Consider the following 286536-nt stretch of genomic DNA (forward strand, 5'->3'; position numbering starts at 1 on the left):
CAAATGGCATATGGACTCGACTGTCAGTCACGTATCCGGCTGCGTAAATGATGGTGGAGAAGATATGTAGGCTAATGTCAATCTCCAACCTATGAATCAGGGCATAAAGTAGGAATGAATGGAATGGGCGCATCACAGCGATGTCCCGAGTGATCAGTGGTAAAATGCAAAGAACTACAACCCTATAAAGAGCGTAGTCCTGGACTCTAAGTTCTACTGACCTAAACTGTGTCACAGTGGGATCTCTCTCTCCCCCAAAAAAATACGAATACATCGTATCGAGAGTAATATGTGAGTAGGGATCGTCGAATGGTAGATCCCTCAGAGGATAGCACAAAAAGGGGCAAGTAGAAGGACGCAACTCTAAAAACTCTCGGATAGTCGTAGGGGGAAAATACGATATCAGTGCCTGCTGCCCTAGTGGTATAGGTGAAGTCATCTACTTTTACTAAGTTATTGCAAAATTCGGCACATAGACTTATGTTTATTGGACTGGTACATTCTACAAGGTTCCTTAAATTGTAGTGGCCTATAACCTCTAAGGCAGAGGGACATGACCTTAGGAAGAACGCTCTGTCTATGCAGGTAGTCCTAATGGCCTTATAGATGGTGGACTCAAATTTAATCCTAAGTTCGTCTGTGGGAAACCTAGGGTCTGTACTAGCATTGGAGGGTCCAGCACCATTATTTGTTCGTTTCTTACTGTATAGAAAAAATTTAGAAGACAACAACAAAAAAAATTATTTTAGAGAGGGGAAGAATATTTTACCGAGGAGCCATCGAAAAAAATATAGATTTGACGACCTCGGTTGAATCGCAACAGCGTCTTCACCGCACGAAAATTTTAATTTAGAGTACTTTCGCACTGAGGTTCAAAGTAGACCTTGGCAAAAGTGAGAGTGAGTGGGGCAGAGGTTGGGGGCGCCTGCTGCCCCTTATTTATAGGGCACTCCGGGCGCCCGGACTACCAGGGGCGCCCGCCCCTGGTTTTTGACCTCCCTTTTTTTTTTTTAATTGAGATTAAAGTTTTGAAAATAGTTTTTAAGTTTTACAATTAAAATTTTGAAAAAAATTTTTAAGTTTTAAAATTAAAATTTTGAAATTAATTTTTAAGTTTAAAATTAAAATTTTGAAATTAATTTTTAAGTTTAAAATTTTGAAAATAATTTTTAAGTTTAAAATTAAAGTTTTGAAATTAATTTTTTAAGTTTAAAATTAAAGTTTTGAAATTAATTTTTTAAGTTTAAAATTAAATTTTGAAAAGTTTAAAATTAAAATTTTTGAAATTAGTTTTTAAGTTTAAAATTTTGAAAATAATTTTTAAGTTTAAAATTAAAGTTTTGAAATTAATTTTTAAGTTTAAAATTAAATTTTGAAAAGTTTAAAATTAAAATTTTTGAAATTAGTTTTTAAGTTTAAAATTTTGAAAATAATTTTTAAGTTTAAAATTAAAGTTTTGAAATTAATTTTTAAGTTTAAAATTAAAATTTTGAAATTAATTTTTAAGTTTAAAATTAAAATTTTGAAATTAATTTTTAAGTTTAAAATTAAAATTTTAAAATTAATTTTTAAGTTTAAAATTAAAGTTTTGAAATTAATTTTTAAGTTTTAAAATTAAAGTTTTGAAATTAATTTTTAAGTTTAAAATTGAAATTTTTAAGTTAAAATTTTGAAAATGATTTTTAAGTTTAAAATTTTGAAAATAATTTTTAAGTTTAAAATTTTTGAAACTAATTTTTAAAGCCTTATTCATCTCACCCGAACTATATTATCAATCAGGGAAACCTATGGTTTTGTGAGATGAAATTGGTTTGATTATAGAGTTTTGGTTTAACTAGTGTTAGATTCAGACTTAGCTTTGGTTTCCACAAATAGGCATTCTTCGGATAAACTTCTAAGCTTGGTGAGTCTCATGGACATCATTAGAAGTAACCAACCTTTCGAAGTTTTCCGAATAGTCCTATCCACGGAACTTAGTACTAAATCTTGGTCTAACTGGTTAGGATTCGTTTAAGGGTAGCGGTCGGTTCCACTTGGCCAAATGCACGGATCGAAGCCATATCTTTCTAGACATGCGATGCCCAAGCTTCCTAACGTACTATCATCCAAAACTTCACCGTACCATGAGTCAAGTTAAACTTGGTCTCTTTTACTAATCCTAATTACCCTGTCGGGTTAGTTTGTTTTGGGTTACCCTTCGAGTATGTTAGTTTTGGAGGTGCCACTATTCTGCCCCCTGAATTATTGGCCCTTAATTTAGATTTTGGGTTTGTGTCGATTCTTTTATAGTTATAATCAACTTGGTGATAATCTAAATTTTGTTGAGTTTTGAATTTTGATTTTAAGTTAAATTTATATTTTAGTTTTTGATCTGATTTATTCAAGTTTATATAATGTATTTTATCTTTAGGTATATAGAATTGATTAAGTCCTACTTGCGTGGTTAAGCACGCTTTCGGGACCCAAGCTTGTTTAGTTGCTTTGTGTTGGGTTAATAATGATTTAAAGGTTTTGTTTGAGTTTGACTTATATCCAAGTCCGGTTTTATTATAGCATGCCTTTTGGTTATTTAGAATTAAATCTAAATTTTTAGATCTTGTTGTGAATTTTTCCAACAATTCTTTTAACTTATTAATTTCATTTTTTAATGATAAATTCTCCTCCTCAAGTGTTCGATCTTGAGTTGGATTCGAATTTTTTAATTGTTCCTTGAGGTTTTGATTTTCCTCAAGAAGCGATTTATTTTCATTTTCCAACTTAACTACTTTTTTATTTAAACACGAGATAATTCTAAAGAATTTACGATTTAAGTTTAGGTATACCTCTTCGGAACCTTAGGTACACTCCGGACCAGCTTGTTCCGGGTCTACCGATTCCTCTGATTCGTCTTCCGTTTCAGCTTCGCGAGCCATCAGCGCGAGGTGACTTTGGTGCTTTTGCCTTTCTCCTTCCGATTCGTCTGAGGAGGAATCGTCCCATGTTGCTTTGAGGGCTTTCTTCTTTGTTGACTTTGGTTTGTCAAGTTTCAATCTTGGGCATTCATTCTTGTAGTGCCCCTTTTTGTTACATCCGAAACATGTGACATTTCTTGAGTCGGCTGGCGAACTGATCTTCTGAAGATCCTGTTTGCTGAAGTTTCTCTTTTTCCTGGTGAACATTTTCCTTACCAGGTTCACCAGGTGTTCTTCGTCTTCAGAGTCTTGATCGGAATCTTCTTCGGATTCGGGTTTGTTCTTCTTTTCTTTAGAGGAACCTGCAAATAAAGCTACACCTTTCTCGACCCCGGCGTTAGTTTGCTCATGAAGTTCTAATTCACAGAAGAGTTCATCCAATTTTAATTTAGATAAATTTTTTGAAATTTTGTAGGCATCTACAATTGATGCCCACAAATTATTTCGCGGAAAAGCATTTAACGCGTACCTTATTAAGTCTCGGTTCTCCATTTGGTGGCCTATCGCGTGGAGACCGTTGAGGATATCTTTGACCCTCGCGTGGAGCTGACTTGCCGTTTCTCCTTCCTGCATTTTTATATTAAAAATTTTGTTTAACAGCAAATCTCTTTTTGTTACCTTCGCGTCGCTTGTTCCTTCGTGCAGCTCAATCAGTTTATCCCAAAGCTCCTTAGCGTTTTCATGCGGTCCGACCCGGTTCAGTTCTTCTCGTGTTAGTCCGCAGTGTAGAGTATTGATGGCTTTGTTTTCAATTGATGCCTTTTTCTTTAAATCATTTGTCCATTCTTCAGGGTCTACTATTTTCCCGGAGTTGTCTACTGGAATTTTGTAAGCCTTTGTAACGCTCATCCATTGGTCGTAGTCTGTCTTCATGTAGACCTCCATTCTCCTCTTCCAGTACGAAAAATCATCCCCGTTGAATAGGGGAGGACGTACTGTGCTGAAGCCTTCTTGTTGAGACATCTTATCCTGCACACACTAAATTAACTGGAAAAAGAAAATCCCAAGACTTCGTCTTGGATTAGCAGTGCGGGGAAAAATAGAAACTCTAAGTTGGTGTTGTACCAATTTAGATTTTAAGTGCAACGGGAAAAAATCTTCCAAAAAAAAGATAATAATATTAGTTTGGAATTAAAAAAAAATTTCCACCCCCTGTCTGATTGGTGGTTGCACCAAATCAGAGCGGTACCTGCTCTGATACCACTTGTAAGATCGTTGGATTCGATAGAGGGGGGGTGAATATCGATTCGATAAAGATGAGTATAAACGCAGCGGAAAACTAAAATAGACACAGGTGTTTTTTTACTTCGTTCGGAGCCTGTGACGACTCCTACTCGAAGGCCCGTACTCCGTGAGTACTTTCGTTGGACAATTACTATCAATTCGAATGAAGATTCAAATAAGTACAAGAATTGACAGAAATAAAATACCGACAAGAGAAGAAGAGTTAGACTTTAAGAAAGCGCTTTGTCGGAATAGCCTCGTGGCGTCGCAGGAGCGTAGAGCAGCAGTAAGTTTTCAGTGCAGACTTGATGTATTTGAAGCTCCTACCGGGCTTCTTTTATATGCTGTCCCGGGCGCCTGGATCCCTTCCGGCGCCTGAACGTGACGTAGCTGCACGAACCATGATGCTCCACGTGGCGACGACTCGGCTGGATGAATTTGCCTTCCGGGCGCCTGGACCTTCCGGACGCCCTGACCTCCGAGCGCCGGGTTAGTCCGAGGCAAATATGTATCCTGTAAAACATATTGTTAGCACAGTTAAAGTTCAATAGATGGATAAGAAAGAGTATGACTTAGATTCCGTCTTTCCGAGACCGGAATCTAGTCACGATCTCGACTTAGACATCCGAAATGGATCTAAGCCGGATCGACGCCTAATGTCCCCTTCCCGGGAACGCGTCCTCACAGTCACTCCCTTCCAGTGACTTACCTCACTTACCTGCCAGACGTCCGGTCAGCCCGTCGACCCGTCTGGACTTCTCGCCAAGCGTCCGGTCAGCCCGTCGACCTACTGGACTTCTCGCCAAGCGTCCGGTCAGCCCGTCGACCCGCTTGGACTTCTCGCCAGCTATCCGGTCAGCCCGTCGACCTAGCTGGACTTCTCCTGCACACTTGATAAAAGTGTCAGACAACAACAAACCTAACTTAACCTGATTTGTCATTCATCAAAACCTGAGTTAGACCGTTAGTGCTAACCGCACCAACACATATCAGGCCCAACGTGGGGGCTGATATTATAAAAAGTATTATTTCAAAATAATAATAAATAATCTTACACATAAATTGAGGCGATTAAATAAAATAAAATAATGAGATATCAGGCCCAAGTTTCAATCTGCAAAAGCGCACACTCTCCTGCTTCGGTCTTCATCTTCTTCTCGAAGCCATTCTACGCAGCTCCGGTCCAGGCGTGACTCTTCCTTCACCGGCGTTCAAGAATCATTTCCGTACGTAGGTCGGTTGCTCATTTAGTTAAGCTTTCTATAACCGGTTAACCTAGGGTTTGTGTGGGTGTGTTAGAATAAGAGCGTAGTCGTTATTACGGGAACTAAGAGTTGTTTTTCTGGGTGTGGTTATACAGTACCTAGGTTCGCAATGGCAACAAAAGAAGTCTCGACAAGTGTGTGTGCTGATCGACCAAATTATCAAAGTTACGTCAACAGAGGAAGAACTAAAAGAATGAACTGGAAAAGTACCATTTGCCACTTCAGAAAGTTTATCTCTTCTGTTAACTCGACTGCAGAACAAGAACAGATGATTCGAGGCACACCTTTTTCGTGGATCCTCGACCTCCCTGATAGTTCTTTTGTAAGAGCTCAGGTACAAAATATGTTTGATAACTGGGATCATGAGGAAAAAAACTTTATCTTCCATGGAAAGAAGCTCAATTTTACAAAGGTAGATGTGGGACTGATTCTTGGCCTACCCGACAATGGAGATATAGTTCGTCTCGATTTAAATGAGGCTTCAAGCGCACTGTACATGGAGTTTTTCCGAGAATCGGATTGTTCTGCCAAACATTTAGAGAAACTGATTAGGAAGTCTAGATCAAACGACAAGCTGTACTGTCAGCTTTTTATCCTGTAATTTTTTTACAACTGTTCTGTTTTGTGGGAGTAGCAGTGTTCTCAGAATACCTGTGCTCTCCCTAATTGACTGTGTAGATGATTTTGACAACTTAGCTAGGTTTAATGCAGTATACAGTTTCATGGCTCAACAATTAGACTCCATTGGATTGGAGCTTACATTAAGACCAAAACCACAGGTTGCTGATGCAACGCCCAAGGCCCCCTTGCAAAAGGGATTTCCAAATATTTTAGCTGTAAGTCCGATTACATATATAGCAAGATATGTGTAAAGATTATGAATTATTTTTATAATCATATTGTAGGTATGGGTGTGTGAGCACATCAGCATTATTGATCCAGACCATCCAGAAAAATTGCCAAGAATACTATGATGGAGTTGGCCTAACTATCATGTTGACACAGTAAAAAAAATGATAGACCGTGTAACTGCAGATAAAATTTTAGTAGATTTAATTCCGACAGAATCATAGTTGAATTTACTACCAAACCGGCCTCAGCCATCTGAGTATCTTGAGTTGGTTGGCCAAGGATCTTTACATCAAGCCGAAGAAGGCCAACTCCAGTGTGACGATACCGTAGATTGTAGTTTGTGCAAGGAAAAGGATAACAAAATTGAGAGTTTAAAGCAAGAATTACATAAAGCTTCTCAAAGTTTGGAGGAAGCTAATAAAAACCTGGCAACGGTGATAGAAGAAAAGGATAGTCTAGTAGCAGCAAAGGATATTGTGATTGCTGATATGGAAGCTATGCTTAAAGAAAAGGATCAACAAATAAGTAAACTGCGTAAAGAACGGGATACGAGTGGCAACAAGGCTGACACTATAAATTCTGACGTGGATAACAGAATTTTAACTGTAAAAGACAAAATCATAGCCGATGCCGAAAATAAGATTAAAGAGCTCCAACAAGTCATACAAAGCATATCAGGGGAGCCAAGAGCATCAGAAGGCATAGACCCAGCATCAGAAGGCATATACCCTAATCTGCCTATAATTCCAACTAATTTTCGGGTAGGCCCCAAAAGAAAGAGAACCCAGAGAAGGTTGATATCCCAATGCACCAAAAAAAAAAGGCAAACAGTTTGTTCTTAGTGTCGAACCAGATGCTCCTGCACCATCAAAGACAGAAAATACAAGTTCATCACAGATAGAAACACAATGTCATGAAATTAACAAGGTCAAAACCAAAATATTGAAGGTACAGTCGAGAGTAGGTAAGTTGTTATTTTATAATCCTTAATGACATAGTATTATTTTAATTATCTCAGCAAGCAAAAACATTTTTTAAAAAGAGCAAAGATGATGTGATAGCCGATGCATTGTTGAAGCTCAGTCAGTTAAGGTAACGTAGTTGCCAACCTAAATTCTTAACCCACATGTCAACAAAGGATTATTATTGGAGTTTAATGATATTTTTTTTATTTTTAATTTATTAAATACCATTGACTGTATACTTGTGTGTAGGGTGACGGTGCAACCAATATGGGCAAATTATAATTTCTCTTTAGATATGCAATCTTTTATGACAATATTTGATTGGACACAATATACCAATGGGGATTGCATAAATGTTTATTGGAATATTCTTGCTAATGAAGCCAAACACTCTAACTCACCATACCACCCATCCATATTTTGTGGGGTTGGATTCCCAATATGTCCCTTATCTCATTGTAAATTGTTTACAATATATATTGAATGCAGTCACCATAATAGCTCTATTATTTGCATAGGACTTGTTCGGAATGATGCACGTGGATGCATTGAAACAAACTGCAAAAACTGATGACGACAAGGACATTAGATATATTTTTTGTCCTCTACATAACCAAGATGATCATTGGCATCTAATGGTCATGGACCTGGAGGAACATCAAATAATTCATTATAACTCTCTTGGCACCACAGAAAATTACACTTCTGTTTTTAATCAAACTGTAAGTAACAAATTTCTTATATCCAATAATCATTGTTTATGTATTAATTACTATGGTTTGATATTTGTAGGTGTTGTTTTTTAAGGAGCTGAACTGGTCATACTATCACATATGGCATAAAGGTTTAGCACCATTCTCCGAGAGAGAGTATAAAACGATGCAAGTTATTGGCCCCACACAAAGCAAATCGTAAGTATTAGTGTATGTTCCATAATAATTCTATTTGCCTTTTTTATGATGGATTGTGCATTTATTTTGTAGGTTGGATTGTGTTTTTTTTATAATGCGCTATGCAGAGAGTTTGATGTTCCGGAGATCTACAGACTTTGTACAAGCTGATATGAGAGCTTATAGATTTAGACTTGGACACAAAATCATGTCTGACAAAAACTTTAAACTATAGAAATAGTGAACAATTGTAATAATTTATTCTAGTAATGATTTACTGTTTGTGTAACTTAAATTTATGGTGAATAAAATTATTGTAAATTAAATTTATGGTTACTAAATACCTTCTTTAAATCCCTTTTCTAATAAGGTATTGCTCTGTGGCAGTTGGCACGGAACAGTGCACCGCTTTTCTTTTCCACCCTATGGGAAGTGAATTTAAAAAATGTTCTTATTTTATTTTTTTTTTCATAAGGAGCATGGTAGCACATTTGGAGTTTATAGAAAGGGGGAGATAGTAATTATTTGCCACCAGATTTGGAGTCCTTGCAACTCCAGATTACGACTAGAACTGAAATGGGTCCAATCGGAGGTGTCTAGGTCCATCAGTGGATTTTGACCAAAACCCACTGATGCCCCTCCCCTACTTGGATATACATGAAATCAAGTCCCCAGTGAAGTTCTTGGTGGAGAGATGGTATATATGGTGTCAAACATAATTTATACACCATGGCTTAGGAAGTATGGCTCCGTGCCAGTTGGCACGGAACAGTGCCAAGGCCACTTTGGGCCTGATATGCTTGGATATCAGGCCCACGTTGGGCCTGATATGCACTCATATCAGGCCCACGTTGGGCCTGATATGCACTCATATCAGGCCCACGTTGGGCCTGATATCCAAGCATATCAGGCCCAACGGAGGCTGATTGTATTTTAAATTTTCCCAGCAACTATAGATATTTAAATAATTATTTGCCACCAGATTCTGAGTCCTTGCAACTCCAGAATACCACTAGAGCTGAAATGGGTCCAATCCGATGTGTCTAGGTCCATCAGTGGGTTTTGACCAAAACCCACTGATGGCCCTCCCCTACTTGGATTTTCATGAAATCAAGTCCCCTGTGAAGGTCTTGGTGGGGAGATGGTATTTATGGTGTCAAACATAATTTATACACCATGGATTAGGAAGTATGGCTCCGTGCCAGTTGCCATTTATTTTTTCATAAGGAGCATGGTAGCACATATTGAGTTTATAGAAAGGGGAGATAGTATAAATTTATAAGAAAGGATACCATACCAAGGCCACTTTGGGCCTAATATGCTTGGATATCGGGCCCACGTTGGGCCTGATATGCACTCATATCAGGCCCAACGGAGCCTGATTGTATTTTAAAATTTTCCCAGCACCTATAGATATTTAAATAATTATTTGCCACCAGATTCTGAGTCCTTGCAACTCCAGAATACCACTAGAGCTGAAATGGGTCCAATCAGAGGTGTCTAGGTCCATCAGTGGGTTTTGACCAAAACCCACTGATGGCCCTCCCCTACTTGGATTTTCATGAAATTAAGTCCCCTGTGAAGGTCTTGGTGGGGAGATGGTATTTATGGTGTCAAACATAATTTATACACCATGGATTAGGAAGTATGGCTCCGTGCCAGTTGGCACGGAACAGTGCACACCTTTTCTTTTCTACCCTATGGAAGGTGACTATTAAAATTGATGTTATTTTATTATTTTGATCAGGCCCCTGTAAGAATGCTTGGAGTTTATATTAGGGGGAGATAGAATACTGTTTTATTAAATGATATTCATATCAGGCCCACGTTGGGTCTGATATCCAAGCATATCAGGCCCAACGGAGGCTGATTGTATTTTAAATTTTTCCCAGCACCTATAAATATTTAAATAATTATTTGCCACCAGATTCTGAGTCTTTGCAACTCCATAAAACCACTAGAACTTAAAATGGTCCAATCAGAGGTGTCTAGGTCCATCAGTGGGTTTTGACCAAAACCCACTGATGGCCCTCCCCTACTTGGATTTTCATGAAATTAAGTCCTCAGTGAAGGTCTTGCTGGGGAGATGGTATTTATGATGTCAAACATAATTTATACACCATGGATTAGGAAGTATGGCTCCGTGCCAGTTGCCATTTATTTTTTCATAAGGAGCATGGTAGCACATTTTGAGTTTATAGAAAAGGGGAGATAGTATAAATTTATAAGAAAGGATACCATACCAAGGCCACTTTGGGCCTGATATGCTTGGATATCAGACCCACGTTGGGCCTGATATCCACTCATATCAGGCCCAACGGAGGTTGATTGTATTTTAAATTTTTTCCAGCACCTATAGATATTTAAATAATTATTTGCCATAAGATTCTGAGTCCTTGCAACTCCATAAAACCACTAGAACTGAAATGTGTCCAATCAGAGGTGTCTAGGTCCATCAGTGGGTTTTGACCAAAACCCACTGATGACCCTCCCCTACTTGGATTTTCATGAAATCAAGTCCTCAGTGAAGGTCTTGCTGGGGAGATGGTATTTATGGTGTCAAACATAATTTATACACCATGGATTAGGAAGTATGGCTCCGTGCCAGTTGCCATTTATTTTTTCATAAGGAGCATGGTAGCACATTTTGAGTTTATAGAAAGGCGAGATAGTATAAATTTATAAGAAAGGATACCATACCAAGGCCACTTTGGGCCTGATATGCTTGGATATCAGGCCCATGTTAGGCCTCATATGCACTCATATCAGGCCCACGTTCGACATGATATCTAAGCATATCAGGCCCAACGGAGGCTGATTGTATTTTATATTTTTCCTAGCACCTATAGATATTTAAATAATTATTTGCCACCAGATTCTGAGTCCTTGCAACTCCATAATACCACTAGAACTGAAATTGGTCAAATCAGAGGTGTCTAGGTCCATCAGTGGGTTTTGACCAAAACCCACTGATGGCCCTCCCCTACTTGGATTTTCATGAAATCAAGTCCCCAGTGAAGGTCTTGCTGGGAAGATGGTATTTATGGTGTCAAACATAATTTATACACTATGGATTAGGAAGTGTGGCTCTGTGCCAGTAGGCACGGAACAGTGCACAACTTTTCTTTTCTACCCTATGGAAGGTGACTATTAAAATTGATGTTATTTTATTATTTTGATCAGACCCCTGTAAGAATGCTTGGAGTTTATATTAGGGGGAGATAGAATAATGCTTTATTAAATGATAGTCATATCAGGCCCACGTTGGGCCTGATATCCAAGCATATCAGGCCTAACGAAGCCTGATTTTATATTATTTTTTCCCAGCACCTATAGATATATAAATAATGATTTGCCAGCAGATTTGGAGTCCTTGCAACTCCAGAATACCACTATAGCTGAAATGGGTCCAATCAAAGGTGTCAAGGTCCATCAGTGGGTTTTGACCTAAACCCACTGATGGCCTTCCCCTATTTGGATCTACATGAAATCAAGTCCCCTGTGAAGGTCTACCTGGGAAGATGGTATATCTGGTGTCAAAACATATTTATACCCCATTTCAATGACCTAGAATTGCTGTCCTATCTTATTTTGCAAGGATTACTACACTCCCTTTGTGCATGTTTTAACACATCTATATTTCACTACATATTATGTGACTTTGAAATTATGAACCCCTTCCCGTTGAATTGAAATGTATCGAATTTTTATTTGACACAATGGAGATATGGTGTGAAGTATTATTTCTGCCTTGCAGGTGATGGTTTACACTTCTCATATCTACCATAAAACTGTAACACAAACTAAATACTCCATAAACGTATATAACAGAAACATCACTTTTAACAACTGTTTGTCTTACAAACCTATTTATGTACTTCATACAAAACATATGCCTCAACTCCTCCAATTTACAATTTAATCAAGATCCAGGGGCTGGCGGCATTCTACAGGTCCTCCGATTATGGCCCAGTTGTTTGCACCTGCAGCATTTGATTTTTTACCTTCCCATTATGTTTTGACTCGATCCTTGCCTTCTTTCGCCTACCAGGCTGCACAAGGCTACGGGGACATAGCACTATAATGTTGTTGACACCCCTAGGACAAAATTCTTTGCTTCGACAGGGGTAAATACGATCCATGTATGTCGTTTTCCAATTATGTGAATGAAAGTAATGCTCACAATATGGGAGTGTATCCATGTTCCGGTGAATTATGACGGCATTTGCATGTGAGCAAGGCAATCCTGAAATTTGAAACTCCCCACAGTTACAATATTTCCTCTCCAAATCAACAATGTATGAAGCACCCCATGTCTCTACTTCCATTTCGGATTGAGAGTAGGGGTGGACTTTATATCGTCTAGCTTTCTCCCTCCTTGATTGCATTTCTTTGGTATCATGAGGTGTCAACGCTACATACCATTTCGACGCTTCCTCCTTACGGTTACAGAACCATTGAGCTACCTTTCTTCTGGTATTATCAATTAACCTGTTTATCGGAAGTTCACGCATCTCCTTGAACAAAGCATTTAAACTCTCTACACAATTGGTGGTTAGCATTGTGCACCTTCTCCCACTAAAGTGTGCATTAGCCCATCTTTTAGGGTCAATGTTCTGAAGCCACTTATGAGCATCTGGATGTTTTTCAAGCATGGACTGCATTATGAGATCATATTGTAGTATTGTGTTTGCTCGAGCAGCTGCCCAAAACAACCCTAAACCTGACCTACTGCCAGTATCTGTTACCATATTGCAAGACATGTGGTGGCAACAAAAAGCATGATGGACAGTAGGGTAGACTTTCTTAACTGCTGCTATAATGCCACGATGTCTATATGATACTATACTCATTGACTCTGGATCAACATTAAAGAATCTCTTTGTATGATCCAGAAACCACTCCCATGCAGACCCACATTCAACTTCAGCGATTCCAAAGACTACTGGGAGGACATTGTCATTAGCATCTATTGATGTAGTCATCAACAACACACCCGGATATTTGCCTCTTAGGTGTGTGGCATCAATTCCAATTAATTTACGCAGATAAGACCTGAATACTCTCCTACAAGCTCCAAAACCCCAAAAATATCGTTGGAACTGATTATCCCCATTCCTGTGTAGTGCAACATAGGTTTCAGGATCCCTTACTCTTAACTCACGCAGATATAGTGGAAGATCTCTATATGCTTGATCATAATCTCCAACAACTTTCTTCATCGCTTTCTCTCGAGCTATGTAAGCTTTTCTGTAGGATATGGTCACTCCGAACCTGGCTTTTATATCTGCTATAATCATACTTGGCTTGTATTGTTCATTAGCAAGAAATTGCTCTTCAACAAAAGAAGCTACAAAGGATGAAGAGCATGCTTGATGATCAGCACTTTCCCTAATGATACCACATTGGTGTTCCTTTATATATTTTGTAACAATGAACTCGACATCCCCCCTGGCAACTACTCTCCACTTACACGGTTGATTGAAGCATACAGCTTTTACTTTATTTTTCCTAGTGTCAACTGGGTTATATCTCATATGTTTAACCATGACATGCTTCACAAGTTGATTCTTGAACTCTTGTCGAGACTGAAATATCTGTCCTACAAAAAATTCATGCTGATCTGTTGCCTCTTTAATTGGCCTTTGGAGCAATCGAGAATTTAGAATATATGGATCATCAGCTATTGGGAACTCCTCCTCTAAGTCACTATACTGCTCTTGAGATATTTCATATTGTTCAATCTGCATATCATCAGCAAAGAATTCTTGTACATCTGTATTGCATTGCATTTCCTCTCCATTTCGGTTATAATACCCTTCCTCCTCACTCCAACTAGGCTCATAGTAATCAACAAGTGTTGCACACGGGTTCAGAACCTCATCTTCTTGAATACTAGCTTCTTCATTTAGATCAAATGTGAAATTACTGTTTGTATTTCTATTTGTGTTATGCACACAACTATACTGTGAAGATGATGGAATATTTGTTCTGGATACTTCTCCTACATTATCTGCATGTCCAATGCTAGAAGTTGCATCAAGAGTATTCCATATCTCAGATAGAATTTCGTCAGTTATATGATCATTCCTGATAAATAAATTACAAACTATTTTAGTAAATTTGCAACTACATAATCTTTTTCTGTAGTTAAATTGTAATTTTGCTCAAACTAGGAAGGGTCTGATGTAAAAGCAAAGTTTTAACCACATAACACATTATCAATATCAGGCCCAAGGTGGGCCTGATATCATATATATTAGGCCCACGTTGGGCCTGATATCATATATATCAGGCCACTTTTGAAGCAGATACTTCTTGTAAACTAGGACCACCACTGACTAAACCCTAAACCATAAATAAACAATTTTTAGCCAAACTTAACTATCTACGTCAAAAACTAACATGAATTAAATCGATTAAGTCTTCTATTACATCATAATTCAGGTGTTATTGAATATTATTCCCCACACAACCAAAATTAACCATAAAATCACTTTTTGCTGCCACCCTTCACACACAAATGGTGTACTTTTTATTTACCTTCACTACCCTATTTTACAGTAAAAAAATCCATACATACATGTCTAAATCTTTAAATGTGTGCTTCTACTAATTTCCCTCTTGCAAGAAGTTTGTCCTTCTCGGCTGACCTTCTTAACTTAATTTGTCCTTGGTCTCCTCTAGCAACTCTTACGCAATTATGTCATAAACCTAACTGGTCTATTGCAATCGCCAACCACCACGAACAGTAATGGCCAGCGCAGGGTTCATATTTTTTTTTTCTTTCAAGTTTATAACACCACACAGAGGGATGAAGGGAGAGAGACGGTGAGAAGACGTGTATCCGAACCACAAATTATTTTTCTATTCTACTTTCGGCTTGGATGTTTGGAAAAATGTGTTTGAAAAAGGCGGTTGCCAGGTTAGCCAGAGGGGTAATCTGGGAATTGATTTTGGTAAACTCCGCCTTTTGGTAAATACAAAACCATGATGCGCTTTTTGATAAATACATTAACCGTAGTACACCTTTTAGTAAATTACCGGAATGGACGAACTACATACGCCTAATGGAACTAAAAACCTTCGTTTGAGTTCTAGAGGCATCTCTTAACCTGCTTCCACGCATAACCTATGCCTATGCCTCAATTTTATTGGGGTCCATAAAATTTGGGGCCATTATTTTTCATATTTCATATTTATTTTTATTCATTTGTTTTTAAAAAATATATATATATATATATTGACCATAATATTTAACATTTTAAATTTATTTTAAAGAAAATATTTAATTTTTAGTATTAATTTTTAATATCATTTATTGTATTTTTTTTATAATTATTATTTTTAATTATATAATGTAAGATCTAATCACTCTTTCATTCTCTTAAAAATCATAGTTGTAGATGATCTCATAATTTTTTCCGCTTATTAATGCTCTGCATCTTTCTCCTTTCTCTAATATTAACTGTATTCTTTTTACTTGTGATGATACTTTCAAAGTATGTTCTTTTTTATTCTTATTTTTTTCTTCTTCGATAGAAACATGAATAAGAGTTTTTCATCTTTATCTTTATATCCGTCGGAAGATTGAATATTCATACCCTACCTATCATCTTATTACTATTTTACATTATTTTTTAAAAAATAAATTATTTCAATGAATATATGAATATTTATTAAATTCTTAATTTTTGTACTCGTCTGCTTTTTCCATCCATGCTCTTTCGATTGTGTGAGAATTTCCTATGGAAAATAAGTTGATATACTTGTTGGTGACCATGTAAAACGGCAAACTAAGTTTTTTTTTGAGACAGGAAGCGAGCTAAATTTTTTTCCTTCCCAATAAAAAATGAGACTTATATATTGGATAGGATATGGATAAGATTTTACCATATCTACCTTTATTTCTAAACCTAAAAATATTCATATCTGAATACCTAATTATTTAATTTGATCTAAAAATTTCCTCCATAATCTTCCCTATTCGGATTATATGTTAAATTCTCAATTAAATTCGAAAGAAATTATCATCCTAAATGCTAGTCCTTTTTAAATATTATTTTTTTAATTTTCGTAGTCTTTAATAGCATTCTTGATTTTGATTGTGTTGTTTATGAATGCTATTTTATCTTTTGGCTTCTCACTGACTAGTAGAATATTTTACTCTTTATTCAATTTAGCATCTCAAACCGCTAAAAATAAATAAATTTTGTATAAAAATATTTTTGAAAAAAATTAATGTTTTAATTTTTTAAAAAAGTTTTTAAATCCGTCCGAATGGAAAAGGTTGAGTAATAAAAAAAAATTACCTAGGCCTCTAGCAACTTGAGACGCCCGGTGTGGACGACAGCATGCATTTTTTTGTTGTTAAGCTTAAGTACAAGATGACCGTAGTAAGTAGAGAGGGACGTTTTTTGTTGTTAAGCTTAAGTACAAGATGACCCTAGTAAGGAGACAGGGACGTAAGGTAGAAAGCACCCATCAGCCGTTACACTATCTGACAAATTCACGATAGAGAATCCCTCACGCTGGATAAATCTTCAGATATGATGAGAGTGTCTGGTTAGATCAGGTCACATATAGTCAGTCCTTGCGAGTTTAAATAACAAGTAAACGTGGAATACTTCCAATCATGCTCTTCCATGGTCAATCGATCAAATTTCAATGTCCAGTTAGCACTTCAACCTCTAAAAATTATCTGATCAAAACCATCTAAATCCAAATCTTACTTGAAAGCAACACCCTACCAATTTGATCCGAAAGAGGTCGAAGAGTGACAGTCCAGCCATGAAGCACAAATCAGGCACATAGCTTCACAATCGTGGGCAGCCCAAAACCTGTTTAACCTATTTAATAGTTTGAGAGCACAGAGAACCTATCAAATAATAGACAGACCAGAATGGCATGAGATAATCAGATACAATAAACAAACAAGCGAAAAATATTAAAGTGATTGAGCAGTAATCTCTGACAAAAGTTCAGGCACAGCACGTCTACATGTTACATGAGTGAGCAGCTTCTGAAACTCCAGGTTTTAGCGGACACTGAGTGGGAACTAATTAAGAATAGAGAAACCCCTGGGTCACCTATACACATGGAAGTCTCTCTGTTTCTCCAAGCTCGTCTGCATTCACCCCGAGGCCTTGGGCTGAAGATATTTGAGATATTGTCGATATGGCCCAAAGCAAGGAAATTACAAAAAAAAAAAAACAACACAAACCAAGGTAACACCACCACCAAACTAATCGGAAAGATCTGGAGAGTCATCGGTACCGGAAGCTCATGTCAAATTCCGGACCATACATACTGGGAATGTGACCAGCAGCTGCAGGGTGGGCATGCTTTTCCTTGGCTCTCATCTCCATCTCCAACAGTCTTTGAAATGCATCTGGATGACTGATGCTGCTGCCACCAACAAACGCTCCTGATTTTGGATATAAAAATTTAGAATCATTATGGAATCTGAAACCAACAATAATACAAGAATGTAAATCTTAGCTATAGAGGATTACAGCATTGCCACACTAAGATCTAAGCAACAAACAGAAAGGCTTTGAGCAGTAACAAGCTCTACATGTGCATTTTGGGTGTCTTTACTACAAGACAAATTTTAAATATAATAAACGCATTGTCATGCACAAAAATTTGAAAGAAATTATGTAAATTATGAACGTTAATTTGCCTGAATTTTCTAAATTTCATCAAAATACCGATTCAAGTTATGAAGTGGGACCGTGGAGTTGATAAGCGGAACATGAACGATATAACTTATAAATTTCAAGTAGCAAATAAATTGAGGAATCTGTCTATCCAGTGAACACAAGAATGAGAGTGGAATTTACCTGGCATTCCCATTCCAAAGCTACCATAGTTAGACCGCTGAGGCTGTAATGCAATGTTATGCATATTATTTGTTTCTGGTACAAACCCTTGCATGTGATTTATCTGATGAGGTAATTGCATAACTCTTGGAAAGCCTGGATGGGGCAATTGCTGCGGGAAGTTTCCTGGAGTTGACAACTGCTGTAACATCAAGTGATAGGAAGTAGGATCCATGTGAGGTGCATTAGCATGGTAAGCATTATGAGGAACACGATTTTCAAGAAAATTTTGAGGGTCATGAAAATTTTGTTCAGGCCTAATATGGTTCATTTGTTGATTCCCATTAGTGAGATGATCCAACAATGCGTGTAGAGGCATTGCATTGTTGACAGTATGAAATGATGCCCTTCCCTGTGAAGGATGATGAAAAGCACCAGTATTTACCAAGTCATGGGGGCTCTGAAAAGAACCAGGGTTTTGAATGTCTTCTGCACTTCTTGGAATGGCATTAAGCAAATTATTATTAAGACGCTCGGCGTTCATTTTGGAAAACAGCTCCTCTTTACCTGTATTAGCAAAGGGTATAGGATCTGAGATTGCCGATTCCAGAGCATCACTATCAATGATCAAACTCTGCTCATCTGGCAAGTGAAAATCAAGTATTTTCTCTCCGGAACCAACAGTGCCCAGAGGTACTGTGTCACTGTGATAACCAGGCTTGTTTGGTTGATATTCACTGGACCTAGAAGAAAAGAAACTAGCATCAGGGTTTGGAAAAGGCAATCCAGCCGATGATGGAAAGGCATTAGTGTTGGTTCCACCATCTGGCACTCTCTGTGAAGAAACAGGAGCTTGAGCCGATTGAAGCTCATTCATAAATGCAGCCCCAAATAATGCTTCGAGAGTCAAGGTCTTATCTGCACTGGACATTGTCTCAGTGGAGTTCTTCTCAGGAATTGGACAATTCAAAGAACTTTTTTTATCAGTTAAAGATGATTGATGAAAGAACTCAACATCCAGACCAGTTCCAGTTGTCATCTCCTCATTTTTTGTTCCTTTTTGTAACAAAGAAAGAAGATGTTGTGATGCATGCTTGTTGATATCAGATTTCTTGAGTTCCTTATTTTCGTCTGTTCTTGTCTCAGGTCCCTGTACCATCATATGCTGGTGACTTGGCCCCCCTTTGATGTCAGCCAAGATTGACTGCTCAAGGTCCTCACATGTAAGAACAGCAGGACTTGAATCTAACTTATCAACTTGATGATATTGTTCAGAGATCCCAATTGCCAAAGTAGTTGTAGGAGACGCATCAAATTTCTGTGTAGCATTACTAATATCAGTACTGTCCAGTTCCTCATGTTCAAATACTTTATCATGAGAAACTATAGATTCAGATGAGACAACTTTATCATTATTCACAATCAACGAAAGGAGATTCTTTGATGAGAAATCATCTGAAGGTTTATTTTCTGTGCGCACATAAAAAATCTATTAGCTTATCCCTCAAGTAAAGCAAAAAAAGTTCAAGTAATAATTTCCAGGTTTACCTTCTTCAAGAAACCAACTAGCAAACTTAGAAGATACAGAAACTGAAGAAGTCCATGGTTCTTTGTCCTTTTTAAGCCCGAGAGTCTGAGAAAAAGAACAGAAATTGTGTAACTGGTGTATCAGGGTCTTACAAGTTTTAAACAAGAATCTTATTTCCATAATGGACAACCAACCAAACTTAACAAAATAGAAAGTCCTATGTTCAAAATCTCTCAGTGGGAGTGACTAAACGGCATGTCCTCAATTAAATCAATCCAAATGCTGGACTTAGTCTAGTTCAGTCACCCCTGCTAAGCTCCTATGAGAGTGCTAAGAATGTAAAACTATAGTTTCAGTGTCTTCCATATGGTTTAATCTGCCGTGAGAACTAATCACAAATAAACCTAAAAGATGGATAGATTTACTGAGATAACAAGACAAATCAATAAAAAAAGAAGAGAAGATTTTTTGGAATAAAAATGGGACTAGTTTATAGAAAACACTTACCGAAGAGGAAGTAGAGGAAGTGGATGAGGTACCAGCAATATGTAAAGAACCACCGAGCAACTTTTCCAGAATGGAGACAGAACTGTCGTGTACAAATGAATTTGTACCATCAAACATCTCTTTTTTCTTGTCATGATCATTCATTATGGCCTCTACCCGAATTTCATTGACATTTTGAAGATCAGATGCTGTAGATGAGAGGCTTTCAATTTCATGTTTTCTAACGCTGTCATTGAAGCAGACATCTAATTGTTGTCTCTTTTCCTTATCAGTATGGGTGCTATCAAGATGTTTGTTGTCAACAATACCAGCAATACTAGCCTGAGATGACAGAAAGTGTGGCCAAAAAAAACAAGGTGATCACCAAATGCGCATGCCAAGTAAATGAACATAGATTTAGCTTTTGTTCCATCACATTGATGGGAGTTTTATTGTTTTGTTCAATATGATTTAGCTCAAGCAGGATTTGCATTGGGAAATATATCACTTAAAAAAAACATCAGCAGGACAATATTATACGATCTGCACAGTCATTATTGCTTGGCGCTTGGAAGGTCCAACATGGAAAATATGTGACATCACTTCCAGTGGTGGACACATTAGGGCATGTGCTATATCTTAATTTTAAAAATCATAAAGGCATCCCTTTAAATGTAGGGGGATGCTATCAAAATTTCAAAAAGGTTGGGCTTGTGTCAGAATAATAGTTTTTCTGATCCCTCCTTGCTTATGAATCCCTCCATGCACAGCCACAGCAAAACTTGCAGCTCTCCTATGGATTCCATGACCCTTTCCTCTCCTCTCTAGCATTGGTGGAGAACTTCCTTTCTGCTTTCATAGCCCATTTTGTTTGAAAGTTAGTTCTTAGAATGGCTCAATCTCGAGTGATCCAAATTGCTGCCAAATTGTTTCAATCCACCTAAGATATCCCCTTGGAATCACCCTACTGGCCCCCGGGGAAATGGTGCAGCGGTTAGGGCGCTCAGTTATCTCCCAAGCACCCACGGTGCAATTCCCCGCTACAACGTATTTGCAGAAATTTTTCCTCCAAATAGGACTTGCAACTAAGGGATGTTGGGCTTCTGGGACGTCTGCCGCATGTGCTTCCCGATTTACCCTAGTAGCCGGTGTGAAACTTCCATGGGCCTGGTTAATCATTTTTTTTTGGAATCACTCTACTGACTGAGAAGTCAAGTGGATGGATTGGATTATGTTGCCAGATTCTAGTTTCTAATTTTATTTTGATCCATTATGCCATTTCTGAGATCTGAAACTTTTTTAAAATACCAAAATTACTACTGCCCTAGAGCCAATTTGCTTTGTGTCTGTGAGAAGTTAGTTTTTATCTTCCCAATGTTTTCCATGTTGAGAAATTAAAGACTAACATTGGTTGATTTGGGGTTGCTATGGTGGACCAGTGTTGAAAATTTTGCGCTGTGCCGGGCGGAATGGGTGAAACTTACCGTTCCACCCACGCACCGAAACCGGCACCAATATAGCTACAATTTCGTGCGATGTCATTGCGTGCACACGACAGAAGAATCACGCACGCTCGTCGTCGCGAGACAATCAGGCATGCTCGTCGCGTGACAAAAGGCCTGTCGCGATTCCAGAACGACCGACGCTGCTGGATGAGTTGCGGGACTCCTCAGCTGCGTCGGAGGAGTCGCAGGACTCCTCTACCAGTGGCGGAGGCATCACACGACTCCTCCAATGGCCCCGGAGGAGTCCTGCGACTCCTTCGGTGGCGCCGAAGGCGTCCCTCGTGACTCTCCGACGCCACAGTAGGAGCATGAAGCGATTTCTCGAATTTAGGTTTTAAAAATTAAATATTTTGATTTAATTAATTCAAACATTTTCTAAGGTAAGTGTGATATTTCAAAGAGGCTTTTAAGCCTAATTAAATTATCCCAATAAAATATAAATATATTTATTTTTTAAAAAAAAATAAATTTTATTAATTAATATTCTGAAAATTAATTTTACTAATTTAAATTTTATTTAAAAATTCTAAAAAAATAAAAAATCTAATAAATGAGATTAATATTATGATATTTTTTAACTATTTTATATTTTTTTCCGTTTTACTATTTAATTAATATTTTAATTTTTTTTAATCATTTTAAATATATAGTATTTAAAATAATAATTAATTTAAATAAAAAATAGTTAATTTATACAATTATTATACCTAACGTAGTATTTTTTTAATTAATTTATATACTTATTATAGAAAAAATATAGAATCAATTTAAAATTTAGATCCATGAAAATTAAGATGTTTAGCTTTTTACTTTTAAAATTCTTATTTCCTAAACATATAAAACATATATTTTTATCTTAGAATGCCTCTACTAATCTGCTTAGGAAATATTATATGTCCTTTATTTAAGAAATTTTGATAACGGTCTCTTAAGTTTATGATTCGTAATAAAACACTTATAATCTTGTACCCCTATGATCATTCTAAATTGAGATAGTTAAATTATTATTATTAGAAAATTATTTCAAGTTTAAATTTAAAAATACCGAAATCTTGTCGGCACGGCACGATACGTTACTGAAACTGTATCATTCCGGTCTAAGACCAAAACCTCAGTACGGGTCGAGATTTTAAACCTTGTGGTGGACTACCATAGCTCCATGAGCTTTTTAGCAGCAAATTGGTATCTATGCAGATGACATGCACTCAGGTAATTGAGTGACGCATATGCATTATGCAAGGGCATGGATGGAGGCTGACAAGATTTAAGAATGGATTATGATACCTGCTATCAACCGATAGCTGGAATAGTAAGGCTGCCATATTAACTAATGTAACATATGTCATGGCCAATCATGAAGTAAAAATCAAACAAAGATACTTCCCCTCTTTCACTTTCCTTTTTCACGTGATTAATCAGTATCCAAACAAGTCCTAAAGGTCGAAGAACAAAAAGTTGACAATAAATGGAATTTGTTTCAAAAATAGAAATTAAGTATTTGAAACAACATTGGTAATTCAACACATGCTAATCTGATGTAAGGCATAGTTTGCATATCTGTATTGGTGTCAGGATCGGCTGGTAAGTAATCTCAATAACTGTATCAGATGGTCAGATCAATAAAATAGGAATCAGAAAATGGATAATTTTAAATTTGAGTAAAAGGTAAAAAAACATAAGAGAAAAATTAAATGCAACAGAAAATAAATTCTAATGATAATTTAAAATTTAAGCAAACGGAAAAAGAATGTAAGAGAAATTCAATACAACAGAATATGAACTTTTAATAATTTAAAAACAACAAAGAATTTGTTAAAATGAAATTTTCTAATGTAAAATTAGATTTCTTTTTATGATTTTAGTACTCAATTGGTAAAACTTCTATCTATTGATAAGCATGATCAATTTATCCATTACATCATTTGGAACTATATTGTGGATATTAATACTAATTATTTTTTATCAAAAATCCAAACTATTATCTTAGACATATCTATTCCTCATTGTCCAGTGATGTATTTATCATTTTTACTTCATAAGTTAGTATCATGCTTAAAACATATTTTAAGTACACTTACATTCAGTGTTTATTATAGGATATATTTTTATTTTTATTATTGTTTTAACTTTATTGTTTCATTTTTCATTTTTATATCAAATTTTAATGGCTTTTAATAGGCTGACATTTGTTAGGAGTGTTTTGGTGTTCTTATCTAAGCAATTTCATAATTATGAATACAATCCGATTGTGCTTAAAAAATGGAACTTAGTTTACCTTAAATTGTTTCTGCAAATCACCAAAATTATTTTCTGTATTTACTGTTTTATTTATAGATGTCTGGATATTCATTTTAACATAATGTTCCTCTTTTTGGTATGTTTTAATATTGTCTTTCATACTCAATTTGTAATTGGTTATATCATAAATATTCTTCAATTTAAATTTTGTTATTTTACTGTTCTATAATATAGTTAAAAACAGCTAGTTTTGCTCATGCATTATTAGCCTCAACATAGAAGGTAAAGGTTAATGTTTCAAACAAAATATATGACTATAGCTGTCACTGACTTCTCTTTCACCATGTTCATCTTTATAACAGCCATGGTACCAAGATTGTGATCAGGATCTTAGGATCTAAATTGGGCTAGATTTTACAAACCTATGGTCCAATCCTAGGTTTACTTATTGTTCCTCCATAGAATCTAGCTCCCAATATCCTTTAACTAGATAAAATATATTTACATCAACTTACCCTCTGTTTGGATAGGGTGAGGAGAGGTTCATTAATGGAAAGGGAAGGGAAGGGAAGGGAAGTGAGGGGAAGGGAGGGTAACTTCCTTACACCCCAAATCGGGGTGTAAGGAAATAGGCCATTTGAGGGGTAAGGGAGGGTAAAAGGTCCCCTTCCCTCCCCTCACCCCCTTCCCTCACCTCCATCCCAAACAAGGTTAAAAGTTACCAACCCTTTACTTACCCTTCTCTCACCTCCTCCCAAATAGACTGTTAGACATTTTAAAAATTCACATTTATTGTTGCAAATATTTTTTCCAGTCATAAGATTTTGTTTACTCATAAGTAGAAGAATCTTTTTTGGTTATTGTCATTTCATCCATCTGATAAAAATTGCTACTTGCTATATAAAGATGAAATACTATGGATTGTACTCCATTTTTCAAAATTGAAATGTATGAATAATTTTAATGATATTGATATAAATACTATGTATTGAAATACTCTCTCTCTCTCTCTCTCTCTCTCTCTCTCTCTCTCTATATATATATATATATATATATCAAATGTAGTTTAATTAAATTAGTAACCTTGATTACAGCTGCCTCCAGCTTATTTCATAGTGCATACATTACAACATTACATCAAAATGGAGTCACTCTATGGAGGTAAAGTGTTGAAGATGACGACAACGAAGAAGCTCTTCCTCACCATTAAAACACCTCTATCACCATTGAAATGCATCTATAATGTCTTCATGTGTAGTTGTGTACTGTTTCTAGTCCATCTCTCATGCATCTTTTACTTTTTATTGTGTAGAAGCAGAAGTCTATTAATTGATTATTTTGTTTCATTTCATCCAATATCCTTCACATTTTCAATCGTTTGACCTATTTTTCTTCAATTTCAATCATGACAGATTTTTTAAAATCAATTATGATTTTACCCAAGAAATCAGGCAAAAACCAGTCCATCCCAAAACAACTCGCCTAATCCAGATCAGGATTGGTCAATTTAAAAACCATAAGGTAAACCTCAAAGCAAATAAACATCAAAGGATAAGAGCTGCTAAGAATTTAATTGATCGTGCATTCTGATAGCTATAACTGAAGAGAAATTTTTGTAACAATATCCATTTCTCAGAGAAAAATATTTCATGATTAATGATATTAAAATAATATTGTATGCCAATACCTCAGATGCAATGTAATTAGATTGAACAGGAAGGATTTTGTCCGCTGCACTAGCAAACCCAGGTGGTACAAGTGGCCGAGATAGAGGTGCATGCATAGTAGAAGATCTAGGAGATTCAACTTCAGATAGTGAAGAGTCATCTGCTTTGTCAGTTTTGCTGATTATTCTTTTCTTATCAGCTGAATTCTCAAGCAATGTAATACTATCAGCATTAGGATTATGTTTATGATTATTTTGCTTTTCTTGCAGTGCTTTCCGTTGTTCTCTTCTCATTAGCTCAAAGGAATCTGCATTCACATACCAAAGAAAATAGAACCACAGGAAACAAGGGAAAAAAAGAGAGACTACAATAGACACACAATCATAAATAAAGCTAGTAACCAAATAGCGTACCTCTTCTCCTTTGTTCTTCAGCTCTGTCCTCACTTGAATAATTAGTTGACCCAAATGTTTCATCATTACATGAATCTCTATCATCCTTTCGCTGAAAAGGCAAAGCCTGAACCAAAAAGCAGAATTTTTATAACACTACTCTCAGAATGAATATTACTATAATGACGAAAACCAACAAAGCCTTTGTTGCAACAGAGACATGTGTTTTAATACTTTCCAATTGTCTAACCTTATAAGGTCGTGGAGGCTGATAGGGTCCAGAAGTCTTATTGAGTGTAAATTGACTAGCTGCCCTAGATTTTGCTGTTGATGGTCCTTCACAACCTGAAGGTCTTGGAAAAGCACCACTTCCCAAAAGTCCATCATGCTCAGCATGCTGAGAGTAACGTCTTGATTGTGTTCCAAATCGTTGTCCAATATCTGACATTTCATATATGATGCAAGTGGCAAAATCAATCCAGAATAGTGTCAATGATACAAAAGATTTATATGGCGGACAAGCAGACTGTTAGAACTATAGATGGATCACAATCTTTAAGAGAAATAATCTGTATTTAATGATGATGAGCATCAAAATGCATAATTGGGCAATCAGATTCTGATGCTATGAATTTAAAAATATATCCATTAGATATATTGATGATTGTTGCAAAATCCAAGATGGCGCGACTATTTTAATGCATGAAGCTTCTAGTTTTGGAATAGCCTCTCTAACAATGGTGAAAGGAAATAGATTTGTGTCATGAACTCAGCAGCACATAACCCTGTATTATTTGGTGTAGAAGACATGAGCATCTAGGATTCAATCTTTTGTTTGGAAATGTTATGACAGAAATTAGAAATGAACAAAATATATATAACTAGTAATACCATTGGTGTTGCATATGAATTAAGATTCCAATCTTCATCGAACAAAAAAACGAACAGCCCGATGCATGAAACTCCCACCAATGCGGGTCCCGAGGAAGGGTCGGACCACATTGTGTCGCAATCTTACCCTACATTGCAAGAGACGGTTTCCGCGACTAGAACAAGTGACCTCTAGGTCACACGGCAAAGAAAAGCAAAAGGTTGTATTCAATTATGGCAGGACAAGTTCATGGATTATCCTTCATTAAGCCATAACACTAGTTTGCAAAAGTAAATACGCCTGTGGTGAAAGTGACAAATAACAGCTGCCAGAATAAAAAATAGACAAGGCAAAGCTTAACTAATAAATCAAGCATCAAAATGACTAGCATTTTCTGTTTTTGTTCACTCTGAACAACAAACCTTGTGTATTTGTTTCACGATTAGATTGGAGGTCTCCATCTCTATTATTTAATCGTACATCCCACCTTCCAGAGCTTGCACGAGAATAACTGACTGCAACTTCTGACCTGTTTGGTGGTGGAGATGTATAATCGCTGCGCTTCGTGCTCTGAAAACTTGAGCCTCCAAAACCTCTTTGCCTTTCATTTAAAGTATAAGATGCTTCATCCAATTCACTGCTTGATAAAAAAAAACAGCAAGTCAGACAAAATTATCTATATAAGGCCCCAGAAAAAAGGATAAATAAGATTATATTTCACCATAAATTACCTCAAGACTGAAGCATCAAATCCATTAGGCAATTCGTTGCAAAGTTTGCTAAAAGATAAAAGTTCATCTCTTGTATAGCATACTTTAGTTTTCCTAGACACAGGCAAAGAAGGTAAAGTATAAGGTACAGACAACAACATCGATGCATAACAAGAAGCTCTAAAAGCTGCTCACCTAGTATCAGAGCTTCTTTCAAGTAACGGATCCTCATTCTCCAAACTCATTCCAGGAGGTTCGCTGAACAAGTATCCTTATCTACTAAAATGAATCAGTTCCTTGGTTTATATATGCAAAACTTCCGGCTAATTTAGCCTCCTACGACCCACGACGAACCCAGATCGAATACAAGTTGCAAGAAGCTGGTAATGCCAAACGGGTTGTCATATCGTTAAGCGAAGAAATAAAAGAAAAAAATGCGGCGTGCGAGAAGTTTGATTCTGTACTGTCCCCTGTCAATAATCACAAAAGGGGACCAGCCTCAGAAAGCATAGAGGACGTTAGTCACCAAAAATATCAGCAGAAATCTGAAGATATCCGTTCAAAATCTAGGCTGACGACTCCCACGCCAAACGAAATGCCATTAGGGTTAACATGAATCAGAAGATAATTAAAATTCCTTGTTGAAAGACAAACTTACGGACGGAGAAGCATACACGAGAACCGGAGGGATAGGATAGAGATCAGTGCCGGCGATCGGCGCCGTAGAAGGGATTCGAGCCTAGAAGACCGATTTCTTCTCCCGGCGGAGGAGGAAGAGAGAGAAGGGGAGAGAGAGAGAGAGAGAAAGGGAGAGGAAGGAGGTATATAACAGAGAAGTGAATGAAATGGGGAAGGCAATGTCACCCAGAACTATACCTTGCGGGCCAGCCATGCGTAACTGACTGTTGAGGATGGGAGGATCTTCTGTGTCAATCAGGACAGGCAACTGCACTAGGGGCCTGCCAATAAGTCAGCTGATGGAAAAACCAATGGATGACGAGTAAAATTACTCTTCCTGTTCTAGACACATACGTATCCTTTCGTGAAACCCGAACCTAATCTCTTAATAATATCTTAAACACTAAAAATAAATATAATATTGCGCCTATGGAATAATTAAATGGTGAAATGCCTAACAAAATTATATTATCTATTAAATTTGAATTATTAGTCATGTAAATATGTAAATATATAATATCCATTCTCATATTATACTTGATCATGTCCGAAGTCAGATGAAGACCGAATGAGTTATTATTGGTGTTGATAGAGAGGTGACTAGGACATTATTCTCATATGCGCCTACAAGAACGGACCCCCACGTGGTGTTGACAGACGACGATGACGAAACCGGCGGTACTTGAGCTCTGCGAATACTCCGATAAGTACACGGAACATTAGAAGCCAGAAACCAGGGAAAAGTTCCCGGAGCAGGCCCTCCGACGCTCAAGTTAGGTACTTTTTTCCCAGAAAAAACAGTGTACGAAGGAGAAAGAAAAGTAGAAGACAAGTGTGAATGTGCGAGAGAGCGTACCTACGTAAGGGAGAGAACCTCCCTTTTTATATGACAGTGCATACCTTTGGAGCCTAACTGATGTCAGAGAATGTCGAATGTCAGGACCTGTCTGGTGATGGAAGACGCGTGACACCCTTTTGTGGGTTGGAAAAAGGTTCTATTCGTAAATAACTGTAAACCGTTAGAATATTCCTTGACATATAATAGTTATTTTTTTAAAGACGATTATGATTCCATGACCTTATTGTCATGTAGCACCCATTGTCCTAACCGAGTATGAATAGAAGAACCTCGAGATGGTCGGTAGTTGGCCTACTGGGAGGACTAGGCCTGGCTATAGCCGAGCTGTGGAAATCTGACCAGTCAGAGCAGGTCAGGCATCACCCCGACTGCCCACCATGTCTCAGACTTGGGTGTCTCAAATCGGGGGGTCCTAGTCTGTGAGAACCTAACCGGGCATTATACGTCTGACGATACTGGACGGTCCTGCCCCTTCTTTCCCTAGCTACTAATTGCTACGTTCTCTTGACTGTTGATTGTGACGTCTCATTGACTTCTGACTGTGACGTCTCATTGACTTCTGACTGCCTAGCTTTATCAAACTCTACCATTATACACCGTATCAATACTCATGATAGCTATTTATCATTTTACCTAAATACACAACATTTTTCATATACCCTTATTCCATATAATATTTTTCTATTTAAAAATATATTTAAAAGGGCATCTCATATCTCTAAAATACCCGTATTCACCCTCACAGTATCGATCCCTTAGTGACGATCATGAGTTGATGAAAGGAGATTCATTAGGAGTATATATATATCTTGGGCGTCTGGGTTAAATCTAGATGCCCATGGTTGAATTCTTACCTGAATTCAAGCAAAAAGTTTGTTTTTATTTTATTTTTTAAAATAAGACATATTATATGTATTTAGGGTTTAAAATTATAAGATTTAGGAGTTGAGTTATAAAAGGTTTGAGTCAATAAGATTTTCTCTCTAGGAGATTAAGACTTTCTTCTTGGGTTATAATGTTTAAAATTAAAAAATTAAGATACTCACAAGGTATATTATATGTATTTAAGGTCTAAGATTTTAAGATTTAAGGGTTAGGTAATAATGAATTTAAGTTAATAAGATTTTTCTTTAGAGTTTATGTTTCTATTTTAATTTATAGCTAGTGTTCAAAATTAAAAATTTTAAATACTCATAAAATATATATATATATTTTTTTTTAAGAATATGCTGATTTAAAAAAATATAGGCGTGTGGATCAATCCAGACGCCTGACGCCTAGACGCCTAAATCAATCCAGATGCCTAGATAGATTTAATCCATACACATCAACGATATTAGTATATATATATCTTCAAAGGCATTGCATATATATATATATATATATATATATATATATATATAAACAAAACAAAACAAACACTTCTAAATTTTTCGAGTTGCATTACTTGATTGATCCGATAAGTTTGGTGAATGGACAAAACAAAAACACATACCAAGTTGTTAGCCCTCTCCATGCCAAACAGCACGGGGCATTCGAGGCAACTACTGTGCAGCATCTGGTGTCCTGGAATCTCACCAACAAATTACGCTTTTGAAGGCCTATTGGTATGCAAGCAGTGGCAGCTTTGATAATCAGTGGGGCTTACTTTGAGCACTTTACTTGTATGGCAGTCATACCAAATCATACATTGCCACACCTTTGGAAGGCTTCTATGAACCTTTTGATGCTTGTGGTTGTGGAGACCAATGAATGCTCATTAAGGATGTTAACTACCCAATGAAATGGGAAACAAAATAAAAAATAGCCTAGAAACACCACTATGGATATACGAGAAGAGCACACAGAAACTCTAGTTTTGCAGCTGCCATCTCAAAACAATGTTATTTTCATCTTGACTACTCTTTGTCAATGCAAGCTCTTTGTTTTTCTGTTGTTTCAAGGTTTAATTCAGGAAGCCCATATAGAAATATTTAGCAGTTGGACCAATACAGTTTTAAGCAATTAATTGGAGTCACAACAAAGTATGTTTACATCCCTTTCTTGTTAAATTCCTGGAAATGTAAGTCGGTGAGAATGCCCATTTTGACATCTCTTTATTCATCATAATTATTTCTGTTAATCATATGAAACAGATTTGCGTCTACCAAATTAATTAAACAACCAGAACAATTTTATTAGGTGAACAAGTTCAACAAACACATTCTAATTAGAGTACTCAACTTATTGCAAAAGTTTGATTTACTGAACACATATATGTGCCATAGCTGGTCACTATGCCCAACCTTTATGCATGCACTGATGCATGCTTCAGCCTGCATCAGGATGCTAATTTGAGATACCCTTTTGAACTGCCAAAGCTTTTATTATTTTGAATGTTGGTCGATAATGTGAGTGTTGGGTTCGGCAACATGTTGGGACAACAAACCTATTTATGGTCCAAGTGCCAAAGAAATCACATTTTGAGTTTTTATTTATGGTTTTGACATGATTTTCATTGCAATGGTTAGAGCTGTGAAGTTATCCCCAATGAAGTGTTCAAAGCTTAGGAGGTGCATAATAATAATAATAATAATATTATTATTATTATGACTTGTTTGACTTGCTATGATGATACATAAATTACTTGTTATACACCATGTCATGTATTTACCATGTCATGCATTTTATCTTTATTATGCTAGTAGTTTAGAATGATTAGTTATAAAAAGTTTAACAAACCTTAATAACATAGCATTAAAATGAATTGGTATGACAGTACACATAGGAAATTTTGTCGAAGACATGCTTATGTTGAACCATGTGTATTCTACCTAGTGCACTAAACTTAGTGGATCTGGCTGAAACTACCCCAGTCAAACATGAGATAGTTAGACCAAAACTTAACTAGTATTGGTTGGAACCCCAAGGTAGTTTTGATGTGATCAAATAAGTTAAGTTAGGTCCTGTTGGGTTTAACCTTGTGTCTAAGTGTACAGGAACTTAGGAGCACAAGAAGTCAAGTAAAAGAAGCAGCTAGCAAGAAGGACGGCATGGGAGAGAACCGACGGGCTCGGTGCGTCTGAGGGACAAGGTGCTGCGGCAGAGTACGCGGGCGGACAAGAAGAAGGTCCGCGGTGTTTCTGAGGGACGAGAAGCCGGAGCGGAAGGTTGCTCGAGAAGGTCGAAAGTTGGGTTCGGGTAAGCCCTATTTTGGATAGCCAAAATCACCCAAGCGAGCAGAGCCGAAGCGGAAGGCTAGGACCGAGGTGAGCGGAACCGAAGCGGAAGACCCAGACGGAAAAAGTCAACTGTGTTAACTATCCTGGTCCTGGCGTCCGGAATCCGAACTTTACCCAAATCGACGTGGTGTTTAACCGTTGCGTCAGGGATAAAATTATATCTCATTCCAGGCGTCTGGAATCCTTCCAAGCACCCCGACTAGGGCTATAAATACAACCCTGGTCCAAGAAGTTCAGAACAACACTTGTGACTCATTCTAATTTTGTTTTGTTCTGTAATTGAGTATTTCAACTGCTGTACGAGGCTTCTCCGCCTGAAGGAGATTGTTTATTGAGCTTCAATTTTCTTGGATTAACAACCTCCCTGGTTGTAACCAAGAACCCTTTCGTGCCTCTTTTCTTTTAGTCATTTACTTTATTTATACAAATGTTAGATTAATTAAGCCGTAAATTCGAGAAAGATTCTTTTATTTGTCAGGGCTATTCACCTCTCTTTAGCCGACCGCCAATGGTCCTACAAGTGTTATCAGAGCAGATTTGTTTCAGGAGGACTAACCGCCGAATGAAGCACACGAGATGGCTAAATCGAGCATCCATCCACAGAAGTTCGAGGGGGAATTCGTGAACTGGAAAAAGAAGATGGAGATATTTTTTAAAATATATTTTGAATTATGAATCATTATGAAATATGGTTTCATAGCCCCGAAAGACAAAGAAGAATATTAGTGGACGAAGAAGGAGCAAACTAACTTCGTGGCAAATGACAAAGTAGAATTTCATCTGCTTAGTGTTTTACCACCTCAAGAAGTTAACTGTATCGAAGCATACGAGTCAGTCAAGAAGCTCTGGGAGAAATTCCTAGAACTACACGAAGGGACCTCAGAGGCAAAACTAGCAAAACGAGACCTGCTTCGGAGTTAGATCAGCAACCTTCGGTCAGAAGAAGGCGAAACCGTCGCACACCTCCATTCAAGAATCAAGCAGCTAATCACCGGACTCACGAATCTCAGAAAAAAGGTATCTAACCGAGATTCACTAAGGTACATGCTTAACGCATTTCCTAAGACTCCAGAATGGTCAACCTTAGTAGATGTGTATTTCATCTCTAAGGATTTAGAGGTAAGCACCTTAGAAAAATGTTTTTCAACTTTTGAAATTCATGAGTCAAGATGTGTAGGTCTAAAGAAAGAATCAAGGTAAAATGTTGCTTTAAAAGCAAAAGTGGATGAACCAGATTCTGAGACATCACTTGATGATGACGGAACGACTTTAGTGGTAAGGAGATTTAAAAAATTGTTTAAATCCAATAAGTTTAATCAAGTGCAGGGTAAGAGACGAAAAAGAAAGGTAAAATGCTACCACTGCAATGAAGAAGGACACGTAAAAGACAACTGCCCAAAACTGAAAAGCAAGGACAAGCATAATGATACAAGCACATATAGGAGACCAACACAGAAAAGGCACAATAACCTAAAAGCAACGTGGGATAAAATCTCCTCGAAATCAGAAATCGAGGCCTACGCCGGAATCACACTAATGACAAATCATCAAGACAAAGAGGACGAAGCAAGCTCTTCCATAATGAGCATCGAGAGCATTGATGAAGGGGGATTAACATCAAAAGAGAGCAGCTCTACAGGGGGAGTCTCAGATGATGAAATCGATAAGGTAAGTCAGGTACGATCCTTACTGCCTGATAAACTATTTAAATTTATAAAGTTTCTGACTAAAACATCTCATAAATTAGAAGTAGAGAATAAGGAGTTAAAATCAACATTAGCTATTTCTTGTCGATTAGAAGATTTTTAAAAAATGAAATTAGAAAATAAAAAATTGAAATAGAAGAGCTAAAAAATAGTACATGCATATATATTAAAAGATATAATGATTTAAATTGGCACCTTAGATTTCATAGGGGTAAAATCAGAAAACTGTTAAGAAAATATGTACCTAAGAAATTTCTGATTAACCCAGTTGGAAGGAACATATATTAGATTCCAAAATCGTATTTGAATTAGATCTTTAAATTTAGGGCTTTCGGAGAGTAGATTAAATGTTTGATTTCCGTAAGAGGCTTTGTCTAGAAAGTAGTTGTTGCTCCAATAACCAAGAAGATCTAGTGTCTCGCCATAGCCTAGAAGTCAATTAATAAAATAAAATGTTTAATTGACTAACTAATAAAGTATTTACTTGTAATTAATAATGCTTTAAATAGTTATCAAAATTACTTAAACATTCTTTTCTTGTATTTGTTTAACTTGGAAAAAAATTTCTGCAAAACTTAAAGTTTTTTATCTATCTCAAAGTTTTTTAAAACTTTATCAACTCAAAATTTTTTCCCTTAGACTTTTAAGGTACCCCATTTTTTATGTGATCAAAGAGGGGGAAGGAAAAAAATTAAGTCTAGGGGGAGGTAGCTTAAAATTAATAGCAAATTTAATACTTTTACCTAGGGGGAGGTAGCTTAAAATTAATAGCAAATTTATTACTTTTACCTAGGGGGAGGCAACCTAAAATTAATAGCAAATTTATTACTTTTATCTTATGTTAGTTTACCCTAACTTAACTTGAGTTGCTCACATCAAAAAGGGGGAGATTGTTAGAACCACAAGGTAGTTTTGATGTGATCAAACAAGTTAGGTTAGGTCATGTTGGGTTTAACCTTGTGTCTAAGTATGCAGGAACTTAGGAGCACAGGAAGTCGAGCAAAAGACGCAGCTAGCGAGAAGGAAGGCATAGGAGAGAGCCGCTGGGTTTGGTGCGTCTAAAGGATAAGGTGCTGCGGAAGAGTACGCGAGAGAACGAGAAGGAGGTGCACGACGTTTCTGAGGGATGAGAAGCCAGAGCGGAAGGTTGCTCGAGAAGGTCGAAAGTTGGGTTCGGGTGAGCCCTATTTTGGATGACCGAAATCACCCAAGCGAGAGGAGCCAGAGTGAAAGACCCGAACCGAACCGAAGCGGAAGACCCGGACGAAAAAAGTCAACTATGTTAACTTTCCTGGTCCAGGTGCCCGGACCAGGTCGGGTCACCCAGAATAGGTCGGGGCGCCCGGAACCAGTCCAAGGCGTCCGGAATCCAAACTTTCCCAAATCGACGTGGCGTTTAATCGTTGCGTCAGGGATAGAATTCTATCCTATTCTAGGTGCCTCGACCAGGGCTATAAATACAACCCTGGTCCAAGAGGTTTAGAACAACACTTGTGACTCATTCTAGTTTTGTTTTGTTTTATAATTAAGTACTTTAACTGCTGTAAGAGGCTTCTCCGCCTGAAGGAGATTGTTTACTGAGCTCCAACTTCCTTGGATTAACAACCTCCCCGGTTGTAACCAAGTAACTCTTTCGTGCCTCTTTTCTTTCAGTCATTTACTTTATTTATGCAAGTGTTAGATTAATTAAGCCGTAAATTCGAGAAAGGTTCTTCTTATTTGTCAGGGCTATTCACCTCCCTCTAACCGACCGCCAACGGTCCTACAATATTAAGTTCTTTGGGCAGAATTATTTTGGGAAGTATTCAGAAAGTGGTTCACCTTTGATACACAAGAAGGGCATATGCTTCATCACTGACTAAAGTCTAAATCTTAACTCAAAATCCAATTAAAAGTTAATTCATAATTAATCAATCAATATATATTACAATTTAATTAAAATAAATATTTTTTTAAAAAATTAATAAATATTTTTTTAACAAATTAAACCTAATTTAAATAAAAATCAATTATAACTTAATTAAAACTCAATTTAACTTAATAACTAAAATTAAAACTTAATTAATTAATTAAAACTTAAACTTAAATTAAATTAACTCAAGTGTAATTTGAAGGCAAACTAAATCAACTTTAAATTAAAACTAAATTAATTACTAATCAATCCAATTAAATTTGAAATCAATAATTAATAAATTTAACTTAATTAAATTAATCATTAAATTTAAAATTTAACTTAATACACGTAAATAATCCTTAATAAATTTCAACTTAAAATCTTAACTTTAATCAACACATAAAGTATTTTAACCTTACACAAAATTAATAAAACTAATTCTTCAATCTTTACCTAATTAATTCCTGACAAACTAATTAAATTAATCATTAATAATAGTTCATAATCAATTAACCCATAACTAATTAATTATGAAACTTTAATCAATAATTAAAATAATAATCAACCTTAATTGAAATAAGTAATAATTAATCTAACAAATATAAAATAAATTTTTAATCCTTAATTAATTAAAAATATATTAAAAAAAATAATCATGATAATTCTAAACAAATTTAACTCAAAATAATAATAATTAATAAATTTAATCCAGTGAAACTAACTAAGTTTAACTCAAATAATCATTAATCTAAAAATCAACCTATATAAATTTACTATTTCAATAAAATTAATTCACAATTAATTCTTAATCTAATTAATAATCATTAAATTAGAAATGAACTAATTAACCTTAAATTAATCCTTAATTAATTAATTAACTTTAACAATTAACCTTAAAATTTCTAAACTAAATATAAATTAATAAATTAACAAACAATATTAATTCTAAAAATATATATTGATATGGGTTAGGTTTAGTAGGTCCCGGAGAAAAGGGGAAAGAAAAGAGATAGCAGAATTAAGCAACGTAAATATCGGCCAAGATATCGGACTTAAGAAAATATAGGCTAATATTGTCCGGGACAACATGCTTAAGGAAATATTGGCAAATATCGGACAAGGTAACACGCTTAAAAAAATATAGGCCAACACCAGCCGGGATAATACCTTAAAGAAAAGATAGGCTAATACCGGTCGGAGTACATCCTAAGAAGGGTAGGCTAATATCGTCCGGGACAACATGCTTAAGGAAATATAGGCAAATATCGGACGAGGCAACACACTTAAGAAAATATAGGTTAACACCGGTCACGACAATATCTTAAAGAAATGATAGGCTAATATCGACCGGGATATACCTTAAGAAAGAAAGGCCAATATCGGCCAGGATTGTCTAAGCTAGCACATGCAAATATAGACTAATATCAGGCGGATGTATATGATCGTCCGAGAATGAGAAACTACAAGACCGTACAGAATTTATAATATATTATCGGACGAAGAAGTCATGTGTTAAATAAAAATAATAATCCGCCTATACGAAACCTAGGGTCAATCCCGACCGATACAAAACATAGTATAATATCGGGTTGTCCACAACATAGTGAAGACAGGATGACCAAACGGGGATGATAAAATATAACTTATAGGACAGGACGGGAATAAACATTGTAAGGATATTTATGAATAGCTTATGAAAATATTTGCTTTATGTAATCGTATAACAGGTTGACTAATCCAGCGGGAAGAATATTTCTAGACTCTTCTGCAGGTACTAGACGACAAAAAAGGTACATCTGGGGTACAAAAAAGATTCCTTAAAAGCCATTTTCTGCAAGTACGTGGCTTACATCATCTCATAACAAACTCTAACAAACCGGGGTCCATTTCATGACTACGGAGGTTATATGAAATGGTATAAAAGGGGGAATCCTCTCCGTTGGCCAAGCATGCTCACGTTGATGCTCACACTCACAACCCTAGTTTTCAACTACTGTTTTTCTTCTTCCTTCTTCCACACTAAGAGAGATCACTGACTTGAGCGTTGGAGGGCCTAGCCAGGGATTCCCACCCCGGTCTTAGGTCACTAACAATAGTGTCGGTTGGTCTCTTGTGCACAGGAAGCTTTGGAAGCTCCAGATCTTGGTTTTCTTCATTGAATCCTTCCCTTCGTCTTTGGATCTTCGCGCGAGGAGGGCATTCTTTGACTTCATTCTCCCAGATCCGCTTTGGGGTTCTTGGATCAGTATTCTACAGGTATTATTCTTCATTAGCAGTAGATTTTCTCCCAGCTTTCCGTTTTGTCAGGCTTCTCAGACAGGATCAAATTTGGCGCCGTCTGTTGGAACTTCACCTGAATCTGAGACTGCAAGATGGAAGACACTGGAAAATCGAACCTACTCACTATTTATCGTGAAGTTCTGGATTTCCTCATCAACACTCATGTACAAAAAGCTTTACAACAACAACAGCAACAACAACAACAACAAGCCCATATTGGAGCTACTCTGTCATTAGCTCATAATCCGGCTATCTCGACTACTGAGCACCGAAGGGGAAAGGAGACGGAAGAAGAAGATCATGCATATTTCCCTCCGACCACTACTTCTCCGACTAGGCGTCCTCGAGGTTTCCTTCACACTCCTTTGGAACAGGGAGGATGAAGGCCTGTATTTCAGGAATCCTCTGGCGAGGCGCCAGACAAAGAGAAGCGCAAAGTTAAGATGATGGTAGCTAGTGACAGCTCGTCGGGAAGAGTCATTTCTCCATTTTCCCAAAGTGTACTGGATGATCCGCTTCCTAAGCGGTATCAAAATCTGCAGATCGGCGAGTACACTGGGACTACACATCCAGAGGATCATTTGTTGAAATTTGAGAATGTAGCATTATTACAACAATTTTATGACAGAGTAAAGTGTCGGATGTTCCTTACAACACTCGGAGGAGCTGCGCAACGTTGGTTCAAGAGATTGCCGGAAAAATCTATCCGAAAGTTTAAGGATTTCAAGAAGATTTTCCTACACCATTTTTCCAGCAACAAGAAGTATCACAAAACTCCCTGGAGCTTATTTTCAATTAAACAAGCATCTAAGGAGTCCAAAAGAGTCTATATTAAAAGATTCAACTAAGTAGCTATTGATGTGCCTAATGCTACCACAGAAATATTAGTAAGTGCTTTCTCTCAAGGCTTAAATGATAATGATTTCTTTAAAGATCTGGTGAGGAATCCCCCTGCCAATTTCGACTCCTTAATTGAACGTGCCACTGAGTTTATTAATGTTGAAGAAGCTCAGGCTGCGCGCAGAAAAGAAGGTACTACTTCTTCTCCTGTCTCTGTTAAGGAGAAGGCCCCCGCTCCTGTTCCTCCACCAAGGGGACCTCGAGTAGTTCATCCACCCCATCATCATCCAGAGTATCGTCCACAAGTAGTACAACATGTGGAGATACAGCAAGAAGCACCAAGGAGATGGTGCACCTATCACAAGACTAGCAGTCATCACATAGAAGACTGCTTTGTTTTGAAAAATAAAAGAGCTTATAGGGATCGATGTCAGAGACAAAATTACTATCAGCAACAATATCCCAGGCAGCAAAGTCCACTCAAATTAGAATATCGCCTGGTCGAACCTCAGCAGGGTATATCATCAACCCCGACCGGTACATCTCAAGTGCCTGAGAAAGCTCAGCCTGAAGCCATGACAACTCAACAAGAAGAAAATAAGCGCAATGCCGCCCGAGGCATCATTAATATGATAGTAGGCGGGCCCACTGATGGAGATTCCAACAGGGCCAGAAAAGCACATGCACGAAGAGTTGAGATCCATGCTGTAGGATGTAGCATAGAGAGAGCAGCAGGGCTGGAGATTAGTTTTGGGCCTAGAGATCTTGAAGGGGTGGAAATACCCCATGATGATGCATTATAATCAAGGTTGTGATAGCTAATTACACTATTTCTCGTACCTTTATAGATACTGGTAGTTTTGTAAATATTATCTTCAAAAAAGCCTTTGATCAACTACAGATCGACCCGAGCAAACTTCAACAGATGGTGGCTCCTTTATATGGATTCACTGGCAACGAGGTACAACCTCTGGGTCAAATAAAGTTGGTCATATCTCTAGGGGAGGAGCCCCTCATGAGAACAAGAAGATATTACTTTATGGTGGTGGATGCCCCCTCCTCCTATAATGTGATACTGGGTCGACCGACCCTGAATGAGTTTAGGACGGTCGTTTCTACTTTTTACCAAAAAATTAAATTTCCTGTCGATAACCAGGTTGGGGAAGTACGGGGTGATCAGAAGATGGCTCGAAAATTCTATGTGGAGATAGTCAGGACTGAGGTCAATGCCGCCCGAAAAATGCAAAGAATGGAGGTTAATGTTATTCAAGAGAGGCCACCTGTCCTAGTTTATGAGAAGAAAGAAGAAGTCCAGATACAGACTGGTCGACCTGAAGCTACTACCTATGTCGCGGCCGATCTTGAGCCCACGCTGAAAACAGAGCTGGTTCAATGCTTGAAGAAGAATAATGATGTCTTCGCGTGGACACCTAAAGAAGTCACGGGCGTTCCTCCTTCTATAATAGAGCATTCTTTGCATGTCTTCCCAGATGCTCGTCCTGTCATGTAGAGAAAGAGAAATTTTAGTATTGAGCAAAATCAAATCATTAAGGAAGAAGTGGATAAACTCATGGAAGCCGACTACATCAGGGAGGTACAGTTCCCTAGCTGGTTAGCTAATGTTGTCCTGGTCTCTAAACTAGGAAATAATTGGCGGGTATGTATTGATTTTCGTGACCTCAACAAGGCTTGCCCGAAAGATTATTATCCTTTGCCCCGGATTGATCAATTAGTAGACTCTACGGCGGGATGTGAATATATTTCTATGCTGGATGCCTATTAAGGCTATCATCAAGTCCCTCTTGCTAAGGAAGATCAAGAGAAGGTCAGTTTTATAACATCTGAAGGTACTTATTATTATAATGTTATGCAGTTTGGACTAAAAAAATGCAGGAGCAACTTATCAAAGGCTTATGAATAAGGTCTTCCAGAAATAGATTAGCAGAAATATGGAAGTATACGTTGATGATATTTTAATTAAGTCTCTTCAGGCTACTGATCTATGCAGGGATGTAGAGGAGACTTGCAAAACATTGAGGCAATATGGGCTCAAGCTGAACCCGAGCAAGTGTTTGTTCGGAGCAAGAGGTGGAAAGTTCTGTTGGTGCGGGAAGCATCCGACGATCGAACCCAAGTTTTGATAATGGTAAAGGGTTCAAAGTTAAGTCTTATTGTTATCTAACATGTTGAATGAGTGTTTCAGGAAAGTCCTAACTGCGGTTAGGCAGGTGAAAACCTTAGGGGGTGGTAACCCTAGGTGGAGAAAAGTTCTAGCTGCGGTTAGGCAAAGGGAAAACCCTAGGGGGTGGTAACCCTAGGTCATAGGGCGAGGTAACCCTATGCGGAAAGTCTTGGCAGGTCGATGGCTTCAGGCAAAAGTCCTAGGAGGTGGTAACCCTAGGTGGAAAGTCTTGGTGTCGCGAATCAGGTGAAAGACTGGACTAGTCGGGAAGCGGATGTCCAGCAGAAAGTCCGGAAGAGTCGAGTGCTGAGCAAAAGTCCAGTCGATCTGGAGGATCGCATTGGCAACAGGTAAATCTCCTGAGTGGAGTAGGTGAGGACGCGTTCCCGGTAGAGGGAACAGTAGGCGTCGGGTCGACCTAGGGTTTCCGGTTGGAAATCCGAAGTCAGACTCGAACAATCTTGAGACTGTCACAATATTCTTGATCATATTTATACTGTCATTATGTGCTAACTTTGTGCTGCAGGATATATTTGGGATTAATGTATCTTGCAGGGACCAAAGTGCAAAGATTAACCTCGGATGAACAGTGTCCGAGGCGCCTCCATGGAGCTTGGAGGCGCCTCGGGTGCAAAACCTGAGCTGGCTGCGAAGCAAGCTTGAAGGCGCCCTGAAGGAAGCCAAGGCGCCTTGGACAGCTTGATGAAGGTGCCTTGGAGAGGTTGGAGGCGCCTTGAACCTGATAAGGTTCGACCAGTTCAGTACTTATCTCCGCGGCTGACTCAGCTCATTCAAGGCGCCTTGGTGAACAGTAGAAGGCGCCTTGAACACCCTTTATAAGGGATCTCAACCAGCAGCTCAAGATATCAAGTTCCAGGCTTTCCTTCTTCGACATGCTGCTATCAAGATCATTCTGAAGTGCTGCTGCGACATTCCGACGACCCGGAGCTCCGTAACTTGTGATTTCAATACTGTTGTCGGTATAATCGTAGTTCTTTCTATTGTACTTATTTGCAATACTTGTGCTCTATTCGAAATTATAGTTGTTGCCCATGGAAAGCGATCAAGGATCGCGGGCCTTCGAATAGGAGTCGCCTTAGGTTCCGAACGAAGTAATTCCTTGTGTCTCTGTATTTTCTTTATTTTATTTCCGCTTATTCCGCTGCACGTTTTAAACTCCGATAGTTTTCCGATAATCGAAAAATGAAATAGCCGCGAGCTCTATTCACCCCCCTCTAGCGCGTCTCGATCCAACAATTGGTATCAGAGCGGGGTTGTTTTGAATTGGTGCAACAACCATTCAAAATATTTTTCGTGGTATTTTTGTTTTTCGAAGTCAATTAGAAATTAGCTTAGTGGCTAAAATTCTAATTCTTTTTGAAATCGATGTTGCTCAAAGTTGGTCAAAACCACTTGAGCTCGTTTTTTTTCTCTACTCTTCCCGCATTACTAATCCAAGACTCAGTCTTGGAACAGATCTTCCTGTTTTTATTTTTTCAAGATTTATATGGCCCAACAAGAAGGATATAGCACTGTTCATCCCCCACTATTTTCCGGAGAAGACTTCGGATATTGGAAGGGGCGAATGGAAATATATCTGAAGATCCAGTTCGACGCCTGGATGATAGTCAAGACTGGACTGCGACTACCAACGGATGCAGACTGCAAGCCTACATCCTGCGAGAAATGGGAGCCAGCCCTTATCAAAAAGGTGGAAGCCGACGCCAAAGCCACCTGCACCCTCCAGTGCGGTCTTACCAAGGAGGAGCTCAACAGAGTCGGTCCGTTCTCTTCCGCAAAGGAGCTGTGGGAGAAACTGATCGAACTCCACGAGGGCACTTCCGACACTAAGGTAAGTAAAAGGGATATTTTACTTAATAAATTGTATAACTTGAAAATGCAGGAAGGCAAGACGGCAAGTTCACTACATGCATGAATTCAAGATATCCTTAACTCCCTCCACGGAATTGGGTAGAAGGTCGAGAATAGGGACATAATAAGGTATGCTCTTAATTCGTTTCCAAGGAGTACATTGTGGGCATCAATGGTAGATGCCTACAAAGTCTCTAAGGATTTGTCTTCTTTAAAGTTAGATGAATTATTTAGTGAATTTGAACTTCATGAACAAACTAATGCACAGCCAACCGAGAAGGGTATTGCTTTGGTTGCAGGAACTAGTCGAATACGGGAACCAAGAGTACGACGAAAAATTGAACCGGAATCAGAAGACGAACCCGACTCAGAAGATGAAGAAGACGAACTGACCAGTGAACTTGTGAACCTCGTCAAGAAGCTCTACAAGAAGAAGAAGGACTTCAACAAGAAAGACCTGAAGAAGGCAGTACAATCTATTGGTGCAGCGGAGGCCGGCAAGAGGGTGGTGAATTGCTGAAAACTAAAACAAGAACTACCCTCCTCGGATTTCAACTCAGAATTTAAATCAGCAATAAAATAACAACTAAATTAAAGAGACAGAAAAAGAAACAGAAACAGAATTTAACCTGGTTATAACCAAGGAGGTTGTTAATCCAGGGCGATGAAAAGCTCTACTATCAGAATCTCCTTTACTGTAGGCGGAGAAGTCTTTTTACACTTAGAACGCTCACTTAGTTGCTAGGAATTGCTTACAGATTGATTGCTTGAGTTGTTGTAGAATTCCTACCTCCAAGGGCCTTTATATAGCTCTTGGAAATTCTATCCCGAGGGTCCAAGGCGCCTCCAACAAGGTTCAAGGCGCCTCCAGCTCGGTCAGAGGATAAAACTTTATCCGCAACGCAAACGGTCAAATCTGACCTGTTGAAGGCGCCTTCAACAGGCTTGAAGGCGCCTTCAAGGGCGCCTTCAAGCTTGTTTAAGGCGCCTTCAAGCTACAGTAACTTCTGCTACAGTAACTTCCTGCTACAGTAATTTCCAGCCTCTTTTGACTCCTTTTCTTCTTCTCTTTAGCTTCTGAAGCTCCGTTCTTTTGGGTGATTGCGGCCAACCGGAATAGGGCTCACCCGAACCCAATTCCCGGCCTTCTCCTCGAGCAGCCTTCCGTCCGGCTTAACGTCCCTCGAACGTCGCGCACGCTCTTCACGCCCACCGGAGTACTCTTCCGCAGCTCTCTCGTCCTTCGGACGCACCGAGTCCGTCGGCTCCCTTCCCGTGCCGTCCTTCTCGCTATCTACGTCTTCCGCTCGACTTCTTGTGCTCCTAAGCTCCTGCACACTTATACACAGGGATCAAACACAGCAGGACCTAACCAACTTGGTTGATCACATCAAAACTACCACGGGGTTCAACAAACAATTTTTTTTGAAAAACTAAGTCCTTTTAAAGTTAAATACTTAACAAAGCTATTATCTTCATAAGTTTAGCTAAGTCTTTGATAAAAGTATTTTAAAAGTAAAAATTTTAGCTAAACTGAGTCTTGATCAAAATTTTTTCTAAACTCCCTCTTTAAAAACTAAGAATTTAAAGTGTTGTGATATCATAACAATTTGCTTAGTTACTTGTTATGGAAATATTAAGATTAAGCATGTTTGTACTTTAGGGCTCTGATACCTGATCAACACTAATTAGATAATTTGAAATCTATTGAACTTGACTCATGCTTGGACTTAAGAACCAACTAAATAACCTAAACCAAATTTTTAGCTACTTCACTCCCTCCTTGTCCTAAAATTTAAAATTGTTTAAAATTATGCTAAGTTTTTTTTAACCTAAGCTATAGTTTTCAAAATACAATACTTGTAAAGAGCTTAGCTAAGGTTCAATCTTTATTTTCAAAATTTTAAAACTTAGCCCACAAAAATGTTTTCTTAAAAATCACTTAGGCTCCAAATATTTCACTAACAAAATCTAAACAAGTACTTCTCTACATATAGTGTAACTAGCTTTTTCAACTTAGTTAAAGACTATCAAAAGGCTCCACCTTCTAGTGGTTTTCTAATTTTAACTAAGTTTCCAAAGAGCTAACATCATCCATTCACTTAGCTAAAAGTAAGAAATGAAAACTGTTAAGTGTTTTCAAAATCTTGTTATGCATCTTTAAAAATCAACTGCCTTGATCCTGTCCAAACCAGGAGTCAACGAACGCTGGGGACGTGGCACTCCCTCCCTGCTGAATCCTCGAGTGCTCCGGCGAACCTGCAATAAAACCGAGCCGGGAGGGGTGTCCCGGCGACGGCCCTCCGACGCTCAAGTCAAGCGAGGGAATAGATGAAGGAAGTGGCTTAAAGATGAAGACTCGTGTACCTCCGGTTGAAGAAGTGGAGGCCTTATATAGACTTCGGAGGAGGCTGATGTACATATACCGAGGCACACACACGTGTCCTCAACCCATACCTAGTATGGGCTTGTCAGAGGAGCTTGCCTGACTCCTTACTGCTACAGTACGAGCACGTCTTTGATGGGACAGTGAGCATGTCTTTGATGGGACAGTGAGCCCATGTCCTTGATGGGACAGTGAGCCCATGTCCTAGGATCCTGCATATCATCTGCTGTCAGAAGATGTTCCTATCCGTGCCTTTTCTTACTCCCCGTCAATCGTCCGACCGGTCGGTCGTTTCCTCGCGTCCGGCCGATCGGATGTTCTGCTCCGCGCGGGAGCTTCCGGGTCATGTGCTCTGGACTGTTCGCAGCGTTGATGTTTTATTCCTTCGGCCGAGCAGGCCCTCTGCTCGGCCTTTCCTACTGTTCATCATGAGCGTCGGAACCTCGCCTCCGGCGGGGTATATTGCTTCCGCTCGGAAGCCTCAGCTGGTCGTCGCCCTCCTTACCCGCTCGGCCAAGGCCTTTGGCCCTCGCGGCGTTGACTCTGCTAAATGGGGTCCCCCATTCTTACTGTCGGATCATGCCTATTTTTGTTTATTTTTTTGATATATGGCAAAGGGAGAGAGTAGAAAATTCAAAATCATCAAAATCAAAAGTAAAAAGTGTTTTATTAAGGGGGAGAGTAGGTAATTCAAAAATAAAAAATAAAACTTTATTTAAAAAGGAAACCCTGTATTAAGGGGGAGCTTCACAAAAGTTTAAGTGTTAGCTTAAGTTAGGCGTTCATTTGAATTTACATACTTAAGCTTGCTCACTTAAAACTTTTTAATATACTTATGCATTTGTTTTACTTAACTTTGAATTTGGGTAGCCATAATCAAAAAGGGGGAGATTGTTGGTGCGGGAAGCATCCGACGATCGAACCCAAGTTTTGATAATGGCAAAGGGTTCAAAGTTAAGTCTTGTTGTTATCTAACATGTTGAATGAGTGTTTCAGGAAAGTCCTAACTACGGTTAGGCAGGTGAAAACCCTAGGGGGTGGTAACCCTAGGTCCTAGGGGTGGTAACCCTAGGTGGAGAAAAGTCCTAGCTATGGTTAGGCAAAGGGAAAACCCTAGGGGGTGGTAACCCTAGGTCATAGGGGGAGGTAACCCTATGCGGAAAGTCTTGGCAGGTCGATAGCTTCAGGAAAAAGTCCTAGGGGGTGGTAACCCTAGGTGAAAAGTTCTGGTGTCGCGAACCAGGTGAAAGACTGGACTAGCCGGGAAGCGGATGTCCAGCAGAAAGTTTGGAAGAGTCGAGTGCTGAGCAAAAGTCCAGTCGATCTGGAGGATCGCACTGGCAACAGGTAAATCTCCTGAGTGGAGTAGGTGAGGACGCGTTCCCCGTAGAGGGAACAGTAGGCGTCGGGTCGACCTAGGGTTTCTGGTTGGAAATCCGAAGTCAGACCCGGACAATCCTGAGGCTGTCACAATATTCTTGATCATATTTATACTGTCATTATGTACTAACTTTGTGCTGCAGGGTATATTTGGGATTAATGTATCTTGCAGGGACCAAAGTGCAAAGATTAACCTCGGATGAACAGTGTCTGAGGCGCCTCCATGGAGCTTGGAGGCACCTCGGGTGCAAAACCTGAGCTGGCTGCTAAGCAAGCTTGAAGGCGCCCTGAAGGAAGCCAAGGTGCCTTGGACAGCTTGATGAAGGCGCCTTGGAGAGGTTGGAGGCGCCTTGAACCTGATAAGGTTCGACCAGTTCAGCACTTATCTCCGCGGCTGACTCGGCTCATTCAAGGCGCCTTGGTGAACAGTAGAAGGTGCATTGAACACCCTTTATAAGGGATCTCGACCAGCAGCTCAAGATATCAAGTTCCAGGCTTTCCTTCTTCGACGTGCTGCTATCAAGATCATTCCGAAGCGCTGCTGCGACATTCCGACGACACGGAGCTCCGTAACTTGTGATTTCAATACTGTTGTCGATATAATAGTAGTTCTTTCTATTGTACTTATTTGCAATACTTGTACTCTATTCGAAATTATAGTTGTTGCCCACGGAAAGCGACAAGGATCGCGGGCCTGCGAGTAGGAGTCGCCTTAGGCTCCGAACGAAGTAATTCCTTGTGTCTCTGTGTTTCCTTTATTTTATTTCCGCTTATTCCGCTGCACGTTTTAAACTCCGATAGTTTTCCGATAATCGAAAAACGAAATAGTCGCGAGCGCTATTCAACCCCCTCTAGCGCGTCTTGATCCAACAAGTTCCTGGGGTATATGGTGTCCGAGCGAGGAATAGAGGCCAACTCAAGCAGGGTCAAAGCACTTCAAAACATGGAGCCACCACACAACATGAGGGAAGCCCAAAGACTCACCGACCGGATCACCGCCTTGTCTAGATTCATCTCAAGGTCGGCCGATCGTAGCTTTCATTTCTTCAAAATACTCCGAAAGGCTAACAAATTTCAATGGGATGAAGAATGTGACAAAGCTTTCCAGGAATTAAAAGACTACTTGGTCACCCTTCCTGTGTTGGCTAAACCTATAGTCGGAGAAACTCTCTCGGTATATCTGTCAGCCAATGAAAATGTTGTAGGTTTTATGTTAGTTAGACAGGAAGGGAAAGAGCAACAACCTGTATATTTTTCTAGTCATTTATTAAAAGGAGCCGAGTGTAGATATACTACACTCTAAAAGTTGGCTTATGCACTAGTGTTGACCGCCCGGAGGTTACGCCCGTATTTCTTAGCACATGCAATTATCGTATTAACCAACAGTACTCTCGGGCGGGTCTTGCTTAACCCAGAGGCATCTGGTCGGTTGATCAAATGGATGACCGAACTTAGTGAGTATGACATCCAATACCAACCTCGCTCGGCCATCAAGGCACAAGCTCTAGCAGATTTCATCATAGAAGTTCAAGGTCCTGAAGAAGAAAATACCTGGAAAATTTATGTGGATGGATCTTCAACCAGACAAGGTAGTGGGATTGACGTTCTCCTTATATCTCCAAGAGAAGATAAGATTCAACTTTCTATCATGCTGAATTATAGGGTCACTAATAATGAAGCAGAATATGAAGCATTGATAGCAGGATTACAAGCCGCTCGACATGTGGGAGCAGCCTGAGTTTACATTTATTCTGATTCTCAGTTAGCAGCCCAATAATTATCAGGTAACTTTGAAATTAATAATGATAGACTCAAGTTATACGTTGAGGCATTTGATAAATTGAAGGCTCAGTTTCAAGAAGTAAATATACAAAAAATTCCTCGAGCTGAGAATCAAGTAGTGGATGAATTAGCTAAATTGGCCTCTGCTATAACGCCATAGAGTTTGGATCGGCCAGTTGAACAGACATTTTTAGTATCTTGTATTGAGAGACAGGCTGATGTCAAGATACAAGGTGACTGGAGGGCACAAATTATATTATATTTACAACAAGGTATTCTTCCAATTGAGGCAGAACAAGCAAAGATATTCAAGAAGAGGGTTGCTCAATATACTATGATAGGAGAGCAGTTATATAAAAGGGCTTTCTCTAGACCTTTACTTAAATGTATTGGGACGAAAGATATACAATATATCTTGCAAGAGGTTCATCAAGGCTCATGTGGTAGTCATATAGGTGGGAGGTCCTTGGCCCACAGAATCTTATTAGCGGGATATTTCTGGCCTACTTTACAAGAAGATGTCGCTAAATTTGTAAGAGTTTGTATTTCTTGTCAGAAACATCAGAATATTCCACATCATCCTACACAATTATTAAGAACCTTTATAGTTTCCTGCCCCTTTGATCAATGGGGCATGGATATAATTGGTCCATTTCCTATGGCAACTGCATAGAGAAGATTTTTATTAGTAGCAGTATATTATTTCTCTAAATGGATAGAAGCAGAACCACTAGCTCAAATTACTGAAGATGCAGTTATTAAATTTTTGTGGAAAATATTGTTTGCAGATTTGGTATTCCCCATAAATTAGTCTCTGATAATGGAAGGCAGTTTCAAGGAGACAGAATCTTAGATTGGTGTAAAAGTTATGGTATCACTCAAGCATTCACCTCTGTGGTGTATCCACAGAGCAATGGCCAAGCAGAAGTAACTAATAGAGATATTATCAGAGGTCAAAAAACCAAATTGGATCATGTTGGAGGCAGCTGGGTAGATGAATTGTCCGGTGTTCTTTGGGCATATCGTACTACATCCCGAGAAGTTATAGGGATTACTCCTTTCCAACTGGTTTATGGAGGAGAAGCTGTGATTCCTATAGAGCTGGGAGTAGAATCCGACAGAAGACAACTATATGATAATGACAATGCAGGTAGACGACTTATGGAGCTAGATTTGATAGAAGAGATTCGAGACAAAGCTGTAACTCGTCTCACATCATACCGACAACGAATGAGGCAGAATTATAATAAGAGAGTCATCCCAAGATTCTTTCAGGTGGGAGATTTAGTATGGAAACGTGTTAAGCCTGTGGCAATGTTAACAAATTAGCACCACAATGGGGAGGACCCTACAAGGTGGTAGAAAAACTTGCATCGGGTTCATATTTTCTCTAGGACACTGAAGGAAGAATTCTTGAGCGTCCATGGAGTGCAAATCATTTACAGCCCTATTGAACTTAACAAGCTCATATCATTCAAGAATACGTCCGAGAGAACAAATCAAATCTACTTGAAGCAGTTTCCCTGCGAACAAATAACAAGTATGCTCATAATTTATGTACTTCATTCAATTTGATAAATACAATGTAGGCCAAGTATCGCCCGAAAAATAGACACGGTTTTAATAATATGATGATCACCGGATAAACCTTCTTACTCTGCTCAAGTAGCTGTTGATCGGGAGCATTAAGGAAGGACCTGCTAGGCTTCCTTAAGAAAATTTCAAAGGCATTAAACCATCACAAGGCTAGTGTTAGCATCTTAGTTTTACATAAAGCACAGTCGATCGGAAAATCTCTTAAAGTAACCCGGACGAGCCTTCATGGGAGGAACCGGAGACTCTAAACTATCAAGAACATAGTCGATCGGGAAATCTCTTGAAGTAACCCGGACGGGTCTTCATGGGAATAACCGGAGACTTTAAACTATCATAAAGCATAGTCGATCGGGAAATCTCTTGAAGTAACCCGAACAGGCCTTCATGGGAGGAATCAGAGACTCTAAACTATCAAGAACATAGTCGATCGGGAAATCTCTTGAAGTAACCCGGACGGGTCTTCATGGGAATAACCGGAGACTTTAAACTATCATAAAGTATAGTCGATCGGGAAATCTCTTGAAGTAACCCGGACGGGTCTTCATGGGAATAACCGGAGACTTTAAACTATTATAAAACATAGTCAATCGGAAAATCTCTTGAAGTAACCTGGACGGGTCTTCTTAGGAGGAACCGGAGACTTTAAACTATCAATAACATAGTCGATCAGGAAATCTCTTGAAGTAACCCGGACAGGCCTTCATGGGAGGAACCAGAGACTCTAAACTATCAAGAACATAGTCGATCGGGAAATCTCTTGAAGTAACCCGGACGGGTCTTCATGGGAATAACTGGAGACTTTAAACTATCATAAAACATAGTCGATCGGGAAATCTCTTGAAGTAACCCGGACGGGTTTTCATGGGAATAACCGGAGACTTTAAACTATCATAAAACATAGTCAATCGGGAAATCTCTTGAAGTAACCCGGACGGGTCTTCTTAGGAGGAATCGGAGACTTTAAACTATCAATAGCATAGTCGATCGGGAAAACTCTTGAAGTAACCCGGATGGGTCTTCATGGAAATAACCGGAGACTTTAAACTATCATAAAGCATAGTCGATCGAGAAATCTCTTGAAGTAACCCAGACGGGCCTTCATGGGAGGAACCGGAGACTCTAAACTATCAAGAACATAGTCGATCAAGAAATCTCTTGAAGTAACTCGGACGGGCCTTCATGGGAGGAACCGGAGACACTAAACTATCAAGAACATAGTCGATCAGGAAATCTCTTGAAGTAACCCAGACGGGTCTTCTTGGGAGGAACCAGAGACTTTAAACTATCAATAGCATAGTCGATCGGGAAATCTCTTGAAGTAACCCAGACGAGTCTTCATGGGAATAACCGGAGAATTTAAACTATCATAAAGCATAGTCGATCGGGAAATCTCTTGAAGTAACCTAGACGGGCCTTCATGGGCGGAACCAAAGACTCTAAACTATCAAGAACATAGTCGATCGAGAAATCTCTTGAAGTAACCCGGACGGGCATTCATGGGAGGAACCAGAGACTCTAAACTATCAAGAACATAGTCGATCAGTAAATCTCTTGAAGTAACACGGACGGGTCTTCATGGGAATATCAGAGACTTTAAACTATCATAAAGCATAGTCGATCGGGAAATCTCTTGAAGTAACCCGGGCGAGTCTTCATGGGAATAACCGGAGACTTTAAACTATCATAAAGCATAGTCGATCGGGGAATCTCTTGAAGTAACCCGGACGAGTCTTCTTGGGAGGAACCAGAGACTTTAAACTATCAATAACATAGTCGATCGGGAAATCTCTTGAACTTGTTGGGTTTTTCGGGCCGCGAAAACCGCTTTTCGCGTCGCGGAAACCCCGAATCGCCCAAGCCACGGATCTCGTGCAAGGTAAAACTTTCAAAAATACGAGTACGAGTTTAAAACACGATCGACTCTTAGATCTACGAGGGAAAAACATTTACCCTTGATGCGTGCCCTTCGTAATCCCGCAACGTCCAAAGGTAGCCGGATCTCGAGACCGTCAAGCGAACGACCCTCTAGCGGTATCCACACGAACAAGGAGTGGTCTTCTACCACTCAAAGATGGAGAGGAGAACCCACAAGTGTGCTAGCACTTTCTAGGGCTCTTGGATTGGACCTAAAAGGTGAGAAAGGAGAGAAGGGAAAAAGGAACTCATACACTCCTCTAGGTACTCTCCTTTTGTGACCTTCACACCACCTAGTTGCTTGGAATCAACTCTCACTTCTTCTCCACCATGAAGCCACGACCAAAAGCAAGCTTGAGAGAGGGAGAAGCACCCAAGGAAGAAGAAGCATTGAACACCATTCAATTGCCACCAAATGAAACATACTCCTCAGTGTGGCCGGCCACACTAGTGTAACTCCCACATTAATGTGGTCGGCCACATTAATGCATTTGGTGTGTAACCTCCATGAGGTGGCACACCATTAAATGAGGAGATGATGTGGCTAATGATGTGGCTAGATTGGTCATACCAAGTAGGATGAGTCAACCTTCATGATGATGTGGCAAGACATCAAGTCAAACTTGATGTTTCAACTTCCATTTGGTCAAGTCAAACATGACCAATTTTCTTCCTTGTTGAGTTAAATCCAACCTTTGATTCAAGTCAATTTTAATTTAATGAATCTCAATTCATTAATATAAATTGACTCATGAATCAAATTTAAATTAGACTAATTCAAAAATTGAAACTAATTGAGTCTAACTCAATAAGTCTAATTTGAATCCAATCTTTGATTCATCATATGAATCTAATCCTATTGGTTCATCATATGAACCTAATCTCCATGCACATGTTCTTTGTGTGTGACCCAATAGGTTCTTGTAACGTTGGCAATGTTATAAACTCCTTTAAAAACATAAGCAATGAGCGGCATCTAACAATACATCATTGCTACCCAAGTTACAAGAAATGTTGAGATCCAACATCACCTTGTGACTACTAATTGTGACTCCTCACAATATGTGACAAGTGTCCTTCTATCCTAGACATCTAGATTGATCAATGTGAGACATAGACCGTATCATCCTCTGACCAATCTAAATCTTGAACTCCGAGTAGACTCACTCAATCAAATGAGCTCAATATCTCATATTGACTCATTTGGGTATGGCCATACACTTCGTGGTCTCACTCTATCAAGAATATCGATGTCTCTCCCGTCATATAGGAGGGATAGATCCCATCTACATCACTCACATCCCTCTGCATAATTTGTTATATACCCAGTAATCGCCTTTATAGTCCACCCAGTTACGGGTGACGTTTGACGGTAGGGATCCATGGTGACTTCAGGTCTAAGGACTAATAGTCATACTAATAGCCACATGAGAAAGTATATGACACTCATATAACGATCCATGATACTTTCTCATGGCGGGTCATTCAGTATACATTCTCTAATGCATACCCATGTGTCAGCTTGATATCTCTATATCCATGACTTGTGAGATCAAGTCATCGAGCTGACCTACATGCTAGTCTTATTGTATTAACATTGTCCCTGAATGTTAATACTCGACTAGGAATGATTTAGAGTAGTGTTCCCTATATCATCTCACTATCGATTCAACTAATCGATTGATATAGGTATGAACGTTCTACTCAAGGACGTTACTATACTTATTTTATCTGACACTAATACAAATAAGCATAATAACAAAAAACCAATGCCTTTATTAATATACAAAAATATGATATACATGAGTCCATACAATCATCAAATGATTGGCTCTAGGGCTCTAACTAACAGAACTAACCCGGACGGATCTTCATGGGAATAACCGGAGACTTTAAACTATCATAAAGCATAGTCGATCGGGAAATCTCTTGAAGTAACCCGGACGGGCCTTCATGGTAGGAACCTGAGACTATAAACTATCAAGAACATAGTCGATCAGGAAATTTCTTGAAGTAACCAGGATGGGTCTTCTTGGGAGGAACCGGAGACTTTAAACTATCAATAGCATAGTCGATCGGAAAATCTCTTGAAGTAACCCGGACGGGTCTTCATGGGAATAATCGGAGACTTTAAACTATCATAAAGCATAGTCGATCGAGAAACTCTTGAAGTAACCCGGATGGGTCTTCCTTGGAGGAACCGAAGACTTTAAAATATCATTAGCCAGATCATGCAGGATTGAGTATCTGATCAAAATATGATAGAGCACATGACTCTATTCGGGATTACACGCCCGACCGAGAACTCAAAGGTTGATGAAATTCTTCATATTAAATCAGTTGAGATTATACGCTTGACCAAGGGTTAATGGAATTCTTCATGTTAAATTGATCGGGATTACACGCCCGACCGAAAACTCAAAGGTTGATGAAATTCTTCATGTTAGATCGGTCAGGATTATATGCTCGACCCGAGGATTCAAAGTTCAGAGAGAATTCTTTATATATATAATCCTTTAAAATCACATTCCCCATCAGAAGTCACAATCATATGAAGTTCTCTATTTAAAATTGTTCGAGACTGTATGCACGACCGAGAATAGATAAGTCCTATAGAGTTTTTTAGATAAAGTTACTCGAGATTACACATCCCTCGGAAGCACTGAGGTCTTTGAAATTCTTTATATACAGTCAGGTCTGAATAGAGATCAAGGAGTTTATGGAAAGCCTCATTATTCAGAACTACAGGCTCCATGAAGATACCATAAAAAAGATAATTCTTATTCTTAGCTCTCATATTCATTTCAGAGGAAGCAGTAACAAAGATAGCACTTATTCTCGTCCCTCATAAGAGGCGATATCAAGCTAACAAAGGCTAGCAAAGCAAGTAAGTACAAATTTTTACAAATATTGCAAGTACTTAATTACAAGTCTTTTATTTACAAATATTGCAAGTACTTAATTGCAAATCTTTTATTTACAAGTCTTTTTGAGCACATAATCATGCCTACCTAAAATCTCCTGTCAAGTCTTGGGGTAATTCATGATTAAGTCTGTGACGATTTATGAACTGAAGGGGAGGTTCGCGGGTTAGATAACCATCTTCCCTCAATTGTTGAATAACTCCAGTCAAGGAATGGTTTAAAGTCCCTATGACCCGACGGACATATTCATTAGTGAATGCTGGGGACTTTAGATAAGCTAAGCGCCTGCCCTCCCATCGATCCTCCTCATGTTCCTTATAACTTTGGAATTCGGTTTGTAGTGTGGCAGCTTGGGCTTTGAAAGCATCTCTGTCTGATTTAAGCTGCTCTATCTCTTTCTAAAGTGAGGATATCTCGGCATCATGAGCCTTTCTTTGTTCTTGCTCTTGTAGAATAGCAAAATCTCTTGAGGCTAAATCTTGAGCCTGATCAGAAAGAAAGATATTATGAAGCATCTCTACTTTCTCTAGGACAATGCCTTTATGAGAGATATCTGAGAGGGCCTTTTCTTTCAAAGCGATTTCCACCTGAAGGCTGGAATGTAATCGGTCCACTCGTAATTCCAAGGTTTTCCTTTTAAGCTCTTTGTTTGCCAATAGCTATTGCTGATGTTACAGTTCCTTCTTCAGACCCTCTATTTGTTGAGTATGCATGGCTATCTTCTCTCGCAGTTGAGAAAGCTCAGTGTGAGAGGGAGGAAGATTGGCTTTTAATGCCTCCACTTGAGCTTTTAACTTGCTATTTTCCTGCTCTAGAGCAATGAGTAGCTGGTCTAGGTGAAAACTCGAGGCGAGAAACTGAAACAATAATGCGGTTAGCAGGAAATAATAATACAACGACAATATATAAGGAAAAACACTTACGACAACAACTTGGCAACTATGACTGTCAACACGGTGGGACATACTCGTGCCCCTTAATAGTTCTTGGCTATGCTGCCAAGACTCAGCCAAAGAGCCTTGTAGTTGCAGAAAACCATAACTAGGAGGGTCCAAAGCTTGTCCCAGTTGAGAGGGCAAACCTAAAGCCTGCCTAAAAAGAGGTGTGGAGGCAGAAGGAGGAGAGGGTCGTGTAGAAGAAGAAGGAAGAGAAAGGAGGGGAGTAGTAGAACCGGGAATGACAGAGGAAGAGCTAGAGGGGATGGAAGATGGCAGAGCAATGAAAGTTGATTCAGTTGTCGAAGCATGGATAACTGATGGTCCTGGACTCGGAGAATATCTCCTGCAAGGCGTTCTTTTAGCTCGAGATCCAGGAGCCAGAGGAGGCAAGGCTAGGGTAAGAGGTTAAGAGGAGGTCGGAGTAGTAGTAGCCATCTGAGGAGCAGAAGTAGCTAAAACGATAGCAGAAGAGGAATGAATGAGTAGACCCGATCTTATCATTCTAAGAGAAAGATCGGAAATAATGTGGGTAGGGAGCATTGGCGCCTTACTGTTGGTTAATCCTAGGAAAACGTACCGGTTCCACTGTACAAAAATTTTTGTACAAGTGTCGAACCTTTCCTTAAATAATCTATTGTGTTCTTTAGAAGTTAAATTAGGAATCGCAGACAGAACTTAACATCATTGATTCTAAATTTAACTTATCTGTTCTTAATGGTTTAGATTTGAATCGCAAGTGGAACTTAACACTATTGATTCAAATCGACCTATATTATTAATTCCATTAAATATTAATTTCCAAAATTGGCTTCCAGGACTACATAGCGAGGCACATGACCTTCTTGGATATGGGAGCAACCACCACCGCCTAGTCAAAGCCTTTTAAGGAAAGCTAATATTTAATTTTCTTAAATAACTCTAGATTAACCAAAAAGAACAATCGAATCACAAATTTGAAAAAGAAGAAAACACAAACTTGAAAAATAAATTCGATAAACTAGATCTAATTGCCTCTTATATTTAGAATTCATACAAAGAAAAATAACTAGTATGATACGGAAGAAAAATACTAGTTATACCTTCTCTTTGTAAACTAATGACCTCAAGATCTTCTGCCGTATTCCTCGCCTCGCCTTGGACGTCGTGTGGGCGACGATCCTCCAAGATGAACACCACCAAAAAGCTTCCTCCTCTTCTTCTAAAATTCGGCCACTACCACTACCAAGGAGAAGAGAGCAAAAGGGAAAAGAGAAGGGAGAGAGGGGTCGACCACCAAGAGATCACCAAGCAAAAGAATAAGAGTTGTGTCTCATGAAGCCCCCTCACCCCTTCTTTTATATTACTTGCCTAAGGTAAATAAGGAAAAACTTTTTTACAAAAAATAAAATCATTCAAGAGTTTTTCCTTTTCCCTTTTAATTTTTCCTTTTCTTTCCTCTTGATTAAATCAATCACCAATTTTGATTGATGATGATTTTATTTATTTAAACATGGCCGACCACCTTGCTTGGGCACCAAGCAAGGATGGCCGACCCCGATAAGAGGAAAAGAATCTTTATTTTTTAATAAAATTTTACAAGAAAAATTCTTATAAAATTTTACAAGCTCTCTTTCCTAAAATAGGAGTTAAAAAAGGAAAGTTCTAAAAATTAAAACTATGTTTTAAAATTTAAAACCTCTCTTATAAAATTTTCTTTTTTACTACGCTAGGGCTATTCTTCGTTATAGAAACAAATCCTCCTTCACCTGAAGAAGAGGAATCTGCCCATAGTGCTTCCTTATAGAGGTTTAAGCAAAGGGATTATCTTTGCCATGGAAGGATCCTGTCTGCCCTCTCAGACGCACTATTTGATGTATACTGATCAACGTCTTTGGCTAAAGAGCTATGAAAATCTTTGGATAAAAAATACAACTCCGAAGATTTTAGTTTAGAAAAGTACACTGTGGCAAAATTCCTAAACTTCAAAATGGTTGAAGGCAAATCTGTAGTTGAGCAGACACATGAATTCCAAGTTGAAATTCATGGTCTTGCTGAAGGAGATATGTCATTACCCGAAAAATTTCAGGTCTTGTCTATCATCGAAAAATTGCCTCCCAGTTGGGAAGATTTTGGCATGACTCTTAAACATAGGAGATGTCAAATCTCTCTAGAAGATTTAATGATTGCCTTAAATATCGAAGAAGAATATTGGAAGTAACATAAAGATGATGATAAAAGAATGCCTGTGGATTTTATTCCAAAGGCAAACGTAGTAGTCTCATCTGACAAGAATAAATTCAAAAATCAGAAAATGAATAACAAGATGAAACCGAAACCAAAGATTCAAAAGAAAAATAGAACCAAGCCGTGCTGGACATGTGGACAAGTTGGACATTATGCCAAATTCTGCACTAAGCAAAAGGACAAGAAGAAAAACCAAAGCAATACGTCCAACACCAAGGCATAAGCAAATGTTGTGACTGCTAGTGACGACACCAACAATAGATTTGTTACCTTCAAAACCGAACTAAACTTGATCTATCAACCCAATGAATGATTAGTTGATACAGGTGCTAATGTGCACTGTTGTACTGATCGCTTTGGCTTCCTTACTTATCAGGTAATTGAAGGCACTTCCGTGACCATGGGGAACCATTCTGTAGCCAGGGTGTTTGGGATAGGACAAGTTGACCTGAGGTTCACCTTTGGAAAAGTCCTATCACTGCATGAGGTACATCATGTTCCAGCGGTCCGTCGAAATTTGATTAGCGAGTCAAAGTTAGTCCGCGCTAGTTATGACTTGAACTTTAAATGTAATAAAGTTGTAATATTACATTTAGGAACATTTATTGGAAAAGGTTACCTTAATGAAGGTTTATTTTAACTCAATGTAGAAAATGTTACCTTAAATAAATCTACTGATATTGGTTGTTTATATAACATTGAGTCTTATGATATATGACAGATTAGGATATGTCAATTTTAATACCATAAATAGGATGATGAATCTAGACATGATTCCTAAGCATGCTATAAATGATAAGAAAAAATATGAAGTTTGTGTGCAATATAAACAACCCTATAAACCCTTCAAATCAGTTGATAGAAATTCTGATATTTTAGAATTGATTCATACTGACTGTTGTGAGTTTAACAGTATAATAACAAGAGACTATAAAAAGTATTTCATTACCTTCATTAATGATCACTCTCATTATTGTTATGTTTATTTGTTGAAAACTAAGGATGAAGCTTTAGATAAATTTATGATTTTTAAATCTGAAGCTGAGAATCAAACAAAAAAAATCTATTAAGAGGTTAAGGTCTGATAGGGGTGGAGAGTTTACCATGAACCTGTTTAAAAAATTTTGTCAAGATACAGGTATAATTCACGAGGTAACTGCTCCATATAGTCCTCAATCCAACGGTATAGCAAAACGAAAAAATTGAACCCTTGAAGATATGATTAATTCCATGTTAGGAAGTTCTGGGTTACCTACCTTCATGTGGGGGGAGACTCTATACACTGCATGTCATGTGTTAAATAGAGTCCCCATGAGGTCAAGGGATAAAAATTCATATGAGCTTTGGAAAGGCCGGAGGACAAGTTTGAAATACCTTAAAGTATGGGGGTGCCTTGCAAAGGTACTAGTACCTGAACACAGAAAGAAAAAAAACTTGGTCCAAAGACCGTAGATGGTATCTTCTTGGGTTATGCTCAAAATAGTATTGCATATAGGTTTCTGATTATTAAATCAGAAATTTCTGGAATAGATGCAAATACTATTGTAGAACTTCGTGATGCTATATTTTTTGAGGATATATTTCTTATGAAGACGAGAACACCTCAGTCTATATCTGGTATTCCTACTAGAGATAAGCCTGCTTCCGTAGAGGTCCCATTATCCGTAGTAGGTACACCTTCCTCAAGTTACTCTAGACTAGATGAATTTAGTGAGTATACAGAACTGAGAAGGAGCAAGAGGCAACGTGTATCTACGGATTTAGGTCAGGACTTTATCACCTATAATATAGAAGGTGACCCTGTGACATATAGAGATGCTATGGCTTCTCCTGAAGCTAAGCACTGGAAAGAGGCCATTAAAAGTGAAATGAACTCTATTATCTCTAATGTCACTTGAGAGTTGGTAGATTTACCTCCTAGATGTACCACTAACCTCCTGGATGTACCACTATAGGATGTAAATGGGTGTTTAAGAGAAAACTAAAACCTGATGGGTTAGTAGATAAATTCAAAGTCCGCCTAGTTGCTAAGGGATTCAAACAGAAAGAAGAGATTGACTATTTTGACACTTATTCTCTTGTTACAAGAATTACTACAATCCGAGTGTTAATAGCATTGGCATTCATATATCATCTTGAGGTCCATTAAATGGATGTCAAAACAACATTCCTTAATGGAGATCTTGAAGAAGAGATATATATGGATCAGCCTGAGGGACATGTAGTTTCTAGAAATGAGAATAAAGTCTGTAGGTTAGTTAAATCTCTTTATGGTTTGAAGCAAGTCCCAAAGCAGTGGCACGAAAAATTTGATAGAGCTATGTTATCGTTTGACTTTGAAATGAATGACTCTAATAAATGTGTGTATGCTAAAATGAAAGGTGATAATTGTATTATCTTATGTTTATATGTAAATGATATCCTACTTTTTGGTTCTAACCTTTCTATTATTAATGAGACTAAGGTCCTCTTAAGTGGTAAGTTTGATATGAAGGATATGGGTTGTGCTGACATGATTTCAGGGCTGAAGTAGACTCGACCCCGGGCCGAGTCTGGCCCGGACCCGGCCCGGGCCCGTAACCGGGTCAACGGGCCGGTTGCCTGTTGACCCGGTTCGCCGGGCCGAACCGGAACCGACCCGGCTTGAACCGCCGGTTAACCGGCGGTTCATAGCCGTTGGAACCGCCGGTTAACCGGCAGTTCGTAGCCGTTGGGAGGGTTTTTTAGGTATTTTTTTTCAACGGTTAGGATCATTTGACCGTTTTTTGATCAATGATTATGATTTAGTGTCCGTTACCATCAAAACTCTATAATTAGAGAGCTCATTTCATCATTTTTCACACACATCTTCTCTACTCTTAATCTCATTTTCGTATTCTCTAATCTCTACGCGCTTTCGTTTTCAATTACAATGGAAGGAGGCCGCGGAGGTGCATCATCTCGAGCTCGGAAGGGAAAGCAAATAATGAATCCGCGGGAGGAGAACCCCAACATTCAATCTACCGATGATGAGATCGAGCATCTTCCGAATCCGACACCCGAAACACAAGGAAGTACCGATGCAATTACTTCTAAGGTTCGGGAACTTCCTCCTCTAAAGTCTTCTATTTTTACTAAACATTTTGAGAAGGTCACTCTTCCGTCGGGAGAAATGCGTGCAAAATGTAAGCACTACAATGCTTCCTACAAATTCCAAGTCGGCGGCGGCTATGGGTTGTTGAAACGACATGTAGAAACGAAGCATCCGACGGAATATGGACTCGACCGTTCTCAAACACAATTATCAAGATTTTCTTCAACTAGCGGTAGTACCGATTCCGGTTTATTTTTATATTCGGATAATAAATTAAGAGAATCATTAGCTAAATTTGTTTCCGTAGAACATCTTTCTTTTAGTTTTGGATCTAAATGCACATTTGAAGATTTTTGTAAAGAATCTCTTAATCCATGTGTTAAACGTGTTCCTAGGACTACACTTACTCGTACAATTAAAAAATTAGTAAAACAAGGAAAAAAGAATTTAATTGATGAATTTAGTAAATTAGATAATAAAGTTTCTTTATGTTCCGATATTTGGAGTGATCATTGGCAAACACATTCGTATATGGGTGTGACTTGCCATTAGATCGATAACTCTTGGAACCTCCAAAAAAGATTATTAGCTTATAGAGTTTTTGATGAATCACATAATGCTCATAATATCGCACAATTATTATGTTTAATTTTAGAAGAATATGGTTTAACTCATAAAATATTTTCAATATCATTAGATAATGCTAGTTCTAATACCGCTTGTATAGATGATCTAAAATTTGTTTGTCAACCTATTATTGGAGGTTTATTTTTTCATATTCGTTGTGTATGTCATGTTTTAAATTTATGTGTTCAAGATGGTTTAAAAATTTTAGAAAGTTATATTAAACCAATTAGAATTGCAATTTCTTATTTATGGTCTCATCCATCTATAATGAAACAATGGGGTAGGTTTTGTAAAATTAATGGAATGAGACCTAAAAAATTTCCACGTAATATACCAACACGTTGGAATTCAACATACCAATTATTACAAGATTCATTTCAATATAAAGAATTATTATGTTCATTTTTTGCACAAAACACTAATACTAATATATATTTATTTTCACAACAATGGAATATTTGTAGTAGTATTTGTGAAATTTTAAAAGTATTTAATGATGCAACCGAACAACTTTCCGGTGTTTATTATCCCACTGCTGAATTAGTTTTAGAAAATTTTTCTAATATAGTATTAGTTTTAAATGAACATATTAATAATGAATCTTTATCTCCTTGCATCTTAGCTATGAAAACTAAATGGGAAAAATATTTTTATTTAATTCCTGAAATTTATTTAATTGCATTTGCTTTAGATCCTAGATTTAAATTAGAAGTTTTACAAGAAATGTTAACTTTATATTATGATGCTTTAATTCCAATTAAAGATTCTTCTTCCCCTGATCCCAATTAATATTATATATAATGTTAGAATTTATTTATATGATATTTATAATCAATATTATGCAAAATATGGAACACAAATTAATATTTCGAAATTCAACAAACTACTAGTAGTAATTTAAAACTTACAAAAGCACAACTCTTATTAAAAGAACTGACAAAACGTCCACGGGGATCCAAGTTCCACACAGGAACTTGAGAATTATTTTACGACTTCTTTTGATTTTAATGAAGCAGATAGCGAAAACTTCGATATCTTAAAGTGGTGGTCACAGAAGGCTCAAAGCTTTCCCGTTCTCTCCGTGATCGCAAAAGAAATTTTAGCTTGTCCAGTGTCAACTGTTGCTGTGGAGCAGACGTCGCGGCAACATATTAGATGAACGACGATCAACTTTGTCTCCCGACTCCTTGGAAGCCCAAGCATTACTGGACGATTGGACCAGAGCGGAGAAAAGAATCCAAGGAATGCAACTTTCAGATGACGAAGTTGAAGATTTTGATACTGAAGGAACAAATACGACAGGAACAGGAAATGGAAGTGAATGAAAATGTAAAAGGATAAAAAATGTAAAAGAACTACGTGGGCTTTGATTCCCCTAAAGGGATACGTAGGCAACTTAAATAAGTGCAAGCCCTTTGTTTAATAAATTTTAATTTCTAATTTTTAATGTTTAATTTTTAATTTTTAATTTTTTTAACATATTAATCTTGAACCGTGACGAACCGTGAAACGAACCGTGAACCGGCGGTTCTGAACCGTGAACCGTAACCGTCTTGGGCGGTTAAGGTTAAGGGTCGACCTGCCTGGAACCGTCGAACCGGCGGTTCCGAACCGTCGAACCGGCGGTTCCGAACCGTCGAACCGGCGGTTCCGAACCGTCGAATCGGCGGTTCCGAACCGTCGAACCGTCGGTTCCGAACAGTGGTCAGGTCTAGGCTGAAGTTGACTCGTTCAACTGATGGAATAACAATTTCTCAATCACTCTATGTTGAGAGAGTATTAGAGAAATATGTCTATAGCTAAGTTAAATATGTCATCACACTCTATGATCCTTCAAAAACTCTCCACAAGAATAAGAGTGGTGTGACAATGTCTCAATTAAGATACTCACAAATAATAGGTAGTCTAATGTATTTAGCAAATTGTTCTAGACCTGATATTTCTTTTGCTATAACGAATTGAGCAGGTTTACCAGCTGTCCGGACAAAACACATTGGGATGCATTAGACAGAGTACTCAGATACCTAAGAGACACTATATCCTTGGGCTTGTGGTATGGGAGATTCCCTGCAGTCCTGGAGGGATATAGTGATACTAGTTGGATAGCTGACACTGCTGAGTGCAAAGGCGTTACTGGTTATGTCTTTACACTTGGAGGCGGTGCAGTTGCTTGGAGGTCTGTTAAATAGACGATTATAACCCGTTCTACATCTGAGGCAGAATTGTGTGCTTTGGATACCACAGTAACTGAAGCTGATTGGCTTAAGGGTCTTCTTTATGAAATTCCCTTGATGATGAAGTCAATACCTTCTATTTCAGTACACTGTGATAATCAAACAACAATAGCTCAGATTAGAAGCTCCAAGTATAACCAGAAACAGAAGAGACATGTACGAATAAGATTAAAGTCTATTCGTGAGCTAGTGTCTCTTGGAGTGGTGTCATTGAACTTTGTAAGTTCAAAGGATAATATTGTTGATCCACTTACTAAAGGACTTGATTCTGAAAAAATCAAGAGATCCAGTAAGGGAATGAGACTGAGGCTTATCCTGGTTTCATCTATAGCGGCAACCCAACCTATCTGATTGGAGATCCCAAGAAGTAGGCTCAATGTGGTATAAACAAGTTATAAGGGTGAACCGTAAGCATCAAATTGATTGAGATGTAATCTTATAGTTTCTTTCCTGGATAGATGCTTGACTGCTAATAAGGATGAGTTTAGGAACTCTTAATGAGTTCAAGTTCTTAATGACAGGATGCTCGCAGTACATCCTTGAAGAACTCACCTATGTAAGTGTAACTGTGGGGTCGCAGTGTGGGGGTCTAGACAACTCTCCTTAGCATTTATGAAACAAGATTCGGTGGCATGGTCGTAATGCACCAATCTAGAAGGATTCAACCGTCGCCCGTGATGAGTTGTTACCAATTGAATTTCATATATAAAAGGTTTAAGTTCAAGACTGAGTTCTCTTCAAATCTATGTGAATAAGATTGGTGTACTTTGGTGAAAATTTAAATCGGAAGGTATTTTCACTAAAAGCTCATTGTAACTAAGTCTCAGAACATATCTTTGTTTTCGACCAAAATAATTTGAATTAGTAGGGGATTGTTGAGTTCTATGTTTTTTAATTCAAATTATTTTTCTTTTTTTTTTGTTGTTGTTCTGGTAATGCATATGTGTATGCATTTAGTCTCACATTACTAAGCTAAGAAGGTTGGAAGACCTTATATGTGGAGCTCTTCCATCCTTGCTTAGCAAAGTTAAGGGGACCTACACGCATACGCGGGCCGAACCCAAATCAGGTGGTTTCGGGGGTTCGAGCCCGAAATCCATAAACCAGGCGCGACGCACGCAATCATTGCGCGCAGGGGGAGGTGCAAATCCCCAGCTCGTGGGTCTCACGCTTGCAGGCGGCCTGGTTTGTTTTTGCCAGACTTTGGTTTGGTTTGGTTCTGTCCCGCGCGCGTGAGGAAGCGACGCATGGTTTGGTTCTGTCCAGCGTGTGAGGGAACTGACGCACGCTTTGGTTCGCTGGCGAAGCAGTGCTTCAGAGTGAATAAAAGATGCGCCTCTGTTCCTCGTTCGTGTGCTCTCGAGCATTCTACTTTCTCCTCCTTCCCTCTTTGTGTCTGTGTGCGCTGCCTTCTTTTCCTAGAGATTTCCTTGTCCTAAGGCTTGGTGTTCAACGATCTGAGGTTGGGTCCGGAGTGCGATGTTCGTCTTGGAGTGCACCTACGAACGATACAAGTGATTGTCGGATCTTGGGAGAATTTTGCCGGAGAACCTCTGCACCGTGAGCGGCAATATATTCTCTAAAGACAGTCGGCACGCTGACGCTTCAACCGGAGGATAACAATTTCTGGACCTTACTCTTTTATTTATCTGTTTATTGCATGTTTGTTATTTTGGTGCAAATATATTACTGTATTAGTGCTCTCTTACAACAACACCATCGTGCCCAGCTGACAGCCATGTTTTTCAGATTTGGTTAGGTCAGTAAACTCGATTCTCCTTCTCGAATTGTTATACATCTTAATTCATAACAGATTGATTGTAGGAGCCGATACGATTCAATCCTTTTGACCAATTCAGAACTTTCAGTTTTGGTTTTGTTTGATGGCCTTCATAGGCTCAAATTGATACCAAACTAAAACTGATAATTTTAGCTACTTTGCTTATCCCTTGTCGATAGATTTAGTATTTTTTAATTAAAGTCATATGAGCTAGATGAATCCTTATCAAGGCTGTTCATATTATTTAAATCATGTCAGCATATCTCACATTGCTCCGATGGTTTATCATCAATTAACAAAGAGTTCTAAGCCATTGCAACCTTAAGACCCTTAGGCTTCTCTAGGATGAAAAAGCTTGATATTAGATTATGGAGAAAGAATTGGAAGAGTTTGCTATTATGATAGCTTGATAACAATACTAACTTGGGAGATTATATGCAGTTGAACTCGTTCTTGATGTATTAGAATTTCAATCTTTGAGTATAGTATTTTACTCGAACTGTAACGACTAATGTGAATTTCCGATAGAATAATGTGAGTATAGTACGGTTATGTGACATAACCTGTGCCTAAAATTATTGCATCTGGTTGCATACATGCATTAATTTATTTTTTTAAAATCTTTTTCTTCTGGATTAGATCAATTACCACTTCGAATGGAATTTAACTGGTGGCATACAGTAAAAAAATATGTTTTTAAGATCGAACCAGTCACCTCAGGCTAGTCCAATGAAATTAACTGAGTTTATTATTTTTTTTACAAGTGAAATCCAACCCCGAAAGCAACACTGGTTGTAGCAAACAATGGCACGTACTCAAGTCCTTGTGTCATCAAAGCATGAGACAATAGGGCAGCCTCATGTGACTCACTTCCCCAAACCATTACCATCCTAAAAATTTATTCACTCTTCTTCCTCCTTGTAACAAGACATGCCGGCCGGTGAGAAACTTTCGTATAACAAATTGGCATGTGAAACCACTTGATACTAGAGATGCCTCTTTGGCAAGGTTTCTGCAAGCATACTGTGTCTTCTTTTGTGAGCCTTCTTGGCCTCGTCTTTGAATGATCTTGTTTTCGACCGCCATTCTGCGAGTGAGATTCTGAGAGGTTTACCTTTCTTTTCAAACCCTAAAATGACTCTGGAATAACTCCACATGTGAAGGGGTTTCTTTGACAACTCAATAAAGTTTCACTCGCACAGCAGCAACTTGTGAATACCTTAAAGCTTGTGATGACTCACCAACAGCTCCAAAACATCATAAAGCTACCAAATAGCTCCTTATATGCAGTTGTGGCTTCCTATTCCTCTCATCTTCAAGCTTGTGATAACAGTTAGTTGTGTATTTATGTTATTGGATATAAGTTTACATGTATAAAACCCGTTAATCTGTTCTGTTATTAATGATTGACTGATAACAGAACCGGATTTATTACTATATATATAGAACGTGGTTTAGAAAGCATCCCAAATCCTATGGAAGATCCGCATCCATTACTTTTTCATAGGATCATAGGTTCATCATCTATTTTTGTTAAATATTTTAGAATTCATGATTTAGAAAGCATCCATCACCAAACGCTCCACCAATGTCAAGTGCTAGCCCAGCCTCAAACCCTACCTATAACCCTAAATCTTAATCCACAGAGCCACCTTGGGTCATGCTGACTAGTTAGTTACATCTCCAAAAGGAATAGACTATGCATCACTGGACAGACAAAAACTAATAAAATAGACTATAATTATAAACAAAAATAATATTTAAAGTGTTTGGTTGATTATTTATACTTGTGCACCCCCCTCTGTTTTTTTTTTTCTTTTTGGGTACGACCATTGAAAGTGGGGGAGGGGGAATAACATTATGTCTCCTTGTCTCCACCCATTGGTAGAAGTAGAGTCCGAATTAGGATTGCAAGTGGTAATGGTCCCTCCATTGAAAGAGCCAAATGACCTATCATGCACTCACCACATTGAAGTTTTAATTTTGTTTTCTTTCCTCTTACCACTTTAGTTGGTTTACCTCAAAAGTTAGACAAGATCCTAATTGGTCGAAAATGAATTGAAAATATTGGATTTGATTGGGATGTTGGGATGTTCTTGGCACAACGCCGATACATGTTGCCCAACCGGTTCCATTCGGTCCAACCGGACTATGTTTTCCTCCTATTTTAGACTTAGCCAGTTAACCCAGACCACCAAGTCTAAGCCAAGAGGAAACACAATTCACATAGGAAAGCAGGGATAGGTTTAAGCTTTCAATAAATGAAGTCCCTGTGCCTCTAGTCTCGTGCATGGGACCCTCTCCATGGTGAAGTGAGTGATGACAAAGGTGCTCCACATTTGACAAAGTGCCTTGATCTAGTCCTCTCTCTCAGTTCTTTCCAGAGAATTATTGCTTGGCTGTTAATGCAATCAAAGTATGATACTTGTAAAAGGGCACAATTTATGTCAGCACCAAGCTGTTCTAGATAAGATCAACAGAAACAATTAATTGAAGTTTTAAGATCAAGCTAATTAATTTTCTTCCCTTGTTTGATGTAGATCTATAGTAGTATTCTGAAGGCAAAGTTGGGTTCTTTTGCATCTCGTGAGTAGCTAAACAAGCACAAATTTCACAGTGGATCAGGGAGGCAAGCTTTCGTTGTTTGCAGGAGACAAAGATGGAACCTTTGGCAAACAGAGATGAGAAGCAGGTATCATTCACTTTTCACATAAATATATATATTCGTAGGGATCGATTAGATTCAAGATCAGGCGATCTGTTAGTCGATCTGTGACCAAATCTATACATTAGGGCTCTCGATGGCACTCGATCGCCAAATTATTGAACAAATTTAAGAGGGAAATTAGGAGGCGCATTTATGGATTAGGAGCGGGTAGAAAGCTTAGCTAGTTGAGCGAGATCTAGGGCTGACCTCATCGTCATCCTCCGGCGGTTGATGGTGGAGGAGCGGAGCGCGGCAGAGAGGGCAGGTGAGCTGGCCGACGTCGACCCACTTGTCGATGCAGGACTTGTGGAAGGCGTGGAGGCAGTTTCCGAGGTGGCGGACCTCGTGGCTGGGGTGGAGGGCGCCGAGGCAGACGGCGCAGAGGGCGGAGCCGTCGGAGCGGAGGGCGGAGAAGCGGACGACGGGGAGGCGGGACTTGACGGAGGCGGGAGGAGGGAGGTGGGAGTCGGAGAGGTGGAGGAGCGGGTAGGTGGGGAATGGGTAGAGGTCATCGACAGCGGCGGAGTAGGGAGGGGAGGAGGGGAGGCCGAGGAAGAAGAGGCCGGCGGAGAGGGCGAGCTTCAGGAGATCGAGGAGTTGGACAACGAGGGCGACGGGGCGGGGTAGGATGACGGTGTAGCAGACGGAGGGGAAGCCCATCGGAGATGGCGGTGGCGGCGGACGCGCCGGTGGGGCTGTGGAAGAGGAGAAAAAGGAGATGCTTTTTTGGAGCCGGTAATGAAGGGAATAAATGGACTGTGTGTGGGATGGGAGTTGGAGGAGTTAAGAGGATTTTTTTATTATTATTCATGTTTTTTTAAAAATAATAATAATTAAAAATGTTGGACCAATCAAATTAAAATTTTAAATGTATTCATTAAATTAATACTTTTCTAATATAAAGTAATATTTGAATGAAATATTATTCTAGATTTGTTTTTGGCATAAAAATGTTAAGAAGAAAAAAATTAAAGATATCATTTGTGAGATATAATAATACTTAATGACAATGAAAGCAAATAGGTGGTATTTTTTTTTAACATAAAATAATATTTTTGAACTCGTAGTGTTACTTATATTTGATTGTGTAAATAATAATATTATATCGATTCGCTACAATTTATTCGTGCGCGAATTATGGTGTGAAGATGAGTTTTGCTTCTCAAGAACGTTTTTAATTTTCTAACAATTTACTCGGACAAATTTTTGATCTATTATGAACTCTAGCAAGGTTTTCGAGGCCCTACCTTTTTTGTCGAGAAGATCTTCCTTTTGTAAAAAAAAATGGAAAAACAGGGATCACTATTTTAAGACTTTTGTTAAAAATTTAAGATGTGTGTGAAGAGACCTAATCACAGGTTACAATGGCATAGTCATAAACATGATCTTGAGTTGAATTCGACTAGGACTTAGCCCGGACCCATAACCGGGTCAATAAGCTGAACCAAAATTGGCTCGGCTAGATGCCGGGCTAGTTCCAGTTCCAGGCCCCCAAAATTGATAGACTGACATTTTTTATAGGACTGTTGAAACTGTCGATTCATAGTCGTTGAGGGGAGGTGGACTGTTTTTGAAAAAAAAAAATCAATGGTAAGATTATTTGACCATTTTTTTTATTAATAATTGTGATTTAATTTGTATTACTATTCAAACTTTATAAATAAGAAGTTCATTTTATTATCTTCACTCACATCTTCTCTACTCTCATTTTTAATTTCGCATTATCTACACATTTTTGACTCCAACTACAATGGGGCCTTAGAGGTTCATCATCTCGATCTTAGAGGGGAAAGGAAATAGTGAATCCACATGAAGACCCCAACATTCAATCCACCGATAATGAAACTGAGTACCTTCCGATTCTGACACTCGAAACACAAAGTACCAATGTAATTACTTCTAAGATTTAGGAAATTACTTCTCTAAAATCTCCTATTTTCACTAAACAATTTGAGAATGTCAGTCTTTCATCGATAGAATTATGTTTAAAATGTAAGCACTACAATGTTTTCTACAAATTTCAAACCGATGGCGGCTATAGGGTCATTGAAATGACATGTAGAAATAAAATACCCGATAGAATATGGACTGACTGTTTTCAAATATAATTATCTAGATTTTCTTCAACTAACGATAGCATTTATTCTGATTTTTTTTTTTATATATTTTGATAATAAATTAAGAGAATCATTTGCTAAATTTATTTCCTTAAAACATATTTCTTTTAATTTTATTTCTAATTGCACATTTGAATTTTTTTTTTGTAAAAAACTCTCTTAATTCATGTACTAAACATGTTCTTAGAACTACACTTACTAATACAATTAAAAAAATAAGGGAAAAAGAATTTAATTGATGAATTTAGTAAATTAAATAATGAAGTTTCTTTATATTCTGATATTTGGAGTGATTATTGGCAAACACATTCATATATGGGAGTGACTTGTTATTAGATCGATAACTCTTTGAATTTCTAAAAAATATTGTTAGCTTATAGAATTTTTATTTAAAAAATCATATTCAACCAAATCAAATTATAAGTTTTTATTTATGGTTGCATCTATCTATAATGAAATAATGAGATAAGTTTTATAAAACTAATGGAATGAGACCTAAAAAATTTTCACGTAATATATAAACATGTTGAATTCAACATATCAATTATTACAAGGTTCATTTCAATATAAAAATTATTATGTTTATTTTTTACCCAAAATACTAATATTAATATATATTTATTTTCATAATAATGGAATATTTATAGTAATATTTGTGAAATTTTCAAAACATTTAACGATACAACTGAATAACTTTCCGATGTTTAATTTTCCATTACTCATTTAATTTTATAAAATTTTTCTAGTATAGTATTAGTTTTAAATAAATATATTAATAATGAATCTTTATTTTCTTGTATATTAGCTATTAAACTAAATGGAAAAACTTAAATTTATTTAATTGCATTTGCTTTAGATTCTAGGTTTAAATTAAAAGACTTACAAAAAAAAAAATATTAACTTTGTATTATGATGCTTTAATTCTAATTAAATATTCTTCTTCTTCATCCATTTAATATTATATATTGTTGATGCAATTAGCTTCCAGAGTTTTGATATTTGAAAATATACCTAAGTCTAGTTAGTTTGACCAAGGGTTGATTTAAACAGACTTAATGTCTATAAGAGAGAGGTCTAGTCAAGACTAAATGACCAACGAGAAAATGTCTTAACTGGAGGTTAGGTAAGATGAAGTCCTGATGAGTAAAGTCAAGTAATGGAAAGTCCTGATGAGTGAAGTCAGGTAATGGAAGCCCAAGTGAGTGAAACTAGGCCCTAGTGAGTGAAACTCGGTGGTGAATATCATGATGAGTGAAGTCAGGGAGTCGAAGCTCTGCTGAGTGAAGTCAGACCCTAGTGAGTAAAGTTAGGTAATGGAAGGTCTGATGAGTGAAGTCAGACCCTAGTGAGTAAAGTTAGGTCATAGTAAGTGAAGCTAGATGATAAAAGTCCTAGTAAGTGAAGCTAGGTAGTGGAAAACCTTAGGGGGAGATAACCTTAGGTAATGAGAAGTTTTGGAGGAATGAACTCCAAGCATGATGCCTAGTGGGTCGGGTAGACTTATAGGAGTATGGATTGATCCTAAGGGATTGACTCTTAGGTGGTACTTGGAGGAGTGAACTCTAAGCATGAAGCCTAGTAGATCGGGTAGACTTTCAGGAATATGAATTGATCCTAAGGGATTGACCCTTAGATGGTAGACTTGGAGGAGGGTCTTCTAAGCTAAGTCTAGTAGGTCAAGTAGACTTATAGGGTTAAGACTTAGATTGCTTTATTTGTTGTTGTTTGCTTGTCTTATACGAACCTGGAGTTGAAAGCAAGACTAGGGGAGCAAATAGATGCAAACGAAAGGCAACATGACCTGGATTGGTCAGGTCCAAGCGCCTTGAACTAGTTCAGGCGCCTAAGACTAGTCGAGGCGCCTGGGATGGGTCCAAGCGCTTGGACCAAAATCTAATCGACGCGATGAATTTAGATCGGATGAGGCTGAGTCCAAGCTCTCGGGGTTGGTCCAGACGTTTAGAAATACTATATAAAGGGACTTCGATCAGAGCTTCAAATGCATCAATTCAATCATCCTACTCTTTATCTCTATGCTAGGATAAATATGCTGCGAAGTTCTGCGACTGTGGAAGCTCTACAAAGGGCGTGTTGTGGTTAGGACTTCTGGATTGATTCAGCAAAGTAAATATTGCATGTCTTTCTTATTATTTTATTTATTATTATTTCGTTGCATACTTACAACTATGATAGAATGAATGAAAGTGCAAAAAAAAAAAAAAAAAGTCAATATTCACACCCCCCCTCTTTCAATGCACAATGATCCTACATATATAATGTTAGAATTGATTTATATGATATAATAAATATTATGTAAAATATGGAGTACAATATAATATTTCTGCAATACAACAAACTACTAATAGTAATTTAAAATTTACAAAAGCACAACTTTTATTAAAAGATCAGACGAAACGTCTATGAGGATCCTCAAGTTCTACACAGAAACTTGAGAATTATTTTATGATTTCTTTTGATTTTAGTGAAGCAAATAACGAAAATTTCTATATCTTAAAGTAGTGGTCACAGAATGTTCAAAGCTTTCCGTCTTCTCCATGATCACTAACGAAATTTTAGCTTGCCAGTGTCAACTGTTGCTATGGAATAGACGTTCAGTACCGGTGTCAATATATTAGATGAATGACGATCGACTTTGTCTTCTGGCTCATTGAAAGCTCAAACATTACTCGATGATTGACCAAAGCCGAGAAAAGAATCCAAAGAATACAACTTTCTAATGACGAAGTCTAAGAATTTAATACCGAAGGAACCAATACAACGGGAACGAAAAATGAAAATGAATAACATCACTTCCTAATGTAAAAAAATAAAAATATAAATAACTATGTGAGCTTTGATTCTCCTATAACCTAAGGGGATACGTAGACAACTTAAATAACTACAAGTCTTTTTTTTAAAAAAATAAATTTTAAGATTTAAATTTTAAATTTTAAAAATTTTAATATAATAATCTTGAACCGTGACGAATCTTGACAAACCGTGGCGAACCGTGAACTGTAACTATCTTGGGAGATTCTCGTTAAGGGTCGACTTGTCAAGAATTATCGAACCAATGGATTCAAGTTGCCGAACTAGAGGTTCAGAACCGTCAGACCGTCAGTTCTGAATCATGGTCAGGTCTACGTAGACAAGGCTGGGTTGCACTCCCAGTTAACTTTCAGGTAGCCACTAATCTAGACAATATTATTTGAGGGTTGCACTGGGCTTGGAGCCTAGCCAATTTTCATGTAGCAACCACTCCTAACAATATTATTTTAGGTCAATATCGGAATAAGTCCTGCATGAACACTGAAGGATGGAGAAATTGAACTAAGATTTAGCTTAGGATGAGTGATAAAGCAAGTAAACTAAGATTTAACCGAGGGCAAGTGATGATCCTGACGACGCCGATCTAAATCGAACCGGATCTGAAACTTGAATCAAGTCAATGGGTCAATTTGAACCGGCGATTCAATTGTTGGTTTATTCATCTTTATTTAAAATATAATATATTTTTAATTTGATTATATATATTTTTTAAACAATAGCGTTTAATTATAATATTTTAGTAATATTAATGACAGGTTCGTTATAAATTAATTCATTTAATTTAAAATTTTCAATATCAGACTTTCTACACTTGAGCCAAATTTTAATTTTTTAATATGAAACATTTCTATTTTTTACTTATTCAATTTATTAATCCTATATATATATATATATACTAATGGTCTATTTGGGAGGAGGTGAGGGAAGGGGAAGTAAGGAAAAGGGAAATTTTGAACCTCGTTTGGAAAAAATTAAGAAAAGGAAAGGAAATGTAAGGAAGGGTAAGTTTTAACCTTTGTTACTCATGAAAAGAGAGATTTTCTTACACCCCAAATTGGGGTATAAGGAAGGAGAAACAAAATATTTTTTATTCCAATTCTATCCCTGTTCTTAATAGTTTAAGAATTATTTCAATTTCTAATTTTACTATGTCGCAGGAATTCAATTTCCTTGTCTTTTTCACAGCTCGATTGCAACCAGATTATTAGAGGAGGGGATTCGACACATCTTCTAACTGAATTGAAGGGAGAAACTATTTTTGTCGTCAAAATTTAAGAAGATATCTACTATTTTTAAATTTTTCCATCAAAATTTAATATGTTTTTAAAGAATAGGAATTATCGTTATCTTTCAAATTTTTTTATTTAAGATTTCTAAAATCATTATTTTCATTATTTCTTATTTAATTACTTGATTATCGGTAATTCATTGTTTTGTTATGAATAGTATAAAAAAATTAATTTTTTTATTAAAAAAATAGCTAATTTAAATGATAATATAAAAATTAATTTTATTATTAAAAATAGGAGAAACTATTTTTGTCGTCAAAATTTAAGAAGATATCTACTATTTTTAAATTTTTTCATCAAAATTTAATATGTTTTTAAAGAATAGGAATTATCGTTATCTTTCAAATTTTTTTATTTAAGATTTCTAAAATCATTATTTTCATTATTTCTTATTTAATTACTTGATTATTGGTAATTCATTGTTTTGTTATGAATAGTATAAAAAAATTATTTTTTTTATTAAAAAATAGCTAATTTAAATGATAATATAAAAATTAATTTTATTATTAAAAATATCTAATTTATATTTATAAAATAAATATAATATTATGAAAAATTTCTAATTTAAAAAATAAGGATATTTTTCTAACTTTATCTATTTAACCTTCATTCTCATTCCTTTCCTCCCAAACAAAGTAACACATGTTACGTTAATGAATCTTCCATCCCTCTCAAACAAGGAGAAGTTAAATACTTTACTTCCCCTCACTTCCCCTTCCGTTAATGAATCTTCCCTCACTCCATCCAAACAGAGGATAAAGGATTAAATTTATTCAACAAGTGAAGAATCGAACTTATAAAAAGAATGCAATTTTAAAGGACGAATTTAAAGATTTTGATATGGACAAAATTAAACACTTAAATAAGTTTACATTTTTTTTATAAAAAAAATCACATTTATAAACTTTTAAATATGTTTTTAAAAATATATAAATGAATAATAATATTGAATCATCTGATTAATCAAGCTGGGTAACGTCGAGTCTATCGATCCGACCCCACGAAAATTTTCCACTGACCACCAGAATAAATTAGGAAGCGCTCACAGCGGCAGCCAGAAGCTCAACTTCCTTAGTTGCATGCTCTATTTGAAGGAAAATTTGTTATAAATTCATCATAAATAAAATTTAAATTATAGATACTTGAATGATAATTTGAATACTCTATAGCTGCATTATCATCTCAAGGGCAAAAATTTTGTAAACCATGAACTGGATGGTAATCGGCAAATTGTAAGCTATAAATTGTAACCGTCTTGAATTAGAATGAAAGGTTGAGATTTAATCTCACGATTTTGAATCATTGTGAATTCCAAATAGTGGCAGGATCTAATCACACCAGCGGATCTTGTGGTGAGGTAACTCATAATTGTTAATTTATTTTCAAATTTATTTTATCTTAAAAAAAGTAATAGTTTTTAGAGCATGTTCATGTGGACTAAAGGCTCCATGTCTCCTCTTCTTAACAATTCCTAAATCATAATTAGTAAAACCATGACTCGAATATTTGTTCTCAGTTTTTTAATTATATGTATAATTAGGTGAAATGAAAATTTCGCCCTTAAAGGTTATCTTCTTTTAAAAAACTACCCAACGGTTCAAAATTCATCAAATTACTCCAAGAGTTTTCAAACTCTTGTTATATTCTCTTCTTCAAACTCTTGCACTCGTACGTGTAGCCGAGTTGATACTCAAACAGGACTTGTCATTAGATAGACATGATTTGATTTGTGACATATGTAAATACTATTTCAAGTTATCTCATGTCTCATATCTAGGAAGATCACTCGGTTAAAATTGAATAAGTTTCTATGATTTTTTTTTAAAAGTGTGTGGGATTGTCTCAATGAGTCTATAAGGGGAAGACTTTATCTTTTATCATGAGAATTTACATTTGATGACTTATTTTTTTGGATAACCTTTGTAGAGTGAATTAAAGACTTCAATAGTTATAGATGAAACTATAAAAAATAAAGTTAAAAATTTTAAAGGGAGTTTAGATGACTTTAAAATTGAGATGACATATTTAAAAAATAGGCAAATTACCTCTATAATCCTTAAACTTTTTCAATCACTTATTTTTGACACTCTAATTTTTTTCTAAATAAATTAGTCATTCAATTTTTTTAACTTGTCACTTATACCCCTCTGTTAAATTTTTCTAGAAAGATTGATGGAAACTATCGTAGAAGGCCACTATCCCTACCCTTGCTACCTCCTCTTTGGCGCCTGAAGGTGATGACAACCTCCCTGGTAGTGAATCGACTGTATCTGTTCACTGTGATGGTAGCCCAATCGGGTCCAGCGGAGGTGTGGCGATGGAATACAGATGCGACGTGCTAGCAACGACCTCTCCGACGAAGATTTCCCTGGGAAGCAATACCTTGGAAACTACAAAGATGATCATGAGATTTTAGTGTTCGCTGTACCAGTGATGGATACCTTTTACTCTTCTAAAAGACATGCAGAAGGTACACTTCATAGTTTCTGTCAATCTTTCTAAAAAAATTTGACGGAGGGGCCATAAGTAACTCATTAAAAAAAGTTGAATAACTAATTTGTTTCGAAAAAAAAAAATTGAAAAGCCAAAAATAGTTATTGAAAAAGTTAAGGGACATGAATCCTTCGGGGTGAAAAAAAAAAGAAATTTTGCTATCATTTATATACGTAATGGGTCTCTTCTCTTCCTCGTATCTTTGATCCAAGTAAATAGACTTGAGATGGTTGTGGGAGGGAAGAGGAATTGCTTGTCCAAGAAGAGCTGCTCATCAACACTTTGTGAATAAGAAAGGAAAGGATCCTTGAAGCTATGGTAAGAGTTGGGATGAACTTTTTAATAACAAAAATTTAAATCTCACCTAAGTGACATTATAATTAGTGAGTTAGAAAAACTTATGAGGATAAGCTGTCAATCATGATCCATTTGAGCTTTTTGATTTATTCTGACGACAAATGAAAATTTTTCTCAAGCTTGAATTGATTACCACTAACCAATTAATTAATTGGATTGTACGAGTTATATACGTGGATTCTTTAGAAAAGAGACATAAGGTTGCTTATGGGCTTCTATATTTTTAATTGGACGAGTGGGCCGGCAAGTGGCCCAAAAGCAATCAATGCGCATCATAAATCTATTAAACGTAATTGTAGAAGTTTGATCGGAACGGAGATCGTCACCAGGGAGCGCCGGCGGTGTGCAATGGCCGGAGAGGCGCAGGAGATGGTGGAGGTCACCGTAAAAACCATCGGCCCCGCTCGCCCTACGAGGCTCCGAGTACCCTCCAGCATCAAGGTAGATCACCCTGAACACTAGCCCTAACTTTCTCGCGACCGCGGTCGCTCGATCTCTATTCGTCTGCTTTATGTTTTGAGTTCTGTCACGGGGAAATACGTCCTCAATTTGGTGATCTGATTGGTATCCGAATTAGGTATCGGATCTGAGGAGGATCGTCGCGGCGGAGCGTCGTCTGCCGGCCGAGCGATTGAAGCTTGTGCTGAGAGGAAAGACTCTTCAGGACAAGAAGGAGAAGGAGGAGGAGGAGGAAGAAGAGCCTGATGAGGATGTGCTGATTAGGCTACAGGATGGAGGCAAGTTTGACGCTTTCGGTTCATTTAGTTTTGGTTCCTAAAATCGATGATGTTGATCAGGATGCTTCTGGTTTGCAGAAGTTCATACAGTTTGGTTAATAGTTTCAATTTTTTGCTTAATTTATTGGTTCATGACGTTTTGGAAGATGCATCAATAATAAATCAGTAAAAAAGAGTTACTTTTAGCACAATTTGTTAGCAAGGGCACTACACTGCATGCTTCTGTGGAAGCTCACTTAGCAGTACACTCTTTAACCTATGTGTAGATATGGACCTCTTGCATCAATCGGGCTCCCCATCTCAAACAACAATTGTCTTGAGAATTTTGATTAGGGTTAGTGTACCATTGCACGACCAATATGTCACTGACAAAAAGAATGCTATATCAAAGATACAACTTTAGAATTCAAGAAGAACAAAGAGTATTCATAGAATTCATGGATGTTAAGTAACAATACATTGAAATTTTATCAGGCATATATCTTGATAGCGTATGCAAAAGTCATTTATACAGCTACCAAGATCTCATTTCTTATTTTCTTTGCCATACCTAAGTTTCCATTAATGTCTGCTTTGTCACTAGCTCGTCAATCAGTCTTATGGTCACTGTAAATCAAAATACTTGGTCTACTTTCAAATTTAATACACATATAGATATAATCTTTTGATTTTGTACAAATGACAAGAAGCACATGTCTCAATCAAATAGACAAATAACTGTTTTCCTATACAAGAAAATGTATATGCTTTATTGATGATGCATTTTCAAGATACTTGGAACTTGGAAGTGCATCTGAAAAGGAAAATGTGGATTAGATAATATTAGTATGTTTGGTAGTAACTTTTCCCCTCTTTACAGATTCTCTAATATTAGCTGTTGTACCTAAGCCCCCTGCAAAGCATCTTCAGGAAGACGATGATGATGAGGAAGAACTGGTCTGTCTGCACTAGTTTTATCTTTGTGCTTGATAACCATCAATAACCACATAGTACAAGTATTACTTCATCACATCTCTATTTGTCTTCAGAAATTTCAAATCCCACAAAGAACAAACTGGTTGAAGAAGAGAATTTTCTTATTTCTTCAGAAGAAGCTACGATTTCCTGGTATGATCACATGTAAAACTTGTTGTCATTGGTAGATTTATAAATCAGACCATATGACTGCATTCCTTCTGAATTTCATAGACATCGTCTTGATGGCAATTTTCTCTATCAGTCTGAAGGCTTGGATTGGAATCATCCTGTGGTTCTCAATGGCTCCCATTGCTCAACGGTTTGGAATAGGACCCATCTATGTAAGTGTGTATGGGAAATGTGAAATTATTTGAGTTTGATCTCACATTGGATATTGTGCTCGCAATAACATATTAGGCTGATGAAATAATTAAATGTTGGATCCAAAACAGTTCATTTACAACCATGTCATGGTCACTTACAACATGTTAGGATTGGTGATGCAACTAGTGGTGGTGAATATGCACCGATATGTAAATACAATTTTTTGATTTACTCTTGCAAACACAAGACTTATACAATTGTTAGTGTAAAAATAACTTCAATATTTGTTAGTGCAAGGAGGAAATAATATAAATTCAAATAACAAAAAAACCAACAATGCTAACATAAAATATAATGTACTTTGGGTCCAGGTCCTACTTCACAGCCTACTCACTTGTTAGGTGAGTTATTCATCAAAAAATTCTTCTACAGAAATGTCTGCTTGTAAATCCTTTGAAAGCCCATATAAAAATGTCTTGCATTTCTCTTTACAAAAGAATAAGAATTAAACCATAACCTACTCACTTGTTAGGTGAGTTATTCATCAAAAAATTCTTCTACAGAAATGTCTGCTTGTAAATCCTTTGAAACCCCATATAAAAATGTCTTGCATTTCTCTTTACAAAAGAATAAGAATTAAACCATAAGAATAAATAAATAACGTACAAAGAAAATGAACCTTTCAAAAGCTAATACTCTTTCCAAGTAGTTGAGAGCACCTTAGAGCTTGGAAATACAATTAGAAGATTGATAATTAGAGCATGTGAGTTGGTCACTTTGAATATGAGTTCATTGCTTCGAGTTCAATTTGCTCCCTTCTTTATAGCCACAATTCAAATGATTTCAGTTGACTCTGATTTGCTCCAGTCAGCTGAAACATTGATCTTGGTGGCTTATTTAACAATAATTACTTATTCAGTTGACTCAGAATCCTTCCACTCAACTAAAAATCTACATTAATCAACTCAATTTTGTATCAGTCAACTCAACCGGATAAACTCATTACCTAATGACTTCGTCTTTAGCCAATTCAGTATATGTCCAATACTCAAATCTTCAATAGTCAACTTAAACCTTTGATAGTTTGAGACTTGGATTGGATTGACTCAAAACATTTTTGGGCGATTCAACTAATCGCTCACTTGATTGATTTGTCAACTAAATTCTCGTTTTAGTCTACTCAAGCCTTAATAGAATAATTTTATTCCTGAGCAAAACATTTACAATTGACTATAGAGTTGAGTCGACTGAAACAACCCTTTGGTCGATTGAATTTGCTCGGGAATCTTGATTTTACTCAAGATCAAACTTTATTCGTCAACTTTGACATAGATCACATGGTCTTTGGTTGAATAAAAGGTATCCAAAATCCAAGATTACATTTGCTCATAATGTTTCACATCTCACATATCTTTAAATGTTGATGGCAGCGACGTTCCTCACCCCCAAGCCCATCTCTGTCTTGGTGTTTGAGCCATCAATCCACTCTCAATCTCCACTTATATTAAATAGGCTCAGCATTCCTTTCCCTCTCAGGAAACTGAATTTGTAATGACCAATAATACATGGAGGATTTCACTTAGAACTGAATAGTTCATGCTATGTGCAGATACTTATCACTGGGTTCTTGATTATTCTTCTGAATCTCGGAAAAAGACAACATGGTGACCTGAGGTACGTAGTTTCTTCATTTATTCAATGTGTTTTCCTCCAATTAATTAATTTTGAGAGACTAAATATTTCCTTGATAATTTGCTATTCATTTCTCATTTTAGAAGCAAAATTTGAAAATTTTGCTATCTGCATGTGGTTTTCTCCAGCTTCCATAATTCTGTAGAATAATATGCTTTTAATACTTTAGCAAATTTCAAAACGAGTGCACTTACCTTTCAGTTGTTTTCGAATTCATCGTGCTCTCTAAAAAATGCTTAGATCATACACCTAATATATGCTTTCCTCGTTTACACCTAGTAAACCAGGCACCCAGCTAGATTGGATTCCCCAAACTGGTTTGAGTGAAAAATAATTTTAAAAAAAACATTCCTGTTTGTTCTAGTAAAAAGCACATGGAAAAATTTTCGCTCAGGAGCTTTCAAAACCTAGACTGTGAGAAAGGGTTTTCCAATTTTTTTTTTTTTTTGCTGGTTTCATTATTCCCTCTAGTCTGTGCAGTTTGATCTAATTGAGTGCCCAGTTTGGTGCACTATTTGAGCATCTCCAGATTAGGAGTTTCCATCCCGGAAATAACTATGCATTCATAGAGAAATTTGGTTAATACTTCTTCAGCATGAGATGTTCAAGAAAACTCTCCCTGAATTTGTTTCTTTTCTCTTAACCAAATATCTGTTCTTGTTGCAGTGCATATTCCGTATTCAATGAAGATTTCAGGGAACTCCCTGGCACACTCAATGCTGATCGATTAGATAGAGATATTAGGGCAGGCCAATTTTGAGCTCTCTCTTTCTCTCTCTCTCTCTGTAATTTATCTAAACCTTATTTTGTAGAATATTTCACATAAGGTGTTGTACAAATGTGAGTTTGAGCATTCTATTCCATGTTTGAATCATGAATGGATTCCCAACTCAATGTCTTACTCTTATGCAGAGTTACAATATCGAAGTTCAAGTTCGAGTGCGACCTACCTGAACTTGTCGAACTCAATTATCGAATGTTAAGATTCCGAGATTTAGGCTGTTGGGTTAAGAGATGAGTTTGAGCATGAGTTCTGGGGTTTGGCTAACTCTACTCAACTGATTGAACTCAGTCATTTGTTTCACAACTAGTGCTTCTCTTATGACAAGGTATATCTGTCTATTAACTGGTAAATTATGATATCCTTCATTCTAAACAGTCCAGTATTATAGTATTACTGGTCCCACGATGAGAAGATAAGTTTGCAAATGATCCAACTAATGATTGTTTAATTTCTTAATCTTTTTTTACTATTTCATGAAATAGTGGATTTGACCAGCTAATCCAATTGCTTGTGATGGGAAGATTCCCAACATGTGCTCGCCGTGCTTCCACCTGCCTGATGATGCTGACCATAATGTCTTAATAAAAAAAAGATAAAATGTTTTAGTTGGCCCACCTATAGTTTTAAAAATTTCAGTTTAGCCCTTGACCCTTTGACTTGCTCAGACTGTCTTTGAATACATGCCAATAATCCAATCATATCCATGATTCCATCTTGAATTGAATTGGACTAAGGTTAAACATTAATTCACTTAGTCAAGTCAACTCCATCTTACTTCATTGTGTCTTTGTATTTATTTATTTATTTATTTTATTTCCTCTAAATTTTCCATTTAAAAATTGCTTATAAAAAATTCATTTGCCTCTCTAATCAATTAATAATCGGATGGATGCATCTTATTTTTTTTTAAAATAATAAAGTGCAAAAAAGTATAAATAAAAAAAAAATACACAGAAGAAAACAGTGAAACGAAAGCTAAGGAGGAGAGGGGCCCACTTTTGTCCTTTTCATTAATTTCCCTTTTTTAAAATGTCATTAGACATAATATTTATTTTATGTGGGTGATGTGTCGTCTCCTGCCATCACCATCTCCACTTGTTTTTTTTTTTTTTTTTGTAATTTTTTTCCTTTTAATTATTAAATGAGTTATTTATTGATTGCCTTCCATTGGATGGCCGTCATGGATAAGATTTGACCACTTACATGTGGACAATAGATGGCAAGAATCTACGCGCGAGACAAGAGTTAGGACTTAGTCAACTTTGAAGGGAGGTCAAAGTTAACCAGTCGACGAAAAAATGGAGAAATTTGGCCAACTGATTTTACGTGTTTAAGGTGCCTTTTACTTGGTCTAATGGAAACAGTATCTTAAAGTAGCCAAAATAAAATTAAAAAAAATAAAAATAACAAAAGGTAAAGCGGTCGTCTTCAAAAAATCTCAATCAGGTCGTCTCAAGATTAACATAAAAGAAATAAATTATGATAATTAAAATGATAATTGGATGGAGGATGAATTATGCCGAATGTAAGAAAAGGAAAAAGAGGGCTTTAAATTTTCTTATGAGTATTTTAGAGTATTTTTTTTTATTATTTTATGGTCAAAACATAATAAATAAAAAATATAAAAATACTAAATTTATTAATTAAATTTTACTATAATTCGATATGTGTTTATAGGAATTGTGTGGCATGATTGATTGTGATTTGATGGACATTTCTTGAGGTTTTGAATTCAATTTTGATAGATAATATTTTTAGAGAATAAGTTCCACCGGATTAATCATCAGATAAATCCATGATATATCTCTCAGTATTATTAGTGGTTTGAACTCCTTAATGACTTTAGGTGTTTGCTAATCTTTGATCAGCCGTCTTTTTTACGGCTATAAAAGCGCGATAATTTAAATATATGAAATCAAGATGTAGGAAAAAGGAGGGGTCAAAGTAAAAGTGGTTGACCCACCAACCAAAGAAAGCAACATTTTGTATTAAGCACGTGACCTTTTTTGGACATTATTTAAAGAAAAAACAAGTAATTTCTTTATTTAAAAAAAATAAAAATAATCAAAAGCAAGTAAATTCTTTATTTTGTTTTAATATTTAAGTCGTATGTTTTACGAGCTAAGTATAGAGATTTATTTTAACCCAAAATTAAATAAAAGAAATAAATTTTCTTTTTGAAAAATATCTAAAAAGTGGGACTCTGTAAATGTTTTAAATTCTAATATTTTCCATTTAATCACTTTGTTTAATCCAAAAGTGTCTTTTTTTTTAAAAAAAATACATGTTAGAAAAAAAAAGCAATGGGTAGTCAACGGACCGCTCAGTTTACTTGAAAGAAGAGAGGTTATCCTCTGTTTACTTTGTTGATATTATTTTGAAAGTGTGGAGTTGTTAATATTTATTTTTTAAATGAGTATTTTAAAGGTTAAATTATGTTATATTTTATTTTCTATAATCTTAATTATTTTAAGTAATCAATCACGATTATATAGATAATTCGAACCAAATGCACCTTAAAATTGGACACGGTAAGCGATCGATAGATGCGCAATTCAAGACGATCAGGAGACGACATGTAAACGATGAACTAAGGGGTAGGAATGTAATTTTATCCCAGGGCGAGATGAAAACCTTTTCCCGCTTCCCGAACAGTGCAATTAACGGTATCCATAACCGCGTCTGATTCAACGGCTGGGAGGCCCTCGTGGGACACGTGTGCAATCATCTGTTCGTCGATTCGTCCCCTGTCTCGGGGACGTGAGCGAATTCACACGCTACAAATCGTTTTGTACATGTTAAATGACCGGAATGCCCTCCTTGAAGATCTAATATTTCTGAGTATTTTCTTGAGAAAAAAAATCCATTTTTATTTCAAATTAGCACCAGATTTTTTTTTAAAAAAAAACCCATCATTTTTCACACTTTTTCTTAATTAAATGCGTTTTTTTTAATTATTAATTATTAAAGCGAACAAGTGGCTTCGTTTTCCGTCTCTTCTCTCTCTCCTCTCCTTCCTCGCTGTTTCGCCCCTCGTTTGTCCTACCGACCTCTCTCCGCCGCTCGAAATCCTCGCCTTATCGCCGGAATAGCGACCTCCGTCGGCGGAATTATCCCCTACGGAGGCGCTACGTTTGCCTTGCTGGCGGGATTCTTCGTCGCTAGCTCGCTTGTTGCGCCGTTGGGGAGAGAGGGACGTCTCTGGATCTCTTGCTGTTTTCGCCGGTGGAACCGGAATGCGGGTTCAGATTTCGTACTTATAGCTCCGGGCATCTGCGGAGACTGTTGGATTCGGGGCTAGAAACCGGTGATTGTGACGGTAACCGCGGGATTTTTTTTTTGAGTCGCCCTTTTGGTTTTCTCTCTTGTTTTCCTTGGCTTTGGCGTTGGTATTTTACTTCCTTGATGCTTGATCTTTGTGAAAAATCTATTTTTTTTTTTTACATGTGTATCTAGATTTCCTTTTTCTTCCTATCTTATCCAGTCCCGTGAGAATATTGCGAATTTGGTCTCTTGACTAGGAGGATAAACTAATAGCCTTTTAGTTGGCTAACTTTCGTGATTTTTCTTTTTCTTTTTCTTTCCTTTGTCACAATTTACATGGAAGCGGAAACGGCTCTATGTAACTAGCTCTCTTTACACTGTTTATTAGATGAAATGACCTTGAATAGTATCAATTTTGAAAAAAAAAAATGGTAGTACTAATGTTGAAGACTAATTGCCTTGCTTTTTGTCCCCCTTTGATTGGTTGCTTTATTAAATCAAACAAAGAAAACATATTAAAGGTGCGATTGATATGAAGAAAAGTAATTAACGTTCTCCACAGTGAATGCAGCTGCACGAACAAATTACAAGGGAAATGGTGGAGCTCTTTTACACAGCCAGGAAGCTGAGAAATGCTTAGCATGAAAGCTCAAATGCATATAAATCCATTTAAAGTACAACTGACAAATAGGGCAGAAGAAGGGGGAAAAGTAAAACAATTACTCAAAATCATTTGATTTATGTCATTGATAGTTCTAGAGCTATAGGTGAAGATATCTAAGTAGAACAAGATATAACAGTAGTGTATAAATTAGCTGTACATGTGTCTTCGTGCAAGATAATATTTACAACCTCTTCTGGAACTCCATATAAGATAATGAATGACACTAATATAATACCTTGGCCTAACAAGCTATCTAGGCATATTGGTGGGGATGGATATACATGGTCAAGATCCAATCAAGTGGCATTATGGATTGCCCATTGGTTCTCCAGGAGGACCAAGATTTTATCATATAGTTGTAAGCTGTTTGACGTTCAAGATAAATGTTAGTAAGAACCAATTGGTTGTGGTTCATTTTTGGGTCAATGTTGTATGATCTTCTCTGTTGCAGAGATGAGGATGTTAAGGTGGATGTGTGGACATATGAGGATGGACAAAATAAGAAATGAGAGCATTAGAGAGAAAGTCGGAGTTGCATCTATTGAGAAAAAACTCCGAGAGACACGTTTAAGATGGTACGGACATGTACTTAGACGACCAATAAATGCTCCAGTAGGCGATGTGAAACTATGATAAACATACATATCAAACAAGGAAGAGGAAGACCAAAAAAGACTTGATTAGCAACAATAAAACAAGATAAAATTTATTTAAATATAGATGATGATATAATAGGAGATAGAGCTCAATGACGTAAAAGGATTCATACAGCCAACCCCACGTAGTGGGAAAAGGCTTGGTTGTAGTTGTTGTTATATGATCTTCTCTCCTTCTCAAGTATGAAAGTGAGAAAAGGAAAAAAATACAAATGCCATTTGGATCTGCTTGGACATTTGCCACCTCCAAGCACATTATAACAATAAGGCATATGCCTCAAACCCCATATAATAAAGGTTTTAACCATGGAATGGCCTATTTGCTTTAAGGTTAAGATTGCATATCCAATCTCTCCAAATCCTGTATTGACAGGACATCTTACTGTCCGGTTAAACTATTGCTAAAGATCAAATAGTCCAGAGTGCAGAAATCTAGTGATTAATAAATTATCTGATCCCCCTAAACAGGTTCTGGTTGGGCTAACTTTTGTATTGTTTCTGGTAATTCATAGGTTCTCGATAGCATGTTATTCAATAAACAATATTGTCCAGGTACAGATGACAGTTTTAGTAAGTAAAACTTATACAAGGGAAGTTTATCATCACTTTTTGAAAAGCCATAAACATCCTTTAACTAAATGGATAGAAATCTGTGGTATTGTCAAAATTGGTTCTCTTTGCTCCTGACGATTGTGGGATGGGATTTCACAAATTTTAATATTAACATATTAGTAATTCTATTTAATTTACTAACCTTTTTTTTTTTTTTTTGAAATTGAGTACCAATGAACAAACTTTACCTAAGATACTATTAGAATGTAACACAGTCAATAAATAAAAGAATGGGAAAAGAAGCAGAAAAACAAAACATTAAGTGAAGGCAGAGAATATTGTCCAAACAGTGTGGTGCGCCAAATACTGCAATCTATGTAACATGGCCTGGAATTTATTGCTGTGAAGGTGTTTAACATTTCCAGTGAAGTAAAGATGCATAGCAAAGGTGGTGAACATCTGTAACTCTAATCTGTTGCCCTGAAACTTTTTTTTATCATTTCTTCCTCCAAAATCCATGCCTGAGCATAAGCATTAAGAATCCATGACTATTCCTTTGTGCTGTGCTTCCATATAAGAAAGAAGATGCATATCTAACAATCCCCAAGTAACAGGCTCTTAAGTTAAGCTTATTATAACCACCAGCTGAGTAAAATTCTGAACAATATGCTGACCCAATGGTGAAGGAGTCATTGTTCACCCGTCACTCATCCAGCATTTGTGACACCAGAAACTGAAGCTTCTGAAGGTCTTGCCAATTCATTGGATAACATTAGAAAGTCTGAGGAAGCTATATCTACTAATAGTTGCCTCTTCTTGTTTCATCATCAAGTATTTCACGTACATCTTTCATACTAGGTAAATTAATGTCGATACTAATTCATTCACCTTACGCTTTCACTCTGATCTGTTCCTTATTGACAGGTTTATGGAAGTGTATGCTTGGGTAGAGATGTTGAAAATCATTAGAATAACTGGAACATAAAAAGACTTCAAATATTGCAGCTGTGTCTGTTTCTTTGCTAGTAATATGATGACAAGAAGTGGAGGTGTTCCCTTAGAAGCATCCATATCATGGGGCACGAGAATACATAGAAGTACCACTGGAATTCCTCATCTGAGCGGTGCTAGCAGAGAAGCTTTTTCAAAGCATAAATTGGAGAAATTCAACACATCTAATTTACAGAGGATCAATGACATTCCAGAGTGCCCTGTTTTTTATCCAACAATGGAGGAATTTGAGAATCCCATAGATTATATTCAGAAAATTGCTCCTGAAGCTTCAAAATTTGGTAATAACCCTTTTTCCATTTGCTTTGTAGGTTTGTGTTCATCACAAGAAAATGTTTTGTGAAGTTCATCTATCAGGCAGGTCTTTCCCTTTACATTTTCCAATATTGTGCTGAAACTCATAGTGCTGCCACACTATTTCAGGTATATGCAAGATCGTGTCACCCTTACTTGCCTCAGTACCTGCTGGCATTGTTTTGATGAAGGAGAAAGCTGGGTTCAGGTTTACTACTAGGGTGCAGCCTTTTCGGCTTGCTGAGTGGAGTGCCGATGACAAAATCAGCTTTTTCATGAGTGGAAGGTTAGTAACTCTCACAAAGTGGGTTCCAAAAGTTGATAGCTTTTTTCCCTTAGCTTCTGAGATTTGGATTCAGAAACTATACGATTCGGGAATTTGAGAAGATGGCAAACAAGGTATTTTCCCGTCGATATTCAAGTGCCGGATATCTCCCAGATAGATACTTGGAAGGGGAATTCTGGCATGAAATTAGCAGTGGAAAGATAGAATCTGTTGAATATGCATGTGATGTTGATGGTAGTGCATTTTCGTCTTCTCCTAATGACCAACTTGGAAAAAGCAAGTGGAATTTGAAGGTACTTCTTTTTCTATACTGTGTTGTTTATTTTTCTCAAGTTCTGAACTATTCAGATTTTTCTTCAATCAATATAAAAAAGGGATCTGCACACTGGTCACCTTGGTAATGTTTTCGCATCATTTGATAGAATCAGCTAATAATAAAAAGAAGCATGCATCCCAACTATTTGAGCCAGCTATATGAGGATTTTATCCCACAACTGAACCATGGGGATGTTATTGTTAGTGGTATTGAAATCTTTTAAATCAGATATGGTTTCGTTAACTAGAGTTTCTTTATCTCCTCCTACCTATCATGCTCTCAGCGCTAATTGATTCAACTTGTCTTTAAATATGTTCTTACCATTTTAATATGTTTCCTCTCATTTTGTCATGTATTGGAACAACACAATCAATCCTAGATAGTGGTCATTTTGATTTATCTCCTTTGTTAACTTTACAAACTCATACGCATTAAAATGGATTATTATTGTGAATGGTGATTAGCAAAGGGGATTGGGTTCCTAACACAATTTAAAAAAAAAAAAAGGCAGCCCGGTGCACGAAGCTCCCGCTATGCAGGATCCTGGGGAACAGTTCCTAACACAATTAAAGTTGGAAAAAAATAAAAAAAATATTATATGAAAGAAGTGATGATAATTAAAAGGATTTAATCAAAATTGAATAATTCCCTACCCTAAATAAGATAATTACCCAAGCAAAAGCTACCTTATCTAACTTATTCTCCTAAATAGAAGTATCTTTTGAAATGAGCTTTTACAGTCTAAAACTTTTAAAATTTAAATAATTTGCATTACTTCACAAGCTCATCTTAGCATTCTTACTAAATCTAATGGAATGCTCCCAAAATATGACAAGAATATTATATTATTGTGCTCTGAATGCATAATATATATATATATATATAGAGAGAGAGAGAGAGAGAGAGGATAAATAATTTTGTTACTTTTTCTAAACCTCCAAATTTAGAAAAGAAGTATCAGTAGTAATTCTGAGGTGAAGAACAATTTTCATAATGTCGTCTTTTCTTGTGTTATCCACAATTGACAACTTTCTTGGCACTAATCAATATTCATACATCTGTTTTTATTATTTGAAAGCATACAAATAACAATTATATTTTGCATGTCACTTGCTTCCAACATTTGTGCATAACTACAAACTCAGTTTCAGTGATTCTAATATCCTGTGAACCTATAATAGCATCCTTCAGTATCATAGTTTGAATACCATGGGGTAGCTATTTCTGCAAAAGGTCATACGCTAACTTCAGGCGCCCCACACAGCCGGCCCCACTACCATGGTAGCTATTTTTGTATTTTACGTTGACTAAGATGAATCAATTTAGTTTTTGAAATATAACTTTTTTTTCCATTTTTTTTTGTTGTGGGAATACTAGCTTCCTAGATGGCCTACTATGCAGGCAAAAATGATTTTGACCACCCTTCACTATTTTCCATGCTTGTGTTGTCTCTCATTTTGGTGAATCAGATGCCTGTCATCGTCCTAGGGAGCAAATTAGTTTTTATTCTTGAACTTTAAAACCAATGTACTTCTACATGTTTTTTTTTCTGAAAAGAATGATGGAGAATAATTTTGTAATATTATAATTCTACACCTTTATACTGTAGTTCTTCGAATGTGGTTTATCATTGTAGATAATCTGGTTACCAAACATTCATTGTAGATTTTAACTCTCCATTACCATGATTCTTCTGTTCTTGCATACAGAGACTTTCTCGTGATCCCAAGTCCACATTGCGACTTCTGAAAGTTGCAATTCCTGTAAGTAATGATCTATAAACCAGTAAGAATAATCTACTTGCTTAATTTTCTGTTAAGTAATTACGTTCTTGTTTCTCATATTAATTTTCAGGGAGTTACAGACCCCATGCTCTATATCGGGATGTTATTCAGTATGTTTGCTTGGCATGTGGAAGATCATTACCTATACAGGTATACAAAAGCATTTGACTGTCCGAATTGTTCATCTATCACTGTTGCTGCACAACATCTTATGTATAACCTCTCTTGGCAGTATCAACTATCATCATTGTGGAGCATCTAAAACATGGTATGGTGTGCCAGGCCATGCTGCCACCACATTTGAGAAGGTGGTCAGGGAGAATGTGTATGGCGAAGAGCTACTAGCTTCGAAAGGAGATGATGCTGCATTTAATGTTCTTGTAGAAAAGACAACAATGTTTCCGCCTAATATACTATTAGAAAATGATGTTCCTGTGTGCAAAGCTGTACAAAGACCTGGAGAATTTGTCGTGACCTTTCCACGAGCTTATCACGCCGGTTTTAGCCACGGTAAGAGTTTTCGAATTCCAAGTTTTTGCTTGTCCACATCTTTAAATTGAACATTCTTAGAGATTACTGTGTGTTCTTGGTAGCATTACTTTATAATATTTTCTATGTTCAAACTTATGTGCATACATGTATGATTACCTATTGTGTCAATACGTCTGCTGTCCTATTTTCAATACACATCTTGAACCTTTCAAACTGCAGGTTTCAATTGCGCTGAGGCAGTGAACTTTGCTCCTGATGATTGGTTTCAATTTGGCTCCATAGCGAGCAATCATTATGCACTTTTGAAAAGAAGTCCTTTATTTTCATATGAGGAGCTAGTCTGCAAGGAAGCGGTGTTACTTGATAATAGATTTTTTAATGCAAATTCATTAAATCTAAGACAGGTGAAAGACTTCTCCTCTCAACGCATGATAATGATTTCTTTTGTGCAATTGATACGATTGCAGCACCGTGCTAGATGGTTGTTAAAGAAAGGTGGCGCACACATGCACCATTCTTCGAATTTAACTGGAATAGTACTCTGCAGTATATGCAGGCGCGACTGCTATTTATGTTATTTTCAGTGCCATTGCAATTCACAACCTGTCTGCCTTCACCATGGTAAACACAAAAGTTACCTGAGTTTTTTTTGTTGATGGTATTTCATGGTGTATGTATCTCACTGTTGCTTATTGCAAAATGACAGTCAAAGAAAGAGCTGATTACTATTGTTGTGGTAAGTGCATCCTCTTTATGAGGAAGGACCTGCAAGAACTGGAAGCTATAGCACAGAAGTTTGAGCAGGAAGATGGTATAAAAGTGGCAATTCAAAAGCAAAACTTGCTGTGTGAAACCAAAGAAGATGGCTATAGTCCATATTGCGAGATCAACTTTTTTCAAACTCCTGAAACTGATGCAAAAATTGGTTTCTGCTCACAAAGTTCAAATTGCATATCACAGAAAGAACACATTGTGCATGGCTCTCTCGTATTTCAAACATTTTCTGATTCCTCAACTTTATCATCTTCGATTGTGCTGGATGATGGTTCTTCAGTAGAAAATGATGTAAGTACTGAATTTGAACTTCGATATTGAAAATGTTAAGATTCATTAAACTCAATTTTGGTATCCATATGCCCTCGATGCAGGATTGTGGAAAGATTAATAAAGGATCCCAAGCTAACTGTTTCCATAGGTCTTCAAGAAGTGAATATGCCTCAACGCAATTTAGTAAATCATACAATAAACATTCAAGTGACTGCACCATGGGTTTCAGTTCTGTTCTTCCACAAGATAGTGATGATTCTGACTGTGAAATCTTCCGTGTGAAGCGCCGATCTTCTACTAACTTGGTCAAGAGACCTGTAAATCACGTAACTAGCACAAGAATTCCTGAACACCAGGTAATTTCCTCAAACTACCATTTATTTATCACCTTTATTGTGCAATTATTTTTTTATTAGTCTTTTTGTGTATAGTTTACCTTGTCGCATAGAGCTCAATGGAGGGATTAGAATAGTTTCTATATCTTTACCAAACTGTTTGGGGTTGGAAACCTGAATCTTAAATTAATTGTTACATCGTCTCAAATTTTTTTAGGTCTCCCTCTACCCCTAGCAAGTTGCACCTTTGAGTCTATTTAAGACTGCTAATATTAGACATCATTTAACACAACATAACTCTACAATATTCAAAACATGACTAACGAAGAAAAACCCACAAGTGACACAATGGACTTGAATATATGAATGTGTAACATGATTAGACTGAGTAAATTAGTTTATAAAAACTTGATAATTCTCTGTATCAGATGAGTTCTTTAGAAAGTTTAATTAGTCGTAGATACTGTAATTTAGTTATTTTAAAATGCATAATTGATTTTTGTTTTATTTGATATAGTTTTATATTGAAGTGAACGATACAATCCATGTGGTTTAACTTGTCTTACTCATCTTTAAATACGTGCCTTAAATATAATCTGATTGTACTCCTTAAACCTTTTGTCACTTAAAGTCAAAACGTTTTATTTTGGTACATATGACATAGCCTACATATAAATTGTCTCCTAAAACCTTAGTAAGTCAAAAAAGTTTTATGTTGATACGATGAATCAGCCGCATATGTTATGTTTAACAGACATAGTACAATTTGCGACCTCTTATTTCGCAGAATCTATTTGTTGTTGGTTTAAAGGACTCTTTGTTTGTGCTCTTTAAACATCTTGTTGCAACTCATCAACAAAGTCATCCTGAAAAGTTTTAACAGATGTTTTTTCTCCCGTCAGGCGCTTAAGCGATTGAAGAAGCTTCATCAGAGTGGAGAATCTGCACATCTACCATTTCATAAAGAACACTCAAACCACTGCAGGATATAAACGAGGCAAAAGATCTCATCTCTCTCTCTTTTTTTCCTTTTGACCTAACACAGATTGATCCAAATCAGTGATTATCAAAGTCTTCAGTCTCCAAGTTTGGATTTGGATTTTAATCCTAACGCCTTCATGGGATTAACATGCTCAAAATTACTATTCATTAATTGTTCAGGTCTTTAGGTTGACTTTAGATTTAATTTTAATTCTGTGTTCCTAATTTTTGTCCCTCCAAGAGGAGGTGTGATGGTCAGATTGTATGTATATCCATTTATCTAAATCCACAACTAAAGGTGCCCATTGCCCCCTTGATCAGTTTCTCCAACAAGACTTATTTACAGTGATTGCATTCTTTTGTGTATGTATATAGTCAACCTCCGGTTCATCCGCAAAGATCAGTTACGACTACAAGTTGATTCATGGAAACTTTACATACCGAAGATCAGTACATGTATGTTGGGGGCATGAAAAGGGATGGTAGGTTTGATGCTTGCATTTTATGCTCTCATTTGAATTTGTATCTACTTAAGTATCGACTTTTTGGTGCGAGTGCCATGACAAAACGATCGGCCGAGGGTGGTTGCTGCTGCGCCCAAGCGATCATCGAAGTCGCAATGCAGGTGGAGGGCACAACTCATGGAAAATAGGCGATGAACAGATCGCAAATTGGAGCTTGAGGGTAAACAAACATGAACAAAAGAGTAATGGCAAGGCAAAGCAAGGTGTGCATAGGCAAGGAGTTGAGGTTGCCAATTTTGGTATCCTCTCCTTTCCTTTCTATGACGATAAACAAAGCCCTATTGTAAAGCATTTTCAGGTTCTGTTTACTTGGAGGGTGTGGATTGAATAACGATCCAATTTTATGGCTCCCATCATGGACGCGGCTCGTTATCTGCAAACGGGCTTGTATTCGGCCCGTTTGCGGCCCAAGTGCCGCTGGTACATGACGCCGCGAACCATCCGTCGTCGTGTCTTAAGTCGTACATTTTGCCATCGCCTCCGCCGACCGCCTCCAGGTCCTCGCTTCGGGCCTGCCAGGTTCCATAGGTACGCTTCGTATGGTTCCATCCAAAATTTGTCCACTTCGAGACTCTTCCATCGTGAATCGGCTCTTCGATTTCGTCAGCGCCATTCCTCTCCTTGGTATTTCGCAATCGTTGAAGTATTTGCCTTCGTTTGCTGAATTGTAGCTCCGAATTTGCTGAATTCATCACAACGCGGGCGCGGCACTCGAAGATCCAATCAAGCACCCGGAGAGCAGGCCGTGATCCGCTTTTTGGCACCCCTATTACGGACGGCGACGCTGAAAGGTATTTGTTCCTTCTTCCTGCCCTTCTATTGGTCGGATACCAGTGATGTTCTTTGCCAGTTTGGCTTCGAAAAAATTTCTCTTTTAGGAGGATTTCTTCTGCGGATTGAGTTTTGTAGATCTGTGTACTTTTTTATGCACCTTTATGGTTTGTGATTGTCAATTGGATATGGATCCGTGTAGCATGAGATTGCCAATGGGATCATTCAACTATTGCTTCGCGTCAGTTAGCTAGTATTGTCTTCATAGGGTATTTTTTGTGAAGCCTTTTAAATTTTTATTGGGCGTTCGTGTGCCACATGAGATTCATTTTATGAGTCAGAGGCCAACGTAGCTGCATCATGCTGTGCATTCTAGGTTTTAGGAGTACGAAGTGACGGGGTTATTGGTCTAGAGTGTGTTCTGGAAATTTATTTGAGGTTCTTTTGTTTAAGTAGCCTTAATTTTGTTTATTGTAATGAGTTTGCTGATGCGGGGCACTAAATGTACACTCTAGAAGATAAGCTGTATTGTTAGGGTAGGAAATATTTCACATATCAGATCAAGTTATTACTCATGAGCTTATATAGATGTAAATACTTCTGTATCCATAGATCATCCGTGCTCACTTTAGTAAACCTGAGACTTAATAATTGGGAATAATACACTTCCTCTTTCATTGATTAGTTTAGAGGTGTTCTAGAGAGATTATTTCACATATCAGATCAAGTTATTACTCATGAGCTTATATAGATGTAAATACTTCTGTATCCATAGATCATCCGTGCTCACTTTAGTAAACCTGAGACTTAATAATTGGGAATAATACACTTCTTCTTTCATTGATTAGTTTAGAGGTGTTCTAGAGAGATTATTTCACATATCAGATCAAGTTATTACTCATGAGCTTATATAGATGTAAATACTTCTGTATCCATAGATCATTTGTGCTCACTTTAGCAAACCTGAGACATAATAATTGTGAATAATACGCTTCTTCTTTCATTGATTAGTTTAGAGGTGTTCTAGAGAGATTAGAGTGACCAATTAATCTTTGTCGACTTCACCAAAATAATTGGCTTTACTCTAATTATTCTGATCTCCATTTCTCAAAGGTAGTTTATAGGGTCTCCTTTATATATTTTTACAAAATCTTTCACTGCATATTATAGTCACCTTTGTCATATTTTATTTTATTTTTATAAAGGTTATTGTATTATATAATTTAGTGATTTTACCACTGTAACTAATCTATAATATTTTTTTCTCTTTCAAGTTGAAAGTTTGGTTAAATACTTAAATGTCAGTATGTTGTTATTGTTCTTGCATGTTTTCATATTTTGTTTCACTAGCTGAATTATGAAATCAGTTCGTTTTTAAGGCTTATAAATGGGCAACCATTTCTATATAGTTTTCTACTATTTTTTGAGGTGATCATGTTTCCATAAGTGTTAGGATAAGTTTAATAAACTTCTTATGGCATATGTTTTCTAACAATATACTAAGTGTGATTCTAGATAGAATCAATGCTAAGAGCATCCACATCAGTTTCCCTATTACTATATCTAAAATTTAGGATAAATGACTCACTTTATTAAATTTAGACAATCACTTTTCACTACACATTACATCAACTACCCTAAAATTTCCATCATCCTTAATTTTTTATTATTTTCTTCTCTTTTTTTTATTTTTTATTATTATATTTATGGAATGAGTGGAAGGAGAGAGATTGAAAAGATTGAGTGGAAGGAGAGAGATTAAAAAGAAATATTATTTTATTTTTAGGGTAGAGGTTTCATTCCCTAAATTTAGAGAATCACTATTCATCAAATCTAAATTTAGGGAATGGATAGGGTAGCTGATGCAAAGGTTTTTTAGCTATCTTATCCAAAATTTAGGGTAAAATCTTTGGATAGGGTAGCTGATGTGGATGCTCTAAAGTTGAACTTTGGATACAATTTCTTTCTTCCAAAATCAAAGGTTATGGACTAATTAAAATAATAAACACTGACTACAACTTTGGTAATGCCCACTAGAATTGATGTGACGAGTATATAAAAATAGTGGACGATTTATTCACAAATATGGCTTTTAAGTGTGTAGAAAGATTGAAAATATATCTTTCCCATTTTTATGTCTCAAGGAATAAGCAACTTGGGCTAAACTGATTGTTTGTCTCCATCAACTTGTTCACCTTCTAATGTTCCCAATAATTCTTTGCCAATATGAGATTTCTCTCACTTTGCTTACTTGAAAGAGCAAGGTTTGAATAACCATTTGTAAATATGAAATTGAGTAATTGTATAGTGCATAACTACATATGCTGTAGTATCCAGTGCATTTGCTGACTAGAAGTGTTTTTCAAATAAGGCTTTATTAGTTCTTTTCACTTTTAGATTTGCCACTATGGATTATTTTAGTTGAATTTGGATCCCATTTATTATGTTTAACTAGCTCTAATGCTTTGGAATTTGGATGATTAGTGGGATTTGTCAGAATATATTGGCGAATTTTATTCGAATCTTGTATAAATATATATATTTAGATTGTCATTTTTTTTTAAAAAAAAATGTTTTTGACTATTTATCATTTATAAGTCGTGGTTAATGTAATATGAATTAGCAGGCATTGCCACTCAGGTGGCAAAATCTAACAACCACTGGGGATGGAACAACCAACTTTTCCAGGAAGACCCACCTCATCCTTTCCAACTGCTCCAAAAGCTTCAGCACCTCTCAGATCCTCAGGTCCTATTGTTGGCTTGGATGGATCTATTCCTTCTCGAGCTCCTACTCCTTTTGCCTCTTCAGGTCCTGTAGCTGAATTTGGGTCATCTTTTACTCCACAAACTACATCGCCATTTTTCTCCTCTGTTCCTGCTGTTGGCCCGCAGCCGGCTAACTTCGGAGAGCTGCCACCACCTATTAGGCCGAGTGGCCCTTCTAGTCCTCCATCTTATCAAGTTCAGAATGTCGGTTCTTATCAGCAAATGCAACCCGCAAGATATCATCCAATTGCTCAATCTTCGGTGCCCTTGGGCTCTCCACCTTTTATTGGTCAGCCACGCGGGTCGCCATATACTGGATCGTTTCAGCCTCAATCTCAAACTCCTACAGTGTCAATGGGTCTCACACCACAAAGTTCATCGCAAATGATACCAAGAAATACTGTGCCTCAGCTATCAGAGCCATCATTTACTGCAACTAAAATACCATCTCAACCACCTTTGCATGCATATTCAAATGTACCCCCAAGGTCTAGCATACCCTCATTTCAACCAGATCCACAGTTTCATGCTTCTGGGCCAGTTTCCCAACCACCGATGCAGGGTTTCACACCTGCTCATGTTCCTGCCAGACATGCTTCTCCTTATGCTCACCAAAGTATTGTGCCTCCACCGCCTCCTATTGGAGGTCCATTGGGTTATACTTCAAGGGATCAGCTGCAGCATCCTTTGACAGGACCTCCTCTTGGAGGTGTTCAAAGTCTAGTTGAAGAATTTCAGTCATTATCTGTTGGATCTGTTCCTGGGTCCCTCAATCCTGGAGTTGATACAAACTTACTTCCAAGGCCACTAAGCGGGGATGAAATTTCAACTAAAATTCCTGAGATGTACCACTTGAATTGCCATCCAAGATTCTTACGGCTGACTACTCATGCAATACCAAATTCTCAGTCATTGTTTTCTAGGTGGCATTTGCCTCTTGGAGCAGTGGTTCAGCCTCTAGCTGAAACTCCTGATGGGGTAAACTTATATTTTGTGCTTATTAAGTGGATGCCTTCTCATACCTTGCATGCATTTATCAATTATTTTCTTGCAGGATGAGGTACCAGTCATCAATTTTGGGCCAGTGGGCATTGTTCGCTGCCGAAGATGTCGTACATATATAAATCCCTATGTGATGTTCACAGATGCTGGAAGGAAGTGGAGGTGCAACCTTTGTTCTTTCCTCAATGATGGTATATAAACTCTCATATTTACATTCTGATGAAATCCACTTGGGCATTGTTATCCATGTTTTTTTTCCTAATGATTAGCTTATGTATTAGCTTGACAGTACTATGACCTGAAATATCATGGATCACCCGATTAAAATAATCTAATGATAGGGAGTGTAGTTTCAATCTTTTTGTAGGGCTTGGTACAATAGTGCTGCACTTATATTGTCTAGTTATCAGCTTTAATGTCCGCTCTCTAAGTGAACATGATCTAGCTTACTACTTGATCTTAGTACCTGAGGACCCTGGTGTTTATGTTGCAAGAAATATGGAACGCATCAACTGTAAAATGACTTATAGCTTAAAGAAGTTTAGAAGGTGTATATACCCCTTATTTTTTGGATTTTATCTGATCCCCATGTCCATTATGGACATGGTCTGGGAAAGTATAAATAGCATGGAGACTACTTTTATTGCATGAAATTTGATTAGAATAGATTTTCTGTATATTTTTTTTTGTCAGAAACATGTCATCTTTTCTCTACTTATATTGGTTGCTAGAATAAGCTCTTAGTTATCAGTATCTTGCTATGATCAGTGCCTGCGGAATATTATTGTGGGCTGGATGCCAGTGGCAGAAGATCTGATATTGACCAAAGACCTGAGCTATGCAAAGGTAGTGTAGAATTTGTTGCTTCAACAGAGTACATGGTTCGACCACCTATGCCGCCTCTATACTTTTTCCTCATTGATGTGTCCGTATCCGCTGTTCGTTCTGGTTTGCTTGAGGTAATATTTCGGGAAGATATAGTTCGACCACCTATGCCGCCTCTATATTATAGTATTTTCAAATTATTTAGCTAATGTTTGATATGGACCTCAGAATTCAGTTTGTCTTTTAACTAATTTGCAGATTGTTGCAAAGACCATCAAATCCTGCCTTGATGATTTACCTGGCTTTCCTAGGACACAAATTGGCTTTATAACATTTGACAACACATTGCATTTCCACAATCTGAAGGCAAGTAGTGTAGATTGTGAAAAGTTGTGTCGTGTAGCAGTAATATATGCCCCCATTGCTGGTCAATCTGGATAGCTTTGCTTGCTTGGCAAACAAATGTTTACAATTGTCAAACTTATTGTTGATTAATCTTTTTTTTTTCCAGTCTTCTTTAACACAGCCTCAAATGTTGGTGGTATCTGATCTGGATGATATATTTTTACCACTGCCTGATGATCTTCTCGTCAACTTATCTGAATCTAGGCATGTAGTTGAAGCATTCCTTGATAGCTTGCCGGTTATGTTCCAGAGCTCCGTTAATGTAGAATCAGCCCTTGGGCCTGCTCTTAAAGCATCATTCATGGTTATGGTAAATTGTCTTTCATCTGATTGGTTCCTTTTCATTGAATTTAATGTTTCATTTACATGTTTTGTGCTTTTCTGACAGAGTCAACTTGGAGGGAAGTTGCTCATTTTTCAGAGTACATTGCCATCACTTGGTGTTGGCCGTTTGAGACTTCGTGGAGATGATCTTCGTGTTTATGGGACAGACAAAGAACATATTTTAAGACTACCTGAAGATTCATTCTATAAGCAGATGGCTGCCGAGTTTACAAAGAACCAGATTGCAGTGGACATATATGCTTTCAGTGAGAAGTACACAGATATTGCTTCTTTAGGTGACATCCCAAAACTCTTCATCGAGTGGTTCTATAAGATGGCATTCCACATGTCTTTATGCATTTTTCTTTGTTTTTGCAGGATCTCTGGCCAAGTATACTGGTGGCCAGGTATATCATTATCCATCATTTCAGGTTGCTATTCACCATGAGAAACTTAGCTATGAGTTGGGTAGGAATCTTAGAAGGGAGACTGCCTGGGAAGCTGTGATGCGCATAAGATGTGGGAAAGGTTATTAATAGAACTAATTCTCCTTCTGTAGTTTTTTTCCCTCAAAGCTAATGTGGGACAAGCAATTGATTTTCTGAGAACAACTTTTTTGCGTTTCAGGTGTCCGCTTTACAAATTACCATGGACATTTTATGCTACGATCAACTGATTTGTTAGCCCTTCCTGCTGTAGATTGTGACAAAGCCTTCGCAATGCAGTTGTCTCTGGAAGAAAACCTAATGACAACTCAAACTGTATACTTTCAAGTTGCCCTTTTGTATCCTTTTCTATAGTAAAATGCATATTTGCTACAGTGTAAGGGATCAATTGGGTGAGAATTCTGGTCAGGTAAAAAATGACTTTCCACATTCAAACAAAGTGTCTCTTGAAATCCCTAATGCTTCTATGAACTAACCTAAACAATTCCACGCAAGTTAGAGCAATAAAATTTTTAGATGACGGTTCGCATGAAAAGCACTGCTGCAGCAATTTGAATTATGCAGGTGTCGACACTTGTGCCTTTGTAATTTCTGTTGAGAACATTCTGAAATTTTGCGTCTGAGATGAATGTAGCATTGTCATTTCCATCACCTTTTGAACTATGCTTTTAAGTTTGACTTGCTAAAACGATAATTAAAATGCATGCTAGTTGTGGATGTTGAGATAGGAAATGCCGCTGGGAGTTTTCTTTCAGTATCAAGATAATAAGAACCTGCTTTGTTGTATTCATGAGCTCTTTTTTACTTGAAAATTTTGTGGACTATTGAAGCTTCTAGTCACCTGGAACCATGATGAAATTTTGTGGAATGGAAATGATGGGCAAGTCCTTATCTGGCATAGATATACTTCCTCAACAGGTGAGAGACGAATTAGAGTTCACACAGCAGCTGCACCAGTAGTAACCGATCTTAATGAGATGTACAATCAGGCGGATACTGGTGCCATTATCTCTTTGTTGGGTAGGATTGGTAAGTAGAAACATTGGTCTCTGTAGTATGTTTGAAAATTTCTTGTTTGGATTCTTAAGGTGAAAGATCCTGCAGCAATTGAGAACTCACTATCACAGAAGCTGGACGATGCTAGACAATCAATTCATTTGAAACTCATGAAAAGCCTTAAAGAGTACCGAAATCTCTTTGCTGTTCAGCACCGTCTGAGTGGAAGACTGATATATCCAGAATCTTTGAGATTGTTGCCATTGTATGTATTGGCTCTTTGTAAATCTGTAGCTCTTCGTGGAGGGTATGCCGATGCTCCGCTAGATGATCGATGTGCAGCTGGTTACACTATGATGATACTACCTGTAAGCAGGATGCTTAAACTTCTCTATCCTTCCTTGTTTAGGATCGATGAGAATCTTCTGAAGGTATTTGCATTTTTTTTTCTGCTAAGAAGTACATTCCTTTTGTTACATCTTTGACTAACTTTTCAAGTTGTTTTAGATTTTCCTAAAATTTTCTATACTGATAAAAAATTGTTTTGAAAATTGTAATTTTTTTTCTTAAGAATTGAAGGACACTTTTTTTAATGCTCCTCATTTCATGCACCTGATTTTTTTTTTTAAATTATATTTCTTTCTTGAATGACTTTGCAAATGGTATTATGGCAAGGATCGATCATGTTCAACATTGTATTATTTGCCTACTCGCAGGACGGAAAAGAATCTCAGGAACCATTGATACAGTTACCGCTAACAGCCCTAAACTTGGATCCCAAAGGCATTTATATTTTAGATGACGGGTTCAACTTTGTTATTTGGTTAGGCAGGATGCTCCCAGCTGATTTAGTCAGTAATATCCTTGGAGCTGATTTAGCTGGCGTCCCCGATCTATCCAAGGTATAGTCTACACTCCATTTAACCTTTTGCTTATGTTGTTAAAACTGAACACATTTCTATATTTGGGGCCATCATCATGAAATCATAGTTCTATATTTTGAAGTGTGCTACATAAATCTTTACCCCTCCCTTGAATTCTATGCAAGAGCATATTACAAATAACATGTAGTTTTTTTTTAAAATCAATTTAAATTATGTTAACATATTTTCTAATTCTACGTCTGTTAATATATATATTTGATTTTATTTTTTTATAGTAACCCCACAAATGAATCTTAACAGTCTCATTGTGTTATATTGACTTTTGCATGCATTGTTTTCTAATTGCCTAACACTTCAACCATGAACTATCATGGATCCTAACATTGTCTTAAATGTTATAATTGAATTACATAGTTGAAAAGCAATCTCCTTCACGGTTATGGTTGAATATGATCTTCAGTTCAACTCGGAACTTGTTCTTATTCAGCTAGACTTGGTAGAGAAAATTTCAATGGACATTCATACTTCAGATTCATAACCAGTGTCACTTTACTTATAGATTTATTTTCTTATGGCCTTCATTTGACAAATTTAATTTCTTTTGTCCAATTATTATCTTACAAACATGGAAATCAATAAAGAAATCTGGTTCCATCTGGCTTGATATATTGATTGTGGTTTTATATTCGTATGATTCAACTTTTCTTGACCTTGATTAGCCAAATCTATTCACTGGTATGGTCGCAACCATTCTAAGCATACACTTTGGTTACAGTATTCAATTCATGCTTGTGCCTTCAGCCACTCAATACCCAATATTTTCTTTGTCAAGTTTAGCTTGGTTAAGAAATGTTGTCGTTAGGATCGCCGTCATCATTGCTAAGCCATGTTTATCTCAACTCTTCATGGTTGGGTACATAAAACTTTTTCATTCATTGAGTTCTATGTTAGGCTATATCGGCAGTAATATTCTAGCCCTTTTATCCACCTATCGTTTCAATTGTTCTAAATATAGAATCTTGTTTTGTAGGCTGTGGTTTTCGAACATGACAACCCCATCTCAAAGAAACTGTTGATGATATTGAACCGATTGAGAGAAAAGAACTTTTCGTCCTATCCATCCTGTCGCCTCGTAAGGCAGGGCGAACAACCGAGAGAGCTCTCCCTGTTTCTTGCCAATCTCGTCGAGGACCCAACCGCTGGATCCAGCAGCTACGTCGATTGGATCTTTCAAGTTCATAGGCAATCACAGAGCTAATGACCGCGTCATGCAGCAGCAATTTCTTCTCTTTCCTTTTGTCTCGATCTCTGCGCGGTTGATTGAGCTTGACGAATTCTAAATTCTCCCGGTTTAGTGAAGGCATCTTTTAAGATTAAACGGAGACAATTCTTGATCAACTCTCATGTTGAATAATTCGTTTCATCTTGTAACCCTTTCGCTTGCTTAAACTGCTATTTATTCCTCTGTAGATTACAAATCTGTATTTTTGATCAGTGATAACTGTTCCATGTCGTGATTCCTGTAAAAACAAAAAACACTAAAATGAAGTGTGTTTTCATGTGGCCAGTAACGTGAAATAGTGCGAAAGTGCTTTTGCATTACTTTTGAACATCATTAGAGCATCCGCAATACATCCGTGTTATAACACCCGCCATCTCATCAAAAAGTACGGGGTCCATTGCTACATAGTCGTTATAACAACATTTCTCTCACTCACATTCTCTTTAACGTTAATACTCATTATTCATGGGTCCCATCGTACATTTAAAATTATATCATATTAAATAAATAAAATTTAAATGAATAATAATATTATTAAAAAAATCTTTATTATTTATTAGTTACCCATTTTATTTATTTTTTCTAATTTTAAGATTTTATTCAATTATTAAAACAATTTTTTTAAAAAAAACCATGGGTGGACCAGCCCTTTGCACAAGAATTGTACTTTGAACGCGTTCAATTGTTTGAACGCGTTCAAAGTGGGGGGTGTTATAACACCCCTCCACAATAGGTAGTAATACCAAGGAGTGTTATAACACCTCCTATTAACAAGCATTACAGCTGCCCTTATGCCAATTTATGTATAATGTACTTAGGTATTCAGATCTTACAACCTGATTAATTATGGGTAGATGGTCCAGTCCTATATGTCAAGGATCAAACCCTCATAATATTAATTATGGGTAGATGGTCCGGTCCTATATGTCAAGGATCAAACCCTCTAATTATGAGGTAGGCGGTCCGGTCATATATATGCTAAGATTGAACCCTCACTGCCTATAAAAATTATCCAGCCGTCTGTTTCATTTAAATATTATAGTAAAAAATAATTATATTCATTTTAAATGTCCCTCACTGTCAAGTTGGTTATAGGGTGTAAGAATTTTTTTTTCTGAGGGTATGTATCTATCAGAAATTGATCTTTTATCCCATTGGAGTAAATTTATCATCCTCTAATTAACTAGGCATCCCATTAAAATATTTTTCCTTCAAATGGGATGTATAATCACGGGATGTTGGACTTCGAGGTCATTCACCATGAGCACTTTTTAATTTATCTTAGCTGTCGGTAAAATTTTTCCATAAGATTGAACCAGTCATCCTAGATTAGGTATTACCTAATTAATCGTTCGTTCAAATATATATATTTTAACATCGGTGAGTAATAGACCATTATTAATTTATTGGAATATGAAAAATAATAAGAAAGTTTTAATGCAATAATAAAATTATTGTGAGGTGATTTAAAAATCACTCTTTTTGTGTAAATATCAAAAAAGGTTAAAAAACAATTGCAAACCAAATACACAAGAGTTTAAGTAACAACATAACTGAAGTCGCAACTTGACAATGATAGATCATATTTGTATTTGTGCAATGCCATAACTTTGATTTTTTTTTTTTTTTTCTTTCAAGTGGGTATGTATCTGTCATTACAATCATGCTTTCGGTGAAAGCAAAAGCATCATATCTAAAGAGCTTTTGCCTTCAAAACTAAGACTACATCAACATTAAATTCTTATCGAGTAATCTATTTATTTTATATTTATTTATATCGTTAACCCTCCATTTGAGCAAATTTTGAATCAAGGACTTAACCATCATTACTTCCCTCTTTCACTATCACAACCCCAAGCCCAAGAGCCACAATTGAGGCATAGACAAAGTTGGGCAAATTTTGCATCACCCTGCCGACGACCGGCACTCCTTCGGTGGCTCTCTTTGCTATCAATGCGACAGTCGGGACCAAGACGAGTCCGATGAGTAGGTTCTGGCCGACCGACTTAGCTGTCTCTTTCGTAAGTTTCTTCATAAGCTCCGCGAACTCTTCACGATCTATCAACCCATCGAGATTCATGTCGTACTGCTGCTCAATGAGATATAAGATAGGACTCAACAAAACGAACCAGAACATGTTTCACTTGGTCTGATCTCCATAACCTTGAAATGTATGAATTTTCATTTCTTTTTTCATCAATAAAGAAAAATTGTAGGATTGAAAACTTCATAAAAACAAAAACAAAAACAAAATCAAAATCATTCCAATATTAAAAAAAGTTTCTTATTTTTAATGGTTAAAACTATAATAATATGGATCATCTATTAAACCTCACCTCCATCATAGATTTAAGCTTCTCTTTAGTAGGAGGATCATTGTGAGGCCCTGGGAGATACTTGTTGATGTCACTGCAAGAAAAAATTTAAAGGGCAAACAACAAATGTTAAATAATTTATCAATTAATTAAAAAAATTACTTATATTTTGATAAATTAATGAAGAGAAGTCTTAACATAACAGTTAAATTATTATCGTATGACTTGGAGGTCAAGGGTTAGTCTCATAACATTTGTTGCAAAAAAAAAAAAAAAGAATTTATATATCTAGAGTATAGAGATGAATAGAAGTACTTATAGACATAAAGAACCGATATATAGAGGTCCTCAAAAGTGAGGTGAGGATCATCAGAGTCGCTTCGAACCCGATCGAAGGCTTGATCACTGATGTTCCTTAGTTGCCCCTCTCGCCAACCTTTCCCTGTGCCATATGAAATCATTTATGTTCATTAATTTCTCCTTTTTCTTAATGAAAATTAAAGGAGAGAAACAAATTAAATGAGATTTGAATGAATTGAATTGAATTGAATTGAGAGAAAATAGAAAGAGACCATGAAGTTTAGCATGGAGGGAGGAGAAGAAGTGGCCCATGAAGAGAAAAAGGAGAGGAAGAAGAGGAAACGAGAGAGAGATGTAGATCTGAATGAATTGAGATAGAAAGAGATATTGTGAGGGGGGATGAGAGCTATGAGGATTTGACACTTGGCAGCAACAGCTTACACTACGATAGATTCAGTTTGACTGACTTAATTTGGTCTCCAAATTTAAAAGATTTATTTATTTTAATGGATTGTTCATTGCTTACCGTTCATTTATGATTGTGTGTGTTTTTTATAATGTTCTTATTTATATATATATATATATATAGTTATGCTACGGACTCTATCCTGCGAATTGTTACAGACCAACTGTCATGTCATATTATTTTTTTTTAATACAATATTTTCTCTTTCTTAATTTTTTTCTTCTTCTTCGTTCACGTTGTAACGAAGCCATGCTCACCGCGCCTCGTCGCCACTGGCCACCCGCCGCTGCCGCCTGCCCACCGACGAGCTGAGAGGAAGTCTCGGCGGCGAGGGGATCTAGTCGCGCCTGAATCCGGCCGCGATCTCGTCGGAATCTGGCACGATCGTGTTCGATCGTGACGTGTCCAGAATCCGGCCGCGATCGCACCGTGACCGGAATCCGGAAAGATCGCGGCCGGATTCCAACGCGATCGTGATCGAGCCGATTCCGGCCGCGATCACACCGGATTCCCGCCGCGATCGTGCCAGATTCTGGTCGTGACCGTGTCCGAAATCTGGCGCGATCGCAGCCGGATTCCGGACGCATCACGACCGAACGCGATCGCACCAGATTCCGATGAGATCGCGGTCGGATTCAGGCGCGATCGTGGTCGGAATCCTGCACGACTAGATCCCCTCGCCGCCGAGACTTCCTCTCAGCTCGGCGGTGGGCAGGCGGCGGCAGCCGGAATCTATGCCTCGATCCTCGACGGGTTCACCCCATGTGCTATAATGTGGGTGGGTCCAGGCGGCCGCCAGCGGTGGATAGATGGCCGGTGGCCTGGCGGGTGGCGGGCGCGCGAGGAGGCGTGGTGAGCGGATGGCCGGCGGGCAAGGAGGCGCGGTGAGCAGTGGCGAGAACGAAGAAACACAAGAAAAACTTATATTTAAAAAATAAAAAATATTAAAAAAATCAAATTTTGTAGATCGCGGATGAGTCCGCATGGCCAGATGAGTATTTTAACACAACTCTATATATACATATATATCAGTTTTTTGAAAAATATTTATTAATATTAAATTATTGTTAAAATATTTTTTATCTTTAGACGATGATTTAAAAGAGACAGATCTCCTGGACCATTTTTTATGATCCAAGGATGTGTCACTCGTATTTGTGATCATATCGCGGTCGCAATCCGACCGTAAATAGTTACGATCCCATCTTAGGTTCACCGTTCCCACTAGGTTATAGTTTTTATTCGGAGCGGGCAGTCGGAGGCCGCCCGGAAGACACCCTCATTCGGCGTCTAGTAACCTGGTCACTTTATCCACCATCGAAGACCTTCGGGCGGTCTCCGGCCGTCCGCTCCAAATAAATCTATAATTTGATGGGGATGATGAATCCAAGAAGGGATCATAATCATTTATGGTCAGAGTATAATCGTGATCTGGTCATAAATATGAGTGGCATATTCCCTGGATCATTAGAAAAAGTGGTCAAAAACATCTGTTGCTCGATTTAAAAGTGTAAAATAGGAATTTTATTTTAATTAGAGATTTTTTAGGAAGCTAATTAACGTAGGCAAAAATCAAAATGTGCTCCTTTTATTAAAATTGTCAAACATCCCATCCTATTGCAGCCTATTTACTTTCTAAAACTATCTTTATTTTTTATACTATTGCAGAAATTATGGATTCATAGCTATTACATAATGATAACGATTATGATCTTATAATTTTTACATAATTATAACAGTTTTAATTCCGTACTCATTGCAACTATATAATTGTAACAATTATGATTATGTAGTTACTAAACATAATTAATTTTGACAGAAATAAATTATTTATATTGTAATAGATATGATTAGTAGTTACTATAATATGATGTTGACTTGTATTGATCAATATTGATTAGAGATGAGGCATCTATATTATAAGAGTTATGAATATTGTCCCTGGGGCTATAGTATATAGTAAGAGATGAGACAAGCTCCTTAGACAATGAGAGGTCAAATCTTACTCAGGACACATTAGACTTAAGGAGTTTAAAAAATTTGACGATGTGTCAATTGTCAGGATTTATCTACGCTTCTCGATTTATTTTGATGGACAATGAAAAACTTTTATATGATCGAGCCAAAACACTTACAATATTATTAGTGTTGATCAGAATCAAAATACTACTATAATATAATATTGACTAATATCGACCAAAGATAAAATTTTTATATTATAATTCATAGCTACTACAAATATAATTTTTTTTATTGATTAAGTATGTTATAACAATTATAAACTTATAATTGCTTCACCAACGTAAAGATAAGGATAATTTTAAAAAATAAAATGTACTAACGTGGGATACAATTTTTTTTTTTTGTTTTTGATAATAAATGAAAATGAAAGGCTCCTTTTACCATTCAATAGGAGTACCCTTTTGATTTTTTTTCCCTGATAAACATTTGAGTGAAAATTGTAATTCGTATTTATTTATTTCACGTAAAGGAAAATGAGAGATAAGAATGAATTTATTCCCTATATATATATATAACAAATAGCACAGACTAAAGATTAATTACCTTGTCATTCCTCAAACACATTTAATTTGTCAGATTTCCAAAAACAAAACCTTTTGTTTTAAGAAAAAAAAAGACTTCATAAATACTAATTGAGGCTTCATAATTTAGGCTTAAGAGGACATGTTAAAGCTAGTAAGAATGCGAAAGAAGAGAATAAACTCTACACTCTAATTGAGGATTATTAAAATATATATAGATAAATACAAAGAGATTTTCCAGCTAAATACCTTGATATTTTAGGTTGAACTGGATTCTCTCTAGAGTTTCACATGATACTAGAGCTCTCACTCCTCACCTAAAAAACATGAGGGGCATGAAGGCAATATATGAATTTTAGATGTGAGACTGAAGAGTTGACATACGTATAACTAGATGACTTACCTTAGGTCAAGGATAAAAAAATTTATTTGAATACATCACACATTTGCGAGATCGCGAATGCAAAACTCAAGCAGAAAGGTACGACTATATTTACAGTAGAGAAATGTACATGTGTTGTTTCACCTCTCCAAGAAATGGTTGAGGACAGTCTTCCTGGAAGGGGCTTCAATGGTGTCTTCTTTCTCTAGTTTTGATACGGTATTCAAGGCACGTTTGACGACCGAGTTTATTTGTTTCTTCAGTTGCAGGTTATCTATGATCGCATCAGTAAGAATTTCTCGTATCTCATCGTCTGTGTTAACTGTGGAATGGTCATTTGGTAGGATCAGACATCCAGACATTTCATTAGATTGAACAGCATGAACATCTATAGGTGCCACTTTGTAGTTTTGTGCAAGGAGATGAGCCTGGAAAGGGAAAAACATCTGGATGTCAGTATTTGGTTAGCAAGAAAATGACCCAAAAAAGACAAGAAGATTGAATTAGCCAACTTAAGTATCTAACATTTCTACTAATATTAGTCTTGTAATTCATGAAAGAAAAAACAGAAAAGTAACACGATAGTGAAAAGATACCTCAGCGAGAAGGAGATTTATCCTATTATCTGATGTTGCCAAAAGATCAAAGACATCAGAGAGTGACGACGAGGTAGTAGCGAACTTGTCTTCCTCATCAGTCAGAAAACTAACATTGCATTCTTTAAACCGATCACGAAAACCTTGGCATTCATGAAGAAGAGTATCATTCTCTGACTTTGCATTCGACAATCTCTGTTTTTCCTTGAGTAAAATTCCCTGGATCAAATGTAAAAGTTGAACAAATAAGATCAAGAATAAGCAACCATAGAAGAACTTACTGTTGGTGCAATATCCCCTGGGTCAGGTTGATCAGGTTGACAAATCTTGAGTTGGCTCAAGCTATGAGTCTTGATATTTTGAGTTTCGATGTTTGACAATATGTGGAGATTGCAGGTGCAATCGTCCGATTGGGGAGATTATTGGTGCAATTCCCCTCTGGTCATTACTAATTTGATGCGAAGAAGAGTCAAGTAGGTCAAGACTGACCGGATACTTGACTAGGAAAGTCCTAACTGGAGGTTAGGTGAGTGCAAGTCCCGGTGAGTGAAGTTAGGCAGGTGAAAGTCCCGATGAGTGAAGCCAGACATGTGAAAGTCCCGGTGAGTGAAGTCAGACAGTGGGAAAATCCTAGTGAGTGAAACTAGGTGAAAGCCCTGGTGAGTGAAGCCAGGCAGGTGAAAGTCCCGGTGAGTGAAGCCGGACAGTGGAAAAATCCTAGTTAGTGAAGCTAGGTGAAAGTCCTGGTGAGTGAAGCCAGGTAGACGGAAAGTCCTAGTGAGTGAAGCTAGGCAAATGGAAAGACCCGATGAGTTAAGTCAGGCACGTGGAAATCCAGGTGGGTCAAGGTTGACCGGACACCTGATGTTGGGAAGTCCAAGTAGGTCAAAGGTGTGTCCAGATACTTGGCACAAGGAAATCCAGATGAGTCAAGGATGATCGAACATCTGGTAGAAGGAAGTCCAAGTGGGTCATGGAGGACTGGACACTTGGCACGAGACGATAAGTCTAAATGGGTCAAGGTTGACCGGGCACTTGGCACGAGGAGAAAAGTCCAAGTGGGTCAAAGGATTGACTGGACATTTGGTGAAGAAGTCCCAACAGGTCACGGTTGACCGGATGTTGGGTTTGGGAACCTTGGACTTGAGTTAAGCAAGTCAAAGGGAGATCAATCGATCAACCGATCGATTGACCCGTGGGGCAATCGATCAGCCGATCGATTGAAGGTGTGCTGCGAGTGAAGGCTAGCCCAATCGATCAGCCGATTGGGAAGCGTTATCGCGAGCACAGAATGACCCCCAATCAATCAGTCGATCGATTGCGCACTGCCAATCCATCGGCCGATCGATTGGGGGTTGATTCTCTCGCGCGGACACGAGGAAGTTCAAATCGATCGGCCGATCAATTCAGGTCGTTTCCATCCGAGCACAAAGGTGCTCTGAATCGATCAACCGATCGATTCAAGCCTCCCCAATCGATTGATCAATCGATTGGGATATGACCGTTGCGCAAGAAGCGAGCGATGGACGACTGCAATTGCGTGGATGTGACGTGGCCATCGATTGGGAGCAAGCCCAATCAATTGGGAGCTTTAGAAGTGCAGAGTATAAAGTTGTGGCAAGCTTTCTTCTTCGTGGTAGTTCACCCGATCTTCATACGACTTCTCCAACTACTCTTCGTCAATTCTTGGAAGCTCTTAGAGACAAATGTCGTTGCACTTCCAAGGTTCAAAGGCATCTACAAGCAACAAGAGAGCAAGAAGAAGGTTTTTTTCATTTGTATTCTTTGTATTTTTCTTCTTGTGCTGAGTTGTATGCTTGTGTGGGTGTTGTAAGAGGTTTCTCCACCTCCGGTAGTACCGAAAAGGAGTTTCTTTCTTAGTGGAGAGTGCTCGTGTGTGTGGATCCTTGGATTAGTCACTTCCTCTTGAGGTGGACACCAAGTAAATCCTTCGTGTTAGCGTTGTAAGTGTGTTTCGTGTTTCATTCTGTTGTATATCATCATCACGAAGCAAGCTACAAATCGACTCTAACACTTACAGCTTACCTCAAGCTCAGTCTTTTCTTTTAAGGACTGATTCAACATTTCTTTCAGATCTGCTTGAGATTTCCTCAGAACTTTCACTTCTTTGACAAGGACTTTGATATCAGCCTTTGATTTCAATTCCAGTTCCTCCATCAGCTTTCGCATATTATCTAATTTTTCTTGATTACTATCCAGTCCCTGTTGCAAGGATTCTTTTTCTTCATTAGCAATTTCCTTCTCTAACTCAGAACAATTTCTTTCATTCTGAAAAAAGTGAAGACAAAAATAGGAACATAAAACTTAAAAAATCATAAAATATCATAACAAAAGTAAGCATCAGACAAAAATTGCACTTGTTCAAACATGAGCTTCGCCTCCATCTCTGAACACTTTCTGCATAATTCATCCATATCCCATTGCATTTGTGTGACCCTATCTCTTTCATTTAAGATGGCTTGTTGCAAGTTTTCTTTACCTTTCTGTTCAATGGCTTCCACTTCAACCTCCAAATCCTTGACCTAAATCATCCAAAAGAGTTAATATGATCTAAAACTAAAACACAATGAGAAACAAGTCAAGATACATAATGATTCGGAGATAAGCAAACAAGAATCATCTAGGGTACAGTGAAAAAGGATAGTTATCAAGAACTTTGTGGATTTCAAATCCAAAGCTTATATTCCATTACTAGTATAGCATGTGTAGTATACAACAGTAGTATAACAACAATCAAGTTTTATCTCACTAGGTGGAGTTGGCTATATGGATCCTTCTACGTCATTAGAGTGTATTCCCTACTATATCATCATTTATATTTAAATAAATTTTATCTTATTTTATTTTATTGATATTAACCAAATCTTTTTTGCCTTTTCCCATAATAGGTGCAACCCAACTTTCTCTCTAATATTTTTATTTCTCATCATGTTCATCCATCTTAACATCCTCATCTATACAACTCTCATCTCTTGTGCTCGAGTTATAGTAACATAGTATGTTTAACCGTTGTTTTATAAAACTTTCCTTTAAGTCTTAAAGATAGTCTACGATCACAAAAAGCACCTGACGCACTCCTTCATTTCAACCATCTTACTTGTATTCTATGTAAAACATCTCTTAATCCCTCCATCCTTTTGTAAAAATATCCTAAATATTTAAAACTTTTACAAACAACTCGTCATCTCTTATCTTAACAATTGTCTCATTACATATAAATTTCATATATTCTCTCTTTACTCAATTAAGCCTAAAACCTTTCCCAACTTAAATTCCACACTTTTCAAATATTGACTCCTGACACATAATCAGAAGAAAGCAAGCTTTAAGTATAGTCCAGAGATGTACCTTTGTCCTAAGATATTCTTTCCCAGCCATTTCTTGGTTCAGACGAGCTATAAGATCATCCATATCTGTTTTTGCTGTTGCTAACCTTTGTTGCATGCCTACAAGAACTCTATTTAACTTCTGCCTTTGATCAAATGGAAGAACAATTCGTGAATTTTCAAGGATTTGTGTCCCTGAGCCATCTGTGGCATTTACTACTTCAGCATCGCCAGGAGCATCAAGGGAACCATCCCAAATTGAATTTGTGACTCCAGCAGATGATAGTTCACTGCCCCTTGTAGAACTTACGTCACTCCCAAAGCTTTCAGTGGAGAACTTACGATCATGACCAGGAAGAGTATCATGGTCTTGATCTGATATAAACTCCATTCCATCCCTTGAAGAACTGGCACCAACTATCTCTCTCTCTGGAACAAGATACTCTTTTCTGTCATTCAACTCACTACCCCTACTGAAATCTTCTGGCCGATCGAAGAATGATCCACCTATGATGTCATTCCTGATTTCTACGTTTACGTTTACAGAATGATCATGAACCAACAATGATACATCTTCAGCACTAGTTTGAGAAACTCGAATCATTCCTTTTCTTTCTGTAGCAATGTCTGATGAATCATTTGCATTGTTATAGCAACTATCCAATGAAGCATGAGACAAGTTAGATATAGCTGTTGAACTGTCAGCAACAGAAACACTAGAAGTAGGTTTAGCTAGAGACAGTGGGTTTGTGGCATTAGTACCAGTTGAAGAACTCGAATCTGTAGCATTATTTACACATTGAAATGCTGCATACACAAGTAAGCAGATGCAAATAAGCTTGCATGATATCATCAAAATTGAACTAAAACAGGGTACTTCCTTCTTCAATGAAACACAATATAGTAGCATGCGCAGCAAAACAAACATCAAGAAACTTAGAGGTGGTTGTTATGGCCTACCTGACCTTGCAGCAGCTTCTAATTCAAGAAAAACAGCTACTTGTGCACTTCTGGCAAGATCTATGTCAGAGAGTAACTTTCCCATCCATTCCTCCAAAGCATACCTTCTCTGCTGAGGGGGAAAAGGCAATGAAAAATTAAATAAGCAACTATTATGGTAAGTGCGTTAAGGCACAATCATGACATCTATGGCAGTACAACTATTGTTGAATATGTAGTCCACAAACTGAAATAGTTTTCACAAATGCAACAATGAAACTCGTCGTAAGAAAAATCATACATTTATACCTCTTCTAGGAACACATGACTGGAATTAATTCTCAATAAAGCATGCTTTGGTGGGGTCATAGGAATATCTTTTCTGGGAAATGCCTTTTTAATCTGCACAAAGGAAAACATAGAAGCTATAAGAAACAATCAAACCTCATCCTAAAAGAAAGAGAAAAGCTGTCCCATGAAAGGCATCACATGAATATAGAATTTTATTATTATCATAAATACATTAACATGGGTGGACATAAGTAAAACTTCCACATTTGATGTAGGAAACAATTTCTAAATCATATATTAAATAAATATGTGATTGTTCAGCATCATTATTACAAACTTATTCATTAGATAAAGAGTTGATAAAATTGAATTTCAAGTGATGAATGCAAAATTTCATAGCTCTGAGAAAACATATAATCACAAGAGAAAATTTTCAGAAAAGTGAATTTTAAAAAAAAAATGAATAAAGTCACACTGATACAAATCCTGTTGGTAGCACTCTAAAATCTGTTTAATAATGAAAATTTACATTGCCAGAGATGGGAGAAATACAAGTGGGTTCATAATTATAGTGATCAGCTTTCCTGGCTGTAAACATGACTTGAGTAAATGGTTATGGAATGATTCTTGCAAAATTTGAAAGCATATAAATTTTTTCACAAAAAAAATGCCTTCAGAAATTAAATTGCAGACCATAAACTTAATGCCTTCAATATATTGCCAACTTATGAGTTGCATTTACTACTTCCTCCTTATGCTTCTTTACTTTCTGAACAAGGATTTGCAATTGGTTAATACAGTTTTTTCAACAGAGATAAAAAAAAATACAAGCAACGATTCATTTTGCTCCAAGTATCTCCATCTCTCTAAAAAAAGATCTTGCAGTATTAAGCAACCTTCAACCATAATGCCAGCTTATTAGTTGCTTTTGCTACTTTCAGTCTTTCACCATCTGCTTCTTTATTTTTGAATATTTGCTGAATCAATAGATAGGTGCAGTATTCGTGAAGAAGCATACAAGAAAGGATACTTGTTTTTCTCTCATGCATCACCATAAAAACACTTGCGTTATCAAGCAGGATCATACAGGTCTTCCAAAATTAATTTTTTTATCGACTTCTAAAAAATAGAGAAGTAGACACAATAAAGTATCAAAGATAAAGTGTGGAGAGATAATTGCTCTTTATCTCGAATGGTTTAACATCTAAATTATGACTTATCATACCACAAAGTATAACTGCAGAAAGTCACTGAATCTTCGTAGTAACTCATGGCTCGTGCTAACACCTTCTGGGGATTGTATACCCACGTGAATCCTGTAAGACTGTTCCTCAATAATGTTAAAATTAAAAAGGAAGACAGTTATGGAAGAAGTTATGTGCACCATCATTTAGCAAACTGAGATCATATTTTCAGATTAAAGATTTTAACATTATCAGACAAAGTCATTTTACTGAGAACAAGAACAGAAAGGAACAACAGTCACATGAAATCTTATCTGTTTGATCATACATATAAAGCAAATCTTTACATGAAAAGTACAGAATTTAGGTAATTCTAGACTAACATGTCCAATTAATTAATACTGCATGTAACAAAAGATTGAGCAAGTCTTATCTTATTCTAAAGATAAGCAGGGAACAACATATAACTAAGAGTATCCTCCTGAAGCTATTAGTTGCCTGGTTGTAGCGTATATTTGCACACTTTTAAGGCTCCAAATTCATCTCTCTCTGGAACAAACTCAAAATCATTATTGTACAAGAATTTCAAAAACAGCTTCCTTGGTGTCTCTATTGAGTTCCCAAGTCAAGATTTTCAACTAAAGCAGCTTTAAGTTGTCTCTAGACGAACCATTCCCAACGCATACACAGACAGTAGGTTGAAAAAGGCACAGAAAATAACTTTTTTTCATATGACATGGTTTAACTATTTAAGCTAATGTAAAAATACAGTTAAGACCTAAAAATGAAACTTCGGTAGTTTAAAATAATTGTCATTTGCATTAATTGGACAGAGACTACAGTTAAAAGCAAAACCACAATGAAAATCAACAATTACCAGTCTCCTCTATTACTTGGATGGTTACCACCCTTGCATCAACTAGGAATTTGACATAGATTATGCCAGAACAAACTAACAATTTCCCATTGATAGATTATGCCTGAACATATGAGTACTAGCAAAATGCATCAATTTAAGTAAAGTACTATATTGAATTAAGCAATTTGAAATTGTATGTGCTTCCATTTCTTTGTTTTTTGGTAGAGAGGGATAGTAAGATAGATATCTGGGATTACTAGAAGAAAATTTTAAATACTACAGTGAGGAAGCAATTAAGTGTAGGTGTAGCTCTAATATATAATAAAATGAGAAAATAAATGAGATGATACTGGCATGTTTGAAGATGATTAAAAGGATAAGATAATAATCAACTGCTCGTGTAGGCATAAGGGTTAATGGTGCAAAGATCAATGCATAATAATATCCATCTAGTGAATTTGTTCCTTGAGAAATTACAATTAGCATGTTAAAGAATTATGGGAGCATAACTCTAAGAAATTGAATTTGGAATGTTCAAGAAGCAAAGAAAAGTAACTGCAAAGGGTGACTATTACAATAATAGGATTTAAGAAGCTCCCATGGGATGCACCAGGCTCCATCTGAACATTCCAAGAAGGAACTGTTACACAATAGCTCCAACCAGTTTGGGGGTTGTGAGGCCAGACAGTATTCCTTCCATCCTGCAATGATTGATTGATTAGGCTATTTCAACATGAAACATTTTAATTTGAAAATACAACAGGTTAAAGGGACCGAGTAAGCTGCTTTACTAACCAAACTAACTCACATTCAATTGTCGTTCATACAAACCCATTTTCATTGACATCCCTCTATATAGTATGGCCGCAAAACAATTTAACACCTGCCTCACTCCTCAACCAGCATTTTTGGTATTCATGATAGAAAGTATAGCTAACTAGATACTCTCTTAAGTCTTAAACCCTATTTCATTTCCCGGCTTATGCATCTCTACTTCCTTGTTCTCAGCTTGATTCTTATGCAGAAGCCTATGTAAGAATCATAAGTTCAACTACACCAGGAACCTAAAAGTAATAATTTTTCACTTCCTGAAGCTCAAATTCCCTCAATTGAGCAAATAATTTACCGAAGATACCCCAAAATTTTGCGTCGGCGGAAGTGCAAGAATCAGAGGAAAGTGAAGGCAAACTTACCCAACGCTTCGGGGGAGGGCTCCAATCCATGCCAAGGGGCAGCGGCGAGGTCCCGTCATGGCGATGCTTCGGAGGGCTGTTCCTGGGCATCTTCCGCCAAGAATGGAATTCTGATCGAGGAGAGATGGAAGCGAAGCGTGGCGCGGAGATCACGATAAGAGCACAGCTTCTGTAGCTGCAACGCGAGAAGCAAGTCCCCGCTAAAAACAACCCACCAAACAGTCCTACTGATCCGTCCCTTCTATCTCACCAATTTCTTCTTTTTACTCGCGATTCCAAAAAAAAAAACAAAAGAAAAAAATCCCCTTATACCAATCAGCATCAGCCACTTTCTCTCAGTATATTGGTTACAAGATCTCCATCGCACGTCTTTCCGCCTCGTTCCTTCCTCCTCCGCCTCGTTTCTGAGGGAGAAAAGATGCGAAATTTGAAGCAGGGAAATGCCCCACATAAAGTAAAAGCTACTCCCCGGTGCTTTGGAGAACAGGCGGGTATGGGAGGGCTCAGCCGAAAATTGTCGGAAGGTTTCGCCGGCGGCGATCTCCTATAGCGAAATTACGTGGAAGAGTGGAAACTCATTCACACCCGTCTCAGCGATTTTTACTGTGGTAGAATTCCACTTTGCCGCTTCGTTCGGCAAAATATTCAAAATTTCAACCTCGTCAAGAAATTTCGACTTTTTTTACCAATTTCTAAAAATACAATTCGTAATTCCACTTTGCCCCTTTCTTCGTTCGGCAAAATATTCAAAATTTCAACCTAGTCAAGAAATTTTCAATTTTTTTTTATTAAACCTCTTTCTTATTGTTCATCTGAGTGTTTTAGTATTGCACTACGTGGGAAGATATTTAAGCTCCATTGACAATAACCTTACAAGATATTACTGAACTCTCTTGTTTCCCAAGACATCCTAGTCCACTTAAGGTTGAAGGAAAGGTGCCACCTAAGAGCGAAGATCAGGGTGATAACGGCCAACAACACACTCATGGTAATCTCACGAGGGAAATTTAACAGCAAAGTTAGTTTCCAAAGGAAAAAAGGCTAAACGTGTTTCTTGTCCTTTTCTACAAAAGGATGGAAGATGATCCATTAAGCCATTAGCAAAAGCATTTGTTGTAAAAGAAATTTTCAGGAAGTTTATCAGTAGTTAACTTTGTCTTTGGAGTGAGTAATTGGTTCATGGAGCTTGCTTTCAGCAAAACAACCATCATTTACAGCAAGAATTAACTGCTTATTTCCTAGCTTACTATAAACTATTAGAAGCATAATTAAAAACACCATGATAAATTGACATTCTAGATCACAGTTCCATCTTTGATAGTAGCATTTCTCAAAATGATTGTGATTCCAGATCTTATGTAGAAGCCTTCGCTCGATCGATCAGCCTCTTCGACGCCCTGTGACACGACATTTAGCATCGATAAGCTTTAGTCTCAAAGACTTAGATACAAACATGCGTATATATACACATACATCTTTGTTAGAAATGACCACATTCTGGCCTATCCTAGCATTTGTGTCGATGATACAGTTCCTGCAAAACAAATTTTAAGTTTAACAAAAGTAAATCTCGAGTTCGTTGCTTAAGTAATCTGCAAACAGAATTTCAGATAGTACCTGATTTTTGTGTTTTGCCCCACTCCAATAGGAACCATACCCTTTTCCGATAGCGAAGCAATTTGTTCATCGGTCTGTAAGTATTCGCGCCAAACATCAAAGTGTTCTGAGAAGATGCAACAAAGACACTACATGTTAACTAGTATCTATTGAGAATTCAGCTATCAGTTTTGAGTTTGAAGTCAGTTTCACTAACCTTTATTTCGGCTCCAGCACTGATACGTGATCGTACTCCGATGATCGATCGTTCAATGTCACACTTGTACATGAGAAATGATCGAACTGCGCATCTGCATTTTGTTCAACATGACTAAAATGCCTCAAGATTGTATTGTAGTTTACAGTTTGGTGACACTTACCATGCTTTTGTCGATTTTTGTTGGCGGTAGGTACCTAGGAGATGTGTACATAGGTGTTCTTTGATCGTAGAATTGGAACTTCGGAGACTACAAAATCGATAGATGATGATATTGTACATCTCAAATCGATTCGAATTGTTAATTTCTCATGCGTACACATTAATTTCTACCTGTTCTGTGAGTGCCAAAATTGCATTGTAGAATGCTTTTAATGTTCCAATATCCTCCCAATAGTCCTGGAACATGTATGCCTGAATGATACAAGAACATCGTTACGATACGATATGCGAGTTAGTGAACAGAAATCTCAAGTTTACTTGGAAGTAGTATTGAAAACAGACACACAAGAAGCACACCTGAACATTGAAGTAGTTCACGGCAAAAGGCAGGATGTGCTGTCCGAAGTCATTTGCTCTCCCATCTCTCATCCTGAAGTTACCGATAAATCACGTAGAGAATCAAAAAACATTTCTTGAAACACAACCAGAGTTAACTGAAAATGAGCTTGCACAAGAGTTAAAAGAGATACATGAATTGTCTTTGAAGAGCCTTTCGATTGAAGACATAAATCCCCATGGATGCGATATAGGGGTACTTCTTTGTATCTTGATGTGACAATCTGAGAAAGGAGCCATCATCCTTCTGCAATGCAATTGTTCTTATTAGTTCAGTGCTCGAATCATCGACAATATAATCTTATCGGTTATTAGGAAAAAAAATCACTCACCATGGCTTCCAAATCATCACCCCTCGGTTTCTCTTGAACTGCCAAAGGTTCGATAGATGTGGCGATTCAATGAGGTGGAATTGAACTGCGTCAAGATGTATATTTTGTTGATGCAGTTGCTCATTGGGACATCAACGATCTTGTAGCCTCCCGCGATGGGAACAGCAGGCACAGCTCTTGTATTGGTGAGAGGGAAAAGATGAGCACCGGTGCCTCCACCCAGAATGAAAGTCGTGACATTCTTGGGATCCGGCACGTTGGGTGAGAGAAGAACCTGCAAAAATAGGGTTTTGGTTTGGTTGGTCATTCTAGTGAATGGATCATCAGTGGGTGGGAGAAGAAGAACATGCAGAAAAACTTGTGCCTCGGAAATTTTTTGAATTTGGTGGTCGATTTCTGCAGGAGGAGAGGATGCTACAGAAGATTCGAAGCTTGCGATCTTGCAGCGGAGAGTATTGTTGTTTTTGAAGGAAAATTTTTGGCTCGGGAGCTGCTTCCTTGTTGAAGAAGCACAGAGAGCTGATCTTCTTGCATGGCTCAGCCATGCATCGTTGGCCTTCAAGCTCACGACTCCGGCGTCCATCTTGAATGCAATTGCATATAAAAAAAAACCGGAGAAGGAAGAATAACAAGAAGAGAATGATGAAGATGGAGATTAAGTTAGCAAGAGAAATAATACTGGAAGATTAACATTACTACACAGTTGAATTCCCAATAATTTCTATAATTGTGATGATCTATAAAAGCTAAACACACGCATATATATATTTAAAATAATTAAGAAAAATAATGTTAAAAAATTAATTTATGTAAGTAATTAGAAAAACACATCAGTGCCATCAGAGTTGGGTTGAACATTCTGTTGAAAACTGAGAATCAAATAAATCAAAATCGAACAAACCAATGGCGAAAGCGACAAGAGGGGAGGCAGGGTTTCGTAGTGTTGTCGGTCACTCGCTCGGAGAGGAGGCAAGAGTAGGAGTCGGGAGGGGAGGACGATGAGATGAGTGAGATTAGAAATTAGAGATTTTAATTTTTAAACTCCCAATTCAGGTTGATTTAATAGTTTAACTGATTTTAAATTTTTAAAACCGAAACGGATCAACTCAAAATAATCGATATATATTTTTTAAATAAATGAAATTCTAATTTAAGTGAATTGCATTTTTAATTTTGACAAGTTAATTCGATTTAACTAATTTGTTACGCTGTAAATGTTGTGATGTTATTTTATTTTAATAAATAATATTTACATTTTTTTTAAAAAAAAAACATTTCTGTACGGTTTTAATGGCATTGAGAATTTGAAGTGTGTACATAGAGAGAGAGAGAATATTTTTAAAAAAATTAAGAAAAAATTATGCTATAAAAATCAATTTATGTAAGTAAATTAAAAAACATATCGGTATCAAGGTTATCATTCAGTTGAAAATCGAACCGATCAACAAATTAAATTTTTTTGAATCAACTGAATATTCTAACAAAAATCGAATTAACCAAACTTCTAAAAAAAAAAAAAGGGTATTACCTGCTTGCAAGAGGCTCGGTTGTCATTCCCACCGTGCCCCTTCTCAGCTAACATTCCTTTGTGATCCATCCTAAAATCCTAGAAATCAAACTGTCATTCTTTCTCAGCCGAATGATTCCAACTCTTTAGAACCCTAGAAATCAAGCAAGCAAGTTTGTCTTTGAGATTCCTAGTCTAGCAATCCTTCACATAAAGGATGGTGAGGGTGAATTGAAGAGAGATTGCGGTGTTGTCTTTGTAGTGTTGCTAGTCGCTCGCTAGAGAAGGCGAGAGCCAGAGACAAGAGGACGATGAGATGAGTGGGATTGGAAATTAGAGATTTTAACTTTTAGACTTTGAAATCGGTTTGAATTTTAAATGTTGTGATGTTATTTGTAAATATCTTTTATTTTAATAAATAATATTTACATTTTTATAAAAAAAAAAAACATTTCCGCAATGTCTTTTAACTTAACCCTAAAGAGGGAGAGAGAGCAGATTTTAATAATATTGTTAATTTTTAAATGAATCAAAATAAATAAAAGGGAGAGATAATGGCGCAATTTAATAACAATATAAAGGAAAGGCATGACCATAATGATTTGACAAAAATAAAAAATAAACAAATCTTTTTTTTCTTTTGCCCAATTTTTAATGTTTGACAGAATGATAATTCATTCTGGAACTGATAAATAAAATTGAAAACATTATCGGAAATCCAAAAACAAATTTGAAGGAACCCTGTCTTTAAATTTGGAAATCCATATATAATACAACAGTCCAATCTGAAGAAGAACAATTCAAGAGGTAAGTACATGGCTGTGATTCATACAGCCTTCAAATACCGTAAGATGATTGTAGCTATCTAATAAGGTACAGATATGGAGTAAATATAACAATCATGCAGTTCTTGATAGTTGCAAAGTTCAGAAGCAATCTGATACCTGAATGGTTGCTAAATCCAGATTCATGCAATGAACTGTTTTGTCAAAAAGAAAGGGCAATGCATTTCGACACCCAATTCTTGAGTAAACAAGAATATCGTGGAACAAACTGTTTGGTTCATCAAATTTACCTTGAAGTGAGTAGGCAGTCACATGTGTTAGTGACTTAGTGCCTCCTGCAACATGGAAATCATTTGGAATTTCGGCGATATATACTTAAATTACCAGTTGTTATTTGCGAACAGAGAAAATACAGGAAAATGTTCTGCACGTCAAAGCCTTCTACATAACAGAAACAAAGGTTATCTTCTACATGACGGAGACAAAAAGTTAGTAGTCGGTAACATCTATAGAACATAAATGTAAATAAGCCATAATGTAAGAGCTTCCTGATGTCCTAACAGATGAGTGCAAAGAGAAAGAAAAGTACGGTAGCTTCGAATGAACTAACAAATTTCTCCATCTTCTCCAACTTCTCCGTCTTCTAGTTCTTCGTGACTACCATTTCTCCGTGATCCATCTCTATCTTTTCTATGCCTCTTGTGTCGATTTTCAGTATCAGAATCTGTAGCATGGGAATGCTGCAAAACACCAAGTTAGTAATAGTGCGGCAGTAATATTTATCCAAATAAATAATTAAATTAAATGCTATGATACCTTGCGAGATTTCTTTCGATCACTGCTGTGCCTCTTGGACTTCCTGTGCTCGTCTTCCTCATCCTTACCCGAGCTTATTTCATCAGCATGACTGTGATGGTGTTTCCGGTGTTTCCTTTCTTTCTCCTTGTCCCTTTTTCGATCCTTTGAGCCATAGTCATCCACCAAATCAGCATCATCGCTCTCAGCTTCATCTTTTCTAGCCCGATCCTTCCCCTTCTGTTTAGCACGCTCCCTCTCTTTTTCCTTCTCTTTCTCCTTCCGTCGCTCTTCTCTTTCCTTCTCTTTTTTCAGCTGTAATGTCATATCCAGATGTGAATGGTTGAATGGTTAGATACTCAGGGGTCATATGGCAACCCCCAAAAAAAAAACTCACAATGTCCATTGCTTATAATTATTGAATGATCAATAAACTCATAAACATATAGGTTGGAAGCAAATTTCAGTAGACAAAATCGTTAATGGAAAAAAGAATTGCCACCTTTTCTTCTTCTCTCTTGCGGTCTTTTTCTTTCAATTTTTCCTTCAACTGAGCAATGTAGGCCTCAAAAAGCTCTCTTGCAAAATTGTCATCATCTATCGACCTTAGCACAAGAAGCAACAAATATCAATGGTAAGAAGATCAAAGTATGTTAGGCGGCAACAATGAATTCATTCAGCAATAAATACCAATACTCCTGGCTGTCTAAAAATAGTAATTTGCTTTCCTCCCAATTTGAGTGGGCAGTTAATTCCTTCAACGAAACAAGAAAAACAAGATTTAACCAGATCCTACATTGAAACACTATGCAGTGGTGAAATCAAATGCCCGCAGTACATTATGGGCTAGGTGAGTGAATGAGTACCTTGATTGAGTATAACAGATCAGAAAAACTGTCTGCAAGACGTTGGCGCTTTTTAGCCTCTTTCTCCTCTTTTTCCTGAAGCCTTTCCAATAGTTCATCGAATGCTAGCTACAGATAAACGACAGAAGATTAATATATACAATAATAAGTCAGCCAAAGATGGCTTTTGGGAAGAAAAGAGATGCTCCAAGCAAGGTTCAAAATCTTGAGCCGTGTTAGAATCTCGATCTGTTTCGGAACCATACTAATGTTCCAAAATATGGTGCCAATGGTGAATTAGAAATGAAAGGATAAACATGTGAAGAAATCATAAAAGGAGAGACATATTCAAATCCTTAAATTCAAACTTTGTATTAGCATAAGCTACAAAAACAAGGACATGTTTTAATTCATTTTAACATGTTACACATGTCAAGGGGTGTCAAGTATTGGCATAATACAATATTTATCGATATAATTGACACAACGACACAAAAAAGATTACCTATGCTGAGCTGAATAGTATGGAGTTTTGATAATTTATTGAAATAATACATTTTGATCGTGCCACTTTGCACGATAGTAGATTCCAAACCATGGCCCCAAGAATAGTTGATGGAGCAAACAATACATATCAATAGATTAAATATTCGAAAACCAAACATCAATAAATTCCAAATATATGGACTATTCTACTTACCTCATGATAAAATGCTTGTTTGATAATGTTATACTCCACATTCGACATATTAAAGACACATAAAATAATAAGACAGATAAATCACATGATTAGGATATGAAGAAAAAAAAAAGGTTTACCTTCAAGTTTATCTCAGGTATTCCTTTCAAACTACCAATACCTGCCACAGCAGCCTTGAATTGCTCAAATGTCCATGATGAAGCCAAAGTAATCTGTATGGAGTACATAGCATAAGGGACCTGCACGTCTGATAAATTTATGTAGAATCAAAAAAAAAAAATGATTACTTTTCCAATCTTCACTGCATCTTTGATTTGGGACCTGTCCTCAAGGTACTGCAAGATAAAGTAATGAATCAATAACTTTAAGCTACGGCTCCCTTCTTGAGTCTTGACAATTAAGTAAATGTTTGGAGAATGGGATAAAACAGTCAAACAAATTAGTTCAATATGAAGCAATAAGTATACAGTATAGAGGCATAATGCTTCTATTTCTTTCCATTTGGCTAGTTTCATATTCATTATTCCAGCACAAAAGATTAAAATGTGGCACAGAAAAGACAAAAAAAGATTTACAGAGAATATGATAGTTTAGCAAGACACAGGTGTGGTTCAAGAAGGCATGGAGTAAACTATCATTTCAGGCGCCTCAAACCAATCCAGCTAAATCCAAGATGGAAAAAACCTAGAGACAAATCATTGCCAGCACTTCTCCAACTCATAGCACATTGGGACATTGTCAGAATCACAAACAGAAGCAGCATAAGTAGCCGCCACCTCCAATGTTTTTTAGGCAGCGTACAAAATGTGGCAAACATGAGGCTTCCTCTAGATCCAGATGAAAGACGTAAAGAGACGAAAGAGCATGTGGGAAAGCAAGACACGGCGATCAATGTTTTCTTGATCTAAGTATTACCTTAAATCTTAGAGAGAAGATACAGATGTAGTTTAAGGTACAGGAAATAGCATCCTCAGCGACTCCATATTAACTTGACAAAAGTACCAATCAACTGGAATACTACGTGTAATACTGATGTTTTACTAATTATTCAGAATAGACAAAGAGGAACCCCTTGTGAACCAGCATTGAGGCAATATCAACTATATTGGTCAAACAAAGGTCTGATACTCAGGTTAGGTGTTGGTAGATACTCAGATTTTATTATACAGCCTGATACTCAATTCTTCTGCCTATCCTAGACTAGTCCCAATTGCTGCCCACTGAACAACCAAAACTCCAAGAGAAAACAAAGCTTGGTTCTCGATACTTCGCCAGTTTATTCACAAACCAATCTCGCAGAAATAAAGGGACAATACAGCACTACAAGAATTTGCAAGAGAAATATGATTGACCAACTAGACTAATTTGTCAACTATATTCAATCCCCATAGGAAATGAGAAGAAAAAAAGGTAGAGGAAAACGAAACCTGTTTTTCAAGTTCCTCTACAACATCTTCAAACAAATCTTTAGCTGTTGAGCCTGATGAATTTGATGCTACAGCCAAGTAAGGTGCCAAATCTTTGACCTGCAAGGAAGTGGCAATTTAAATACAAAGTGCAAAAGTACATGTATAGGAATTTAAGAATGTGAAACCAATGCAGAAACACAAATTACATGCGAAAAATAGTCACGCCATTGAGTTTTAGCTGTAAGAACACCAGAAGCAACATGGTCTTCCATAAGCTTGCGAAATTCATCACGGTTTTTGCGCTCTGCTCGTCGAATTTGTTCCTATAAGTCAATGTGACCAAGAATAATTACATTGAATGAGTCAGGAAAAGAATAATTTATAAATATAAGACCAACCTTTTGTATTTTCCTCTTTTCCTCCTCTTCTTTCTCCAGATCGCGTACATACTCCTATTTAATATGGCAGCAGTCAGCAAAAATACTTCTATATGAATGAAAAATAACAAATGACCTGAAAAATTTCTAATCGATCAATCTTCTCAAGTCGATAGCATCTTTCATCACCCTCGAGACGATCTTGAACTTTTCTCCATTGACTATTTGCCTGAAGGAAAGCAAGTTAAAACAATACTGTGGCATTCCTTATGGTACAATGATGTTGATACTAAGTAGTTAGAATACCTTAATGAAGTCACAAGAATCAAGAAACTCTCTGTATTCCATAATGTTTCTTTTATGATCATCAGCAGCTTTTGTTCTTTCCTGAAAAATCCATCCAACACAATTAATTTGAAGAACTATTATTTTACTATTAAACTGTTATTTGAACACAATGAGGGAATTAACAGTATTAACATAACATGATCATCAAGAAAGTTAACGGAGAAAAAATCTGAAAAAATTAAGGACAAGGATCTACCTATTTACAGAAAACAGTATTTATTTAGCATAGAAGTTATTCAATTCAAACTTTCAAAGTCATAGCATAAATCCCAACTCATTGCTGCTACACATAATAATGCAGCCAATACAATTTTGGAAAGAGCAAATGCGGCCAACAAAAGTCAAGTGAACCATATCTTAACATGCAAAAAAATGACAATACTGATGGAATAAAATCGATGGTAATTTTTCCATTTTGTAATTGCATAGCTTTGTAGAATTATTGGTTCTACAAAGGTACTAGAAAAACACAATCTCCATTGTCATAAATCCAAGAGTAAACATGCAACTGTATCCATCATCAGTAGTCAATAGTTCTAACTCAAACTTACTAATGTGGAGTGAAAAATGGTCCCGGAAAAGAGGCAATTGCATTTGTAGGTCAAGTTATCCTTTAGGAAATAATGATGCAAATGTAATAGCAGCTGGCACGTTCAGACACTCAAACAAGGTGGTATACTTTGTCATTAATTAGTTGCTACATCAGTGGCTAACCAGGAAGCATTGAAGTTCAGTAAGAAAAACTTGAAAGTGCATTATAACCCATGATGCCAACAACTTAACAGAAGGATTAACCTAATAATGTATGGAAAAGTATAGCACGTGTTGGTCTTCAAATATAAATATAGCACTCTTCTTGAGGATGCAAATGATCGGAAACAAAAGACAATAAATCTAGCCATGCTGCTGGTTTTCTTTTGTGAATGTTGTTGTTAGAGCTTGGAAGTGGATTTCCTTTTCATGACATCATATGGTAGATTGATGGGCTCTTATGAGGCTTCTTGTGCTATGGAGAGCTGTTATCTTGTAGTGTTTAAATCTCAAGATATTAGTGCCCAGTTGGGTTTCTCCATTCCATATGGGCAGAGTTGTGGCATCTTGTCAGTATGTTTACTGATGACAATTACCATAGGAGTTGTGATATCTTGGCACTTGGCAGTGTACGATCCTGTTCATGTGTTTGATGATCTACGTTGTAGTATGTCAAAATCACAGTAGTTGGTGCATTCTGAAATTATGTTTGGTTCATAAAATTTGAGTAGACCAGATTCTTTTTGGAACAGGTTATACTGGATCAGTTTGACTTAAATGGGATTTTGTATTTATAATGGATTTGGATTATATGTGATGGCTTTCCTAGCTTTCCATTAGCTTAGGACTGGAGCAGAAACAGAAAATTCTATTTGAAGCTCATGTTGGGTGTACACTGCATTTTAGTTTATTAGAAATGCAAGGGTTTTGGCTGTTCTTGAAAAATCGAAAGGTATTTGAACTTTTAAAAGAATTTTTAGATTATAATACTTGCTATAGTTGCTCGTTCTTATGTATTGTGATGGAGAACAGGTGAATTCTGAAACACCATGGGACATAGGATAAAAGGTTAGAATTTTTGCAGCAGTGCAGGCTTCCTACATGTTTTTTGAATGGAGAGGTATGCATACAGCGCAGAATAGGCAAAGCAGAGCTTCATTTGGAGAGGCATGGAGTGGGCAATACCTTTTCTGGAAACAGTGTAGCCAGTGAAGAGTGGCTGGGTTCTAACGATATCAATTACTGCACATCTGGTCTCAGTTTATTGTTCCTTTTGCATATTTGAGCAATGTCTAATTATCTCTAGGTTTCATTCATCATTGTAGAGTTTCACTGGAAGGGCAGTAAACAAATCACTATCTGCGAAAGGGAATTATAACTTGAACACGACCTTTTTGGTTTAATAAAATATATTCCTCACTTGCCAATTGGTAAAACAAAAATAATAGCTTCCCAAGCAGGTAGAAACTGAATCAAGATTGAAACTGGAGAATGATTCATTTTAACTAATAGAACCAAGCATCTGAAAAATAAGAAAAAGGATTATGAATAAATAAGAATCTAAAATTTCAAATTTTCAACCTTTTTTTGTAGCTCGGTAATGTAGCTTTCAAAAAGATCTTCACGTTCTCTTGGCCGTTCAACAGCACAAAATCGTTCATCATCCTCAAACTTAATTATTGCTTTACTGAACAGATGGGATCGACTTATAAGTGGATTTTATAAGAGATTTGAAAAAGATGGAAGATATATATAGAACTAGAGATTTAAACTCTAGTGCAGAAACCTTTGAACCTAAATTTTATCTAATAACACCTCTAATAATACCACAACATAAAAAGTCATCAAACCTCCATCTAGTCGATGATGTAAGGTCTTTGCATTCCTGCACACAACAGTATAAATCAAATCATTAAAGGCAAAAAGATCATCAACCTTGTTGGTAGAATAATGACACATACTTCTAACATCTTAACGAAATCCTCCCGTGATTTCTTCTGCTTAATGCGCCTTTCCTCTGTCTCCTGTTTTTTTCTTTGACCAAGGTACTGTCAAACAGTAATTTTAATGAACAAGGTAATTGATAGCAAAGTAGTTTCATAAGATACAGAACATATACACAGGCAACTAGAACATATTAGCTGCTGAAAATCAATTCATCAGTTCACCTCATTAAATGCTTGTTTCCTTTCTCCAAGTGTTCTCAAAGAACCATATCTTTTATCATTTATGATGACCCTCATTGCCTAAGAAAATTCAAACTAATGATATTAAATGGAAAACAAATAAATAAAATGCAAAAGACTCCACTAAAACATATTAATTTTTCCCTTCAAAACATGCAAAAGATGACACACCTGCTCCCAAGTCCAATCAGACTGAACATTGGCAGATTCAAGTAAAGCTTTAAAAGCATTTTTTGCCTCCTGAAGAAAGAATGTGTTACACTTGAACCCCAACAAAAGAAGCATCCAACCGCAAAGATGAGTATCTTACCAACTTATTAGCATAAGCTTGTTCATCAAATGCTTTATCGTCAGATGACCTAACATTGTCTTTACCAACAAGAGGTGTGGGTTCTTTGGGTTCCTAAAAATATTCATGAGATTAACAAAAACATTACAGTTTATGCATTTATAAAAGTGAATAGGCCGATAAGGCAAGAGCACTCAAAAATGGCATTCAACATAAGGATGGCAGGTCATATAGAAAAAATAAAAAGATAAACCACATGTTAACCTGCTGTGTGATGCAGAATGAATAGAAACTACACTGAAGTGTGGCACTTATTGAACTAATGGACCAAACATATTAATTGCTCCATTACAGGAATCAAGCAAGAAAAACAGCAGCCAATCATTGCTAAAATTTTGGCCAACAAAATTCAAAAGATCTAAAAGATGGGGTTCAAAAGAAAGATAAGATCCACAGCCAACTGAATAGTTGGGAGTAGCACAGTGATGAGTGACGAGCTTCAAAGCAATGAAGTAATGAGGTAGAAAAAACGAATAGGAAATCAAAAAATATAAATTTGATTAGTCCATATAAATCGTAGTTTATACCACAAACTTCTTTGAAAAGCATGTTGAAGATTCTCAGATAAATTGCCAGCTTAGCCACAACAAAAGGTTCAACTATATTCAGTTATTCCTACTGAAATTTTGAATACCTCCTGTTTAATTTAACAACGAAATTCTTCTCACTATTCAGCCTTCATATAAACACTACATTCAAACCTGTCTTACACTCCACTGTTTCACCAAACCTACCCAACCCTTCTCCATCCTCATAATCATCCAGCAACTACAAGCTTTACAAAGCAAGTAGACTGAATGAATGTTTATAAAAAATCAATTTTAAGCTTTAGTTGGTAGAAGTCTTTGGAGCACAAAGGGAAGCCACCTGTAATTTCATTTGCTCTATAGTCCATTATCCAAGCCCATATATGAAAAAGCTTAATCAAAGTATATTGTAGCAAGGTTTTGTCATACCTCCTGTTCCTGAAATGTTTCACCATGAACACCCAAGGTATTTGTGAGGGATGAGTTGTTGTCTTGATTGCTCCTAAAACATACAATTCCATAATATAAATATGGGCATCAGTACAATAAAATAAAACTTAAAAAGTGAAGAAAAGAAAACACTTCATCCTGAACACACAATGTTCCATACTTGATCTCAGTGGCTGTAGAATCCACAACAACAGAAGTATGTTCAGCAGTTGCAGACGAATGAACTAGATCAGGAGCTGAATTTGCAGGATCGTGAAGATTTGGTAGATCAGCTTCGTTTTCTTTTCCTACAGAAGAGCTAGAATTGATTCCCATAGATGTTTCTGCACCACTAGATGATTCCATCAAAGAGGGGTTTATGCTTGAAGTAGATACCACCTCTGTTACAGTGGGCAGAGAAGTGCTCATGGAAGAGGTTTCAGTAGAAGGAATAGTCAAAGCAACAGATGGAGCAGGTGTCCCTATTTCTACTGGTGGTAGCTGAGTTGCTGTTTTTTCTGATTGTTCCCGAGCTAGCTAAAATAGGAATAGATTATTTAGAGAAAAAATAGAAAGAGAGTAAGTTAAAAGCAAAAAAATAACTTTAAACAAAAAAACAAGATAAAACCTTGAGTTCATCAGGCATTGTCCATTTTGATTGCTTTGTGACTTTGTTATAGTAGTATCTACATCACATAAGAAGCAAGAAAAATTATACATTTTCCAAACAACACAAGATGCAACTTTAAAAAATAACATTGACACAGATATAATAAGCTACAAAAAGAACACTGATATAATTACACACTTTCGACCATCTGCAGCAGTGAATTCCTTCCAGTCAGTTGATGCATCAGCCCTCTGCCAAAATGAATGTTAGAAATATTAACAAAACTAATTTCAAGTAAATAGGAAAAAAGACAAACCAACACTAGCAAGGTGACAAGTTACTGAAGGATATATGTACTTAATTTAATCCAAAAAAAAGTGTGCATGGAACATAACTATAAATAGAAGTCAACAAATATTCTCTCTTAGTCATAAAACATTGTTTTATCAGGTGATCTGAACCACAGCCCACCCAATTTAATCAGATGACTCAAAAGTGGTGCCAAATTTACAAGAAAGAATTAGAACTATTTATCTCTAGATACATGTAGAACCTTAAAATTATTTACTTTAGTTTATCAGGTAAACCTCCACCAGTTCACCTTACTATTTTGGTAGCATGTAGGTATTATTTTTGACTGATTTTTCTTATTGGACAATAAATAAGGTTGATTATGAAAGATGATATTTTTATAGCTTATCTGCTACAGTAGTGTACTGCAAAAGTTCAGTCCTTAAAATTTCCAGCTTTTTATTTTTTTTTCTTATTTTGTTAAGCAATAACATGGAAACACCAGGGTCTTACTGGCTATCGAAAACATGGACATAGAAGGTCAAACATATTAGGCAGAATGATTAAGTGCACCTTCAATTTGACATGTGTCTAGGCGCACGCTCAAGTGACTTTTTTGTGCCTACGCAAACTCATCTGCCTTAATTACTAAAAGGCACATAGGGTGAGGCTAGCACCTAGTCATGCCTCTTTAAAAGGCCTCTCTGCCTGCAGACATGAACCCAAGATCAGGTGAAGCCATGGAATGGAATATCTTGATATGCATGGATGTGCTGAGGTCATTCACTACACGCTTCCCTTTGCTGCCAACAATGCGGATTTATGGTACTTGATCCATGGTAAAGGTGGCAAGCTAGCGTTGCTGCATTCAAAAAGTTGCAGAAGGGAAATTGCAACAACAATTGGTGTTCCTATTCTACTGTGGAATAATATGGATGGTCTGGCACAAAAAAGTGGAAGAGGCACAACAAGGAGAAAAGGAATAAGCGGAAGAAAGGTAGCAGATCAGCTTAACATAGTTGATCCATAATGCCTGTTGGCACAGATCGACACCAAAAGTATCTTTCTCCAATCAAGCAGTGCAACTGGCATCAGATGAAGACCCTAAACATTACCAATAGTCTTTTTATTTTATTCAAAAGCAAATTGCTCCATGCACAAAGTGGTATGTACCTAGTCTATTACCGACAAAATGGTTTCAGTTTAAATATAAAATAGTGAAGAGAAAAATATTGCTTTGTAGAATATAAGGCACAACCAAGCTGGCATGCATATTATTATTTATTGGACAAATAGGCCAACTAGTTTCATGCATAATAAATACCATGCTACAGCAGCAGAGCACATCAGCAATGTTTCAATTTTTTAATAGAGTTAGATGGAAAGAGATACTACATTCAGAGTAAGGAAAAATGATATGAGTTAACATGTTAACACGAAAAGGAAAATGCACTCACTGTCGTCATTATGGACAATGAGATATTCGTTGCAAATTGTATCAAGAAATAATGAAGCCACTGCCTTTATGAAAATCACCGTAACAGACAGAAACATGGTGTCTTGTTAGCAGAAACATAAGAGCATGTTATCATACACAAAAATATTGCCTTTTGCCTCTACTTTCGTAGCATGGACCCCGAGTTTGCAATAGCTCAATAAGGATCGTATAAAATGAATGTGGAGGTATATCTCCAAAGAAAGACATGACATCCAATCAGTTCCGTACATATTCAATAATAAAGTATCAGCTTTGGCTATTAGCCAACGCCTAGAATATATTACTGCAGCCTTGACATGAACATGCAGACAAGATATATAGGCCATGACAGAAAATTGATTGCCAAGTAGATTATCTATATCAAGGATTTCCATTTAGAAAAGTATACCAAAAGGAAGCCCGTTGGTTATTAATTGCTAAGATAAGATTCCCCAAAAGTGTTGATAGTTGAACCTACAAGGTTTATACAGCTGGACAAGTCACTTGAAATTCCAAAACTTCAAGTTAACAAGACAAAGCCAACCTAATGTACACAATAGAAAATAAAAGACAACTAAACATTATAACAAACTAATTACAACAGTAACCAAAATAATAAAGAAGGTTATAAACCAAAGACTCTGAAATTGAATCCAAAAGGACAATAAAACAAGGATAACTATTAGCTAAGTATAAAAGCTTATGTAAAAGGCAGTTGCTACTTAATTGAAATTTTTGTAATTGTGCCTCAAAGGCTACACCATTTGATAAGCTGAGAAATTTCAGAAAACTCATTTTCTGGCTAACATAATGAAGGAACACATGGCAGACTAAAACAGTCATAACATATATACATGCACATCTAATCAGCAGCAAGGTAGCTCAGATAAGCGAAAAGAATGAGAGAGAAAAAAATATCTAAATTAGGATATCAAGAAATAAAGATTGCAAAACAGTTAAAATAGAGTGTAGAACAATACTTCAGCGTTTAATGATAGCTAAAACGATCTCACCGCCACAAATATGGATGTTGAAAATAAATTCCAAAGTGGCAAATAAAATAACTTTTATAATAGGTTCATGAAACAGGTAGTACAGAAAACAAACAACCCAGGAAACCATACCTCTTGAGAAAAATAAAATAATTCACCTGTGAATAAACTTAAAACTAATTAGATTAAAATGTTATGGCCCATTGGATTTGCAACAATCATATCTAAGAGTAGTGATTTAATTAAGAGAAAGCAGCAAAACAACAGATTACCAAATTCTAAATGCACTAGAAACACAAGAAATCAGGCTGAACCACAATATTCACATCTCAATGGTTGTAAACAAACACATTAGGTCATGGTTGATTTCTGCCTTCTATATAAATCACCCTTCTATATATTACACCAACTCAAGCATTAGACTGAAAAGAAGGCCCTTGACAAAATAAAAATAAATAGCAATGATTGCCTGCCTTGAGAAAAGTGAAACCTCGCCTTCATAATGACCATATAGAGCAGTTGTTTTTTGCTCCAGACGTGCCAAAAGACATCTACAAACCAGTAGAACATGCAAAGAAACAGAGGATACAAATAAAAAAAAAATTATATAACACTGTTGTTACAAATGTCAAGATTCATGAAACGAACTGTAGTGAAAACCAACCACTGGAATGATATATATGAACGTTCTTCACAAATACTACAAAGTGACATTTACTCAATCGACTCACCTCAACAGGAGTCATTAATTCATGCGGCTTCTCCCAGACAGATTGTTTGGTCTTCTTATTGTAATAATACCTAAACAACCAGTTTGTAGAAAATTAGAACCAAAAAAAAATATTAACGGCCAGCAGCTAAGATGAATCAATTTTAGCGACACTGAAGAACTAGTTAAAGGTCCAAGAAGGCTAAAAATCTCCATTCTTCAAAATGCATTTTATATTAGAATCCTTGATAGATTTAGGAACTTACACCTAAAACATGCAATACCTATACAATGGCATAGGTCCAGGTTAATGTCTAAAAAAAGTTCCCTCATCAGAGTACATCAATAAACAAGAAAAAGACTTTCAGCTCCAAACTACGACAGATAAGGAGAATCTCAAAGCCTCATATAAGAATCAAGGAATCTCCATCACCTGAGGCACCTTTTGAGACAAGGGGGAATGGTAAGATTCCTACCCACAAAATTAGCAATGACTTGACAAGTCCCTAGGTCTGAGTCAAGACATGCCCCTATCACCAACTAATATGTGATATGGATAAACATGATAAAAGCAAATAGCACTACATAATTATTGATAGTGAATTACAATATGACCCACAACTCTAGTGATTTGAGTAACATCAACCTATCTAAGAAGCTCAAACCGTATTATAAAAAAAAAAAGCCAATTTATAAAATTAAAGGCAACTCTGCCTCAAGATCAAGGTAGAATAAGCTTCATTGATAGCTTGACTTAATAAAAAATGAAAACAAAAGATGTCGAACAGAGTACGAATAGGCCGTCACAAGCAAATAATGAAGATTCTATTATAGGATGGAAGGTAAAAACTTGAACACATAACCTCCAAATGTTAATGCACTGACTGATTGACCACTTATCCAAAAGCTTAAGCTAAGAAAGTTCTCAAATTTATGGATTTGTTGCTAGTAACATCTGGTGACTAACATCGCCTATTAGACCATTACTAGATACTGACAGATATTCAATGCAGAGATGCCAATGTAATAAATTACAAAACCATTCACTACATACCTTCTACCATCTGGAGATGTGTGTTCATGCCAATCTGAAGAATTATGGTCGTTAGAGCTAGGTTGCAAACTTTGTGCCTACATTTTCAAGGGAAAAAAGACCAAGGTAAAGAACAATATTTGTTGCCTAATTAAGCAAAGAAGAGAGTAATATTTTATCATCTATACAAAAAAGCATAGAAATTTCTCACTTGAGGTGCTACGACAGTAGCTGAAGGTTGATGTACGGTCTGAACAATAGGTGTAACAGGAGTAATGCTGACAGGTCCAGGCCAGGCTTGTGCTACAGAAGGGGCAGGAATTTGCATCTGTGATGCAGGTTGGTACTGTGATGATGAAATGACATTGTTTGGGGCTTGGCCATAAGATGTCACAAACTGCAATAATCCAACATCAGAATTAAAACATAAACAACAAATTGGTGAAACTCAATCAAGATTGAAAATAAACAGCAAATATTTATAGCTTATGTCAACAACATAAAGAAACTACCGTGTAGGATGAAGAGTGATGCATTCCCATACTAGGAAAACTAGGTAAATTGCCAGGCACTTGAGCATTTGGTTGTGATGGTAGAGGTCCAGATGCGATAGGTCGGCTCGCTTGAAAATATGGCAATGGAATCGCTTGTGATGATGGTGGCATTTGACCTGGCTGGCCTGACATTGGAGGCATATACAGTGTTGATTGAGGAAAATGGGGCATTTGAGTTTGGCCATTAGGTATGGCAACATTTGGTCCAGGCATTCCTTGTCCAACAGGCCGGAATTGCTGAGAAGGCACAAATTGATTTGTCTGTGGAGGAACTAGTGGTGTAAACTGCATTATTCACAAAATTGAAAATACTAAGTCAATAAATAAAAAAATAAATTCAAATGAAGCAAAAGAGTAATGCAAGCAAGATGCATTTACCAGCATAGGCATAGGGGGAGCAAAGTTTTGAGGTGGGCCAGCAGACCCCAGAACTGCAGGCCTAGGAGGCTTTGGAAACCAAATATAGTGTATTACTTCCATGAAACAATCACATAAAGAAATAGAAACCAGATGAAATGAATAATTTCACTTACAGAAAACAATACCACAGCTACAAAGCATACAAAAGAGGTAACGTATAAGAGTAATATAAGCGAGCAAATCATTTATGACGAAGCACCTACCAGAGTCCCAGAGGCTTGTGGGTTGCTGGCCATTCTCCAGGTTGATTTGAGTGGAAATGAGGAATGAACAGCTGCAAATCCAAGTCGGCCTAGAATATGAATTTTCATAGTTAAAATGATCAGAAAAACAAAAATAACCTGGAAGACAGATGCAAATTTTAATGCCAAAACATCATTATTGTTTTGGATTTAATGTGACTTTGATTCATTTAGATTTCTGTAATTTGGTTTTAGAGAGTACTAGTTTCTTAGGGAAAGTCATTTCTAGCAAAAGGGAGGGAATGTCTTTCCTTCACTAGAATAAAAATTTAAGCTACTCTGCAGGATCCTTTCCAAAAATTTCAAGCACAACTCCGATCCAGCTAGAGTTGCGAAGATTTCAGAGGCATCCATTTTTTGAGAAGTCAATCTACCCATGCCTACTATCCCTCTAAGCATGTATACGAAAAGCTAGCAAAAAGCCCGTGGGAAACTCTGATAGTAGTATAATTGTATGGTTTGGTAATTTTTTTTATCACCGTGAAGTTTCTCAGGGAAAGCCATTTCTAGCAAAAGAGAGGGAATGGCTTTCCATGTGTAACATAAACACTTAAACTACTTGGTAGAGCACTTTCCAAATATGCAAAGCATTTCACAAAGCTAGCAAAAAAAACAGCAGGAGACTATGATAAAGTATTGTTGTAGGGTTTTGTAGTCATTCATGTAAGTTGTTATATCAGCGTGAACTTTCATCAACTGTCTGGTCTTCTTTTGCTTCTACATTGTATGTCTTCATTACATTATCTTGACCATCTTCAAGTTCAAAATGTTAGGAGATTCCTAGTGAAATCTTTGAGCCTTCATTGCATAAAAATCCTAATAAAACAACGAATATAGCAACAACCCATAGTATACCAAAATTTTAGGAATGGATATATAGACTTCTTCATGCTATTGAGTTTTACACAATGTAAACTTCTTTCTCAAGCTAAGGCCACCGAGGTTTAAAATTTCGACCCGTGCCGAGGTTTTGGTCTCAGACCGGAACGATACGGTTTCGGTATCGTATCATGCCGTGCCGATACAGTTTCGGTATTTTTTATTTATCTATAGTAATTATAAGATAAATATGTTTATTGTCTATATAAAAATAAGTTGTATATTGATTTATTATAAATTCTCAATTATTGAATAATTTAATATTGTTAGAAAAAAATAATTAAAAATAATTTTATTTAAATAGAATTGAAATATCAATGATTCAAATTAAAATGGAAGTATCTAAAATAATAATAATAATAATAATAATAATAAGTATATAAATTAATACAAGATATTACTTTATATTAATAATAATTATATAAATTAACTATTTATTCATTTAATTAATTATTAATTAAATAATATATATTTTAAATAGTAAAAAATATCGAATAAAAAAAATATATCACAATATAAATATAATTTATTAGAATTTTTTTTAAAAAAAAATTAGAATTTTTACAATTTTTTTAAAAATTTAAATGAAATTTAAAATAATAAAAAAATATATTAGAATATAAATAAGAATTACTATATATTTTTTAAAAATTTTAAATGAAATTTAAAATATTATTTTTTTCAGAATATTAATTAATAAAACTTATTTAATTTATTTTAATTTTAAATATATTTTTTATATATTTTATTAGGATAATTTAATTAGGATTTATAAAAGCCTCTTCGAAATATCACACATCCTCCTTGGGAATTATTTAAATTAATTAAATAAAATAAATAATTATTAAAAATAAAAAAAACGTGTACGTACACGAGATCGCGCCCACGATGATCGCGAGCGATCTCGCGAGGGGCGTCCGACGGCGCCGAAAGGGTCACTGGAAGCGTCCGGCGACCCTGTCGAACGCTTTCGGCGCCGCAGAAGGCGTCGCACACGACGCCTTCGACGCTACAAAAGGCGTTGCGCACGACGCCTTCGGTGCCGAAGCATCGCGGGATGCCGCCAGAGGCGTCCCGCGTCTCCTCCGGCGCCTACGGAGGCGTCCCGCATCTCCTCCAACGCCGACGAAGGCGTCCCGCGTCTCCTCCGGTGCCGACGAGACGGGGATGCCTCCCGTGCCGATTTCGGCCACCCGGCGGAACGGTAAAAACCGTCCGTGCCGGGTGGCACGGAACGGCATTTCAAACCTTGAAGGCCACACAAATATATCTTTGGGCTTTCTGAAATCCCATTCCTAAGTCTAGTTTCTTCATAATGCCATCCATTGTCATTTAACATTGCTTGTTAGTAAATGATGCTGGACCCTCTTAGGAGTGAAAATTTACAAACAAATTCTGAGCCTATGCATGATTGAGAAACTATTGACAAAAAGCAATCATCCTCAATTTTTCTCCCATTGGCGTTCCTCTTGTCTAAAACAACAAATATTGCCAAAATACAGAAAACTAGTATGCAACAAAAAAAAAAGCCAAATAACCTTGAGCTTCCTACGCTTAGTGTCTTTTCATTATACCAAAATGAAAGGACCACGTCAAACCAAATCTCTATTAGTTGTTATGATGGGATTCTCCTTCAAATGCCTTTGGCCAAATGGTTTATCTCCTGCAAACTTATGAAAAAAGAAAATGGAAACAACAAGAAGCAAATGTAAAACTTTTACAACACCATAGATACATTAGTGCGGCAATAAAAAAATTGTTATCAATATTCTTTATTTCCTTGCATAGCTAAGTAGAGCCAACAAATACCAACCCAACATTCTTTGCCAAATAAATAAGTCATCATACTCCATCCTAACACAGTGGCAAAGGGAGGAATTTAAAAACGTTACTTGATCAATCATGTCGACTAAGTGAAACATTTTACCTTTTAAGAATACAAATCTCCTTCCTAAAAAAACCCACCTTTTACGCTTTACTACTGAGAATTCAACTGATCAAATACAAAAACGAGACATTTCACACGAAACAATAACCGATTAGGAAAAGGTAGAAACCGCACACTAAATGGGTAGAATAAACTACAACGACTGTGCTCTCGTATAACAGAATATGATTTTCGTCACCGCTAGATAAACCTCAGCGAATGGATGTAGGGTTCCAGAGACGAAGAAAAAACACACGAAAAGGAGACAAAAATGGAGGAAAATTTACCTGTTTCTGGCGAGTCGAATGGGCGGAGCCGTCGGCAACCGAGAACCTTTATTCCGTCTCCGATTCGCCCACGCCGTCGGAGGAGGAGAAGGGGGTTTGCGGAGTTAGGTTTGGGCGAGAGACGGAAAGGAAATATCAAAGTTTACGATATTCCAATTAATTCAGCTCGAGTGGCCCAACAGTGCCATCTTGGGCCGGCCCATATTCTTGATCTGGATTATATTAATTATGTATTAATTGTATCAAAATAATGTATTATGTTTGTGGTTATTTCAATATAAAACTATTTAAAATAGCATAAAGATAAATAATTTATATATTATTCTGAATATTCAAAATGTGTATATTTTATCATTTTTGTCTCAAAATGTGTATAGTAACGAGGATTGGTCCATCCTCTAAAATGTGATCCTGAGTATCTTCTAATATTTTGGTTTGATTTTTAAAAAGATAATTTTCAAAATGGCCATAACATGTATTTGTCTTTTTTAAAATGTTTCCTGAGCTTTGATTAATATCAAAAATATCCTTTAATATTTTCTATTTTATTTCCTTGTCCATATTCCCTTTCTAAGGTTAAACTATCTATGTCTATCCTTTTCAAATTGCCACCTAAAGTATTTATTTATTAAAAAAAATAACATGTTTGATAAAAATTGAGGGCACTTTGATGTCAATTAGAGTATTTTAAAAGTAATGAATTTTGTTTTTTTAATGCTTATTTGGGTAATTAGGGATAAAAGGGTTACATTCTATAAAATTTTAAAAATGATTAAATATTTATTGCTAAAATATGACTAAGTTTTCGTTTTCATTTTTTCTTTTTTTTTTTTCTATTTTTCTAAAGTACTCGAGCGATAAGTACTTAAGTAGTCTCAAATACAATGAGAACGTTGGAAATGACAAAACTCTGCAGTGAATAATACTCTGCAGTGAAGACAGTGCGGCACATGTAATGAGTATACAAACATCAATACTATGGATAGAAGTGAAGGAGCGGCCTTTGGCAATGATACAATAACAGTCTCTTAGTTTTTATTTGATTTTATTTAAGGATTGAGTTTGAATTTTTTTTAATAAGCAATTAACTTAAGAAAATTGGATTGATCTTTTTCTAATTTATCAGAAAGATTGAATAAAAGAATTATGACATAATATCATAATTATAACTTTGTCATTTCTTCTCATCATTCTTAACAACTCCATCAAGGAGTTTCCGATTCAAACGGTGGGATTTATTCTGTATTAGGTCCTTTCACCTAGAAGATCGCTGTATTAGGTCCTCTAACCTAGAAGATCGCTCTATTAACTCCAATGATTTACTCTCTTCAAATATGTTTGAGACGGCCTTCAACTATTTTTTTTTTTTTTTGCAACATGATAAGGACACTCTGAAAATGATGGATGGATCCACTCCTCCCTGTTCTCCCCGCCCAATTGAGGGTAAACAAAGTCTTAGAATTAGCTATGATTACACGATATTTGAATCGAGCAAACCGACAATGGATTAAAAACAACACGTTAGATAGTATAATTCTCCTCGCCAAATGTCCTAGACGAAAATGAACTTTCATAGTCCAAAGATTTCATTTGGATGCATGGTCAGATAGTTAACCTACATGTTCCTACTTTCTAGGATTGTAGCTTGGCATAAAGATGGCAATCACAATGAAGCTTGATGTTTCCTTGAGATGTAAACTTGAAGGTTTATCACTCTTATACACATTTTCTAATAATTCTAGCAGAGTTTCAACCATTACTGAAACATTCATCTCCACTTAATAACAAAAAACACTCTGGCACTAACCACGGCAAAATTCAACAGTTCAATAGGAACGAGGGTTAGACAGGGCAAGAATCCAACCTCAAGAAGACACCAGCCAGCCAAGAGGAAGACTCCACTAGAAATCAAAAGGCAACCAATCATGGCAAAATTTGATAGTTCAATGAACACACAAGCTCAGCGAGAGCACAACAAGCACCTCAGTATCAAATATTTCAAAGTAGCATAAATCATAAATAATGCGATTGTAAATCCATCCAGAGTTTTAAGGTAACAATGTCACCGACACAAAATTCAAAATAACAAGTAGAACAAACCCTTCCTGATGTAACTGAAAAAGATCTAAATGACACGGAAGATTTAGTTCATCCTTCTGATGAGTTCATTGATGTAATCTTCACGGTTTCCTGCATCGCCTCCTTCAACATAGTGGTTCCTCTTCTTCTTCAGGCCGCCCAAGGGTGCCTTCAACTTGAAAGGCCACAGAAAGTTGTTGGCCTGCCTGAAGTGCGGTCCGACAGTCATGATCTCGTGGACAAGATCTTCAATGCATAAGATGTTACATTTTCCCAAGCCCTACAAGCAAAGTAATCTCCATCATTATCGACATCTGACCATTGTTTGGATGCTATGGAAGACTATAACACTAGTAATACTTAGATCTCTTAAATCACTTGTAGTTGTTACATTTCAGAACATGAAACAATCTTAGATTATCATATTATCAGATGTCATACCTGCTCAATCACTGAATTGTCTGTAAAAGGAATTCTCTGCTTGTTCAGCTTCCCAAACCCTCTCTTGTAGATCAACTCCCTCACACTCTTCAAATTGGGATACCTAAACCATTAAAATACAACTCAACACGACAATTGCACATTCAGAACTAAAATATATAAGAGAATAATAGCTTCAAAAATCGAGAAGAAAAAGAAGATTCCATACCCATAGGTCACATAAGGCTCAACTCTTCGCAACATGTTGATTGTAGCCTTGTTGACTTTCAAAAACACACCATTGAATATCTACAACAGTTTATAATCACATAAACTTACAATCAACTCTGAGGATCATGTTTTATCATGAACGTACCTGTCTCAGACGAAGAAGCTGCAAGATCTTTCGGGTCTTCGGGTGCATTGCATTTATACTTTTTACATCAATTGAAAGCAGATAATTGATATGTTAACTCTTAAATTCCAGCGTAATGCATCTTATTGCACAAAAAATGCTCAGACTACGAAATGGCGTACCCTCGAATGCGAATGATGAACAGAAGCTTCGGCTCAGGGCTGACGTAAAACCCTCCCTTCAACCTGGCTTCTCTCTTCAAGCGGATCAGGTCCTTCTCCTACCGAACAAAGAAAAATTGAGATAAGAATCTTATCTTAACATCAAAGATAGAGAATAGCACACATCAATTACCTGGGTTTCATATTCCTTGGAGTACTGCTGAGCTCTAGCAGAGATCAACTTCCGATTCTCCCGAGACTTCTTCTTCTTCGCGACAAGCTCCTGCTTCTTGGCGAGCGCCCACTGCTCCTCCCTCTTTCTTTTCTTCAAAACCGACTCCGGGATCACCTTTTTCGCCTCCTCCGTCGACATCCTCCTCGCTCTGGCGAAACCACACGTCGTAACAATCAACACCGAAATTTTAACAGTGAATTGAGATCGCTGGAAAAACAGACACCGGAAAAAGGGAGGCTTACCTTTGCGATCTCTTCGGTTACGAAGGCTATGAGGCTGAGAAGCGGCGTTGAAGGTGGCCATCGAGGCCGTTTATAGGGAACTTTTTGGTTCGGTTCTAGGGTTTGCGGAGGCGCCATGGACCCATCCGACGGCCGAAGGTGGAGGAGAGCTTTTACGGGTTAATATGAACCATTAGATTAGTTCGAACAATGTTACTGTATGGGCTTGTTGGGCCTTAAACTGTATGGGCTTGTTAGGCCTTAAACTGTATGGGCCTCTTGGGCCTTAATCGGAGTAGAGTGGGCCAAACATAAATTGAAGGAACATGATCCGTTGAGTCGATTTAAGTCTCACAACAGCCGTCCGATTCCACTGATCGCTTCATCCGACGTTCCACGCTCGCCTCCTCCTCATTTTCCCCTTCCGCGCGGCCTCATTCGCGGGCCGATCGAGCTTGACCGGGTTGATGGCGGTGGTGGCTGGAGTCTACTGTCTGTGGCGGCCGCGGCTGTTGTGCTCGAGGTGGTTACCTCCCCGCGCCTCCTCCTACTACTCCGCCTCCGATTTGGTGAAGCAAACCGTTTCCTCCCACGACATCGTCATCTTTTCCAAGACCTATTGCCCGTAACACAGATCTCTCTTTCTCTCCCTTCGTCCTCTCATTTCCCTTTGTGTTGGATTCTTCGTAAGGATCTACTTCGTCAACAACTAGTGTTGACGTATTGAACCTTTTTGATATTGATCTGCTTGGATCGCGAGAAATTGTGATCTTGTTGTGTTTGTTACTGCGGGTTTAAATCTGGACTTTCTTCACTTTTTTCTGTTTTCCTGCGAATCTGTGTTGGTGAATTCTCCGGAAAAAAGAAGAGTTTTTTACGGTTCTGTCACTTTCTTTAGAAGTTTTAGCTCAGAACCATGTTCCTGATCGTAGGAGTTCTTCTAGTACTTGTTTGCAATCTGATTCAGAGGTGGGTTTTACCAAATTGCTCGTTTTTCTCCTGGAACTTGGTTGGAAGCTATTTGATAATGTGCCTTGTGATGAACTATTGATTCTTTCTTATATCACACTGTTTTTGTTTAGATTTCTCATCCAGTTTCAAAAGTTTGTAGTTAATCATTAGATAGATTTTTCATACACATGGAAAACCTTTTTCTACAATATGTGGATTGACACTAGTCAAATTTTGTGTTCTAGTTAACTAAGAGTCAATTATGCCATTTATGAATGGTTTTCTTTATTGCACGACGAGCCCGATAGATTTTTTTCATATACATAGACAACATGTTTCTATTATATGTTGATCAGCAGTGATCAACTTGTGTGTTCCAGTTAAGTAAGAGTCAACTGTGCCATTTACAAATGATTTTCTTTACTACATGAAGCACTTGATAGATTTGTTCATATTCATGAACAATATTTTTCTATTGGATGTGGATCGACAGTGATCAATTTATATGTTCTAGTTAACAAAGAGTCAATTGTGCCATTTACAAATAATTTTCTTTACCACATGAAGCGCTTGGTAGATTTATTTTATATATGTAGACTATAATTTTTTACTATATATGGATCAATAGTGGTCAATTTGTGTTTTCTAGTTAACTAAGAATCAATTGTGCCATTTACGAATGGTTTACTGTATGAAGCTCTTGATAGATTTTTTTTTACATACATGGCAATCATTTTCTACTATATGTGGATCGACAATGGTCAGTTTTTGTTTTCTAGTTAACTAAGAGTCAATTGTGCCATTACGAATGGGTTTCCTCACTACATGAGCACTTGATAAATTTTTTCATATGGATAGACAAGTGGCCAATTTATGTGTTCTAGTTAATTAAAGTTAATAGTACCATTTCCAAGATGGTCTTCTATTACATTAACTCGATAAATTTTTTCATATGAATAGGCCACAGTTCGCTACCATATGTAGATTGACAGTGCTCAATTTATGCATAAGTTTAACCAAGAGTCAATTGTGCCGTCTATGAATGGTTTTCTTTACTCCATCAATCACTCTTTGTTGGCAGAATGAACTTATATGGGTCAATTTGATTTAGACTCAATTGACCCATTTACTAATGATTTTCTTTGCTCCAGGAGGCACTCCATTGATTTTTCGTGTACATACACAACTTTGTCTACTATATGTGCAATGGCAATGATGAATTTGTATGTGCGAGTTTAACTAAGAGTTAATTATGTCAAATGCTTTTATTTACTCCATGAAGCATAGACACTTTGTCCACTATATGCGCATCGGCAATGTTAAATATATATGTGTCGGTATACTAATGTGTTCCTAAATGAAACAGTGATTGATTCTTATTGTACATAGAAAACTTCTTTCGTACTACATGCATTAGAAAAATCCTTATAAATGTCACTAATTGGCAGATATTGTGGGACTGCAAAAGATGTTTTTAAAGAACTGAAACAAGAACCGCATGTTTTGGAGCTGGATGATAGAGGTTTGTTAGCTGCAATAGTTCTTCCTTGCAAATGGAACTGTTCACTGAGTGTTAGAGTTCCTATTTTAGATTCCCGAAACAACAAAATCATGAAAAAAAGGAGTGCTTTTATCATCTATTCTCTAGTTGGGCTAGGCAATTTGTTTGAGTGTTTCATGCTCAAGTGGAGTTATTTTGTGTCAATCAAATGATGCATACAAAATGGGGAATAACTCACCAACATTCAACTTCTATGCCAAACTTTCATGACAATCGATTTATATGACAAATTTCTAGAAGTATGTATTGCTTTATGTAACTCCACTATATTCTTGTTGCGTCCCATGACTTTTGTTATTATCTCTATAATTCTTGCTGTTCTAATGCTCAATATTTTTGTGGTGTTACAGCCTTTGTCAATATATTAATAAATATAAAAGAAGTAAATAGTGCGTATGAATAGTCTATAAAGATATTAATATGCTTTAATTGCATCCAATATAGCATTATGCTTCATCTTGCTTAATGCAACCTAGCTAGTGAATACATCTATGAAATCTACACTCAAACTGAAGATGCACAACTCGTAATTGGGGAGGCCTTGACGATATTCATGACTTATTTTTACCAGCATTTAGTTGTTTATCAATTTGTTCTTTTCCTTTATTTTGATGTAGATGACGGACCAGACATTCAAGATGCATTGTCTCAGCTAGTAGGGAGGAATACAGTCCCTCAAGTGTTTATTCATGGAGAACATTTGGGTGGATGTGATGGTACCAGCAACCAACATTTGCATTCTTCTTCTTTCCAGAAAATTATCGAAATTAATCTTATTAATCTCGGTTTACATGCATTACAGATACCATAGAAGCATATGAAAACGGGAGGCTTCTAACTCTTCTTGGTATCAACTCAAAAGGTGTTCCTTGAATGATTCATACTGAACACCTTTACTTAAGTTTGGTGTGGTAGTGGTACTATAAGACTACCTAATATATTGCAAGATGTGGAATCCTTCGTTATCTACTTCACCCTAAACAAAAATTAATTGAAGCATTAAGCCATTTTGTGCTTGTTTCATCTGAAACTTGGATCTTGATGGTAAAATTGGATATGCTGAGACAGTAGTTTGAATGATTATCATCGCAGAAAAGTTGGCAAAGATGTTCAGCCATCTAGGACTGATGAATGATGGATCAGGTGAGAAGTTAAATTGGCATTGCATGTTTCGAATTTGGTTAGGAAAACCTAATTGGAATCCTAGTTATTAATTATCATCATTGCACTCAAAAGCAAGGACTTGAATTATCAGCCATATCAAAAACCTAGGGGGTGTTTGGTTGATGGATTTGGGAATGAGGGAATGAAATGATAGTAGAAGATGATATTTGGATTATGAGTTTGGGAATGACAATTTGGAAATGATTTCTAGATTTATGGGAATCAATCAAATCCATATAATTAGGTGGGTTTCATTTCCATTCTCATTCCCATTCTCATTACACCTTACTATCAAATTCATACCCATAGTCATTCCCATCATTTAATCAAATGTCACCCTAATCATATACAACCATGAAATAAATGGAGAAGTAGATGAAACAGTGAAGAAGCCAGCATTGGTATTATTCGATCTATATATGTATCTTTTCCACCTAATTAAGGCCATTTCCCTGGCTCTCATGAGATGGAATGGATTTGTTAAAAAAAACAAGTAGAGATGATGATCATGGCATTATGCAGGCTTCGAAGACACAACACAACTGAAAAAAAAAAACTGAACAGTAAAGACTTCTTCCTTGTTGCACCTAGGTTGCCTGCTGCTGCCAGTTCATGGTGTATTGTTTAGTTCAGCAAGGTCCATCACACTAAACTGTGTAATGCTGCTGGATGTTATCAATGTCTAGTCCTTTGAGCTTGAACACCGATTCGACATGTCCTTTGAGAGTATTCAGCTCGCGAAGCCTGCAAAAGATTATAGCTTTAGATGCTTCAACATTTCAATTCTTTTGTTGTATCTACAATGAGCCTAAACATTTGCATTCATTTCCATCATATTTATTTCAATTTGAATGCACGAAGTTTACATCATACAGGATTTCAAGAAAGGATTCATTCAATTGTTTGTCATCTGAATATCTCAGAGCAGCTATAGGTGTAACAGCTCGCAGATGATAAACATAAAATTTAGGATGATAGGCTGAATATTTATCAATTCAATTGTAGACTTTACATGTTTTCAGTATATAAATAATTCTCAGAGAATGCAAATACCTTGCAATTTCTGCTCGCCTTTTGGCTTGCTCAGCGATCTCAGAAAGCTCTCTGTAACTGCTTTTCTCAGTGAACAGATTGCTACTTTCAGGAGGCTGAAGTCCATGTAGGGTTCTTTGTGCCATTGCCCATTGAGCTTCCCTTTCTTCCCTTCCATAATCCTTCTTTGTAGTGAAGGCCGTCTGCATTCAGATTAGTAAAAAAAACAAGATTAATGAGATGAATTAGATCATGGGATCTGCTAAGCTGAGGATCGGTAGTTCTACCTTATTCTCGAGTAGGTTGTCCCAAGCCTTTCCACTGAGAATGTATCGGATGGCAAATTTGAACAAGTCGAGGGGAAAGAAGAAAACCATACTGTACAGCCAAATAACACCAGCCCATCCCCACCCTATGCCTTCTATTCGGGCAAAGCCCCAGTTTGCATAAACAGCAATGAGAGTTGCAATCTATCAAAGACCAAAGTTTTTCTTATAAACGTTATGGAAGAGGTCAAGATATCACAAGCTAAAGGTGAAGAAAGGATAAAAGTTTGCACAAGGGGGAAGAACTTACAAGCTGAGCAATTAAGAAGGCACTGACTAGGAGAAGACCAGGGCGTTCGACAAAACACCAGCTGCGTGATCGAGTAACAAAAATAAGTGCCTGGCTAACGATGCTGACTTGAAGGTATAAAGCAGACATCATCTCGGCGTTGCTATCCCTCAAAGATCTGACATTAAATTTTTCCTGAAACATATCATCAGAATTCACAACTGCATCCAATATAATAGTCTTTAGTTGATTGAAACTCAATATCTCAATTTTTGTGTCGATCGAAATGATACATGTAACTAGAAACAAAGTATCAGATAGCAATGTCTTGATCTTACTGAGAAGAAGTCTGTTTCTTTCATGGCCCAGAAGAAAATAACAGTCATCACGGCTAGGTAACCACCGAGCACAATTCCAGTAGCAAAAATCTCTTGCAACTTCCAACTGTCGGGCATCGGAGATGGCTTTACTCTGTCCTTGGAGATCGTCATTATAGTACCTATAATTACAAAAATGCAATAGGAAAAAAATGACTATAACATATCATTGAAAGCCGACTCAAACAAAGGATTATTTACACTAACCATCATTTAGAATGGCAATAATCAAAACCATGAAAGGTGAGAAGTCGAATTTCCATATCAGTGCAATAAGCATAAATCCGAGCTGCAGGATTAGGAAAGGGATGAGAAACAATGAAACACACATGGATAGGTTCAGGCATAGTTTCAGCAAATGGCTTACCACAATACGAATGGTTATGGAGACAGCATATATCTACAGTTTAATATGATCAGAGAGTTAAGCTGATGATATAGCAATCAAAATAAGAACTGAAATAGAATGTTACTGATTGTTAGCTACCGTGTAGTTCTTCATTCTCTGAAAAATAGCTCGACTTGTAAGCACAGCACTGATGATGACACTTAGCCCTGGCTCGGTGAGGACGATGTCTGAAGCACTCCTAGCGGCATCTGTAGCATCCGCGACCGCAATTCCAATATCAGCCTTCTTCAGTGCAGGCGCATCGTTAACTCCATCTCCTGTCATTCCGCAAATATGTTTCTTTTCTTGCAACTTCTTCACAATTTCGTACTTGTGTTCTAAGAAGGGAGAAAAAAAAATCAGTATCTTGCTCCATAGTGATTATATGTATAAGCATAAGGAGATGGGGATCAATTGAAGCCCACCTGGAAAAACTCCTGCGAACCCATCAGCCTTCTCTATCAGTTCATCCACCGGAAGTGCAGCTATTGATGCATCCTTATTCTGGCCTAGCAGTGAAGAGGAAGGATACATATTGGTTCCCATTCCAAGCCTGCGACCAGTTTCCTTCGCTATAGCAAGTTGATCACCTGCGAGGGCATAGCTAGTTTAGAAAAATAAGGAGATAATTCAGTCTACAAAAGCAAGAAAAATTATATAGGGAGAAAAAAGAATACAGGACCAGTAATCATCTTCACATTAACACCAAGATTAAGGGCTCTGCGTATGGTTTCCGCACTGTCATGCCTTGGAGGATCAAATAGAGGCAGCAAGCCAACAAATTGCCATGGGCCACCAGGACTCTCCTTCGATTTCTCTGGTACTTCCTGTTCAAAGCAAACACACATATATATGTCTTGAGAACAAGAGAGATTGAATAAAGTAGCTGTTTCGGTTTCATCATCTGAAAGAGAAACTAGACCTGTCTGGCAACTGCTAGTGAGCGTAGCCCGCGTTCGGCATGAACCCTGTGCCTCACATCTTCCTTGCAGTTGCAGAGGTTCAAAATCTAACACCGAGGGAGGAATTAAGCTAATGTTATGTCAGAGAATATGAAAAAAGAGAAAACAAAATACCTGCTCTGGAGCACCTTTGCTCACCCGATGCCAATGGCCCTCGGCATCAATGTAGGTAAGAGCAGTTCTTTTGTCGACAGGGTTAAAAGGAAGAAAATGCACTTCCCTTATACCTGCCCTGGCCTGTACACCAAAGTTGAAAGAATTAGTGAAATCTAACTGCATCATTCTGAGCATGTGGAAGTAAAATTTTAGCAAATTATGAGGTACGTACCTCCTTTGGGTCAGCAAGCATTCCGACCATGGCAGCATCAATAGCATCTTGGTTCTCAGTCCTCGACGCTCTTGCGGCCAACAAGACGACGTGTTCCTTATCTACACCCTTTGCAAAGACCTCAATCAGGTTCTTGTCGACGCCAAGCTTGTTGAGCGTGAGCGTGCCGGTTTTGTCACTGCAGAGGACATCCATGCCGGCCATCTCCTCTATTGCGGTCATCCTCTTCGTGATGGCTCCTTGCTGGGAGAGCCTGTGGGAACCAATCGCCATGGTGACCGACAAAACGGTGGGCATGGCAATGGGAATGCCTCCTATCAAGAGGACCAGTAGGTTGTCGATGCCGTCTCTGTATCGTCTGTTCTGGATTGGGTACATGACAATTATCTCCACGATCATTCCGACGGCAATGGAGCAGATGCAGAAGTTGCCGATGGCCGTGAGGACCTTCTGAAAATGTCCGACTTGGTTGGTGCTGTCGACGAGGTGGGCAGCCTTTCCGAAGAAGGTGTGGACGCCAGTGGCAATGACGACGGCCTCGATTTCACCTTGTTTGCAAGTTGAGCCGGAGAAGACCTCGTCGCCGGGATTCTTGGTGACGGGGAGGGATTCTCCGGTCAAAGCAGATTGGTCAATCTTCAAGGGGTCCCCCTCAAGAAGGCGAGCATCGGCAGGGACAATATCACCAAGTTTAATACTGATGATGTCGCCAGGAACCAGAATTGCTGCTTCTTGCTCGCTCCACTGGCCATCTCTGAGCACCTGCCGACGGCAAATTGTTCGTCAAAATTAAAGAGCTTGTCAATGGAGAGGGAAATAGACCGATCACAGTTCGGAAGCGCTGTTCAGTTCACGATTTGCGATGTTCAAAATTTTTATTTTTTTTTATATAAAAAAAAAACTGAAAAGCTTAGACTGAGTTATACCTTTGTTTTTGGTGCAAGGCCAGCCATCAGGGCTGCTGCGGCGTTGCCGGCGTTGTTTTCTTCGATGAAGCTGATGGTGGAGTTGATGACGAGCAACGCTACGATGCCGACGAAGTCCTGCCAGTCCGGAGGTTTCCCGCCACCGTTGGCCAAGGCGATGGCCATGATAGCAGCCATTTCCATTACCCAGGAGAGGGGATTCCACATGAAACCCAGAAATTTGAGGATTTTGCTCTCCTGCACATTGAAAACTCAAATTATTTTTGTCGCTAGAGAATTAAACAAAATCAAGTTCACAATATATACATACTTTTCAAAAGAAATTTAAAAAATATATATATCAGTGTAGATTACAATTAAAAAATTTTACCTTTTTCTCTTCCAGTTTGTTGGGACCAAAGATCTGGAGGCGATTGGCTCCTTCCTGAGCTGAAAGACCTTCCCTCGAACATTTCAGCTGCTCAAATACTTCCTCGATTGGAATTCGTTCCTGAGATCACACAAGAACATTATTAACTTCCAAAATTAGCTAAAATTAAACTCAAAAAATTTCTACTTTTAGCACGTCATCATATATAGAAAAGAGTAACGCAAGTTAAGATCAATTAGATCCATAGTGCAGTGGTAGCACAAGAATGTGTTTTCGAGATGAAAAGAAATAAAAGACTGTTAAACTGTTAAATTTTACAAACAAACATACTTATAAATCACAAGTCACCATCTAAAACTGAAATTTATTCTAATCTAAAATAGTACCAGTGTAACAGTGCAAAAAACAGGAAGGTTGCTTTCCATGTATAGAACGACCACAAGCCGTTCGTGGAAAATGTAACGTCAGCAGGATCAGAAGCATTAACTTAATTAGAGATGACAAATAAAATAAAGCTATACATTTTCGACACAATTTCCCCCCCTTTTATTCGGTTGGGATGCTTTGGGGAAAAAATAAACGAAAAGGCTAAAGAATATAAAAAAAAAAATCACACCTTTTTTAATTCATCATGTTGCTTAAGAAAGAAAAATAGCTTCAGAAATCAACTTCACAATAATCATCTCTTTAATTTTTCTTATAATATTCCGTTTCGTATCTGCATACATAAAACTACTCTTCCAATAACAGAGGAAGAATTTCTTATTTTAAAAACACAAATTTCCCCACAGCTCAATCTCATCTTCGCTATGGGTAAACAAACAGAGGACAAAATCTACAAATCTCGATCCATACGACATCAAATAGACATACTTCATATCATGTTTGAACATAAAAAATGAAAGGGAAAAAAAAAACGAAATCCCTAATAAAACTCCAGATCTGTCGCAAAAATTAAAACAGTATGCTGATTGATCCCGGCGGAGCTAACTGGATCTCCGATTTATTAACGATCCGATCACATATCAACACAATACCAAGGAGGCCAACAGATAATCGCGCAAGTCGAAGATACAAGATCCGATCACTCACCAGATCGACTGTTTCGTTCTTGATCGCATCCAAGCTAATCTCCTTGCCGTCTCCGGCCATCTTTCCTCCGAGTCGAAGGATCCCTAGGCCGAGAGAATCACAAGAGAAAGAAACCAAAGCCCTAAAGCGATGAGGGAGCAACCATCACCCACCTGATCCCCACTCCCCTTCACTATCTCTCTCGATCTCGAAGAAGAAGTAGAAGAGCTGCTCCAGTGAAGGTGATCCCAAACGCTGCCCTTTTATAGTCCACTTAGTCTACCCTCGCGGCCTCCATGGCCACTCTATTTCGACACGTAGGAACTCTATCCCGCATATGCATTTCCTATGCGGAGAAGTGTCAACCGTTGAGATCGATTTCGATGGCGATGTGTCGGTTCGTATACAAACAACTATGCTTGAAATTGCAGGGAAGGTCAGGAGGGATAGGCCCTGTTGTAGACTTAGAAAAGTCTGCAAGGAGACGCGCAGAAACGCGACCCGCCTACTACAGTTGGGGGCTTGCTGGTCCCTCAGTGCAAGTGGAGCCACGTGTTGAGTTGAATTGAAAATTAACGTAGAAGTTTGTGACCGGATTATATTTTCGTCCTTTAATTTTATTATTTTTCTCATATTTGGTTCAAAATTTTCGTTTCCCCTTTAATGATAATTATGGTCGAACAAGAGTCGAAACTTCTTTATCTTCGTATATTAATTTTAGTTAAAATTGATATAATTATATTAAAATAATTTTAATTAAGTTAAAATATCTATCATAATCACTTTATATTATCAAAATTTTGATTAAAATTATAAAACAAGGAGTGCTACCATGACTTTGAGGCCACTTTAACATAGATTTATCATCAAAATAAGGATTCCTTTTTAATTTTTACTCATTTATATATCAAAATATACAAGCTATTTCTGAACGTCAATCTGGTAATGAGAACTGAAAAGGAGAAAATCTAGGGACTGAAGTGAGAAACTAGCTAATTCAAGGGGCAAATGGGAATTAACTGTGAGAAAAAATAACGGTGATTTAAATATTTATAAAATAAACAAACAATTAAATTGATGTGGAGATCGGTGAATCAACGACTTCTACGCGCACTTTAAGGTCCGTATCGTGCAATCACGCCCGTTGATTCGTCCGGATATGGCGGGAGATCTCTGATCATTACGCATCGTCTTCCTCCAAAATTAATTAATAAATTAACGGCATTTTACCAAACAACTGCATGTGAATTTCAAATTTTTCATACTTCAGGTAGCATTTCTTTCGGATGATTTTATAAATATATATATTTTTTTAATTAAAATATAAAAATATATAAAAAAATTCTTCTGCACCTATGCAATGTGGTCACTGGGCGTGCGACTAAGTATTAGTGATTAACAATAACACTAATAAAACTATAAAAGTAAAAGCAATTTGATATATAATTGACTAGTTACACTTGTTTATATACTTTTCAAACCACCAATTTTGTGTTAAATTCGTCAAAACCGCTATTTAAATTTCGCCCAAAAAAACATCATAATTATATAAAATTATTTCCATTGTGTCGATTTTCCCTCGATTCCGTAGAAACTTTATGTTGATTACCTTTTTTTCCTTAGATTCCTTGGATCGACTTTGTTTCTCCATTACCATCAAAATCAATCAATTTTGAATCACAAAAATGTTATACTATTCAATATTCAACTTAATGTGTTTAGACAATCGATTTATTATCTTTACCTTTCCATTTTGACAAAATATTGAAATTATCGCTAAAACAATAGACCATTCATTCTTATTTTCATACATTTCTATTAAATTATTCAAAAGATAATGTTAAATATTATTATGGCTTATTATTTTTCTTTATCTAAGCACATAGTAAAATTGTTATTTTAGCGGTCCCTTTAGAATAATCTCATTCTCTGAAATGAAATAAATTAAGAAGAAGTCACAAGGACCCTTTTCATAAGAAAAATCAGATACCAACAAAATATTTTATACTTGTTTAAAATTGACTTTAAAATTTTTTTTGGAGTAACTAGCCTGTAGATACCAATTCGTTAGGATTTATTAATTTTCCTTATGAATCCAGAAATTGGCTACTAATAGACAAGAGGGATGAAGAAAATGATGTTTATAATAGGATTAAAAGAACAAGCTGCTTTGAAAATTATATATAGTAGAGTTAGAATTTTTGAGCCATCAACGTTCTTAGTTAGATTTCCTGTTTAATTTTGTAAGATGGTGACTTTTAGCCATTGATGAAAGTGTTGGCTTCGTGAGTTACGATAAAATTAATGTATAAAATATAGCTCCAGCTACTAAGCTCGGTATGATTTGAATTTGAGTTTCAGTGATTGAATGAGATATTAAATAAGTTAAAATTAATCGGATATTTAATAAAAAAAATAGATCTGTTATCTTAGCGGTCATTTTAGTACCGATCCTATGGATATAGAGAAAGGCAAATATAGGTATACAGGTCATAGACGCAAGGTAGGGTAAACCTCAAGTACATTGTGAATAGTTCAGTAAGGAGATGATACATTGTGAATATTTTGAGTTATTGTCGATTGATACGGACTGTTACGAACGGATCCAAGTATGACATGATAATTAAAGTCAAGGCGACAAGGTAGTCAAAATCAAGATGAGGTGGTGGTCCAAATCAAGGGGAGGTGACAATCAAAAGGTCGCTCTCAACATGGCCCGGCTCCTCGCCCTGCACCAACGGTCCTAATACAAGGACGACTGGCCCTAGAGCCGGCCGAGCTTGAGGGACCTAGTGTGTCACTCTTATGCTAAGATATTTAGCATATAACTAATTGTTCCCGAACCGGTCGGGTTTAATAAAAGATTGACCTGCCACAAGGACGTTTGAGAATACATTTGTCCGAGTATCGGTGATCTAGTCTTTCACTCTCAAAATATAATCTAACATACAGTCGATCAAACATATGAGCTTTCACTATTCATTCTCTCTCCCTTTTTTACATGGGTGGTTGAGTATACAGCTGACTAGAGTTGCAAAGCTCAATATCTTTATCTTCGGCGAGCAAACATGTGAGGCATATCTCAGAAGAAACCCGACTGGATTTCTAAAGTTCATATATCACTTCAGGGACAAGCTTCCCAATATAAAGACGATCGACTAAACGTACTGGTCGAGCCTCTCAGAGCTGAGTTCCCCATTATCCAGAAACAAGTATCCTTGCATATGGTCGGTTGGTCATAAGAACCGTCTAGACCTAGGGCACTTAGCTTCCCATTAATTCATAATCAGATCTCCAACATTATGTTGGGACCAATTATGTAGCTAGGGGGGGGGGGGTGAATAGCTCGGCGCGATCTCGTGCTCGTCGTTGCTTGTTTCTTCAAAGATGCGCAGCGAAAATTACAAAGAAACACACACACAACGCTAACTCTAGGATTTACTTGGTATCCACCTCAAGTAGAGGTGACTAATCCAAGTGATCCGGCGGTTAGAACAGGGGACCCCCATTCTGAGGGGTCAATGCCACGCGGGATTCAAAGGCCCAGGTGGCCGATCGGAGAAGGAGGGGCCGACCCCCCGGCCGACCGACCGGTGAATAGCCGAAGGCAAAAGTCGCCCCGACAGAAGTTGGGGTTCCGACGCTCAATTAAACAGTAGCAAAGAGCCGAGCGGAAAGCCTAATAGAAGGTGACACTGCTACAGTCCCTACATGGCATCCTACCGAAAATATCCCCAGTATATCGATGTCAACGGCAGGCCGGACGGGATGTGAGCTCCGTCCAACCAGCACTTAAGATAAGGGCCGTCCGGATGGACTTCCCGTCCGGATGGACTGGCCAGACGCCCTGGCCTGTGATCGGTAGAGAGGAACAAGAACATCTTATGACAGTTGTCAAGCCCTATGGCTAGGTCGTACTACAAGTCTGACAACAGGGTGTTCTGTTGTCCCATCGACGACGTGCTGGGACTGTAGCAGTATGGCGTCAGGTAAGCATTCTGACAGACACATACCGAGGTATGGGCTACGGACACGTATGCGCCTCGACGTGCAGGAGTTCTTTCATCGCGCTATATAAAGAGCCTCATACTTCGCCGGAGGTACGGGTGAGACATCTTTGAAGCCACCTTTTTCACTACTTGTTTGTCTGACTTGAGCATCGGAGGGTCGCCGCCGGGAGCCCGACTTCTGTGCAGGTTCGCCGGAGCTTCGTACGACTAGTCGGAGATCTATATCAGCAAATCGGAGAGCACCACATGCCCAGCGTCCGTTGAGTCAACGTTCGGACAAGATCAAATTGGCGTCGTCTGTGGGAACGCTCCTGTATCCGAACAGAAACAATGGACGAGGCTGGACGACAACACACGGTGACGCTTTCCATGGAGGAACTCGACGCTCTGATCGAGTTGAGGGCCGCCAAGCTCGTGGAACAAAAACAGAAAGCAACAGCCGAGCGGCCAGAGCAACAAGCAACATCAGCGTCTGGCGGTCAAGCGGAAGCACCACCTGCCACCGTTGCATTTCATCGGGCTCTATTCCGCACCCCCGAAGCCGCACCCACTCATAGAGATCGGGGATCTTCTTCTGATGAGATGCCGAGACGAGATGACCGAAAAGGGAAAGCCCCCCGAGCAGACTCATCGCCCGAGCGGATTAATCGCCAATTTTCAGAGACTATCCTACGAGACCCTCTGCCCAAACACTACGTGCCTCCAACGGTCGGCGAATACAATGGAACCACCGATCCGGATGATCATTTAGGCAAGTTTGATAACACGGCAACCCTGCATCAATATACAGATGGGGTGAAGTGCCGGGTTTTCCTCACCACCCTATCTGGATCGGCTCAACATTGGTTTCGGAGGCTACCGGACGGATCCATCTCAAGCTTCAAGGACTTCCGAACGGCTTTCCTCCATCATTTTGCAAGCAGTCGGCGCTATCAAAAAACCAGCGTTAGTCTGTTCGCCATCAAACAAGAAGCCCGTGAATCGCTCCGAGCTTACATCCAGCGATTCAACAAAGTGGCCATGGATATTCCAACGGCCACCTCGGAGACCATGATGAATGCATTCACACAAGGCCTCGTGGATGGGGATTTCTTCCGGTCGCTCATTCGGAAGCCGCCCCGAGACTATGACCACATGTTACACCGGGCCAACGAATACATCAACGTGGAGGAAGCGCAAGCGGCCAGGAAAAAAGAAACTCCAACCGAGCGGGCTCCTCCTGCTGAGCGGAAACAGCACGTCGCTCATCAGCCGCCGAGAGGACCGAGGGCCGAAGCAATCCGCTCCCCCCATACCAGGTCTCACGTGCAAGAAGTAGCTGTCGCCCGGCCCAAGCCCAAGAAGAAATGGACCCCGATGTTCTACTCCTTCCACCGGACGGACACGCATAACACAAGGGATTGTTGAAATCTTCCCTTCGTGGCTCATCCCGTTCCCCGGAATGGCGGCCGACGGTCTCCCTCAGTCGACCGGCGACAAAGAACTCATGAAGCCGACCGGACGCGAGCTGATAGGCGACAGCAACAGACTACCGATCGGCATCGCTCTCCAAGGCAGGAGAATCGCCAAACGTCAAGAGAACGGTCTCGACCATCCGCTCGTGAGGAAGAAAATAGAAGTAATACTTCCCGAGGCGAGATCAACATTATCGCTGGCGGGCCGACCGGAGGGGACTCCAACCGAGCAAGAAAGGCGAGCGTCCGGCAGCTCCAGATCCATGCAGTCGGTTGTAGCCGAGAACGGGCGAGTGGACCCGAAATCAGTTTTGGACCTGGGGACTTAGAAGGAGTTGAAGTGCCCCACGACGATGCTCTGCTCATCAAAGCGGTAATAGCCAACTACACTATTCACCGCGTTTTTGTTGACACAGGAAGCTCGGTCAACATAATATTCAAAAAGGCGTTCGATCAACTACAAATTGACCGTGCCGAGCTGCTGCCCATGACAACCCCCCTCTACGGGTTTACGGGCAATGAAGTCCTTCCGGTCGGACAAATCCGGATGGCTATTTCATTGGGAGAAGAGCCGCTCAGAAGGACGCGTACAGCAAACTTCGTGGTGGTCGACTCTCCCTCATCATACAACGTCATTCTGGGACGACCGGCGCTCAGTGAGTTCCGAGCGGCCGTCTCTACCTTCCACCAGAAGATCAAGTTCCCCGTCGAAGACAAAGTGGGAGAAGTACGGGGAGATCAACTGGCAGCTCGGCGATGCTACGTCGAAATGGTCCGAGCCGAAGCAAATTCCGCTCGGAAGTCGCCACGGATCGAGGTGAATGCTATAACTGAAAAACCTCCCTCTTTAGTTTATGAAGAAAAAGAGGAAGTGCAGATACACCCGACCCGATCGGAGGCCACGACATTCATCGCATCCGACCTGGAGGCGAATCAGAAAGAGGAAGTGATCCAGTGCCTCCGGAGAAACCATGATGTCTTCGTCTGGTCGAGCGCAGCATGAACTACACGTCCGACCGGGCGCACGGCCAGTAAAGCAGAGAAAAAGAGATTTCAGCGCCGAACAGAATTCCATCATCCGAGCCGAGGTGGAAAAGCTCTTGGAGGCCGGCCATATTCGCGAGGTGCAGTTCCCGAGCTGGCTGGCGAACGTAGTATTAGTCTCCAAGCCGGGCAACAAGTGGAGAGTATGCATAGATTTTCGGGATCTCAACAAAGATTGCCCAAAAGACTTTTATCCTCTGCCCCGGGTAGATCAGCTAGTGGACTCTACGGCCGGCTGCGAATTAATATGTATGCTCGACGCTTACCAAGGCTATCATCAAGTGCCACTCACCCGTGAAGATCAAGAAAAAGTCAGCTTCGTGACGGCCGACGACACCTATTGCTATAATGTGATGCCGTTCGGATTGAAGAATGCGGGAGCCACATATCAGCGCTTGATGAATAAAGTGTTCAGAGAGTAGATCGGGCAAAATCTGGAAGTGTATGTGGACGACATTCTCATCAAGTCCGTCCGAGCGGCCGATCTCTTCAAAGACATGGAGGAAACCTTCCGAACACTACGCAAATATGGAGTCAAGCTAAATCCCCAGAAGTGCCTGTTTGGAGCAAAAGGAGGGCGTTTATTGGGGTACATAGTGACCGAACGGGGCATCGAAGCAAATCCCAGCAAGGTGAAAGCTCTACAAGACATGCCACCTCCAAGAAATACAAGGGAAGTGCAGCGTTTGACCGGGCGGATAACTGCTCTGTCCAGATTCATCTCCAAAACTGCCGACCAGAGCCTTCCTTTTTTCAAAATCTTGCGCAAGGCCACTAAGTTTCACTGGGATGAAGAATGTGATCGGGCGTTCGAAGACTTGAAGGCATATCTGAACTCCCTCCCGGTATTAGCCAAGCCGGCTGCGGGTGAGCCATTATGTATTTACTTGTCTTCAACCGAGCAAGCAATCGGCTCGGCATTATTGAGGGCGAGCGGAGAAGAGCCTGTGTATTTCCTTAGTCATATTTTAAAATATGCTGAATCTCGCTACACTGGGCTCGAGAAGCTAGCTTTCGCTCTGGTCCTCGCCGCTCGGCGCCTTCGTCCATACTTCGTGGCACATACCATCATTGTCAAAACCAATAGCCCGCTCGGTCGTGTATTATTGAATCCAGAAGCGTCCGGGCGGCTCATCAAATGGACGACGGAGTTAAGTGAATTTGACATCCAGTACCAGCCCCGCTCGGCAATCAAAGCGCAGTCCTTGGCAGATTTTGTGACTGAGATGCAGAATTCAGAGCCAGAAGCTATGTGGAAAATATTTGTGGACGGATCCTCCACTCGGCTCGGAAGCGGGATTGGAATACTGTTGCTCTCCCCACAAGAAGAAAAGATGCACTTATCCGTCCGGATGGATTATAAAGCTACGAACAACGAAGCACAGTATGAGGCTCTCATAGCCGGCTTGCAGGCAGCACGACATGTGGGCGCCGGTCGGGTAACGCTTCATTCAGATTCCCAGTTGGCCGCTCAGCAGCTCACAGGTACTTTTGAAATCAACAACGCTCGGCTCAAGCTTTACGCTCAAGCCTTCGAGAAACTCAGGGCCGACTTTAGAGAAGTTATTATCCAGAAGATACCCCGAGCGAAGAACCAAGCGGCTGACAAGTTAGCCAAACTTGCATGCTCAATAACACCGATCGCCATCCAGCAGCCAATCGAACAAGTATCTTTGGTGGCGCACGTCGACCGGATGGAGGGCCTTACGTTTCCGAGCGACTGGAGGGCACCCATCACAGAGTTTTTGCGCTCGGGAGCCACACCGTCTGATCAGAATGAAGCCCAGCTGCTAAGGAGAAGAGCCGGTCGGTTCACACTCATCGGCGATTAGCTTTATAAGAAGGCTTTCTCACACCCGCTGTTGAAATGCGTGAGCTCGGAGGACTCGACTTACATCCTCCCAGAAGTACATCAAGGATCATGCGGAGGACATCCGAGCGGACGATCGCTGACTAAGAAGATCCTGTTGGCAGGGTACTTCTGGCCAACATTACAAGCAGACGCCGCTCGGACCGTATCGACGTGCCTTTCGTGGCAGAAGTACCATAACTTCTACCACCGGCCGGCAGAGGAAATGAAGACATCAATAGTCTCATGTCCGTTCGATCAGTGGGGAATGGATATCGTGGGTCCATTTCCTATGGCGACCGGGCAGCGAAAATTTCTGCTAGTGGCGGTCGATTATTTTTCCAAGTGGGTGGAGGCCGAGCCACTAGCCAAGATCACCGAGCGGATGGTCAAGAAATTTATTTGGCAGAACATCATCTGTCAATTCGGCATCCCTCGCCGACTGATTTCCTACAACGGACGACAGTTCACAGGAAAATTGCTTGAAGATTGGTGCAAAAGCTATGACATCGAGCAACACTTCACATCTGTAGCCTATCCCCAAAGCAACAGTCAAGCCGAAGTAGCCAATCGGGAAATTCTTCGCATTCTGCGCGCTCGGCTCGACCATTTGGGAGGAAGTTGGGTGGATGAAGTGTCGGGCGTCCTATGGGCCATCCGAACGACTCCAAAGGAAGGAACGGGCGTCACGCCTTTTCATCTGGTGTACGGCGGCGAAGCAGTGATTCCCGTCGAAGTCGGTGTCGAATCCGTCCGGACCCAGAATTACGATGAGGGCAACGCCGAGCGGAGGAACATGGAGCTGGATTTGGTTGATGAAGAGCGAGCCAAGGCGTCCGTCCGGCTGATGGCGTACCGTCAATGGATGAAGCAAAACTACAACAGGCGCGTAATCCCCAGATCATTCCAAGTCGGCGACCTTGTCTGGAAGAAAGTCAAGCCGGTCGGCGACGTCGGCAAGCTAGAAGCTCCGTGGGCGGGTCCTTTCAAAATCATCAAAAAGCTCCGCTCGAGCGCTTACTATTTGGAGGATGAAGACGGACGACAGCTGGATCGGCCATGGAGTGCAAATCATCTCCAGTCTTATAGAGCTGGGTGAAAGGTGCACTGATGAAACTCACTTTTGTGTATATTCTAGTCACCCATGTTCTTGTAATGTAGGCAGCAAAATTAATTCAAAAGATAGCCAATGGGTTTGCCGAGCAGCAGTATTAAAGTTAGCCTTAAATAGGCCGTCGAGCTCCGACGTTAAATATCGAGAGACGAATCGGCGTCTATAAATGTCCGAGCGGAAGACCGTCGAGCTCCGACGTTAAAAATCGAGAGACGAGCCGGCGTCTATAAACCCTCCGAGCGGAAGACCGTCGAGCTCCGACGTTAAATATCGAGAGACAAGCCGGCGTCTATAAACGTCCGAGCGGAAGACCGTCGAGCTCCGACGTTAAATATCGAGAGACGAGCTGGCGTCTATAAACGTCCGAGCGGAAGACCGTCGAGCTCCGACGTTAAATATCGAGAGACGAGCCGGCGTCTATAAACGTCCGAGCGGATAGCCATCCACGTGATACATTCTAGCGGTGGGAGCCGACCGACGGCAGAGCCTGTTCTTTAAGGCCAACATACGGTCGAACGGCTCGATTAGCAAAAATATATGGAAACCCCCTTTAAGGTAAGGTGCAAAGTAAAAGATAGTTAATAAGAATTAAGGTGAACGACAATTATTTCGCGCGCCGAGCGGCTACGCAGTTGCATGGCGAAAGACATTTTTGAAGACAATCGGATTGAGTCCATCTTAGAGTATGAAGCCGAGCGGCTTGAATTCGTGTTAGAGTATTAAGCCGATCGGATGAGTTTAAAAGAACACTTTAAACATGACGAAAAAAAAATTTTCGCCAAAACAAAAGTTGTAGGAACGGAAAGATGATCTATTTGCGCCAAACTCTGGGCAAGCAAAAAGAATTACAACAAAAATAAGTTTGGCCGAACGACGGTACAAAAAGGTTGATAAAAAACATGCCTCACGCGTCAAAATCAAAAAGAGCATCTGGAATGGCGCCCATCACGGTAGTCAAATCGTCGGGGGGGATGGTCAGCTCGGCGGGAAGGTGACCTTTGGTCTTCAAGTAATCCACCGCCGCCTTAATTGGCTCTTCGAAAGTGAGGGAAATCTTGTCGGTGAATTTCTCTCCGAAGTCGTCCGAGCGGACAAATGCCTTCCTCACTTCGTCATAGCGAGCCGACTCCCCCTCCTGCTACTCTTTGAGCGCAGCTCGGGAAGCATCGTTGGCGGCACGGAGATCCTTCAAGTCTTCTTCAAATTTAAGAAGATCGGCCGAGCGACCCTCCTTCTCGGTGGCCAGAAGGGCATCCAGATCCTTGATGCGTTGCTCTAGCCCTCTGATCTCCACCTTCATTAGGTCCATGTCATCGATGGCCTTGCGCTTCCGAGTGGTCGCCGTCTTGATCTCTTTATCCCGTTGTTTGACCACAGCCTCAAGCCGAGCGACCTCGCTCGACAGATCGGAAGTGCATCTCCGTTCGGCTTCCAAAAGCTTTTTGCTCTTCTCCAAAGCAGCCGTGGATTGCCCTTGGTTTGCCTCCGAAAGTTTAAGTTTTTTCATTTCTTCCTCCAGCTCAGCCAGTCGATTGCTGACTGCGATTTGCTCTACCCAACTCTGCGAATGAAGGCAGTTAAGTTAAAAATGCAAATAAAAAATATCAGTAAAGCAGAAAGGCATACCCCGGTCGCCTGCTGCAGGTTACTGTCCCCTAGCTGACTGGGGGACATAAGCGCGACACGTATGCGCGCGTCCTCCCAAACTTTAGCGAGCGGACCGGTGAGGGTGATCTGCTGTTCGGGAACAGATGGCCGATCGACGGCCAGTAGGTATTCCTCCGAGGGAAATCTGAGGACAATTTTTATCACCCTTGGGCCGCTCGAGTCATCTTGAGACGCAGCAGCATGGCCAGAGGACTCGCCGACTGGACGGTCGCCCAGTCGCCTAAGACGACGTAGAGTCTGAGTGGTGGAAGGTTGAGCCTCAGCGATGGTCGGCGGCAAGTCAAGCTGAGTCGGAGTGTGCTTCGAGGAGACCGCCTCAAAAACCACAGGAGCTTCATCGCTCCGCTCGGCAAGCTGCTCCCCCGGAGGAGGCTGTTGAGCGGCTTGCTCTAGCCGACGGCATTTACGAGTCACCAAGGGCGCCTCGTCAGCCGATCGGCCCTCCTCCTCGACCTGGACAGATGTGATATGGGTCACGGCCTCGTCAGTGGAGACGCGGGCGGCCGAAGTCTCGGGAGCAACTTGAGTTCCCTCGCTCCCTTCAGTTGTTGAGCCGGCCAGAACCAAACCCCGTTCGGCTGCCTCCTTGTCCTTCACCGCCTCAATATTGGCGGCTTTCAGCTTGAGCTTTTCGGTTGCCTTTGCACGCCACATAACTTCAGCTGCAGAAACAAAGAATAAATCAGTTAGAACAAAAGAAAAAGGGGAGATAAGAATCGCTTACTCATGCTACAAGGCAGATCGGCTTGGATGGGGGACAAGCCGAATATAAACATCACTCCAGGGAGGAGCAACTTGTCGATATCGTAGTGTTGGCCGACCAGCTGGTTGGTCGCATGAAGATACGTCGGATGGCTCTTGAATTTGCCAAGACCCAGTTGGTTCGGCACCGCCGTCTGCACTTCGTTCGGAAGGCCGGCCGTTCGGGAAGACGCATAAAAAAGAAATGCTCCTTCCAATGCTTATTGGAGCTCGGCATATTGGTAAATAGGACGAAACCCGACCTAGATTGAAATATGAAGGTCCCCCACTCGGATTGTTTTGGGTAGAAGAAATAGTGGAAGATTTGGGGGGTCCAGGGGGATATCATTCAACTTGAAAAGGACTATCACCCCGCTCAGCAACCTGATCGAGTTCGGGACTAATTGGCCGAGCGGGAGGCGAAAGTGGTTGCATATTTGGATGATGAACGGATGTGGAGGAAAGCGCAGCCCGGCCAAAATTTGATCACGGAAGAAGCAAATGGTGCCGGGCGGCGGGTCATTCGGTCGATCGGAAGGAGTGGCTACAACTATTTCGTGGTCGGCTGGAATTTCATACGTTCGAATAAGACGCAATGTGTCTTCTTCATCGAAGCAGCTCTCCATAGTCGTATACCAGAGACCAGGAGCGCCGACTGTAGGCGTAGAAGTACTCGCCATGGTCGAAACAGAAGCGATAATCGACAGAAAAACTAAAAGAAAATGCCGATAGAATGCAAAAGGAAGCAATACAAGAGGCGGGTAGCAGAAAAGGAAGGCTTACGGGTGCTAGAAAGATCGAGGAAAGGAAGAAGATGGCGAGCACACCAAACAGGCAGGGAATGAGAATCGCCGGAGCAGAGAGAGCAGCGTGAAGGCGAAGTCGATGAAACAAGAAGGCGGCGGAGAGAAGTGGCCGCGAGATTTATAACGTTAGCGTCGAACGACCGTGGCTGTCCGATTCAGGTCACGGAGAACGAGGTTATCATCTAGCCATTCATTTCAAACGGCTGCTGTCCCATCGGAGGTAACGCCACCGCCATACGCTGACAAGAGCAGGGTTACCACGTGTCAGCAGGACACTGGTCGTATTTAATGAATGCACCTTACCGTGCATAGCGCACGTGATTAGCAGTGAGTGAAAGGATTTGATAAGAATTTCAAGGGAATACAAGGCATGAGCGAGACACCGCCGACCGGATGTGCAACTCTATGCCTAGCCGAGCGGACTAGTATAGCGACCGTAGTCCAGTCAGATCGGCAGTCCAGTCAGTCGGACTTCGCCTCCTTCGACTAGACTTGAGGGGGAGGCAAGTGATCCGGCGGTTAGAACAGGGGACCCCCATTTTGAGGGGTCAATGCCACGCGGGAGTCAAAGGCCCAGGTGCCCAATCGGAGAAGGAGGGGCCGACCGACCGGTGAATAGCCGATGGCAAAAGTCGCCCCGACAGAAGTTGGGGTTCCAACGCTCAATTAAACAGTAGCAAAGAGCCGAGCGGAAAGCCTAATAGAAGGTGACACTGCTACAGTCCCTACATGGCATCCTACCGAAAATATCCCCAGTATATCGATGCCAACGGCAGGCCGGACGGGATGTGAGCTCCGTCCGGCCAGCACTTAAGATAAGGGTCGTCCGGATGGACTTCCCGTCCAGCCGGCTGGCCAGACGCCCTGGCCTGTGAACGGTAGAGAGGGACAAGAACATCTTATGACAGTTGTCAAGCCCTATGGCTAGGCCGTACTACAAGTCTGACAACGGGGTGTTCTGTTGTCCCATCGACGACGTGCTGGGACTGTAGCAGTATGGCGTCAGGTAAGCTTTTTGACAGACACATACCGAGGTATGGGCTACGGACACGTATGCGCCTCGGTGGACGTGCAGGAGTTCTTTCACCACACTATATAAAGAGCCTCATACTTCGCCGGAGGTACGGGTGAGACATCTTTGAAGCCACCTTTTTCACTACTTGCTTGCCTGACTTGAGCGTCGGAGGGTCGCCGTTGGGAACCCCTTCCCGGCCCGACTTCTGTGCAAGTTCGCCGGAGCTTCGTACGACTAGCCGGAGATCTATATCAGCAAATCGGAGAGCACCACGTGCCCAGCGTCCGTTGAGTCAGCGTTCGGACAGGATCACCAAGGATCTACACACTCACGCACCCTCCACTATGTAAACACTTCTTTTCGGTAACTACCGAAGGCGGAGAAGCCTTACAACACTCTCAATACAAGAAGAAAGCAAGGGAAGACAAATACAAGAAATATCTTACAAGATATACAATGAAAACCCTAACCCTAGTTTTTTCTTCTTCGTGTAACTTGCCTCTTGACTTGGACGTGCCTCCAAGATCCTTCAAGAACCGGCGTGAGAGTGAAGAGGAAGACTGTGGAGAACTGTTGTGTAGAAGAGAATTGAAGCTGTGGAAGTTCTACCTAGAGAAACGCTCGCCAATAGCTATATCCTGCGCCAACGGTCAAATCCCGATCGATTGGATTGCTCCCAATCGATCGGGGAGGCTTTGATCGATCGGTCAATCGATCCAGGGCGCCTCTGTGCTCTCGGGAATTGCCTAGATCGATCGGCTGATCGATCCAGGGCTTATCGTGCGAATCACACCTCCCAATCGATCAACAGATCGATTGGGAGGCTTTCTGTTTGTGCGACACTTCTCCTTAATCAATCCACCGATCGATTGGGAGAAGGCTTGTTGCGGGGACTCTCCCAATCGATCGGGCGATCGATTGGGCATGAGCCAATCGATCGGCTGATCGATTGGGCATGAGCCAATCGATCGGCTGATCGATTGGGCATGAGCCAATCGATCGACTGATCGATCCAACCCTTATTTTTACCCAAAAACAAGGATCAATCATGACCTGTTGGTACATCATGCCTAGCATCCGGTTACCCTTGACCTGCTAGAACTCCCTCACCAAGTGTCCGGTCAATCCCTTTGACCCACTTGAACTTTTCTCCTCGTGCTAAGTGTCCAGTCATCCTTGACCCACTTAGACTTATCTTCACTAGGTGTCCGATCAACCTTGATCCACCTGGATTTCCCATGCCAAGTATCCGGTCAATCCCTTTGACCTACTTGGGCTTCCTAACACCAGATGTCTGATTAAATTTGATCCATCTGGATTTCCTGTGTCTGGCTTCACTCACCAGGACTTTTCTTCTGCTTAGCTTCACTCACTAGGACTTCTCATTTGCCTGGCTTCACTCACCAGGACTTTTCATACTGCCTAGCTTCACTCACTAGGTCTTTCACCTAGCTTTACTCACTAAGATTTTCCAGTCAAGTATTCAGTCAACCTTGACCTACTTGACTCTCCTTTACAATCTCACCACATGAACATTTGCACCTGCAATCTCCATGTCTTGTCTCCATGTATTGTCAAACATCGAAACTCAAACATCAAGACTCGAGCTTGATCCAATTCAAGCTCAATCAACCAGGTCAACCTTGACCTAGGGAATATTGCACCAACACATTACACAATATATATCTAAACGGTCTTAAGGGTCGAACGTCCTATCACACTCAGTACTTTGATTTTATATATATATCTGGTCGACAAAATATCTGACTGGGATATTTTCAAGGGACCACATTGCTAGAGAATCGCAACAGTTTGCCAGATAATAACAACCGCTTGCTAAAGAATATTCTTTTGTTATTAAGTGGGCATCCAATAGAACCTTAATCGAAGGTGACTCTATATTTTCTATTAACTGACATATTGTGATAGCATATTCTTTCAACCACCTCATTAATGACGTCAATTATAAAAATAGTACACACGGGTAACGGAAGATTCCTCGGACGGTGACTATACACCTCCTAGGTCACATATTCCCTACTCGATAACTTCTAACACTCGACATTCTTTGCCACCTCATGATTATGGAGGTTATTAGAGGAGTTATATAAACGGGGGTCTTCTCTGATGGCGATGTACGTTTGGGAACGTATTTTTACTACACACACGCTTTGCTACACATTTACAGTTTGATTTCCCGCTCAGGCATTACATTGACTTGAGCGTCGAAAGACCTTCGCTAGGGACCTCTGTAAGTACCCCGTGGTAGTTTTGATGTGATCAACCAAGTCAAGTTTGGTCCTGTTGTAGTTTGATCTTGTGTCTAAGTGTCCAGGAACTTAGGAGTATAGGAAGTCAAGCAAAAGACACAGCTAACGAGAATGACGGTACGGGAGAGAGTCGACGGGCTCGGTGCGTCTGAGGGAAGAGGTACCGCGAAGAGTACGTAGGCGAGTGAGAAGAAAGCGCGAGGCATTTCTGAGGGACGAGAAGCCAGAACGGAAGATTGCACGAGAAGGCAAACAAATGGGTTCAAGTGAGCCCTATTCCGAATGATCGAAATCACCCAAGTGAGTGGAGTCAGAGCAGAAGATCTAGACAAAAAGTCAACATGGATTGACTTTCAGGTCCGAACTCCCGGAGCTATTCTAGGTGCCCGGAGTCTAGGCGTCCGAAGCTCCTTTGGGAGCTCGGACCAAATTGGTCCAGCCGACGCGCCTCGGTGAGGCACCCCTACTCGAAGGCGGTCCAGGAGCCCGAAGCTATTCCAGGCGCTTGGACCAGATAAGATGTTATCTTTCGGTCGTTGCAAAGCCGTTGCGATGTAGATAAACTTTTATTCACACCCAAGTGCTCGGAGTCCTTCCAGGCCCCGCACCATGCCATGTCAGCAACGGTCAATTTCGACTAGTGGACTATAAATAGAGCTCTGGTCTTCTCCTTTAAAAAACAACACGCTATGTACTTCAATTCTCTTTCACTTTTTCATTTCTGAGCATTATTTTCGTATATGAGGCTTCTTCGCCTCTAACGTTTTGTTCGAAAAGGAGATCTTGATAGTGAACTTACATTCCTTGAAGTAGTAATCCTCTAATTGCCAACCAATAGATAAAACCCGATCGAGTTGAGAAAGGTCTTGCTTGTTTTATTTTATGTAGGATATGCCAGCCCCAAGGGATCAACAAATGGTATCAGAATCCAACCGCTTCAGAAGGACTAATCACATACCGAAGCACAGAATATGATGGTCGGATCGAGCATCTACTCACCTAAGTTTGAGGGAAAGTTTGTGTAAACTAAAAAAAGAAGATGAAGATATTCTTCAAAACTGACTTCGAATTATTATTAATAATAAAGTATGGTTTGGTAGCACCGAAGGATTAACAAAGGAACGCCAAAGAAAAACATCAATGGATGAAAAAGGAGTAAGCAAACTTTGTGGCAAACGGCAAGACAGAATTCCACCTGCTGAGCATTTTACTATCATAAGAAGTTAACAGGATCGACACCTATGAGTCAACCAAATACCTCTGGGAAAAATTTCTGAAGCTACACCAAGGAACCTCGGAGGTAAAACTCAGCAACCTTTGGTTAGAAGAAGGCGAAACTATAGCACACCTCCACTTGAGAATCAAAGAACTCATCACCTAACTTACGAATCTCGGAGAAAAGGTAATCAACCGAGATTCGCTAAAGTATGCACTTAACGCTTTTCCTAGGACTTCTGAATAGGCAACCCTAGTAGATGCATATTTTATCTTTAGGGATTTAAAGGTAAGTAATTTAGAAGAATTATTCTCTACTTTTGAAATTCATGAATCAAGATATGCAGATCTAAAGAAAGAGTCAAAGCACAACATTGTCTTAAAGGCAAAAATGGATGAACCAGAAACTAAAACTTCTATCGATGATGACAAAACAACATTCATGATAAGGAAGTTCAAAGGTTTTTTTAAAAACTAATAATTTAATCAAGTGCAGGCCAAAAGAAGAAAGAGAAAAGTAAGATACTATCATTGCAATAAAGAAGGGTGCATAAAGACAACTACTCAAAACTGAAGAACAAGAACAATGACTAGAAAAAGGACAAAAGAGTGACCAAAAGAAGCACAAAAATCAAAAGGCGACATGAGACGAAATATCTTCATCAGATTCGGACGTCGTAGCCTATGCCGGACTTAACATCGATGGCAAGTCACCAAGAAGACAATGGAGTAAGTTTATCGGAGATGAGCATCAAGAGTATCGATGAAGGGGAAGCAACGTCAGAAGAAAGTGACTCTTCAAGGGGAGTATCAGGTAATGAGATCGACAAGGTAAGTCAGATATAATCTTTATCTCCTGATAAGTTATTTAAGTTTATAAACATGTTGTCGAAAAATTCTTGTAAATTAGAAATTGAAAATGGAAAATTTTAAAAGGAAAATGATGAATTAAAACTAACCTTAGCAACATCTTATCGATTAGAAGATTTTGACAAGATAAAAATAAAAAATAAAAAATTGAAAGTAGGAATAAAAAAATTGAAGAATTATGCATGTGCACATGTTCAACAAATTAGAAATTATTTAGGACTTAATTAGTATTTTATATATCATAAGGGTCAAATTAGAAAATTATCACTTATATTGGATTCAAAAATCGTGCTTAAATTAAATTTTTATGCATGTCGTACATTTAAATTGATTTAATTTTTGATCTAAATAATTTTTTTCATATAATTTCTATTCGAAATTAATAAAAAAATTATTTTTTCCAAAAAATAGTATGTCATTTGTTAACTGTAGTAAAATTTTCAACATTTTTTTTACCGTTGTATATTATTTTTTATAATTTTTTTAAAAAATCATAATCTTAAATTTTAAAATATTTCAAAGTGCTAATTTTGTAAAATTTATTTTTCTATGAAAATTTATCATGTTCTCTGTTCAAAAAAAATATGTTCAAATTTTTTTTTGACTGTTATTAAATTTTATGTAATTTTTTTATTCAAATGTTACCTTTTAATAGTAAATTTTTTGAAAAGTTATTTTTTAAAAATTTATTTTTTCTACAAAGTTACTTTCTTTAATACATTTTCAGAAAATTTTTCAAGATATTTTGAATTTAAAAATTATTTTTAAGAAATTTTTATGAAAATACATCCATTTATAGAAAATATTTTGTTATTGCTCAAATTATTTTCAGTATTTTAAAAATTTAAGTACTATTTGATATTTGTGTTGAAGTGTTATGAAAAATTTTCAAAATTGATTTTCAATTAGAAATAAAAATTATTTCTTTAAAAATACCTTATAAATTATAAAAGTTCTGATTTTCAACATTTTAAGTTCATAATATTTACTGAATGTTAGTAAATTTTTTTCTTAACTATTCAATTTTTCCTTAGAGACTGTTTCATATTTTTCTTTCCAAGTCATTTTTAGATTACTCTTATTTTTAATGTGATCAAAGAGGGAGAATTATAGATTAAGTCTAGGAGGAGGGTATATTTTTTTTACATTAACAATTATTAATTAAAATTCATGTATTTGCTATTTTTTACTATTATTTTTTTTTAGTTTACCCTAACTTGGTTTACTCACATCAAAAAGAGAGAGATTGTAAATACCTTGTGGTAGTTTTGATGTGATCAATCAAGTCAAGGTAAGTCCTGTTGTGGTTTGATCCTTGTGCCTAAGTATACAGGAATTTAGGAACATAGGAAGACGAGCAAAAGACGCCTAACGAGAATGATAACACGGGAGAGAGTCGACGGACTTCGAAAATAGGATTTGCTACAATAATAAGGTTTATTATAGTATTTTTGGAGTTTGTTACAATAATTAGAGTTTGTCACAATATTTGTGGGATTTTTTATAGTGATTAGGGTTTGCTACAATAACAATCGATTAACGAACAATGCCAGTCAATTGTTACTATAGCAAATAAAATTTCAGTAGGAACTCGAATAATTAACTCTAGTATTTTCATATAGTAATAATCAATTGATGAATAGTACCCATTGGTTACTATAGTAAAAGGAAAGTAATGTAGTAAATAGAAAGTTATGAAATCGATTCATCAGTTTGATTGATCAATATCTATCGATTGAAGTTACTGTTAGAATGTATACTAAAAGCCTAGTTTTTTGTATAAGCTTTTATTTTGAAATAAGAATCACGTTGGTCAAATATCTTCATTTATGTTAAATATAGTTATTCATTTAATTTATATTGTAGATAACATGATGTGTGGTGTCACACAAAAGATCATGTTATCAGTTCCTTATAAATTATAAATAGTAGTTCACGGCCAAAATGGATAAGGACAAACCATTGGAACGGTCGTAGTGTGATTTAGTATTAGTTTATCTTGACTATAAAATTACACTAGTACACTCCGAGTGTATTGAGCAGGACCATTTGAGGTTATTCTTTTTATACTGATTGCATAAAGGAACAAGACCTCTGTTATTATGGAAGTGCGTACTCTTAATTCCGATATAATGACAAACATATATATTTAGTATTCATTTCTTTGATTTATCAATGGATGAAATTTAGTTCATTAAATCAAGAGGCCCAATAAGTTGGAAAATAATATTATTTATATGGTGTGTTGTTAATTATAGAAGGAAACTGTGTCTAGTTATCTAGGTTGATGATGCCCCCTTGAGGAACTCATAAGGATTGTCATGTAAACCCCGCAGGTGGACTTAGTCATGTATGACAATAAAGTTGAGTGGTACTACTCTTGGAGCTAGATATTAATTAAGTGAGTGTCAGTAACTCATTTAATTAATGGACATTAGATATCTTAAATACAGGGAGTTTAACACATTCATGATAAGAAGAAGCTCATAATATAATTTGGGAATGGTGTAGTAGTTCAATAATAACTCTTTAGTGATATGAGTTATTATTGATGAACTTGAGTTGGGTGTTCGGGGTGAACACGGGAAGCTCAAGCTCATCGGGAGACCAAAATCAATTCCTCCTTTAGGTCCCTATTGTAGCCTCTCATATAAAGCCTTATATCCACCCGAAGCCTAACTTCTTAAAGCCTAAGCTAGGGCTGGCCAAGCCTTGCTTGGTGTCCAAGCAAGGGGCCGACCAAGCCAAGCTTGGAGCCCAAGCTAGGGACGGCCAAGCCTTGCTTGGTGCCCAAGCAAGGGGCCACCCACACATAGAAAAGGAAGTTTTATTTTTTGTAAAATCTTTCCTTTTATAGAGATCCATAAAAAAGATTTAAAAGGATGTTTTTAATTATAAAACTTTCCTTTTTTAGATTGGTCACAAAAGGAAATAAAAGGAGTTTTTATCTTGTTAAATCTTTCCTTTTATAGAGATCATACAAGGGATTTAAAAGAGAGATTTTTATTATTGAAATCTTTTCTTTTATAGACATCCACAAAATGATTTAAAAGAGAGATTTTAATTTTATAAAATATTCCTTTTATAACTATTCACAAAAGGGATTTTAAAAGAGAGATTTTAATTTTTGTTTAAAATCTTTCCTTGTTTGATGAAGAGGGTTTTGGCCGGCCATTATAAATGAATTAAAGGAAGTTTTAATTTTGTTTTAAAACTTTCATTTTTTGCATTCACCAAGGATTATAAAAGAAGAGGAGGTGGTGCCTTATGGTTTAACACATCTTCTATTCCTCTTCCTTTCCTTGGTGGCCGACCCCTTCATCATCTTCTCTTCTTCTTCCTTGTGGCTAGCGGGATCAAGCTTGGAGCTCTTTTGGTGGCCGGATACTTGGAGATGAAGAAGAAGAGAAAGGAAGCTCTCTTGTTGTGACATCCGTTGGTGGCCGAAAGCTTGGAAGGAAGAAGAAGGTTTGGGTGAATTTCATTTTGGTAGATCATCGCCCACACAACGTCCAAGAGGAGGAGAGCAATACAATAGAAGATTGAGAGATTATTAAATCTTCAAAGAAAGATATAAATAATTATAAGTTTCCGCATTATAATTAGTTCACATTCTTTGATTGGATCCTGAAATACCAACACAAAAGACTATCGATTTTAGGCTATCAGTTTTATATTATCGATTTTGTGTTTCAATTTCATGTTTCGATCTTGTGCTTCTATTGAGGTCTCTTTAGTTAAACCGAGGGTTACTGTAAGAAGTTTAAACATCGAATTTCTTTGAAAGACTTTGTCTAGGAAGTGGTGAATGATCCCATACATAAGAAGACCTAGTGTCTCGCCATGTTTAACCTCGAAGCCAATCTTTGAAATATATGTTTAATCATCTTCTGTAATATGGTTTAACTTAGGAAGATTACATCAGTTAAATTTGGAGTAAAAATGTTAAGTATCGTTTCTAATCCAAGTTTAACTTATGAAGAGCAACTTGGGTTAATAATATTAAGCATCGTTTGTAATTCAAGTTTAACTTCAATAGAGCACATGGAGCTAGGTTAAGTTCTGTGCTTGTACAAATTTTTGTACAAAGGAATAGAACGGAATCTAGGTGCAGCAACCAACAGTTACTATTCGAACAAATACAAGATTCAAAAAGTTGACTAGTGACTAAATTGATTGTCCAGGAATCGATTGATGAATTTTATTAGTTGATTGATGATACTGTGGCAGTGAATAGAAGATTTCTTGGTTGATTGTGAGACTCGACTATTTGGGTATCAATTAACTGATACTCGACTTATGGTGGTCAAACTAAGTTGGCAAGAGTCATTCTGCAAGTGCAAAAGTCGGATTAAGTGAATCAATCGATTGATGGTGAAATCAATCGGCTGATATGCGAAAATCAACTTCACTTGAAGGTTATAAAAGAAAAGTTTTGAGGTAATTTGACGCCGTCAACACAAGATAGTTCAAGCAACAAGAAAGCGTTCAAAGCGAGATTCGTATAAAGTTATTTATATTTTGTATTCTTGTTGTATTGTTGTAAAAATAAATTCTTAGGGCGTGTTTGGTTCGGGGTTATCGTTGATAACCTTAGTTGGTTATCAACGATAATCTTGTTTGGTTTAAGTAATTGGTGATTCCTAGTAATGCAATATTCCCGCCACGTCAGCAATTAGGGAATAGATCCAGGAATCAGAAAACCTTGGAAATCTTAGGTTTTCTACGATTCCCGGGTTATCAATAAATTTTTCCAAAATTACCCTTCAAAGAGCAGGAGATGAGCAGGGATGTCCGTGAGATCTTCCGCCTCACCCTCCCGAAGTTTCTCGTGTGCGCTGAAGCTCCGATCGCAAGCTCCGATCACGGCAGCGGATGACTCCTCACCTACAAGAAGAGGTTCCCTAGGGATTTCGTCGAATGAATGTGGGAGATGGCTCCTCATAGCAGTGATCATCTACAAGAAGGGGCTCTGTACCTGTTCGCTCTTCGTGGAGATGGCGCACCGGTGGCTTGCGGAGGAGGCGACGCTTGTTGCTTGAGGAGGAGGCGGCGCGTGGTGTCGGTTGCTTGCGAAGGAGGCGGCGTCGGCGGCTTGCGGAGCTTGCGGAGGAGGCGGCGCGGTTGCTTGCGGAGGAGGCGGCGCCGGCGGCTTGCGGAGGAGGCAGCGTTGCTGCGGGGAGAAGCGGGGAGAAGATGCGTAAAAAAAATTGAGGATTAAAAGGAAAATAAAATATATTAAATTAATTAAAAATTTTAATCACATATCCAAATGTATATAAATTTAAAATATATATAATAAGTTAATTACATATCTAATTATATTTTACAAATATATAAATTTATTTTAAAATTTATAAATCAATTATATTTATTTATTATATATATTATCAACTTATTCATTAATATTATTAAAATAATAATAATTATTATTAATTTAATTTAATTTATTCTACAAAATGAATCATATAATTAAACAAGGGGTAATATAGGAAATATCAAGTTAGATTATACCATTATTTAGTTGAACCAAACAAAATTAAGATTATGTTGTATTCTCCCATAACCTTGGTTATGTGATTACTTGGTAATCACATAACCAAGGTTATATATGATAACTCGAACCAAACGTGTTCTTAGAGATTTATCTGTCTCCATAAGGTATCGAGAAGGAGAAAGATAGTGATGATAGTTCGTTAGGATTAAACCTTGGACATAGTTGCCTTGGGAAGCAATGAACCAAGTAAAATCAGTTGAGTTTGCTTCAAATTTCCACTGCACAATCGATGCGAGAAGAGTTATTCACAGTCCTTTATCTCGCACTGGACCTACCATTGAAGACCATTTCCTTTTTCGTTGATATTTCAATTTCTAGCCCTGGATAGGTGTTCTACAGGAGAGTTGCACAGAGGGTTTATTCTAATGTGTGGCAAGAACAATGAGGGGAATAGCGCAATAACAGCCACAAGTGTACGAGTGGTAAAATTTTCAAGGAAGAGGATCAAGTGATAAGGTTTTAGATGAGCGACAATACAAAGGAGGACCAAGAACACCTATGATGTCAACTGAACACTATCAAAAGGCTTGTATCACGGGGGGAAGAACACACCAGTATCACATGCTGAAGAAACTACACTTGCATAGTTTCGTATAAAGTTGGCAACAGGTGATTGTATTCGTCCTTGCTAATTCGTTACAGGATTAATACAGAGAAGATAAATCATGGATAATTAATAACTTTTAGAATAATGATTAGTACATGAGTGAAAGCATAGCTTCGTATAAAGATATCATACACAATACATCGACAAATTGAAACAATCTACCAATGTGATAAATTAATTAAACTTTAACAACCACATCATTATTGAAAGCTTTCACATGAATTAATAGCCGTGACAAGAAAAGGAACCTTTACTTTAGAGCCATTTTCCGAACATGTGAAGAGAGGAAGACTTTGAGATCCACAAGATAAAAAAAAAAGTTAGGTTTGTGGTCTATCACTTTTGATGTGCAAAACACATTTGTCTCATGTTTTATTATTTTTAATCCAATTCAACCACTTTTTTTGTTGCTTTATTAGGGTTCTTCCAACCTTTTCTTCGTGATATTTATTGTAGTGAGACAAGTAAGAAAACATTGAGACCTATTTTGATGAGAGTGCCAAGTTATGAAACTGCTAATCATAATTTTAGATGTAGAAACTATTGCTTTCTTTATCGAATACTTCATTTATGTCTATCTAAATGCCGACAACTAAAAACATCATAGTAAATCGATGAGGAGTATTGTTCGCATCCGCTCGCTTATTGTTTGCTTTCTCATAATCGAAACACAAGAGATGCAGTTACTCTTCTTTCTTGTCTTCTTGTTCTCATTAACAGCCATTTAGCTTGCTTCGCAAATGAACAGAAACCAAAAAAACCGGAGCATCTTCGGTTTCGATCTTATACACACACACAAATTTTGTATAATTTTTTCAGTCGACAACACAATTCTCTGTCGATGCTGATGAAGTTTTAGTTTGATTCAGTGACAAGAAAAACAAACCATGAATCATATGATCCATCACTTGAATGTTTGATAGCCTTCATAGAAGAATAAATAAATAAATCATCAAGAAAAACATACGAAACAATTTGAAATACATTCTAAACACTAAACATATGCTTTAATGACAAGTATGAGAAGTTGATCCCAAATATTTGATAAATCATCGAAATTCAGGCATCATCTGTATCATCTACATTTTGAACTACTGAAAGATTTGAACCAAATCTTTTGAAGTATCACTCGGAGAGTAGGATCCTTACCCCGTACTTTGAGCAGCATAAAGTGGAAGTCTTCATCTGGAGAAGCGAACGAATGGTACTGAAAATAATGTGCAAGAATATGTTTAGTGTGATCTATAAAGAACTTGTAAAGTTACTCTGTCTACAATTTCTTGAAGTTGTTTCTTATCGTCAGGTATACATTAAGCTAAGGTGTGTCATATTTTCGATAGTTTCACTAGAATCATCTTGTGATAACTAGACATTAGCAATCAAAGAAGAGTAGGTATGTAAATATCAAACTTACCGACTAAAACAACACTCAACAAGAACAAGAAAGTTATCCATAGATAACGGATATAATGCATTTGCTGTCGAGATCCACCTATATGTCTGCGGTGTGTGCCAACATTACTAGCGAGATGTTGAGAATAAGGAAGTTTAGTATCTTGGTTGCTATTGCTTGAGCAATTTCGGTTTCCATTAATTGCCTGAACAAACACATCAGAAACACAGAATCAGCTAAAGACTTTGCCAAACAGAAATTGGTAATCACTAAAAATAAAATCCTGCAAAGATAACAATCCTAACTGCTCGCCAAATCATCAAAGAAGAAGATACAAATTTGTGATATTATGTACACAACAATATGATTTACCTGAGTGAATCGAGTTATTCCCTTTGGGTCAAGGCAATAAGATAATCTATGCATTCGATGATCATCATCATCATTCTTAGCTTTCAAGATATTGTTCATTAGCTGTTTCCACTTCGATGTAGATACAACATTTCGTAGAGCAACATGTTGACCAGGTTTATAACTTAGCCTCTCTGATCTAGCATCAACAGACCCTTTTTCTATATCTTCGTTGGCAACAGCAATTTTCCAAGCACCGATAACTGGTGAACCTAACAACCCCTTTTGCACACAAGACTGCTCTAACTCAGAAGCTGTCGCATAATTTTCCTGTTCATAAGGTTCTTCTACCTCAACTTCAATCACATATTGCTTGTCCTTGTTTAACATAGCAGAACCTGGACTGCTGCTACCATCAACATGGTTTGCTCGGTGTCGGTCTCGGGGCACCCCAGAAAGAAAATCAGCAAGATCTTCTCGTTCTTCCTCATTCAATTGAACCCAACGCAGTGGGTGTTTCCCTTCTTCAATTAATGAATCATTCAGCCCTTTCTCGACTCGCAAAATTTGATTCCCAATAGCAGATACAAATTGCCTGTGCCTAGTGATTGCATTGCCCTCGGAAGAAAAGCTTCCATGGCTTAGTTTGACAGCCTTCTCAAACTCCTCAAGCTGCACTACACCGAAAACACTATTTACGAAATTGATTGAAAAAAACAACTGAAGGCAAGTTTCTTCATCAAAACATCATAAGAGTTACCTACAGAGAGACATAGTAAACAGTATGTAATAGCTAGGGAAGAAGCCAACCTGCCATTTAGCAGTTCCCAAGGCAGTTTGAAGCTCCCTAAGCAGTTCATCTAAAGCTTCTAAATCATACCCATCCCTGCGATTTCTCATCCACATTCTATAGAATGATTCCATCCTGCAAAAAGTACATAGGATGATAAATAGAAGAAAAATCAACAAATTAGGAGATGAATTGGCAATCAGTAAACCCTAAGATGCCCAATGAGTTAAAAAATTAGCAACATACGTATCGGCCGATTCCTGGACCTCCTCCGCGGCGGTAAAAAACACGTCTTTCTGCCACTGATCGAAGCTTCCGCCCGCAGCCATGAGAAAGGGTTAACGAACAGCTCCAACACCTCGCCTAATAATCTCCTTCCGTATCCCAAAAACGAGGACGGTACAGATTGGAGATTCCAGCAACAACGGCAAGAGCAGCCGCAAGATGAAACCTTTGGTATCTCGGCAAGCAGCAATGATCGGAAGAACAAGCAACACCCAGAGAAACAAAGCAAACAACGGATTCTATGCGGTTTCACCACCGCGTAGAGAGAGGGCGAGGGAGGAAGAGGAGTTGGGTTCCAAATTGGCGGAATGAGATCTATAATTTCTTCCGCCGCGCCGCAAAGAAAAAAAACCCTCAAGATGAAACTTTTGGTTCCTCAGCAAGCAGCGAACAAACACAGCAACCCGCGGATACTCGCGCTTCCTCGCAGCGTAGAGAAACGGTAAGGGGAATTGGGATGCGATTTCGCGGGATGAGAGCTCTGATTTCTTCCGCTGCGCCGCCCAAGGAATGAGGCTGATCGACACGGCGTCTGCGTTTGGAATCGACTGCGGAATGCGCGTCTGCGTGCTTCTCTTTTATAAAATCTCATTATTCGACGGCCCAATTGATTGAAGTTTGTTTCACGTGTTTCACGAGAAATTTGGCCTCAAATCATGTTCGAACCCAAGCTGAACCGGACCGATTAAAATGAACCGTAGGATTGGTTAAACAACACGGTTCGGAGTTAATATTATTATTTAAAATAATCATTATAAAAAAATTATTAGAATTTTTAAAAACGCTATTTAATGTAATTCATTATTAACAGAAGGAACAGACAGAAAGGAAGCGACTTGTTTGGGAGGGAGGGATTGTTATATTTTTTTTTAAGAAAAAAAAAGATAATAAAGGTTAAATATCTTACTTTTTACTATATTATTAAAAATCTAAATATTTTACTAATTAATTTTATTAAAATTTAAAATTAAATTATGTTAATATTTGTTTCCATTAAAAATAAATTTAAAATTTATTTATAATTTTTCATGTTTATTTTTATATAAAAATATATGATTCTTTTTAGTTCTACATTCAAATGGAAATTTTTTTATAAATATCTGGGAATTAAAAAGTATATATTTAATTTTTTACTAAAGAGAATCCGTTAGTATAATATTATAAAATTCACCTTACTTTTGAATAAGTAGAATTGAGTTATTTAAAAATTTATATAAGAATGAATTTAGTAATTAAAATTAATAATATTAATAATTTGATTGATAATAATAATAGTTAATGATATGTACAATAAATAAATTTAAATATAAAAAATTTATTTAGAAATTTTTAGAATTTAAAATAGATTTTATATAATATTTTTAGAGGATAATTCTCTTAAAATTTAATTAAATCATATTTAAATCGAAAATTTATTAGCTAATTAACCTAGGGTTTCAATTAATTCCCCAAGTTTTATTCCTACGCCGACTTACTCTCTTCGCACGCGCGCCCACCAAGCCACTTCCCCCCTGCTTTTCAACTCTCCTGCACGCGACGACGTTGCCGCCGCCGTGAACTGTCGCCGGAGAAGGCGTCGCCGGCGCCGTGAGCTGTCGCCGAAGAAGACGCTGCCGTGAGCAATTTTTTGTTTGGAATTAATATTATAAACGAGGGATAAAATTGGAATTCCCTTTTTTTCGCGTCCCCTTCCTTATCTTGCATTTCATGATCACTTCATTCCAAACAAGGTTTGGAGTTCCCTTTCCCCTTATTTACCCTTCCCTCACCTCCCCTAACAGAGGGGGTTTAGGTTTTTAGAGCCGTCCGTTCGTCCGTAGAAGTTATAAGGAATCAAAACCTTGGAAACGTGCTACTTTTGTAAGATCTCTCCAACGGCGATGGAAGTGGTGATCGCCTCGTCTGCGGTGGATGCGGGAATCGGTTGTTGGGAACTCCATTCTGGCGCCGAACGACATCAGTACCGCTCATGCTCCTCCGCTCCGCATGGTCTTCTCTCCGTTTCTGGTCGCTTCGTATTCCTAGCTGCCTCGCAACTCCGAGACGCACCCTCTGCAACTTCTGCCCCTATATTCTTTTGGTCCTGGGATAAGGTAAGCCCCAACGGGTAGCCCTTATCTTATTCTGTATGTTTCTTTAAGTTGCTGATACTATATTTTCGCATTGTGTTTCAGCCTCAGGTTGAAGTTAGAAGCTTTCCTGCTGAGCCAATTGGACCACTTATTTCCAATGCTGAAGGCACTTACATTATTGGAGGAGGATCATCGGGAAGTATTTATCTGTGGGAGGTAACTACTCACTTTTCTAATATGAATTTCCTTCCCAAGTTTGATTTTTGCCCTCTCCTCTTTGAAAAATCACTTTGCTTACAATAGTCGGGCTTGATTATTTTGATACCATTCATGCGTGGTTACTAAGTTTGTTTCATTCTTTCATCTTGATTTCTCTCAAGATTATTCTCACTTTGTCTGTCCGTGAAGTTGCTTTCCTTGTGTTTTTGTCCAGGTTTTTACAGGGAAATTGCTCAAGAAGTGGCATGCTCACTACCGCTCTGTTAACTGTCTCACTCTAGGGAAGGACGACGAATCCCTGCTAATATCAGGGTCTGAGGATGGCTCTGTCAAAGTTTGGTCTCTTATAATGTATGCAATTTCTAATTATTTTCATTGTCTTTCTCCTTTATTTCTTTATATTATAAAATGCTAATTTTTTGTCATGCTTCATTCATAGGTTGTTTGATGATATTGCAATGGCTTCTGCTGCCAATCATTATATATATAGCTTCAGTGAGCATTCTCTAGGTGTCACTGACATTGTTTCGGGGCATGGGTTAAGCAATTCCATTATCATCTCATCTTCACAGGATCGTACATGCAAGGTTCATTTATTTTTTACATTATGGTTATTTTTATAGTAGTAATCAGTTGCGAGTGATTTTAATTGATACAATTTAATCATTTGTGTGTCACTGATATTAATTGTGTGTCAATTAATTTGATCCAGTTGAATTGATGTTTATTAATTTCGATTGAGACCAAAGCTATCTATTTCTACTTCTATATGATGCTAAGTTGCCTTCATGTTGTGCCCTCAGGGCGGTGTGGTGGTTGGGGCATGGGGTGTTGTCACATGAGGTTATAGGGTTGAAACTCGGCGTGTCCGAGCATGCCCTCTCTCATGCTTTGGCCACTTACACTAATGGTTAGTAGCCACCTGTGATTTACCTCCTCCGTGTTAGCGGAGGCGCCGGAGGCAAGCGAATCGCCTTTTGTTGCCACATAAGTTGCCTTCTAATTGTTATGTCTTTGTGGAGTATAGTGCTAAACCTAGTGGATACTATATGTAGCAAAAGAGATCGCGTGTGCTTTTTTTGGTATTTGGATATAGTTATGCCATTATCTGACCTGAACTTCTAGTGTACCCAGAGTAGTTTCACTAAACATATTTGTTTGTTATTACAGTTTATTTGTGTTTAACTTTAACTTAATTTATTTGCAAGACAGATATGTCATTCATAATTCTTTAGGTGTTTTGACCAAAGATTTAGTTTACTCCTTTTGTGTACGACCATGCATAACAAAGTAGCAACAAGCTGCTAGCACAACAAATTATTATGAAGTTTTTTGATCCATTGTAGATTGTTATTGTTTTTATGTCTGATACTTTTGTTCCAGGTATGGAGTTTGTCGAAGGGTGAACTATTGAGGAACATCTTATTTCCTTCAGTAATTGATGCTATTGCAATGGATCCTGGGGAGCATGTCTTTTATGCTGGTGGAAGAGATGGCAAAATATATATTGCAGCTCTAAATGCTGAAGGCAACCCCAATAGCCCTTATGGGGTGTTCATCCTTGATACCTTATATGATCAAAGGTCTCAACTCTGTTAGTTTTGATTAGCACATCCCTTTTGTTTTGTCAACATCCATGTCATGCCTATCATCATCAAGAGGTGAACTCTAGATATTGTCTGAGTCAGTTTGGGTCGTAAGATTCTAAGGTCTAGACTGCAATCTTGACAACCATGATTGTTGATGACAATCTTGCTGGTTTTCTCCTACGGTAGTTAATCTTTCTGAATTCCTTTCCTATTTAATATTTAATTTAAGTTGGTCTTCCTGTTCCAGCAAAGGAATAACAAGCCTAGCTTTAAGCAAGGATGGATTCTCTCTTGTGTCTGGATCTGAAGATGGTTTTGTGAGAATTTGGAACACAATAACTAAGCAGTTTACTCGCGTATTTAAACATGGGAAAGGTACACAAAGACACTTATTTCAGTACTAAATATAACTTTTGGACCTCTTGTTTTCCAATGAACCTTTTAATTAAGGAAAAAGTTTACCATGTTTTTTTGGAAGAAATACAGATTAACAGTTCAGTTTTATTAAAAAAATCCTAGTGTTCAATATTACATATTATGAAGCTTAATATATATCCTTTACATGCTATACAGGCCCTATTAATAATGTCGTTATAGCCAGACAGTCGCCGTTATGTAGCTCTGCATTGGCGAATAAGAAGCATTCAACGTTACCGTTGCCTCCTCCGTTGAGCAAGTACACGGATTCTGCAGACGGACAAGTTAAAACAACGGCTGTCACTATGGTTGAATCTCCATTGCATGGTCATCAAAATACTAGATTTCTCAGTGCGGATGTGATGGAAAAGCTAATTCAAGAGCTCCAGGTTTGTTATTTATTTATAGCATGGACATCTAGTTTCTATCCATGTTACCTTCCATCATTGGAAACACAACCTTGATGAATTTATTTGCTATGGCTGCATTTCTTAATTGTTCGGTGCATCTTCTTTTACTTTCTCGATCTGGACCATGAGTATCTTACTGTGAACTGAGCCATTTAACTGTTCTCTAGTGTCTCATAGAAGAATTGTTATGCTGCAAGAATTATTCTTATCATTTTTTATGTTTAGGGTATTCTGAACATTTACTAGTGATGTGCCTTGCTTGGCGCTCCATGTAGTTGACCCCCAATAACTGAGACAAATGTGATTTGGTGTAGCAAAATATTCATGTGAGGTTCCACATAACTTGTTAAACAAGTAAAAGAAGTGCCACATTCGAATTTGGATACTAATGGTTTTGTCAATTCCCCTATGAGAATTTATCGCCAGGATAATAATGGTTATCGCCAGGATAATAATGGTCTCTCAGTAAGAATTTGTTCTACATGGATGGATAGTTCGACCTAATGACCTGGATTAGATGAAATGCCACATTCTATGATTACAAAATTATTAATCTTTGATGTCTGATTCTTGTATTTACCCTTCAATTCAGAATCGAAATACTTCAAGTGCTGCAGAGATGGAACTGGAGAAACTAAGACTCCAATATGCAAGATCGGTACATCTAATCGAGCAACAGAAGAAACTTTACGAGGACATGCAATCTGTCTACGTGAGCGAGCTGTTGGATTGAAAAGAAATGAGTGGTAGCTAGCAAAGAGATATCCTGTCTTCTTCTTCCATTTATTTTTTGAAAAAAAAAACAAATGGTTAGAAATAGTTCATGATCCACGTACATTTTCTTTTATTGAGTTTTATATATGGTATTTATCTCGTAACATAGATTTTTTTCATAATGACATGGGATATGTATAATGCCGTCCTTGCTCTCAATGTAAAGAGAGTTTATATATCTCATAATGACTCAATTGCCAGTAGCAAGGAAGCATAGACCTCAATGATCTTTGGCTCAACATTTGTCAAACAGGAGCAAGTACATCGAGAATTTGCTCTTTGGAGGCTCAACTCTGATGCTCAAGTTTGGTTCATGAAGAAATTGTGAGATGAAGTAGGCTTAAATTGGCCTTCCACGGTAACAATGTGTGTGATATGAAGTGCATGGGTTTGAGTTAGATACTCGAATCAACATCCTAAGGTAAGAGTTTGCAGGACATGATGTGTGAAGAATTTGCGATATATGAAGTGTGTAAGTTTGAGTTTGATGTTTAAATCAGCTTCCTAAGGGAAGAGTTCATAAGAGAAGAATTCATGAGATGCGAAATGAATTGTTTGACTTAGTTGTGTGAATAAGAATTTAAAAAGATGAATGCTTAAGCATTTTGTGGTCATGCCCACCAAATTTTGTGATGTGACTCTGACTAATTTTGAGGTTATATATCATAGAAAGACTTGAACTATCCCATTCTCATCCGCCTCGCGCCTTGACGCCTCAACCTCTTTGCAGTCCCTGATCTCCAAGCTTGAATCCCAGCTATCCGGCAGTCCTTGATCTCGAAGCTCCTGTTAAAGGTAAGATTTTTTGTTTCCTTTCGAAGTTTCCTTCTATTTCCCTTCCTTTTTCTATGTCATCTGTCATGAGTTGGCCTGTTTGATGATTTTAAGCACATTACACCTAAGAAATTTAAAAAATTTATGATGTTGAATTGTTCGTCAAGATCATTTCCCTGGTTGATAATTTTTTTTATGACCGAGATTAGTCAGACGGTAAAAAATTAGATATCTCTATTAAAAAAAAATACGAGCAATTAATTAATATCAAGTAAATTGATTTATAAATTAGCTAAAAATTCATAAATATTAACATAATTAAATGTAACGAAAATTACTATATAAATATAATTGCATATTTTTTTTAATTGTGAAATGATAAGAAATTAAATTTTAAGAGTATTTTGATATTTAAATTTTTATAAAATATTTAATGTGGGGAAATTTTAAGGGGTGAAATGAAATAATCCACACCATCGTCTCGCCCTATCTACTGCTCTGGTAAGTCACTCTTCTTTGTCGTTCCTCACTCCTTTCCGCTGCGGTGAGTTCGATCGGCCGGCGTGAGCAATTCGCCCTGTTGATCGGAGACTCGTCGAGCCTCGATCAGCAAGACGGCGACAACCATTTCGACCTTCATCTTCTACATCATCTCCCCACGCCACGGCGTGAAGGCGTCGACTGCCACCACGTCCTCCACATTCGACATCGTCGCTGGGCAGAGTAAATTGGTTCTCTTTTGACTTCAGAGTGGTAAACATTTACCCTCCACTGGTTTTCTTCCTCTTCGTGGACGCTAGGTTACTTCATGATATTGATCGTTCCTTTCGTTTATGGGAAAAAGGCAAGCCTTTTCTTTAGGATGTGCACGTGAGCCCAATTTATTGCACAATCTAACTCATTTAGCAATCAATTCTAACTTGTTATGTTTGCTAGAGATCTGGATGTACTAGATTGTAGCGTAAAGAACGTTAAGTTGTGCTAGTGCAGTGAGATTACCATTTATTATTCATTGTACTAAAAGAGCAATAGGATATATTCTGCAGCGTGTGTTGGGGTTAGGGTTACTTTAGCACCTTTTGTTGGTATCTGCACTATTCAATGATCACCCGTAGGATTATTTCCAACAGGAGAGATTTTCAAATCAATATGAAGTAATTCACTCAACACAAGAAATAGAAGAATCACACAAAGCAAAAAATGAATATAAATGAACTGATATAAGAAGTTTTAGTTTTTTTTTGAAAAATGAACAGAATGTTTATATTAAAGAATGGATAAAAAATAACTGATAAGAATTTTTCTTTTTGTTTAGTAAACTGAATTCCACAAAATGTCATCTACTCAGAAATCACACACACAAAAAATCTGAATCTCATAGCAGAAAAAAAAAATGGCCTTAAGAAATGATAACCATTTTAAATATAAAGAAAGTCATAGCCATATTATGTAGAACGATTGTCTGAATTGAAATTTTTTTCTTCTGATTTTTTATTTTCTTCATCTCGTTAAAAATGACCTTTTGGACGAGGTTTACAAACAAAAGGGATGATCGAGATGCACGAGGCAGAAAAATTATGTCATTGAATGCTTCAATGCAATGTTAGTGAAGCTGCTACATAAGAAACTTAACAAAACTTAATCTATGCTAAAAATTCTGCTGACATTTTTGTTTCTTGGCTACAGAAAGGTGAACTGAATATTGATTTGTAAAGATTTTGAACACTGTAAGCAGGAACATCAACAGAAAATGACATCCTTCTCACATTCATGGCTTTTTCAAGGTACACATTCTCTAACATATAAAAACAATAGCATGTGTTAAATTTGCAAATCTAGACAAACATTTTCAATCACCTTTCTCTTTGTTTCTGCAGCAGATCAGTTTGTCAGGAGGTTGAGATCTGATGATTGTGGTGTGTACGGGAAACTATGTCGTAGAAAGTTCCACGTATATCAAGTATGATTAATTGCAAGTGCATGTGACTGAGATCATAATCTTCAATATGCTTGAATGCTAATTCTACACTTCTTGATTTGCTGGATGTTGAATTAGTGTATATTGGAAACCTGTTGGAACAAAGGGAAATTTCTTAAAATCATGTACTCAAAAACACCATGTTAACCTTTTCTCTCTCTTTTTTTTTTTAAAAAAAAATTCCAGAAACAATTTGTGGGGGTATGCACTTCAAGTAAGCAAAGTGTTTACATTGGATCAAATCGAGGCCTTCAGAAACAGGGCAAAACCTTTTATACAGTTAACTGTACCAAGGAGAGGGATTTTGACCCTTCATCAATTGAACCACCTCCATACTCTAGTTACATGGATTCAACTTCTGGTCAGCTTGAACCAGCATCTGGTGCTAGAGCAAGTATACCTGGAAGAGAGTATTGGCCTGAAGGAACAGCTAGTCGGGTTGCTGCTGCCAGAGCTCCTGAGCCTGTTGGCAAGTCTGATGGGAAACCTTCATATGGTAGAAGTCCTGGAAGCCGGAGGAGGAAGTACAAGGGGCAGGCAACTACTTCTGAAGTTACAGAAACTAATGGAGATATGAGCAACCAACCTGTTCTTGTTACTTCAGAATCAGATGATAACGCTGATGGGCCTATAGACCCATCTGATGAATATGTTATATATCAGACAGAACCTGAACCTGAGGAAGAGAACATGAGCCAATATGAGTTAGACAAAGCAATGGGGCGGCCACATCCATTCATAGATCCAGCTATTAATAAGCCCATAGAAGAGCCTCATTCAAGTGAAGATCTTTGGTGGAATTGGCGCAAACCAGAAAAGGAGCAGTGGTCAAGATGGCAAAGGCGGCGCCCAGATGTTGACACGGTTAGTTTTGATAAAAAAAAATTATGGCTTTGATTTGGGCAAATACTAGCCCCTATAAATGACTTAAAAAAATCTTAGATGGTATTATTTCATTTAGGTGTACAGTGTTGACACAATATTTCGTGGGCAGACAATTGTAGCCAAGTTTGGTCGTCAACATTGATATTGGAAATTCTTCTGTCCTACTTCTATGGCCATATCTTACAATATTTTTTCCTGGCATAACAGGTTTTTGCAAAGGCAATGGCAGAAACTGGACAAATAAAATTGTTTGGTGACTACCCAACAAAAACTGAAGCTGCTCTTGCAAGAGCAAGAAGACATATCTTCAAGGAGGAAAGGTAGATTTTCTTGCATGCAAGCTTGCGAAATTGGAGGTTGTTGTTTCTATTCGAATAAATATTATGTAAAGTTTTTTGCTTACAAGTTTCACAAGAAATACTTGTACTCTCATCATCATCGCAGAAGTGCTAAACCGTGCAGAGTTCTTTATTATTTACATGCATTGGAAGTTAATTGAAGTTCTGAAATTATTTGAGATAATATACTCGTTAGTGTCTAATATCTATCAAGATTCTCCCTGAGCAGATTCTCAGTTTCTTTGCAATGTCAAATATTGAAATTATTTCTTTCTCTTAGACAATCTACTGTTGTGTGGATGTTTTAAAATTTTAAAATCATGGAGTAAGGACTATTAAAGAGGAATCAGGGATGTCTGCTAATGAGGTGTGATCTGGTTTGAGATTTGTATTTTTCAGGTGCCAATTAAATCTTTTTGGTACCTAAGTATAAGATATGATCAAACATTTGACTATTTAGTGGTTGATGAAGATAATTATTGTGAAGCTCAGATAGAGTTATTTGATGGCATCTTAGATGTTTCTCTCCTCTTGATTTCTTAATACTACATGGCATCTTAGTAATTCCTCATGAAATGACTTTTTCCAGTGATCTGCTTTTGTCTCTGTGATGTTGGTTTCAGTGTCTATCGTCTGATGTTGTAGGCTTCAGGAAGAGCAGAGGAGATTGGAGGAGGTTGGGCCAATAGCATATTATTCAGAGTGGGTCAAATCATGGGATCGGGATACTTCGCGAGAGGCTATACAGAGACACTATGAAGAAACTGGCGAGGATGAGTTCACTCAACTCATAACAATGTTTGAACATCAAACTGCTGAGGAGTACCGCATCATGATGGGAACCGACATACGAATTAAGCGGGATCCTTTAGCAATGCGAATGCGGGAGGATCTAATCAAAGAGAGTATGACATAATTTTCAGTTTATTTTGATTATTCACTAACTAATCCTTCTCTGCATGTAACCTGTTTTTCATTCTAGCTTTGTGATGTGAAAATTTTGTGGCGAAGGTGACCTCACTGGTTGAATGGCATATTGGTTGGCATGTATGACAGTCTTCATGGTACCCTTTTATGTAGTTTGTTAGACTAAAACCTAAAAGAACATAAAATAGTTTTTTTAGATACAACAATGATTGAAGGAATGCAAATATAAATTTAGATTCAGTTAAGCTTCTGGTGTAAGTGGTGACCTAATAATCTTCATATGGTATCTGAGTGGAACACTATTTGACTCGCTACATTAAATTATTTGTTTTTTCCCCTGCCAATATTAATATTTTTGAAATACATTCCATGTGTTTCACTTGCAGAATTCCAGCAAAAATAAAAGATCTCTTGCTCTGATGGTTGATTGATTGGGTGCCCTCACCTATTCAATCACAGGGAAAATAAGGGAACAATTATCTATCATGTCATCATAAGAAAAAAAACAAGTGAGCAATTAGGATGAACATGAAATTGCTTTAAGGGTGTGTTTGGTTGGGGGTTATCGCCGATAACCTTGGTAGGTTAACCTTGTTTGGTTTAAGTAATCAGTGATTTCTGGTAATGCACCATCCTCACCACGTTAGCAATCATGGAATATAACTTGGAATCGTAAAACCTTGGAAGCCTTAGATTTTCCATGATTCTGGGGTTAACAACATTTTTTTTCCAAAATTATCCTCCGAGGCGAGCAAGTGGCGACAACGAGCAGGTGGCGACTGCGGAGCAACAACGGTCGAGGCCGGCCATCGCTAGGACTGAGCAACAATGGCCTAGGGCGCACGATTCTTCTCCAAACAATGTCCTACGACCAAACTATGGAGGACAACGTCCTCGTCGACCGACAGCGATAGTGGAGATGGGGCCGGCGGTTCGTAGATGAAGCGACACCGACGGCTTGCGGAGGAGGTAGCACCGGTGATTGCGCGGGTGAGGGAGCAGCGACCCAAGGCGTACAATTCTCCTCCGAACAACGTCTTATGACCAAACCATGGAGGGCAACATCCTCGTCAATGAGCAGCGATAGCGGAGATGGCGTTGGCGGTTCGCGGAGGAGGTGAGGCACCGACGACTTGTAGAGGAGGCGGCGCCAGCAATTGCGTAGGTGAGGGAATCAACATAGTGAAAATCATCGGGGAGATGAGGAGAAGCACAGTAAAGTGAAGAAGAATTAAAAATTTTAATCAAATATTTAGATTATTTTAATTATATTTTAAAATCTATATAAATTTATTTTAAAATTATAAAATTATAAATCAATTTTATTTATTTATTATATATATTATCAACTTATTAATTAATAATAATAATATTATTAATTTAATTTATTCTAAAAAATTACTCAAATATGAAATTGATCAAAGAGTAATATAGTAAATGTTAAATTAAATTATATAGGTTGAACCAAACAAGATTAGGGCTATGTTTTATTCCCCATAACTTTGGTTATGTGATTATCTAGTAATCACATAACTAAGGTTATGCACAGTAACTTGAACCAAACGCACATTTTAAATATCTTAACCTATTATTAAATTAGGAGATATCGTATCTATAAGGAGGTGGTGCTTGAAACAGAGGATTAGTACTCCTCTTAAGCTGTTTGAAATGTGTAGGTTTCCACTGTGCAGAGTTAATGCTTCACAAAAGATTCTCTAGTGATCCGGAAACATAAGTTCATTTAATTGTCAAAACATGTCCAAGTCTGATGCTTCTAACAGTTGTTTTTTGGATGAGGATCCTTGATGTGTATATAAACAAAGAATTTCCTTACTGTGTTTTGGTTGTTATCTAACAATTGATAAGCTGAAGCACCAACTCACTTCTTCTTGAGCTTTCCTTTAAATGTGACATCACCTGTGCAACTTATAAGAAAGGCGTACTTGCAATCACTATATAAAAAATCAAATTGAAGCTTAAAATTTGCAGCAATAGTTTTATCTATACAATGTGATATATAAATTACCTTTTTTACAATTTATATGGAAACTTCTTCTCATTAATCATTACCTGTATTTTTGCAAGTTTTCTAAGTTAAAGAGTTGGCAAAATTTCAATTTTACCATTTTGTAATCCATTCTATGATGTGCACCTGTTGCTTTCTTTTATTTGTCTCGATGTTTTTCTCTGATTATCTGTCTAGTTTTAGACTTGGAATAATTATAGGCTGACTAATCTCTTCTTCGTTTTTTTCTTGCAGTATGGGGTGGTGATCCTGTTTATCCAACCATCAATTATATTCAAGACCCTAATGAAGTAATTGATTTTAGGGGGCCAGATTTTCATGAACCTACACCAAATATGTTGTCTTATCTGATGGAGGTAAAATTCAGTCTTTCTGCAAAATCACTACAATATCAAAGCTAGTCAATATTCAACTAACACCTCTTTACACCCATGATGTTAATTATATTTCTTAATTCTTAACTTCGTGGTCTTTTTTCTCCTAATGAACATGGGTATAAATTTAATGTGATCTTCAACCCATAGCTGATATTTCAATTTTGTTTGAGTTGAAGGAGAAATTATGACTATGCCATTACTGAATAGAGCTCTTCTAGGTTAATAAAGGCAGGTACAACTTACAATCTACAAAGTATGACATAAACAACTTAGTAAACTAGCTTTAACTAGCTATAAATTAAATTAGTCTAACAAAATGGAAGAGTATTTGCTGATCAAACACAACATAAATGTTTCTATAGGCTACATTTTATTTTCTGCTGAGAATATTGTATATTGTTTGACTTAATTATTTATATTAACCTCATAAATTTCCTAAAAAACTGATCATGTTATAAGAACATAAAAAACTGATCATGTTTGGGTATAGTATGAGATTATTCTACAGCCTATGTACTGATTTGGAAGAGAAATCTTGGTAAACCAAAGATGATGTGTAAAAAGTTTCTTTTTAACTGTCTATTGAGATCATTTTTTGTAAACTTGTATTGTCTAGTTTCTAACTGATTCATCTTCTACATCTTATCATGCTACTGTATTTGCTCTGTTAACATGTTGTTATGCTCAAACACGCCAACATAACATCTCTACAAGTTATCATGCTCCTGTGATGAATTCTGGTGGCAAAATTGCTTGGTGGTAAATAGTAAAGTAGTTGCCATCTATGCTTAACGTGACAACACTTATTTAGTCAAATTATTTTTATAAATGAACATAATGGATGTGCTTAAATTCTAGTTTCTCGAATATCCTTAAGTTCAGGCTTGATTGACAAAATCAGTCATTTTTTGCACTTATTTCCAACCTGAATGCACATCTTGAGATGTAAAATCATCATTTTGGTCCTCTTTCTAGTGCACTTAATCTTCTAGTAGTGTACTGTCTTCTAATGTTGTGTTCTTGTCATATTCTTTTGTGGAAAGATTGTTATTTTTTGTTGGTTGCTATTCCTTGAGATGCTGCTACCATGTCAAAACTCCCTTTAATGGAACTTTAATTTTAGTTGATTGTGACCAAGAAATCATAGATTTCATTTGGTGGTCAGGAATGCCAAACTTATTAATTTGGCTGATAAATTACTTGGAGCTTGGATAGTCAATGTTTGATTAGTTGTACTTGGACTGGAGCAACAAACCTATTTGAAGTGACGCTTTTGGTACCAGAGAAACCCATGTATGAATAAGGATTTGATTTTATTTCCACACTAACTATTCTGGACAGTGGCTTGGTTAAGGAAATCCACCATAGCTGTAGGGAAAGTGAATCTTTGTAGTGTGATTGTCACTACTTATGGACCTGAGCATGGGGAGGTCTGAACCTTCTTCTGGACTTTGGTTTATAGCTTAGCAACATGCAAATCTTTTTTGGCACACAATTGGACTTTCTGTGACTTGATTTATTTCATAAAAATGGCGGCAGTGAGTCTGGAAAAAATGTGTTAACCATATTCATATATGCTGTTTAATGGTTTGTTTGTTTGTTTCAGCATGGCAAAATCATATCAAGGGAAGATCTTGAGAAAATTTTGGCGAATGAGAAACAACAAGAGCTAGAGGTACTCTAACTTTTTAGGTTCACAATAAAAAGGATCTGTATTTGATTAAGCTTGCTCGGCCTTTGAGCTGAATAGATACATAAAGATGCATTTTCTTAATATATTTTTGCTTGTCAAGTATCTCGTGATATGGTAGGATAACTTCAATTTAATCAACCTCAAATAGTTGTGGCTGATTTATTGTTGTTTCATTTTGCAGATCACTGACATGGATGAAGCTTTGGCAAGTGCTGTTGACATTGGGGATGATGATGATGATGATGATGATGATGACGACGACGACGTGAGCAGAACTTTTAATCCTATGGACTCACATTTTACTCTCTTTTATGAATCTTGACTCATAAATTGCTATTTCTCGGGCTACTATGCACAACTGTATTAATTTCAAAGCTAAAATAATTTTCTTATGCTCTTTTTTTTTAGTTTTGGATTTTTTGTGATACTGCTTCTTTTGGGTCAGGATGAAGAAAGTGAGGGAGAAGAAGACAAAGAAGATGATGAAGTCGAGGAGGAAATTACACGCAACTGGAGTGTTCTGAAGTCTACCCCTCAGCTACGTAAATCCAAGGTACAATCACTGCAGATTTGATGAGTCATGATATGAATATGAAAACTATTATTTTGTCATAAACCTTTCATATCTCTTTCATGAAGCAAACTAAGAAAATAGTTATTTTTATTCCGTTCTCTAAGAATAGCTACTCACTTTCTCGTCTCCTGTTTTGTGAATCAAATGCACCATTAGTTTAGTTTCATATTTTATTACCCATACACTGGAAGCTTTATGTTTGTATGCCATGCTAATATGATTATATTCATTCTTCCTTACTAACTTCCAATTTTTACGTTAAAAGTTGATGATAGTTGTCAGTCATTTTGACATTAAGAATGTTTACCCTTGGAATCCCTTAGAGGAGGGCTCCTCCAATTTTGAGAAGCTCTCTCTTGTTTATACAGGTGAAATACCGGTAGAGAGGAATTTGAATTCCTCTTCTCAAACGAGATTTATCTCCAAATCTCTACCAAACTCGGGAGATGAGTTACCATAGTAGGGGATTGGAGATTTTATCTTGATTTGCCCATGAGCTTGGAAGGATCTCGGGAGTGGTCAGCGAACACTCAAGAATGTCGTAAGGTCAGCAAGTCCATGCTTCCAGTTAGAGTAAATCTCATCTTTGAGTGACCGGGCAAATCTTGGTGTTGTCCTCAGTAGGTGGTGTTAAGGTAAGGTTTGCGCGAGGGGTGTTGAGGTAGGGTTCAGCTGGCAATGTCATGGCGAATGGAGCTAACCTTGTAGGAGACAAGGATACCCTCATCTGTTTTACACTCTTGTATGCTCTCTCCCTTCAGGCATGGTCAATAAAGATGAGGCAAACGAATTACTCTGAAACTCTCTTCCCCCATCCTCTCTTCTCTTCCACCTTGCATGGATAAACATGTTCTAAAGCCTCTGGACATAAAAGGAGAAGCTTTGCAATAGATTAGATAATGGCATGGTTTCTTCTTAGGTTTTGCTCAAAGATTTCATTTTCTTCTTAGTTTTTTTTTCCCTTGTAACTTATTATTCTTTTTTTTTTCTGATTACCAAAGAAGGAAAAGCCAAAGAAGAAAGATGCCATGTCTCTGGAAGAGGCTATAGATGATTCAGAGAACATAACTGATTTTCTTATGGACTTTGATGAAGAAGAGTGAAGACTATGAATCACTGGTGAGTACATATATTATGATGATGTAGCATTTTTGCATCTTCAAATCCACTATGAAAAACTTTCATAGTCAATGAATTATTATTTATTTACAAACTAAATATCAATTATCATTTCTTAACCATTAGCATAATCATTTTGCTCTATGGAGAAATAACAAATAACATGACATCCACCATATGCCTTTCATGATCTATAACCATGAAAATGGTTGTAAGATGAGATGGCAAGAGTTTAATTTTTTTTTAAATGTTATTTTAATAATAATTTGTAAATTCCAAAAGCATTGTGCAAAGGAGATAACTTTGATGGGCAAAATGAAAACTTTTCCTGTGCCATCTTCCTTTTTTGAGCACATTATTTTTAATTATTATTCATCTGCTTTTATGCAGCAAATGCCAGAGTTTTTGGTCACTTTTTCCATCATTGTGCTGTTGCTTATTTCAATGCATTATCATTTCTTAGTCTTTACTCCTTCAAAAGGATTACATATCATGATGCATCATATAATTATATTTATTCTTTAAAAAATTATTAAAAATAATTAATCCAAAATATATATATTTATTGGTGACAATTGTGGGCCATTATTTTTCCCATGTCACACTCTTACAATTGCTAAATAATGCTTCTATCAAAAAATTTATTTCTTTATTTACTAATATATTTTCTCAAACATCATTGGCCTTGCCCATTTGAAAAGTGGAAAAGAGGGGGAAATATGATTGGAAGCATAAATAACTGAGTTGGACACATAATTTCAAATTTTAATTAGTATTAGCTATATCTTGGTTCAACTATTAAATAATCTCTAATTTGTTCACTTTGATTTAATTTTTTTGTAAGTTGGTATCAAATATCTGAGCCTTGGACTCGACTAATTCTATGGATGATCAGTTCAATCATATGAAGTTTTCTATTAGTCATTTAGATAAATCAGATAAATGCACATGAAGATTTATTTTGACAGTCAGCGTTCTCGAGTTTGTCACTTGGGTAAACCATGGTATCCTGCCTGGGGGCGTTTGAAAATAATAAGAATACTTATGAATTACACTGCAACAAAACAATAAAAATTAACAAAAAATTAGATTTTTTTTTTATGTATTCGTATTTGTTTTTATTTTATAACAATTTGATCTTTATTTTGAGCTTGTTCGATTTTCAAGTAAGTTGATAATTAAACTCTATACCAGTTTTGGCTGCGAACTTATCGAAACGCTTTATTTTATAATAATTTGATTTTTATTTTGAGCTTGCTCGATTTTCAAGTAAGTTGATAATTAAACTCTATACCAGTTTTGGACTTCAAATCAATCATGAGTTTTTTTTGAATGAGGAGACCATTTGGACCCCTCATGTTTCCATCTCCCCCTCTTTTGTTCTCCATTGTTTTTATATTATTTGTACAAATTGCTAGCTTATCACTTCTTTGATTGGAAGTTTAGATTAATCCAATTTACAAAAATATAAAATAATATATTTTTTTACTAAATAAATTCAGATTTGGTAAAAATAAATGTTTTGGAGAAACTTTAAGATATTAAGTAAAATATGATACGCATGTTATTTCTATCTCAAAGTAAAAGAATATACTCTCACTTGAAAGCCCAAAGAACATAAAATTTTAGATTTTTTAAATTTTTAGTAGCAAATTCAAAATACTTGAGGGGAAATATAGAAACTAAAATTCCAACTCGACCCGATAGAGCTTAGAAGTAGAAGCATGGCAGCACCATCACACACCAAATTATCGATAATGTCAAATTAAGCATATTCAAATCCGTAATACAATTGGGACGTATAATTTTATGGTTGAGAGGTCCAGAGTTTAATTTTTAGAATGTCATTATTTGAGGTTAACGTCTCGATCATGCGCTTTCAGTTGTGTATTTATATTTATCTTTTTTCATATTTGCAGGACTGATTTTAAGGGGTCATTGATATGACAGTTCCATATATATTTTTTATTTGAAATATTGAAGAAATTGGAAAATTAAAAATCCTAGAAGTTGAAGCATAGCCACACCCTAAAGAGGACCCACTAAATGGATAATGTTGTGTTCTTTTCTTCTACTATATTCACAGGCATTTTGCCGTTCGAAAAATCGAAACTCGAACACAACCTGAGGTACGTGAACCCCTAAACTCGAACACGACCACATGGCTGTGAACCCTTAGAAGTTGAAGCATGCCCACACCTTACGGGAAATGGATGATGTTGAATTCTTTTTCTTTTATTTATTTTTATCAAAGTGGTAAATCTTCTCCTCTTACACATACGAAGAAAAAGGTTAAAGTTACTAGAATCCAAAGTCCAAAGTAAGATTTAAAAAAAAAAAGATGTTTCATTTTTCCAAGGCAATGGTGTTAAAGCAATCGCAAAGTGTCGGATTTGAAGAATTACTAGCTTTACATTTGGAGCTCCTTTCAACCCCTAATCCATTAGAAACAGGAATCATTAATAATAATGATAGAATTTGCAAGTGGGGATGAACAAAACTACAATTCAATCAAAACAATAAATCTATTAAATTTCAATTGTCAATTTTAAAATTAATTAAACCGATTAAATTAACTTGGAATTTGCTAATATTACACTGAGTTGATCCAAAAACATTCATGATTCAGACAGCAGAACTGATAAACTCCATGTGACACTCTTCCCCACTCAACGACAGAAGCCCCCATAACCTTTAAGCATGCTGCATGTGAGATCAATCAATCAATCTCTATCTTGTTAAATATAAAAGTTAGTAAGATCTAGTTGAATCCGGGGCAAGATGAAGCTTGGCATCACCACCCAAATGAATATAATACAATTCCAGAGTTAGAGTCCGTAGAAAATGAACCATGAGATCAAGAAGTTGGTTTGCAACAGCCGACTAAATTGATGCCTTCAAATTGTTTATGACTGCTTTCTCAATCATGAACAGCAACTTATTGCTTTTATCTGAATTTTGAAGCAGCTGTAGGTCAACTTCTCATTGCATAAGTATAAAGCAATAGCATCATCTTCAGCTTTGAATCAAAAAAGAAGAAGAAGAAGGAAATCATATTCAAACAAAGAGCAAGCATAAATAAACACTACGAGAAGGCTCAGAGATCAATGACACAAACCCTCAACCCAATTTAACGAACAGGAAAATTTTCTCTAACTTCATATCAAAGCACAGTGAAGAAAGAAAACAGACCTTGTTAGTCTGCATCTGCTGAAGCTTTCCTTCTTGACTTGATGTAGTGTTTAGCAGTCGGGGGAGAAGGAGAGAATTCACATGGAACAACTGGGAGTTCCATCTCCCCCGTGAGGATCTTGACGATGTCGCCGCTGTCGGGCCTCAACTCGGGAATCCTCTGCAAGCACAAGAGGGCCAAGTTGATGCAGAGGCTTGCCTGATCCTTGTCGTATCCACCTTTCAACCTCTCATCCACTAGGTCGAACAGGTTGCCTGCCTGAGCCAACTGCCTGCACCAGCTCACGAGGTTCGCCTTCTCGAGCTTGACCGGCGACGGCAGCACGTGCAATGGCCGCCTTCCCGACACGATAACCAGAATCAGCACCCCAAAGCTGTACACATCGGCCTTCTCCATCAGCTGGTCGCAGCCATGGCACTCTGGAGCAACATAGCACACTGTTCCTCTGATGCTTGTTGTGCTACTCAGCTCCTTGCTGAGCAGGTCACAGCTGAACATCTCGCTGCCCACCGATCGGCTTCTCTTCTTCCTGCAGTTCTTCCTAAAGCTTACGTCCACATTCAAGTCCCTACTACGGTTAGCATACTCTTCGCCGAGGTTACTTATAGTTCGGAACCACCGCTGTCGATCTTTCTTGCAATGGCCTTTCCGGCTAATCTCTGCGAAGTATTCTTCCTTCCACCATTCTCTCATCTTCCTGTCGGAATGGAGAGCACATTTCTTCTTCTCATGTTTCTTCTCGGTATGAGCACCAGTGAAGAGGGCATCATCCCCGACTTCTACACGACTCGAGTTCCTGAAGTCAAAACACTTATCGGAAGCGGGATTCCCGGAGGTGCAAATTTGGCTACCAATCCACTCTGTAACATAATCTTTGCTGCTCAACTCCCTGCTTCCATCCTGCTTCCACCACCAATGGTTGTCCCATGGATCAGTGGACTCTGTTCTTAAATCATCCACACTGGCACTCAACTCTTTGCTATGTTCGAAGCTAAAGGTTTCATCTTGGACGGGGAATGACGCGGTGGTTGCCACTGCCTCCTTCCGGATCGGGGTATTACTGGAACTGAGCTTAATGGAAGAAGAGGAAGGAAGGGTATGGGCGAAATCTACCTGCGGGCTCTCCTGAGCGAGGTCTCGACTCTGGAAGAGATCTTGGCTGAAGAAATCGAGCCCGAGATCGGGCTCAGTCTTCATCCGGGACAGCCCGAAATCGGAAATCTTCGCCTGGAAATCGAAGCCGAGAAGCACGTTGCTGGGCTTGATGTCTCCGTGGACGACAGGCGGATCGCACTCGAGGTGGAGGAAGGCGAGGGCTCGGGCGACGTCGAGGACGATGGAGAAGCGGCGGTCCCAGGTGAGAAGCGAGGTGGAGGAGAAGAGGGCTTCCTGGAGGCTCCCATGGGGCATGCGCTCGTAGACTAGTAGGCGGCGGCGGCGGCGATGGCTGCCCTCGAGGCAGTATCCGAGGAGGGAGACGACGAAGGGGGAGGGGCGGATGCCCGAGAGTACGTGGAGCTCGTTGTGGAAGTCGCGATCGGATGAGGAGGAGAGGGGGAGGAGGAGGCGCTTGACGGCGACGGACTTGCCGTCGGGGAGGACGCCGCGGAAGACGGCAGCGGAGGCGCCGCGACCGAGGGAGCGCGAGGGGTCGAAGGAGGCGGTGGCTGAGCGGAGGCAGCGGTAGGAGAATCGGCGGAGGCGAGGGCTGGGAGAGGGCGAGGGGGACGAGAGGGGGAGGGTAGGGGGCCGGCAGTGGGAGAGGTAGAAGTAAAGGAGGAGGAGGAGGAAGGCGAAGAAGATGAGGAGAAGGAAGGAGACGGTGGTGGCGGAGGCGAGGAGGATGAGGTGGTGGTGGGCGGCGGCGGCGGAGGAGGAGGAGAGGCGACGTGATGGCATTCGGAAAGCGAGGGTTTTGGGATGAAGAGGCGGAGAAAAGAGGCGCCTTTTAGAAGAGAGATGAGGAAGCGACGAAGTGGGGAAGTGGCGGTGGTGGTGAGCACCGAGTGATAATAAATTAAAATGGGGAAAAAGTGAGGTTAATAATAATAAATCTGATTTTTTTTAAAAAAATATTTTTAAATTTCTAAAATTATCAAATATAATCGAATAAAAATGAAAAGAGGGTCTTTTATTTTTTTGAAATCAATAATATTTTTTTTATTTATCAAAAGAACATCATACTCTATGGTTGGTTTGTGTGTGTGTGTGTTTGACATGTGCTCTCAAGTTTATTATTTGATATTAGGACATCTATAGTGGGAGATCTTAATGATAACATGCGAATATGTTCATCCCTAGTGTCATCGTCAATCTGTCTTAAGGTCAACACGGAGGAGGTAAATTATGGACAACTACTAGTTTTTAAAATAATGACTAGCACATAAGGCAGGCCCGGCTCAAGGCATAGGTCATTAAGGCCTATGCCTAGGGCCCCAATTTTATTGGGGCCCATTGATTAATTAATTAAAGATATTGAAAAAATTAAATTAACATCATTAATATTAATTAATTATAAATGTCTTGCTAATTCATTAATGACACTTGGTCAATTAATTCGATTCCATTTCCTATTTATACCTTGTACTTATCTTTATTTCCTCGTTAATTGCTACCATAATTTTATATGAGATTTTATTTGCCTTAAATATAATTCATTTTTAAATTGACATATTTCTTTTTTTTTTTTATTATTACTCTGATTCCCATTTTATTTTGCAATTAGTAATACTATTTTTATAAAACCTAATGAATTTTTTTCTCCTCAATATTTTTTAAAAATCCTAATAGTTCTCTCATCAATGCATTGTGCCTTTTTTTTTTCATCAGTGATTTTGCATGTTTCTCCTTCTGATACTCGTAGAGAACGTCATTTTCTTCTGTTGCCGATAATATTTCTTCCTCGCTCTTTCTTTTTATTTCTCGATAATAATATGAATTAGAGATTTTTTTTATCATAAAATACAAAGTAAAATGCATTAGTAAAAATAATTTTTTTAAAATTAAAATTAATAAAGTATATTTGACATTCTAACTAAAAAGATTAAATAATTTAATAATTTTATTAATAAAAAATAAAATTATTATCAAAATACCGGTTAGAAAATTAAATTTTATATCAAAAATTAGTTTTTTTAAAAAAAATAATATTTAATTCTTTTAATAATTAATTTTAAAAATATTTTTTTAAAATTATTATTTTCAGTCCCAAATCTAAATGGAAAATGTTAAAGAAAATTAAAAATATGTTAAAAAAATTTGTTTTTTAATTTTTTTTGCCTAGGGCCTCAAGGAATCTTGAGATGACCCTGATATAAGGGAGACATTTATCTCAACTTTATCGAGATTTGAATCTCAAACCTCATAGTGACAACACTTTATGCACTAGTCACTAGACCATCTCGAGAGAACATCTATAGTGGGAGATCTTGATGATACGGAGGATCGCTCCTAAAGTATTTTTATTAAAATGATTTCTTTTTTTAATATTTGTTTTTAAAAATACAATGACTAATGTATTCGTCGTTCCTCAATGTAAATTTTTATTTTTTTAATTTTTTTTAAAAAAACTATAAATACATCTTCAATTCTTTTTTTCATTCATCCAAATCATTCTCTTCTTTCTAACTTTCATTTTATATTTATATTCGAGATGAAATTTCTTCTACAAATCTTTTGAATTCTTCAAATATGGAAGAAAATATATCTTTTCAAAATATTCACATTCCTCCAAATATCCAATATCCTCATTTTTTTCTCACACACAATATCCTTCAAAATTTTAAAATATTTCATATGCTCTACAATATCCTCCAAATTTCTTAAATTCCCAAAGTTCTCAAAAAATTTCAACAAATTCAAGTAATGTCGTCCTAGCTCTTTTTGGTATGTATCCACCTCAAGATTGGTCAGCTATGGGCAACCAATTTGGGATGTCTTCTCTACTTTATATATTTTTTCCTCCTGAATCACAAGCCATCGAATGAATCAAGAAAGATTACTATCAACTCAAATGAGAACATTAGATAGAAGTTAGAATTATATTTATTGATGAAAAACTCCCACCTTCAATTATTGTGTTATGAATTACATTTATATTGTTCCTTATATATCTTATATGTTAAGGATGCATGTTCTTTTGAAAAACTGCATTAAAATGAGTACAAATGTATTGAGATAATTATCCGACAACGTTATACTTGTTTATTTTGTAGTCAATATATGAATTAGAACCAATGTGCGCCCCTCTTGTATAGATATTTTATTGATTGATAACTGAACTGATGATTTAGAGTTTATTCCATCATGTGCCTATGACCTATGTATTTGTATGAACTTCCCTCCATATCCATGGGACCGACATTAAAGGAACCGCTAAAGTAACGGATTTATCTTTTTTTTTTTTATTGACGGATAACTTTTTGAATCATTCTAACTTTCAGGTGGAGGTTATTGCTCCTGCTGTCGGAGGCACTGTGAATGTATTGAAGCCAAGCTCTGAGGCCAAAGTTAAACTTGTTGTAGTGGTATCATCAATTGTTGCTGTGGCAGTCAACCCTACTTGGCCACATGGTAAGATCAAGGATGAGAGTTGCTGGTCAGATGCATAACATTGTCGTAAATCTGAGGTAGTATCATCAATTAAATAAAGGTTTCAATTGGACATTAGTTATGTGGGTGATAGTTGTTCATTCTCAGAGTTCTTCGAATAATTCTGATAGTTTGTAGTTGGGTAGTTTGCCATATATTTTCTCTTAATTTTTCATTGTATTTGGCTTGGCATGTTTTATATTTCATCCCTGGAAGATGATAATGAAGGATTAGAATACTAGTAGAGGAAGGGGGAGGTGAATATCACTCGTTATAAATCTTTTCTTTTTCGTATTAAGACAAAAATAAAGTATAGCAACGGAATTAAAAACAATACGCACAGAGACACAGTTGGTTACTTGGTCCGAGCCTGTGTCGACTCCTACTCTAAGACCCGCGATCCTTGATCATACGGTTGGATAATCCACTAAAATTTCTCCTTCCAAAACCTTCAAAAAAGAGGTAATTCATAAGATTTACAAGAAGTTATATAAGCTAAAAGTAAATGTACCGACAAATAAGATTTAAGATGAAGATCGTTGGAGCTCTTTCGGTGTCGTAGCTTACACAGAGTTGAGGCGTAGTAGCAGCACGAACAAAGAGAACGAAGATCAGAAGGTTGCACAGAAGTTCTTGCTAGCTCGGAGCTCAAGGTGTACTTTTATAAGCTATGTTCGGTTAACTGAAAAAGCCTTCGGTCGACTAATCCATTCGGTCAATCGATCTCTCTATCGGTTGACTGATCACACGTCCTTCCTTCTTCGCCAAGATCCGATCTTCTAAGTCATTAATGCCATTTAATGTTTGGTCGACTGATCCCTATGTTTTCCAACTTTGTCGAGATCGAATTTGCCACTGTGTTTACCAAATTAGGTTTAGTCGACCGATCCTTGGGTTTGGTCGACCGATCCACCTCTATGCGATGTGAACCCTACCACATCATCTTGGTTTGGCCAATTGAACCTCTTGTTCGGTAGATCGATGGTGTGAGATCTCACGAGTATTAATTAAGGAATTTATTTACAAAATTTTCTAAGGTCTTATGAGCGTTAATTAAGAACTTAATTCATAAAATTTTCTACGAATTTTAGGGATTTTTTCAAAATTTTAAATGAACTGGTATGATACGTTTCAAGGGGATAGAACTATTAAGTCGGATGGAAGTATATGATACCCAGTTAAGTTAGGAGTGATTAACCTTAATTACCCTAGGTTAGAATTAATTGGCCTAGTATAAAAGCTCAAATTTCACTGATTCCCTTTCTCCTTCCTCATTGTTCACTCCAAAATCACCGACTCTTCTCCCTCTCCATCCCGTGGTCTCCGACCGATCTCTCTGCTAGGCACTGAAGAGGGTAAAGTATGAATGGATGAATCAGTGTGAGAGTAGTTTCGAGGAGCTGAAAGAAAGATTGATGAAAGCGCCAGTGCTTGCAATCCCAAACGGTTTTGGGTGATTCATGGTGTACATAGATGCCTCCAAGAGTGATTTAGGGGTTGTCCTGATGTAGAATGGGAAGGTCATTGCCTATGCCTCACGTCAATTGAAGGTGCATGAGCAAAATTATCCCACACATGACTTGAAATTAGCGGCAGTCGTATTTGCTCTAAAGATTTGAAGGCACTACCTTTTATGGGGAACGTTGTGAGATTTTCACAGACCATAAAAACTTGAAATATTTTTCCATACAAAAGAATTGAATATTGTTGGGACCGAAAAGTAGTTAGAGGGGGGGGGGGTGAATAGCTCGTCGCGTGCTTCGTGGTTGGCGTTGCTTGTTTCTTCAAAGATGTGCAGCGAAAATGTACAAGAAACAAAATACAACGCTAACAAATAGATTTTACTTGGTATCCACCTCACAAGAGGTGACTAATCCAAGGATCCATACACTCACACACCCTCCACTATGAAACACACTCCTTTACAGTAACTACCGAAGGTGGAGAAGCCTTTACAAACTCTTAATACAAGAAGAAAGGAAAGGATATGAAATACAAGCAAAAGCTTACAATAAACCCTAACCCTAACTTCTCTTCTTGCTTTTGATCCGCCTCTTGACTTGGAAGAATCTCTATGAATCTTCAAGAACTGGTGATCTGAACTTGAGAGAGAGCTGTGGAGTCGTTGGTGAAGATCGGAGATGAATCGTGTGAGCTCTACTGAAGGAAACGCTCGCCTGCAGCTAAATACGACGCCAACGGTCGGATCCCGATCGATTGAATTGCTCCCAATTGATCGGGGAGGCTTTGGATCGATCAACCGATCGATCCAGAGTGCCTCTGTGCTCTCAGGAATAGCCTAGATCGATCGGCTGATCGATCCAGGGCTTATCGCGCACAAACAGCAGCTCCCAATCGATCCACTGATCGATTGGGACCTCTGGATCGATCCACGGATCGATCCAAAGGGGTTTTGTTCGTGGGGACTCACCCGATCGATCAGCTGATCGATTGGGCATGATCCAATCGATCGGCTGATCGATCCAGATCTGCTGGATCAATCCGTTGATCAATCCAGATCTTTGTTTTTGCCCAAAAGCAAGTCCAAAGCCCCCTAAACCAACATCCAGTCAATCATGACTTGTTGGTACATAAAACCTAGCATCCGGTCACCCTTGACCAGCTAGGACTCTCTCACCAAGTGTCTGGTCAATCCTTTTGACCCACTTGGACTTTTCTCCTCTTGCCAAGTAGCCGGTCAATTCTTTTGACCTACTTGAACTTTCACCAGATGTCTTGTCAACCTTGACCCATCTGGATTTCCCCGTGCCTGGCTTCACTCACCAGGACTTTCACCTAGCTTCACTCACCAGGATTTCCCTTCTGCCTAGCTTCACTCACTAGGTCTTCTCATCTGGCTGGCTTCACTCACCAGGACTTTCACCTAGCTTCACTCACTAGGGTTTCCTTCTGCCTGGCTTCACTCACCAGGACTTCACCTAACTTCACTCACTAGGATTTTCAATCAAGTATCCAGTCAACTTTGACCTACTTGACTCTCCTTCACAATCTCCCCACATGAACAATTGCACCTGCAATGTTCATGTGTTGTCTACAAGTATTGTCAAACATCGAAACCAAATCATCAAGATTCGAGCTTGACTCACTTCAAGCCCAGTCAAACAGGTCAACCTTGACCTAGGGAATATTGCACTTACAATCTCCCCCTTTTTGATGTTTGACAATACCACATGTTAAGTTAGAAAATTAGACTAATCCCATAGCCTCAACTCCCTTCATGTCAATATCTGAATGATGGTTTTCTCCATTCTTTTCCTTTTCTAGAGGGCAAACTCCCCCTTTAGGTACTGAAGGCCTAACTTAACCATGCATTCTCCCCCTATTGGCATACATTATAAACATGCCCCCATCTTTGGGCACACATCAACCACAACCTCTCCTCCTGAAGAGTTGCTTATCGTTGTTCACAACTTCACTCGTTGTGATCAACACGATAATAAAGATCTCATACCCTTCATTATCATCAATGCTCACCCTTGAGCATTAACCACTTGAATAACCCAAATGAAGGTCTCATACCCTTCATTTTTTATCAAAAGTTCATCCATGAGCAAACTCCACTTAAACAATAAGGATATCCACTCCCCATTAATTTCAATGCCTAACTTTGAGCATTTTCTCTAAAAGAAGGTTAACCACCTCCCAAGGTATATAAAAAATAATTTTCATGTCTTTAAAGAGTAACTCCCCCTAAAGACATGGTCGTACCTTCTATCATTGCACCAACAATGACTTGGAATCCCTAAACCTTTAGGAAACCTAAATTTAGAAGTTTTGAGGTTCAAACATTCAATATTGAAACCAAACCTCAACCTAAACTTCAATTTAGTCTTCCCCAACCAATCCATCTTTGTTTTCAACATGAAAACACCCTTTTTATGTATACAAATGTATTTTGATGGGTTAGGAATGGTTATCTCGACTAAACCTGGTTTGGAATGCTGAAATCAGGCTTTCCCAGCCAAAATCAGCTTCCTCAATCGATTGGAGTTGGGTCCCAATCGATTTGAACTGCTTTGAATTGATCCACTGATCGATTCAGCCAGTCTGGATCGATTGACTGATCGATTTAGCGAGCTTCTGCTCGCGAGAATAGCCTTCTCAATCGATCGGCCGATCGATTGAGAAACTCCAATCGATTGGGTGATCGATTGGAGTTCTGATAGTTGCTGAAATTCCATTTCAGTCAACTTCAGAAACCCCTAGAAAAATCTACAAAAATCCAAAAATTGTGAAAATTTGTGTAGACATTATTTAGGGCATATATTACTATGGAAAAATAATTTTATAAGAAAATACTTCATATTTTCCAAGATTGACACAAACTAGAGAATTTGCAAAAATTTTAGTGTTTTCTTCTAGTTTGTGCTCAACTATTTAATGATGATTACTATCAAAAGATAATCTTTATCAAGGTTTGCCAAAAGCATTTTAAAATGATTTTCAAAACCAATATCCCACCATGTTCCTTGGGCTTAATGCACATGACTTGTACATTAGCTTTCTCAATGATGGGAAAACACATACCTATGTGTTTTGATGAACTGAGAACTCAAAAGAATGCACTAAATCAACATCTTGAGTTTTGTTCATCATCCTAACATCTCACTTGTATCTAATGTGCATTAAACCACATACAAGTCACCTTATGGGTCTTTGTGAGATGTAAAGTTTGGTTTTGCCCTAATCTAGGGATTATGCATATCTATCTAGGTATTTTTGAATACTAAACATCCATCAAGGATGTTACTTGTTAATTAATACCATTAGTCCTTAATAAACAAGGAATTCAAATGATGCATGATGATGTTATGACATACATCAAAAAGAAATAATTTTCAAAAGAAAATTTCTTATAACTATATGAAGTATGGATGACATGACATGGTATTTTTGTGTTTTTCATAATAAGGCATGAGTGCAAACACAAATAAATAAATATGATGTCATGACATTTGATGGGCAAACAAAGCATGGCAAGTTAGTATAGATAAAATACCTAGATTACCTACCTAAGTATTCTTAACCCCATAGCTAATTTTAAATCTAACCTAGATTGCCCAAAGTGCTTCAAGACAATGCCAAAGTCTAAATTGACATTTCTAATTCTTTTGATTAATTTATGCCAATTGAAATTAATCATATTCCTCAAGTGTTGGCATATTTCATTTTTCTACATGAGTAGCACTTTAAATTAGGGCCCGGATTGCTTTTAATCTCTTAAGAACATACCAAACTCCCAACTTGGTAGTTCTTATGATTTTCCTAAATTGTGCCAATTAAGATTAAAATCACTATTTCCAAAATTTGACACATTTTACTCTTCTAAGGAGTAAATGATATATATATTTCATTTTCAAAAGTTAATAATAACCTTGAAAATGCTCATTGAGTGTCAACTTCAACATGATTAGGTTAACTACCCTTTCACTTAGAGTTGACACTCTCTAACCCATCTATGGGGTAGAGAAGATGCTCCTAGGAACCCAAAACCTATTGGTGCTCCTTGGATGCTCTATGTACTCACTAGGGATAACCTCCCTAGATACCTTCCTAGTGACCTTATTTGGCTTCTTAGAAGCCTTTGTCACATTTTCTAGGTTAACCCTAGGAATTACTTCCCTTGTGACATTCTTTATGACTTTCTTAGACTTCTTAGAAGTCTTAGTCACATTGGTTGCAAAAATACTCTTAGGGATGACCTCCCTAGTATTCTTTACTTGACCACTAGACTTAGGGTTTGTTCCATAACTATATGGAACTCTATGATAAGTAGGTATATCATTTTTGGTTTTAGGTTTGTATCCCAAACCTTTATGACTCTTGGATGACCCTTGTTGTCCTAAACCTAGATTTTGACTCTTGGATCCTTGTGTCATATTTGTTATTTTTCGAAGAGTCCTCTCTAATTTGTCAAGTCTTGACCTCAAGACTTGATTTTCCTTCCATAATTCTTCACCCTTTGGTTTTTCACTAAAACCTTGATTTTCTTCTTCTTAGGCAAATACCTAGAATCCTTAGGGTTCTTGCCTAAATTCCTATCTACCTTTCTAAGCCTAGGTTGAGAGGTTTTAGCATGATAAGCTACATGATTTTCCTTAATCTTATCATGCCTTCTATTTTCATGGTAAATAGCATTAAAATGATATATATTAGAACTATCATGCTTTTTACCATTATTAAAGGGGGTAGGTTCAATGAACGATACCTTCCTTTTTACCTTAGAGACTCCCCCTTGAATTGTGCTTTCTCCTTGAGCCTTGACCACCTTCTTCCCCTTAGGGCATTGACTTCGGTAATACCCCTTTTGATTGCAAGAGAAGTACACAATGTGCTCCTTGCTCTTCTTTGTTCTGGGAGTGGTTTCCTTAGGCTTCTCCTTGCCCTTTTGTGCCACTTGACCCTTTTTCTTGACCAATTTAGGGCATTTGCTCTTGACATGCCCATGTTCCCTACATTTAAAGCATATGATATGATTTTTATTATTAAATGAACTATTTATACCTTCTTGTGTAGGGGTGACTTCTTCTCCTTTGGATCCGAATACGGAGGCTTCCTCTTGTTCCGATGATGATTCTCCTCCAATAGATATGTCTTGATTTATGGAGGTGGAAGCTTCTTCATCCTCTTCTCTTCTTGACCCGGATGTGGAGACTTCTCCTTCTACTTGATCCGGTGTCACCAAAAGTTGCTCCCCCTCAATCCTAGAGGTGGAGATTTCTTCATCTTCATCTTGTACATGGAACAAGGAGTATGCTCCCTCCTTGGCCTCTTCATTGCATCCCTTTGAAGATGAAGCTTCTTCTTGGACTTCTTCTTCGGAAGTTGAGCATCTCTCAACTTCGGAGTCCTCCTCTTGGTCTTGATCCAATGAGTCGCCCTCTTTGGATTCCTCTTGATTTGGTACAGTGGAGGGGATCTCATGGATTGATGCCAATTTGCTCCAAAGTGTTGGTGCGGTTAGCACTAACGATTTAACCCAGGTTTTGATGAATGACAAATCAGGTTAAGTTAGTCTGTTGTTGTCTAACACTCTGATCGAGTGTGCAGGAGAAGTCCAGACAGGTCGACGGGCTGATCGGATGTCTGGCACGAAGCCCAGCTAGGTCGACGGGCTGACCAGATAGCTGGCGAGAAGTCCAAGCGGGTCGACGGGCTGACCGGACGCTTGGCGAGAAGTCCAGCTAGGTCGATGGACTGACCGGATAGCTGGCGAAAAGTCCAGACGGGTCGAAGGGCTGACCGGACGTCTGGCAGGTGAGTAAAGGTAAGTCACTGGAAGGGAGTGATTGTGAGGACGCGTTCCCGGGAAGGGAACATTAGGCGTCGATCCGGCTTAGATCCATTTCGGATATCTAAGTCGAGATCGTGACTAGATTCCGGTCTCAGAAAGACGGAATCTAAGTCATACTTTTTCATGCCAAACTCATGAACTGTGCTAACACTTTATTTTGCAGGAAATTTATTATACTTGCCTCGGACTAACCTTGTCTTGCAGGAGAAGGACCTGTTCTGGAGAAAGGTGGTCCGGGCGCTCTGGAGGCAAGTTTTATCCCGATTGCGCGTCGCCACGTGGAGCTCACTGGTTGGACCTGCCACGTCTCACCAGGGCGCCTGGAAGGGATCCGGGGCGCCCTGAGCTTCATATAAAAGAAGGGGCAAGGGTAGAGCTTCGATATGAACTCAGAATCCAAGATCTGCTGCTCTGTGCTCTTGCGACGCCACGAAAAGCTCTCCGACTCACTGCTGGTTTTGTTTTAATTCTATTGTCGGTATTTTCTTTATCTGTCAATTCTTGTACTTAACTCTGTAATATTCGAATTGATAGTGATTGCCCAACGAAAGTACTCACGAAGTACGGGCCTTCGAGTAGGAGTCGTCACAGGCTCCGAACGAAGTAAAATTAATTGTGTTCATTTACTTTTCCGCTGCGTACTTTTATACTCGAGTTTTTCGAATCGATATTCACCCCCCCCCCCTCTATCGAACGATCACGGTCCTACACAAAGCTCCTTGGCATCCTTGAACTCTCCAATTTTTCCAAGAATGTGGCTAGGCAATAGATTGACCAAAAGCTTGGTCACTTTATCATTGGCCTCACATATTTGGATTTGTTCTTTGCTCCAATTGCTTTTCTTGGACTTTGCCCTTTGAATTTCTTGGAGCCTCGAAGCCTTCCATTAGAGCAAATCATTGCTCTATCTCCACCATTAAGAAGTTTTCGATCCTTGATTTCGAAAGATTGAAGCTAGTAGATGTGTACGGTGGAGTCACCCTTGTGTCAAATCCAAGTCCATCTTGGAATTGCATCTTGAAGTTGAGCTTCTTGAATTCTTTGACTTCAATGAATTTGCTCCAACTTCTTCACCCTCTAGCTTTGCTTGTTTTGTTTGCCCCTTCCGGCGATGATTCCGGTGAAGAGTGGCCTTGCTCTGATATCATTTGTTGGGACCGAAAAGTAGCTAGAGGGGGGGGGGGAGGGGTGAATAGCTCGTCGCGTGCTTCGTGGTTGGCGTTGCTTGTTTCTTCAAAGATGTGCAGCGGAAATGTACAAGAAACAAAATACAACGCTAACAAATAGATTTTACTTGGTATCCACCTCACAAGAGGTGACTAATCCAAGGATCCACACACTGACGCACCCTCTACTATGAAACACACTCCTCTACAGTAACTACCGAAGGCGGAGAAGCCTTTACAAACTCTCAATACAAGAAGAAAGGAAAGGATATGAAATACAAGCAAAAGCTTATAATAAACTCTAACCCTAACTTCTCTTCTTGCTTTTGATCCGCCTCTTAACTTGGAAGAACCTCCAAGAATCTTCAAGAACTGGCGATCTGAACTTGAGAGAGAGCTGTGGAGTCGCTGGTGAAGATCGAAGATGAATCGTGTGAGCTCTACTGAAGGAAACGCTCGCCTGCAGCTAAATACGACGCCAACGGTCGGATCCTGATCGATTGAATTGCTCCCAATCGATCGGGGAGGTTTTGGATTGATCAACCGATCGATTCAGAGTGCCTTTGTGCTCTCAGGAATAGCCTGGATTGATCGGCTGATCGATCCAGAGCTTATCGCGCACAAACAACATCTCCCAATCGATCCACTAATCGATTGGGACCTCTGGATCGATCCAAAGGGGTTCTGTTCGTGGGGACTCACCCGATCGATCAGCTGATCAATTGGGCATGATCCAATCGATCGGCTGATCGATCCAGATCTGCTGGATCAATCCGTTGATCAATCCAAATCTTGGTTTTTGCCCAAAAGCAAGTCCAAAGCCCCCTAAACCAACATCCAGCCAACCATGACTTGTTGGTACATAAAACCTAGCATCCGGTCACCCTTGACCAGCTAGGACTCTCTCACCAAGTGTCTGGTCAAATTTTTGACCCATTTGGACTTTTCTCCTCTTGTCAAGTATCCGGTCAATTCCTTTGACGTACTTGGACTTTCACCAGATGTCTTGTCAACCTTGACCCATCTGGATTTCCCCGTGCCTGGCTTCACTCACCTGGCTTCACTCACCAGGATTTTCCTTCTGCCTAGCTTCACTCACTAGGTCTTCTCATCTACCTGACTTCACTCACTAGGACTTTCACCTAGCTTCACTCACTAGGGTTTCCTTCTGCCTGACTTCACTCATCAGGACTTTCACCTAGTTTCACTCACTAGGATTTTCAGTCAAGTATCCAGTCAACTTTGACCTACTTGACTCTCCTTCACAATCTCCCCACATGAACAATTGCACCTGCAATGTTCATGTGTTGTCTACAAGTATTGTCAAACATCGAAACCAAATCATCAAGATTCGAGCTTGACTCACTTCAAGCCCAGTCAAACAGGTCAACCTTGACCTAGGGAATATTGTACTTACAAATATGAGACAGAGATGATAGTTGGAGTTGGTGAAGGACTATGACTGCAGTATTAATTATCACTCATGTAAGGCTAATGTGGTGGTAGACGCTTTGAGTCGCAAGTCCACAACGCTGTCACAGTTGACCACCCAGTAACATGATATCAGAATTTCAACAAAAGAGTTTCGAAGTGATGGCACCAAATGAGCAGATTAGTTTGTCAACACTAACAGTTAAATCAAACCTACTGAACTGGATCCAGGTAGAACAAACATCTGATCAGCAGTTAAGGGAATGAAAACAAAGAGAGGAAGCAAAGGGTCACCCGATTTACTCGACTGTTGATGGGGTTGTGCAATACAAGGACAGTATTTGGGTGCCTAAGGTTGGGTCACTCAGGGAGGACCTCCTGATTGAGGCACATAGTACCACTCCGTACTTTGTTCACCTCGGAAGCACGAAAATGTATAAGAATATGCAGCTATTGTACTGGTAGCCAGGCATGAAGAGATATATAAACAGAGTAGTTCACGAATGCATTACTTGCCAATAGGTGAAGGTCGAACATTAGAGGCCAACAGGACTACTAGAACCGCTTCCGATTCCTCCTTAGAATTGGGAAGATGTGACTATGGACTTTATGGTGGGATTACTAACCTCACCTAGGGAATCAAATGTTGTATGGGTTATAGTGGACCAACTGACGAAGTCGCCACACTTTCAGCCAGTGAAAATCACCTTCACTATGACGTAATATGCAGAACTGTATATACGAGAGATAGTATGGTTACATGAAATTGCAGCTTAGATTGTGTCAGATAGAGATCCAAAATTTACATTCAGATTTTGGGAAAGTTTGCATTGTGGGTTAGGTATAAAGCTCACATTTAGTACCGTTTTTCATCCACAGATTGATGGTTAATCTGAACGGGTGATTTAGATTTTGGAGGATGCTGCGACTTGTATGATTGACTTCAGAGGAAGCTGGGAGTCAAGATTGCCCTGGTAGAATTTATGTATAATAATAGTTATCAAGCCACCATAGGTATGACTCCATATGAGGCGTTGTAGGGAGGAAGGTGCAAGACACCATTGCATTGGGATGAGATAGGAGAGAGGACAGTCTTGGGCCTAGACATTGTGACACATACTGCGAATCTAGTGGCCAAGATACGAGATAGGATGTAGATGACGCAAAGTCGCCAGAAGAGTTATACCGATCAACGACTGAGAGACTTGGAGTTTGGAGTGGGAGACCATATTGTATTCCTCAAGGTGTCATCGATAAAGGGGGTACTGAGATTCAAAAAAAAAAAAAGAAAAACTCAGTCTAAGGTATATTTGGCCTTCTGAGGTTTTAGATCCGATTGGAACTCGACAATACCGAGTTGCTCTACCACTGAACTTGTCAGAAATTCATAATGTGTTCCACATATCCATGTTTAGGAGGTACATTTCTAACCCTTCTCATATGATTGGTCATGAGTTCATGCAGTGGACATTGAATTTGTCTTATGAGGAAGTACCAAAACAAATCCTTAATCGTCAAGTCTGGAAGCTGAGGAACAAGGAGATAAAAATGGTAAAGATCTTATGAGGAAATCAGCTAATGGAGGAGGCTACCTGGGAGATTGAACTGGATATGCGCAATCGCTACCCTGAATTATTTGGTAAGTCAAATTTCGAGGATGAAATTTTTATAAGGGGGAGAATTGTGAAGTTTCACGACCATTATTTAAGGAATTTATTTACAAAATTTTCTAAGGTCTCAAGTTAATTAAGAACTTAATTCATAAATTTTTCTATGAATTTTAGAGATTTTTCAGAATTTTAAATAAATTGGTATAATACGTTTCAAGGGGATAGAACTATTAAGCTGGATGGAAGTATATGATACCTAGTTAAGTTAGAAGTGATTGACCTTAATTACCCTAGGTTAGAATTAATTGCCCTAATATAAAAGCCCAAATTTTACCGATTCCCTTTCTCCTCCCTCACTGTTCACTCCAAAATCACCAACTCTTCTCCTTCTCCACCCCGCGGTCTCCTACCGATCTCTCCGCCGAACATTAAGATCCGGCTAGGCACGCGGGCAAGTCCCTGGGACGTCACGATCGGACGCGGAGTCTTACAACTAGCTCACCGACGGTGCTAACCTTTCGCGAGGGTTTCCGAAGGTGGCACGAGGAAGGGAACGACAAGGGAAAGGCAAGTGCACTTTCATGTGATGGTATGAGATCTGTGAGGTAAGGGTTAGGTAGCTAGGAGGAGTCTAATTGCTTGTTTATGATGTCCAATTTGTGGAATGAGTCGCGATTGGCTTTTGTTGTGATGCTCTAGCTTCCTCATGCAATGTTTCTAGTTTTCCCGATCAAATTTGGGGCATTCACGATTGGATTTGGTTAGGTTCGGATTCTTCTTGACGAATCAAGTTCTTGGACGGCACCTTCAGTGATTTCAGTTGTGGATGATGAAGTTTTGCCTCTTCTTGTTGCTTCCGGAAGTTTTGCGACAAGTTGTGGTCAGGAATAGGTTTAATCTGAGATGATTTTACTTCCTCTTTGCATTCCGGATTTGTGAACAGATTATTGTCAGACTAGGACTTGGGAAGATGATGTTCCCTCTTCTTATGATGTTGTTTGTTGTTTTCCTATTTTCCCGATAGATTAGGGATTGTAGTTGAATTGCGATGGTAATTGCTCTTTCCTATTGCTCGGCTGGTTCAATCGGGTCCTTGTGTTTGCTGGTGCTGTAAGTTTTGATCGATGAAGCGCTGGTTTTCTTATTGTTTCAAATCACTGGTCATAGTGGAATTAGGGTGGATTAAATTTGATGTTGTTCTACTTCGCCGAATTGCTATGGAAGGTTAATTAGGTGTTGAATTTAGTATTGTATGCATGTATGTTTTAGGATTTTTGAATTAGATTTTAGCTTCCCTTTTTGTATGCATGTTTCTATCGTGTTCTTTCAAAATTGGTATGCTCAAAGAATGAATGGATATGCTATTGACGTAAGGTTAATGGGATGTGTATGTCACATGTGGTTACAGTACAGGTTGGGTGTCCCGGGATGAGCTCCGGGGAGAGCCGTTCCAAACATGACTGATAATGCCTGATAATGTAAATTATATTAGCTTTGACTATATGATTATATGTTCTCCTAGGAGATACCTCTAGGGTCATGATTATAGACTGAATAACTGGCTTAAATGTGGTTACCACATGTGTGATATATTCACCCTCATTAGCTGTGTAGGTTCTTTTACTTATTATGCTTTTCTCTATTCTATATTTAAGTTTATGTTCTGTGCCTACTAGCTACTGTTCCTACTTCTTTATGGATGTCATACTGTTCATATTGGAATGCACTTGCTGGGTCCATAGACTCGTGATGTATATGATACAGGTAAGGGAGACACCTCTCAAGAAATTATGGAAGACATGCACTCAGAGTAGGCGTACCACGACACATTGTTCGGAGGTCCTTAGGAGTGCTGTGAAGACTCTTGTTTCCTTATGAGTGCTTTCTTTATTTGTATGAGATCATGTGTTGGTGCTTCATGTCCCTTTTGATAAACTCCTTGGGTTGTAATGCTACTGCTTACATCAGGTATGGTGGTGTATATATGATGAGATTTCTATCATAGTTTCTTAACAACGAATGTTTAGAAGGTTGTTCTTTGAGTGAAGTTCTTTGATTGAACATTTGTCTTCAAGTGATTGGTAAATGTTGAAAATGTTTGTTATGGGTCCCAAGTATGTGAGGGAAGTCTAGGGTCGTTTTAGATGGAGGTTCAGTCGATCAATTCATTCAGATTTTGTAAAACAGAGTTAGTTTCATAGTGTAAAAAGTATCCTGCAACATAAAGTTTGCAAAGTAGTATAATGTTGTATTAGTAAGATAGTAAGACCCGTTTTGATCTCAACTTGGAAACCTCCTGATTGCTTTAATTGGATCAGTGATCTAGAGTTTGTCCCTTCCTGGAACACGACCTCCCCGTCGCTCCACTCCAGTTGATTACCTCAACTTACCTACCAAACATCGGACCCTTCATATCTGTTTAGACTTTCTCTGCTCAGTGTCTAATCGCCTTATCCACTAAGACTTTTCATGTAATCCTAAATTAGCACAAAAGCAAATAATAGTAATACAAATATTATGGTAAAATTAAACTTAGGTTTACCAAGATCCGTTGGTTCGATCGACCCCGCACAGCCGATTGCTTACTTGGAGTTTACTCTTCCAAGACTTCTCGTTACCTAAAGTTACCTCACCCTAGGGTTTTCACCACTTGACTTCACTCACAGGACTTGAGGTTATCTCCCCCTAGGATTTTCACCACCTGACTTCACTCAACTCAGCATCGGATTGGCTCGCCAAGGATTCGATATCGGGTCCTCTAGACCTACTAAATCCTTCAGCCAAATGTTAGGTTCATTTGACCCATCTGGACTTCCTACCTGATTTTCACGATCTGTCGAGATTTTTCTTGCTTAACCGTGACTAGGACTTCTCTTGTCTAATCGCAGTTAGGACTAGTCACTCGGTAGACTTCTCACCCTTACCTAATCATATTTAGGACTAGTCACTCGGTAGACTTCTCACACTTGTTAGTCATCTGGTCAACCTTGATCCGACTAGACTCCATTAAATATATTATCAAATAAACATTAAAATTATGAAGGTCGATTGTACCAACAAATAATCTATTATTTTGAAATATATCCTTATAGTTCTGCATCTTACGAGTTTCAATTTGTCTTTATTTTGAAATATATCCTTATACTTCTGCATCTTACGAGTTTCAATTTGTCTGCACCTAGCATTTCATGTTCTCACTGCTTGCTGAGATTTTAGGATTGGTATTATTTTTCGAAAATACTTGCGGAGTATGAGGCACTGGATTATGCAGAGAAGCATGAAGACGTCGTGACAGTTGGCGCATCTCTGGTTGTTGGACCATTGCTCCAATCCACTATGAATTCATCAAGCTTGTATCTCATCAATCTCATAAAAGGTCATTACTTTAGATTTCATTGTTTTTACATTGAGTTGGCAAATTGTATTTTTTTTTCTTGTATTAAGAATGGCACATTATACTAAATTGTGAATTAAATCATGAAAGTTCCATTGTTTGATAAAAAAAAATGTTTGAATAATTGACGATGAATCTTTGTTCCAATATGGTGGCATGTATTCCCATCGTAAAGTCATGTAACTCTCACCTTTTGAGTTGGTTATATAGGTCCTATATCTCCATTTTCCTGCATACCATACTTGTGATAAGATTAAGGTCTAAATTAGATTAGTGTCAAGTCAGTCCAAGTTTTCGCAAATTTCATGTTATCATGTGTCAAGTCACCCTTTTTCCACTATTATAGGTGTTCGTCGAATTGCAGAGAATCGAGACATCTATCTTGTGGATGTTCGAGATGTAGTCGACGCATTGTTGCTGGTGTACAAGGACCCAAAGGCAACCGGACGACACATTTGTGCATCTCATTCTTTGAAACTCCGCAATTTGGTGACGCTCTCAAGAGATTATATCCCAACTACAACTATATTGAAAAGTAATGCAACTAAAACCATTTTCTTTCATTTCACACAGTTCATGCTTTTGGAAGATTTTTGTGACACGCGAGTTATGGATTCAAACATGTTAAATGATAGTTCTACGGAGGTAGAGGAAAGTAGTGTGGTGCGTTCCGAGAAGTTGAAGAACTTAGGGTGGAATCATAGGACGCTAGAGGAGACTCTTGTCGACAATATCAAGTAGTATCAGGATGTAGGTCTTCTTTGTCCCCTCGGGACGGTCTAGTAACTAGCATATAAAAGTATTGTCACCATGAGGTATGAGGTTCGAATTTCGACAAAGCCGAGATAAATGTCTTCCTTATGTGCTAGTCACTATTCCAAAGGCTAGTAGCCGCCTGTGATTTACCTCCTCCGTGTTGGTCCTGAGACGGATTGGCGGGGCGCTGGGGGAGAGCGTATTCACCTTTTGCCACTAGGATGTAGGTCTTCTTCACAAAGCAAAATCACATCATTTCCGTCCTCACAATCGAACTACTCCTGTTTGTCGATCTGTTTCCCTCGCTAAATGCTATGCGACCAATGAATGCTTGTGAAGTTTGATCGATTGACCAGAACACTCAAAGCATGAAATCTCATTTACTTAGGGGGTGTATTTAATGTTGGACTTTTAATTACTTTAAAAGACTTTATTACTTTAAAGGACTTTTGTGGATTTTAAAAGTCCAGGTGTATTCAATCTAGACTTTTATAAAGTCTAGAAATCTAGTAGTATCTAAATTAGATTTTTATAGAGTTTTAAAAGTCATGTAGTATTTAAATTTGACTTTTTAAAACTCTATGAAAATTTTTTGGTATTTAAAGTGTAAGTAGATTTTCATGGATTCTTTTAGAATTCTTTGGATACAAATTTTAGAATAAAAACTTTCCAAAACACTTGGTACAACTTTAAAAATAAAATAAAAAGTCTTCTTCCCATTTTTGAGATTTCTATAGATTTTAAATCGCCTTAATTTTTTTTATGAATAAGTCATTTATCTTTCTACTCCTCAATTTTGATTACTTTTATAGATCTTAAAGGACTAGTAATCATCCATTCTCTATCAACCCACAATCTGTACCAACTGATCTGCCTGTAAATCTTTTGTTTTTACAACGACGACCGATTTCTTCCTCTTCCTTCTCCTCTTGACGCCGGCCACAACCTTCCCCTTCCTCTCTTCTCCCGCAGGACATGTCGCCGCCGGGGGAACTTCTGCTTGGCGTCTTCGCCGCCGCCGCCACGAACCAGGGGCCTCTTCCCCCTCTCTCGCTGCCCCCTCGAGCGACGGCCACCTCCGAGTCATCTGCTTTCTTCTCCACGCAGATGACTGCCATTTCCTCCCTCCTACATGCTGCCGCCCAAGGGAAGGGACTGCCGCCTCCGCTTTCCCTCTGTCCAGCGCCGCCTCCCTCCCTCTCACACTCGCCGACAACCCATACGCCTCCTTCCTACTCGCGCCACTGCCGCCCGACATGGCCTTCAGCGGCTGATGCTACTCACAGATGGTCGACGCTGCTCATAGGCGGTCGACTCCATCCACAGCTGGGCGATACCAGCTCCGGCAGTTGTCGATGTCTTCCGGACCATTCTCGTTGGCGCATGCCCCTCCGATCCATGTCGTTATTATGTTCCGACCTTCGTGCCGATCTAGCTTGTGCATTGTGTTCCAACCTATGCGTTGATCCCGCTCATGTGTTGTGTTCCGGCCTTCGAGCTAGGGTTGTATTTCGAACTGTGTGTTTTGTATGTCTAGCCTTGGCCTACGTGTCGAAGTCTTATTCCGGCCTGCGTGTCGAAGTCATATCCCAATCTGTGTGCCAGTGTCCTATCTCAGTCTGCGTGTCGATGTCATATCTCGACCTGCACGTCTTTGTTAAGTCCCGGTCTACGTGTCATCTTCCGGACCTAGGTCGCTTCCAGCTCCGTGCCACGTTTGGCTTCGCTTCGTTAGATCCAGCTTTTCATCCGACCCGGAGTCATCTGCTCTTCCGAGTCACGACTGCTCGAATAACGTCCCATCCGAGGGCGCCCCCTGGGCCAGGGAACATTTTCCGTACTCACCCCTCATTCATTTCATTATTATATTAGTAACATGTTACTCATATATTCGTTGGATCTGTCTCGAGCATCGGGGTACCAGGAACCGGGGCGACCCGGTCGCTGGCTGCAGGTAGCATTGACCAAGGGACTTATGACGACTTGGTCAACATAGAAGTCATCTCAGCATACCACCCCTACGGGACATCATGACTCGGTCAACATTTCATCCACCTCACCCGATGGTTCATCCGACTCAGATTCCGGACAGGATCAATTTGGCGCAGTCTGTAAAAATCTTCTCCACCTGTTCTGGAACGTGAAGATGGACGACGTTGGGAGGTTCTCTGCCATTATCACCGTCTCGGAGGACCCGATGAATGTATTATCTTCTACCCTCGCTCCATGGGTATTCGGGAGTCGAGGAATTGAGTTGGAGCTTCAGTTGGCTGACATGTTAATTTTTTCATTATATTTTTCCCCTGACTCCATGGGTATTTAGGAGTCAAGGGACCGAGACCAACCTTCAACCGGTTGGCGCGACTCCTTGATCAGGTAAGCTACAGGGGCTCTGCTCTCTTTTTACTTGATCCGGCGGTAAGAACAGGGACCCCCCCTCTGAGGGAAGTCAACGCCACGTGGAAGTCAAAGGGCCAAATGACCGACCGGAGAAGGGGAGACCGGTCGGCCGAATGGGGTCCCATCAGAGTCAAAGGCACCCGGCGAGGAGTCAAGGTTCCGACGCTCGTTGAATAGGATTGTACGGTCGAGCGGGTGGCCCATTCGGCCGAAGGCATACGATAGCAATGCTGCGAACAGTCTCCACAGAGTACACTACCGGGAATATCCTAAGTGGACCAGCACGTGTGACCTGCCGGACGCAAGGGGACTGCCGACCGACCGGACACTCGGCATGGAGTAAGAAGAGAACAGGACCAGGAAACATCCTCTGACAGCGGATATGGCCCACGAGCGAACCATACGTAGGATCTTATGACAGGGTTCCACTGTCCCATCAGAGACGTGCTCGGACTGTAGCAATAAGGGGTCAGGTAAGCTTTTCTGACAAGCCCATATTGAGGTATGGGCTGAGGACACGTATTCACCTCGATATGTATGCATGAGCCCCTTTCCAGCTCTATATAAGAGGCCTCACACATCACCGGAGGTACGCGTTCTTTGATATTCGGAGCCACTTCTTTGTTGTCCACTTGTCTGACTTGAGCGTCGGAGGATCGTCGCCGGGAACCCCTTCCCAGCCCGATTTCTTTGCAGGTTCACCGGAGGTCCGTATGATCGGCCGGGGATTTACGTCAGCAATGCGGAGAGCGCCACGTGCCCAGCGTCCGTTGATTCAGCGATTTGGACATGATCAATTTGGCGCCGTCTGTGGGAACGCTCCTGCATCCGATCGAAAGCAATGGACGAAGCTGGACGACCGCATATAGTGACGCTCTCCACGGAGGAACTCGACGCTCTGATCGAGTCGAGAGCAGCTAAGCTTGTGGAGCAAAAACAGAGGGCACAAGCCGAGCGGATTGAGCAGCAAGCGACATCAGTATCGGGGGGCCGAGCGGAAGCACCTCAGGCCACGGTTCCGTTTCACTTGGCCCTATTCCGCACGCCTCCGGAAGCCGTGGCAGTTAATCGTGATCGAGGGTCATCATCAGATGAAATGCCAATATGAGACAGCAGAAAAGGCAAAGCCCCCCGAGCGGATGCTTCTCCCAAGCGGGTCAACCGTCAGTTTTCGGAAGCCATCTTGCGGGACCCTCTGCCAAAGCACTATGTGCCCCCGGCGATCGGTGAATACAATGGAACCACCGACTCGGACGATCATTTGGGTAAGTTCGATAACACGGCTACCCTTCATCAATACACAGACGGAGTAAAGTGTCGAGTTTTTCTAACCACCGTCTCGGGATCGGCTCAACGGTGGTTTCGGAGGTTGCCGGACGAATCCATCACAAGTTTTAAAGACTTTCGCACGGCCTTCCTTCACCACTTTGCAAGCAATAGGCGCTATCAGAAGACTAGTGTCAGTCTGTTTACCATCAAACAAGAAGCCCGCGAATCGCTCCGAGACTATATCCAGCGGTTCAACAGGGTGGCCATGGATATCCCAACGGCCACCTCGGAAACCATGATGAATGCCTTTACACAAGGCCTCGTGGACGGGGACTTCTTCCGATCGCTCATCCGGAAACCGCCCCGAGACTACGACCATATGCTACACCGGGCCAATGAATACATCAACGTGGAGGAAGTCCAAGCGGCCCGAAGAAAGGAAACTCCCACCGAATGGGCTCCCCCTACCGAGCGGAAGCCGCACACTGCTCATCAGCCGCCCAGAGGACCGAGGGCCGAAGCAATCCACTCCCCCTAGGCTAGGTCCCATGTACAAGAGGTAGCTGCCGAGCGGCCCAAACCAAAGAGGAAGGTATGGACCCTTATGTTCTGCTCTTTCCATCGGACCGACAAGCACAATACAAGAGATTGCCGAAGCCTTCCTCTGATTGCTCACCCCGTGCCCCGGGGTGGCCACCGCCGATCGCCATCATCCAACAGGCGACAGAGGTCTCGTGAAGCCGATCGGATGGTAGCCGACAGGAGACAACAACAGACTCCTGAGCGACATCACACTCCGAGGCATAAGAATCCCCGAATGTCTAGGGAGCGGCCCCGACCGTCCACTCGGGAAGAAGAAAATAGAAGTAACACTTCTCGTGGCGAAATCAACATTATAGTTGGCGGGCCGACCGGAGGCGACTCTAACCGAGCAAGGAAGGCGAGCGTCCGGCAGCTCCAGATCCATGCGGTCGGCTGCAGCCAGGAATAGGCGAGCGGACCCGAAATCAGCTTCGGGCCCAAGGACTTGGAGGGAGTTGAAGTGCCGCATGACGACGCTCTCCTCATCAGAGCGGTAATAGCCAACTACACTATTCATCGCGTTTTTATTGATACAGGAAGCTCGGTCAATATCATATTTAAAAAGGCCTTCGACCAAACTACAAATTGATCGAGCCGAGCTACTGCCCATGACAACCCCCCCTCTACGGGTTTACGGCCGGGCAATGAAGTTCTGCCGGTCGGACAAGTCCAATTGGCCATTTCGCTGGGAGAGGAGCCGCTCAGAAGGATGCGGACCGCAAACTTCGTCGTGGTGGACTCTCCGTCGGCATACAACGTAATATTGGAGGCGTGCGGAATAGGGCCCGGTGAAACGGAACCGTGGCCTGAGGTGCTTCCGCTCGGCCCCCCGATACTGATGTCGCTTGCTGCTCAATCCGCTCGGCTTGTGCCCTCTGTTTTTGCTCCACAAGCTTAGCTGCCCTCGACTCGATCAGAGTGTCGAGTTCCTCCGTGGAGAGCGTCACCGTATGCGGTCGTCCAACTTCGTCCATTGCTTCCGATCGGATGCAGGAGCGTTCCCACAGACGGCGCCAAATTGATCCTGTCTGAATCGCTGAATCAACGGACGCTGGGCACGTGGCGCTCTCCGCGTTGCTGACGTAGATCCCCGACCGATCGTACGGACCTCCGGCGAACCTGAAAAGAAATCGGGCCAGGAAGGGGTTCCCGGCGACGATCCTCCGACGCTCAAGTCAGGCAAGTGGACAACAAAGAAGTGGCTCCGAAATCAGCTTCGGGCCCAAGGACTTAGAGGGAGTTGAAGTGTCGCATGACGACGCTCTCCTCATCAGAGCGGTAATAGCCAACTGCACTATTCATCGCATTTTTATTGATACAAGAAGCTCGGTCAATATCATATTTAAAAAGGTCTTCGACCAACTACAAATTGATCGAGCCGAGCTACTGCCCATGACAACCCCCCTCTACGGGTTTACGGGCAATGATGTTCTGCCGGTCGGACAAGTCCGATTGGCCATTTCGCTGGGAGAGGAGCCGCTCAAGAAGGATGCGGACCGCAAACTTCGTCGTGGTGGACTCTCCGTCGGCATACAACGTAATATTGGGAGTTATAAGGATCATTACTGTCCTACAACGTAATATTGGGAGTTATAAGGATCATTACTGGACTCCCCTGTTACAGGATCATTACTGTTATAGGATCTACTATACCTCCCTGATAAGAGAGTAAGATCCTAGTTTCTTTATCAAAGACTAGAGCCTTTGATTTTTGATCGGACACTAGGGGCCCAGTTCCCCGATCAGACATTAGGGGCATAGCTCCTCGCTTATACACTAGGGACACAACTTCCCAATTAGTGACACAGTACAACTTCCCGATCATGATCTAGGGGACTCGCTTTTTGATTACCTGCTAGGAGCCTTACTTTCCGATCAGGGACTAGGGGCCTAGCTCCCCAGTCAAGTGTGATACAGGCTCTGCATCCCTTCCCCATGGGGCTCTGCATCCTCTTAGTGCTACGAGCTCTGCATCCTCTTATTGCTACAGACTCTGCACTCCTCACTATGGGGCTCTGCATCCTCTTAGTGCTAAGGGCTCTGCATCCTCTTACTGCTACATGCTCTGCACCCTTCACCATGGGGCTCTGCATCCTCTTACTGCTATAGGCGTTGCACTCTATTATTGCTATATGCTCTACATCCTCCACCTATTTTTCATTTTCTTACATCTACAGGCTCTGCTCCCTTCACCCACGGTGCTCTGCTTCCTTCCAATGCTACGGACTCTGCTCCCTTATATGGCTATGGGCTTCACTTTCTTTGACGATCAGGGCTCAGATTATTCTCTCCCTGGCTTTGCAGACATTTGGGAGTCACGGGATCGACACTAGTTCTCTCCCCGACATAATGAGCATTTTGGAGTTGAGGGACCGAGACAAATCCTCAGTCGGTCAACACCACTCCGCGATCAGGTATGATAAATGCTCTCCTCCCTCCTATTGCTACGGGCTTTGCTTCTATAGACTTCAGGGCTTCACCTCCCCCATTCAGGGTCGAGCTATCACCACTGGTCTCAGACCAGAGTATCCCAACCGGTCTCAGATCGGAGTATCACTAACGATCTCTCGGTCGGGCTTCCAGACCAATTCTCGATCGGGCTTCCAGACCAATTCTCGGTCGAGCTTCTAGACTAATTCCCGGTCGGGCTTCCAGACCAATTCCTGGTCGGGCTTCCAGATCAATTCCTGGTCAGGCCTCCAGATTGCTTCTTGGTCAGGCCTCCAGACCAATTCCTAGTCAGGTCTCCAGATCAAGTCCTGGTAAGATTTCTAGATCAATTCTTGGTCAGGCCTCCAGATTATTTCTTGGTCAGGCCTTCAGATTGCTTCTTGGTCAGGCCTTCAGATTACTTCTTGGTCAGGTCTCCAGATCAAGTACTGGTCAGGCCTCCAGAGCACCTCTCGGTCGAGATTCCAGACTCTCGCCCCAGTGCGAGTTATAAGTGAGCATGCTCTCACGCCTCCAGGCTCTCACCTCAGTGTGAGTTATAAGTGAGCACGCTCTCACACCTCCAGACTCTCGCCCCAGTGCGAGTTATAAATGAGCATGCTCTCACACCTTTAGACTATCACCCCAGTGCGAGTTATAAGTGAGCATGCTCTCACGCCTTCAAACTCTCACTCCAGTGCGAGTTATAAGTGAGCATGCTCTCATGCCTCCAAACTCTCGCCCCAGTGCGAGTTATAAGTGAGCATGCTCTTACGCTTCCAGACTCTCGCCTCAACGTGAGTTCTAAGTGAGTATGCTCTCACGACCAATAACCTCTCGGTCGGGATTCCAGACTCTCGCCCCAGCATGAGTTATAAGTGAGCATGCTCTCACGCTTCCAGACTCTCGCCTCACCGCGAGTTATAAGTGAACATGCTCTCACGACCAATGATCTCTCGGTCGGGATTCCAGACTCTCGCCTCAGCATGAGTTATAAGTAAGCATGCTCTCACGCCCAATGACCTCTCGGTCGACACTTACTGCTCACTTGTTGCTCTACCCGGCACCCACCATTTGCGTCTCAGTCGCCGCTCTGCCTGACACTCATCACACTTGCTTCACTAGTCGCTCTGCCCGATACTCTCAATTCATGTTTTTGTTCACCGCTGTTGCTTGGTCGTCACTTACTTCTCACTTGCTGCTCTGCCTGGCACCCACCATTCGCATCTCAATCACCGCTCTGCCTAGCACTCATCACATTCGCTACACTTGCCGCTCTGCCCGACACTCATCATTTGTGATTTACTTGTTGCTCTGCCCGACACCCACCATTTGTGTCTCGATCACCACTATGTCCGACACTCACCGCTCCTATCTCACTTGCCGCTTTGCCTAGAACTCGTCCTTCGCATCTCACTCATCACTTTGCCCCGCATTTGCTGCTTAGTCGATATTTTTCTCAGTCGCGCATTTGATACCGCTCGCCCATCGTCTTTCGACCCATGCAACATTTTTCGATTGCTAGGTCGACATTATTTGATTGCCCGGTCGTGATTTACTGTCGCTTGGTTGATATTTTCTCAGTTGCGCGTTTGATACCGCTCGTCCATCGTCTTTCAACCCGCTCAACAATTTTTGATTGCCAGGTCGGCATTGTTTGATTGCCCGATCGTGATTTACTGTCGCTCGATCGACATCTTATCGGCCACACGTTTAATACCGCTCGCCCATCGTCTTTCGATCCACTCAGCATTTTTTGATTGCCAGGTCAGCATTTTTTGATTGCCAGGTCAGCATTATTCGATTGTCCGGTCACGATTTACCGTCACTCAGTAGACATTTTTCTCAGCCGTGATTTACTATCGCTTGGTCAGTATTTTTCGATCTTGCCCTTGGAACCCTTTGCTCGTCGTCTTTTGATTCACTCAATATTCTCTTTATGGCCTGGCCGACACTCATTCATCGCTCCCACCTCCTTTTGTCGCTCCGCCTGGCGCTCATCGTTTGTACCTCATTAATTCGTTGGTCTGCTAGGTTCTTGCTGTTCGTTGCCATTCGTTTGATGTTATGCAACAAGTCCAACGATCGGGCTATGCATTAAGGACGGATTTCGCTTTTCGTTTGGTTGGGTCTAGTGAGTCGGACTCGCGCCTCCTTCGACTAGACTTGAAGGGGAGGCTTGTGATGTGGATATGGTTTAGGGGAAAAAGAGTAATTAAGAGGGGAAGGAGGGGCATTTTCGTCCTTCCACAGTTTAGGGCTTAAGGGGGGCTTCGTGGGTTTGGTTCAAAGGGGCCTCGCCGCCGCCAATGGGAACAAGGAAGGAGAGGAGGGGGGGGGCCTTCTTCTTCCTCTCTCGCCGCCGCCTCAAGCGAAGGTCGTCGGCGCCGACCGCTTTCTTCTCATCCTTCCCCTCTCGACGCCGGCTACAACCTTCCCCTTCCTCTCTTCTCTCGCAGGACACGCCGCTACCGGGGGAACTTCTGCTCAGCGTCTTCGCCGCCGCCACCACGAACCAGGGGCCTCTTCTCCCTCTCTCGCCGCCCCCTCGAGCGATGACCGCCGACGACGACCACCTCCGAGTCGTCTCCTTCCTTCTCCACATAGACGACTGCCATTTCCTCCCTCCTACACGCTGCCGCCCAAGGGAAGGGGTTGCCGCCTCTACTTTCCCTCTTTCCAGCGCCGCCTCCCTCCCTCTCACACTCGCCGACAGCCCATACACATCCTTCCTCGTCGCGCCACTAACGCCCGACATGGCCTTCAACGGCTGATGCTGCTCACAGATGGTCGATGCTGCTCACAGGCGGTCGACTCCATCCACAGCCGGGCGATACCGGCTCCGACGATTGTCGATGTCTTATGAACCATTCTCGTTGGCGCATACCCCTCTGATCCATGTCGTTATTATGTTTCGGCCTTCATACCGATCTGGCTTGTGCACTGTGTTCCAACCTATGTGTTGATCCCGCTCATGTGTTGTGTTCCAGCCTTCGAGCCAGGGTTGTATTTCGGGTTGTGTGCTTTGTATGTCTAGCCTTGGCCTATGTGCCGAAGTCTTATTCTGACCTGCGTGTTGAAGTCCTATCTCGATCTGTGTGCCAATGTCCTATCTCGTCCTATGTGTCGATGTCATATCCCGACCTACACGTCTTTGTTAAGTCCCGATCCGCGTGTCGTCTTCCGGACATAGGCCGCTTCAGGCTCCGTGCCATGTCTGGCTTCGCTTCGTCAGATCCAACTCTTTATCCGACCTAGAGTCATCTGTTCTTCCGAGTCATAATTGCTTGAACAACGTTCCATTCGAGGGCGCCCCCGGGCCAGGATATGTTTTCCGTACTCACCCTTCATTCATTTCATTATTATATTAGTAGTCTGTTACTCATATATTCGTTGGATCCGCCTCGAGCCTCGGGGTACTAGGGACCGGGGCGATCCGGTTGCTGGCTGCACGTAGCGTTGATCAAAGGACTTCTGACGACTTGGTCAACATAGAAATCATCTTAGCATACCTCTCCTCCGGGACATCACGACTCGATCAATATTCCATCCACCTCATCCAGCGATTCATCTGACTCAGATTCCGGACATGATCAATATATTTCAGCAAATGTGAGGTTATAGTTTCTGATACATTTTTTCCTCAAATCAGTCAAGCGGAAGTTGAGCACCAATAACTCATCGCAGCGGCCACCCTTCAAGAAGATGGCAGTTGATGGACCAGCAGGCACAATACAGGCTATTGCCACAACAACAGCCAACCTGCAAGGAGCAGAGGATGGGTTTGCTCCACAATCATCTGGTGCTGGTACAGGGCAATCTTCTGCACCAGGTCAGGTATCTATTGTTTCAATTGGCAGTAGAAGAGCGAAGGGCGGCAGTGGAGCACCCAAGGGTTCAGCGGTTCTGGCCCAAGCTTGGAAGGAGGATCTCGATGCAGGAAACCTCCTATCGTCACTGTTTCAGTAGTTTGGAGAAGGCATATTGTCATTCACTCTGTCACCGGATAAATCTTTCTTTCTCTAGCTGTGTTAATTGATCTAATAGGGTTTCCACCCGCAATTGAAAGATGGTGTGTTTTATTTAGAGTTTGATACGCAGGCCGGTTAAGTCGGTAGAAACATGTTTTCAATGTCGGTAGAGACCCTTGGGATCTTGAGGATTTGCATATGGACAATTTGGAAAACAAGTCGGGAAATCCATCAGCAGGCAATTGAAGAAGCACTCCTCTTTGCTCATCCACATGACTTCAACAATCTACAAACGATCGAAGCGAAGGTTAACCTTTTTGCATCTTCACTTTGGGGAGCTAAGGATCACCTGATCATAACGACTTGAAATTGATCCCATAATGTCAGAATCAGGAATGCCTGCATCCATCTCTAGAATTTCTTTACAGGCACTGTATAGCTCTTGATCCGCATCACGCACATCTTCTAGACTGATAGATATTCCAGCTAATTGCAAGAAAAACACACGATCAAACACAATGCCAACTTGGACATTATGTGCCAAGGCTAGTGCAAGTGCTCGCCTGCTGAATCTGAAGCATTCGAGATGCGAAGGATCAACTGCAGATGCTACATGACATATACAACAATAACTACAACAAAAAGTATTGCTTATACATCAACTGGAGAACAACAAACAAAATAGAAAGAAAGAAAGAAAGATAAAAGAATGGATGACAACTGTAGTTCATATTATCTACTCCTGCTAGTAAATAAGTTCTTGAAAGTTTTCTACCATTCTAATATTCCTCTCCGGTTTTCTGCCACAAACAACCTGACAAGCATTTTAGAATCAGATTGATACATAAAACAGGGTGATAGAATTCATGTTCTTCAATGCAGGGAAGAAGTAGTTCATCAACATTCTTCATATCACTTTTACATATAATTTCACAAATCCACTTTGCTCAAAAACATGTATGGATCTGACTTAGTGTGTTCATGATCATTCTTCATATTTTAGAAGGTATTTGTTTTTTTTTTGTTTTTGTTTTTGCTTTGGCTCTGATATTATGTTTTATTCCTTGTTTACTAAACCTTTAGATTCATTTAAGATTTGGAAATGTAGAATGGATCAACTTACAGGGATTGAGAAAGAATCGACGTTGGTCGTGCGGGCATGGCCTGAGAAATTGATACTTTGGATTAAAAATTTCTCTGCATAACAAATAAATTCACTCTCTAAGAACACCAAAACCAGCGGACATCTCATTTTTGAACCTCATCAAAATCTCTCCATGCAGTTTCCTAGCAATATTAACCTTATGTATTCAAATGAATCGCACATCAACCTAGATTTGTCGATGAGTATTTCTTGAATCTCTTCCAGAGTTCACAAGAATGGTAGTGGCTATCGTAGACTAGGGCCGACCTTGAGGTATGTCACCAGGGGTGATAGCCAAGGGCCCCCGATTTTTAGGGGCCTCCAAATTTGACATGCATATATAATATTATTATATATACTTAGATTGTTTTAATAAAAACCTAAAAATATATATTTGATTGGATTATTTTAATAAAGGTCAAAAAAAATATATATATATATTTTCTATTAAAATTTAAGCAAAATTATAAAAAAGAAAAGAAATAAAAAAAAGAAGTAAGATAAATGATCCTTTTTTTTCTTGGACTCTGTCCAAAAATTTATTTCTTGTATAATTCTTTCTTTATTAATTTATTTACAGGAGTCATAAGACTATAAAGAGTAAAGTATGAATCTTGAATGCTAATTTCCTCTCTTCTTCTCCTTTGAATCTCTTCTAATTAAATTAGAAAAGTTTATTAATTTTAGTCATCATTCATCCATATAAAAACTTAAAACGTTAATTACCTATTTATTTATATTTTTTCTTATTGTCAATAGTCAATATTGATTTTTAATATTATATTGGAGTCAATATTTTATGATTTTTGTTAGAGATTTAAAAGAGTTTAAATAAATCATCCTAATTTTAATCATCATAGAATAGATTATATCGATTGCTTCAAGCATAAACCAGACTTTTTTGTTCCTTGACTATTATTTTCATTGTTTGTATTTGTTTCATTATTAGTTTTGTTGCTGATTTTGTGTGTTTTATTTTTACACTTGAAATTTGTAGTACAAACATGATTCCAAAAAAATATCAATCTTGGAGTTAGAAAAGAAACAAAATAAAAAAAGTGAAACAGATTATTAAAACTCACAAAGGTGTTCTTTGTAAGTTTTTTAAAACTAGCTCTTCAATTGAAGATTCAGTTGATGAATTACAAGAAGAAAGTCAAGAAGAACTAAATGATCATGCAACAAATGAGCAGCAATCGAGTAATCAAGAAAAATTAAATGATCATGCAATCATGGAGCAGAAAGAATTGAGAGAAAATGATGATCATAATCATGCAATGATTGAGCAGGAAGAATTGAGATAAAATGATGATACTGATTTGAATGTAAATAGCTTAATAATTTTATATATCAAAAATGAGGTGTTAAAAAAAATGATTTTGAAGACCTTATTGATGATTTTACTTCTCAAAATGCTAGAAAATATAGATTTTTTCAATACTTATTTTTTTTTGTATTTGTAAGTATTACACTTTTTGGAGAAACTTAGGAAACATATCTTTATATACTATTGCACTTTTTGAAGAATCTTGAGAAATAAATTTTGTATGGAGTTTACTATATTTTAAATAAAATATATTGATTTTTAAGTTTTTCTATTAAACTATATTCAAATTGTACATTAGTATTTTTTTTTTCCTATAGAGGTCATTTTTCTCTTTTTACCCAAGGACCCCCAAAAGTCAGGATCGGCACTGTCGCAGACTTTACCATTCCCATTCTAATATTAGTTAACGAATGCATTTAGTAATAAACAATAAAATACATCAAGTCAAAAAAAAAAATTAATACATCATTACATAATTTCATACAATAATAACATAATGCAAAAAATATAATGAAAATTAAACTTTCTCCTTAACCAAATCTTCTTTATATTCTCTTTGAATATTATGTTGATTAAATTGATCTCTTGGAATTTATTTGAATTAGATAAATGACTTTGTAATAATGTTTCGTCATAATTATCACGGTTGTAATATTCAAAACAAGCTTGAAGTTATTCTAAACAAATAAATAACTATATATAATTTTGAATCATAAGTTTTTAAAAAATCATATAATAAATTATTATTTATTGATAATTAAATCTGTAAGCTTATATTGGTGTTTAGAGTACTGATAATTCAAAAATTATGATAATGATATACGGAAGGAGTTTTCGTACTGTTCATAGAAGGCACCTTCAATGTCATGGAAAACGCCTTCGGTAGGATAAAATTTAGACTTCGTTGTAGATAAGGAACGAGCTGTTCGAGATAGATTTTTACACACTGGAGACGCCTTCAATGCTATGGAAGACGCCTTCAATGCTATGGAAAGCGCCTTCAATGCTATGGAAATTGCTTTCAATGCTATGGAAGGCGCCTTCCACCATCTATAAAAGAAGTGCTCGCCCAAAGCTTCAAACACAACTTCCATACGAGGTTCTTCGCGTCCAAACGGCTCTCCGACTGCTCTGGCCTCTTGATGCTGCCTTGCTACGCGACTCTGCTATGCCCGATTGCCGTCGAGAAGCCGACCAAACACCGAACTCAAGCCGACCGACTTCAAATAGTGTTTGGTAACAACAATTCATTATTGTACTTAATTTCTACATATGGAAAGTATAGTGTGTTGCACTTCTCTGATTCTTTTTGTACTCGATCCCCTCTTCCGGCGGTTCCGTAAGAGGTATTTAGTAGATTATCCATGGATAGGTCCGTGAGACCTGAGTTTTGGAGTAGGAATCGTCATAGGCTCCGAACCAATTAAATGCTTATGTTCGTATTCTTTTTCTTGTCTTTCTATTTTTCGTGTTTAATTTTCTGCTACGTAATTTGATTTTAAAATGAAAAAGTCAAGTTTTTAAAATCACATGGGTAATATATGGTAAAGAAATAATAAGGCTACGTTTGGTTGTATGTAATGTAATAGAGATTGTAGCGCAATTAAATTTGTAATGTAATATAATCTTGATTACATTACTATGTTTGTTAATGTAATATATGTAATCTTTGATTACAAGGGTGGTTACATTCTTTTGTTTGGTGTCCATTTTTTTTTTCCAGGAATGTAATTCATATTATTATAAAATGACAAAATATCCTGCGACCTAAGCCAGAGGCGGCTGTCGACGACAACTAGTGATGGCGGCCGCCGATCGCCGATGGCGGCCGTCGGTCGTCATCGGTCGGTGATGGTGGTGGTGGTCGATCGTCGACGCTCGGCGGTGGTCGCCGATCATCAGCGTCGGCCGCTAGCCGTTGGTGACCGGTGGTGGTGGCCGTCGATCGATGGTGGTGGTGGCCATCGGTTGCCGATGGTGGTGGCCGTCGGTCGTCTATGCTCGATGGTGGCTGTCGGTCATCGGCGCCGGCCGCTGTGACACCAGCCGTTGGTCGCCGGTGGCGACCGATGGTGGTGGTCACCGATCGCTGACGGCCGCCAGTCGCTGGCGGCCGATGGTGGCTACCGGTCGTCAGCGGCCGGTGGTGGCCACCGGTCGCCGACGCCTAGTGTTGGTGGCTGTCAGTCGCCGGTGGTGGTGGCAGCCGATGGTGGTCGTCGATCGTCGGCGGGCGGTGGTGGTCGCCGGTCGCTGCGGGCGATGGTGGTCGCCGATCGCCGACGGGCGTTGGTGGCCGCCGGTTGCCGGCGGGCGGTGGTGGCAGCCGGTCGCCAGCAACCGGTGGTGGCCACCGATCATCGGTGGTGGTTGCCGGTCGCCGGTGGTGGCCGCCGATCATCCGTGGTGGTCGCCGGTCGCCGGTGGTGGTCGACGACGACTGACGTCCAGTGGTGGTCGCCGGCGGGCATTGGTGGTTGCCGGTCGCCGATGGGCGTTGGTGGTCGCCGGTTGCCGGCGGGCGGTGGTGGCAGCCGATCGCCAGCAACCGGTGGTGGCCACCGATCATCGGTGGTGGTTGCCGGTCGCCGATGGTGGCCGCCGATCATCGGTGGTGGTCGCCGGCCGCCGGTGGTGGTCGCCACCGGTCGATGACGACTAACGTCCAGTGGTGGTCGCCGGTCGCCACCGGCCGCCGATGGCAACGATCGGTGCCCGAAGCGTCGTCGGTGACCGGTTGATGCTGAAAATGAACTAGGGGTATATTTGACATTCACCACAAAAAAAACCAGTGTTTCCGACGGGACTACCGACGGAATTAATATGCTGTCGGTAAACTCTACTTTTTACCGACGGAATAAATCATTTCGTCGGTATCACTACCGACGGAATTAATATGCTGTCGGTAAACTCTACTTTTTACCGACGGAATAAATCATTCCGTCGGTATAACCGTGTGATACCGACGGAATTAATATTCCGTCGGTAAACTAAAGATATTACCGACGGAATAATCCATTCCGTCGGTATATTAATGGGTTTACCGACGGAATTACTAATTCCGTCGGTAAATCTAAAGTGTACCGACGGAATATGAATTCCGTCGACAAGTTCCCCTAAAAAAACCCTAACCTCCTGTTTCCCTCACGCGCACGTGGCCGACGGCTTCGTTCTCCCGTTCCCGATCGCTTCGTTCTCCCGTTCCCGATCGCTTCGTTCTCCCGTTCCCGATCGCAGGTTAGTTTTTGTTTTTTTTTTCCTTTTTTTCCGGCGAGCGGCAGTTGCCGCCGGCCTTCGCCCACACGCGGCGGCGCGTGCCCGCAGTGGGCTTCCTCGCCCGCAGCGGGTTTCTGCGCCCGCCATCGGCAGGCGGCGTTCGGCTTCGGCCGCCAGCGGCCATCTGCGCCTGCCGGCGGCGGCCGCCTGCGAGCATCTGCGCCAGCGGCTGCCTGCGGCCTTCTGCGCCGGCCAGCGGGCGCCTGCGCCTGCCTGCGTGTGTGCCGGCTGTTGTCGGACGCCAGCTGGCTGCTGGCTGCTGGCTGCTGGCGGCTGTGCCAACCGGCAGCTGGTTGCTGTGCCGGCCGGCAGTTGGCTGCTGGTGCCACGAGAAATTTGAAAAATATTTTGTCTTAATTTTTTAGCTAAATTATTTTTATTTTGTAAACAGGTAGCATTTGCTGCTCTTCTCCAGTTGACCTACACATATTCAGGTAAAATTACTAAATTATATTGTATGTCATTTAACATGATTAAAGTTAGAAATAGGTTATGTTAGTATGTTAATTTATAGCATAATATAGTCCGTTTGTTTGTTTTGTGTTAGTATCTTAATGTATGTTAATTTTTAGTTCTCAATATATTAGTTTTAGGTGAAAATGTCTATGAACAAAACTTGGATGTACAATCGATTAGAAAAAGGATTTATCAGAGATGATTTTATTGCTGAAGTTGAACAGTTTGTGAACTTTGCTAAAAGTCACCCTGAATGTATGAATGGTGTTGAGTTACGGTGTCCATGCAATCATAAAAAATGTCAAAATAGAGCTTTCCGTGATGAGGATACTGTAAAAATGCATATATGTAGAAATGGTTTTGTGCCAAATTACTACAATTGGTACTGTCACGGAGAACCTTATTTATATGAACCAATTGGATCTTCTGGTGGTTCGTCATCCAGGGCAACAGTTACCGCTCCTGAAGCATCAATTAATATTGATATCGCAATGCAATCAATGGTTCATGATACGATAAATGCTACAGTTGATTATTCTAATATAGATGAAACACCAACACCTGAATATCAGCAACTATATGAAATGTTAAAGGCTAGTGAAAGAGAAGTGTGGAAAGACATTCCCTCAGGTCATTCTTAATTATCAGCTACTGCAAGGTTATTAAATATGAAAGCAGAACATCATTTTTCAGAAAGATGTTACGACGACATTTGTCAGTTGATGTCAGAATTGCTTCCTGCTGATAACATAATGACGGATAGTTTTTACAGTACAAAAAAATTGATCAGAGGTTTAGGTTTGCCTGTGGAGAAGATTGATTGTTGTATAAATAACTGCATGATATTTTGGAATGAAGACAATGATCTGCGTGAATGCAAAATCTGTACACACCCTCGTTATAAGCATGGTACTCGCATACCTGGGCAGAAGAAGAAAAAAATAGTTTGGAAAGTGATGTATTATTTTCCGTTAACTGCTAGACTTCAACGTTTGTATGCATCTGCTGCTACAGCTTGCCATATGACGTGGCATCATGAGCATGAGCACGATGGAGGTATAATGTGTCATCCTTCTGATTCACCTGCATGGAAACATCTAGATGTTGTATTTCCTTCATTTGCAATGGAACCATGTAATGTGAGATTGGGACTTTCTGCAAATGGATTTCAACCATTTGGACAGTCAGGACAACAATATTCATCTTGGCCGGTTATATTAACACCTTACAATTTACCGCCATGGATGTGTATGAAAGATGAATTTATGTTCCTTACAGTACTTATTCCTGGTCCAACCAATCCCAAAGAGAAGTTAGATGTTTTCTTACAACCTCTTATTGCAGAGTTAAATGAATTATGGAATGTAGGGTCGGTGATTTATGATGTTGCAAGAAAAACTAATTTTAGATTGCATGCTGCATTATTATGGACGATCAGTGATTTTCCAGCATACTCAATGTTATCGGGTTGGAGCACAGCTGGTAAATTAGCATGTCCACACTGCATGACTGATTCTGATGCATTTTCATTACCTTACAGTGGGAAGGTGTCTTGGTTTGATAATCACCGTAAATTTTTACCACCTGATCACTCTTTTAGGCGAAATAAGAAAATTTTCTTAAAAAATGTTGTAGTCGGAAAACCCCGCCACTCCATGCTTCGGTGAACAAATCATTGAGCAAATTGATAGTTATGGATTTCTACCAGTATCACAATCTGGTTCTGATGAGATAAATAAATATATTGTTAGGATGTGTAAGTGTGGTTGGAAGAAAAGGAGTATTTTTTGGGAGTTACCGTATTGGAAGTATCTGCTTATTCGACATAATTTAGATGTTATGCATATTGAGAAAAATTTCTTCGATAATATCTTTAACACTGTGATGAATGTGCCTGGAAGAACTAAAGACACTGCAAAATCACGCGAGGAATTAAAAGACCTAGTCAATAGACCAGAGTTGCATCAAGATGAAATAACTAATAGATTTCCAAAGGCTTGTTATACATTGGACAAAGATGGCAAGCAAGCTTTATGTAATTGGTTGAAAGAAATCAAATTTCCAGATGGTTATGCATCAAATATGGGCTGATGCGTGGATATGAATAGATTAAAGATGTTTGGAATGAAAAGTCATGACTGTCATGTATTTATACAAAGACTTATTCCAGTAGCTTTCCATGACTTACTTCCTCAAAATGTTTGGCAAGCACTCACTGAATTGAGTATATTTTTTAGAGATTTGACATCAAGGTGTATTACGATAGATGATATGCTTCGGCTAGAAACAGACATTCCACTCATATTATGTAAACTGGAGTGCATATTTCCACCAAGTTTTTTTGATTCAATGAAACATCTACCAGTACATTTACCATACGAGGCATAAATAGCAGGTCCTGTGCAGTACAGATGGATGTATCCATTTGAACGGTTTTTGAGGAAATTAAAAAATAATGTTCGTAACAAAGCAAGAGTTGAAGGGTCAATATGCAATGCTTATCTAGTAGAAGAAGCATCTTCTTTCTGCTCATATTATTTTGTTGATAGTGTGCAAACAAGACATCGCAGGTGTCCTAGAAATTCTGATGATGCTTGTCAGTCGATAGATCCATCTATGCTTTCTATTTTTAAGTTTCCTGGTAAGTTAATGGGTGCATCGCTTGCTAGATGGTTAACCGAGGAAGAATATCATGCTGCAAGAACATATATACTCGTAAATTGTGAAGAGGTCAAACCATACATAAAGTAAGTAAACTTCTTAAATCAAACAATTATCCTTTGTTTAATTATTTTGCTTGATATCCCAATTTTAATATAATTACTTATTTTCTCAGCTTATACGAACAACAATTATATCTCCAAAACCCATCAATTGGTGCAAGTGAGGTAGCTACAAAATTAGAGACCGAATTTGCATTGTGGTTTCAAATATATGTAAGTTAGAAAATTTGTGAAATTTTTAAGTTCATTTTTTATTAAGAAGTGTACTAAGATATATGTTACTTATTTTTATAGGTGAAAGATCGTAGAATATCAAATGTGCAAGATGATAGGATAATGAATATTGCATCAGGACCCCTTCGTAAAATAAAGGTGTATTCTGGTTACTATGTTAATGGTCTTAAATTCCACGTGGCACAACGAGATTCACGAAGATTAACTTATAATTCTGGTGTTTGCGTTAAAGGATATGTGGACAACAATAACACTGAATTTGATTATTATGGTAGACTTGATGAAATCATAGAGATTGAATATCCTGCATTACCAATAAAGAGGTGTGTGTTGTTCAAATGTTCATGGTATGATCCGACCTCAAGAATAGGTACTCGAATTCATCTAAATTATAATTTAGTTGAGGTTAATGCAAATAAAAGATTCAACAAGTTTGAGCCTTTTATTTTCAGAATATAAGCGGGTCAAGTTTTCTATCTTGAATACCCTACGAAGAGAAGAAGATCTAGTGAATGGTTGTCTGTTTGTCGAATCAAGCCTCGCTCGACCATAGAGATGCCGAATACAATCACTGCTCAAAACCATGATGCATTTCAGAATAATGAAGTGGAGATATATTCAGTTGATTTACAACACCAATCTACTTCTCAATTGCTTGTAGATGCTAATGACATTTACGAAGAGATGGATGATGGGGAGATGTCCAACAGTGAGGATGAAGTTGAACTAAGCTCATCTAGCAATGAGGACATAGAAACTGTTAATGTTGACTAGTCAGATGTTAATGATGATTAAATATTAACATTATTATTTCCGTCAGTAAGTAGATTTCCTTAATGTTTTGTATTTATATTATCAGGTTTTTAGACCTTTTTATGATGTGTTGCAATGTTATTTTGCAGATATTATCATGGCAGAGCAGCAGGCTGTGGCACCCCGTGGCCACAAAGTCCTTACCGTTGTCGGGGACTCGTATGTATATTGTCTTATTAATTATTCAAGTTTATATATAACATTAGTTATAATATATTTCTCATAACCTAAAGGTCTATTTTTGTGCAGGTTCACTCCGGATGGGCACAGAGTTGCCACATATATCACTGCAAAATTTAAGGAACGAGTTAGCGCGCCTGGTACTACATGGAGGCATGTAGACCAGGAGATTCTACAAAATTTAATTCACATTCTATAATATAGTTATCATTTATATCATTTAAACTAAATGTTTAACTTATAATTATAGAAAAGATATACATGGGTGGACGGGCAAGAAGATCAATTTAAAGCTACATGGAATACTTATTGTGCCAAACTCTACAGAGATCATATGTATTACATGAGAAAGAAGGGCACTAGGCCTGCGTATGTTTCGGAGGCGATATGGAGTGCATGGACGACCACCTGGACTGCAGAAAGGTGGCAAGCTAATGCCGAAAAGGCAAAAGCAAATAGGAATACAGAGCCAGGTGGCCCGAGCACCGGAACCGCTCGACATACGTCAGGATCCAGATCTATTGTTGAGCATACCATTGATTTGGTGAGTATAATTTAAAATTATACTTTATAACAAATTTTGTATTTATTACCAACCTTGTATTGTTGAGCATACTAATTTTTTTCCCTAATTTATAAATGTAGGAACGTGAGCTTGCCCGACAGCCTACATGTATGGAGATTTTTCTGAAGACCCACAAGAAGAAGGATGGGTCATTTGTTGATTCTCGATCTCAAACTCTACATGTAAGATAATTAACTTTATTACATTTGTTCATTTATATCTTGATTAGTAATTAGTAATACATATCATTATGTTATTTTTTATGCAGCAAGAAATGACAGAACGGGTGGCTCAGACATCTCAGCCATCAGCAGAGGGTGGAGAGTCACAATCTTTATCCACCGACGATCTAAATGAGATATATTATGATGTTGTCGGTGGAAGGACAAAAAACTCCACCCTCTACGGCCTTGGCTCTCAGGCCAAAGTGGCATTTGATCGTTTGAGGAATCCAGTAGGCCGTGCTAGTTCCTCTTCTTCTGGTGAGATGCAGTCTTTAAGACGTGAAAATCAAGAACTGCGGTCTCAACTGAAATCAATGGATCAGAGGATGGCTGATATGGATCAGTGGAGAGCTGATGAGGAGAAGAAGAGAGCTGAACGTGACAAGAGTAATGAAGATCTCATGGCCCAAATGCGGGCAATCGTGGCTTCTTTCACCCAAGCATCACAGGGATCTGAGTCACAGGAGACTCAAGATCTATCAGACGGTGGTCGTTAGCTTTTTGAGGTTTGTTCAGCTATACTTTATTTATTTATTTATTATATAGAACGTGAGCCTGTTTTGATATTATAACATGTTTATTTCTAAAGGTTTTATTACTATATATTTCAGGAGTCACGTTAAGTTATATATACATATTGGCTCTTCACTACATCATTTGCTCACTTTTTGTTCAGGTATTATTTCATATAAAATTCTTAATATATAAATATGTAAACTGTTTATTTAAACATCATTTTGTATTTGCCTTTTTACAGGATTTTCTCTATGATTTCCCGTTCTTGTATTATTGGGACTACATTTTAGTTCGGTATGTGTTATGTAAACTTGATTTTAGATATGGATATGTGAAGAATATATATTCTGCAGATTTAGTTAGCTATGGATTATATGGAATATGATTTTTTTTGTGGATTTTATTAGTTTGTGATTATCATATGATAGATATATGTGTGTAGATTATATTTGATGTAGATTATATTTGTTGTGGATTGTATTTGTTGTGTGGATTGTATGAAACCATCGATTGTGATGGTTTGTTTATATATGTGGAAAATGTATATGGGAACAGCGTGTAAACGAAAAGAATCTGTCAAATTTTTTTTTGAAATTCCGACGGATTACCGACGGAATCCATTCCGTCGGTAATTATCGTAACTTTTGGTTCGATAGATCACCTTCGGGACCATCGACGGAACAGGCTGATCCGTCGGTAAATACCGACGGAACATAATTTTCCGTCGGTAGATGCCGACGGATCAGCCTTTTCCGTCGGCAAATACCGACGGAAAATTATTTTCCGTTGGCAATTACCGACGGATCAGCCTGTTCCGTCGGTAATTGCCGACGGAAAATAATTTTCCGTCGGAGATGGTCACCTCAATCGGTGATGTAGAATATTGTAATTATACCGACGGAATGTATTTTCTGTCGGTACGTTTACCGACAGAAACTTAATTTCCGTCGGTATAAAATACCATCAGAATTCTGTTTCTGTCGGGAATAGAAGCCGGCGGATATTTTACCAACAGAAATTATTCCGTCGGAATTCCGTCGCTATATGTCTATAGCGACGGAATTCCGACTGATATTTCTGTCGGTAATGTTGGTTTTTTTTGTAGTGATTTAAATTTTGATTAAACAATGATCTCGTAATATAATTGGATTATATAGTGTCTTGTAATGTAATTCTGATTACATTATAAGGAAGATTACATCCTATTAAACACAGTAATTATCCTTGTAATCAAAGATTATATACATTATATTACCAAACGTAATAATATTATCAAGATTACATTACATTACAAATTTGATTACATTACAAGCTCGATTACATTACACCTAACCAAACGTAACCTAAAAGTGTCATGGTAGAAATAATCTTATAAATTTTTTTAAAAAATTTAGGATTTAATCGGATACATATGATATATTTTAAGATGATAGATCTATTAGATATTAGATTTGGATAAAGTATGTAGCCGACGACGGATAGTGTTTACTTAAATTAACCCTATGTATATAAATTAAACCTAAGTTGCATTTTTCTTCTTCCCCAATCTTGCGCTGCCCTCTCCCGATCGCCCACCTGGCGTCGTCGTCCCGTCGATTGGCGCCACTCAACTGTCGCCAACCATTCGAGCGAGACTCACCGGCGACGCAGCAGCCGTCGCGGGAGGCGACGCTGTCGGCCTGAGCGAGAATCCCGATTCCTCTTCATCGCTTGCTCTCGATCTTCGCTGTCGCCTGATCGCGCCCGCGCCATTGGATCCAGCTATCGGCAGTGCGAGAGCCGCCGTCTCCCTTTGTTTCGAGCCAGGGCCGCCATTTTGACCTAGAAACGTCGATTGCCTCTTCCTCGACCCCTCTGCCTCTGTCGACGAGGATCAGTTCTAGCACCAGCTCACTGCGTGCCGGCGTCTCTTGACGTAGCGCCATCACCAGCCTCTGTTTGCTTGCTACCATTCCTGGAGAAGAGGAAAGTTAGGTAATAATCCTTGTTAACTTCAACATAATGTGGATTTAGGTAAATTACTATAAGGATTCCTAATTAGTTGGATTTGGGATTGTTTTCCAAATGGCAGTGGAAGATTGGTATGCAATTGCTTGGTTCCAGCCAACACAACTCCAGCCATTACTGTTTGTCGACGATCCACATCTTCCGATTGTGAACCCCTCCGGCCATTAGGCACCACGGATTTGGTGAGTATGTGATATGATTAGGTTAATTCAATTAGGGTTTCTTAACCATAATTGGGATTAGGTTTGGTTAATCGAATTATGGTAGATTAGTATGATTTGTGTTTTATGTTGCAGAGTTTTGATTCGATTTGGAGCAGACTCTTGGACATGTGGATATTTAGCGTGACTTACATTTTAGGCGGGTACTTCCTGCCTTGTTCCTTTAGTAATTTGACCTTAGTGCATGATCTATGTTTAGATAGTTGTTATATTTACCTTGACTCTATTCGTTCTTACTTCTTGAGTTTGATCTTTTATTTCTTGATCTTGTATGTTGATCTATTTTAATATCCATGCAGTCTCATTGTTATCCATGCTATTATGATTGAGCAATAGACGGAGAAGAGGAAGAGGCGACGATGAGTATCGTCCCGAAGGAGACGATCGAGGTGGTTGCGCAAAGCATTGGCATCTCTAACCTCTCCCCTGAGGTCTCTCTCGCACTCGCCCCCGATGTTGAGTACCGTCTTCGGGAGATCATGCAGGTGGTGCTTGTGTTGCATCTCGGGTTAGGGTTTTACGGGGATGAAACGTTTCGGTGCTTTAAAGTTTGATTCTTCGTTAGTTTTGGTTTTCCTGGTCCCTGACTTTGGAAAGGGAAGTGCAGGAGGCAATAAAGTGCATGCGTCACTCTAAAAGGATGGTCTTGACGGCTGAAGATGTGGACAGTGCACTCAGTCTGAGGAATGTCGAGGTAGGTTTCCTGTCTGCAACTTCTAACTTTAATTGGTTTTGTACTTGTATTTGTTTCCAGGATTGATAGAGTTACGAGATATGTTGTTTGTAAAGTTTGTTTGAATGTAGTTTATATTTAAAAAAACCTTCATTCTGTTTTGAATTGTTAACACAATAAATTTACGTAAGAAATGAAGTCCTAAAGGGGAAATTAGGAGGAGATGGTAGTATCTTTTTTCATTTAATCACTCGAACTTGGGCCATAACTGAAGTTCAAAATTATACATTAGTTTGTGCGCCTTTCCAAATATCTGCCTTTCTTTTGTTTCTTTAAGGAGAATTAAGAAATATTTCATAATGTTTTTTTTTTTCCTTGAACCATGAATTATGTTTATATCATATGGGAGTGAAGCTCTGCTTTAAGAAGATCCTAGTTAGGTTGGAAAACACAATAAAATCATGCGAAACTTGTATAGTTCTTTTCTCCATTATGTTTCCAGCATCTCAAGCCAATATATTACTGGTTGCTTGTTCTATAATTTCAGCCTATTTATGGATTTGCATCAACTGATCCCTTGCGGTTCAAGAGGGCAGTAGGGCACAAGGATCTGTTCTATCTTGATGACAGAGATTTGGATTTCAAGGAGGTTTGTGAAGTTTTTATTGGGTGTAATTTACTTGATAACATGGTTGTATTTACTATTGTTTGCAACATATAGGTCATTGATTCACCATTACCCAAAGCACCACTTGAAACTGCTGTTGTGGCTCACTGGCTTGCTATTGAAGGGGTGCAACCTGCAATTCCTGAAAATTCTCCTGCTGAAGGTTTTATTTATGTGACAATTAATTTGTTCTATCTTTATTGGAGTAGACTGCCGTTCTTCATAAGAATAAATGAAACCTTCCAAATAAGTAATTCTTGGTTGGATAGTACACAAATCAGAAAGGTTTTTTGGCATATACCATATTTCTAACTGAGATATGCGGTAGGTCTTTTGTGATCTAATTGATAATGGCTCTGGGGATATAAGTGCATTACTACATGTACCAAGAATGTATATTATTCACAATCAATAGGTGTACAATATAGTTCCTGAAATAGGATATGATATGTTTCCTTTTGTCTATGAACTTCAATTGTGCAGTTATCATTAAATATTCCAAATTTTTATGCCTTCTCAAAACCAAAACTACTTCTGTAGGCTAATACATGATAACGTGTATTTTGGTATATACTGGGACAGAAAGGGTGCAAAATTGCTACTTATTTATTTATAAATAATCAACTTTTGTGGTGCAGTGTGAATAAAACTATGAATTTCTATTTGGTTCTCTTGGTTAATTCATCAAACTCATTTGAGATATGTCAGTTGTGGTTTTTTGCCTTATTGGTGTCACCACTTCTATAGGCTCTAAACCATTATGTTGGTGTATACTCTGGTTTTGGTTTAATCATTTCTTTGTAATGTTATCTTATTAAGAGAAATTGATTTACATGAATATATTTTTTCCAGCAATTGTATCCCTGTCTGAAAATAAGAAATCTGAGAACACCAAAGAAGATGGACTTCTTGTTGATCTCAAACTGCCTGTTAAGCATGTATTATCTAGGGAGCTACAGGTTTTTCCCCCCAACAGTCCCTTCATGAACTTTCTTGGTTTTGCTGCCCAAGTTCTTGAGCTTCTATGAGAAATTGCCCATGCAGATAGTTTTTATTACTCATCATTGCAGCTCTACTTTGACAAAATTACTGAGCTTACAGTTACAAGACCTGAATCCAACCTTTTTAAAGAAGCTTTAGTGAGTTTAGCAATGGATTCAGGAATTCATCCGTTGGTTCCATACTTTTCCTACTTCATTGCAGATGAGGTCAAGTTTGTCAATCTTCATTAATTGAATAATTCTTCTTAGTTCCCATACCTATTGACAGCTATTCCATCACAGGTTGCTCGGAGCTTAAATGATCTTCCTATCTTGTTTGCTTTAATGCGTGTGGTTCGAAGCCTTCTCCAAAATCCACACATTCACATAGAACCATATGTGAGTCATTTTTCTACTTCAATAATACACAAGACATTACAGACAATTTTGTACAGTCATTCATATTTCTTCTAACTAAAAAATTTATTATCTTCAGTTACATCAGCTGATGCCATCAATTATTACATGCGTCGTTGCCAAAAGGTTGGGGAGTAGAATAACAGATAACCACTGGGAACTCCGTGATTTCTCAGCAAATCTAGCTGCATCAGTGTGTAGAAGGTTAGAAATCGTGCTCTAAATATAAAACTTCATTCTTTAAGAGCTTGCTTCTTTTCTAGAAAAGTAAATAAGAAAATCTATTCAAACTCCTTTATCATTGCGACGATTATCTCATGCTGCATGCATAACAGTTTCCAGTTTCATTTTGCTTGAGAAAATTCTTATATCAATAAGTGACATCTACTCAACAGATATGGTCATGTGTACCACAATCTTCAGTCACGATTGACGAAGACATTGATTAATGCTTTTCTTGATCCTTCTAAAGCACTCACACAACATTATGGTGCCATTCAAGGGCTTGCTGCGCTGGGACCAAGTGTGGTAATTCTTAACACCCTATTTCTCTGTCATTCATGTCACCTTTTCTCCCTTTAGTCTAACTTTTATACCCACTTTGCTAGATATGTCTTCTTGTTTTGCCAAATCTTGAGCCGTATTTGCAACTTTTGGAGCCTGAGATGCAACTGGAAAAGCAGAAGAATGAGATGAAAAGGAAAGAAGCTTGGCGAGTATATGGTGCTTTACAGGTATTTCTTGTTCATTTACTCAAATAAAAAATTGTTTCATAAATAATTACTTACCTTGGTTGCATATTTAGTGTGCCACTGGTAAATGTTTGTATGACCGGCTGAAGATGATGCCTACCTTATTATCTCCACCGAAACAAGGTGTGTGGAGGATTAACCCACGGATTGCAACAAGCATGAGTAAGCCCCAATTCAAGTATTTTCACCAGTTTTCCATTTAATATTTCTGGAATCATTTAAAATAATCTTCTTGTGGAAATCTCATTGTCATTTCCTTCTGTTTTATGGATAAATATATAGTCAACAATTGGAGCATTTGGAGCCATACTTATATTGTGCCTGACATTTGGAGAAAATAGTTGCTTATGCATACTTTTTTTTTGAAAAAAAAATAGTTGTGCCTGACATTTGGAGCCATACTTATGTTGGATACACATTATCAAGTCCAAGTAACATAAAATTAAATCAGAAAACACGTAGAGTTCCTGATTTAGCACACTGATACTTCTGACTCATTAAACTAGAGAAATGCGTGTATATCAGCAAATGTCAGGTTATAGTTTCTGATACAATTTTTCCTCAAATCAGTCAAGCGGAAGTTGAGCACCAATAACTCATCGCAGCAGCCACCCTTCAAGAAGATGGCAGTTGATGGACCAGCAGGCACAATACAGGCTATTGCCACAACAACAGCCACCCTGCAAGGAGCAGAGGATGGGTTTGCTCCACAATCATCTGGTGCTGGTACAGGGCAATCTTCTGCACCAGGTCAGGTATCGATTGATTCAATTGGCAGTAGAAGAGAGAAGGGCGGCAGCGGAGCACCCAAGGGTTCAGCAGTTCTGGCCCAAGCTTGGAAGGAGGATCTCGATGCAGGAAACCTCCTATTGTCACTGTTTCAGTTGTTTGGGGAAGGCATATTGTCATTCACTCCGTCACTGGAGAAATCTTTCTTTCTCTAGCTGTGTTAATTGATCTAATAGGGTTTCCACCCGCAATTGAAAGATGGTGTATTATTTAGTGTTTTGTAACAATAGATGTAATGGATCTACCTTTGTTAGAAGTAAACTGTTCTTTTGGGGTTCCTTTGGTCAATGTTCAAACTATCAGTTTTTGAATCAGTTTTGTTTACAGATCGGATCAGTTTGTGTGAGTGTCGACCTTAAGTAGTTTGATGTTCAAGCTAAGATGTTCTTGAGCGATTAGCTGAAGCCTCTCTTTCATAATGGCTTTAGTTTGATACGCAGGCAGGTTAAGTCGGTAGAAACATGTTTGTGATGTCGGTAGAGACCCTCGGGATCTTGATGATTTGCATATGTGCAATTTGGAAAACAAGTCGGGAAATCCATCAGCAGGCAATTACCTTACCGCTGTCCAAAAATGGAGAAGCACTCCTCTTTGCTCATCCACATGACTTCAACAATCTACAAACGATCGAAGCGAAGGTTAACCTTTTTGCATCTTCGCTTTGGGGAGCTAAGGATCAACTGATCATAAAGACTTGAAATTGATCCCATAATGTCAGAATCAGGAATGCCTGCATCCATCTCTAGAATTTCTTTACAGGCACTGTATAGCTCTTGATCCGCATCACACACATCTTCTAGACTGATAGATATTCCAGCTAATTGCAAGAAAAACACACGATCAAACACAATGCCAACTTGGACATTATGTGCCAAGTCTAGTGCAACTGCTCGCCTACTGAATCTGAAGCATTCGAGATGCGAAGGATCAACTGCAGATGCTACATGACATATACAACAATAACTACAACAAAAAGTATTGCTTATACAACAATAACTATAACAAATAGTATTGCTTATACATCAACTGGAGAACAACAAACAAAATAGAAAGAAAGAAAGATAAAAGAATGGATGGCAACTGTAGCTCATATTATCTACTCCTGCTAGTAAATAAGTTCTTGAAAGTTTCTACCATTCTAATATTCCTCTCGGGTTTTCTGCCACAAACAACCTGACAAGCATTTTAGAATCAGATTGATACATAGAACAGGGTGATAGAATTCATTTTCATCAATGCAGGGAAGAAGTAGGACCTCAACATTCTTCATATCACTTTTACATATAATTTCACAAATCCACTTTGGGAACAAGGAAGACTTGCTCAAAAACATGTATGGATCTGACTTGGTGTGTTCATGATCATTCTTCATATTTTAGAAGATTTTTTTTTCTTTGGCTCTGATACTTTTCATTCCTTGTTTACTAAACCTTTAGATTCACTTAAGATTTGGAAATGTATAATGGATCAACTTACAGGGATTGAGAAAGAATCGACGTTGGTTGTCCAGGCATGGCCTGAAAAATCCAGTCTCTAAGAACACCAAAACCAGTGGACATCTCATTTTTGAACCGATCCCTCAAAGTCTCTTCGTACAGTTTACTAGCATTAATTAACCTTATGTATTCAAATGAATCGCACATTAACCTAGATCTGTCGATAAGTATTTCTTGAATCTCTTCTAGAGTTCGCAAGGATGGTCGTGGCGCTATCGCAGACTATACCATTCTCATTCCAATATCATTTCACGAAATGCATTTAGTAATAAAAAATAAAATACATAAGTCAAAAAAAAACTCAATACATCATTACATAATTTCATACAATACTAACATAATGCAAAAAATATAATGAAAATTAAACTTTCTCCTTAACCAAATCTTACTTATATTCTCTTTGAATATCATGTTGATTAAATTGATATCCAACGTATGAGTATTGATATAAATTAGTATTAAATTGTTCATATGGAATTTGTTTAGTTGAGTTGATGAAAAATATTCAGAATTAGATGATTAACTTTGTAATAATGTTTCATCTTGGTCATGACGATTGTAATATTCAAAATAGGCTTAAAGTTGTTCTAAACAAATAAATAATTATACATAATTTTAACTCATAAATTTTAAAAAAAATCATATAATAAATTATTATTTATTGATAATTAAATCTGTAAGCTTATAATTGATATTTAGAGTTTTGAATTTAATTGATATTTAGAGTACATAATTCAAAGATCATGATAATGTCATATTTATTGGTAATTATGAGTATAATTATCATCATTTTAATTTTAAATTTCTTTTTAATATATATTTTTAAAAAATAATTAATGATGGGTAACAGTACGAAGATATGCCTAGTCTCAATCATGGTGGTAAAAGGTGAATACGCTCGCCCCCAGTACTCGCCAACCCATCCCAGGGCCAACATGGAGGAGGTAAATCATGGGTTGCTACTAGCCTTTGGAATATTTTATAGTCAATATTTTATTTTTGAATCATATAAAAATAAAGAATTTTTAATAACAATTACAACAACAGCAATCAACCCTTATCCCACTAGGTGGGGTCGACTATATGGGTCCTTTTACACTATTAAACTCTATCTCCTATTATATTATCGTCTATACTTAAATAAATTTTATCTTATTTTATTGTTGCTAAACAAGTCTTTTTTAGTATTCCTTTTCCTCATTTAATATGCGTGTTTATCAGAATTTTAATAACAATTGATCCGGTGGTAAGGATCGGGGGCCCACATAGGAAGGGGTCAATTGCACGGGAGAGTCAAAGGTCCGGCCGAGCAGAGAGGAATCTTCCGACCGACCGGCATGGGTAGACCCCGGGCCGGCACGAAGACAGCTCGACCTCGGGTTGAGCTTCCGAAGCTCACAAGCTCCTTTATAGAGGAACAATTATGCCCAGTAGCTGAACTGCTAGGCCGAACGGCAGAACAACTAGTCAGTGCCCCATCCAAGTATGTGACCGATCGACCGTTTCACCCGGCTCGAGGTGTGTGTATACCCGGGCGCCCGGGAGGCCAAGCGATCAGCCTGACCGGCCCGGTTAAAGACAAAGGGCTTAGAAGGGGACAAAAGGGGCAGCTAGTGATATCATTCTCGAGACGTCTACCGCGGACAAGCAGCATGGTCCGCGGCCGGGCCGTACCAAGGATCGTACGGAGGAATTGAAGTTTCTGCTGCCATGACAGAGATATGCTCGGACAATTGAGGTATTGCGTTAGGCATGTTTTTCTGACACAGTCATTCCAAGGTATGCTTTGAGGAACGTGCATGCCTTGGGAAGCGTGCACACGCCTCTCCGGGGTCCTATATAAAGACCCCCGGACTTCGACGGAGGTATGATTTTTCTCCTTATCTACTATAGCCACAGTGTCTATTCTGCCTCTGTCTCTTCTTGCCATCACCTGACTTGAGCGTCGGAGGGTCGTCGCCGGGAACCCCTTCCCGACCCGACTTTGTTGCAGGTTCATCAGAGGCTACATTGCTACGAAGATCACTGGGGAGCAGCAGAGAGCGCCACGTCTCCAGTTTCCATTGACTCAGTGGGCGGACAGGATCAAATTGGCGCCGTTTGTGGGAACGCACCTGAATCCGAGCCGAGAAGATGGAAGAAGCTGGACGCCAACTCATGGTAACGCTCTCTCCCGAGGAGCTCGAAGCACTCATCCAAGCGCGAGCCGCAAAGATGGTCGAGCAACAGCAGAAGGCCCAAGCAGAGAGGATAGCGCAACAGGCCGCCTCGGTCTCTGGAGGCCGAGCGACCATGGAGGACCGACCGGAACAATATTCTTCGTGGGCTCAGAACAAAGGGCAGACCGACACACCAGGAGACGTGTCGGCCGCCCCCATTCCATTTCATCGGGCACTGTTCTAGACTCCGTCGGAGCTGGCCCTAGCCAACCAGGGATCGCCCGATGAAGCGCCTGTGCGGGACGCTAGAAAGGGGAAAGCACCGCATACAGAGTCATCCCCCGAGCGGGTCAATCACCAGTTCTCTGAGGCGATTTTACAAGACCCTCTTCCGAAGCATTACGCTCCAATATCAATCGGGGAGTATAATGGCGTAACTGATCCGGACGACCATCTCGGTAAGTTCGACAACACTGCTACTCTTCATCAATACACCGACATAGTCAAATGCAGAGTCTTCCTCACTACATTATCCGGCTCGGCTCAACGCTGGTTTCGGAGGTTGCCGGACGGATCAATTAAGAGCTTCAGAGATTCCCGAACGGCATTCCTCCATCACTTTGCCAGCAGCCGACGCTATCAGAAGACTAGCGTCAACCTCTTTTCCATGAAGCAAGGCCCAAAAGAAACTCTCTGAGCCTACATCCAGCGCTTCAACCAAGCAGCTATGAACATCCCCACGGTCTCATCTGAGACAATGATGCATGCTTTTACACAAGACTTAGTCGATGGGGACTTCTTCCGCTCGCTCATCAGAAAGTCACCTCGCGACTACGACCACATGCTGAAAAAAGCGAGTGAGTACATTAACGTGGAGGAAGCACAAGCAGCCCGAAAGAAGGAAGTGCCGGGCGAACCTCCATCCCAAACCAAACAGAGAACACATATCAACCAGCAACCACCAAAGGGGCCACGTGCCGAGGGGATGATGCCACATCAAGATTTCAGATCGCCCGCCGTTAAGCACATTGCAGTCGAGCGGCCTCGACAAAAGGACAAGGTATGGGCGCCCTTGTTTTGCAAAATCCATCAATCAGCCACCCATAACACTCGGGATTGCCGGAGTCTCCCCCGGTCAGCCAACCTGAGCCGAGGACCTATCGGCGCCAATCACCTTCACCGGACAGGCGGGCTCATCATCAGCACGTCGAGCGGCGAACAATTAGGCGTTCACCCAGCGGCACCACCATCAGCAGCAACATCACCAGCCAAGGGCCAACCCTCGAGTCTCCCGCGAGCAAGCCATACCATCTGCTCGGGAGGAAGAAAATAGAAGTAATTCCGCTCGGGGGGAAATCAATATCATCGCCGGTGGACCAACAAGTGGGGACTCCAACCGAGCCTGCAAGTCGTACGCCCGACGATTGAAAATACATGCTGTGGGATGCAGCCAAGAGAAGGTGAGCGGGTCGGCGATCAGCTTTGGTCCTGGCGACCTCGAGGGAGTCGAAGTGCCGCACGATGACACCCTCATCATCCGAGCGGTAATAATAAACTACACTATTCATCGCATCTTTATTGACACAGGGAGTTCGGTCAACATAATCTTCAAGAAGGCATTCGACCAGCTCCAAATCGACAGGGCGGAGCTACTACCGATGACCACACCCTTGTTCGGATTCACGGGGAACGAAGTTCAGCCAGTCGGTCAGATTAAGTTGGCCATTTCGCTCGGGGAAGAGCCACTCAGAAGGACGTGGACTGCTAACTTCATCGTTGTGGACGCTCCCTCTGCGTACAACGTCATTTTGGGCCGACTGACCCTCAATGAGTTTCGGGCAGTCGTCTCAACTTTCCACCAGAAGATCAAATTCCCCGTGGAAGACCGAGTGGGAGAAGTTAAAGGCGATCAGTTGGCAGCGCGGCATTGCTATGTGGAGATGGTGCGAGCAGAGGCGAGATCCGCACGGAAGGCCCCCCGTATCGAGATAAATACTATAACCGAGAAGACGCCTACTATTGTTTATGAAGAAAAGGAGGAGGTACAGATTCATCCAGCTCGACCGGAGGCCACGACGTTCATAGCCTCCGACTTAGAGGCAAGCCAGAAGGAGGAGCTGACCAGATGTCTCCAACAAAACCTCGATGTCTTCGCGTGGTCGATGAACGAGCTGCCAAGAATCTCGCCGAGTGTCGCGCAGCACGAGCTACATGTCCGGCCGGACGCTCGGCCCGTCAAGCAGAGGAGGCGGGATTATAGTGCCGAGCAGAACGCCATAATATGAGCGAAAGTTGAGAAACTTCTGGAGGCCGACTACATACGCGAGGTGCAGTTCCCAAGTTGGCTCACAAATGTGGTGCTAGTCTCCAAGCTCGACAACAAATGGAGAGTTTGCATCGACTTCCGTGACCTGAACAAGGCGTGTCCGAAGGATTTTTACCCACTGCCCCGGATTGACCAAATGGTGGATTTGACCGCCGGGTGCGAACTGATATGCATGCTGGATGCATATCAGGGTTATCACCAGGTGCCACTCGCTCGGGAGGATCAAGAGAAAGTCAGTTTCATCACGGCTGACGACACTTATTGCTACAACGTTATGCCGTTCGAACTGAAGAACGCAGCGGTTACATATCAGCGACTCATGGTATTCTGTGTAATACCCATAGGATCCCTAGTAATTTTATATGAATTTGTTTTCCCATGATTAGAATAGGCTTTATGTAGATTTGTTTCAAAAAAAAAAAATTAAAAGAAAATAGAACCAAAAAGAGGCATAACCAAGGTTTGAACCTTGAACCTCTTGGTAAGTGGGTGCAAGTGATAACCAGTAGCCCCAGCAGGGATGTGCTGTTAAGAAGAGAAGGGAGATTGTAGTTAAGGGTGGTGAAAGTGAAGGCCCCTTCACTTAAAAGGAAAAGTTTGAGTTTCCTTCTTCCTTCCCAATGAGAAGATGGTTTTGCCTTCTTCCTTCATTTTTGCATAAATAAGAGAAAGGAAAGGAAAACTTCATTTTTTTCTCCTTTCTTCCTCCTCCTTCCTTCTCCCACCGAAATTCCCAAGCCATTTTCTTCATTTGCCGAAACCAAACTAAAGGGGGGTCTTCTTCCTAGGCAAACTTCTCAAACAAGGGTATTGTTCCTTAGCGAAAGGAGGTAAGTATTTCCTCACCTGCAGTACAATTAGCTTTCGTATGCTTTATGCTTAAAGGTTACTTGAAAAACTTAGGGTCTTGCCTTGCAAGTTTCGGCCAAAAGAAATGAAAAAGGATTAGAGAAAGTTTTAGACCTAAATTATGTTGCTTATGCTTCCCCATGATGTATGATATTCTATATATTGTTAGGTTAAGTTTCCATACCTTATATTGCTTGAAAAACCTAGAACCTTACCTTTAGGTTTCGGCCAAAGGAAATGAAAAGGATTAGAGAAAGTTTTAGACCTAAATTATGTTGCTTATGCTTCCCCGTGATGTATGATATTCTATATATTGTTAGGTTAAGTTTCCATACCTTATATTACTTGAAAAACCTAGAACCTTACCTTTAGGTTTCGGCTAAAGGAAATGAAAAGGATTAGAGAAAGTTTTAGACCTAAATTATGTTGCTTATGCTTCCCCATGATGTATGATATTCTATATATTGTTAGGTTAAGTTTCCATACCTTATATTGCTTGAAAAACCTAGAACCTTACCTTTAGGTTTCGGCCAAAATAAATGAAAAAGAGTTAGAGAAGGTTTTAGACCTAAATTATGGTTGATTATGCTTCCTCATGATGTATGATCTTCTATATATTGTTAGGTTAAGTTTCCATGCCTTATATTACTTGAACCTTACCTTTAGGTTTCGGCCAAAAGGAATGAAAAGGGTTAGAGAAAGTTTTTAGACCTAAATTATGTTGCTTATGCTTCCTCATGATGTATGATCTTCTATATATTGTTAGGTTAAGTTTCCATTGTTAGGACCGAAAAGTAGCTAGAGGGGGGGGGGGGGGGGGGGGGGGGAATAGCTTCGCGTGTGCTCGTCGTGCTTCGTTGCTTGTTTTTTCAAAGTGATGCGCAGTGGAATACAAAGAAACAAACTACAACAATGCTAACAATAGGATTTTACTTGGTATCCACCTCACAAGAGGTGACTAGTCCAAGGATCCACGCACACACACACACCTCCACTAATAAACACTCCTTTTCGGTAACTACCGAAGGCGGAGAAGCCCTACAAGACTCTCAATACAAGTAGAAGAAAGGGTAGTAAAGAATAAGCAAGCTTACAAGAGATGCAGTAAAAACCCTAGCTTCTTCTTCTTCTCGTTGCAACTCGCCTCTTGACTTGGATGAACCTCCAAGAACCTTCAAGAACTGGCGGTGAGGAGCTTAGAGAGTGCTGGGGAGGAGCTGTGATGAATCTGGAATGAATCGGTGAAGTCATGCCGAAGGAAATGAACGCCTGCGGCTTAAATCGACGCTAACGGTCGAATCCCGATCGATTGGAATGCTCCCAATCGATCGGGGAGGCTTTGGATCGATCCACGGATCGATCCAGAGCGCCTCTGTGCTCTGGAAAAACTTATGGATCGATCCACGGATCGATCCAGCGCTTATCGCGCGAAGCAGCAGCGTCCCAATCGATCCACTGATCGATTGGGAACTCTGGATCGATCCACCGATCGATCCAAAGAGGTTCTGTTCACGGGGACTCACCGGATCGATCGGTGGATCGATCCAGATCTTCTGGATCGATCCACTGATCGATCCAGATCTGCTGGATCGATCCACGGATCGATCCAAACCTGCTGGATCAATCCACGGATCAATCCAAACCTGCTGGATCAATCGGCTGATCAATCCAGATCTTGGTTTTTGCCCAAAACCAAGCCCAAAGCCCCCTAAACCAACATCTAGTCAACCATGACTTGTTGGTACATAAGACCTAGCATCCGGTCACCCTTAACCAGCTAGGACTCTCTCGCCAAGTGTCTGGTCAATCCCTTTGACCCACTTGGACTTTTCTCTTCTTGCCAAGTATCCGGTCACTCCCTAAGACCTACTTGGACTTTTCTTCCTCGTGCCAAGTATCCGGTCAATCCCTTTGACCTACTTGGACTCTCACCAGATGTCTGGTCAACCTTGACCCATCTGGATTTCTCTTGCCTGGCTTCACTCACCATGACTTTCCCAATTGCCTAGCTTCACTCACTAGGTCTTTCACCTGGCTTCACTCACCAGGATTTTTCTCCTGCCTAGCTTCACTCACTAGGACTTCCCAATTGCCTAGCTTCACTCACTAGGTCTTTCACCTGGCTTCACTCACCAGGATTTTCCTCCTGCCTAACATCCCAGTTAGGACTTCCCATTCAAGTATCCGGTCATCCTTGACCTACTTGACTCTTCTTCAATCAACCTTGCATTGTCAAACATCGAAATCCAAACCAAGACTCAAGCTTGGTCAACCAGGTCAGCCTTGACTTGAGGAATGTTGCACCAACAATCTCCCCCTTTTTGATGTTTGACAATACCAACACTATCACTTACAATACCACATGTAAGTTAGGCTAATCCCATAGCCTAAACCTTCTTCATGCCACTAGGTAATGAATACTTAAGTTAAGCCCTTCATTCTCTCCCTAAGAGGGCAAACTCCCTCTAGGTGATAAAAGCCTAACTTATTCCCTTTCATTCTCCCCCTATTGGCACACATCAAACCATGCCCCATTTTTGGGCACACATCAACAGATTCACTTGTTGAAAACTCTCCCCCTGAAGAGTTGCTCATCGTCGTTCACAACGTCACTCGTTTTGATCAGCACGATAATGAAGGTCCCATACCCTTCATTAACCTTAACCCTACATTCTCCCCCAATGTAGGCAAATGCCCATCCTTGAGCATTATCCACTTGAAACCACTTGAACAATGAGGATATCCACTCCCCATTAAAGTTCAAACGCTCAACCTTGATCATGTTCTTAACGGAAGGTTAACCACCTTCCAAGGTTCATGAAAAATAATTTTTATGTCTTTAAAAAGTCCCTCCCCATAAAGACATGGTGGTAACTTCTGTCATTGCACCAACAATGACTTGGAATCCCCAAAACTTTAGGAAACCCAATTTTAGAAGTTTTGAGGTTCAAATATTCAAAATTTGAAACAAACCTCAACCTAAACTTCAACTTAGCCTTCCTTAACCAATCCATCCTTGTTTTCCACACGAAAACACCCTTTTTATGTATATAAATGTATTTTCAGGGGTTTGGAATGGTTACCTAGACTAAAATAGGTTCAAAATACTGAAAATAAGCTTTCCCAGCCAAAATCAGCATCTTCAATCGATTGAAGTTGGGTTCCAATCGATTGAACCCTGCTGAATCGATCCACTGATCGATTCAATCTTCTTGGATCGATCGACTGATCGATCCAGCGAGCTTCTGCTCGTGAGAAATGCCTTCTCAATCGATCGGCTGATCGATTGAGGCACTCCAATCGATCCACTGATCGATTGGAGGCCTGAAATTGCTGAAATTCAATTTCAGCCAATTTCAGAAACCCCTAGAAAATTCTACAAAATTCCAAAAATCGTAAAAATTTGTGTAGACATTATTTAGGGTATAATTTATCATGGAAAAATAGTTTTCTATGAAAATACATCATATTTTCAAAGATTGACACAAACTTGAGAACTTGCAAAAACTTTAGTGTTTTCTTCAAGTTTATGTCTAACTATTCAATGGTGATTACTATCAAAAGATAGCCTTCACCAAGGTTTTCCAAAATTATTTTGAAAACATTTTCAAAACCAATATCCCACCATGTTCCTTGGGCTTAATACACATGACTTGTACATTAGCTTTCCCAATGATGGGAAAACACATAACTATGTGTTTTGATGAACTTAAAACTCAAGGAAATGCACTAACTCAGCATGTTGAGTTTTGTTCGTCTTCCTAACATCTCACTTGTATCTATTGTGCATAAAACACATACAAGTCATCTTATAGGTCTTTGTGAGATGTTAATTTTGGTTTTGCTCTAACCTAGGGTTCATGCATATTTATCTAGTCATCTTGTGGATATTGACCATCCACCTAGGATGTCATTTGGTATGCCACTTGATGATAACTGCCATTTATCCTTAATTTTAAGGAAATAACATAATGCATGATAATGTTATGGCATACATCAAAAAGAAATAATTTTCAGAAGAAAATTTCCTATAACTACATGATGTATGTATGTCATGACATGATATTTTTGAGTTTTTCATAATAAGTCATGAATGCACAAATAAAACATGATGTCATGGCATATAATGGGCAATCAAACATGGCAAGATTTTGCATAATTAAAATATACCTAGATTATCTATCTAAATATCCTTAACCCTTAGCTAATCCTAAAGCATAAACACTAGATTGCCCAATTTCCTTAGGAAAATACCAAAACCCAACTTGACTTTCTTTAATCTCTTGAATTAATTATGCCAATTAAAAATTTAAAACATTCCTCAAATGTTGGCATATTTCATTTTCCCATAAGAGTAATCACATAAATCAAGGCCCGGATTGCCTTAAATTTCTAAGAGAATACCAAAATCCCAACTTGGTATTTCTCTAGGTTTTCCCAATTTATGCCATTTTAAGATAAAATCAATTTTTCCACCATTAGGCACATTTTACTCTTTCAAGGAGTAAATAATAATTCCATTTCATTTTCAAAGGTTAACAAAAACCTTGAAAATGCTCCTTGAGTGTCAATTTCCTCAAAGTTGGGTTAACTACCCTTCTAATCGGAGTTGACACTCTCTAACCCATCTATGGGGTAGAGAAGATGCTCCTAGGAACCCAACACCTATTGGTGCTCCTTGGATGCTCTAGGTACTCACTAGGGATAACTTCCCTAGATACCTTCCTAGTGACCTTGTTGGGCTTCTTAGAAGCCTTGGTCACATTTTCTAGGTCAACTCTAGGGATAGCCTCCCTTGTGGCCTTGTTAGTGACTTTCTTAGACTTCTTAGAAGTCTTAGTCACTTTGGTTGCAAAGATACTTCTAGGGATATCTTCCCTTGTATCCTTGACTTGACCTCTAGACTTAGGGTTTGTTCCATAACTATATGGAACCCTATGATAACTAGGCACATCCTTTGTTGCTTTGGTTTTGTATCCCAAACCTCTATGGCCATTTGATGGCTTTTGTACCTCTAACCCTAGGTTATGCTCATTTTGCCCTAATAGGATATTTTCCAATCTTTTTAGGGTCTTTTCTAATTTATCAAGTCTTGACCTCAAGACTTGATTTTCCCTCACTAAGTCCTTAGTATTTGATTTTTCATTTGATCCATGAGCATTTTTATTCTTGGGCTTGTATCTATTATCCTTAGTGTTCTTGCCCAAATGTCTATCTACCTTCCTAACCTTAGGTTGGGTAGTCTTGGCATGTAGGGCCACATGCTTTTCCTTAATACCCTCATGCTTTCTATTCTTATGGTAAAATGCATTAAAATGATAAAACTTAGAACTATCATGCTTTTTACCATAACATAAAGGGGTAGGCTCAATAAATGTTACCTTCTTCTTTACCTTGGAGGCTCCCCCTTGACTAGTGCCTCCTTGAGCCTTGACCATCTTCTTCCCCTTGGGGCATTGACTTCGGTAATGCCCTTTTTGTTGACACAAGAAGCACACAATGTGCTCCTTGCTCTTCTTTGTCTCGGGGGTGGTCTCCTTGGACTTCTCCTTGCCCTTTTGTGTCACTTGACCCTTCTTCTTGGCCAAGTTGGGACACTTGCTCTTGTAGTGTCCACTTTCCCTACACTCAAAACATATTATATGATTTTTATTTTTAATTGAAGCATTTATACCTTCTTGTGTAGGGATGACATTTGCTCCTTCATTTGATATTTCTTGAATTTTGGAGATGGCACCATCTTCTTCTTCTTCACTTGACCCGGATGTGGAGGCCTCTTCTTGCTCCGGGTTCATTGATATACACTCCCCCTCAATCCTAGAGGTGGAGGCTTCATCATCTTGTACATAGAACAAGGAGTATGCTCCCTCCTTGTTCTCTTCATTGCACTCCCTTGAAGATGAAGCTTCTTCTTGGACTTCTTCTTCGGAGGTTGAGCATCTCTCAACCTCGGAGTCCTCCTTTTGGTCTTGCTCCAAAGAGTCACCCTCTCTAGATTCTTCTTGCTCTTGTACAGTGGAGGGGATCTCTTCATGAAGCTTGGCCAATTTACTCCACAATTCCTTTGCATCTTCAAATTCTCCAATTTTGCAAAGGATGGTGCTTGACAATAAATTGACCAAAAGCTTGGTCACTTTGTCATTGGCCTCGCACCTTTGGACTTGCTCTTGACTCCACTTGCTCCTTCTGAGAACTTTGCCCTTTGAGTTTGTTGGAGTCTTGAAGCCTTCCATAAGAGCAAACCATTGCTCTATTTCCATCATAAGAAAATTTTCGATTCTTGATTTCCAAGAATCGAAGCTCGTGGAAGTGTATGGTGGAGCCACCCTCGTGTCGAATCCGAGCCCATCTCGGAATTCCATTATAGAAGTTGAGCTTTTGAATTTCTTTGACTTTGACAATTTTTCTTCAACTTCTTCACCCTCTAGCTCTTCTTGTTATGCTTGACCCTTCCGACGATGATTCCGGTGAAGAGCGGCCTCGCTCTGATACCACTTGTTAGGACCGAAAAGTAGCTAGAGGGGGTGAATAGCTCTTCGCGTGCTTCGTTGCTTGTTTCTTCAAAGTGATGCGCAGCGGAATACAAAGAAACAAACTACAACAATGCTAACAATAGGATTTTACTTGGTATCCACCTCACAAGAGGTGATTAGTCCAAGGATCCACGCACACACACACACCTCCACTAATAAACACTCCTTTTCGGTAACTACCGAAGGCGGAGAAGCCCTACAAGACTCTCAATACAAGTAGAAGAAAGGGTAGTAAAGAATAAGCAAAAGCTTACAAGAGATGCAGTAAAACCCTAGCTTCTTCTTCTTCTCGTTGCAACTCACCTCTTGACTTGGATGAACCTCCAAGAACCTTCAAGAACTGGCGGTGAGGAGCTTAGAGAGTGCTGGGGAGGAGCTGTGATGAATCTGGAATGAATCGGTGAAGTCATACCGAAGGAAATGAACGCCTGCGGCTTAAATCGACGCTAACGGTCGAATCCCGATCGATTGGAATGCTCCCAATCGATCGGGGAGGCTTTGGATCGATCCACGGATCGATCCAGAGCGCCTCTGTGCTCTGAAAAACTTATGGATCGATCCACGGATCGATCCAGCGCTTATCGCGCGAAGCAGCAGCGTCCCAATCGATCCACTGATCGATTGGGAACTCTGGATCGATCCACCGATCGATCCAAAGAGGTTCTGTTCGCGGGGACTCACCGGATCGATCGGTGGATCGATCCAGATCTTCTGGATCGATCCAGATCTGCTGGATCGATCCACGGATCGATCCAAACCTGCTGGATCAATCCACGGATCAATCCAAACCTGCTGGATCAATCCACGGATCAATCCAAACCTGCTGGATCAATCGGCTGATCAATCCAGATCTTGGTTTTTGCCCAAAACCAAGCCCAAAGCCCCCTAAACCAACATCTAGTCAACCATGACTTGTTAGTACATAAGACCTAGCATCCGGTCACCCTTGACCAGCTAGGACTCTCTCACCAAGTGTCTGGTCAATCCCTTTGACCCACTTGGACTTTTCTCTTCTTGCCAAGTATCCGGTCACTCCCTAAGACCTACTTGGACTTTTCTTCCTCATGCCAAGTATCCGGTCAATCCCTTTGACCTACTTGGACTCTCACCAGATGTCTGGTCAACCTTGACCCATCTGGATTTCTCTTGCCTGGCTTCACTCACCAGGACTTTCCCAATTGCCTAGCTTCACTCACTAGGTCTTTCACCTGGCTTCACTCACCAGGATTTTTCTCCTGCCTAGCTTCACTCACTAGGACTTCCCAATTGCCTAGCTTCACTCACTAGGTCTTTCACCTGGCTTCACTCACCAGGATTTTCCTCCTGCCTAACATCCCAGTTAGGACTTCCCAGTCAAGTATCTGGTCATCCTTGACCTACTTGACTCTTCTTCAATCAACCTTGCATTGTCAAACATCGAAATCCAAACCAAGACTCAAGCTTGGTCAACCAGGTCAGCCTTGACCTGAGGAATGTTGCACCAATATCCATGCCTTATATTGCTTGAAAAACCTAGAACCTTACCTTTAGGTTTCGGCCAAAGGAAATGAAAAGGGTTAGAGAAAGATTTAGACTTAAATTATGTTTACTTATGCTTCCTCATGATGAATGACTTTCTATATAATGTTAGTCTAAGTTTCCATGCCTTATGTTACATTAAAAATTTAGAGCCTTACCTTTAGGTTTTGGCCAAAGAAATGAAAAAGGTTATAGAAAGTCTTTAGACCTAAATTATGTTTGCTTATGTTTCCTCATGATGTATGATCTTCTTGATAGTGTTAGTTTAAGTTTCCATGCTTTATGTTGCAATTAAAAATTTAGAATTATACTTCTAGAGGTTTTGGCCAAGATTGAACATTAGGGTTAGAACCTCATTTATGCCTACTAAGAGTCTCATTTGCTATACTATGCATGGTGTAAAAGTTTCATGCTTTAAATTGTTAGAAGAAAACTAGAATCATGCTTACATGTTTCGGCCAAGATAAGGGATTTAGGTTAAGGAGCTACCTAGGGTTCTTAATAGGTCCCACATGTTATGTTTTGTATTATGAGAACTTAGGCTATTGATTTCATGTTTTATTTTGCTTGGAAATCTATTATTCATGCTCATATGTTTCGGCCAAATCATGAATTAGGATTTGTAGGAAGTTCAAAACCTCAATCATGCATGATAATGACTCCTTATGATGTGATATGGATTTTATGTCACCATGTTATATGTTATGTGCACTTATGTCATCATGTTATGTTTTCCTTATGATATGCTATATGTTATGTGCACTTATGCCATCATGTTATGTTTTCTCTACGATATGCTATATGTTATGTGCATTTTATGTTATCATGTTATGTTTATGCAAGGCTTATGTATGATGAAAAGCCTAACAGATGCTTCCCTTAAGTTGGGATTAAGAGCACTCTTCATGATATTGTTGGGGTTGCAAGGTTGCAAACATAGTCCCATATTGAAAACACATGGAAAAGATCATGGGTTTATAAGAGAAAGATATCTCCATTGGCATGAGGCCTTTTGGGGAGAGCCCAAGAGCAAAACCATGAGGGCTTAGGCCCAAAGTGGACAATATCATGCAATTGTGGAGACATCTAAATTCTTTTCGATCCTACAATTGGTATCAGAGCCCGGACTGCCAGAAGGTTTAACCGCCGACTGTGTACAAGAGCTATGGTCTGATTAAACCATGTGAGTACAATATTGACCTCGAACAAAGAAAGTGGGGGCTCCTATGTTCGGATCAAGAGGACCAGACACCAGGCAGGAAGTCCTAGTTACGGCTAGGCAAGGAAGTCCTAGTAGGTCGGGTGGACCGAGGGGCAGGAAGTCCTAGTAGGTCGGGTAGACCGAGAGGCAGGAAGTCCTAGTAGGTCGGGTAGACCGAGGGGCAGGAAGACCTGGTGGGTCAAGGATCGGACGTGGGAAGCCCATGGTCCTTTGTTTGAGGGGGGGATTGTTGGGGTTGCAAGGTTGCAAACATAGTCCCATATTGAAAACACATGGAAAAGATCATGAGTTTATAAGAGAAAGATATCTCCATTGGCATGAGGCCTTTTGGGGAGAGCCCAAGAGCAAAACCATGAGGGCTTAGGCCCAAAGTGGACAATATCATGCAATTGTGGAGATATCTAAATTCTTTTCGATCGTACAAATATGACAAGAACATGATATGCTATGATATGACAAGAACATGATATGTCATGATATGATAAGAAACATGATATGCTATTTTACTTTGTATAACTTGTACCGGGGATGGACTCCTAAGTTGCCCCTAGGTCGATGGTCAAAGAAACGGGCCTAATAAGGGATGGACTCCTAAGTGCTCCTAGGTCGATGGTCAAGGAAACGGGCCTAGTTCCTAATAGGTTTGAGATTAGCTATCTCGGATCTATTTAGGATGCGTGCAAATTCATGTATGTGGTATAAAGTCGGGCCCTCATGTTGAGATTATGTTTAAGTACTGATATGATATATGTTTTCAAAAGGACATCTTGCATATGCTCATTTCATGATACATGTTTTTTTTTAAAGGACATCTTACATATACTTATTCATGATAAATGGTTTCCTTTATGCTTTAGTGAAATGCTTTTGAAAACATGTCTATGATGCCTAGATGATCATGCTATTACTTTATCTATATGCTCTCATATGCTATGTTATGATTTGCTTAAATGAGTATGATACTACTTTAGGCTAGCATGCGAATTTTATACCTAGATGACGGTTAAAGGAATACTACTTTATGTTAAATGCATGATTCATGTTTTGTGAGTAGGAAAGAATCTTACTAAGCCTATGTGCTTATAGTTTAATTTCCCTTGTACTATAGAAAAAGGAAAAGAATGGTCAAACTAAAAGGGGAGCAGCAGGAAGGGCAAGGATGTGTGTGGCAGTGGCATGGTAGAATAGATCTGCTTTATGCTTATATGTTTTAAAACTTCACATGTGATCCTATTTTGCTACATGATGCTTTTGATGGTGCATACTCATTATGAACTTTTGTTTCCATGTTCCATGTTAGTATGCTTTATGATAATGGATATGCTTCTATGATAACATGATTATATTATATTAGTTTTTATTTATTTACTTCCGCTGCCATATACGCATGTATGTTTGTGTATGTTTCAAGTAACCCCGTCCTTCATAAGCAGCTGAAGGGCAGGCATTACATTCCGGAAGCAGATCGGGCGAAACCTAGAGGTATATGTTGACGATATACTCATTAAATCATTCCGAACGGCCGACCTCTGTGCAGATATAGAGGAAACTTTCTAGACACTATGGGCGTATGGGATCAAGTTAAACCCGCAGAAATGCCTATTCGGAGCAAAAAGTGGTCGTTTCCTAGGCTATATAGTCACCGAGCGAGGCATTGAGGCCAACCCTAGCAAGGTCAAAGCGCTACAGGATATGCCGCCGCCCAGAAACTTGAAGGAAGTCCAGCGCCTTACGGGCCGCATAACAGCGCTATCCCGGTTCATCTCCCTGGACGGCCGATCGGAGCATGCCCTTCTTCAAGATCCTGCGTCGGGCAACCAAATTCCAATGGGACGAGGAGTGTGACCGAGCGTTCGAAGAATTGAAGACCTACCTCAACTCATTACCTGTATTAGCTAAGCCATCTGTTGGCGAGCCTCTCCACATTTATTTGTCTTCAACTAAGCACGCGGTCGGTTCAGCGCTAGTCCGGCCGAACAGCGAAGAACAGCCGGTGTATTAGTCACATTCTAAAGGATGTTGAATCCTGCTACACTGGTCTTGAGAAGCTTGCCTTCGCACTTGTTCTTGCCGCTCGAAGGCTCCGACCCTATTTCCTGGGGCATACGATTATCGTCATGACGAATAGCCCCTTAAGCCGAGTTCTACTGAACCCTAAGGCGTCCGGACGGCTGATCAAATAGACGACAGAGCTTACCGAGTTTGACATACAGTATCAGCCCCGGATGGCAATCAAGGCGCAAGCGTTGTCAGACTTCATCAGTGAGGTACAAAATCCCGAGCTCGAAACTACCTGGAAGGTGTATGTAGATGGATCGTCCACTCGGTAGGGAAGTGGAGTAGGCGTGCTGCTGGTCTCCCCCCACGGAGAACGGATGCACCTATCTGTACGGCTGGACTATAGAGCAACCAACAATGAAGCTGAGTATAAGGCGCTTATAGCAGGTCTGCAGGCTGCTCGGCATGTGGGAGCTAGCAATGTGTGGATTCATTCAGACTCACAGTTGGTCGCTCAGCAACTTGCGGGAGCATTTGAGATAAGCAACGTTAGGCTAAAGCTTTATGCGGAAGCCTTCGCCAAACTTAGGGCCGGTTTCCGAGAGGTGGTGGTACAGAACAACCCCCGCGCGGCCAATCAGGCTGCAGATGAACTGGCTAAGCTGGCCAGTTTGATATCACCAATCGTCATTGAGCAGCCAGTCGAGCAAGTGTCCCTGGTCGCCCACATTGACCGAATGGAGGGACTCACATTCCCAAATGACTGGCGAACAGCGATAACAGAGTTTCTGAAGTCCGGAACAACGCCGTCCGATCGGTCGAAGGCACATCTGCTCAGAAGAAGAGCTGGTCGGTTCGTCCTCATTGGCGACCAGCTCTACAAAAAGGCGTTCTCTAGGCCTCTGCTTAAATGCGTCGGCCCGGAGGATGTGGACTACATTTTGCAAGAAGTACATCAAGGCTCATGTGGCGGGTATTCGGGCGGTCGTTCGTTGGCAAGGAAGATTCTTTTGGCCGGCTATTTTTGGCTGACTTTACAGGAGGACACCGCTCGGACAGTCGCCACATGCTTATCCTGCCAACGATTTCACAGTTTCTCACATCGTCCCGCGGAAGAATTAAAAACTTTCACGATGTCCTGCCCGTTCGATCAATGGGGCATGGACATTGTGGGACCATTTCCAATGGCGACCGGACAGCGAAAGTTCTTGTTAGTAGCAGTGGACTATTTTTCCAAGTGGATTGAAGCCGAGCCGCTAGCTAAAATAACCGAGGAAATTGTCAAGAAATTTATATGGCAGCATATCATTTGTCTGTTTGGCATCCTGCGGCGGCTCATCTTTGATAATGGAAGGCAGTTCGCAGGTTAGCAGCTCAAGGAATGGTGCGAGGGGTACGACATTCAGCAAGCCTTCACCTCTGTAGCATATCCCTAAAGTAATGGGCAAGTCGAAGTCACCAATCGGGAGATCTTACGAATTCTCTGGACTCGACTCGACCATCAAGGTGGCAGTTGGGTCGACGAGTTGCCCGGGGTATTATGGGCGCTTCGAACGACGCCCAAGGAGGGAACAGGAGCGACCCCCTTTCACCTGGTGTACGGTGGAGAAGTCATCGTCCCGGTAGAAGTCGGGGTAGAATCTGATCGGATCAAAGTCTACGACGAGAACAATGCCGAGCGGAGGCATTTGGAGTTGGACTTGGTGGACGAGACGCGAGCCAAAGCCTCCGTTTGGTTGATGGCTTATCGGTAGAGGATGAAGCAAAACTACAACAGATGGGTAATTCCCATATCTTTTCAGGTCGGCGATCTCGTCTGGAAGAAAGTCAAGCCGGTCGGCGACGTGACCAAGCTAGGAGCTCCTTGGGTCGGGCCGTTCAAGATTGTAGAAAAGCTCCGTTCGAGCGCCTATTACCTCGAAGATGAAGATGGACGGAAGCTAGAGCGACCGTGGAGTGCAAATCACCTCCAGCCGTACCTGAGCTGGGTGAAAGGTGTGCCATTGTAACTCATAATGTTCAATTCTGTTGTATGTTTTGACCGCAGGAGTGAAGTCAAAGGAAAATTTTATGCCGAACAAAGGCCGTCAAGCGGTGACGTTAAATCCTAGGGTCGGACCGGTGACTATAAACCCCCCGGCTCGAAGACCGTCGAGCAGCAACGTTAAATTCCAGAGTCGGACTGGCGACTATAAACCCCCCGACCCGAAGACCGTCGAGCGACGACGTTAAATCCCAGAGTCAGACCGGCGACTATCAACCCCCCGACCCGAAGACTGTCGAGCGGCGACGTTAAATTCCAGAGTCGGACCGGCGACTATAAAAACCCCGGCTTGAAGACCGTCGAGCGGCGACGTTAAATCCCAGAGTCGGACCAGCGACTATAAACCCCCCGGCCTGAAGACCGTCGAGCGGCGACGTTAAATCCCAGAGTCCGACCGGCGACTATAAACCACTCAACGACCTTAACCACTCGACGGTCGCTCGGGTTCGACTGGGCTGAAGCTGGGCGGCTAGACGACTCGACGAGCGGGGCGGAGATTATACCAGAGCGCCTAAGCCGAAGATGAGCTCGGGGCTGAAGCTGGGCGGCTAGACGACTCGACGAGCGGGGCGGAGATTATACCAGAGCGCCAAAGCCGAAGATGAGCTCGTGGCTGGGAACCGACGGGCTGCGCTCCAAGGGAAGCCACAGGCAGATCCAGTTGGGAGGGAGTGCAGTCCGAAGATATGGCCTCAACTGAAGCGGGGCCAGGGTGATTGCGGCAAAGGGGGTGCCGGCCTGCTCTGTCACCGGTTCCATAGATGTAGCTGATTGGGTGTGGAGATCCGTCCGACGCTGTTTGCGTATTATCAATGGGGAGTCTTCGGCTGAGTGCCCCGCTTCTTTCGACGCCGGACGACCGGCAGAGATGGCTTCGCCGACCGTCTCAGTTGTAGGGATCCAAACGGTCGACTCTCCGACCGCGGGTGGAGCTTCTTCGCTTTCACCCTCGTGTGAGCCGACCGGTTCAATGCCCAGATCAGCCATCTCCTTAGCTGCCACTGCCTCTACCTCGGCTGCTTTCAACCTCATCCGATCAGTAGCCTTGGCACGCCACATGATTTCGCCTGCATAAAAGAAGAATAAATCAGTTAGAACAAAAGGAAGGGGGACGAGGAAAACGCTTACCCATGTTGCTCAGAAGCTTCGTTCGGATTGGGCTCAATCCGAATATGTACAACACCCCCTCGTAAAGCAGCTTGTGGATGTTGAATCTCTGCCCGACCAGCAGATTGGCTGCGTGGAGGTAATCTGGCTGACTCTTGTATTTGCCAAGGTCCGGCAGGCTCGGCACAGTGGTTTGCCATTTAGTATGGAAAGATGGCCGCTCAGGAAAGCGAAGGCAGAAGTAGTTCTCTTTCCAATGTTTGTTCGAGGTCGGCATCTTGTCGAATAAAACAAGTCTGATCCGCGATTGGAAGAGAAAAGTGCCTCACTCGGACTGTTTGGAATAATAGAAGTAGTGGAAAGTTTTGGGGACTAAGGGGATGCCGTGCAGCATAAAGAGGACAACTACCCCGCACAGTAACCTAAAGGAGTTAGGGACGAGTTGGCCGAGCGGGAGGCGGAAGTAGTTGCACACCTCAAGGATGAACGGATGAATAGGAAAGCGTAGACCAGCCACAAACTAGTCTCGAAAAAAGAAAACAGTATCGGTCGGAGGGTCGTGTGGCCGATCGGAGGGTGTGGCTGGTATTAGTTCGTGGTCAGATGGAAGTTCGAAGGTTCGGGTGAGGCTCAGCGTATCCCTCTCGTCGAATCGGCTCTCTGTGGTGGTATACCAGAGGCCGGGGGTGAGGTTGGACTGACGAGAGGAACTGGCCATTGGTGATAAGGGCCAAAGCAAGAAATGGCAAAGGTTAAGGAGAAGGATGGCCGGAACAGTGTCTAAGGGGGGCACGAATACGGCGAAAGCACAAAGAGAAACACAAAAGAACTGAAAGGAGAGGGGTGAAGGAGCCTTACAGAAGATGTGACCGAAGGAGGAAGCGAGGGATCACCGGAGTGCAGAGAAACGAGTTCGCCGGAACACTGAACGAGACTAAGCGAAAGCCCTTGTTCTGGCGCTGTTTGCGTATTATCAATGGGGAGTCTTCGGCCGAGTGCCCCGCTTCTTCCGACGTCGGACGACCGGTAGAGGAGATGGCATCGCCGATCGTCTCAGTTGTAGGGATCCAAACGGTTGACTCTCCGACCGTGGGTGGAGCTTCTTCGCTTTCACCCTCGTGTGAGCCGACCGGTTCGATGCCCAGATCGGTCATCTCCTTAGCTGCCGCTGCCTCTACCTCGGCTACTTTCAACCTCATCCGATCAGTAGCCTTGGCACGCCACATGATTTTGCCTGCATAAAAGAAGAATAAATCAGTTAGAACAAAAGGAAGGGGGACGAGGAAAATGCTTACCCATGCTGCTCGGAAGCTTCGTTCGGATCGGGTTCAATCCGAATATGTACAACACCCCTTCGTAAAGCAGCTTGTGGATGTTGAATCTCTACCCGGCCAACAGATTGGCTGCGTGGAGGTAATCTGGCTGGCTCTTGTATTTGCCAAGGTCCGGTAGGCTCGGCATAGTGGTTTGCCATTTAGTACGGAAAGATGGCCGCTCGGGAAAGCGAAGGTAGAAGTAGTTCTCTTTCCAATGTTTGTTTGAGGTCGGCATCTTGTCGAAGAAAACAAGACCGATCCGCGATTGGAAGAGAAAAGTGCCCCACTCGGACTGTTTGGGATAATAGAAGTAGTGGAAAGTTTTGGGGACTAAGGGGATGTCGTGCAGCCTAAAGAGGACAACTACCCCGCACATCAACCTAAAGGAGTTAGGGGCGAGTTGGCCGAGCAGGAGGCGGAAGTAGTTGCACACCTCAAGGATGAACGGATGAATAGGAAAGCGTAGACCTGCCATAAAATAGTCTCGAAAAAAGCAAACAGTGCCGGTCGGAGGGTCGTGTGGCCGATCGAAGGGTGTGGCTAGTATTAGTTCGTGGTCAGATGGAAGTTCGAAGGTTCGGGTGAGGCTCAGCGCATCCCTCTCGTCGAACCGGCTCTCTGTGGTGGTATATCAGAGGTCGGGGGCGAGGTCGGACTGGCGAGAGGAATTGGCCATTGGTGATAAGGGCCAAAGCAAGAAATGGCAAAGGTTAAGGAGAAGGATGGCCGGAACAGTGTCTAAGGGGGGCACGAATACGGTGAAAGCACAAAGAGAAACGCCAAAGAACTAAAAGGAGAGGGGCGAAGGAGCCTTACAGAAGATGTGACCGAAGGAGGAAGCGAGGGATCACCGGAGTGCAAAGAAACGAGTTCACCGGAACACTGAACGAGACTAAGCGAAAGCCCTCGTTCTGGCGCTGTTTGCGTATTATCAATGGGGAGTCTTCGGACGAGTGCCCCGCTTCTTCCGACGCCAAACGCCCGACAGAGGAGATGGCATCGTCGACCGTCTCAGTTGTAGGGATCCAAACGGCCGACTCTCCGACCGCGGGTGGAGCTTCTTCGCTTTCACCCTCGTGTGAGCCGACCGGTTCGATGACCAGATCGGTCATCTCCTTAGTTGTCGCTGCCTTGGCTGCTTTCAACCTCATCCGATCAGTAGCCTTGGCACGCCACATGATTTTGCCTGCATAAAAGAAGAATAAATCAGTTAGAACAAAAGGAAGGGGGACGAGGAAAACGCTTACCCATGCTGCTCGGAAACTTCGTTCGGATCGGGCTCAATCCGAATATGTACAACACCCCCTCGTAATGCAGCTTGTGGATGTTGAATCTTTGCCCGGCCAGTAGATTGGCTGTGTGGAGGTAATCTGGCTGGCTCTTGTATTTGCCAAGGTCCGACAGGCTCAGCACAGTGGGTTGCCATTTAGTACGGAAAGATGGCCGCTCGGGAAAGCGAAGGTAGAAGTAGTTCTCTTTCCAATATTTGTTCGAGGTCGGCATATTGTCGAAGAAAACAAGACCGATCCGCGATTGGAAGAGAAAAGTGCCCCACTCAGACTATTTGGGATAATAGTAGTAGTGGAAAGTTTTGGGGACTAAGGGGATGCCGTGCAGCCTAAAGAGGACAACTACCCCGCATAGCAACCTAAAGGAGTTAGGGACGAGCTGGCCGAGCGGGAGGCGGAAGTAGTTGCACACCTCAAGGATGAACGGATGAATAGGAAAGCGTAGACCGGCCACAAACTGGTCTCGAAAAAAGCAAACAGTGTCGGTCGGAGGGTTGTGTGGCCGATCGGAGGGTGTGGCTAGTATTAGTTCGTGGTCAGATGGAAGTTCAAAGGTTCGGGTGAGGCTCAGCGCATCCCTCTTGTCAAACCGGCTCTCTGTGGTGGTATACCAAAGGCCGGGGGCGAGGTCGGACTGACGAGAGGAACTAGCCATTGGTGATAAAGGCCAAAGCAAGAAATGGCAAAGGTTAAGGAGAAGGATGGCCTGAACAGTGTCTAAGGGGGGCACGAATACGGCAAAAGCACAAAGAGAAACGTAAAAGAACTGAAAGGAGAGGGGTGAAGGAGCCTTACAGAAGATGTGATCGAAGGAGGAAGCGAGAGATCACCGGAGTGCAGAGAAAAGTGTTCGCCGGAACACTGAACGAGACTAAGCGAAAGCCCTCGGATGCGCACGCACAATAATGCGAAGCGGCTGGGGAAGAGGAGATGCCCTTATAAACGTTGGGCTCGATCGACTAGAGCCGTATGATCTAGGTCACGAGATCCGAGGAGCGAATCCGACCGTCGAATTCGAAATGCCAAAGGTCACATCAGCCCTGACAACTCGAGCGAGCGGTGATGGCTGCGCGACCACGTGGCGCCCGCTCACAGGTCGCATTTAATGAGCACTATTATGTGGGCATGGTCGCGTGCTCAGCCTTAATGGCGTTGATTTGCACAAATCTTGAGGTGCTTCTAGGGATACCGGCATTGACCACTGCCGGAGCGGCGTGACCACCACTGGCAAACAAAATTTGCCAAGTGCTAACCGGTGACGTGCCGATCAGCATCACCCATTTGCGTAGTCCCCGATTGGATAGACACTAACATCAACAACCGAGTGGCAGACACGCCACCAAGCCAACGGTCCAGTCAGTCGGACTTGCTGCCTCCTTCGACTAGACTTGAAGGGAAGGCATGTGATCCGGTAGAGGAAGGATCGGGGGCCCACAGAGGAAGGGGTCAATGGCACGGGAGAGTCAAAGGTCCGGCCGACCAGGGAGGAATCTCCCGGCCGACCGGCCTGGGTAGACCCCGGGCCGGCACGAAGACAACTCGACCTCGGGTTAAGCTTCCAACGCTCACAAGCTCCTTTATAGAGGAACCATTATGCCCAGTAGCTGAGCTGCTAGGCCGAACGACAGAACAACTAGTCGGTGCCTCATCCGAATATGTGATCGATCGACCGTCTCACCCGGCTCGAGGTGCGTGTATACCCGGGCGCCTGGGAGGCCAAGCGATCAGCCCGACCGACCCGGTTAAAGACAAAGGGCTTAGAAGGGGACAAAGGGGCAGCTAGTGATATCATTCTCGAGACGTCTGCCGCCGACAAGCAGCATGGTCAGCGGCCAGACCGTACCAAGGATCGTACGAAGGAAGTTTCCGCTGCCATGACAGAGATATGCTCGGAAAATTGAGGTATTGCGTTAGGCATGCTTTTCTGACACAGTCATTCCAAGGTATGCTTTGAGGAACGTGCACGCCTTGGGAAACGTGCATACGCCTCTCCGGGGTCCTATATAAAGACCCCCGGACTTCGACTGAGGTATGATTTTTCTCCTTATCTACTGTAGTCACAGTGTTTATTCTGCCTGTCTCTTCTTATCATCGCCTGACTTGAGCGTTGGAGGGTCGTCGTCGAGAACCCCTTCCCGGCCCGACTTTGTTGCAAGTTCATCGGAGGCTACGTTGCTACGAAGATCACCGGAGAGCAGCAGAGAGTGTCATGTCCCTAATTTTTATCGACTCGGTGTACGAATAGGATCAATAATTAAATTAAAAAATTTGAAAACTTATAAAAGATGATTTGTCAAATATATTTGAAATGATGATAAAAGAAATCAAACAAAGGAGCTCAGCTGACCGTAAACTAAAAATGAGTATGTTTAAATTAAAATATATTTATATATGGTACATCGGTAATCATGCATTATTTGCAAAATGCTGTAAAAAAAATTGATATGATGCACATATCAAATCTGTCTTTTTTTTTTCTTTGAAGGCAAACAAAACATTAAAAAAACCAAAGCAAAATCAAATCAAACAAAACAGCAAAAAAGAATCCAAAGTTCGTTTCGTTTCATGCCATTTTTGTGCTGTTATAACGTCTAAGAATGCCGTACCTTCACTTAAAAAAAACTATTTTTTTGCAATGAATTTTACAACGAATTTAAAAAGAAAATCGGTGCAAAAATAATTTGTGACGAAAGCTGTGACGAAAAATATTCGTGGCAGAAAAGTCGTCCCTAAATATTTGCGATAAAAATATGAAATTTGTCTCAAATTTTGTGATGAATATTATTTTCATTGTAAAATTAATTGGAAACATCGTAAAATTTAGAAATGTAAATCTGCGATGAATTTTTTTCTGTTGCAGATTTTGCAATGAATTTTTAAATTCGTTGCTGATTTTTGTGATGAAAATAAGAATTCGTCACAAATTTTGCGACGAATTATATTTTCATCGCAAAATTCGTTGGAACATGGCAAAATTTAAAAACCCAGATTTCCAACGAATTTTGATTTTTGCGACGAATCTAGAAATTTATCATAGATTTCTGCAACGAATTTCCAGATTTGTCGTAGATTTCTACGACGAATTTCAAATTCGTCGTGGAATCTGTGACGAATATTCAAATTTGTCATAGAAATCTGCGACGAATTTAAAAATTCGTCGTAGAATCTAGCACTATTTTTTCGATACATTATTTGTGATGAAAGTTTTTTCATTACGAAATTCGTCACAAAATGTATTAAAAACTATCCAGAATTCATTAATTTCTGCACTTAATCTGGTTAATACAAAAAAATATCTATTAAATTATACATCAAACATACACATCTTATCTAACACATCATATCTAACTAAATAAAACTATACATTAAACCAAATCAATCACAAAATATTCATACAATCCATATATTTCATACATCAAAATGCAAACATCACAAAAGATGTAATATCCATACAATCCAAACATCATAAGAAGTTCTAAATCATTCATACATAACAAATATCCAAGCATCACTAAATCTTCTCTATCTTTCAATATCCTTTTTTTTCGTTGGATCAAAATAAAAATACAAACAATATCAATGATTACAAGAAAGAAATTACTATATATAAACACAAAAATAATTTTTACTTATTCCGACATTGATTTTCATTGCATCTAACCAATCCAGTTTCAAACAAATTAACAGTATTAACAAAAAAAAAGCGTTCATAATCAAATAATTAATGTTCAAAAATACTAATTATGAGATAAATAATATTCATACAAGAAGATTCATCACCACCATGGTCGCCATCATTACCATCATCGCCACCATTATCATCGAAATCGGAAGGAGTAGAACTTAACTAAAGATGTCTCATAATTAAATCTTATTGTTGGCACATAACTCTAATTTCTTCATCTCTGGCTCTCATTTCTGCATCTCTAGTTCTTCTTTCTTCATCTCTTTCTAATATTATGCCCTTTAAATGCGAAACCTCTTTAGTTAAGGTATCGATCTTTGTCGTGACTGCTGCTAGGGTGGAAAAGAATTTATGAGAAATTCTATGATTTTGGCTTAAAGAACTCATTCTTAATATCCTTTTCCCTTTCTGTCCCTCACTAGTCTCTAGCCATAAATCTAAATTATTATTGACAGATGACTCAGTTTCCTTACTAGCACATGAACTTCCCCTACAAGAAAAACGCTTATTGACAGCAGTTTTCCATTGGTGTCTATGACAAAATCGACTGGTGTCTATGAAGGCGCTGTAAAAGGTCTAACATTTTAGACATCGGTTTGTAACCAGTGTAGTATCACTTAACGACTCTGATTTCGAAATCGGTTATTAATCGATGTAGCATCGCTTAACGACACCGTTTTTAGCAACGGTATAAGACCGATGTAATATTTGTTAATAACATCAGTTTTGACAATGGTCTTTGACCGATGTAATATCACTTAACGATAATGTTTCAAAACTGATGTCATTTAAGCTAAAACTGCGGTAATAACACTTTTTATCCTTGCTATTTGTAAATTGTGATCGAGCAAGAGTCTAATAGATATTGTAGAGATACATATCAAGTCAATATCCACAAATTACATTCAATGAAAATACATGCATCTTACAAAGCTTTCAAAAATCGAATACATTTCCTACTTAAATCTAATCTAGTATACATTCAGCCCCTCGAACCACACTTCATCAATTTCTACAGTATAGTACTTGAGATTTGTAAACTGTAAAAATGTCACACCCCCAGAGGAGTCCCTACCGACAAAATTCGGTAGCATCTCCCCTATACCGGTGATAATATTAAACATAAGTACATATAACCACAGACATACTCATTAACAATATATAATGTTGGGACCGAAATGTAGCTAGAGGGGGGTGAATAGCTCGGTGCGATCTTCGTGCTTGACGTTGCTTGTTTCTTCAAAGATGTGCAGCGGAAATACAAGAAATACTACAACAATGCTAACAAATGGATTTTACTTGGTATCCACCTCACAAGAGGTGACTAATCCAAGGTGTTGGTGCAATTTCCAGTAGGTCAAGGTTAACCTAGTTGACCAAGCGTAAACCTTGGTCATGGTTTCGATTTTTGACAATACAGAAAGACATGTAGACATGGACAATGCAGGTGCAGTTGTCCATGCGGAGAGATACTGATCAGGGTCTGATCAGGTTGGATGAAGAAGAGTCAAGTAGGTCAAGGTTGACCGGATACTTGACTGGGAAGTCCTAACTGGGATGTTAGGCAGTTCGGGAAATCCTGGTGAGTGAAGTCAGGTGAAAATCCTAGTGAGTGAAGCTAGGTGAAAGTGAAAGTCCTGGTGAGTGAAGCCAGGCAGTTGGAGAAAGTCCTGGTGAGTGAAGCCAGGCAGATGGGAAACCCTGGTGAGTGAAGCCAGGTAAAAGACCTAGTGAGTGAAGCTAGGCAGTTTGGAAGTCCTGGTGAGTGAAGCCAGGCAAGGGAAATCCAAATGGGTCAAGGTTGACCAGACATCTGGTGAAAAGTCCAAGCAGGGAGCTTGGCACGGGAAAAGTCCAAAAATGGAGACTTGGCACGGAGAAGACCAAGATGGAGACTTGGCACGGAAAGTCGGAGAGGGCTCGGTAGCTTGTTCTCCTGACCGTGGTCGAGAGGGCTCGGTAGCTCGTTGTCCGAACTTGGTTCGAGAGGGCTCGGTAGCTCGCTCTGGACCGGACGAAGTCCGAGAGGGCTCGGTAGCTCGCTCGTGACCAAGTAGGGTTTAGGGTCGGAGTTTAAACCGGATCGGTCCGTAACCGATCCAAAGGATACTGGTTATCTAGTCGGCCCGTGACCGATCAAGAACAAATGTAAGTATTGCTGCTTATCCGATCGTTCGCAGACCGATCGATCGATCGAGCATACGGTGAAGTTCCCTGATCGGTCCGCACCGATCGTGAGACGATCGAAGGAGATCACCGGAGAAGGTCCTGATCGGTCATGGGACCGATCAGGAAGGACCTGATCGGTCTCCATGACCGATCAGAAGGGCCTGATCGGTCTTGTGACCGATCAGATTTTGTGGACCGATCGTGATGAAGCCCGATCGTCACATCCTAGCCGCGTAGCAACGCTAGTTTCTGTCTTCTTCGCAGTTATAAAAGGAGTTCGAGGGCCTGTACAGCATTTCTTCCTTCTTCTTCTTCCCGCCGAGTCCCTTACTCTCCTAGCTCTGCGTGAGCTTCCTGCCGGTTTTCTAGCTGAGCTTGGATCCGAGAAGTTGCTGCTTCATCAGGATTCCAGTCGGCAACGAGAAGGCAAGCAAAGGGTTTTACATTTCGATTGTTCTTGTCTGCTTTCTCTACTGTTGTACTCCTTATTGCTGTTGCAAAGAGATTGTGACGAGGTTTCTCCACCCACAAGGAGTATTTATTAGCCGGTTCTCCGGGGACTCATCCACCGACGGATTGATAGGGCTCGTCCACCTTACGGACACGCCGAGGAGTAGGAGTTTATCTCCGAACCTCGTTACATCGACGCGTTGAGGTTTGATCTTCTTGTTTTCGTTTCTTGTTCTTATTTCCGCTGCGCTAACCCTAGTTTGTAGAAAGAAATGAGCGAATTTGGGGTCGGCTATTCACACCCCCCCTCTCTAGCCCCGATCATCGATCCTAACAAGTGGTATCAGAGCAAGGTCGCTCTTCGTTGGATCAACACCCGGGGGAGCACGAGCTAGAGAATGGATCTATTTGGAGAAGATGTCACGATTCCACCCTTCTACGATCGCGACGACTTCGCGTTTTGGAATGTAAGAATGAAGTACTTTCTTATGACTAACCTTGAAAATTGGAGTTGTGTTCAATTAGGTTTCAAGCCTCCGATGGACAAGAAAGGAGAAACCCTAGAGAAGAAGGAGTGGACCAAGGAACAAGTCCACCAATCCCTAGTCAACGATGAGGTATTGAAAATTTTTGAATTTTCTTTACCTAATGATGTTTTGTGTAGGATAGGTGGATATAACGATGCCAAGGAGTTGTGGAACAACTTGGCAAAGTTCCATGAGGAGAACTCCACTTCAAGTCATGAAGAGGAGTCAAGTGAGCCAAGTAGCTCACTTCATGGAGGAATGGATTTAGAAGTTGAGGGCCACTCAACATCTAAAGAAGAAGAGGAGGAGAGTTCTTCTTCAAGTTCGGAGCAAGAAGAAGAAGCTTCTACCTCCGGAAGGGATGAAGGAGAGAGCGTTCATCCATCCTCAACTCTAGGTAACTCAAGCCATTTAGTTTCTAGCAAATTACACATAATGTGCTTTGAGTGTAGGGAGTATGGACATTACAAGAGTAAGTGTCCAAGGAGGATTAGGAAGACTCCACCGGCACCAAAAGTCAAGGAAGCTGGAGTCCCGATACGCAAGAGCAAGGAGCACGTGGTGTGCTTCCAATGCAAGCGAAGGGGACATTATCGGAGCCAATGTCCGAGGGGGAGGCAACCTCACAAGGACAAGAGGACGAGCACATCGATAGGGGGAGCTAAGGCAAACCCTAAGGTAATCTCTAAGGCACATTATTGCAATAATAATAAGACACATGCTAGTAGCCTTATTGCTATTGTTAATAATGGTAAGCATGATAACATTAGAAATCGATACACATGCTTAGGTGCCAAACATGTGAGCCTAGATAAGGATAACACTTGGAAAGCCAACCCTAGAATTAACCCATCTAAGGCTAAGGAAAACCTAGGTAGGAATCCCAAATCAACTAGACACATGCCTAGGAATACCTCAAAGAAAAATGAAAAATTAAAAATTGAGGTATTAGAGAAGGAGAATCAAGTCTTGAGGTCAAGACTTGATACTTTGGAAAATGCTCTTAAGAACTTGGAGAAGTCATCTCTAGGGTTTAAGGGTCAAAAACCAATGTCCAAGGACAAGAAAGGTTTGGGTCACAAACCTAAGTCTCAAATGGTCAAGCCCACTTATCACAATGTTCCATTCGATTATGGAACAAAATCTAGGGCTAGAAAGACCATCACCAAGGTCATAAGAGGAGTCACCCCTAGAGTTGATCTTGATGAGTCCCAAATGACCAAGGCTTTAAAGCCTAGGAGGGTCATTAGAAGGGTTGCTAGGGAAGTCATCCCTAGTGAATACTTAGTAAACCCAATGAGCTCCAATAGGTATTGGGTTCCTAGAAGCGTGATTTCATCACGCTAGATGAGTTAGGGTGTGCCAACCTTACTTGAATAGGTAGTTAACCTAATCATGGCAAAAGGTGGCACTTTAGGAATTTTCAAGGTGCAATCAAGCCTTGAAAATGAAATTGAAAATTATTCCTAAGGTGATTAGGATGTGCCAATCACATTTGAGGAGTTCTCTTAGGTCAATTTAATTGGCACATAGTGATCTAAACATCCTTGGTATGTGATTTTAGGTCTATTACACTTAGGAATATAGAACCTATGGCAAAATGATCAAAACTATCAACAATGACAACTAAGGCTAGAATTAAGTATTTTCTATACCTTTATGTGCTATTTGCCATATATTGTTTGTCATATGCCATGTCATGACATCATATTTATTTTATGATCATTTAAAATGTCATGATAATGCTTAGGTTAGTTAAATGTCATGCTTTATTTTAAGTTTCATACTTTATGCCATGACATCATGACATTGGCACATGTTTCACTTATGATATCATTATATGCCATGTCATCATCTTTTGCATTTATAATCAATTAATTTGATTTAAGGACAAAAATACAATTTGATATGGAGATCAAATTGTTGTTTAGAAAATGCATGAGAACTTAGCCTAAGATGACCTAAACCCATATCTCACATCAAAATTGACTTGGATGTGTTTGATACACCTTAGATGTGTGTGAGATATTAGGATTGTGAGTTAGGATCAAGGTACATAGTTCTTGTACCTAGATGAGCCTAATTCTAATTGGGGATCATAGGGAAAGCTTATGTACAAGTCATGTACATTTAGCCCTAAGATTATGATCCTAAATTGAAGGGTTTAAAATCATTTCAAAATTGATTTGAAAAACCTTGATGAAGCTTTTCTAGTGATAGCATTCATCATTGAACAAGTTGATACAAAGATAAGTAACTTTGAGCTATTTCAAAGACTTTTGAACTTGGTATCAAGATTGAAAATGGAAGTTATTTTCATAGAAAACTATTTTTTCCATGATAGTATATGTTATGAGGAGTGTATCCTCAAAATTTTATAATTTTTAGAATTTTCTGTGATTTTCTAGAGGTTTCTGAATTTCGGGAGAAGAAATCAGAAATCAGAAATCAGAGTTGTGGACCGATCAGAAGGGTTTCTGATCGGTCCAGGGGTGCCTGGATCGGTCACCGTGACCGATCCAGGGAATCCCTGATCGGTCTGGTGACCGATCAGGGCGTGCCAAGTTGCTGAATTTCGACTGTTTGTCTGAAATTGCAGCTATGGAAGTGGTGTTTTAGAGTTCTAAAGGTTTAGAACTCTCCAAGACATTGTTGGTGCAATGGTCAAGGGGGAGTTGACCTTTAGGGGGAGTTTTACCTATTAGTCAAGAGGAGTTGACTTTTAGGGGGAGTTTTTACTCGTTGAAATTTTTGAGGATGAGTGATATGAGATTATCACTAAGTTGATTGCTGAATTGAGTATCAAGGGGGAAATTAAGGGTTTCAATGAAAGGTATGGGACTTTCATTAGGAAGAAACTCTTGACCTTGATTCACTCTTTTTGATGTGTGTCAAAAAGGGGGAAAATGGAGAAGGTCTAGAGAATGTTCAAGGAAGAACATTGTAGTTAGTAGGAGAGTTTGTTGATCACAACGAGTGAAGTTGTGAACAACGATAACTTACTCTTCAGGGGGAGAGTCTGTTGATGTGTGCCAATAGGGGGAGAATGAAGGGTTTAAGTTAGGCCTTCATTATCTAAGAAGGAGGTTGCCTTCTTAGAAGGAGAATGTAAGGTTGTAACTTATGTTTCATTACCTAGTGGCATGAAGAAAGTTGAGGCTATTGGTTTAGCCTAACTTAAAGGTATTGTCAAATATCAAAAAGGGGGAGATTGTTGGTGCAATTTCCAGTAGGTCAAGGTTGACCTAGTTGACCAAGTGTAAACCTTGGTCATGGTTTCGATGTTTGACAATACAGAAAGACATGTAGACATGGACAATGCAGGTGCAGTTGTCCATGCGGAGAGATACTGATCAGCGTCTGATCAGGTTGGATGAAGAAGAGTCAAGTAGGTCAAGGTTGACCGGATACTTGACTGGGAAGTCCTAACTGGGATGTTAGGCAGGGAAATCCGGTGAGCAAGCAGGTGAAAATCCTAGTGAGTGAAGCTAGGTGAAAGTGAAAGTCCTGGTGAGTGAAGCCAGGTAGTTGGAGAAAGTCCTGGTGAGTGAAGCCAGGTAAAAGACCTAGTGAGTGAAGCTAGGCAGTTTGGAAGTCCTGGTGAGTGAAGCCAGGCAAGGGAAATCCAAATGGGTCAAGGTTGATCAGACATCTGGTGAAAAGTCCAAGCAGGGAGCTTGGCACGGGAAAAGTCCAAGTATGGAGACTTGGCACGGAGAAGACCAAGATGGAGACTTGGCACGGAAAGTCGGAGAGGGCTCGGTAGCTCGTTCTCCGGACTGTGGTCAGAGAGGGCTCGGTAGCTCGTTCTCTGGACCGGACGAAGTCAGAGAGGGCTCGGTAGCTCGTTCTCCGGACTGTGGTCGGAGAGGGCCTGTAGCTCGCTCTCCGGATCGGACGAAGCCCGAGAGGGCCTGAGCTCGCTCGTGACCAAGTAGGGTTTAGGGTCGAGTTTAAACCCGGATCGGTCCGTAACCGATCCGGATACTGGTTATCGGTGCCCGTGACCAATCGGAACCAAGTATTCGCTGCTTATCGATCGTTCGCAGACCGATCGCTGATCGATCGTAGCATACGGTGAAGTTCCCGATCGGTCCGCACCGATCGTGAGACGATCGAAGGAGATCACCGGAGGAAAGGTCCCGATCGGTCATGGGACCGATCGGGGGACCTGATCGGTTCCATGACCGATCGAGGATAGATGACCCTTGTGGACCGATCGGGATGAAGCCTGATCGGTCCACATCCTAGCCGTTGCGTAGCAACGGCTAGTTTCTTCTGTGTCTTCTTCGCAGTTATAAAAGGAGTTCGAGGGCCTGTACAGCATTTCTTCCTTCTTCTTCTTCCCGCGAGTTCTTGCCGAAGCTTCGGGTGAGCTTCCTGCTGGTTTTCTAGCTGAGCTTGGATCCGAGAAGTTGCTGCTTCATTAGGATTCCAGTCGGCAACGAGAAGGCAAGCAAAGGGTTTTACATTTCGATTGTTCTTGTCTGCTTTCTCTACTGTTGTACTCCTTATTGCTGTTGCAAAGAGATTGTGGCGAGGTTTCTCCACCCACAAGGAGTATTTATTAGCTGGTTCTTCGGGGACTCATCCACCGACGGATTGATAGGGCTCGTCCACCTTACGGGCACGCCGAGAAGTAGGAGTTTATCTCCGAACCTCGTTACATCGACGCGTTGAAGTTTGATCTTCTTGTTTTCGTTTCTTGTTCTTATTTCCACTGCGCTAACCTTAGTTTGTAGAAAGAAACGAGCGAATTTGGGGTCGGCTATTCACACTCCCCCTCTCTAGCCGCGATCATCGATCCTAACACAAGGATCCACACACTCACGCACCCTCCACTATGAAACACTCATTCTCGGTAACTACCGAAGGCGGAGAAGCCTTACAACCTCACAATAAACAATGAGAAAGAAAGAAGCAAATACAAATGAATCTTACAAGATTACAATGAAAACTCTAGCTTCTTCTTCTTCTTGTTGCAAATCGCCTCTTGACTTGGATGAGCCTCTAAGAACCTTCAAGAACTGGCGGTGATGAAGTAAAGATCGCTGTGGAGAAGTTCTGTGTTCGTCTGTGGAGAAGAGAGGAAGCCGTGTCGAAGAAAACGCTCGCCAACGTCTATATTTGCATCAACGATCGAATCACAATCGATTGGATTGCTCCCAATCGATTGGGGAGGCTTTGGATCGATCGACCGATCGATCCAGAGCGCCTCTGTGCTCTCTGGAATCGCCTTGAATCGATTGCCCGATCGATTCAAGGCTTCTCGAGCGATTTCCAGCGCTCCAATCGATCGCCCGATCGATTGGAGGCTTCAATCGATCAATTGATCGATTCAGAAGCTTACTGTTCACTCAGAAACTCTCCCAATCGATCGACCGATCGATTGGGGAAGTTTCAATCGAATACCCAATCGATTCAGCCCATTTTTGCATGAATTCGCATCAACCAATCGATCCACTGATCGATTGAACCCCCCAATCAATCAGCCAATCGATTGGGAAGTAGAAATCTGTGCATATCTTGAAATTAGCTTCGTTTCGCATCTGAGATCACCTCATTCCGATATTCAAGTCAAAAGTTATGGTCTTCGGAAGTTTACTACGTCCGAACTTCCTAGTTCCATGCCAACTCCCTATTGGACTTACGACCGTTAAGACTTCGGTCATCTTTTGACTCATCTGGACTTTCTCTTTGTGCCAAGTGTCCGGTCCTCCATTACCCACTTGGACTTCCACCAGATGTCTGGTCAACCTTGACCCATCTGGATTTTCCCTGTGCCTGGCTTCACTCACCAGGACTTCCATTCTGCCTAGCTTCACTCACTAGGACTTTTCTTCTGCCTGGCTTCACTCACCAGGACTTTCACCTACCTTCACTCACTAAGATTTTTCTTCTGCCTAGCTTCACTCACTAGGTCTTTCACCTGGCTTCACTCACCAGGACTTTCACCTAGCTTCACTCACTAGGATTTTTCTTCTGCCTAGCTTCACTCACTAGGTCTTTCACCTGGCTTCACTCACCAGGATTTTCCTTCTGCCTAACATCCCAGTTAGGACTTCCTAGTCAAGTATCTGGTCAACCTTGACCTTCTTGACTCTTCTTCAACCAACCTGATCAGACCCTGA

At 39.4% G+C, this 286536-nt stretch overlaps 16 protein-coding genes, 2 long non-coding RNA genes and 1 pseudogene across 47 annotated transcripts; 8 read left to right on the top strand and 11 right to left on the bottom strand.

Annotated features, from left to right (window-relative positions):
• Positions 1-17068: 17068 nt before the first annotated feature.
• On the bottom strand, positions 17069-28195 carry LOC122052657. 6 transcript variants are annotated; one of them, XM_042614301.1, is made up of 12 exons: positions 28027-28185; positions 27564-27838; positions 27390-27482; positions 27081-27298; positions 26038-26228; positions 25809-25914; positions 25416-25702; positions 20007-20327; positions 19520-19604; positions 17993-19441; positions 17371-17574; positions 17069-17298 (listed from the first exon to the last, which is right to left on the bottom strand). In XM_042614301.1, exons 2-11 carry the CDS (start codon positions 27611-27613, stop codon positions 17414-17416), a joined length of 2961 nt encoding a protein of 986 aa, XP_042470235.1. In that variant the 5' UTR covers positions 27614-27838; positions 28027-28185; the 3' UTR covers positions 17069-17298; positions 17371-17413. The 6 variants fall into 6 exon arrangements, with proteins under 6 accessions (XP_042470235.1, XP_042470234.1, XP_042470238.1 ...); XM_042614300.1 differs by having other exon boundaries at positions 17069-17574; positions 28043-28195; XM_042614304.1 differs by having other exon boundaries at positions 17069-17574; positions 27081-27295.
• A 38445-nt stretch (positions 28196-66640) lies between these two features.
• Positions 66641-69230, bottom strand: LOC122052659 (brassinosteroid-responsive RING protein 1-like). 3 transcript variants are annotated; one of them, XM_042614305.1, is made up of 2 exons: positions 68672-69230; positions 66641-66844 (listed from the first exon to the last, which is right to left on the bottom strand). In XM_042614305.1, the coding sequence occupies exons 1-2, from the start codon at positions 69122-69124 to the stop codon at positions 66656-66658; spliced, it is 642 nt and encodes a 213-aa protein (XP_042470239.1). In that variant the 5' UTR covers positions 69125-69230; the 3' UTR covers positions 66641-66655. The 3 variants fall into 3 exon arrangements, with proteins under 3 accessions (XP_042470239.1, XP_042470241.1, XP_042470242.1); XM_042614307.1 differs by lacking the exon at positions 66641-66844 and adding an exon at positions 67680-68423; XM_042614308.1 differs by lacking the exon at positions 66641-66844 and adding an exon at positions 68021-68156.
• An 8596-nt stretch (positions 69231-77826) lies between these two features.
• On the top strand, positions 77827-82120 carry LOC122052660. The gene is made up of 7 exons (XM_042614309.1): positions 77827-77990; positions 78127-78286; positions 79146-79222; positions 79315-79393; positions 79475-79584; positions 81177-81241; positions 81926-82120. The coding sequence occupies exons 1-7, from the start codon at positions 77898-77900 to the stop codon at positions 82017-82019; spliced, it is 678 nt and encodes a 225-aa protein (XP_042470243.1). The 5' UTR covers positions 77827-77897; the 3' UTR covers positions 82020-82120.
• Positions 82121-85030: 2910 nt separating this feature from the next.
• LOC122052662 (lysine-specific demethylase JMJ706-like) lies at positions 85031-94045 on the top strand. The gene is made up of 11 exons (XM_042614311.1): positions 85031-85362; positions 88104-88471; positions 88614-88770; positions 88844-89063; positions 90796-90849; positions 90941-91020; positions 91103-91380; positions 91582-91983; positions 92069-92427; positions 92511-92765; positions 93647-94045. The coding sequence occupies exons 2-11, from the start codon at positions 88210-88212 to the stop codon at positions 93734-93736; spliced, it is 2157 nt and encodes a 718-aa protein (XP_042470245.1). The 5' UTR covers positions 85031-85362; positions 88104-88209; the 3' UTR covers positions 93737-94045.
• An 84-nt stretch (positions 94046-94129) lies between these two features.
• On the top strand, positions 94130-104237 carry LOC122052661 (protein transport protein Sec24-like At3g07100). The gene is made up of 14 exons (XM_042614310.1): positions 94130-94777; positions 94921-95040; positions 97647-98766; positions 98843-98981; positions 99559-99749; positions 99874-99981; positions 100127-100330; positions 100409-100640; positions 100723-100872; positions 100972-101128; positions 101692-101819; positions 101895-102217; positions 102503-102688; positions 103701-104237. The coding sequence occupies exons 3-14, from the start codon at positions 97687-97689 to the stop codon at positions 103926-103928; spliced, it is 3126 nt and encodes a 1041-aa protein (XP_042470244.1). The 5' UTR covers positions 94130-94777; positions 94921-95040; positions 97647-97686; the 3' UTR covers positions 103929-104237.
• Positions 104238-105531: 1294 nt separating this feature from the next.
• LOC122054106 lies at positions 105532-106975 on the bottom strand. Of its 2 annotated transcripts, none has more exons than XM_042615935.1 (4): positions 106840-106883; positions 106583-106709; positions 106289-106361; positions 105532-106038 (listed from the first exon to the last, which is right to left on the bottom strand). In XM_042615935.1, exons 1-4 carry the CDS (start codon positions 106877-106879, stop codon positions 105769-105771), a joined length of 510 nt encoding a protein of 169 aa, XP_042471869.1. In that variant the 5' UTR covers positions 106880-106883; the 3' UTR covers positions 105532-105768. The 2 variants fall into 2 exon arrangements, with proteins under 2 accessions (XP_042471869.1, XP_042471868.1); XM_042615934.1 differs by having other exon boundaries at positions 105538-106041; positions 106840-106975.
• Positions 106976-109951: 2976 nt separating this feature from the next.
• LOC122052665 (PX domain-containing protein EREL2-like) lies at positions 109952-118987 on the bottom strand. Of its 4 annotated transcripts, XM_042614321.1 has the most exons (11): positions 118368-118987; positions 117750-117875; positions 116357-116455; positions 115150-115242; positions 114862-114973; positions 114642-114708; positions 113924-114557; positions 112933-113097; positions 112601-112843; positions 110555-110773; positions 109952-110386 (listed from the first exon to the last, which is right to left on the bottom strand). In XM_042614321.1, exons 1-11 carry the CDS (start codon positions 118455-118457, stop codon positions 110099-110101), a joined length of 2136 nt encoding a protein of 711 aa, XP_042470255.1. In that variant the 5' UTR covers positions 118458-118987; the 3' UTR covers positions 109952-110098. The 4 variants fall into 4 exon arrangements, with proteins under 4 accessions (XP_042470255.1, XP_042470254.1, XP_042470252.1 ...); XM_042614320.1 differs by having other exon boundaries at positions 113924-114708; positions 114862-114970; XM_042614318.1 differs by having other exon boundaries at positions 113924-114708.
• A 543-nt stretch (positions 118988-119530) lies between these two features.
• On the bottom strand, positions 119531-121653 carry LOC122050748 (annotated as a pseudogene).
• Positions 121654-123732: 2079 nt separating this feature from the next.
• LOC122052663 (pre-mRNA-processing protein 40A-like) lies at positions 123733-141405 on the bottom strand. Of its 6 annotated transcripts, none has more exons than XM_042614315.1 (30): positions 141280-141405; positions 140604-140735; positions 138148-138218; positions 137903-137971; positions 137483-137809; positions 137182-137367; positions 136992-137068; positions 135960-136029; positions 132667-132719; positions 132487-132544; positions 132040-132395; positions 131859-131931; positions 130864-130956; positions 130725-130793; positions 130536-130613; positions 130329-130415; positions 130218-130252; positions 129949-130054; positions 127795-127875; positions 127625-127717; positions 127510-127563; positions 127318-127434; positions 127130-127228; positions 125990-126037; positions 125822-125914; positions 125024-125131; positions 124848-124912; positions 124660-124762; positions 124179-124472; positions 123733-124102 (listed from the first exon to the last, which is right to left on the bottom strand). In XM_042614315.1, exons 3-30 carry the CDS (start codon positions 138178-138180, stop codon positions 123968-123970), a joined length of 3060 nt encoding a protein of 1019 aa, XP_042470249.1. In that variant the 5' UTR covers positions 138181-138218; positions 140604-140735; positions 141280-141405; the 3' UTR covers positions 123733-123967. The 6 variants fall into 6 exon arrangements, with proteins under 6 accessions (XP_042470249.1, XP_042470246.1, XP_042470250.1 ...); XM_042614312.1 differs by having other exon boundaries at positions 138148-138236; XM_042614316.1 differs by having other exon boundaries at positions 140604-140728; positions 141280-141402.
• On the bottom strand, positions 129552-129932 carry LOC122052668. The gene is made up of 2 exons (XR_006132071.1): positions 129788-129932; positions 129552-129699 (listed from the first exon to the last, which is right to left on the bottom strand). It is a non-coding gene; the product is annotated as an uncharacterized LOC122052668 (long non-coding RNA).
• Positions 141406-143273: 1868 nt separating the features above from the next.
• LOC122052667 (60S ribosomal protein L7-4-like) lies at positions 143274-144905 on the bottom strand. Its single transcript, XM_042614323.1, has 7 exons — positions 144772-144905; positions 144488-144677; positions 144316-144413; positions 144155-144212; positions 144008-144087; positions 143800-143902; positions 143274-143638 (listed from the first exon to the last, which is right to left on the bottom strand). The coding sequence occupies exons 2-7, from the start codon at positions 144665-144667 to the stop codon at positions 143423-143425; spliced, it is 735 nt and encodes a 244-aa protein (XP_042470257.1). The 5' UTR covers positions 144668-144677; positions 144772-144905; the 3' UTR covers positions 143274-143422.
• Positions 144906-145170: 265 nt separating this feature from the next.
• On the top strand, positions 145171-148292 carry LOC122052670 (glutaredoxin-C8-like). The gene is made up of 4 exons (XM_042614325.1): positions 145171-145375; positions 147150-147223; positions 147880-147978; positions 148065-148292. Exons 1-4 carry the CDS (start codon positions 145218-145220, stop codon positions 148133-148135), a joined length of 402 nt encoding a protein of 133 aa, XP_042470259.1. The 5' UTR covers positions 145171-145217; the 3' UTR covers positions 148136-148292.
• A 510-nt stretch (positions 148293-148802) lies between these two features.
• Positions 148803-154667, bottom strand: LOC122052669 (plasma membrane ATPase-like). Its single transcript, XM_042614324.1, has 16 exons — positions 154457-154667; positions 153365-153484; positions 152995-153231; positions 152069-152830; positions 151855-151977; positions 151701-151787; positions 151461-151605; positions 151204-151368; positions 150878-151116; positions 150758-150790; positions 150598-150679; positions 150352-150512; positions 150035-150208; positions 149746-149928; positions 149480-149661; positions 148803-149170 (listed from the first exon to the last, which is right to left on the bottom strand). Exons 1-16 carry the CDS (start codon positions 154514-154516, stop codon positions 149074-149076), a joined length of 2850 nt encoding a protein of 949 aa, XP_042470258.1. The 5' UTR covers positions 154517-154667; the 3' UTR covers positions 148803-149073.
• Positions 154668-179524: 24857 nt separating this feature from the next.
• LOC122052671 lies at positions 179525-182022 on the bottom strand. 2 transcript variants are annotated; one of them, XM_042614326.1, is made up of 5 exons: positions 181436-182022; positions 181210-181324; positions 180421-181071; positions 180070-180253; positions 179525-179862 (listed from the first exon to the last, which is right to left on the bottom strand). In XM_042614326.1, exons 1-5 carry the CDS (start codon positions 181516-181518, stop codon positions 179837-179839), a joined length of 1059 nt encoding a protein of 352 aa, XP_042470260.1. In that variant the 5' UTR covers positions 181519-182022; the 3' UTR covers positions 179525-179836. The 2 variants fall into 2 exon arrangements, with proteins under 2 accessions (XP_042470260.1, XP_042470261.1); XM_042614327.1 differs by lacking the exon at positions 181436-182022 and having other exon boundaries at positions 180421-181076.
• A 933-nt stretch (positions 182023-182955) lies between these two features.
• Positions 182956-187028, top strand: LOC122052672 (protein ROOT INITIATION DEFECTIVE 3-like). The gene is made up of 9 exons (XM_042614328.1): positions 182956-183089; positions 183256-183567; positions 183649-183762; positions 183980-184116; positions 184205-184352; positions 185149-185348; positions 185602-185729; positions 185928-186160; positions 186774-187028. The coding sequence occupies exons 2-9, from the start codon at positions 183355-183357 to the stop codon at positions 186912-186914; spliced, it is 1314 nt and encodes a 437-aa protein (XP_042470262.1). The 5' UTR covers positions 182956-183089; positions 183256-183354; the 3' UTR covers positions 186915-187028.
• A 1185-nt stretch (positions 187029-188213) lies between these two features.
• Positions 188214-197765, top strand: LOC122052673 (protein PLASTID TRANSCRIPTIONALLY ACTIVE 12, chloroplastic-like). 8 transcript variants are annotated; one of them, XR_006132073.1, is made up of 12 exons: positions 188214-189331; positions 189416-189513; positions 189607-189689; positions 189894-190571; positions 190800-190912; positions 191576-191835; positions 194118-194239; positions 195867-195935; positions 196135-196218; positions 196399-196506; positions 196896-197073; positions 197529-197691. XR_006132073.1 is itself a non-coding variant. In XM_042614331.1 (12 exons), the coding sequence occupies exons 3-12, from the start codon at positions 189480-189482 to the stop codon at positions 197628-197630; spliced, it is 1653 nt and encodes a 550-aa protein (XP_042470265.1). In that variant the 5' UTR covers positions 188214-188482; positions 189261-189331; positions 189416-189479; the 3' UTR covers positions 197631-197765. The 8 variants fall into 8 exon arrangements, 6 of the variants coding, with proteins under 6 accessions (XP_042470265.1, XP_042470264.1, XP_042470263.1 ...); XR_006132074.1 differs by having other exon boundaries at positions 197149-197542; XM_042614331.1 differs by lacking the exon at positions 196896-197073 and having other exon boundaries at positions 188214-188482; positions 189261-189331; positions 197529-197765.
• Positions 197766-200192: 2427 nt separating this feature from the next.
• LOC122052675 (putative receptor-like protein kinase At1g80870) lies at positions 200193-202837 on the bottom strand. Of its 5 annotated transcripts, none has more exons than XR_006132076.1 (3): positions 200839-202837; positions 200497-200597; positions 200193-200349 (listed from the first exon to the last, which is right to left on the bottom strand). XR_006132076.1 is itself a non-coding variant. In XM_042614337.1 (2 exons), the coding sequence occupies exon 1, from the start codon at positions 202736-202738 to the stop codon at positions 200843-200845; it is 1896 nt and encodes a 631-aa protein (XP_042470271.1). In that variant the 5' UTR covers positions 202739-202837; the 3' UTR covers positions 200193-200349; positions 200839-200842. The 5 variants fall into 5 exon arrangements, 2 of the variants coding, with proteins under 2 accessions (XP_042470271.1, XP_042470270.1); XR_006132077.1 differs by having other exon boundaries at positions 200497-200613; XR_006132075.1 differs by having other exon boundaries at positions 200497-200665.
• Positions 202838-237412: 34575 nt separating this feature from the next.
• On the top strand, positions 237413-241887 carry LOC122054107. Its single transcript, XR_006132564.1, has 3 exons — positions 237413-237461; positions 237892-237934; positions 241816-241887. It is a non-coding gene; the product is annotated as an uncharacterized LOC122054107 (long non-coding RNA).
• Positions 241888-244735: 2848 nt separating this feature from the next.
• On the top strand, positions 244736-250043 carry LOC122052676 (transcription initiation factor TFIID subunit 6-like). 2 transcript variants are annotated; one of them, XM_042614339.1, is made up of 15 exons: positions 244736-245185; positions 245283-245400; positions 245515-245582; positions 245739-245924; positions 246047-246133; positions 246660-246761; positions 246834-246942; positions 247632-247738; positions 247850-247987; positions 248063-248158; positions 248256-248380; positions 248572-248704; positions 248785-248910; positions 248982-249090; positions 249499-250043. In XM_042614339.1, the coding sequence occupies exons 4-15, from the start codon at positions 245799-245801 to the stop codon at positions 249870-249872; spliced, it is 1632 nt and encodes a 543-aa protein (XP_042470273.1). In that variant the 5' UTR covers positions 244736-245185; positions 245283-245400; positions 245515-245582; positions 245739-245798; the 3' UTR covers positions 249873-250043. The 2 variants fall into 2 exon arrangements, with proteins under 2 accessions (XP_042470273.1, XP_042470272.1); XM_042614338.1 differs by having other exon boundaries at positions 245515-245578.
• The last annotated feature ends 36493 nt before the right edge of the window (positions 250044-286536 follow it).

The sequence above is a fragment of the Zingiber officinale genome, chromosome 3A, assembly GCF_018446385.1.
Source record: "Zingiber officinale cultivar Zhangliang chromosome 3A, Zo_v1.1, whole genome shotgun sequence".
Lineage (NCBI taxonomy): Eukaryota > Viridiplantae > Streptophyta > Magnoliopsida > Zingiberales > Zingiberaceae > Zingiber > Zingiber officinale.

What these genes read in the sequence shown, in the direction of transcription:
- LOC122052665 (XM_042614318.1), bottom strand. Translation starts at nt 118,457, where the DNA reads ATGCCCAGGAACAGCCCTCCGAAGCATCGCCATGACGGGACCTCGCCG. An exon ending in CGAAGCTCATGTTTGAACAA is followed by an intron (nt 112,844 to 112,932) that starts GTGCAATTTTTG and finishes CACTTTTTTCAG; the next exon opens with AATGAAAGAAATTGTTCTGA. An exon ending in AAGAAAAGACTGAGCTTGAG is followed by an intron (nt 110,774 to 112,600) that starts GTAAGCTGTAAG and finishes CATTTGATCCAG; the next exon opens with GGAATTTTACTCAAGGAAAA.
- LOC122054106 (XM_042615934.1), bottom strand. Translation starts at nt 106,879, where the DNA reads ATGGGCCACTTCTTCTCCTCCCTCCATGCTAAACTTCATG. An exon ending in CCTCCATGCTAAACTTCATG is followed by an intron (nt 106,710 to 106,839) that starts GTCTCTTTCTAT and finishes CATATGGCACAG; the next exon opens with GGAAAGGTTGGCGAGAGGGG. An exon ending in TCGGTTCTTTATGTCTATAA is followed by an intron (nt 106,362 to 106,582) that starts GTACTTCTATTC and finishes TTTTTCTTGCAG; the next exon opens with TGACATCAACAAGTATCTCC.
- LOC122052675 (XM_042614337.1), bottom strand. Translation starts at nt 202,738, where the DNA reads ATGCCATCACGTCGCCTCTCCTCCTCCTCCGCCGCCGCCGCCCACCAC.
- LOC122052657 (XM_042614300.1), bottom strand. Translation starts at nt 27,613, where the DNA reads ATGAGTTTGGAGAATGAGGATCCGTTACTTGAAAGAAGCTCTGATACT. An exon ending in GAAAGAAGCTCTGATACTAG is followed by an intron (nt 27,483 to 27,563) that starts GTGAGCAGCTTT and finishes GCCTGTGTCTAG; the next exon opens with GAAAACTAAAGTATGCTATA. An exon ending in TCGTGAAACAAATACACAAG is followed by an intron (nt 26,229 to 27,080) that starts GTTTGTTGTTCA and finishes ATGAAATGTCAG; the next exon opens with ATATTGGACAACGATTTGGA.
- LOC122052669 (XM_042614324.1), bottom strand. Translation starts at nt 154,516, where the DNA reads ATGGCCGGAGACGGCAAGGAGATTAGCTTGGATGCGATCAAGAACGAA. An exon ending in GCCTTGCACCAAAAACAAAG is followed by an intron (nt 152,831 to 152,994) that starts GTATAACTCAGT and finishes TGCCGTCGGCAG; the next exon opens with GTGCTCAGAGATGGCCAGTG. An exon ending in TATTGCCATTCTAAATGATG is followed by an intron (nt 150,513 to 150,597) that starts GTTAGTGTAAAT and finishes TTGTAATTATAG; the next exon opens with GTACTATAATGACGATCTCC.
- LOC122052660 (XM_042614309.1), top strand. Translation starts at nt 77,898, where the DNA reads ATGGCCGGAGAGGCGCAGGAGATGGTGGAGGTCACCGTAAAAACCATC. An exon ending in ATGATGATGAGGAAGAACTG is followed by an intron (nt 79,223 to 79,314) that starts GTCTGTCTGCAC and finishes ATTTGTCTTCAG; the next exon opens with AAATTTCAAATCCCACAAAG. An exon ending in TTGGAATAGGACCCATCTAT is followed by an intron (nt 79,585 to 81,176) that starts GTAAGTGTGTAT and finishes TGCTATGTGCAG; the next exon opens with ATACTTATCACTGGGTTCTT.
- LOC122052673 (XM_042614329.1), top strand. Translation starts at nt 189,480, where the DNA reads ATGACATCCTTCTCACATTCATGGCTTTTTCAAG. An exon ending in CATATCTTCAAGGAGGAAAG is followed by an intron (nt 190,913 to 191,575) that starts GTAGATTTTCTT and finishes CTGATGTTGTAG; the next exon opens with GCTTCAGGAAGAGCAGAGGA. An exon ending in TGTTGTCTTATCTGATGGAG is followed by an intron (nt 194,240 to 195,866) that starts GTAAAATTCAGT and finishes TGTTTGTTTCAG; the next exon opens with CATGGCAAAATCATATCAAG.
- LOC122052662 (XM_042614311.1), top strand. Translation starts at nt 88,210, where the DNA reads ATGATGACAAGAAGTGGAGGTGTTCCCTTAGAAGCATCCATATCATGG. An exon ending in AGCTTTTTCATGAGTGGAAG is followed by an intron (nt 88,771 to 88,843) that starts GTTAGTAACTCT and finishes ATTTGGATTCAG; the next exon opens with AAACTATACGATTCGGGAAT. An exon ending in AAAGCAAGTGGAATTTGAAG is followed by an intron (nt 89,064 to 90,795) that starts GTACTTCTTTTT and finishes TCTTGCATACAG; the next exon opens with AGACTTTCTCGTGATCCCAA.
- LOC122052676 (XM_042614339.1), top strand. Translation starts at nt 245,799, where the DNA reads ATGAGTATCGTCCCGAAGGAGACGATCGAGGTGGTTGCGCAAAGCATT. An exon ending in GAGATTTGGATTTCAAGGAG is followed by an intron (nt 246,762 to 246,833) that starts GTTTGTGAAGTT and finishes TGCAACATATAG; the next exon opens with GTCATTGATTCACCATTACC. An exon ending in CCTACTTCATTGCAGATGAG is followed by an intron (nt 247,988 to 248,062) that starts GTCAAGTTTGTC and finishes ATTCCATCACAG; the next exon opens with GTTGCTCGGAGCTTAAATGA.
- LOC122052671 (XM_042614326.1), bottom strand. Translation starts at nt 181,518, where the DNA reads ATGGCTGCGGGCGGAAGCTTCGATCAGTGGCAGAAAGACGTGTTTTTT. An exon ending in TGGGAACTGCTAAATGGCAG is followed by an intron (nt 181,072 to 181,209) that starts GTTGGCTTCTTC and finishes GGTGTAGTGCAG; the next exon opens with CTTGAGGAGTTTGAGAAGGC. An exon ending in GTTGAGTGTTGTTTTAGTCG is followed by an intron (nt 179,863 to 180,069) that starts GTAAGTTTGATA and finishes CATTATTTTCAG; the next exon opens with TACCATTCGTTCGCTTCTCC.
- LOC122052663 (XM_042614315.1), bottom strand. Translation starts at nt 138,180, where the DNA reads ATGGCCAGCAACCCACAAGCCTCTGGGACTCTG. An exon ending in CTGATTGGACTTGGGAGCAG is followed by an intron (nt 130,614 to 130,724) that starts GTGTGTCATCTT and finishes GAATTTTCTTAG; the next exon opens with GCAATGAGGGTCATCATAAA. An exon ending in GGAAACAAGCATTTAATGAG is followed by an intron (nt 130,416 to 130,535) that starts GTGAACTGATGA and finishes ACTGTTTGACAG; the next exon opens with TACCTTGGTCAAAGAAAAAA.
- LOC122052661 (XM_042614310.1), top strand. Translation starts at nt 97,687, where the DNA reads ATGGAACAACCAACTTTTCCAGGAAGACCCACCTCATCCTTTCCAACT. An exon ending in AAGCATCATTCATGGTTATG is followed by an intron (nt 100,331 to 100,408) that starts GTAAATTGTCTT and finishes CTTTTCTGACAG; the next exon opens with AGTCAACTTGGAGGGAAGTT. An exon ending in CACAGATATTGCTTCTTTAG is followed by an intron (nt 100,641 to 100,722) that starts GTGACATCCCAA and finishes TTGTTTTTGCAG; the next exon opens with GATCTCTGGCCAAGTATACT.
- LOC122052667 (XM_042614323.1), bottom strand. Translation starts at nt 144,667, where the DNA reads ATGTCGACGGAGGAGGCGAAAAAGGTGATCCCGGAGTCGGTTTTGAAG. An exon ending in AGCTTCTTCGTCTGAGACAG is followed by an intron (nt 144,088 to 144,154) that starts GTACGTTCATGA and finishes AAACTGTTGTAG; the next exon opens with ATATTCAATGGTGTGTTTTT. An exon ending in ACAATTCAGTGATTGAGCAG is followed by an intron (nt 143,639 to 143,799) that starts GTATGACATCTG and finishes CTTTGCTTGTAG; the next exon opens with GGCTTGGGAAAATGTAACAT.
- LOC122052672 (XM_042614328.1), top strand. Translation starts at nt 183,355, where the DNA reads ATGGAAGTGGTGATCGCCTCGTCTGCGGTGGATGCGGGAATCGGTTGT. An exon ending in GATACCTTATATGATCAAAG is followed by an intron (nt 185,349 to 185,601) that starts GTCTCAACTCTG and finishes TTCCTGTTCCAG; the next exon opens with CAAAGGAATAACAAGCCTAG. An exon ending in AGCTAATTCAAGAGCTCCAG is followed by an intron (nt 186,161 to 186,773) that starts GTTTGTTATTTA and finishes CCTTCAATTCAG; the next exon opens with AATCGAAATACTTCAAGTGC.
- LOC122052659 (XM_042614305.1), bottom strand. Translation starts at nt 69,124, where the DNA reads ATGGGCTTCCCCTCCGTCTGCTACACCGTCATCCTACCCCGCCCCGTC. An exon ending in CGCCGGAGGATGACGATGAG is followed by an intron (nt 66,845 to 68,671) that starts GTCAGCCCTAGA and finishes TCTCACTCGCAG; the next exon opens with AATGGCGGTCGAAAACAAGA.
- LOC122052670 (XM_042614325.1), top strand. Translation starts at nt 145,218, where the DNA reads ATGGCGGTGGTGGCTGGAGTCTACTGTCTGTGGCGGCCGCGGCTGTTG. An exon ending in TTTGGAGCTGGATGATAGAG is followed by an intron (nt 147,224 to 147,879) that starts GTTTGTTAGCTG and finishes ATTTTGATGTAG; the next exon opens with ATGACGGACCAGACATTCAA. An exon ending in ACATTTGGGTGGATGTGATG is followed by an intron (nt 147,979 to 148,064) that starts GTACCAGCAACC and finishes CATGCATTACAG; the next exon opens with ATACCATAGAAGCATATGAA.